The sequence below is a fragment of the Miniopterus schreibersii genome, assembly GCF_964146895.1.
Source record: "Miniopterus schreibersii genome assembly, chromosome: 17".
Taxonomy (NCBI): domain Eukaryota; kingdom Metazoa; phylum Chordata; class Mammalia; order Chiroptera; family Miniopteridae; genus Miniopterus; species Miniopterus schreibersii.
The window spans coordinates 772,517-1,002,984 of record NC_138117.1 but is presented as its reverse complement, the minus strand read 5'-3'; the positions used below and the strand labels follow the sequence as shown (position 1 = coordinate 1,002,984).

The window sequence follows — 230,468 nt, the reverse complement described above, 5'->3', positions numbered from 1 at the left end:
AAGTGGACTTGGATGGTGTTAGGTTGTTCCATCCATAACCTTTTAAAATACACATGCCCCGGAAGCTCAGGGCCTGGCTGATGGTGGGAATGGTCAGGAGCCAAGCACAGCATCTGGGAGGGAGGCCAGCCGCCCCGCTCAGTGTCCCCAGGGCAGGCCTGCGGCCCTGACGCCCTGCCTCGGTTTACGGCTCCCAGGATGGGAATTTGATAATGCGGCAATGGGGGGGGGGGGGGGGCAGAGGAAGGGAGGGAGAGAGGGAGGGAGGGAGAGAGGGAGGGAGAGAGGAGAGCAGAAAGTGGGGCTGCAGTCGGGAGGCGCCGAAGGAGATGGGCGTGAGTGGGCAGCAAATTCAATGCAAGAATATTTTGTTCCTTGCCAGAGAGAAGCAGAAAGTATTTCTTTGGGTAATAACGAACTTTGTTTTATTGATGAATCTATGGGTGTGTGGGCTGTAACCAGGGTAACCGAGTGGGCAGTCTGGCAAGTTCCTGGTGAGAGACGGAGAAAGGATTCATCTGCGCTGATCCGCCCCCCAAATCCCGGAGCACCGGCGCTGGGAGGGGGCTCACCTTCGGGTCGGGGCGGGGCTGCGGGCGGCTGAAGAATCTGGCCTTCGTTTCATCCTTGGGAAAGGGAAAGAGGAAGACAGGAAAGAGAAGAAACGTGAGCCATGAAGTGGGGCCTGCTGGGGCAGAGCCCGAGTCTGCTTCTAGACACACACGCACAACTGCATCCTAAGAACGGGTGTGTGGCGGCCAGATTGCTCGAGACGGTGGGTCTTCAGCCCTTTGTCACCCCAGCCAGAGCTCAAGCAGGGGGCCCAGCATCTCCGGGGTCCTACCGGGCACCTCAGCACCCAAATCGAGGGTTGATAGGTACATAAAAGAAAAGTCTGTCTACTCAATGGGCCCAGTAAAGAATGATCTCTGACTGAGACAAATCAGGAGCTAATTATGCTGGATTCGCACAGGCCGGCCGCCTGCTGACCGAGCTGGGAGACCCTGAACGAAATGGCGTGGCCTGCGGAGGTGGGGTTTCTGCGAAAAGAACCGAGGCCCAGTGGGGCTAACATGCTCCTACACTTTCACTGATCGACGCGCACGGCTGGTGCTTCAGCGGGACGGTCACGTCCGGCACCCCCCTGGCCAGTTTTCTGGGGGACCTTGACCCATGCGTGTCTATGAACCACCCCCCATTTCCATTCACTTTAACTCTGTCCTGAGTTCAAGCTTTAAAGTTAGGACTTTAGCCCGGCCGGGCGTGGCTCAGCGGTTGAGCGTCGACCTGGGATCCAGGCGATCGGGTTCGATTCCCGGTCGGGGCACATGCCCGGGTTGCGGGCTCGATCAATGACTCTCTCATCATTGATGTTTCTATCTCTCTATCCCCCTCTCCTTTCCTCTCTCTGAAAGCAATAAAGCTATAAAATAAATAAATAAAAATTAAAAAAAAAAAATTAAAGTTAGGACTTTAACATGACAGGGGCTCTTCCAATTATCTCCTGAAGGTTAACCTGGTTAATGCTAATAACGGCAGATATTTGGAAAGTAGATAAAATTTCAGCCCAGCTCCCACCCCGTCGCCGTAAAAACAGAGGCCAGATTTTTAACATCTTGCTGGGATTTCAGGCCAAGCCGCTGAGAAGCGGACCGCACGCGCCTGGCATTGCCACAGCCCCTTCCTGGCTCTACGCACTCATTTCCCTACAAGCCACTTAACTAATTCGGGTGCCCTTTGTTATTCCACAGTCTCACGTGACACCTAATCCTTAAAAGCGTTCGCTACAGATATTTCTGCCTTGTCTATTCCTTGGCCATTAACGTTGTTAAGGTGACGGGAACTTTGTGATTTGCACGGAGTTAAATTACGAGTATTTTTCCTTACGGCATTTGCATTTCGAATCATGATTGGAAGACGTTGCCCACTCCAGATTTATAAACCTATCCCCTCGCGTTTTCTCCGAATTCTCTGACAGTTTTAAAGTTTGTTTTACTCTCTAGTCCACCTGGAGTTCACTTTTGTGTATATTGTCACTGTAAGTGATCAGATTTGAGAGGCCTCTTTGGCTCCAGTGTTTGTTCTAATTTTGTTGTTTCTCCCCGGAAACGTGCAACCGTCCTAACATCTGGATGTCTGTCCTTCTGAAGCTCCTGGGGTTAGACAGAAGCAGCCCCCGCGTCAGGTCCCATTACTCACCCACCCCCGCCCCCCATCGGTCCCTCAACCCTCCGCACACTCCACTCCCTCCGCCCACGTCTGCTCCCCAAAGATAACGCCTGCCCTTCGTCCACTGTCCTGAGCTGGCTGACTTTTTGTGCTTTTGGGGTTCGAGTGACAGTCACTGAGAGCCAGCCCCTCTCCCGGCACATGGAGGTGGAGGCGCGCGGAGGAAGCGGCCTGCAGGTGACTCCTGGTTTCGAAGTCTCGGCTGTGTTTGATGAGCTGGAATCCACTTGAAGACATTGCACCAGATCAGCCCGATCCAGCTGGTCGAGGGCAGGGAGCGCCGGCCCTCGCGTCGCTGACAGTAACGGAAGGGCAGCCTTTATCTGAGCGACGGTGACCGAGCAGACTGCTCCCGGCCTGCCCACCAGACTGCAACGGGGGACAGGGCTGAACAAACAGTGTCTGTGCCCACAGAGCGGGGGTTCAGATAGGACAGGAGGAAGGAATTACTGCTGTTGACATTCTCACTTTCTTTTTTTTTTTGAGGAAATATCCGGCCATATTGGCTTCAGGAAAAAAGATCCCACAGACCATCTGTGTGAAGAGCTGTGTGAATGCAGACTCTCTGTGGACTTCCACATGCCCACGGTCACAGTGAACACAGGCTCTCCGTGGACTTCCACGTGCCCACGGTCACAGTGAACACAGGCTCTCCGTGGACTTCCACGTGGCCACGGTCACAGTGAACGCAGACTCTCTGTGGACTTCCACAAGGCCACGGTCATAGGCAGGGCCCCTGGGAAATCCCCAGCTTTTGTGTTTACTGGGCAGTGGGGGAAGCTGGGATGTGTTCTGCTAGTTGCATGTATGGCCCTTTATTTAAGTTAAAGGTATTGGGGTGACCCTGGTTACTAGGATCATACAGGTTTTGGGTGGGCAATTCTATGACACATGGTCCTTTTTGATATCTGCTTATCCCCCTGGGGTTATTCCCTGCAGGGGCTCCAGGACCCTGGAGACCCTCACCCACCTCGAGGCAGTGTTTCAGCCCAAGGCGTGTACCCCACAACCAAGGACCAACTTATCTCCCTCACAGGGGGGTGTCTTTTCTTTGGTCCTGCCACAATATCTTTCTAGAGACACAACACAGGGGAACTAAAAGTTCAAGCAGAATGAGAGAAGGAAAGGCAACTCTTCTTACATATTTTTGCACCCACTTGAGATATTTTCCTTCATTTGACAAAAAGGGGGGGAGGCAGAGAGAGATGGAGAGAGAGGGACGGGGGGGAGGGAGGGAGATGGAGCTAAGATGCCCCAGGTGCAGATCCTGTCCCCAGAAGCGGGCGTGGCCCCACCAGGCCACAGCATCCTGGGGGTGGGGGGGCTGGACAGTGTCTCCTTTCTTTGGAAACAACTGACAGCTTCTATTAAATCACTGTGCTCACGTTCGCTCATCTCGCCAGCTGCACAGCAGCTCTCAGGGTAATCTTCAAGGTCATGGAAAATGTCCTGTGGGCTGCTGTCTCCTCTCTCACAACAGAAAGGGGGGCGGTATCGGGACATCTGGCATCTGTGCCTGTGGGACACGGGGCCTGGCACTCGGGGCTCTGATCCTTCCGTCTCCGCCTTTGCCGTGTTTGTCACGTCCTGGGTTTTACTTTCCGTTTTGAATTCCTGAGTTTGTGAAGACCATGTTGCAGCCCCCTAACACTCTAGGAACCCAGAGCCTGGAGGGGAGGCAGACAGGCAAATCCACAGTTTTAATGCAACAAGAAATTCGATTTAATGAAGATACGTGTGGGCGGGGGCAGGAGCAAAGGAAAGGAGCCAAGTCTGCTTGGGAATCGGGCAAAGATTCGTAGGAGAGAAACACACCGGATGCGAGCTAGAGAAGCGATAAGAGAAGCGAGAGGCTGAGGGGCCGGGGGTCGGTCTGGGCGGGTGGAGAGTTAGGGATGAGGGGCACACAGGCAGGTGTGGACGGAGCACCAGGCAGGACAGGGACGTGGCCGAGGGATCGGAGGGGGAGGGCGTCCACCACGGGAAGGCCTTGCGTCCCATGAAAGAGTTTATGTGTTTATCCCAGGGGACGTGGGGAAGCAGCGGTATTTGGAGCAAGAAAAGGAAAGAAGCAGCTGTTTATCAGAGCTACTGACGGCATCAGGATGAGGGACGAGAGGCCAGGGAGGGAGCAGGGGCCGGGCCCGGAAGTGGGCCGTCGAGGTCACAGGCAGGAGAGGACGCTGGGAGCCCAACAGGTGCCTTTCGCTCTGTCTGACCAGACGGTCGATACGAAACAGTGAACAGAGAAAAGCTGGATCCGAGGCGCCCCTGTGACAGATGCTGAGTCAGGACCTGCTGTTGGGCAGGTGACGGGGAAGCTGCCAGGGAGAGAGGAGAGGGACACGTGGTCCTGTCCCAGGAAAGCTCCAGGTCTGGCGAGTGGGACCGGTCAGGGCAGCGCTATGGGCACACGAGGGGACAGGCATGAGTGTCTCTGGGGACAGACGTGCCAGAGCAGGTCGGTGACAGAGGATTTACCTCCTCTGCTTATTACAAACACGAACGTCAGGAGCGCTAGCAGGTTTCCGGATGCCTCCTACATACCAGCCTCTGAACATACGCTTTATGTTCCCCGCCTCCAAAAAGGCAAGATGCTAAATACTACTTTTTTGAAAAACTTGAGCCAATTAAATTGTCTCTTTTCTCTCCAAAGATCGGAATGACCTCAATTCTATTCTAACCAATGGGGAGCTGAGCACACTCCCTGCTGTCTGACCGGGCGACCGAGCTCCTGCAGTTCCCCCTGCCCCTCGGCGATAGTTATCCACAACACACAATTACCTTAATGAAAATAAAAGGCCTTAAAGATAACCTCTTCAAAGGCACACCTTTGGACCGCTAATGGCAGCACCTAATTTAGGTCGCCCCATTAATAATGGATTTAGCTCTTACTTAACAAGATTTTAAGGAAACATTAACAGATGGCCAATCACGTCCTATGTCTGTGCTCTAGTTAACAGCCCAGCTGATTATTAACTGCCCCTTAGCGGTTCAATGTGGGACAGAGCCCGAGGTCACCTGAGTGGCAGGTTCAGTGGAGGGACCCGATGTGCCTGGAGCTCCGGGTCCTGGGTCCTTATAGAGGCCTGGCCCGGACCCAACACCGGACAGCTCTCCCAAGGACACAGCCTGGCCTCCGTGTGTCCTTGCATTGTGTGCTGCGTGGCCTTGGGGAAGGCACCTGCCAATGGGGGGGGTGGACGTTTGAGTGGAGGGAAATCCGCTAAAGGGCATTCAGATGATCTCAAGTTACCTCTGAGGCCCGCAGAGGACAGATGTCTGCGCCGGCACCCCTAATCACTCAAAGGTGTTCTGGCCCTGGCCGGTGTGGCTCAGTGGTTGAGAGTCAACCCATGAACCAGGAGGTCGAGGTTCGATTCCTGGTCAGGGCACATGCCCGGGTTGTGGGCTCCATCCCCAGTCGGGGGCGTGCAGGAGGAGGCCAATCAATGACTCTCATCATTGATGTTTCTCTCTCTCCCTCTCTCCCTTCCTCTTCCTGAAACCAATAAAAACATATTTAAAAAATATATTTGTTGCTCAGATGGTTGGGGCCATTCAGACCTTTGGAGGGAACCGGTAACTTGGCCATTTTTATTAAACACTGATCGAGGAAAATGCGGTAAAAATAACTATTTGCAGATTTCGGCCGGTCCCAGAAAACTCCTGTTCCAATTGCAGGAAGCAGGTGCTGGGTTTGCTGGGGTTTGTCCCTCGATGTCTCCTCCCGGGGGCCGCCCCTGGCTGCAGTCGTGGGCGCCCAGTTTTGAGAGAGCAAAGCCGCGACCCCTCGGCTCTTGCTCAGGTCTCCTTGAACCTGGGTTAAGGGGCTGTTAATGCTCCTTCCGAAAGGAAGCAGGAGGGGCTGGAGGCCCAGGTCCCACGGTTAGGCCACCGCGCAGGGTGCGGCCACCTCCCGGGCCCCCAAACCCCAGGCTGGTCTCTGCGGAGTTTGCTTTCCTTGGGTTTTGGGGCCAGTTCCCCTGGAGGGGCTTTGGGCCGTTCGCATGACCCATGCGCCATCTAGTGGTGACCGGTGGGAAAGTCCCCCCAGAAGAGCAAACCGGGGGGTTCTTCCTGGGAGGACGGCCCCGCGCAGCGCCTCGCCTTTGGAGTTACGCTGAATTAGAGACCCCGCTTCTCATAAAATTGGCATGATCTCTGATCACCTGGGAGCCGAGCCCGTCGGGGGATTATCTCCGGCCAGGGCAGGGGGTGTTTCTGGACGGCAGAGGTTGACATTCGTTGCAGACGATTCCCGTTGCGCCAGGCCTGCTGTGGTCCCTCATTCACACCCATCCAGGCAAGAGTCTCGGGGGCAAATGCTCCAACTATGAGGTCAGGCTCTCTGGGCTCAGATTTCTGGCTCTGCCCTCTAGCACCCGAATGACCTCTGGAAAAACTGCCTAAACTCTCGGGCCTTCTGTAAACCCTTCCTGTGCAGAAGGCGGACTGAGAAAACACACGCCGAGCCCTTGCACACGTGCCCGAGGCAGGGGCACTGACTCAACAATGTAGGTATTGTTAACGATTGTGAAACGTCGGCAAAATGGGCCACGCTTTCCCGTCCACCCGGTTCTTCAATCAGCCGCAGAACAGCGAAAGCTTTTCCGCCAACACCACGGTCCTGTCACTGGCGTTGGCTGGCTGCTCCCAGAAGAGACGGAATTTACAGACTCCTGTGGGAACTTCAGAGGCCCGGCCCACCCAGTAACCCCACACCGGTGCGTCCTTCAGACAGTGGAAGGGGGGGTGTTGGCAAACGGAACTTCTGTCTTGATGGAGAGGGGCCCGAAATGCACTCACCCATCAGTCTGCGGATTATGTACCTATCTCTCTGCTTTCTGCTGGTGGTTCTTGAACCGTCCGCTGCTCATTCCTGCAGCGTGACATTGCAATACGTCCTAGTTTAGTTTTCCTGGTTGCATGGGAGGTCGAGAGGAGGAGCTGTCCATCGCTGCGGAAGGCGCTGCGCGTTGGACCAGCGCTGAGCTCAAGTGCAGGCACCAGGCACACTTGGGAATGAGACGTCGGGTTGACGGGTTTTGATCGACGGAGTATAGAGGAGCTGGATGCAGGTTCTGCTTAGAGAACCGAGGCCCAGGGCAGGTGTCCCAGGGACGGCAGGTGCCCCGGGGGAAGGTGCCCAGGCGCTGACGGGGCAGGATGCGAGCACCAGCTGCTGGGACGTGAAACACCAGGACGCCCTCTGCTCACTTTGCTTTCTGAGCGTTAAAACCTGGTCTAACCCGTTCAAACATTCACTGAACAGGCCAAGTGCATGTGTCGGGGACCCGTCGGGATTCAGGGACTCAAGTGGACGGATGCCAGCTCCCAAGAAGCTTCCTTCCCGGGGGAGGGCCAGATGAAACGATGTACAGCCTACAAACCACAACAAACGACTGTGTCGCATCTACGGGGCAGCTTTGAGTTGAGGGGTCAGGAACTAACTCTCACTGAGAAATTCAAACATAACCTAAGATCTGAGGAGAGGAGCCGGTCACATAAACATCAGCCACACAAACATCCTTCCAGCCAAAGAAACAGCCGGCGAGGAAAACGGGCTGAGCCGGGTGTGCCCGGGGGACGGCCCCGCCCGGAGGAAAGGCCTCCACTTCCCTTGGGTTCCCAGCCCGAGCGCCCCAAGATCGGGGGTGGCAGCCGGCAGTCTCGGACAACTCGGGTCATTTCCTGCCCTGTTTTGAAAATGCCGCTAAAGAGAGTACCAGCGGGTCCTTTCTCAAGATGGCGCGATTCCCAGAAAAACAACCCGGCAAAATTTTCTTTAACCAACCGTCGGGGGTTTATTAACTTTCCCGTCTGCGTTAGACACCCACAGGCATAGCGCCGTCCTCACAGCACCCCTAGGACAGGGAAAGACGTTCATCTCCAGGTTACAGGCGAGTAATCGAGGGCACACAGCTCTCCCGGGGCGGAGCTGAGACTCGAACTCAGGTTTCCCCGGGGCCTCTTTGAAGGAGAGACAGAGGAGCTGGGGGCCAGGGCGACCTACTGAGAAACAAGCCCCCACCTCTGGGGTCCATGCAGGTGACTAAGGAATGAATGGGGGTCTCTGGCTATGCACATGTGACCAGTACACGCATGCACACGCATGCACACGCACGCACGGGCGCACACATTGAAAACTCCAGCTGCGACACCCTCCTTCTCTCTGATGGCTGATGCTCCCCGAAGCCGACGAGCCCTGGGATTACCACTTGGAAAATACTTGCTCTGTCTAGAAACCTGGGGACTCGGAAGTTTTAAAACAACGTGAGAAGAAAAAGCCTTTAGGATGCGCAACACGGGCAAACACATTCGAACTGATATATGTGCACGTAGAATATATATTTCTATGTCCTTAGGCAGATGTCAAATATTGAATCAAGGGACAGCAGTTTTATTAAACAGGAACAGGGTGGGTAGAAGCTCTTGCAAAATAACAAAAATGTTATGGCAAAAAGAAAAAATTCAGAAAAGGCCTTAAAAGTTAAGTATCTAGTCACGGCAGCTCCCACGGGAAGAAGGAAGGAAGTGAGATGACGCCGGAAGAGGCGGGAACCAAGGACATTACACAAAAGTAAAGGACTTGGAACCGAGGCTGAGAAGTCCAGTGAGGACCCGGAGTTTCCAGAGAGGACACGAAGGTCGTCCGCGGAGGACCAGGCAGAAGATCAGCCTTCTGCCCCGAGGGGACGCCAGGGACTTGGGGGAAAAGGGAGAGTCATCGAATCTCGTGAAGGGGACTTTCGGCCGCGCGTCCCAGACCCAGCCAAGCGGCCGACCAGAGAAAGGGCAGAGTCAGTACCTTTCTAGGCGTCCAAGGTGTTTCGCCAGGAATGGGAGCCGCCAGGTCTGCGGTTTTCCTGGGAGTCTCTGGAGGATGTTTGCCACCGAAACGAGGGGCAAAGCAAAGCGAGAGGAAGGCCTGGGACCCAGGAGGAGACTTAGAGAAGTCAAAACGCCAGCGCCCGGCCTCCGGGCGGCCGGCAGAGCCGCAGGTCCAGACGGGGGGAGAGGGACTGAGGAGTGTCCAGGAGAGAACAAGCAGCCGCAGAGGCAGGCGACAGGCATTTGTGAGGAAAAGTCCACGGAGGAAACTTAAGAAGAACAAATATATACAGCAAGGTGCACAGGAAACTAACCAAATAAAAAACACAATAGTTAGCTCGGGGGGAGTCAGAACGTTGCCTGAAAATAGAAATGTAATCCCAGCGAGTCACGGGAAGCATTTTCCACCAGCACGAAAATGCCATCAGGGGAAATGGATCTGACCGAGTGAGTGTTCCAGCCGCTAATGGACAGCGAGTGGCGCCGGAGACCACAGCCCCTTCTCTGCGAAAGGACGTCGGCAGAGACGCTCGGCCTCCAGGGGCTGTGCTCCAGTGACGGGCGGAGGGTCCTGGGGATGGGCTGCTTCAGGTCTGGAGCGAGGGGTGCACCCCACAAGCCGGGGGCGCCTCGCGGTGCCTGAGGCTGCGGAGCGGCTGCCCGGGGCTCACCCCGGCGTTCCCGCCGCCTCTGTTTGTAGGGAGATGAAATCTTTCGTTACAGAAAAGTAAAGCCCTGGCCAGGGTGGCTCAGTTGGTTGGGTGTCATCTGGGCACCAAAAGGTCACCAAACCTGGTCAGGGCACATGCTCCGGGTTTGGGCTCAGTCCCCGGTAGGGAAGGTGCGGGAGGCAGCCGATCCATGTTTCTTTCTCACATCGACGTTTCTCTCTCTCCCTCTCCTTTTCTCTCTAAAATCAATTTTTGAAAATTAAAAAAAATAATAATTAAGAAAATAAATAAATAAGTGAAAAACGGGTTGGGGAGTATAACGGGGGAAGTACAGGGAGGTTTTCCGGGAAGAGAACTTCAGCACCGTTGGACCTTTTCATGTCCAGAAGGTAAACGTGGGCGATGGGGGACTTGCTAGGTGGTAACTGAAGAGCAGACTCAGCAAAGCTGGGCAGATGAGTGAGCTCCTCCGGGACTCAGATTTCCCAACAACACACACACATGCACACGCACGTACACGCGAACGCACACATGGACTCATACATGGGCATATGCACAACACGCACACACACACACGTGCACGGCCTGTAGCCACACTGAATTATGTGCAGCTCCTCAGAGAGGCACGGCTGTTGCATAGTTACACGTCCGGCCCCCACGCACCTTGGTCCAGCCAGACACTCAGTAGGTCCGCAGTAAACCCCTGTCTTTAGAGCTGCAGGGAAATCCACCCTGGAACTACTGTGGCTGCCCATCGGCTGTTCCGTGCGCCGCCTGTCAGCTCCGCTGCACGAGTTCCCAGCCCGGGAAGGTCAATCGTGTCCGAGAAGTTATTAGAGCGAAAGGCTCCGCCCGGGGAGGCCTGGGGGAGACGCAGCGGCCAGGCTGTTAACACAGTTCACTCTCCCCTGCTTCTGATGGATTTAATTTTTACAGTGGAAAGGAGAGATGAGGCAAGTCCTAAAGCCTGAAACAGGCCAAACTAAGACATAAATGATCGGGAGAAGAAAAGCACGTATTATGTCATTATTAAGTTACTGTTATATTATTATGACGTTACATTATGTTATGTTATGTTGTTATGTTATGTTATGTTACTATGTTGCTCTAAGACCCTTCAGAGCAGGAACTGTATCTTATGTATCTTATTTATCTTCATATCCGGGGATGATACTGAAAATATTTAACAAACAGTGCGGGCGATGCCAACCGCACACTCCCCATGTGGAAATACTGCCCCTGCGGGTCCCTAGTACCCGGCATGAACAGAGGGATGAGCAAGTACAGAAACCCCTCCCAGGCGGCCCTGCCATCACTACCATCTCCTTCGGACTCAGTGGCCTTGCACACGGCGGGGGGGGGGGGGGGGGGGCTGCGGGTACCACGGAGCCACGTGACCCAGAGCTTGGAACTGTTAGCAATGGGCTCAGCCAGCCCGGGGCTCTGGGACAGTCACCACAGCCTTGAGAATTATTGAGACTATCACGTCAGTAACACGGACAAAGCAGGTCCAAGCTAAATGGGCTTCCACCCCCCATCAGGTCTGATCTACCCCTGCACCCCCTCCCCCCCGCAGCAAAAACGCCCGACAGCCACCTGCCCCTGAAACCCAGCGACTGCCTGTCGCCCCTTTCCGGGGCCCGTCACACCCTGGCCAGGCCCCTCCTCCGGGCAGAGCTCATTTCTTGATATTTGTTCCCAGGAAAAGTCGTCTTTCTTGAGTTAATGGGAAAGAAAGGTCACGCGTCAGTAGGTTGTGGGGGGAGTAAAACACAACATTAATATTTCAAGATATGATCTTCCTGCGTGTATTTAAATTATTTATATGTACTTGAGGTCCCTTAATATTAACGGATTCAGAGACATTTTTAAGTGAAACTTAGTAAAATATTTCCGTGTCTCAGCTAACAGCGCAGCCGTAGGGTTTACTCATCGAGGTACGGTTCCCACCCCAGAGAGCCACTCAGCTGTGGTTAAACCGAAAGACTGCTTGGCAGCCTTTTAGACAAAAAACTGAAATTTAAAAAAAAAAAAATCAATGTCGTCATTATCCAAAACCATTTACCAAGTAAATGTATTACTGTGCTATTCTGAGCAACCGCTGACCTCCGTGGGGCCCCGAGGATGCTTTAATACTGTCCATTTCCAACAAAGCAGACGGCTGGGCCCAGAGCACGAGAGCTGTTCTGTGGGAAAAAAAAAAAAAAAAAAATCCCGATGTTCAAGAAAAACCAGGAGGCTTTTAACCAAGCTGGTTTCAAGGTTTTCAGGAGGCAGTGCAGCCCCTGGGGCCCTGCCTGGTGGAGGGTCCGGTCCACACTGGATCCCACACGTCACAGACGCCACGGTGACAAAGGCCCGCAGGTCCCGGACCCATCCCGAAGCCGCATCGGTGACCGGCTTCACCTACAAATGAGCCCTCGCAGCACATCTGAAAGTTTCAGAGACTCTCTCGTCCACCCAGGGCTGTGCCCAGGACCAGCTCAGGCAGAGGGGACAGGACACCGTCCCCTTCCCAGACCCGCTGCCCTCGTTTCCGAAGGAGCCTCCGCTCCAGCCCCGTTCCATTCGAGGCCCTTCGCGTCCACGGGGTGCACCTGGGCTGCTCGATCTCCCAAGGCCGACAGGGGGGTCAGAGTCCAGGAGTCACGGCCCGTCCTACTCTCCCAGATACACATTTAGTGCGTTTTTATTGATGTCAGAGGGAGGAAGGGAGAGGGAGAGAGAGAGAAACATCCGTGATGAGGGTCACTGACCGGCTGCCTCCAGCACACCCTCTGCTGGGGATCGAGCCACAGCCCCGGCCTGGGCCCCGACCGGGAATCGAACCTCGATCTCCTGGACCCCAGGTCGATGCTCAACCCCTGAGCCTCGCCGGCCGGGCTCTCGCATATGTTTTTATAAAACAAATCAATGCCACTAACAACGTTACTGCCCCTGGCAGCTGCGAGATCTTGAATTCATTCCTTCCTCTGTTAAAGAGCACGGAGGTCCCCTGGAGACTTTGGAAATACCAGCAAAAAAATAAACAAATAGTATGTGAATGATTAAATTTAGAGGACGTTCTGGAAAAGGCAAACCGGTAGAGACAAGAAACAGAGCAGCCGTCCAGCGGGGTCGGCGGGGGTGGGGTGGGGTGGCTATAACTGCAGCAGGAGGGAATGTGGGGGGGATGCGGCTGTTCTGAGTCTTGGTTGGGGTGGTAGTCACAGGACTCGGCATTTGTCGAAAGTCATAGAACCGCACCCCCCAAAAACTGAAGTCTTCTATGCAAACTTAAAAAGAAAGCGCACGGAGTCCTGCTAGGCGGGTGTCTGAAGGAGAGGCGTCTGGAAAAAATAGTTGAAATCACAGGGCTTCAGCTCCCATTTGTCTCTGGGGGAATCATTTGCGTCTGTTATTAAAATAATTCTTTATTTTCTTCGTACAGGTGAGTGCTGTGGACATCGCGGCACGTGTAGGAAACAGCAAAGCGGGTGCCGGGCAGCCGGTCCAGCGCCGGCAGGCACCTCGCCCTGACCTCTAACCTCCCCGGCCTTCCCCGCCGGTCCCTCCCGGGCCCTCCTCCGCTACCAAGCTTTCTCCTAGAAGGATCTACGTATTTCTTTTCCGTCATGAAACACTTGGAGTTGAGAACAAAGCCCTGCGCCCGCCGTCCGAGGAGGGAAATCATCGTGTGCGCACAGACTGTTTACCGATGGGAGTCGTGGTGTTTGTCGCGGCCCCGCCTGCGTCTCGAGGAGCCCGGCCGCCCGCCGCTCGTGAGCCGGGAGCAAAGGCCGTCCCTTGGGTGGAAACTGCGAGCTCGGGAGTTAATTAGCTCCTCTCTGCGGCTCTGTGGACAGCGCTGTGTTCCTCCCTCTTCCTCGGGTCCATCTGGGCGTCTTCCATCCCCCAAACCCCAAGCAACGGGACCGCGGACCCCTTCCCTGCGGCGCCGTGTGCGTCCATCACGAGGAACGGAGTATTCCAGAACATGTCTGTAAAAATCTCTCTAACAGAAGCAACAGTACCTTTTTCCCCCAATAAAGGAAGCTCCCAGTTGGTATGTGGAGACAACTCACGTTACTAAGATCAGTTTGGGCCGGTAGCTCTCGCCCAGGGGAAAGGAGCACAGGCTAGTTTTAAACTAGATATTCCTACGGGAATATCCCTTACGGTCCTTCTGCTTCGTCCACAGAGAAGAAACACTCAGAGGTGCCCCCCAACCGTTTCTCCTCCTGGCCTGGTCTTGTCCCCTCCTGGGGCCCGTTTTAGAAATAATTCCAGGGTGAGATTTATCGGGGTGGAAATATGTTCCCTTGCGCCCTCCCCCTGGGAGCCACTGAGGCTCTGTGAGAACAGAGACCTGGTCCCACGTTCAAAGAGAAAGCAGTTTGGCCGGGAAACAGTAGGTGGGTTTGGGTTTCGGTTCATAACGGCAGAAACTTTTTGAAAGTGACTGAAGCACCACAAAAGACCCGAGAGACTGGCGAGTTCTTGGAGTCCGTGTCCTTTCCCGGCTCCGGGGCTGCGTCACTGCAGCCTTGGCTACGAGGGAGCCACCGGCTGGGGACCCAGGAGGGAGCAGGGACGTCCCAGCGCCGGAGACGCCCTGCGCCTGCTACAAACTCAGGCTGGCAGGGAGTCCCTCGGGGCGAACGGTTCCATGTCTGTCCATCCACCTCGGCTGCAGGTTGTCTGAAAAAGCACCGACGTGTGAAAACAAACCTCCCACAATGATTTCCGCAGGTCAGGAGATGCTTAATGGAGCTACACGGCTCCTCGGCATCTCAGTGAGGTTCTGGGCTGAGACTAGATTCGCCGGCTGGGAAAGAATGTCGTCCCAACTGATTTCCTACCATGGTAATAAAAAAAAAATATTTGAACGTGTGTTTACATCATTAAATAGAAATATATGTAGTAATGACACAGAAACCGGAAAACAGGCACGATTCCCTACTGTTTCCAAGTTTCTTTTATTGGTCTTGCGCTAGATTTTGTTCATATTTGTGGGTTTCTCGGATTTGAAATTCAAAGTCAATTACATCATCTCCTATTCTGAAGTAAATAGTAATAATCTTTCCAGGAATATTATTAAAAGAATCCCGGATGGGTACAGACAGGTCCTGGAATCTCTGCCATCAAGATAGAAAATTTTAAAAAAGTAAAAAATGGGAAATATTTGGAGGGGAGGAAACGTTGTGAAGCTATGAACTTTTAAACTACATGTGAACTGAAAAGGAGACCATTTCTCCAAGTTGGAAATGAACTGAATACTTATATGAGAGTGTGACGTGTGCATTTCGTAACGTTTTAAAAAATAATTGATGGTATCAATCAGAATTTCCCAAATAATGTTGCAAAGGGCACCACGTCTTCAGGCTGTTACAGGATGAACTGCCCAGGCCGAGGGAGCCGCTGTCCAGCCAGCTGCGTGGAAAATGCCGTTTGGAGGTTAAGCAAAGGGCTTCTCAGGGCCTTCACTGCGCCAACCCGTGGGTGCTCCAGGCTGGGACCCACCGTCTGCTGCGTTTCTCAAACCTCTTTGCTCACAGGGCTTTCCACTCCCGACCCCATTTCACAGAACATCTCGGGACGTGACAAGTCTGTGAATAAATACGGTAAATGAACCCAGCTGGTGAAACAACAGGTGAAACGATTTAAGTAATTAGCTGTTTGGGAGGCAGGGAAGAAGGGCTTGCTTGAGTTTGCGACGAGAGCAGTGCCGTCTGGGGTCCGGGGACAGCAGGGCTCCTGACGTCTAAAAAGGTCTCTTAGCCTGAGCACCTGGAAGCCACGTTTAAACTCCGCTGGGCGCTTCCCACGGGAAAGGTGCGCAGGTGAGGGAGGCGGCCGGCCACGCTCGCTGCGGTGCTGCGGCGACCTCTGGTGGCCGGGAATCAAAGTGGCCCTTTGAAAAATTCACGCTGACACCACCAGGGCGAGCATTTTGGAGCTTAAATAACCTCTTGCAGGGTTCACCCCAACTGCGACGAGTGCTCCCTCTCCGGGCGGGTATTAGAGGAACTCCCAGCTCAGGTATGTCTGCGATGGTTGGATTTTTGCAAAAAGTATGCGTTGCTCTGGCGAGCAGGAAAGGAAACAATAAAGACAAGAAAATATAACACAGAGAGGAAAGGACCCATCTTGCTCAGGCAATTATGCATTTCTCTGCAATTCAGAATATGAAATTTGGATGCAAGTACTCGTTAATGACCTTACGCTTTTGAAAGGAGCAGTCACTCCAGGATTTTGAACTTTTTTCCTTTGCTTTATAGGGATACCCATGTAGATCTTGTGTCTAAACATTAAGAGCAACCCTTGGCTCTTTCCTAATGGGATTAAAAACACTAGCTATTCGAGCAGGTTCTGTTACTAGAAATGAAAGAGGGTCCCCAAAGAACAAGGGGACACGCACTGTACCAGGCCCAGGTTCAATTAATACCACATTAAAACAAAATACCCTTTTGTTAAAGTACAAAATGTGAACCATTAGGGCAAACAGCGCGTTGCCAGTCACTGTCGGCTCAGAGGTCACAGCCAGCACCTGAAATACTCAGTCTTCTCTTCGGGAAGAAACTATTGAGACATCCTTAAAACGCTGAATTCTCCCAAATCAACAAGGTGCAAAGAGCCCCTGGCCGGTGTGGCTCAGGGGTTGAGCGTCCGTGATCCAGGAGGTCAGGTTTGGATTCCTGGTCAGGGCACAGGCCTGGGTTTTGTGCTCCATCCCCAGGAGGGGGGTGCAGGAGGCAGCCCATCAGTGTTTCTCTCTCATTGCTGTTTCTCTCTCTCCCTCTCCCTTTCTCTCTCCCTAAAAATCAATAAAAACATATATTTTTAAAGTGTTAAAATTTAAAACAAAAAATGCTGGATTAGTTTCTCAGGCTTCTTCAATTGATGTATTTACATAACTTGATTTTTTTTAAGGCCCTTTCTTTCTTCACATTAATAGTCCTGAAGACTGTTGAGGACAAATGTAGTTTACATTTGAAAGCTCAGCAGGGGGGAGGAATGTTTACAAAACATTCGGGTGTTTCTCCTGCACGATAGCAGAGCCGGCAGAGCCGGACTGACCGCCCACCCGCCCCTCCCCCCGTGGTGGTGGCTTCTTGGGCTGGTGGGTCATCCAGGTCATTCATTGTTGCCGTCAACACCGCTGAGCCTCTGTGGTCAAAGCCACTGAACTGGAGGGAACTAGTCACCAAACCCTGACTGTCAGCTGACAGGCAGCCTCCTGGTGACTCCTGAGCCGGCTGAGCTTTTCCAGGCCAGTGCAAGGCTCCCAGGGCTCCCAGGACACCGCGGTCCCGGCCCGGCCGCCCTCACCTGTCCCCATGCTGGAGAGTGCGGAGCTGAGCTTCAATGTGGACCACGGCTACCTGGAGGGCCTGGTGCGGGGGTGCAAGGCCGGCCTCCTGACCCAGCAGGACTACCTCAACCTGGTCCAGTGCGAGACCCTGGAGGGTAAGCTGACCTCGCAGGCCGAGGGCTGGATGGGAAGTGATGCCCCCTCCCCCGGGATGCAGGCTGAGGACCCGGTCCCAGGGCCTGAGCACCCAGAGCAGGTTCTTATTCCAGGGCTGGGGACTCAGGGGTCCATGAACTTGGATCAGAAAACAGTAACATCTCTGTGTTCAGGATTCTCTAAGGGAAATTTGCATTTCCTCTCATTGTGAAGGTAGGTACTTTGTCACCAATAGAAAGTCAGTATTTTCAGATCCTGATACAGTTCTGGTAGGTGCTTTGCAATATCATGTTTGTTTTCACTATTTAAAAATCATGGTAGAAACTCTACTCCTGATATTTAATGTCAATAAAGGAGCACAGTGTCATACATTTTAAAATATCTTGATAACTATAGGGTGTCCCCCCAAAATGTATACACGCTTTGAATAATTATAAAGGCAGTGTTTATTAAAATACATTTCAATTTCAAAATTGAGTTATCAGCTGTTAAAGTGTGTATACATTTTTGGGGGGACACCCTGCATGTATTGTAATATATTTGGTTTCCTTTGAAACCCTATCTATTCTCTTTCTGCATATTTATAAATAGTATTTGGAGAAAGAAGCCACCAAATTGCCCAGGGATCTATGGTCAACAACAACAAAAAAATTTGCTAAAAACCTCAGTCCAGAGAATTTTATTTCCTCCCCACTTTCCCAGCATCTATTGACAGGAGAGTTTATTTGAGGTTTGTCTTTAACTGAAGCTTTAAAAACATCCACCGAGGGCCTGGGGTGAGGCCAGGCCCTGACCGTGACCTCTGCCAGGTGTAGGTAGGTGACCTGGGGCTCCAGGCTGAGCCCCGAGCTCTCACCTGTAAAATGTGATGGTCACACGTGCTTTGTCCAGTTGCTTGGAGAAATAAATGAGGTTATACGTGGAGGATGTTGTCAGAACTGGGAAACACTCTGCAAACGGGGACCCCCAGGCATGTCGGTGTGGATCAGGAAACTGTGGGTTATAACGTCTGCTGAGGAAATCAGCCCAAATGCAAAAGGGCTTCATGTCCTTGATCGGCTGCCTCCTGCACGCCCCTTGCTGGGGATCGAGCCAAAACCCGGGCATGCGCCCTGACCAGGAATCGAACCCTGATCTCCAGGTTCATGGGTCGACATTCAACCACTGAGCCATGCTGGCCAGGCCTCCAGTCTTTAAAAGAAAGCTGTCCTGATATCGGCATATTGTTTTAGAGCCACTTGCAAGGACCACGTCAGTTTTCAGGTGGATTCGGAAGAGAGAAAACAAAGATTGTCAGACAAGCTTTGCAAAGCCCTGGTCCTCACGTGTGAGCGGACCGTGCGCCTGTGGTCATAAGGCTCATCTGTTCCCTCCCCTCGGAGGCCGTGAGCTGAGCCGTCCCGGGGACCCTCTGACTCAGCCCCTCGGGGGGCCCGAGAGGGAAGCTGGACTCCTGCCTGTGTCCACAGAGAACCGTTTAACTTCTTCACGAGGGACTTGAACCAGAATAATAGCGGTGAAGGGGCACAAAGTGTTGTGTCAAAGACGGAGCACGGCTCTGCTGGTGCTAAGACGCTACTTCTCCCAGCCCCACCCGGGGCCCCGGGTCTCTGCTGTCTCCCCAGCGTCGCCTTTTCCGGGCCAGAGCCCTGGACTCGCCGTCTGAGGCCTTTCAGAGCCGCCGCCCCCACGACTAAGACCCTCGTGAGGTTCCTCCTGCCTTTTCAGGGCCACGCTGCTGTTTTCATCAAACTTTTTAAATTACAAATTAGACTTGTAAATATTCTTTCGTCTTCCTTGACGTTTCTCTCCCCCCCACTCCCTGAAACAAGACCAGAGCTCCAGGATTTAGCAATAACAGCCTTTTCAGAATAATCGGTGGGCGGGCCTGGCTCTCCGGTGTGGTGAGAGGACTGGGGGACCGGCCTTTATTCACCGTGTTCAGAGGAGCAGGTTTTATCTCACGAACAATGACGCCCCCTGAAGGGACGCGACTTTCCTTCCTTTCCAACTGTGCCTGCCCGTGGGAGGTAAAATTCAACAGCTCTGGTAAAAACTTTCTAGCTTCAGCCAAGGACATGTAGTTGAAAAAAGGTACGGTCCCCGCCCCAGGGGAGCTCTGCTGGTCAGAGCGTCTTCCCACTGCGCCAAGGTTGTGGGTTCGATCCCCAGTCAAGGCACATGCAAGAATCAGCCGGTGACGCGTGAGTGGGTGGAGCAACAGATCTCACTCTCTCCCCGCCCCTTCCTCCCTCTCTAAAATCAGTAATTTTTATTTTTTTAAAAAGGTACAGTCCCTGCCCTAAAAGGGCTTGCAGGCTAGAGAAGAAAGCTAACACCCCCAGGTGCCGTCCCCCGGGCCTACGCCCAGCTTCCAGGAAGACGGGGGGATTCTGAGGATGTTTTGTAAACTGTGAATGTAAGGATTTCGGGGAACGCCGAGGACCCCTGAGCTTCAGTGGATCTACAAGAGTTAGTTCCCCCCTCTCCCTGCTGGACTCCCGCATTCCTGAAATAATTCTTCCTGTTTCACGGTTAGGGTTCCAGGTGTTTGGGGTGTGACCCCAAATCCTGGAGGACAGCAGGTTGGGAGACGCCGGCGAGATGGGGGTGGGGGGGGTGAGCTGGGGAGACATTCAGGGCTCACAGGAAAGGTAATGAATTACTGATAGGGAAAAGTGAAGGATGTGGGTGGGGCGGGAGCCGGTTTGGCTGCCGGACTAGAATCCCTGCAGATAAGGCTGGAATTTAGGCTGGAAGGACCTTGAAGGTCCGAGCTCGGGGCTTCGGGAAACTGAATGAGAAGAGAGGCGGGTCTGGTCCTCAGCAGACTCCTGCTAGGAAACCTGACGGTTATTCTCTGGGCCTCCACTTCTCCGTCTATGAAATGGGGTCACTGTTAAGAGACGATTCCATGAAAACTGACCCGTCTGTGGAGTGGGTGGGGAGGCGGCCGCAGCCGGGGGTGCGAGGGGTGGGACTCGGGGGCCCTCGCGGGAAATGCGGGTGATGTGGGAGCTGAAGGACCAGGGAGGACGAGGGTCCGTCTCCGTGAGGAGGCGGCGACGGAGCAAACCCGGGGAGGAAGTCGGTGTTACAGACGTCCCCACGCTTATCAAAATCGGAGAAATGATGAGGCCTGATGGTCAATTCCAATGTGCTGGTTGAAAAAAATCCTGGTTTAGAGCCAAGGCCTCAGGGCTTAGCCAAGGGGATGGAGTTACTTTGGGGGGCAGACGGGTCAAAGTGAGAAGAAAAGGGAATGAGTCTCACGGTGGCATCCACCTCTCGCGTGATCCCCATGCAGCCGAAGCGCGGGGTCTGTACCCGTGTGGGGGAACCGCACGGGGGAGGCGGGGCCTGCCCACCGAGGTCCCATCCTGTCCGGTCTCACTAGTGACGGGGTGATTCCCCGGCCCCAGGACCTGAGCCTGCGGGAGACACACTTTCCACTGTGACCCTGTGAGCACCGCTGCACACGCGTGTGGACACCCCCCGGCACACACCTGTGCACGCACCTGCACACACGTGCACACTCTGTGCTAGGCTCTGATATCTGCGATAAGAGCCTAACCGAGGCCTTTCCTCTAGTGCCTTTGGGGACCTAATGATCCGACTTAGTGGGTAGGGACCCCACAGTTTGGAAAACATTTCACGCTCTCACTGGAATAAAAAGGGAAACCCCACCCCTGGCGGCACAGCCCCGCGGGGAGAAAAAGGAGCAGTTTCCCAAGCGCTCTGGGGGGCAGCTGGTCGTTTCTAGGGACTGGGGAGGTTCTGTGCAATCACCCACGTTAACCGGCAAGGGCTTTCCGCCGCGGCAGGTAGGAGGCCTGTTCCTCCCAAACTGGCTGGGCCTCAGGGCCCGATCCGTCACCCGCCTGCTTAGACGAGCGCTTGGGGAAACACTGGCCCCGTTTTGAAAGCGGTGGCTCTACCTTTAGGCATCGCTGTTGTCACCGGCGGGCCGCCGTGGTCCGGGAGCAAGCATTTTGGATCCTAATATGTTCTTAGGATCCGAACGCAAGTGTCCCCGGGTCGTTTGGTGCCGGACAGAAGGTCTCTTCCATCGGGTCTGCCCGCCCGCCCGCCGAGTACAAGGTTCCTGCGGGGTCCAAGCCCCAGGAGACATTTAATTTCAGGATCTCCCTGGCAGCTGAGAGGTTTGGAAGATGTTTTGCTTAAAAGAAACATATGTCTAAATACCATGGTTTCGAAAGAAATGCCATTTGTGTCCCTTCTGTTGGCAAATAGTCCTCAGCACTGAGAACGCAAACTGTCGAATGATATGAAAATCTGAAATAAAAGACAAGCGAGATACGGCAAAAAAAATAAAAAATAAAATTCTGGTTTTTTTTTTTTTGGGTAATTGAAAATGTGTATTGTGCCAGAATATCCGTATCGATATTGAATTGTTTATTGCTTTAGAGAAACACACTCACCCAAATCACACACGGAACTTAGGTTAAGGTCTACGAAGGTCACGACAGGGAAACGCGCGTTTACCGCAGAGTCCGCGTGAATTCAGTGGCTGCCGGAGAGGCCGTTGGTGTGCGCTCCCGTCTAACTGCTGTGGGGTCCTGCTCGGTTTCAGACCTGAAGGTTCACCTGCAGACCACGGATTACGGCAACTTCCTGGCCAATGAAACGAGCCCCCTCACCGTTTCCAAAATTGACACCGAAATGAGGAAGAAGCTGTGCGGGGAGTTCGAGTATTTCCGGAACCATTCCCTGGAGCCGCTGAGCACGTTCCTCACCTACATGACGTGAGTGGGGCAGGTGCGGGGGGCCCGGGCTGGGTCCCGGGTTAAGACCCTCTCTGGTTGGCGTGTCTGAATTCAGGCCTCGCACCCTGAACACCTGAGACAACGGAATTTGCTTCTTTAGCAGCCCGATTGCGAGGTGGCGGCGGCCTCGGGATGAGCAGCGTTTTCCGTTTTCATCCCGTGGAGCGGACGGGGGAAGGGTCTGGGCGCTGGGACGGAGGGCGGATGCCGCGGGGCCTTCGCAGCCCTTGTCGGGTGGGGCTGACACGTCCCGAGATGCTCTTTGGGCCCCGTCGGCCTTTCCTGGCCCCCCTGGGGCGGGGTAAGGAGCCCCCGGCCCGGTCACTTGGCGCGTCCCGTGTGTACCCTTCTGTCGCCGGCGGCTGCGGCTTTTCGGTGTCAGGACCCTTCATTCTAAAAAAGGCTGAGCCTGCGCTCAGCAGTAATCGGCACCACCATCGATCCAGTTATTACATTATTACACCTACTGCTGGAAACTGTAGCTGAGCCAAGTCATGAACCTGCGCTGTAGATACAATGTACAAAGTTAGGGAGCCGGGTTCACAAGGGCATAAAACGGAAATATTCCTCGATGCCACCAGCCCCCGCTTCCCCGCTCAGCTTCTCTCCCAGCAGTAACCGCGGCTCACTTTCTTATGCACTTTTCCAGAAAAATAGTTACGTTTGTGTATTTACGTCGATCCACGCTCACCCCGCCCGTCGCATTTTAGATGTTTACGAACGAAGTCGAACACCTCCTGCTCTTTCCCCTCTTGATATTTCTTTTTTTTTTTTTACTATATCTTTATTGATTTCAGAGAGAGCAGGAGAGGGATAGAGACAGAAACATCAATGATGAGAGTCATTGATCGAGCCCACAACCGGGCATGTGCCCTGACCGGGAATCGAACCCTGATCGCCTGGATCCTAGGTCGACGCTCAACCGCTGAGCCACGCCCGGCCGGGCACCATGATTTATTTAGGACCCCCCCCCCCCGCCTGCCTCGGTGGTGTCTCTTCTCTGCTGTTCCATTTACAGGTTCCTCGTACGCGGATGGGGTTTTTCCCGCCAGAGCTTCTCCAGGACGGATTCCCAGAGGGAAACTGCTTTGTCGGCAGACACGGGATTTTAGATTTTGATAGATATGAGCGGATGCCCCCCCACACTTGTTTCTCTCCTGTCCGCTCAGCTGTTTTTCCTTCCCTTGCCGTAAGAAACACAATTTTCTAAAACCTGTCCCGTCCGGTGTCTTGCGTAAGACCAGTGAGGTCTGCCCCCCACTGTTCTCGACGGGGCGCAGAGCCGCTGACGGTACACATGCCGCGTGTTCAAAGTAGAATGAACCGCCCTGGGTCTGAGTTTCTCAACCTCTTGAGCCCACCGTCCATCCATCCTGATGAAGGGGACACTTGACACCCGCACCCCCACCCACCCCCCGCGACAGTTGCCCAAGGGGGCGTCCCCTCGGGGTGTTAATTAGTTATCACAACCCTGGGTGCGCCTTTTCCAACTCCGGCTCCCCCAGGAGTCGGGTACTTAGCACCCACACCTCTCAAAGCCCAGACTCGCCTCCCTCCCCGAGGGAAGGAAGCACCTGGGCCCAGAGGCAGTTTCGCCCGTGGGTGGGCCCCGCTCAGGTGCAGCTGTTTTCCTGACGGCCGAGCCTCCCCGCTCCAGGTGCAGCTACATGATCGACAACGTGATCCTGCTGATGAACGGGGCCCTGCAGAAGAAGTCGGTGGGGGACATCCTGGGCAAGTGCCACCCACTGGGCCGCTTCACGGAGATGGAGGCCGTCAACATCGCCGAGACGCCCTCCGACCTCTTCCAGGCCGTCCTGGTGGAGACGCCCTTAGGTAGCGCGGTCGTGATTCCGCACCTGCCCGTGTGTCTCACTGTCCTTAGGAAAGTCCGTCCCAGTCGCAGTTGTCCCGTGAACACGGCTGGAAGTGGAGGGACTCGAAGGGGACGGCCCGGCCCCTCCGTTCCCAGAGCAGGGCCTGAGCGCACACGTCCCAGGCTGTGGGGACTGAGCGAGGGTGTGTCCGTGTGCGCCGTGGGGCGCAGGGTAAACGCTAAATAATCCGCCGCTGCGGTGCGGTCCTCACCCTCAGGTTGCAGGGGCCTGTGGACCGAAACCCCGGCGTCCCCGCGGGCGAGCGCCTCCTGGGCGGGGGGCTCAGGGCACACTTGCCACGGTTCATAACCAAGCTCTCGGTGGTCTCATCCTGTGTGATGACTTCCGTCCTCAGCTCCCTTCTTCCAAGACTGCATGTCTGAGAACACGCTGGACGAACTGAATATTGAAATTCTGCGCAACAAGCTGTACAAGGTAACGTTTCTCTTTACTGCGCCCTGGGTCCCAATTGAGTTCTCTGTTAGGAGCGACTGCCTGTTGCTGGCCCCTGCAGCTGGGACGCGAGGCGTATTTGGGGTTTACCTGCGTCTCGGCTTCCCCGGCCTGAGGGTGGCTGAGAGGGGGTGACACCCAGTTCTCCTCTGTACCCCCAGCTCTTTGCCTGGAATGTAAAAGCTGCTGATGGGCGGGTTTGGAAACAGCCGCATTTACAGGGAGCCTCCTGTTAGCGTCCCTCTCTGTCCTCTGTCCTGTTAGTGTCCCCGAGTGCCACAGTTCATCTGTCCACACAACTTTAACTTACCGACCGTGGACAACACGCCAAGATGACCAGCCGGGCACACGATGTCCCAGGTGCCACTTGGCACAATCTGAGTGACTGACCGGTGTGGCCCCCGCCCCAGTACCCCTGTGTAACGGGCGCTGAGTGAACCCTGTCCTTTCACTCCGATGGCCACAGCGCCCGCGGACACGCTCACAGGGCAGCCGAATGAGCGCAGGCCGCCAGCCGCCTATACGTGCCACGCTGAGACGCGGGGCCTGCGGAAAGCACTGCACCTGCATCGTGGGCAATTGTCCGTTATAAAGAGGCTTATGGGCTTACGGGAGGGACCCCTGCATACAGCTAACGGAAAGCACTGCTTAAACAGTTTATAGGCTGTAACTCACTTTATCCAGCAAAACCGTGTGGGCTCCATTCCTGGATCAGACAAGGAGGCCGGGAGGGGAGGTCACGTGGCCGGAGTCGGTTCACTAGTAACAACGGGGGGACTCGGCAGGTGCCTCCCGCTGTGCCCGCCATCTCAGAGCCACCCGAGTGTGGCTCCTAAGGGAGGAGATGTCGGCACAGGACCATCGAGAGTGTCTGCGGAGCTCGCAGAAGCGTTTGGCACTGTCGTTAGAGTCGCCAGAACTGACCGTGTGAGATCATCCACGATCCACGCAGAAAAGTGGCTGCAAGTAATTATGAGGTGTGATCAGCACAATTCGGCTCTTTCACGGGGTTGTTTTTTTCAGACCGCGACATGCTTGAATAGGACGATTTCTCCCAAATTTATCATGAAATATCTCCCGATGGGAGAAGCAGCATCTCTTCCGTTAAAGTGTTTACTAAGCCATGAAAAGCTGGTCTAGAAAAGTTCACGAGGAGCACACAGTCGTCTCACTGTTTTGTGACCTCTCTTTTTTCAGTCCTACCTGGAGGCCTTCTATAAATTCTGTAAGGACCACGGTGACGTCACGGCAGAAATCATGTGTCCCATCCTCCAGGTAAGAAGAGTCCTTGACGATGTCAGGCCAGATAACGGGCTTCCGCACGTCTCATTGATATCATCTGGCTGACGGTGCTTTATCTTAGTCACTCCTTTATCTAAAATAAAATAAGCGATATATTTTGTTATATGCATGTCCTTTGATGTCCTCAGTTAAGAAAAGTGGTATTTTCTGGCCCTGGCCGGGTGGCTCCGTTGGTTGGAGTGTCGTCCTGTGCGGCCTGTTTACAGTCCCAATTCCAGTTCTCACCAAGAGCACAGACGCAGACACTCAAAGCCCCCAGGCTAGAGGGAGGCAGAGATTCCAGGGCGTCAGGGGTCAAAGGAAACCATACCAGTCAGGGAGGAAATAGGAGGGCTTTTTAGGAAAAAGGTGTTTTTTGATGGGACCCTCAAAAGCGGGTAGGATTTCAACAAGCTGAGTGACAGAACAGTCACATGCGCTGTAGGCCACGGAAAGCCCTGTTCTCAAGGCGAGAACACAGAGCGTGGACCGTGCGCGGTCAGGGTCCTCTCCTCTTGGCACAGCCTGTGAAGCCCGTCACGCTCTGCGCCCGCCCCTGGGTCCCTCCGGCGTCTCCCCCGCTTCCCCAGCTCGCAGCTGCGACCCTGTCTTGCCGGCCTGTGCGGCAAAATCCCACCGTCTGCCCAGGAGGCGGCGCCCCGCCGAGCTCTGGAACAATCAGCCGCACTGTTTCCCCCGCCCTGGTTTTTATTCCAAGGTCTCCTTTGCCAAGTCGCCCTCCTGCCCATTTTCTCTTTACCCTGCAAGGTCTAAAGTTACCGACGGGACTGGTTCTATTCAGGGGCCGGAGGCAGCTGCCTTTGGTTCCAAACACGCCGGCCCTGCCTCTGGCTGGCCCGTGATTTCCAGGAGCTTGCCCGGGGGGATCAGGAGAGACCCGCTCGCTGGCCAGAGGAAACACCTGTCCTCACGGAAGGGCGCCAGTAAAACCTGCGGCAAGTCCGGATTTGTCATCGGTTGGTGGACAGGAAGCTGGCCCAGGGGTCTCTGAAGTGGGAGGATCCCAGGCTGTTAGGTTGGATTCAGTAACCGCTTAGGACCTTCTGAAGGCACTGGACCTTCAGAAATGAACAGTGAATGAGAGAGACATAGTCGGGCAGAGATCTCAGAGGGCAGGGGGAGGGAAATCCCCGAGGGCACCACGGGGACCAGCCGGCCAGGTCGGGGCTGAGGTGGATGGTCAGAGTCAGAACCACGAGACAGAAGCAACTCGGAGACCAAAGGACAGACGGAAACTTCAGGAAGGACCGAGTGGGCGGGTGACCTGGGGAGGCCCGACGTGGGCTGTCTGCTCAGGCGTTTGCTCAGCGCAGAGAAGGGGCCATCAGCTTATGCGACGCACCTGGAGCGTCACGTGGCCACGTCCCGTCGCCTTTCGAACAAGGAAACTGAGACCCGAGAGCGAGACAACGGGCCCTGAGCCACATAATTCTTAGCTACGGGTTAGATTTATTGATAACTAACTAGAACTTAAAAAATATCACCACCAAAACCAAGGGAGTCTGGGTGGGCGCAGCAGGAATTTTCCTTGTGTGTAAAATTGTCCCGACACCGACGATCAGAGGAGGGTATGAATGGGTATGGTGAGCCCTTTCTCACCCCAACACCCCGCCAGGCATGTTGCTCGGTCCCTGAGTGGACCCGGGAGAGCAGGGATTACTCCCGTTTCTGTGGACCAGGCCTTGGGGACTAGTGGCCTGTGTGACAGACACACGAGTGAGTAACTGAGCACCTGGGAACGAGTGGTTAGTGGGCTTTCAAGAGCCTCAGGCCGTTTCCACGCAGTGAGATCCTCTCCTGGCTTCTCCGTCACCAGAAGAGGCTCGGGGAACGCTCGTGGCCACGTCTGTATTACAATGAGACGTAGATCCAAGAGTTTGAAAGCAAATCGCTTAGAAAGGCATCGTCTTTTTTTTATGTTTTTGTTCATTTTTTGAGAGAGAGAGGAAGGGAGAGGGAGAGAGAAGCATCCCTGATCGGCTGCCTCCTGCACGGCCCCGACTGGGATGGAGCCCACAACCTGGGCTTGTGCCCTGACCGGGAATCTAACCGGTGACCTCGGTTCATGGGATGACACTCAACCACTGAGCCACACCAGCCGGGCAAAAAGTGACTGTCTCTTTAGGGCCGTGTTTATAACCTGGAGCAGATGCTTAGACTCTCACTGGTTGCATCTCTTGCGAATTCAGTTCGAGGCCGACAGGCGTGCTTTCATCATCACTCTCAACTCCTTCGGCACCGAACTGAGCAAAGAGGACCGCGAGGCCCTCTACCCGACCTGCGGCCAGCTCCACCCGGAGGGGCTACGCCTGCTGGCCCAGGCGGAAGACTTCGAGCAGATGAAGAGGGTGGCCGACCACTATGGGGTACGTGACCCCAGATTCACACACGCCCCTGAGCCCATGGCGTGGGCCCCAGAAGTCACACCCCACGGCGACACCCCTTATCCCCAGCAGTCCCGCTGGGATGTCTGTCTGGACGTCCTGCCGAGCAGGTGCTGTCGGAGTCTCTGAGGAGCGTCCTGGGGGCACAGCTCTTGCCGGGCTTGATAAAGCTGATTCCCCGACAGACGGGTTCCTGGTCAGAGTAGGTGAAACAGCCCCACCGGCTGTCCTTTGAATCACCCAGTGGGTGCTGGGGTGAGGTGCCCAGTGTCTACCTGAAACACCAGGAAGGACGTGGGTCCACTGGCCTGTGTGCCTGGGGCCCTGGCCGGAAACTCGGGTGGAGAGAGGCCCCAGCCGGCAGCTCCGGGCCCAGGTTACTGGCCTCCTCCCACCCTCTCCCCTCCTCCTCACGCAGACCCGGCAGGTAACTTTCCTGAGCGGGCAGGACCCTCCTCTCTGTCCCTGTGGATTGATTCCTGAGGCCCCTGGGAAAGACCTAAGTCAGGAAACTGTGCCCAGACCCTCGTAACATCTCCTTTCCCTGCGGGAGGCTCTGGATGTAACGTCCGTCCCAGCGTGAGCGGCCCCCAGGGCCCACCTCCCCCTCCCTGGAAGCTCCGCGTGGGTTTTATCAGTTGTCCTGTCTCGGAGCCGGTGAGCCCAGGCCATGGAGCGTTCCCTGTGCCCCCAACACGTGGCTCATGCGCCCTGAGACCGGGGTGTGGAAACGAGCTCACACGGGGTGGGGGGGTGCGTCTGCCCACGTGGGGGGCTATGCGATGGGCTACCGTCCACCCACACACATCGTTGGGAAATCTGGTGTTTCCTCAGGAGGCCCGAGGTTTACAGGAACGTCCTTCTGGGGACAGGTGTTTAAAATAGATGCAGCTCCTGTGTAGCTAGGAAAATACCATCACATCCATTTATAAGAAAAGAGAATTTGTTAAGAAATCGTCTCTGCTCTTTCATCAGGCATACAAGCCCCTGTTCGAGGCCGTGGGTGACGGGAGCGCCGGGAAGTCGCTGGAGGACGCGTTTTACGAGCACGAGGTAGGACACAGATGCGCCGTTCGCTCACATGGGCTCCTCACGCCGGGTTTTAAGCATCTCCTCTTGCCGGGAGACCCGGGGGCTGAGCATTCCCCACCACTCACCAGGGTCTGTCGTAAAAAGTGGTGGAAACCACTCAAGGGTCCTCGTGGTCAGGAGTGTTCCAGTCCCGCTCCCTGCCCCTCGGGCGCCAGGAGGCTGCTGGGGAGCCGGGTGGTCAGGAGCGAGCGTCTGCTCCTGGCCGCGGCCTCCGCGCCCTGGCCCCCGCGCCAAGGTTTTCAGAGCTGCGGGAGGGACGCGGAACCTCTCCTTCCGTCAGAGCAGAATACAGCATCGTTCCCTTTCAGACTCTGCCCCAGTTTAAAATTACTTTTTTGAAAATTTCACTTATCTCCCTCGACAGAAAAACACACAAACAATTGAACTGTAAGTCGGGTTGCTGCTGAACATCCTAGAAACGCTCATCGAAGCTGAGTCTAAATGCCAGGGGCCTGGGACGCTGCCCCAGAGGGAGTTAGGCAGCCTACAAACCTTTTGAAATATTTAAAAGCTGTGGCCAAGAAAAATGCTTTCCCTAAATGAGACAAGCCCTCGAGCTAGAAGCCAAATAAATAGGACTCCAGAGTTACCCCCCCCCCCACACACACACCAAGGTCCTAGGAGCCTGTGCTCACAGTGCTGCTAAGGTCTGGGGATTGCCTTATGGTCCCTACACGCTTACTTTTTATTTTTTAAATATGTTTTTACTGATTTTAGAGAGAGAGGAAGGGAGACTGAGATAGAAACATCAATGATGAGAGTCATTGATCGGCTGCCTCCTGCACGCCCCCTGCCGGGGATCGAGCCCGAAACCCGGGCCTGTGCCCTGACCAGGAATCGAACCTTTGACCTCTTGGTTCATGGGTCGATGCTCATCCACTGAGCCACGCCGGCCCGGCCACACTTGCTCTTTAAATTACGCTGTCTGTCTGCGTGTATCTGCTCAGGCCCCAGCCCGCCTGGAGCTTGTCGCTTGTGGGCAGTCAGTGTGCTCCGGGTGAGCTGATGGTCACACTGCCCCCGGCTCAGGTGAAGATGAACGTGCTGGCGTTCTCCAGGCAGTTCCACTGCGGCGTGTTCTACGCCTACACGAAGCTGAGGGAGCAGGAGATGAGGAACATCGTGTGGATCGCGGAGTGCATCTCGCAGAGACACCGCACCAAGATCAACAGCTACATCCCGATCCTGTAGCCCGGGGCCCGTGGGGCGGGGGGTCGCGAGTGGGAAGAGGAAGCTACTGAGCGGAGTAAGAGGAGCTGCGTCAGGTTATCTGGGCCGCACGGGAGGAAGCCGCCCGGCCCGAGAGGATCGCAGGCCCCTCTGCAAGCCCAGTAACCAACCTGAGACGCAGCTCGAATTTTCCCCTCTGGGGCCTTAAATCCTGTTTCCACGTTTATGTCCCGCTCTTTCCTGGGCCTCAGGCATTCATCTTAGTGAACCCTTGGTACTTGCCCTGCTCTTTGTTTTGTTCTGTTAAAAATCGAGTCTAATAAAAGTGTTTTACCCCTGCTCTTCGCGGTTCAACACGGGCCCAAATTCTGTGTCTGCTTTACTTTTGTTTTTAATACTCACCCAAGGGTATGTTTTTCATTGATTCGGGAGAGAGAGAAACATCGATGTGAGAGGGAAACAGCGATCGGCTGCCTCCTGTATGCACCCCGACCGGGGATCGGACCTGCAACCTGGGTATGTGTGCTGACCGGGAATCGAACCCACAGCCCTTCGGTGCACGGGAGGGTGCTCTAACCACTGAGCAACACCAGCCAGGGCCTGTTTTACTGTTTAACTGTCCATTCCCTCCGCCGGTCCACAGAAGCCCCGAGCTGTGTGTCAGGGCCCACACGGGCCACGCGTGATGGGAAAGGCTGTCTCCTTTCCAATACGCGGCGGTCTGGGAGGCTCGGGAGCGCCGCCCAGCTTCGAATCATTGCCTGGGCGCAGGTGGCGTTATATTTGTTATTTAGGCTACGACTCGGAACTTCCGAGGCTTTCTCTAAACAGAAGGCCCAGCTCTTCTTACGGGTCCTTCACGCTTTGCCTCAGCTCCTCGCAGAGGCCCCAGCCCCTTACGGGGGCGCCTTGTCCTGGTCGCTCAGAGCCCCCTGCGCTTCACCCCGTAATTCTGACCACAGTTTGTAACCGTAAGTGTGCGTGTTTGCTTGGTACTGTTGGTTTTCCCCACCCAGCTAAGCTCGCTCTCTGTGAGGGAACAAGATGTATTGTTCTGACCACTGCTGTCCACTCAGCTTGGCACGGAGCCTGGCTCCCAGCGGCATTTAATAGGTCTGCCCAGTGAACAAGGGAGCAGATCCTCCGCCTGGCGGGTTCTGGGGCTCAAAGGTAGAGCTGCTAAGAGGAACAGGCGTGTTATAAAATGCACGAGTGTCTTTGCGCAAAAAAACTGTTCCCACCGGACAACTCCCACAGGAACCGGTCAGTAGCAGACACGCTACTGGAAGCTGATGGCTCAACTGATGATTCTTTCTTTCCAGGTTTCACCCACTGCAGTTAATAATTGGTCAAAGTGTGTATACATTTAGTGCACAGTGTATCCTTGCGGAGTTAAGTTTCTAGTTGCCTTTCTAGGAATACTCCTGTTAGAAAGTATCTTTCAGAGCTATGGGTGCATGGAACAGAGTAACAGGTCTCGGGGGGGGGGGGGCTGGACGAGATAAACGGAAGGACCTGTACACGCACCACCCACGGACACCGGCAAGCGTGTGGGGACGGCCTGGGTCGGGGCAGGGGGTGGGTGGAGGGGGTCAAAAAGGGAGAAAGTGGGAGACGCCTGTAACCCTGTCAACAATAAAATAAAGTAAAAAAAAGGTGTGTTTTTTTTTTAAAAAAAGTACCTTTCATTATCGTTTCAGAATAGAAAAAGGCACAAAAATAGACAAAAATAACAAAAACACAGCCCTGCCTCGGAGCGAAGCTGAACGAGCCCACGTGCCCGTCTCTGGGAAGATGCAGCCACGTCCACGTTTGGTGCCTTTCCGGCTGCTTTCTCTGTGATTCTTTTGCCCCCTTCCCTCACTGCGGGGGTAACAGAAGGAATTTCCATGTTATTCTTATGAAAAGTTTTCCCAGCTTTCTTCTATGGAGTCTGATGTGTTGCTCACCCACCGGGAGCAATAAAAGTAAACCTTCCTAGGCTGGGACGCGGCCGTGAAAGAGTAAAGCGGGCCCGCGTCAGTGCGGGATTCAGAGCGCCCTTGGGCTCGAAGCTTGATTTCCTATTTCCCCAGAGCTGAGGTGGTTCTCAGTCACCGAGACCTTCGATAGCATTAGCTTTCTGGGCGACAGGAGGTCCCGGAGCGGAGTCAGCCCACTGCGAGGTCCCCCAAGTCCGTTTGAAATGATGCCTGTGACGCTCCTTAAGGCCCCTGGGAGGCGGAGAAGCCAGTGACGAGCTGCAGGAGCAGAGCAAGCATCCAGCGCCCCCGAGGACACCGGGCAGGGGGTCTCGCTCCGTTCTGCCAGCTCCCGGCTGGCATTCAGCCCCGCTGGGGGCACCTTCCCCTCTGCCGCGTCTGGATAAGTGTCACTCTTCGGGTTTCCTGACATATAAGGCAATGTTCACCAAAAGGCCACAGCTCCTAAGCTCTCGTCTTCAGGTGGGAGGGGCTCATTAGTCAGGAGCGCTGCTCGCTGGGGCTGCCATGGAAACGGCCGATGCTACGGCGTGGACCCTGCCAATTTAACGGCATCCGGCGAAAGCAGACCTCATCTCTAGACACGATTGAAGCCCAAATCCTTTACTAGCTGCACGTGGCATTTTAAACTCCAAGTGAAAAGCCTTTTTCTTGAAGGGGAAAGTAGTATGTTCTTTTTATGAAAAATGTGAAAATAGGGCACTTAAAAAAACTGACTTAAACCGTGTTGCTATGGTTTGTAGAAGAGATGACTGTGCATCTGTCTAGCACTGTTCCTGCTAAATCTAATGTCCTCAGGGCTATACAGTCTGTCCTCGCAGAGTTGATGAGCCAGTCACAGGACGGAGACCCTGCCAGCGGGTGTGCAAACCTCCTGCCCTTTCCCACGTGGAGCTTTGGTTAAGACGCTTATTTTCAGTAGGAGGAAACCGGCTCCAGCTAAGCCGAATGCCACAGCAGAGTGTGTCTCGAAAATTCAAAGGGAGGGCAGGGAGCCAAGCGGTGAAGAAGACAGGAATCCGGGCAGGTCCGGGAGCCGCGGGCTGGTGGCGCTCATGACCCTGCTCTGGGACACTCAGGGCAGCTGACTCAGCCGGAACCTCCCCTGTCTGCACATCACGTCTTCCTGCATTTTCAGCGCCTGCCCCTGACGCGCAGCCAAGGACAGGGGTGGAGAGGGACAGGGAGGGTGGTCCGGCCGGGGCCACGTGGAGAGTCAAGAACACAATAAACTGATGAACAGAACAGACCCAGAGACACAGAGGCTTGGACCAGACTGAGGGATCTCGGAGGGAAGGGGGTAGAGACTAACCTAAGAACTTATATGCGTAACCCACGGACACAGACAATAGTGTGGGGAAGGCCTGGGGCGGGGGCAGGGCAGGGGGAGGGGCCCGTGGGGGAGAAAGGGGGGCATTTGTAATACTTTCAACAATAAAGATAAATTTTAAAAAAAAGAGAGAGGAATCCGTATGTCGAGACTTGCAGGCCACATAACAGGGGAGAGAGCCCACCCCACAGAAAGCGCACCTTCAGCGCCTACGCTCCCTCCCGAGGGTGGGCGGAGGAGACGCCTGGCCCACTCAGGGCCGTGAGTAGCTCGGTGCTGCTGGATTTTGTCATCGGAAGAAACCGATGAACATGAGTCTGGAGAGGGGCTGGTTCCTGGAGTTTCGATTGTGCAACGTGAAGGTGGCTGGAGTGGACCCTTCAGTCGGGACGGGGTTCTGATCTGGGGAAGTGACATGACCGAGGTTGGCTTCAGAAAAACCACTTTGGCAGCCAGGGGAGGAGGTGGGTGGGAGGAGAGCAGCTCTGAGGCGGCTGAGAAAGTCCCCGCCCGCTGGGTGCCTGTCCTTTACCATCAGAAACTCTTTCACACGCTCTTGTTATAAAAATAACAGGACGGTCTGACCGCCCGAGGTTGAACGCCGACTTCCTCAGTTCATAGTTGTCTACTCTAGAGCGGCATCTAAAAGGCATCTAAATATGCCTGACCGGGCAGCTCGTTGGTTAGAGCGTCCTCCCGCTACGCCACGGTTGTGGGTTCCACCCCCGGTCAGGTCAGGGCACATACAAGAACCAACCAGTGCCCGGCCGGCGTGGCTCAGTGGTTGAGCGTCAACCCATGAACCAGGAGGTCACGGTTCGATTCCCGGTCAGGGCGCAGGCCCGGGTTGCGGGCTCGATCCCCAGTGGGGGGTGGGCAGGAGGCAGCCGATCAGTGACTCTCTCTCCTTCCTCTCTCTCTCTCTCTCTCCCTGAAATCAATAAAAACATATTTTAAAAAATATATTTTTAAAAAACCAAACACATCATGGAGCCCTGAGCTCTTTCTGTTTGGTGGTGATCTCTGCAGAACTCGCCTTTTAAAAAAAATCCCGAAACAAGCATGGGCTTCGAGTCCGGGCATGACGTCAGGCGCTGGGTGAGCCAGAAGGTTTCTCGGCGAGACACACAGTGCGTGCTGCCTGTGAGCAGAAGAAAATGACGCCATCTCTCGCTTTTCCGTAGGGATTTCTTTGTAAAACGCACACTGCTGGGGTAAGACCAGGGCCCACGCCGATGGAGTTCGGGCTGGAGCTCTGCGTGGAGCCCGAACCGGCCCAGCGATTCCGCGGGGGGAGAACTCCCGGGGCCGCGGCCGCCCGAGGAACACCTTGTTCTGTGGGGACGCTGCTGGCGGGTCCCGTTTGTTTAATGAGCTCTGTCTGTGGCACGACGCTCAGTGCATTACAGGAATGGAAACTGGACGGGGCCTCGCCCGTGTGATGCTCAAACAGGCTGAGGGACAGTCTGTGCTTAACGCAGCTCCGGGAGATTTCCCCCAGGGGGCGCCAGGGTAATTCCCAGGATGTAACTGACCTGTCGTCCGTAGTCAGGGTGACCCGTTGTCCCGTGGGGGACAATTCAGATTTTCCTCCCACTGCACTGTCCTCGGTTCTCCAGGGGAACTATGGCTCTTAAATCCCTCATAGAATTTAAATGTCATGTCACCACCTCTGACAACTTAGCGTCGCCCGTAGTCACCAGAAACTACTGACACTCACTCGGTTATTGATCCACTTAATAAGAGTGGGTTCCACGCCTGCGCTCGCTTGTTTCCCAGATGATCCGCAAGCTCTGTGGATCTATTTTCGGCACAGGACCAGGATCCCGCAGTGAGGCGTCCCTGGCAGTGAGGCTGGCACCCGGACAAGCCGGGCAGGACTCCTCCACCCTCCAGACAGAGAGATCTGCTAACGGTGCCAGGCTCTCAAACCCCACTGGCCCATTTAATCACAAGCTACATAAAAGAGTAACCTCCTCTCTGGCTTTCTTTCCTCAATGCCTCACTTTTTAACTCCCTGCAGACCGACCTGCCTCTGGCGCTCCAAGTTCACAGGGACCTGGGACTCAGGGCGGTGGCCTCTGACCGGCGTTTCCCTGCGTGAATTACACCCTCGTGTTGGGACACGGACCTCACTCCTCCCCACGCCCGTTCTAACATGTATGGTTGCTTCCCTAACCCGAAGGAACGTAAGACTGATTCTCAAGTGTCTCGACTTTGGAGATGGCTGTGGACTTGCTCTCACTTTCCCTGCCCCCTCGCCCTCCCATTTTTTATTATCAAACTTTTTTTTTTTTTTTAAATATATCTTTATTGATTTCAGAGAGAGGAAGGGAGAGGGAGAGAGAGAGATAGAAACATCAATGATGAGAGAGTCATTGATCGAGCCCGCAACCTGGGCATGTGCCCTGACCGGGAATCGAACCCCAATCGCCTGGATCCTAGGTTGACGCTCAACCGCTGAGCCACACCCGGCCCGGCTATCATCAAACTTTCAAGGAAAAAAGTATTTGCCTCTCACCCAGCTCCTGGAACCAATGAACAAGGCGAGGGAGTGGAAGTCCTGTCCCTTAACCACTCATTGTCCTGGTGGCCTGGGTCACAGGCAGAAAGACTGGACAGAGGACAGGAGAGGCCTGACCCCAGGGACGCAGGGAGGGAGGGTCCTGAGCATCTGAGCAAGGCCGGGCTCTGACACCTGATGACTTCACAACGCAAAGCTTTGCTCTGAGGATCTCCATGGCCTCATGAGCTTGGCGCACACCCCAGCCCGGAACTAAATTATTCCCAAACTATCCTCTATGGGTAAATAAAAATATTCATAGTTTTGCTTCGGTTGTGCGTCAATGGGCTATTTTCTGGCTGACCGCATCCAAGAAAATCCACCGATAATACTGCATAGATCTCAGGAAACATGACCAGGTCCACATTTCCCAAGGAAGCCACGGCCCCCTCCTGTCCCCGGCAGCAAGGGCCTGGGAGCCGGGGGTGACCAGAAAGCTGGCCTGAAGCTAGAAACAACGCAAAATAAGCCAGACACGGGAAGACAAGAATTGCACAATCCCTCTCATACGAGGCATCTCAAATAGTCAGACTCACAACATCAAAGAGTAAATGGTGGTCACCAGCAGCTGGGAGGGAGGGGAACCTGGGAAGTCAGTGACCAACAGTCTTCAAGCCTCATCTAAGCAACACGCATCAGCCCCAAGGATGGGCTGTGCAACCGGGGCCTGTCGTCGACCACACCGCACGCTGAACATTTGCTAAGACAACAGATCTCACGTTTACTGTTCTTATCACAATAAAACATCTTAAAAGACAGTGAAATATAATTTAACTCATTAAAAAAAAACCAGAAACCAAGTCAACACGGGGTGGAGTTAGCCAACATTTTCCCCCCCAATCAACCGCGCACTTACCTGTCTGCCATCAGGAGGCCCAGGGAGGGAGGCCTGTGCCCTGGACCTCACAGCAGGTGCGTAAGGCGAGAGGAAGAGCCATGGCCCCCGGATGGGAGGGATGAATGACATTTCCCAAATTCCCCAGTTGGAAAGGACCATAAGAAAGACCGTTGTGTCAGATTTCGGGAGCGGAAACGACGCAAGACTTGTTTTAATAGTTCACTCGGACAGGGAGCCCCCCGACCTTGACCAAGCCTCAGTCAAGGTCCCGTGAGCCCTCTTCCCCGCTCGGCCCTGTCCTTGGCCTGCTCAGCTCAGGTTTGGCCGGAACGCCCGCACCCTCGACGTCTAACCGAGTCCCTCCGGGTGATTTCCCACCCGCCGAGCCCCTCGTTCCTGCCTCCGGCTGTAAACCCCCAACTGTCTCTGCTGTGTTTGGAGTCGGGCTCAGTTCTAGGCTGAATTCTCTCTCCCGTTCTGCGTGTGGCTCAAATAAAATACGTCTCGCCATTTTCACAAGGGTTTTACACAGTTTTTCCTTCACAACACATGTCGTCTTACCTGGTTGCTGTGACGGTCACCCGGCTGCCCACTTACCTCACGGCCTGAGCCTGCCCCTGGGCCGTCCGCACCCAGTTCCTCCTTCCGCTGCCCCGGCTTCGGGGCCAGGTGTGTGGTCGGCTCCCTGACGAGGGCCCAGCTCCTACAAGACATCCGCAGCCTCAGGTTAGCAGCCCCGCGACCGACAGGGTTTCAGCTCATCCCTGGGGGCTCCACCTCCGGCCCCTGGGCTCCGGCTGGTCCTTGTTCTCAGCACTTTGACACCCAAACTGAGTCGCCTGAACTCTGTCTTCCCAGCATCAGGCTTGGGAACAGCAACCTAAACAGACACGTAACCAGCTCCCACAACCGCATGAGGCCAAGTCTCTAAAACAAACACGGCCCCTAAAATGTAAAAATCCAACCCAGGAAAAGGGATAGCAAGAACACGGCGGGGGCGGGGGCATCCTGGATACAATTAAATTTCAAGCCCGGCCGGCGCGGCTCGGCGGTGGAGCGTTGACCTAGGATCCAGGAGGTCGCGGTTCGATTCCCGGTCAGGGCCCAGGCCCGGGTTTCAGGCTCGATCCCCAGCAGGGGGCGTGCGGGAGGCAGCCGATCAGTGACTCTCATCACTGATGTTTCTCTATCTCTCCCTCCTCCTTCCTCTCTCTGAAATCAATAAAGATATATTTTTAAAAAATTTTTTTCAAAGTCAAGTTACTGAAAAGTGACTGAACTTATTTTTACTTAGAAATGACTAGACAGCGTTTTTGGCCTTGGGCAAAATAACCTCTAGACAAAAAAAAAATCAAAGCGAATTACACAGAAAATAACCACGTGGGCATTTGAGGAGCTTCTGAAACAAGAGCTCTGCCCTCCCCTGAGGGTCTCAAACTTGAACTCTGGGGGGTGAGGCAGGAGCGCTGGCCTGCAGTCTGCCCGGGGACCGGGGATCGGGCTGGCAGTCACTGTGAATGCATCGGGTACAGCACCACCCTCGGTGCCCGCTGCCCGGGGCTAGTTCGAGAAGACCCAGGAACTCACCGCTTACTGACTTTAATAATTTACAGACTGGGAACAAAGGTTCACTTCTCCAAACAACAGTTTTAAAGTTAGAGATCTTTGGACAAGCTTCCCCCCCTGAACTTTGGATTCTGGTTGAACAGATTTTCACACTGGTACGGGCTGAGAAAGCTTGTTTCGATCCATTATTTTAAACTTTCTAGAACTGAATAAAACCTGGAAAGTATTTGTTTTGTTTCCCTCAGTTACATGCTAAGGGGCCCTTCTCGTACAAGAAATGGTGGAGGTTGGCGCTCAGTATATTTCCCTCAACTTTAAGCATTTTTTTCTGACCCCGTTCGGTTTTAAGCATTTATAGCATATGTACCAAATTATGTTATCTACTCCGGTCTCATTTCTCAGACACTGATGGCTTTATATGATTTAGCTCGTAGGGGTGACACTAAAATACACGGTAGTTTTAGCCCTGGCCAGAGTGGCTCAGTGGTTAGAGCGTCGGCCCGTGGACTGAAGGGTCTCGGGTTCGGTCTCCGGTCAAGGGCACGTACCTCGGTTGCAGGCTCGATCCCCACCGAGTGCGGGAGGCAAACCAGTCCATGTGTCTCTCTCACACTGATGTTTCTCTCTCTCTCCCCCACCCTACCCCCTTCCCTTCCACTCTCTCTAAAAAAAAAATACACAGTTATACATGTGAGTGGGAAAATATTGGTAACTAATCAAATGTAACGATCATTTGCGAGCTCATACTTTGGCCTGGATCAAACATCCACAGCTGTAACATCTCAGCATGTGCTTCAGCCAAGGAGTGTGTTTGCACCAGAGAAAAAAAACGGAGAAAATTATTTAAAACTGAAGATCTGAAAGCTTTTCCGTTACTGGTTTGGGCGCGTAACACATACTGATGAGACCCCCATGGAACGCGTAAGGAAAAGACGCCTGCCACGGAGGTGCGTAAATACCAAGAAAAACATCTTATTACTTATGGAAGACTTGTCACGTCACACTGATGACAGAGCCAAAGTGAGAGAGGAAACAGAGAGAAGACAGACGGACAAAGGGAAGAGCCGGGGGCAGGGAGACGGGAAGAGAGGAAAGAGGCTCCGAGTCACCCCGGCTGTCGATTAAACTGAACGATCCGATTCAGTTCTCCCAGGGAGAGGTTTTTACACTGACTTACAAGACTGCTTTGAGGGAAACGGCCGATTTATAAAGACCGCGGCTTGCACAGCAGCACGCTGGCCGGTGCGACTGAGGTGGGACTTAAAATTAGACTGATGGAGAGGAAGACGGTCGACAGGGGGAAACGGCAAACCAGCAAATGCACTTTTCCATTTTGAAATTGGCCTTGAAATGAACTTTTTCCCTGCACTGAAAACCGGGAACATGTCCAGTTTGCCTTCAGGATCACGAGTTCCCTGCGTCTCTGGCACAAAGACAGTGGGTGCAGCCTTATTTCACTCTGTCAGGATCACATGCAGATCAAGTTATAGGAACTCCCAGTGGCTTTTGAAAATAGGGTCATCTTTTTTTCTTGAGCCAGAGGGAGACGGAGGTGGCCCTCAGGGCAGCGGCTTCCCTTAGGCAGGTGCCTAATGGTCACAAGACGGCTGCCAGAGCTCAGGCAGGGCACCAGCATCCTGGGCTCGAGGACGGTGCCGCTTCCCATGTGTCTTTTACCAGAAAACTCATGGAGATGCTCCAGCCAGAGGGGCAGAAGAACTGGTGGGTCAGCCAACCTTTTTTTTTTTTTCTTTAACTCTCACCTGAGGATATTTTTTCTGTTGCTTTTCAGAGAGAGTTGAAGGAAGAGAAATAGAGAGAGAAACATTGATGTGAGAGAGACACATCCATGGGTTGCCTCCCGCACTTGCCCTGACCCGGGCCGGGGATCAAACCTGCAACCAAGGTACGTGCCCTTGGCTGGAATCGAACCCAAGACCCTTCAGTCCGCAGGCCGATGTTCTAACCACTGAGCAAAACCGGCCAGGGCACCAACCTGTTTTTAATTCTTTGCCCTAAGATCCTTCTTATGAAATAAATCAAGGTCAAGGGTTCTGTAACCAGCCCTGGCTGGGTGGCTGAGTGTTATCTGTGCACCGAAAGGGCGCTGGTTCGATGCCCGGTCAGGGCCCAGGCCCGGGGTGCAGGCCCCTAGATCCCCAGCAGGAGGCGAGCAGGGGGCAGCCGATCGATGACTCTCATCATTGATGTTTCTCTCTCTCTCCCTCCCCCTCCCTCTCTCTGAAATCAATAAAGATATATTTTTTAAAATAATAAAAATAAAAATAAAGTAGCAGAAAAATCGTAGTGCAAACTTCAGAGAAATATCTATTTATTTTATAAATAAGGAGAATAAAATGCTGACATTCTTTGGGAAAAAATCTTGACTTACAATCGTGAATCAGCAGCTACACAGTGTTAAACTGCAACAGACTCCCCTAGAAAATGAAACCGAGTCCTTTGGGGATGGACAACGGCATTAGGGGGTCAGGACCCATGATTTACACGAATAGAATAAGTTCTACCGGGTGGGAACTTAGAAATCCCTTCACGGAAAAACACACACCGAAACGTTTCTGTTTTCTGGACCAAAGCAGCAGGTTTTTTAAGTGGAAAACGGTGCCAAGCTGTGGCTGCCTAAGCACCTCGCGTGTTTGCCGTCTAGATGGGTTTAGTGTATCTTCCATGGTTTCACAGCATTTCCGAGGAGCCGCCCAGTCTCCTGCTTCCCGCTGGCTTCACCCGAGGTGTTGGTCAGACTGCCCTCGGGGGAGGCTCATAAGGCAGGTTCGGGAATGTTGGAACCTACCCTCCAGGCCTCCCAAGAGGAAGCAGCAAAGCCACCAGTAAGTTATTAGACAAGTCAGGTAAAACAGGTTGATCGGCGTATCAGGGCCTCTCAGGTTGTCCCCGGAGGGCTCCTCTCTGTGGCTGCCTCTGGCTGAACGTTGGGATGGAGGCAGGACCCGGCCACCCAGGCCCGGGCTCCGTATGTTACAGGCGTTTGGTAGGAAGATGATTCCACGAGTTCAAGGAGACCCTGGGCCTCACCGGGCTGTGTGCCGGCACCATGGTTGGGGTGCGTTAGATGTATAATCACAGTTCATATTTGAACGAGGCCATGGGTTTGCTCTGCCTCGGGAGACAGGCGAAGAAGAGCAGCTTCCACGGCTCAGGGTCAGTGCCAGGGAAGGTCAGACACACAAACACGGAAACTATTTTTGATAACTTGGACCTGGAAAGACCAGCTTAGCTCCCTGCGAGCTATTTAAAACCTGCTCTAAATTCTGCGGCAGCACCAGATCTTCCGATTACATGTTTACAAGGCAGCCCTGAGGGACCCACGTGCTCTCAGCTCCACAGCCTGGACACCTGATGCTAGTCACCTTCAAAGTGTAGGCCAGACGCCAACGGAGCAATCCCCATAAATATCTGTGCACCGAGGTGACTGCAATTCGCCCCATGAGCTGTTGTCACCGCCTGCAACAGAAACTGTGACTCAATGGTCACAATTTTGTGTAAAGGACTAGCATGCTCGCCCAGCCAGTGTGGCTCAGCGGTTAAGCATCGACCTATGATCTGGGAGATCGAGGTTCGATTCCCAGTCAGGGCACAGGCCCGGGAGTGTGCAGGAGGCAGCCGATCCATGACTCTCATCACTGATGTTTCTATCTCTCCCTCTCCCTCTCCCTTCCTCTCTGAAATTAATGAAAACACATGTTTTTTTAAAAAAAAGACTAGCATGCTCTACTTGTAAATCAACATCACACAGAACGCGACAGCTGATGTGGCCTCCAGAGCAATGAAGGGGAGTCTGATACCTCGCGCTAGAGATGACAATCCTGCTCCATGATCACCCGCAGGTACCATTTAAACAGCTGCCAGGCATTGTGAATGTCAAGCGGTAAGGCTGAGTCTGCAAAACTGGGGGTCATAGCAACAAACCTTCAACCACAAGAATCAGAGTTTGCTGTATAATTACGGTATTTGAGCAGGAAGTGGATATGTCTTATTTTGAACTGGATACACACACAATAATGTTATTTCTCAAAGGCATTTGAGAATATTTTCTAAACGCATGCAGGGAAAAACAGAGATAAATACCCCACTATGTCAGCCTGCCCCCAGGAATAAAGTTCTAGGGGAAATATGTTGACTGGGTCAATGGCATGACGCTTATCTTTAAGGTATTAAACACCAGGCTGCATTTACCACTCTTTGCCTATTTTCTAACTGTCCAATTGTTCCATGAGCTGCCCCGGGGGGGAGGGGGGGACTATCTTCCATTCATTTTTATAGTGCGGAGCACAGTCTGGAGACCAAAGTTGGTGGCCGATGCATAAATGAGCCATTAGGTTAGAGTCTGACAGAACCTGGTTTTACGAAGACACCCACGTGGTCTCCATCCAGGTGTCCTTTCCTGCAGCCCAGGACACCCACAGAGCCCCGGGCAGGAGCTCTGAGAGCAGAGCCAGAAAGCCAAGGTGGGCGTCTTAGGCCCACGACTTGTTAGCTGTAAGACCCTGGCCCTTCGCTCACCTTCTCTCAGCCTCAGTTTCTTTATCTGCAAAACACAGAAACTAAAAGTGTCCAACATTCTGCTGATGTGAGGATTAGACATGCTGGTTCGTGTTAAATTCTGAGCGACAAGCCTCATATTTGGTAACTGCTTCATCCAAGTTAGCTGCCATCATCATCATCATCATCATCATATTAGGTGCCGGACACAGCGTATAATACTTGCAGGGGTGGGGGACATCTGGCCCTGCCAAGGTAACCGCAGGTGGAACTTGAAATTCAATAAACCTAGGAGCTTTTTCCATAGCTAATTTTTTTCATTATATTTTTATTGATTTCAGAGAGAGGAAGGGAGAGGGAGAGAGAGAGAGAAACATCCATGATGAGAGTCATTGATCGGCTGCCTCCCGCACGCCCCCGACTGGGGACCGAGCCTGCAATCTGGGCCTGTGCCCCGACCAGGAATCAAACCAAGATCTCCTGGATCCTAGGTCGATGCTCAACCGCTGAGCCACGCCGGCCAGGTCATAGCTAATTTTTAAGTTGATAATTTTGTATGGCCCACGAACGATGTTATAAATATCCAAATGGCCCTTGGCAGAAAAAAGGTTCCCCACCCCTGGTGAGAGCCCCATTTCCTAAACAGTTTCTTTAGGTCGAGAACCTTTTGCCCGTAACTCTCCACACTAGGAACACTGCTGCCCACTCACTCTTTCTGTTCAAGGCCCTCCCTGACCTTCGAGGGACTGAGGACCAAGTCGTCTTTCAGGCCCAAATGAGAGGGTGAGATGGGAACTGTAAGGGGGTGGCATTTGAGGGCAGGAGTCCTCGAGCACCAAGGAGCAAGGAGCGCACTCGACGTGCGGTGTGACTAAGGAGTGCCGGGTGCTGATGCGCCAGCGGGCGGGCAGGGGACTTGTGTGAGCCGGGGGCCAGCTGCAGAACGGCCCTTAGGAGCACTCGGCCAGGAGGCAGGGCCCCGGGGGCTGTCTGCGCTGCATGGTGCTCACCAAACCCATCCAGTGTCCTCCTGAGCACGTATTTTCTCTGCGCCCCCCCACCCCGGGGCCAGGGCATTGAGTTTCTGCCAATGGATTGTGAGCAAAACTACACATGCCACCTCCAGACCCTGATGAGCTCCTCCCTTTCCTCTCCCCTTTCCATCAGGACCAGAAGCCACAGGCCAAGGAGGACAGGCCTGCAAGAGGAAAGGAATCTGGTCCCCGAATGACTAGGGGCCCTCCCCCCGGACACCCTCACTGGCCGGGACATACGTGAATCGGAATAAACTTGCACCGTGAAAACCTGCAGGGTTTGAGAACTGCCTGTCACAGCAGACCGCTTGCCCTGACAGACACCCCGGCAGGAACGCCGAGAGGACCTCAGGCAGGAGGGCAGGGCCTAGGGGCTGCTGCAAACGCCGGACAGCGCGTCCTCGGGGGATCCCCTCCGCCTGTCCTGCTCTGTGCTACCGAGAACGTCTGTAAGTTGCATCACAGAAAAGAGAGGCAACTCCTCGTAGGCACCGTGGGAAGAGAATCGAGAATTAAACACATCAGAGCAAAGATAAACCCAAACAAGCGTGAGGGGAGACGGGATCGGGGGACGACCCGCTATGTTAATAAAACAAGCGCTCACACGAGATGAGAAAACCAGCAGAGGAAAGAAGCAGAGGGGAGAGGCAGAGGGACAGGAAAGGCAAGGTCAGAAAAGAATAAATCCTGTAGGCATCAGGCAGAAAAGACCCCCAGAAAGGGAAAGATAAAATTGAGGGACAGCAGGATCCGAGCCAAAACCTAGTGAGAAATAGATGATTTCTAACAACACAGAGGCCGAGGAGACTGCAGTCGACCAAGGAGTCAGAACATCAGATAGGCCTTCAAAAGAATGACCTTGGGCCTTTTCCATCTTGTCTTTTATTATAGCTTCGGACAAGTGTATTTTTAATTGTTCAACATAGTTTATTGTAGCAAAATTGGAAAGAAAGCTGAATATCCCACAAACTCAAATACTGAATTAGATATTGCACAGGCGAACGTAAGGTAAGGACAGATAGTATTACTATATAGTAAAGAAAGTAGTTTCGAAAATATTTAAAATAAGAGAAAAAATTAAAATAATTTTTTTAAACTTTGTAATAAATGGGACATACTATATGCCCCAGGGTTAATTTTATATATATCTATAAATATAACTAAAAACAGAATTATTAGAAGGAAAAGTATTTATATGTTTATAAGTTAATTCTATATATTTTCCTGGGTACTATGATTAGGAGAATTTTATTTTTTTTTATTTTGGATGTAATTACCAATATTGGTGCCATAAAGGTAATAAAATTCCATTATCCTCTGTCCTTGGACCTATGGGACCACAGAACAATGCTTTTTACGGATCTCAATCCAAACTGCCATCAAAATGATCCTTGGACAGGGAACATTCCATTTCAAGCTAAAAATGCCACTCGGGTCGCAGTGAACACTGGCATTTTCCCCACCGCGGCTTTGGGTCAGATTCCTTCCTACTGAAATGGCAGCGGAGGGGGGAAGCCGGGGGTAGAGCTCACCCCACCCACCGAGCAGCAGGACAGGGACGCTGGCTCTGCCTGCAGCCAGGGAGATGCACTGTTATTACCAAGGTCTCCTCATTCCGCTCTCCCTCAAATTACCATCGCCCAGGCCTCTCTTCCATCACGAAGGCCACAAAAATAACTCCCTCTCCCCACCATGTCATCCACGCAACGTGGCTTCCTTCTCAGACATCACCAGTAATCCCGAAACAGCCCACACGTGTCTTCCTCCCACGTGGACCTCTGTAATTCTCGTGGCATGTGCCTCACCGGCCAACCCTCCCTCTGGGGAACCGGACTGGTTCTCTCTAAACGTGACCTTCTGGCCCAGCTGGTGTGGCTCAGTGGTTGGGCACCATCCCCAGGCACCAAGAGGTCGTTGGTTCGATTCCCGGTCAGGGCACATGCCCAGGTTTAGGGCTCCATCCCCAGTAGGGGGCGCGCAGGAAGCAGCTGATGGATGTTTCTCTCTCACATCGATGTTTCTCTCTCTCCCTCTCCCTTCCCCTTTCTCTAAAATCAATAAAAACTTGTATTTTTTAAAAGTGGACAGCCTGGCCCAGCCGGGCGTGGCTCAGGGGTTCAGCATCGATCGACCTAGGATCCAGGAGATCGGGGTTCGATTCCCGGTGAGGGCACACGCCCGGGCTGTGGGCTGCAGCCGATCAATGAGTCTCTCATCATTGATGTTTCTCTCTCTCTCTCTCCCTCTCCCTCCCTCTCTGAAATCAATAAAGACGTATTGTACATAAATACATAAATAAAGTGGACAGCCTGGGCAGTCTCCGCCGTCGAATGTGTTCTGGAGCTTGTTGACGAGAGCTCAGTCCAGGAGACGAATCCCCGTCTGGTGCAGAGACAGATGGTGCCGGAAAAAAACCCAAAAACCCATATACATGGGAGACAGCCACATCGAACCACACAATGCACCAAGCAAAAGGGAGACTGAAAGTTGGACAGAAGAATGAAAGAAGGAAGGAAGGAAGGAAACGGCGGAGGGGGGAGCGGGCGGGCGGGCAGGGCAAGCGGGCAGCTACACCACGGCTCTGTTTCATGTGCTAACAGCAGCCCGTGGAGCCCTTCCAGGGTGGAAGTGTTTGCGAGGCTGATAACAATGTTTTGCAGAAAACGACCAATGTGTTAAAAAAAAAAAAAAAAAAAAATACCAGTGCTGTGAACCTGTGCCGAGCAGCAGGTGCAGCCCGGTCTGCGTTTCGCAGTGGCCTCGATGCGGCCGCGGGGAGCCGGGAGCGCGAAGGGAGAGGCGGGCGGGGTCTTCAGTGCCGTGGCCTCGGCACAGCTGTACTTCTCAGACCAGAGAGAGGCTTTTCCCCTCGACCGCCGCTGTCGGCGGTGCCTGCCTGCCCAGCATTTCCCGAGCTGTTACCATCGGCTTTTCATTCTCTTTTCTTTTTCTTTGGTTAATCTTCACCTGAGGATGTTTTTTCCATAGAGTTTTAGAGAGAGAGGAAGGAGGGAGGGAGGGAGGGAGGGAGGGAGGGAGGGAGGGAGGGAGGGAGGGAGGGAGAGACATCGATGTGAGAGAGACACATCAATCGGCTGTCTCCCCGACGTGTCCCAACCGGGGCCGGGGATCAAACCTGCAACCCAGGTACGTGCCCTTGGCCGGAAATTGAACTCATAACCCTTCGGTGCCTGCGCACTCTAACCACTGGGCACACCGACCAGGGCTATTTTCCAACTATGTCTGAGACCAGATTTTCTTCCCATACTGCACCCGAAAGAGCATTCTGCCAAAGACCCAACGCAGACGTGCGTGTGAGAATTCGTCTGTCTACCATCAGGCCCGACGTTAAAGGTATTTGCAACAAGGCCTCTGTACTCCTTGGACTGTTTTTTTGTTTTTGAAAAATATGCTTTTCATAACAGTATGCCATCTACGTGAACGTATGATGAATGTGTCACTGGTATTCTAAAATAAATTAGCAGAGGAATGTTTTTACATGCCTCACTTTTAGCACGTACTAGGGAAGGGTAAACGGACATGACCCACATTAACGAGAGCTCTCGGGCGCCCTCGATAACCATGAAGAGTGTGAAGAGTTCTTGAGACCTGGAGCTTGAGAGCCAGGGGTGTAGAGGGGAGCAATCAGGGCCCTACCTTCCCACGAACAAGCCAACTCAAACAACCTGGACCAGAGGATCAGAGACCCCGAAAACAAGTGGGCTGCACCCCGTGGGGTCCCCAGCATCCTGACCAGACAGGTCCTGCATGAGCCCACTGTGGTGTGTCCGAGCTCCTCCGGTCTCACCCGGTCTCCAGCCCAGGCCTTAGAATAACGTCCCACACCTTCCCAACAGGCTGGCTTTGCTACGTCCGCTGGGCCAGAAAGTAGCCAGGCCACGCTAACAGGTACAGTGCCCTACACACGCCTTTGCTGGTCTGAGCCTGGAACCTTTGTCCGAAAGTTCCTGCCTGTGGGGCCAGCATGTGCAACACCAGGCCATCCCCCCAACAAATGAGGACTTCACATGGAAATGGCAACCCCAGTTCTGCTCCCCCTGGGCTGTCCTGAACCAGTCCCGAGCAGTAAGCTCCCGGGACGCCACCCGTTTTTGATTACATGTTGACAAACCAGCCATTGAAGAGCTGCCCATTCTCTACCCCAGAGTCTGGGTGTCTGTTACATCTTATCTGCTAAGTGGGGTACACACGTCAGTGCGAAAATGTACACAACAAATATGGGCCTTGCTGGAAATGTCATTAGCCCCATTTTGGAAAGTACAGCAATTAAATCCCTTCCCTTAGGCCCTCGAGGGGATACACGCTTTAAATCCCTGGCTCTAAACCTCACATCACTCAGCGTCGCACGGCTCCCATGAGCGCCCAGCATCTGTACACAGGACAACGGAGGCTGCAGGCTCATCGAACACATTTTCTATCAGGTCTTATTTTAAAACACAATACATAATTCGTGTCCCAAACATATTTTACTTTCCTCCAAGACAGATTTTCTATTTCTCCTTTCTGACGTCATTATCTAATTTCTTTTTAACTTTTCTGGAAGAATATGCCCCCTGGGAGTCCTTATTTACTATCTTTGTAATAATCAGGCTCTAGCTTGTATAAAAGATTTATGAAATCCAGGGACCAATGGGCGATCTGAGTCAAAACAATATCTGGAGTCAGAAAAGATACAGTTCTGCACACTACCTCCTTTCTCGGACGGCATTTATTCTTGGGCAAGACAGGGTTAGAAAGTACAGAGAGTGAAGAAAATTGACCAGGTTGATAAATCAGTCAAAACCAGGCATTTTTCAGAGAAACTGGCACTAATTAACCTAGAGAAATGTGGGCTAAGGGGAGGTCAACGGTGGCCTCCAAGTGTTTAAATGACGGGGTTATCAGACCTCACCAATGTATGACCAGTTTGTGAAAGCTACAGGCTTTCACAATTTCCTGAAGGCAGAGAGTTCCCCGTCACTGGGGCATACAAGCCAGACGCGGTACAGACATGTGAGCATCCTCCCAATTCTACAGCTCTTCTTGTTTGCTGTTTAAATAGCTTCCACGTCTGGATCAGAAGCTGAGGCTGAGTTAATGGGAGTTAAGTATGAGACCTACACCATACAAAATAATTTGGGGCTTCAAGTTAATGATCCATAAGGGTAAAATAGCCCTAAGTATGTACCTTATTTATGATGCATAAAAACATAAACAGGCTTTCCTCTGTCTGGTGTTTAGAAATACCAGGAAATGTACACAGAACAAAATTGAGGAAGTTTCAGACGGTGTTTTGAGAAATTTAAAAAGCCAACAGAGCAAACGAAGTTCTCTTAACTTGAAACTGGGGCCCAAAACAGGTTTCAGGAAAGAGGAGATTTTATTTTCATTAACTCTGGTTGAGTGCAGTATGGGTTTAAAAGAGAAAGGACGGGCCAGTGGGAGGTGCAGGGGATAACTTACCAGGGTAGAAAAGGGAGGGTCTCCACCGTAAAGAAAAGCAGCCTCTGCTGGGGGCACGGAGCTCATGGGGTCAGCTGGCGGACCAGCCCCGCTAACCTATAAACTCTGTGCAGTTTTGTCCTGGCTGCTGCGGCTCAGTGGTTAGAGCGTCAGCCTGAGCACCGAGGGTCTCAGGTTCGATTCCCGGTCAAGGGCAGGTACCTGGGTTGCAGATCTGATCCCCGGCCCCGGTCAGGGCTTGTGCAGGAGGCAACCAGTTGGTGTCTCTCTCACATCCATGTTTCTCTCTCTCTCTCTCTCTCTCGCTCTCTGCCCCCCCCTTCCATTATCTCTAAAAATCAATGGAAAAAATATCCTTGTGTGAGGATTAACAACAACAAAAAAATTCTGTGCCGTTTTTAAAATGTGCCCGTTACCTCCCATATGCTGGACGCTGTATATCTAGACACTATAAGCAGATAAATGATCTCACTCTTTAAAAAACAAAAAAGGTGCATTACTAGTTTCACACCGATGGTTTTACCAAGGTTTATCTTTACTCGGAATTTGAAGAATCTATTTCTAGACCCTTCAGAGAAGGACATGTACAAAGGTAATTCTAAATATTCAGTGATTATTTCAAACTGCATGGAACCAAATTTAAAGCACATTCAAGTTCATTCTAATGAAAGTTCCCCTGGAGAGGAAGCAGAAAAGCATATATTAAAACGTATCTGTGGAGGCTTGATCGTTGGGATCAAAGTTGAGCAGAAGATGAGGTCTTCCTGGCCAGTAGAATAAAAACATTTTTGAAAAGTGCTATCCAGAAATATTCAGCTATGTTTATGTATCTTTCCTATAGAAATATAGGAAACAACAGACGACTTAATGGGGAGGGGAAATGAGCTAATATTAAATTGGTAGCTAAGACTGATTTTCAGAGACACTATGGGTTATTTTTTAAAGATATTGGTCTAAAAATTAACATTTAACTAGGTAGATTAAGCAGTGTGCCTCTGGGATCGGTGGCGGTAGCTAAGCATTCTGCTGACCACACTGTGGAGTGAACTGTTGACAGGGTTTCCCCGGCAGCCCACACGAGCATCGGTGTGTGTCATCCGATGGGCCTCGGGACCAGAACACGCCAATGAAGAAACGTACAAGTGAGGGTTTCCAGCCTATTGTCAGTCACCCAAAAAACAGAGAGAACTTGAAAACTTGGTCAAACTAATTCTCCTTAAAGCCAGGAGATGCATAAATTTCCACTATTCTGCTCTCCTTTGATTTAGCACTTTGGAGAACCCGGCACTAAACTGGGCGGCTTGGAAAAAAACAAAGTCGGCAGACACTTCTGCCGTATAATTTGAGAGAAGCCAGCCCTTGCCTCTACCCCAGATATCTTCGCAGCTGGTCTCGGCGTCTGCACCCCATAATTAGATGTGCATTTTTTTTTTTGTTCTGGGTCTTGAAGGGCTTTTGTGCTTGGTTGTCTTATGCGACTGAAAATATTCCTGGGAACAGTAAATCTATCAATTAACACGTTAGAGAGAATTAGTTACTAAATAAGGGCGTGAGAGAGCTGAAGCCATAATGAGGAAAAGCACTGAGCAGGTACACCTGAGACGGCGCCCAAACCCTCCCCGGTTGCCTTCGCCAGCGTCTGCACGTAACACCGTTAGTGACAATAAATAGCGCAGATGGGATATGTCCTCCGCGGCAGGGTGCCAACGGGCAAAAGGCTCTCAGCCGGTCCTAAGCCTTCCTTCATTTCTCTAGAACTGAACACAAAGTAGTTCACGAGTACCTATGTCCACTAACTGAGATAAGATATAAATTCACCCAAAGTGCCATCAGGCACTTTAAAAGAAGTAAATCCGGAATTTAATCTCAGTTGGCGCAAACTTTCAACCTCCCCACCTTGATCTCACATTTTCCCCAGGCGAGGGGAGGGTTGTGGGGGGTTGTGGGGGTGAAATAAGGATGGGCCCAACCCAAGACCTGCCCCCGCTGCTCAAGCACGGCTTCTCCAGCCCCGCCTTCAGGCACTCGGGCCATTGACTCTATTAGAGACGCTAACTTTCCATTTGGAAACTTAAAGATAAGCAGCATCTTTCATTCTAGGCCGAACCCTTGAGCTCCACATTGATTCTGAGGGTGGGAGCCCAGGGCAGGTCCTGAAATCCCAGGAGACAATGTGTCTGTGACACCACACAGGGACTCCTCCCCCGCACACGCGTTATCTCCCGTAACCTGCCCCAGGCCAAAAAGCTGGGGAGTAAAAAGTCTGGGGTGTCCCCGGGAGGACCGACTGGGCAGCCTCAGCGCTCACTTCCCATGGTCACTGTCACCCCGAGGAGCAACAAAACCCACACCCACTATCAACTCCTTTCTTATTTCATTAAGTTCCATAGTTGGTTAAGTGCAGAGATCTAGGACATAAAAAGCTAAGAAGAGAGGGGGAGGAAAGAAACCTCTGCCAGGTGTTCGCAAGAGACTCTAGGTAGATGGTAAAAGGGGGAACCGTGAGCTCCTGTCAAGGCTGGGCGCACCTCAACGCCTGTATCCATCTGGGGGGAGGATTCTACAGGGGTCTCTCAAATTTCCTCACTTGTGAGCAGAGCCGTTGACGTCCTGCACTGATCTTCAAGACTGTTTGGACAGCTCTGGCTGGTTTGGCTCAGTGGCTGGAGTGTCGGCCTTGGAAGGGTCCCAGGTTCGATGTGGGTCCGATTCCCGCCAAGGGCATGTGCCTCTGTTGCAGTCTCGATCCCTCGCCCTGGTCGGGGCACCTGTGGGAGGCAACCAATCTATGTGTCTCTCTCACATCGATGTTTCTCTCCTGTTTCTCCCTGTCCCTTCCACTCTCTCTGAAAAGCAATGGAAAAAATACCCTCGGCTGAGTGAGGGTTAGTAAAAATAAAATAAAAATGTTTGTGTAGCAAACAGCTTTAGAAGATAGAGACAGTGCCTCTCTCTACAAGAAAAGGCAGGTTTGTTTACTGTCAAATACAATAAACATGACGACTTCTCCAGGGCAAACTTGTGGAATTCTGCTCGCAGTGCGTTAAGAAAGACTCCGGTGTCCTGAGCTTGAGGTTCCCAGCAGAGACACAAATTCATGGCCTGTGTGGCCTTTACCTGGGCCACCCCACTCCCTCTGTGACTTTGGGAACGAGGGAAGTAGACACACACAAGAAGCCTGCGCTGCTTTTTGTGCTGTAATAAAATCATTTGTCTCTGACCTGGGAGACTCGTGTCTCCTGCTGGCATCCTTGAAACTGGCAGGCTAACTCGTGAGCTTGCTAGCGGGGTAAACATCTCAGTCCCTTCGCAGTTCCTGACCCCGTGAAGTCCTGGTCTCGCCTTACTGGAGCACTTACTATAATGCTGTTCTGTTTGGGCTCATTAAGATCTACCACGGGTTGTAAATTGCTTGAGAATCGTGTATCAGGCAGCTTAGGCTAAGCTGTCTGATTGTTAAAGTCAAATACCAGTGACTCTGAACACTGGAGTACTGGTAAATTTTTAACAGAAAGCTCTCCGGAAACAAAAGCCCTGATTTGTAGAATCTGGCAATTTCCATAGTCAACACTCCCACCTTGGCCATTTTCAAGCTACGAAGGCGGCATCACCTCATGCAGAACTGGGGGAGGAGCGCAGTCATTTCCCACCAGCCACCGCTCATTTCTGGCAAGCGGCACATGCTCTTTGCAGTTCAGTGTTTTCTCTGTACCAGGCCACCTTCATTCCAGGATACAGGCTCAAGAGCTGCCCTTGTCTGGGGCAGGTCAAGGGGAAAGACTAAGAGTGGACTCAGAGGATGACTCTTCATGGTTCTGCTCAGAATTGACGTAAGTCCCTGCTGCTTACATTTTAGTGAAATCTCTGTCCCACTGCATTTAGTTAACAACCTCTCTTTCACACGCAAAGACTATCGTGTGCCTACCTCCGAGAGCACAAACGCTGTTGCACAAACGGTGCTTTTCATCCGCTTTTCCCCCTGGGCTCTGAACCACGTCTTGAAATAAGGAACACAAGAAAGGCCCTAACAGGGATGCGCTCGGTTCGGTTCCGAACTTGCTGTGTTTCAGATGCCCGCGGGGTATTTGAGGAAAGATGTCAAAAAGGAACTGGGGTGCACACATCTGGAGGCTCGAGGGGAAACATGGAGAAATGAATCACGGTTGGCGTAAGTGGCTGAGGTCACCTAGGGGAGAGCATGCAGGTAGCTAAGAGGTTACGGTTCCAGACTGGATTGTAGGGAATTCTAGCATTTAGAGATAAGACAGAAAAAAGACCCAGCGAAGGTCACAGTGCACTCACACAACCTACGATGTCACTAGCAGCATCAGAACCTCCGGGATCTCCCTTGTGACCATTACAACCTATGGGACCTCCGCTGTCCACGCGGGTCCGGCCTCGACTGAGACGTTGCTGTGTGACGCGGGACTGTATTAGCATCCTGCTGGGAACAGCGGAGTAGACAAAAAGAAACTGAAAGCCTGAAGGAGAGGGCGGGCCCAAGGGCAAAGCCCTCGCGTAGGAGAGGACGTGTGAGACACGGGTGGTCTTTGGCAGGAGAGAGACGTTTCCCCATCGCAGCCACCAGAGGAAAGAACAAAATGCAAAAGGGGCTGAGAACTCGTAGAGCAGAGATGAGGGTGGGGCACTGTGGTGCCCTCCGTTTTCTCGGGAAGTGTGGGCTCGACGTCCCGTTTTTAAGCCAAGGCTAATCTGGAAGGGTGGCAATGGCGGTTACCACGTGAAACCAACGCGTCAGGAAAGGGCTTCCAGGAGGGAGGGAATTAAAGTTTTAAAGGGCTTATAGGGGGGAAAAGAAAATACAGCCCTGAGGATCATCGACACTACTCGTGGGCCCTGGGAAGGGAGGGGGGCTCGATCATCAAGGAGATGGAAAGGAGGAAATAGTAAGTAACCTGAAGACGACCAAGACAGGATGGCGTCACAGAACCCAAGCCTGCAGACGGCAGAGGGCACCTTTGTCCCTGCTGGACAGCAGCTCCGGAGGCTCCCTGTTGGCTCCAGGCCCACCTCCGCTCCAAGAGGTTCTTTATGACCCAGAGGCAGACCTGGTGCCCGGTGGCTCCAAGCTGCTCTGAAATTAGAGACCCTTTCAGCCGATGCTCCTGGACTAAAATAACCGCTGGGGCCACACGTGCCCTGGTTTGCCGCCTGCTTAGTTGCTGACTGCCTAACGTTCCATTCAACCTTGAGCCTCGCTCACCTCCCTCCTCGACTGTCCTACCTGGACTATGCCACTGGCTTCTGCAACGAGGCAAGCTTGCCCGGTCCCCTCTCGCCTGCCTCTGTCTAGTTGTGACGAGGCTGCCACATGCTACTAACACACCCCCATAGTGACGATGTCCTGGCAGAACCTGGTCTTTGCTCTCTCTGTACCAGGGCACATGCCTGTTCTTACAAATGCTCCGGCTACTGTACTGACCAGAATAGTTTGCCAACTGAGATTAAAATGTTCTGCTCTGAACTCTTGGTGGATCCTGAATTAGAAATCTAAACTCCCAGCCTGCTGGGAGAGGAGCTGCCAGAGAGATGCTCTGTCCATCGGGACCCAGACTGCCACCTGTTTAACAGGTACACCTGCGGGCGCCAGAACTCGGACTAGGGGACAGAAGAGCTGACCTGGTGAGCAGGAGTGGTTACTGAGCTGGAACCTCAGCCTGAGCCAGTGGAGGCCCTTGTGAAAGAACCTGGCCCCGTGAAGAATGGGATGGAGAGGTGCGGAGGAGAGGGATGCAGCTGCCCGGGAAGAAGCAAGGACATGTCGAGTGTCTGCAGATGTGGTCAGCGTTTCTTTTCTTTCTTTTTTTTAAAAAAGTCCATCTTTATTGACTTCAGAGAGAGGGAGAGAGAGAAACATCAATGATGAGAGTCACTGATCGGCTGCCTCCTGCACGCCCCCTACTGAGGATCGAGCCCACAACCTGGGCACGTGCCCTGACCGGGAGTCGATCCGCAATCTCCTGGATCCTAGGTCAATACTCAAACGCTGGCCGGACTGTAGCCAGCGTATCTGAGGCTGGTTAGTGCTGTCTGCTGCTGGATTCTCTGAGATTCCCCTGTCGCCATCAAATACACCCCCATTACACCTGGTCTCCCAGGAAAGTCCTAGGCTCCACAGGCAAGTGACTGTGGGGCAAGAAGTTATACAGCTACTTTGGGGTGCCTCAGACTCCGATGGAGAGACCAGACCCCTGGCCTATTACGTCTCGGGCAGGTGACCCCATGCTGCCTGCACTTCTCCCACCTGAGCCCACAGGTGGGCCTCGCAGACGGCTGACACTCTGGGTGCTGGGGGATAGAGCCCCTCTCTGCCAACCAGCAGGTCTGGGGTTCACATATCTCATTCTGGGCCCTTTACCACCCAGGGTTCAGAGCATCTTAACCTCAGATTCTCGGAAAGGGAACCCATCGGCCCAGCTGGGCTCTGGGTTCTTCTCTCTGGGCCGTCTCTTCAGTGAGCGGTGGTGAGTCCCTAGGGTTGAGGACCTTCTACAGACACAGCAGCCATGGCTGTGGTCAGGGGAGAGATTCCTTAGGTGGAGCACAGCGTGAGGGTGGTGATAACTGCCGCCCCGTCCAGGAAACCGGCCAGGGCTGCCGTTAAGAACTTCTCTCTCTTCCCTGGGTCACTTCTGGGTCTTTGCCTCGCTGTGTTTCCAGGTTGCAAACTCCAAGACCCTGGAATAAATCTCTATCATTTATTTCTAGCAAAGCCTCTGGATTCTTCTCGCATTTGGTTTGACAACTTGGGCACAGTGAAGATGGACAATCACATCCCCTCGTGGAGCGCTATGGGAACTTATTATTTGATGATAGCAACAGAACGCCACTAACTTATTATGTGCGGCGTAAGTCTAAGTATTTCACTTGCAGCAACGCATTCACTTTTTACGACCGCATCATATGGTAGCATTCTACTCATTTTCTGGGCAAGGCACAGCCGGGTTAAGGAATTTGTCCAAATCTCACAGCTCGTAGGAGGCAGCAGGGTTGACTAACCCAGTGGTCACAGCAGGCACAGTGCCTGGGGCTCATCCTACTTCTGTACGTTATGTGCTGTCGTCTCCGGCTCCCGGCGACCCTACGAAGGAGGGGTGTTCACAGTGTCCTGTCCTCAACGGCCCTGCTCAGCTCCTAGAGACTCCCGCTAGGGCTTCTCCCAAGGAGTCACCCCGGCTCCTAGTTGGTCTTCCCCTTTCCCTGCTGCCTTCTACTTTTGCCCAGCACTGTTGTCTTTCCCAGAGAACCTCGTCTCCTCATTAGGTGCCCAAAGCAGGACAGCTTCAGCGTTGTGTTTTTCCTCCAGTGACGTTTCAGGCTTGATGGACCCTGGGGCCCGCCTGTTCATCTTCCCGGGTCCAGGGCATCCACGGCGCGCTCCAACTCCACACGAAAATGAGCCCATTTCCCCCTTTCAGCCTCCTTCACTGCCCAACTTCCACCCCCACGCTCAGTAACCGGGAAGACGAGGGCGAGGATGGCCTTAGCTTGGTCTCCAGTGACGTCTGTGCTCTTGGTGACCTTCCCTAAGTCTTCCATCGCTGCCCTTCCCGGTCTCAGCCTTCTGGTGATTTCTCGCCCGCTGTCTCCGTTTGAAGTGATGACTAAGCCAAGGTCAGCAAATTTAAGTTTTACTGTCTTCACTGTTTATGTGAAAGCTGTGTACTCTGCAGTCACGGTTTTTGTTGTGTCCTCGATGTTCCAGTGCAGCTCTGCTTTGCCAATTCCTTCTTTCATGTCCAACAGAGGTTGTTTCAAATAACTGCTACCGTATGTTGAGGGCCCCATAAAAATTTTATTTTTATATGAGAAGGAGAACAAGTGAATGGCTAGGCTGAAGAAGACATTTTAATGTATAATACCAATTATGTTTATCTTTATCTCAATGCAGTTATAATTTTCAAGGTTATTTTATGGAGGAAGCTTGCCAATAAAACTGCTCATACCTTTGATTACTTTTTAAGGAATTAAACTATGACAGTGAGAACATATACAATGGTTCATGAAAAGATGTTTATTTGTAACAGTGTTCTTTTGAAACAGAAAGAAATAGGTAACAGTAAAAGGCTGGTTCAATTTTGGTTGTCAACTTGGGGGCCTCGGTGAGTGCTAGGAGCTTCTGAACGGAGCTGGATAGAAGGGGAAACTGAGGACTCGGGGGAGCTGAGCGCGAGGGTGAGCAGGGCCGGGGCCTCTGTGGCAGGAGGCCCGTGCGCCTCCGGGAGACGGGCCGCAGACCTCGCTGGGCACGTGCCTTTGCTGTCCGGAGGGCACGCTCTTGAACTTACTTTTAAAGAGACTGGACAGGTGCGGAGAAGGCGAGGGAGACGCCAGAGGAAACCACTTGGAAAGCGGGGATCCGTGCGCACCGCGGGGCTCTGAGCATCTTCCTAACGCGGCGACCGGACACGCGCGCGCAGAGGCCTGAAACCACGGTAACCTCCGCCCTGAAGCTCCGAGGGCCAGCGGCGGGTTTTCAGCAGCGCAGGGGCGTGTCTGTCCGGGTGCCTGCTTTGGAACCACTGCGCGGACACGGCGCGAGGCCCGGGGGTGTCCGAGGGCGCCCCGCGGGGGAGGGACGGCGGGTCCGCTCGACCGGAGGTGCGTCAGGAGCCCGCGGACGCCGGGCCGCCGCTCCGGGTCCAGGGTTCCTTCCCGAGCGGAGTCACGACGACGGGAGCGAGACTAGAAAGCGGTTTTCCAGGCAGGGAAACGGAGGCACGGCGCAGCCAGTCGGAAAGGCGTGCCAAGGACAGGCTGCGGGCGGGGCGCACAGCGAGGTCGGTCGCCGGGGAGGAGCGGCACCGGCTCGGGACAGCAGCAGCCAGGCAGCTCCGCGGGTGCGGGTAACCTGCGGGGCGGGGCAGCTACGGCGGAGACCCGCGCGCAGGCCCCCGCCAGGTCTCGCAAGCGGAAGAGCGGGCTGCGGGCCTCGAGGACTCCGCGCGCGGAACCGGGGTCAAACCCACAGCCAGCGCGCAGCCCCGCACCCAGCCTGCGCGGGCCCGCGGACCTCACGCCTGTACAGCGGCTCCTGGTACCAGAGTCCCGTCCAATCGGAGCTGCACAGCTACATCCTCACTGGCATCCTTACCAACCAATCAGAGCGCCCCACAGCGACCAATCAGAACACACGAGCCTGACCAATCAGAAGAGTGCTCTTTGGACCAATCAAACTGTCCAGATTTGGATTCCTCATTTGCATGGAAATGGACCAATCAGGGACAGGGCAGGGACTCCCTCTATATAAGGGGGGGGGGGGCGCCGCCTTGGCTGGAGGAATAAACTTTGGTTTCCTCTGCAGGTCGCGTCTCCCGCGCTGGCGAAGCGTTTACCTGGCGGACGTCTCCTGGCCGCGCAGCCCAGGTTGGGGCCTCCCGACGGCACTGGCTGGGTGGCGGCGACCTTTTGTTGACAAGCCGGCTGGTGAGTCAGGTGGTCTCCACGGGCGTGGCTTGCGAGCGGCCTGTCTCCTGGAACGAGGAGCCCCCAGCGCCCGTTTGGCACCCGGGGCTCCGGGCCCTGCCCCCGGCCTGGCCCCGGGCTCCCTCGGGGCTGCCTCGTGCTGGGGCGGGCGCGGGGCCGGCCCTCCGCGGGGCTCGGCGCCCGGCCCGCTCGGCGTTTGCTCAGAGCCCACCTACCTCCGCGTGGAGCGCCCCGGGAGCGCCGAGCGCGGGGCCCGCTGCGGGCGACGCCCCGTCCCGTCCAGTCCCGCCCCGGCCGGAACGTCGCGTCAGCCGCGCGCTCCTCCAGCTCTCCAGCCTCTCCCAGTCCCCGCCCCTCCGCGCCTCGGGCCCCGCCCACCGCGCCGGGCCCCGCCCCCCCGCCCCATTGGCTGGCCGTCCCCGTCCCCCCGGCGCCCCGAAGACCCGGAGGAGCGGGTCCCGGCGGCTGCGGCGGCGCCTGCTGCGCATGCGCGGGGCGCGGGCCCGGCCGGCTCGGCGGGGCGGGGCTCCGGGGCGGAGGTGCGGCCGGCGGGGCGGGGGAGGGGCCGGCGGCGGCGCTTCCGAGCGGCTGCGGGCGGCCTGGTGCGGGACCGCGCCTGCGGCGAGATGGCGGCGCTGGACGCCGAGGGCTGAGCGCCGCCGCGGACGCGCGAGGCCGGAGCCGGTGAGGGCGGCGGGCGGGACCCCGAGGCGCGCGCCCGGCCGGGGGACCTCTGCGGGCGGGGGCGCGGGGCCGCGGGGGCCCTGCCCAGGCCGAGCGGGTGTCCCGGTGACTCCGCCGCGCGCCGCCGGCGGCTAACCTTGTCCCCGGCGCGGGGCGCACTTCCCGCCCGCGCCCCCGCAGCGCCCCCGGGCCCGGGCGCCGCCGGTGCCACCGGCCCCACCGACTCGGCGCCCGGCGCACCCCACCCCGTCCCGGTGACCCGCCGGCTCCCGGTGACCTTGCAGTTTTCGCGGCCCCTCGTCCCCGACTCGGACCTTGTCCTGCCGTCTGTCCTTTCCGTCCGAGTCGTTAGTCTTGGGGTCGGGCCGTCGCTCTGCGCCGCGGAGGGTCCGCTGTGCCCGGTGCCCGGGCGCGTGTGCCCCGAGGCAGGGAGCGGACCTGCCTTCGCCCGGGACGGCCGCGCGGACGGCGAGTGGCCGACACCCCTGCCCTCCGGGCTTGACCGGCGCCCGCTTCCTGCCGGATAAGTTCTGCGTCTCCCCGGCGCCCGCGCGGCGATCGGAGTTCGTGCTTCCCCGCTGCCGGCGGCGGTGCGGGAGGGAAGGCCCGCAGCGCTCCCCTCGGGTCCCACCGGAGCCACGCGAGCAGGTGGTGTGGGCGCACGGCGGGAACCCCTGCCTGTCGCCCCGGGCCCAAGGGAAAGGCGCTCTGTTGCGGGTGTGACCTGCTTTTAGCCATAAAGTAGTAAATTGTCTATCGCTGGAAAGGATCGCGTTTCATAAATAGTTAATTGTTTTTCAAATTCAAAACTCTGTCCAAGTGCCGGGAGCCGCTGGGCTGAGCAGTGTGAGTACGGTCTGGTCCGTTCAGGCGGAGCTCGCTGACGTTTTCAGACTTCTTCCTGGGCTTGGAAAGCAGAAGGCAAGGGCTCTGTTTGGAAGCCTGGTGTGACAGAGGGTGTCACAGGTCAAGTCTCTACCTTCGAAGAGCATCATCTTTGCCGTTCACCCCCCCCCCCCCAAGTCTGAAATTTCTTTTACTGCTTTGCACAGTTATTGAGCACCTGCTGCACGACTGTGTGGGGTGTTTGGGTAAAGGGTGGTGACCGTGCGTCCCTTCACGGCCAGGTAGGTGGGTAGGACTGTACACATGTGCGTCATCTGTCCTTTAACGGACAGTTCGGGGACCTGCAGACTTCGCGTTCTCAGGGGGTAGAGCTCACATCTCATTCGGGAGTCCGGAGTTTCCTGGCTTCTGGAATCTTTGTTTTGAGGATGGCTGAGAATCTTGTGAGGCTGGGAAAGGTCATCCAAGCGGAGAGAGGGGCCAGGGAGCACAGAGTTGGTACTTTTGGGAAGACGCAAGTGAATATTTGGGTGGAACATCAAGTATTTGTACCAGTAGCAAGTGTGATAAAGCTAGAAGTAGAAACGGACCAGTTTGTGATTGTTTATAGCACAGGCTAATGTCATGGGATTTGGTAGACGGAGAGGATTTATAGCCAACTTTGAGTTGGGAATGGAGCGATTGGAATAGTGTGGATTGAAGTAGGCAGAACTGGGAGGCAGAGCCCTCATGATTGCTGTGGCCATACTAGTGAGGAGCTGAGCTGTGGCCTTAATTATAGGAAAGGAAAGGAGGAAGTAGATTAGACAGAACTGATGTTAGAGAAAATGAAGAGAGTGAAAATGTCTGAGGTTCCAACTCAGGTTATTGGAAGAATGGTACCGTTTAGAGCACATCCATGGAAGCTTTATCTTGGGCATGTGGGTTACTTTGCAGCAGAAGTTCTTAGTCTTTGGGGGATTTGTAATCTTTGGTGAAATACAGAAGCCTGGCCTGGAAAATTTCTACATGCACCTCTGTGTTCTGGTTATAATTTGAGAGAGTCCATGGGCCACCTGAAGCTCATCCATGGGCCCAGTGGGTGGGCCTGGAAGCCGCTCTCAGAACTGCTGATAGCTTTAAACAATAGAGCCTTCACATCCTTTCCGTTATTGCTAAGACCCCCCCTGGAGACAGGCTGTGTACACAACTAGGGATCCTTGTGTTGTGGTTTGATTAACGTGTGTTATTTGCTGCTATATTACAGAACAAACTAGCCCAAGAGATTAAATGTTTGTCCTAAGTATACCAGTTAGCAGGAGGGTAAGATGGAATCAGGAGTTGCTTTCTTTCTCGGATGAACATATTTGCAACTGATTTGCCATCATTGGGTGTAGTTACTGCGTCCGAGTGACCTCATCAGTGAGGACTAGATGGTCCTGGAGGTTCTTTCCAGTTAACAATTTGTGGCTCTTGGCTCTTAGGTGTTCACCGGACTCTGTGTGGACCTCCTTGTTTCCCTGTGCCGCAGCGCTCGTGAGGCTGGGGGATGAATTGGATGTATGGCGAGCAGGTATCAGGCCAGTCATTTCCTTATTTCCTTTGTGTCTCAGTCTGGATTTGGGGGTGAAGGGTGAGGAGGGTGGTAAGTGAAATGAGAAACTTTAAGAACTTTTATTTTCTCTATTCAGGTTTGTCCTACATAACTCTTGTCCTCCATTCAGGAAGCCTTTTCCAAGTAAAGATGGAAGCTTTACAGAATAAGTGAAGTGCTGGGACCTAGTGCGTTTTTCTCATGGGATTAAGTCCCTAACTCTCCCTAGGATGGCAACAGCATAATCTGACTTTTCTGCTGCGTTAGGATTATATTCCGGGTGGGGAACCAGAGAAAGCTAGTATTTCACATCTTTTATAGCTCTAGAAACTTTGATTCCATAATTGTTAGAAAGACTGGGGTCTTTTTCACTCTTTCTATAAAATTATGTAATTATAACAAGCAGTGGAAAAAACAGTAAATTGGTGCTGATAGTGGTGTGTATTCTGAAGGAACTGGTCACTGAAACTTAAAGGGGGCGGACGTCTGCCAAGCACCACGCAGATGATTTCCTGCTGCACTGGCATCAGTAAGAGTATGATGTTAGGACATCATTTTACACTTTTTCATGACTTGGGATGTACATACCCTATCGTTTGGTTCTCATGATCGCTGAGCAGTAGGAGTGCCAGGAAATAGTCATTGCTTTTCAGACGACGACACTAAGGCTCAATTAAGTCACAAAGATTAAATGTCCACAGTGTTGGCTAGTGAGTGGCTAAAACAGAACTGGAGCCGTAGCCCGTGTTTCTGTTCCTGGTCAGTGTTCTTTCCCCACGACGCTTGGTGCAGATGTGGCAGGGCTGTGGGTGAGGGTCTGAAGTTACCTGTGTGGAACCTGCTACGCTTTCCTACTGGGTAGGTCTGGGCCTGTCTCCTCTGTGGTACAATGGTGATCTCACTGCCCTGGCTTTTGGTAGATAAATTTGAAATTCATAAGAATTTATCACAAAATGGTATCTTCCTGTCAAGGTACAAGCAAAAGTTGATTTCTCTGGAAAAATATACTGTATTGGTGAAATGTAGGAATTAGTTTCCTTTTCAAAACTTGTGGATATTAATTCAGTTTCTTTTACAGGTGAGGTTTGTTCTTTTATAGAAGCCTGAAAATTTGTATTTTTGGGGCAAACCCAGATCTGATTTCCAAAAGTCTATATCATGATATTTCATGATTTTTACCATTACATAAAAAGTTTAATCATTAAAAAAAAAAAAGAAAGATTGGCCATTAAAATCTGTTAGTGTATGTAAAACCCTGTGTCAGGTAGTTCCTGATTTGTAAGGAAGACTAGCATTTGTTTCCTCACTCCTGAAACCTCTTGCTGGTTCCCACTGCAGGAGCACCCACTGCAGGTCGGACACTGCGAGGTGCTATGGTGACACCCAGAAAGCCTGGCCTCCTGGGACTCAGGTTTAGTAGGGTCACTGTCCAGAAGGGCACAGACTTGGTCTTCTGGGATTGGGTGACTGTTTGGGATTGTAGTGACAGGCACAGCTTGGAGATACGGGGGGTTTGGTTCCAGGCACCGCAGTGAAGCGAGTCGACGTCTTTTGCTGGCGGAGGGTCTGTCCTCAGTCTGTGAGCACCTGTGGAGCACAGTGAGGGAGGCTGCTGTAAACTCTCCTTTTCTCTGGCTCTCGGGCAGATTATGCAGAAACGGAACCAGGGGAGCGTTCTGTCGGGTACCTGCTGCTGGGTGACAGGCAGCCCTAAGAATAAGGGACTGAAGACGAGCTTTCCCCCCTTTTCCTGCTCAAGGCTTTGCTTTCCCAGGTTGCCCAGCTGGGCTCGTTCCAGCTGTTGTGCCCGTTTTGCTGGTGGTCACTCTAGTGGCCACATTCAGCTGGCAGCTCACTGGGTGCTGGTCTCTCTGTCTCTCCCTCTTTCTTTCTCTTCCTCTGCGTCTTATATCATATAGTCTTTTTTTAAAAAACATTTTTTTATTGATTTTTAGAGAGGAAGGGAGAGGGGGAGAGAGAGAAACATCAGTGTGAGAGTGAAACACCCATCAGCTGCTGCCTGCATGCCCCTCAGCAGGGATCGAGCCCCATGTGCCCTGACTGGGAACAAACCAACAGCCTTTGGCACCCAGGACGATGCCGAACCAGCTGACCCACCTGGCCAGGGCGTGTACCATGTAGTCTTGTCTCAGGGCCCCTTGCTCTCCTGGTGGCCTTTCCAGGAGGATTGCTGGCCTCACGTGGTTGCTAAGGGCTCACGAGAGTGCAAACGCAGAAGCAGCCGGCTCCTTAACCACAGGCTTTGAACCAGCACGGCGTCCTTTCTGCCACATTCTGTTGGTTACAGCACGTCACAGGCCAGCCCAGCTTCAGGGGAACAGGACCAGACAGGAGCGCGCATCCCAGGACTGCACCTGGCAGCTGCGTTACGTGTATTACATAACGGGGCTCCTGTGAAACTGGGGAGCTGAGGCCTGAGCTGCCTAGTACTTCTAGTGCTTTGAGTCTGGGCCTCCTTAGGGAACCCAGGGAATGAGGTGATGCTCATCCCATCCAGGAACAGGCACGTTTCTAGACTGCAGCTGGGTCTCCTCCCTTCCTCTCCATCCCCACTATCACTTTATTTTAGTCTCAGTGGCAGCTTTTTGGGTTTTTTGGGTCAGGTTTTCTTTTTTCTTTTTTAAATTTTTTAAATTTTAATTTTTTAAAAATATATCTTTATTGATTTCAGAGAGAGAGCAGGAGAGGGAGAGAGAGACAGAAACATCAATGATGAGAGAGTCATTGATCAAGCCCGCAACCCGGGCATGTGCCCTGACCGGGAATCGAACCCCGGTTGCCTGGATCCCAGGTGGATGCTCAACCGCTGAGCCACGCCGGGCCGGGCCAGGTCAGGTTTTCTGAGTAATGTTACGGCTACGGGCATGAAGGAAGCGAGTGTCTTGTTACATTGTAGCTCCTGAGTGGACCAGCGAATCCACGTATCTCATGTAAAGAACGTAGGTGCAGCCTGGAGCCCCTTTGAAGCACGTCATGTCCTCAGCGGTGGGCTCCTGCGTCCTCTCGCGGGCCTGTACGTTCTGAACCGGGCACACTTGGCTGCTGTGGGAGGAGTTTGCTGCCTGGCTGTGCTGAGAAACACAACCCTGTAAATAGGAAGGGTTGGGCGCCGAGAGGGGCAGATAGGGTTACGGGACGGTGTTTCTGGAGGCTCCCCTCCCTGCTTTAAGTTACTCGAGTAGTTTAAAAACGTCCAGCACTGACAGTCGTAGGTGTGATGGCCTTTCACTCACTAGGGAAACAGGCTTTTCTGATAGATGTTTGGTGCACCCATGATTACGATTAAACAGGCTGAGTCCTGACGCGAGGATGGGTGCCCTGGCCTTGGAGCCACCCCCACAGGCCAAGACATCCTGCCCTTTGTGTTTGGTTAGTGTGGGAGGGAGGGGTAGTTCAGTGAACTTACTCTGTGCAAATCAGGACATACTTTACCTTAAAAGTAAATAAACTATGGCCTCTCCTCCTACAGTGGGAGGGTCAGAGGCAGACTGCTGTGGGGTCAGAGTGGTAGCTGGAAGTCGGGTGGGCCTGATGTCTGTCAGCACTTCCTCCTAGTGACGCTGCCTCTGGGTCTTCTGTAAAATGCAAAGAACAGGTTTCTTGCTGGGCTTTTGTAAGATTAATTGAAATAAGGTCTGTAAAGCAGAAAGCATGGTCTCTGGGACGTAAGCAGCCCATAGACCATTTTTATTGCTCATAATTCCGTATTATAAATAAGGCAAAAATTTAAGTCCACTTTTTGGGGAGCCGCTCATTTCTCAAGGACAGCCATTTGGCATGAGCAGCGCTGCATCTTAAACCTCACCTCTTGACTTAAAAAGTAAGTTGCCTGAGTGACTTAGAAAGACCCTGCGTGGCAGAGCCGAGGTTGGCTGTGCAGTCTGGGAAGAGGCAGTGTGTACACCGTCGTCACAGTCCTTTGGGTGTTTAGCATGGGGGCTGTAGGGCACCCGCGAGGTCTGCAGTGCGGTCCTTGGCAGTGGGCTCAAGAATCTCACATTTAACAAATACCTCAGGTACTCGTTTGTCTGAGAAATGCTGGTAGAAACTGAGTCTTTAATTTGGGGTTCTGGTGCTCCCCAGGACCACTTTCTAAGCCACAGCCTGTGAAGCACACGTTAAGATAAACTTAAAAAGGATATTCTGAGTGAGGGGTGTCTAGTGTAGAGTGGAGTCCTCAGGGTGGAGGGAGGCAAGGCGCCGCGATGGGTCTGCTGTGGGGAAACTCCATTGCTTCCTGGGGCCCTCAGCGTGGGAAGAATCACGAGAAACGGTTTAAATTGTAAATCAGCTAATGAACAAACCCCAAAACGTGAAGCTATTTTCTCTAAGTCTTGCTTAGACAGTGGCGGTGGCAGTCTGTGTGTGTCACTTAAACCCTCTTAAGTCCCGTGACACAGCTGTCATTGCAACAGCAGATCTTCCAACCGGGGCTGTTACGGGAAAAACTGAACCTGTGTTTGTTTATATCAGCCGTGTTTTTATCGTGTTAGTACATTTTGTGGTAAAAAAAACAAACCAAAAAACATGCCAACCCCCTGATTCTGTCTGCATTTGAGTGGAAAGGATTAGTTGGCATTTGTTTGAGGAGCCTATTGTTTTGTGTTTTCACTGACTTCATGGCCAGTAGTTTGGGGACAAAAACTATGAACTTGTCGCTCTGTTCTGTGAGCGGTAAAACGTGGCGTCGGTGTTTAGATGTGAGTGCCCAGGACGGAAAGCGTACGTTGTGCTCAGGAATTTCGTTTTCCTAGGGTACAAGTTTTGGTAATTACAACTTTTTAAAAACTTTCTTTGTGATTAATTTGCCTTTAAAGTGTTGCCTATCGAAAGAGCTTAGGTTTCACGTCATCCCTGCACTGAAAGGTCGCCGGTTCCGTCCCCCGTCAGGGCACATGCCTAGGTGCCCGTTTAATCCCCAGTCAGGGTGTGTGGGGGAGGCAACTGATCGATGTTTCTCTCTCTCCCCCTCGTGCTTCTCAAAAAAAATCAATAGAAACGTACTAAAAAAATGAAAGAAGTGAGTCTGGGTGGGAGTGGGTCCTGGGTCTCTGGAAGCTCTCCCCCCATCTCACCCAGTCCTCTCTCTCGGACTAGGAACTGGCACTTCGGAAGTGAAGAGTTAGCAGGTCTCCGTGGCTGCTTAAACGCTGACAAATTATAATCCTTAATGTATTTGAAACAGGAGGAAGTGTTCTGGGGCGAACGTCACGCTAGCCTTGTGACCAGGGCAGTGCAGGGACAGCGAGCTCCCTCCCAGGCCTGGCGTCCCTGTGTGGGGGTCCCCCTCTCAGCCTCAGCCCGGGCTCTTGGTGACTGCTGTCTGTCCGTCCTGAGCGGCAGCGTGTATGTACCAGGTGCCTGAAGAATCCAAAACAATAAATATTCTGGATTCGAGGGGGGAGAAGTTTGGTAAGCAAGTATTATCTTATTAAAATGCCACACTTTGAAACAACCAACCAATTGCTTATGGAAATTTTGAGTAATTTTGGAATATGGGGTTGTAGTAATTATGTGAACTGTGATGTTTGCAAAGTAAAGATGTTGTGTTGCCCCAGATGTTTTTCCAGAGCATGGGACTGATTTCTTAAATGGTCCCCACAGCTACCTGCTCCTCCCGATTAATGTGCCCACACTTCTGCACACACTCTTTTTTAAGATTACATGCTCTTTCTCAGCATGAAGAAAAAGCGTTTCTGATGCCCCACAGAATCACCCTGCTGAGAATCTAAGTGAAAAGGAAGGGAACAGTAGCATCTGACTGACGTGGCAGACGCCCAGCCTGAGGCTCACCGAGCTCAGCGCTTCTCGTTTTAGGCTCTTTTTGCAGAGCAGACTTGGTGGAGAGAGTGTTGGCTCTGAGCCGAGGATTCTGGGTTCAGAACCCTGACTCACTAATTTTGTGGTCCTGGCGCTTTTGGTTCCCAAAACCGAGTTTTACCCCTCCGTCAGTAGGAACGTAAAGACCGTGGAGGGGACTGGTGGCACTGAAGACAGCGTTTGTGAGCCAGTGGACTAACACTGGGAGCCCAGTAGTGGTCGCTGTTGCTCTTACTGTTTTTGGAGGCAGAGCCCTGACTCCGATCCCAGTTGGGACTGGCTGTGTTTCTGCGTCACCTGGACACCCCGTGAGTGCGGGTGGGCTCAGGCAGGAGCCCTCTGTTGTCCGTTCTGCAGGGAGTATTTACACAGCCCTCCTGCCTGTTAGCCTCAGTTGGTTATGTACGTTGGGAACCTAGGTTTTAAGGTGCGCAGTGTTACTGGGAACTTCATTTCTGGCTACATGCAGCACGGGTGTGGGAAACCTGTCTGCCGATTGTGACACAGGCCTGGCGAAAACTGCCAGGTGCAGCAGTATCTGCTGGGGAAGTTTTGGTATTTACCGTTGTAAACATAATGTTGCGTATTATGAGAAATTGAGGAAATTACAGCAAATGAGAAAGAAATGACCTGACTCTGACTGCTGACTCTCCTTTGTGGATGTGAATAAACTTCAGTGTCCTTTTGAAGCAAATAGGAGTCATATCCCTAAGTTAACAATAATTACGAATAATAAAGGTGTTCAGTGTAACAAGTAAAAATATATTTCATTTTTTTGTTATGACCTGAGGAGGAAGGGATGGAGCAGGGAGTAAAGGAAAGATCAGTCTGATAAAAGACAGAAACAGTGCCAAGTCCTGTGTTTTGTTTTGTTTCTAGGGACCATAACTGTTTAGCTTTAAAATTAGAGTAGTTGCCGCTAAATTTAATGAAAGTATTTTCCTCCTCACTAAAGTTTCCTAGTAAAGTACAAAAACATTTTTGACCCTTATTTTCAATAAAGGAGAACTGTTTTGTTTTTTTAGAGAGCTGGTACAACGTACTTAATTAGATTTTTTTAGAGATGTGTTGTTTTGAGCCGCGTCGCCATCTTGTGGCCGTCTGGAATATTGTTGCCAAAGCTGTGTTTTACAGCTGTGAGCACACATTGCTCTGATGTCCACCAAGGGATCAGTCAAGTTTGTGATGGGCAGCTCTTACTGTAAGTGGAAGGTAGGAAGTAGAAAATAAAATTAATTGTACACTAGGATTGCAACTTGGTAAGAAAAAATGTGTATTGGAGAAAAATCATGGCATAAAGTGAAAACAGTTGTGGGTTAGGTTGTGTGGTTATAGATGGTTGCGGCCATTTCATGTTTTGCTGAAACATGCAGTGGCTTTAGATAAGTGACTCTAAGATGGAAAGTGTCATGTGTCTGTGCTCCAACCCTCTTAAGAGGTTACCCAGGCCAGAGGGCTCAGATGCTCTTCTCCTGCCAGTTCTTGGGCTGCTTTTGTCTAGCTCAGTGTTTCCTAAGCTGGTGGCTCTTAGGGAGTATTTTCTGTATCAGTTTCTGTACTTTTCTCTCATTTTGATGACAGTTTTAAACAAAAAAAGTCAACCTGAGAAGTATATGGTGGTTCATTTCACAAACCACCTGGAACAGAATGAGGCTCTCTGGTGTATGCCTGCTGTTGCTGAGACCTGGTTGGCACCAGGGGCCCTTCTTTTGCAGACCTGAAGAGATGCTCTTGGGCACCAGGCTGCGAGGGAGGCATGTGGGGCAGTGGTGAGATTTGTCCCTCCCTTTCGGAATTGACAGTACCCAGTAAGGAAAATAAAGCTATTTTGATGAACACAAAAGTTGGAAATCGGGGATTCTGGGTAAAAACAGGTGTAATTTATTTACTATGTGCTAGGCACCATGCCAAGTGCTTTTCCTCAGTGTCAGGAGCATCTTTGGAATTGTGCTCTGATGTTGCAGGAGAGATGCGCATCCACACGCACGAGTATTTGCAGCAGCCCTCAAGCCTGTCTGTGAACAACAGGCTTCCTTGACCTGCACAAGCTATTTGCCTGGGATGTGACCCAGTAGCTCTCTGTATTAGCTCACCGGCATTTACAATGTTTCTGTGGGAAAATTTGTGCTGTGTTCTAAGCAGCTATTGCTCCTCCAGACTTTTAGAAAATTCTAGTTGATGTACAACTTGGGGATTAGTATGTGACTTCTAAATTATTTTGAATAATTAGGGCTAGAGAATGTCCCAAGTTTTTAATGAGCTTTTCTCTTGTTTATATACCTTTGGCCGTTTGAGTATTTAATAAGTCAAATGAGCATTTTTGGTAACATTTACCTTTTGCTTTTTTTACTGCACGTTTTTATTGAGCATTTATTTGGGGTTGTAGATATGAAATCATGTTGGTTAGGTGGACGTGGACTTGGAGCTCGGAATCAGCAGGGCAGAGATGGGAGAGGGTATAAGTGGTTTATGTCCCCAATTTCCTTTATAATATTTCAGTTTTATTAAAGTTTTAGTTCTAGGCTATATGCGTACATTTTTTAAAAACCACCCTAATTTCACAGGATTGTTTTATTAATTGTGAATCTTCATTTAACACGTATTTATTGAGTAAAGACTGAGAATTGGGCTAGGGGCTGGAATTATAAAGATGACTCCTTCACCCAAAGGTGGATTCAGCGGGCACCAGAGCCCGGACAAAGCACATTCTGCTTCCTGGCTTCAGCCCCTGCACAGCAGCTCCTCTGCTCTAGTCACAGCTGTCCCTCACAGCCAGTCAGCCTGAGGGTCAGTCCCTTTCATTGAGGTGCCAACAGTAATCAAGGCTCAGCTACAACAGGAGGGCACACAACCCACACAAGGGACACACCTGGAGCACTGTTCAGGTGACCAGCGAGACTGTCCCATTGGGCCCCAGGACACCTAATGCATAAGGGCCACTCTGCCAAGACTGGGGGACGTAGCAGATCCTCGTAATACATAGAAACAAACACCCAAAATGAGGCAACACACATTCCAAGTGAAAGAACAAACAAAATTCTGAAAAAAGAACTGATCAAGGTGGAGACGAGCAACCTACAGATGCAGAATTCAGAACACCGGTCATAAGGATGCTCAGTGAGAACCTCAACAAAGAGATGGGAAGCCTCCAAGTAGAAAAAACATGCAACGGGACCAGTCAGAAATGAAGACAATAATTACCAAAACGAAGACTGTGTTAGATGAAGCCGAGGGTCATATCAGCAATTTGGAAGACGAGGCAGCAGAAAGCACGCAGTCAAAGCAGCAGGAGGAGACTAATCCAATGCCTCTGGGGCAGCAGGCAGGGCACCAGCACTCGCATCATGAGGGCACCGGGAGGAGGGGAGAGGGCAAGGGATCAAGGACCTAGAGGAAGAAGTAATGACCGAAAACGTCCCTAAAAGGGAATGAAATAGACATACAAGTCCAGAAGCAGAGTCCCAAACAGATGAACCTAAAGCCCACATCAAAATGTAATTAAAATGGCAAAGGTTAAAGACAATCTTAAAAACAAGAGAAAAGCAGTTAGTGACCTACAGGGCATCTCCCATAGACTGTCAGCCGATGTCTCCACAGAAACTTCTCAGGCCAGAAGAGAGTGTCAGGACCTATTCAAAGTGATGAAAAGTAAGGGCCTGCAACCAAGACGACTCCACCCAGCAAGGCTGCGTTTAGAATCGAAGGGGAGAGACAAGGAGAGGAGAGATGCTAGGAGGGAGAGGCCTGTGGAGACAGGCTGGGCACCGAGAGGGATGCTAACGCGTGGCGTTAACCTTGGAAAGGACTGCACTTCTCCCGGCTCCCTGGGACTCCCGTGGGACTTTGCAACTGAAGTGCCGTGCAGACAGTGGTGGTGTTGCCAGTAGGAGCTGCCAGGACCAAGGAGAGCTGGAGGGACTGAGGGTCTGGAGTTAGGTGGACAGAGTGCAGTAGTGAGGTGGCTGTCGGGTGACTGTGAGGAAAGGAGGGTCCTAAGTCCAGGGTGGTGCGCCTGTGATAGTGGGGTGGGCAGGGGCGTGGAGCCTCGCATGGGGTGATGGTGTGGGCTAGGGAAGAACGGTAGGTCCAAGTGTTATCAGGAAGCTAATCAGGGAGCCGGACCGACTTGCGGACCTTAGGAGCCCACAGTGGTGGTTATTGAGCGTTTGGTGAAAGTAAGAGATGCCGAGGGCTGGTGGGAAAGGCGTCCTGCTTCCTTTGCCTTCTCCCCACCTGCCGTCCATTGTGACGTCCAGGCCTCGTGATGAGCAGTCCCCCAAAAATGGAGTTTCTCCCTTCTGAATATTTAGGTCATGAGAAATGTAAAATCCAACAGACTTATGCTTTATTATAACAGAATTCCACTGGAAAAATCTCTGAGATACATGCCAAAAGCTATCTGCACAATTAGAGCCATTCCACTGTGTTATAAGGTTACCAAATACCCACCCTGGTGTGCCCAGCACGGCGAGGTTTCCCAGGGAGCAGGGCCCAAACCTTTGTGGTCTGGGTGAGTCAGGATGCACTGTCCCGCTTTGTAAAGTCATTGACATGACCCACAGTCTTTTTGCATGTCCTGTGTGTAGAAGTGACACTCCTGTGCTGTTCAAATTAAGTTTACGTTGTGAAATACATACTGTCTGCTTTCAGTTGGCAGAGTCTTGGGTGTTCTAGGGCAGGGGGCCTACGCGGCTCTCTCTCTCTGCCGCGTTCATTGAGTTTTAATTTGTGCTGTTGATGCAGTAGCTTTGCCTAAATGCGGGCCCTAACCTTCCAGGTTACCTTTCCTTAGGCTAAGCTTCCCCAGCACCTGACACATGCTGTCCTGTCTTGTCCCCGAGAAGTTTCCTGTGGATTCACCTTGCCTTCTGGACTCAGCCTGAAGCTGGGGCTCTCTCCTCCAGTATGTTTGTGTTCCTGCCAAATCCCCTTTACAGACAGATGTGTGACCGTATTTGTCTGGCTTCTCCAGGGCTGGGTTATCACTTCCCATGGGTGCCCGCATGTGCTGCCTTGTGTTCAGCTGTCACACTGAAAGCTCTTCATTTGTTTGCAGGTTCATCTCCGTACTAGACTATGAGCCCCTTGAAAGGAGGAGCCGTGTCCTACTCATCTCTAGGTCCCCAGCATCCCATGCGGTTCCTGCTGCACAGTGAGTGACTGACAGCTCTTTCTAAACTAGGACCATGTTTGCCAGTGACTTTATACGTACCGATGACTGATGGCACCTGTGTAGGCCTGGTAGTAATGTCGTCTTAAAAAATAGGACTGTGGACTTGCACTGCTCCTGAGGCTCGGTGTCCTCACGGTGAGATGGAGAAGCCTCAGATCAGAGGGCAACTGTGACAGCACCTGTGTTTGAAGGGCCACACCCTTCCTGTCCTGAATGAGGTGTGGAACTGTTTGTGGAAACCGACCATTTTAGTTGCTGTGTCTCCCTTTCGAGGAAGACAGTGCCATTTTGAAACCCTGTCGTATTTCGCAGTTTAAAATGGCAGCTCCTGGTCACCAGAGGTGTGCACTCCCGAGGGGGCACCTGGGTGACAGTGAGGGAGAAGCGGCCTGCGGTGGAACCAGGGGCGGGCAGTGGGGGAGCAGTATTCACCTCTTTGGCTCTATGTTAATTAAATCAGTTTCTCAAATAGCAGCTGTTTCTCTTGTCTCTTTACACACACAAGCACACAGATGCAAAGCACGTGCAATTATGAATGAGTGAAGGGAGTATAATGATTTTAGGGCACTGGCTCCCTGAATTTGGAGAGGGCTGTGAATGGACCATAGAAAAGACTACAAATGGAAAACCAAGGTGGGCGTTAACACTCATCGGCGTTCCTCAGCCTCGCCCAGAATGTTCCCCTTTATCTTCAGCAGGTTCACAGTAGGTAGAAATTTAGTCTTAAAATATTTGTCATGCAGAAGAAAGACAAAGTGGCTCCGCTTTGTATATTATTTTAAAAGTAAAAATTGGTGTGGAGAAGTGAAGCAGAACTTGAAAAAAAATAGCATAAAAAGAAGCATGCAAGGTTTACTGGGAACATGACAATTGATGCAGCGATTAGACCTGAACAAGACCCTGTGCTTGAAAATTACAGTGAAGGGCATTGCTGGGGCAGCTAGTGAAATGGAATATATATGAGGTGATAGTAATGAACTAAATTCCTGAATTGCATCATTATGCTCTCAGTGCTTAGGATAGTATTTTTTTTCCTTGGGCAATGGCGCACTAAGTCTTAAAGGGTATGGGGAAACCACTGAGGTGGTTCAGGTAGTACATACACGTGTAAATATTAGAATATGTCGTAAACAGATAAGTGAGCATGTGACCCTGGGTTCTCTGCTCACGGTGCTCGGACATGGTGCATTTGCCATGCTTGTCTGCAGTGCTCACAGTGCCGAGTTTCAGTTCCAAGTGGTGGACAGCTGACTGTCTTAGCATGTGATGGGCTGACAAGACTGTACCAGGGGTGGTTTCTTAATGGACTTCCCTAGTTTTAATCATATTGAAAATTATAATCTCTTGTTTAACACATGAATACATTGAATTTTTTACAGGTTTAAGCTGAATTTTGGGACATGGCCACTGCTTCACCAAGGGCTGATACTAGTAATAACCACAGTGGAAGGTTACAGTTACAGGTAACTGGTAAGTCACTTTCATAATAATGTAAACTAGTTCCAGATGAAACTTTCTTTTAATCGGAATTTAGCAGATTTACTCCATAAGTATCTTTTTTTTTAGATTCATACTATAGTGTATTTGTTGCAGCAGGCCTCCATGGTAGACACCCTCTGAAGGTATTTTATTTGTTCATTAAGTATTTATAGAACCTTTGCTGGGTGTGGAGAATTGTCCTCTTTGGTGGGGGAATTTGGGTTCTGGAATTAGCATCATCTAGTTGGTCCTCACATGATTATTAGGATGGAGAAGGAAGCCGAAGGCCTTGTTTCACTCATTTAGCTGTCCATTCCGTCACTGGGCAAAGTGCTTGTTAAGTGGAGTTACATGTATGAAGACACATCATGATCAAAATGGCAAAGGTGAAAGACAAAAAATCTTAAAGGCAGCAAGAGAAAAACAGTTGGTTACTTAACAAAGGAGCCTCCATACGACTGTCAGCTGATTTCTCAGCAGAAACCTTGGAGGACAGAAGGGAGTGAGCCCGGCCGGGCGTGGCTCAGCGGTTGAGCGTCGACCTGGGATCCAGGCGATCGGGGTTCGATTCCCGGTCAGGGCACATGCCCGGGAATTGTGGGCTCGATCAATGACTCTCTCATCATTGATGTTTCTATCTCTCTCTCTCCCCCTCTCCTTTCCTCTCTCTGAAATCAATAAAAAGATATATTTAAAAAAAAAAAAAAAAGGGGAGTGGCAAGAAATATTCAAAGTGATGAAAAACAAGAACCTACAACCAAGATTGCTCTACCCAGCAAAGCTATCATTTAGAATTGAAGGTCAGATAAAGAGCTGCTCAGATAAGAAAAAGCTAAAGGAGTTCATCACCCCCAGACCAGCACTACAGGAAATGTTGAAGGGTCTTCTTTAAGAAGAAAAAAGGTAAAAAATACGAATAATAAAATGGCAATAGCTACGCACCTATCAACAATTGCTTTAAATGTAAAAAGATTGAATGCTCCAGTCAAAAGACGTAACTGGCTGAGTGGGTAAGAAAATAAGACCCTTCTATATGCTGCCTACAAGACATTCAGATCCAGACACACACAGACAAAGTAAAGAGATGGAAAAAGACATTTCATGAAAATGGAACAAAGAAAAAGCTGGGGTAGCAATACTTATATCAGACAAAATAGACTTTAAAACAAAGGCTATAACGAGATGAAGGATCCAGCAATCCCACTTCTAGGTGCTGATCTGGAGAAACCCAAAACACAATTCAGAAAGACCTCTGCACCCCTGTGCTCACTGCATTATTTACAGTAGCCAAGATATGGAAGCAACTTAAGTGCCCATCAGTAGGTAAGTGGATAAAGAGGAGGTGCTACATGTATGCAATGGAACCTGGCTCAGCCATAGAAAGGAATGAAACCTTGCCGTCTGCAATAGCATGGATGGGCCTGGAGGGCACTGTGCTGAGTGAAATAAGACAGAGGAAGACAAAATCCATGTGATTTCACTTACGCATGGAATCTAAAGAACAAAGTAAATGAACAAACAAAACAAATTCAGATACGGGGACTATACTGATGGTTGCCACAGGGAGGCACCTTGAGGGCTGGGTGAAAAAGGAAGAAGGGACTACGATGTGCAAATTGCCAGCTATAGAAAGAGTCATGGGGATGTAAAATAATACTGTAGTAACTGTGTGGTGTCAGGTGGGTACTAGACTTACCAGGTGATCACTTTGTAAGTTTCTTAAATGTGTAATCGCTGTGTTGTACACCTGAAACTAATATATGTCAGATGTAATTGAAAATAAATTATTTTTTGTAGTAACAAGTATGTTACTGCAGTTGATCCTGAGCAATGTGAGGGTTAGGAGAGCCAGCCTTCTGAGTAGTTGGAAATCCAGGTATAACTTTTTTTTTTTTTTTCCACAGAGAGGGGAGGGAGGGAGGCACAGATTTTTTGTTGCACTTATGCATTCATTGGTTGATTCTTACATGTGCCTGGATAGGGGATCGAACCTGCAACCTTGGTGTATCAGGTTGATGATCTGTGTTTAACTTTTGACTCCCTTAAAACTTAACTACTAATAGCTGACTGTAGACCAGAAGCTTCCTGATAATAGCAACACATATTTTGTGTTATTTGTATTACATACTATTTTCTTACAGTAAAGTCAGCTAGAGAAAAGAATTAAAATTCTAAGGGAGAGAGATACATTTACAACACTGAGAAAGCTGTGTGTAAGTGAACGTCACGGTTTACTTAAACCTGTGTTCAAGGGTCACTGTAGTTGCTTAGGGCTGGCGGGGGGGAATTGGGAGGTATTGGAAGGAAGGGAGAGGGTGTGTGCTTAATGGAATGGGGTGTTTTTTTGGGAGTGGTGACTATTTTTAAAAATTAATTGCACAACCACCATTGAATTACATAGTTGCAATGAGTGACCTGTATGGTGTGTGAATTATATTTCAATAGTACTATTAAAATTCCCATGGTTCTAAGGTATTGTCATATTCTTGTTGTGTTTTTTTCATTCTCAATGGAAAGAGCTTGAGTTGCACAAGCAGCGCTCTTTATTTTTATGGACTTATTAGCATAAGTTCTGCTTTCTGGCCACACACATTTACTAGTGATTGTCATGTTTCTGTTAGTTTCTGGTGCCAAACTAAAGAGGAAAAAGAACTGGTTTGGAACAGCAATATACACAGAAGTAGTTGTAGACGGAGAAATTAAGAAAACAGCGAAATCCAACAGTTCTTCTAACCCCAAGTGGGACGAGCAGCTGACTGTGTAAGTACCACCTAGAATGGGTGCAAAGTGTTCAGGGGGATGTGTGCTTGGAGTTTTTTAAGTTGTCATTTTGTAGGAAAACTTATAGTAATAGCTGCTGTATGAACAGGCAAAATTAGAAGTGAAAAGATTGCGGGTTAACTTCCTTTCCTCACAGAAGAGGCCTAATAATCTTTGCTCTTGCTTTATAAAGGAAAGTATTTCTATGTAGCCATGTTTCTCTTTGACTCACAAAAATAAAGAGGGCAGAAAATTAGTTATTCTTAATTTTGGCATTTCTGAAAGACAGTGTTATAAATTTGTGTATTATAGCCAATGCCATCGGTTGTCTCAAATGTTTAGAAATCGTCGTGAAGCCTCAGACTCTCGACGTACTGAGTGTTTGGTTCAATAAGTACAGAAATTCTTACCTAGCTATGAGGTCCTGGTGTACTTGAAAGTAGTACTGTTTCTAATTCAAGTCTTTGACTGTTTTCTGCAATGTTTCCTCACCTAAACTGAACCACAACTTTAAAGTGACTGAGGTGAATGGCATATGAGGCTGGCACTGGGTAACGCGTGTCCTGTGCTTCGCCCTTCCCTGCAGAAGTGTGACCGCGCAGAGCATGCTGGAGTTCCGGGTGTGGAGCCACCACACGCTGAGAGCAGATGCCCTGCTGGGAAGGGCGGCCGTGGACCTGAAGCAGGCTCTGTCAACACACAACAGAAAGTGTACGTTTCGCTCTAGCCTCTGCTGCCGTAGGAGCCTAAAGAAGACTGGTTTGTGTATCTGAGGGAAGGTCAGCCACTGCCTGTGAGTGCGGCATCCAAACAGACTCTGGTTCCCTCTGTGAAACTGGGGAGGGTCAGGGAGTGCGGAGGAAGTGGCTCCTCCTCAGCTCCGTGGACAGCACGTCTTCATAGTTACTGTCATTGCTTACCAGGCCTTGTCCTGCCGGAGACTGAGGCTGCCCCTGACTGAGGGACAGGGTCTCTGCTCTGTTGGAGGCTGCGGAATAGTTGAGGGCCTGGACCTGCCTCCCCCAGGTCTGGTGGTCAGTCCTGGGAAGAAATGATGAGAGTGAAGGGCTGAGCCCAGGCCAGGCGGTCAGGGTGCATCTTCTTCCCCTGGGGCAGCAGAGTACCTTCCCCTGTAGCCAGGGGCGGGGTTAGTCTCCCTTCATGGGTAGTTCGATTTCTAAAACATTCTTATATGTGGCAGAAGCTTTTAAATTAGGATTTTTTTTCCAGTGGAGAGAGTGAAAGAACATTTGAAACTCTCCCTGGAGAGCAAGAGCGGCGTGGTGCAGACGGGAGAGCTGACGGTGGTGCTGGACGGGTTGGCAATTGAGCCAGATAATCCGAGGAGCTGCAGCCCACCCCCAGCCAGTAAGCTTACTGTGTGTGTGCAAAATTTAGGAAAAACATCAGCAGGAAGTGTATAAAAACCTAGTTTCTTTCTCTTGTTCAGTAGAAATTCAGCAAAATGGTGATGCCTTACACGGACATGGAGAGCCTTCCACCAGGACAGCAGCCAGGTAGAATGCCCTGTGTCAGTGTCTGCGCCAAAGTAGCATGATGTCCCCCCACGTGACATTTTCATTGTAATGTTAGCATTTGCCATAGAATTTAAACCAGGTCATTTGATTGAATTCCTGAGAAAGTAGTTTGGGGGAAAAAAAAAAAGCTTATGTCTCTGCTGAGACATAATATACCTCCCATAGTATCCCCCTTTTCAGGGGGACCCTTCGGAGATGTCCAGTGTGATCACAGCTGGGTGTCCTTCTTGCCACCTGACTTCATTACCTGGTCACTCTCACCACGAAACTCTGTCCCCCCCCCAGCCCTAGCACCACTGCTCTGCCTCCCATCCCAGGAGGCTCTCCTGATGGGGATGTTTTATATCATTGTAACTGCACAGTACGTGACCTTAGCCTGGCTCTCACTGAGATGGGGCTCGCACATTTCGTTGTCTGTCCTGCTTCATTCCTTCTGCAAGTGGGCTTTTACGTCTCCATGTAGGTGTAGTTATCAGTAAACAGGTGGATCATGAGGGGAAATGGGGGTCGTCTTGCTATAGGAATTGAAGCTCCCTGTAGATCCCTGGACTGTAAGGTCTTTCCTCAGGAACTGTCCTGATTTCAAAATGCACTTGCATTACGTTGATGACAACGAAAGAGGCATTCTGTTTGAAATAATTTAAGTTGGAACAAAAGCTCATCAGAGATGGCAAGAGCTGTGAGGTCACTAACACAGGACAAGGTCACAGGATGGAAGGGAGCCTGTTTTAAAGAGAGAGGTCCGGAAGTCATCTCCAAGGAAGTGCCATTCGAGCTAAAACTGAAACACTGACACGAGGTCTGTGGGAAGCTCAGCAGGCAGAGGAGATGGCAGTGCTGGGCCCCACGCTCGTTTCCGGTTCATTTATGCTCCACAGTTCTTCCCACTCCAGAATATAACAGTTCCCTGTTTGGTAACCTTGTAGCAGTTACTACTTTACTGCCTACGTACTGTAATTTGTGATAGCATTCGAAGACTTCAGCATGCTTTTTATGTTTAGTAAAGTTGATACAGTGTATCTGCTGTGAGGCGGTGCCGATTGGCGGGACAGACGTGGCGAGGGGCTGGTTCTGAAAAGTTGTCTGTTGGTTTTGGTGAGAAATCTGGGTCTCGTTCCAGGTACAGTGGCTGTTAAGCAGGGGAGGGACAGGATCTGATACTTATATTTAAAAAGAAAACCAAACTGAGGCTGTTCTGTGGAGAGCAGATGGAGTGGCCTGTGTGTTTGGAGGCGCTCTCTCTCTCCGGGTCATTCTCACAGTGTCACCCAGCACTCTGTCCACTGATGGTGGTTTAAAGTGCCTGCTTTTGTGGTTGCAGTTTCTTTTTATTTGCAGTTTCCGTTTATTTGTAGTTTCTGTTTATTTGCCGTCTTCAAATACTGATTATAAACTATTATTATTAAGCACTAAAATTGTGAGTACGTGATTAGAAAAAGTTCATAATTCTAGAGGTTAGTTATAACAGTTTAGAGTTAACATTTGAAGACCTTTCCAGTGTTCAATACAAGTACAATAGTTTGAAATTGATGTTTATGTTTCACAAGCACTTTGAAGATACTTCCAGAGCATTGAAAATAAAGATTAATATTCTTAGACTTAAATATTTAAAATGTACAATTTGAACATTATTTTGAGGGGCTGAATTCATTTTGATTTAGTATAGTTGTATTTCTCAGTATAGATTTATCTGCTGTGTATGTGTTCATTCCTCTCTCTATATCTGTCCTTGAGTTTGAATGTTAGGATCTCGGTCACTGTTTCATATGAACGTTCTGATGGGAAGTTGTTGGCTTGTGCCAAGCTCACTGAAGTCAGCATCTGTCTTACAGGCTGGCTGCTGAAGGCCTGGGTGGAGTAGATAACCACGTTCCCGCCCATACTGCGGCGCAAAACTGCTGTTCGCGCGTAGTGAACGGAGACAGTGCGCCTCCGTCTCCGTCTCAGGGTGAGGCCAGACCTCGAAACACACCGGCTCCCAAACCACGCACCCTGGAGCCCAGCGGCGACACAGGTAAGCCTGGCTGCTCTGACAGGGTGGGAGGCTCAGGACATTGGATCTGCACCAGCATTCTTATCACTGTTACGTTTCTTAACCCTCAGCTCTACGGCAGGAATTTAAAAGCTACAGTGCCTGAATTTTCTTAAAATTAGGGAAATATGCCAAAAATACATTAGTTTAGAGATCATAACACATTTACTAAGCAGGAACTATACGATAGCTAGGTTTTTAAGCTTTATGCCCCCCAAAATACTATTTAATTCACAGGGACTACATTTCTAGAAGAACCTAAGTGAATTCATGGATTTGTCAGATATGAATGGCTCCTGTATCCTGTCTTGTAGTATACAAATATTTATTTCTTGACATGTCACTCAGTAGGAAATACACTATGAGCTGGCCTAGCTCAGAGAGTTTTATTTTTCCAAGAGGATTCTCTGTTACAGAAGGAAGATTTTTCTGATCCTGTTTTTCAGTGGAATCAACTGTAAATTTCACTAGTTATTTTTTGTTTGATCTTTGTATAGTACTTCTTCCAGATAAATCTCTTGAAACTGGAACGTTTTAGGACTTGCTTAGATGACCCTCATGTGCTGGGCTAGAGTCCTGTCTCTTGGTTCCAGAGCCTGTGTTCTTGCCTCTGTTTTCTGTCCATGGCAAAGTATTCAAAAGTGGAAGCATCTAGAGAAGCAGCTCAGTGATTAAACGGAAAAGATGCGTTTGCAGATAAGAGTTTACATTTATACTCAAGGTTCGGGGTGTTTGCCATGTGTTATTCTGAAAGTTCTTGCAAACATGGGAACTGATAAGAATTTTTTAAAAATTTAATTGGCTTATTAATGCATCCCCATTAAAAAAATTTATGAATTTGCCCTGGCTGGGGGCTCAGTCGGTTGGAGCATCATCGCATCCACCAGATGTTTGCAGGTTTGACCCCTGGTCGGGGTGAGAATTGAGAGGCAAATGACCAGTGTTTCTCTCTCTCCCCTTCTCCTTTCCTGTTTCTCTAAAATCAATAAAAACACCCTCGGGTGAGGATTTAAAATACATATATGAATGAATGAACTTAAAGATCCTAAATACCAGAATAGGTAGAGCTTTTTAGTCATTAATTTAAGGAGGATGGAAAATGAAGAAAAAAAACATATAACCAGGGTAAAGGTAGTGAGCAAATGCATTTATTTTTCTGATTCTGGCCAACTAGAAAGAATATTTGTCTCAGATTTCTGTTAGCAAAGGAGGAAAGGAAACATCATCTTAGATTATCCAGACTTGTCTCTAAATTAAGAACAGATCAGTTAAAGCAGCTGCTGCTCCTGAGATTCCAGCTGTGGATCTGAATGAAGAGATACCCAGTGGGAGCAGCATCCTCGGTAAACACAGCAGTGAGTGTCCTAGACTCCACCCTGTGTAATCCACCTTAAGTCACATATTACAGGGAGGTTTTGTTTGTTTTTTGTTTTTGCTAATCCTCACTCAAGGATATTTTTTCCATTGATTTTTAGAGAGAGTGGAAGGGAGGGAGGGCCCGAGGGGGGGAGAGAGAGAAAGAGAAACATCAATGTGAGAGACACATTGATTGGTTGCCTCCCGCACTCGCCCTGACTGGGGCCAGGGATGGAACCTGCAACCGAGGTGCAGGCCGTTGACTGGGAATCAAACCCTTGACCCTTTGGTGCGCAGGCTGATGCTCTAACCACTGAGCAACACAAAGAAAAATGGTTTTTCTTGAGTACCAGAATCCTTCACAGTAAAGCATGAATCCAGTGCTTTTTGGCAAGAGGGGTTTTTGAGTTAGGTGTCCATACCCAAACCACAATGAAAAAAACGGCTTATCCACCATTAAAAAAATTATGTTTAAAACAATGTAACTCTCTTGCAAGCTCTCCAAAGAGGTTGTAAAAAATTAAAATAATACCTTATGTGACCAAATGAATGGGTGACTTGTTCTGTGGGCTTATTGCTGGATTGAGAACCCCAGATCCACTTCCGTTCTTCCTGGAAGTCATTAGATGGCAGGGCCAGTAATTAACTAAATCGTCTTCTGCTTCGTGAAACGTGGTGGAGTGCCGAGTGCTCACTGGAAAGGCTATGCCGACACCATTGTTCCTGTCCCAAAGGGGGTTAAGTTGGAGGCTGCACTGTTCTTGCTGAAGTACTTGGCTGTTTGAGTCAGTCGCTGCAAGGACCCCCTGACCACCGGTCAATGGAATGTTTTACGTTTGGGTTGATGCAAAAGGGAGACTCTTTCTTACACCCCACAGTGTGTCAGGTACTTTAGAGGTTTTTGCCATTGGGCATAAAGTCCCTTTATTGTCCTTGCCTAAAATCCCAGGGAGGAAATAAAACACGTGAGGAACTGGAAACAAAGACTCTAGCTTTACAGTAAATCACTCCTGCGATGTTCACAGTAACTAATGGAGACCCAAGGCCAACAGAATGTCCCTGTTTTGGGTGCTGTGCCTCCATTTCCCAATTGAACCGGACAGTAGGATATAGTACTGGAGGAGCTGAGGCTGGAGCACACCGCTGGGGGGGGGGGAGTACATGGTTGCCACCCAGCTCTGCCTTTGGTCCGCCCTCCGCTGTCCCCACACCGCTGTGTGTGGGTTTTCGGTGTCAGAGTTGTGGGGTTTGTCTTTTATGCTGCTATAGCCTTAAATAACTTCCCCCCAACCAGCATAGTGGTTGTTTTCACCTCCTGATTACTGTTGGTGACATCTGATGAAACAATCGCCTGCTGTCCTTCCATTGGCCGGTCCGCACGGCTTCCGGAACCTGTGTGCTGGTAGCAGCCACTGGCCAGTGACTTGCATAGTGTCTGTCACCCTGTAGTGGAAGGATGGATGCAGGTATAGTTTCAGGGAATGGGCCTCTCGCGGTGTTGGTGTAAAGATGGTGTTGTTCTTTTGAATTAAGGACTTTAAAATCTATTTCTTTGTTGGGGTGGGAGTGGGAACGTGCATGCTGTGTCTGACACGTGACAGGTTTTTAGTCCCTTACCCCCAACAACCACAATCCTAAAATCATTAAAGCTGAAAGGTGTTCTTTTGTAAACTCATTTGCTGGCAGAATGAGTAGAACTGATTGGAGGTGTTTTGAGTTCACCGTGCTTAGGACGAGCACCTACCTTTGCTGCAGGAACATCACTGTGTTTAGTGACTGGGCCCCAGACCTGCTCGGGGTTAGTGTGGTGCATGTGTGTGTGTCCTGTCACCGTCCTGAGTCCACAGAGTCGTGAGGTGTGGATGCCAAGGGACTGGGCCTGAGCTAAATGAGGACCTTGAGACAAGGATTTCTACGTAGACGAAAGGGACCTGACGGCTCCCCCAGTCTTCCGAGTCTTGCTTAGGGGATCGCTTCATGAGCTCAGTTGCTGTGAATATTGGTCTTGTTTTAAGCTGAGTAGTAGGAGTCATGATGCAGAGAAGGATGAGACCTGGCTTCTCAGAGGACGCAGTTCAAATCCCAGCTCTGCTGCTTAACACAGTAACCAGTATGTGACCTTGGACAAGTTAACTCCTCAAACCCAGCGACTCCTTTTATGAAAGAGGGTGGTACTCAGGTAACTACTTCCCAGGACTGTCTCAGGCACCGTCCACACTCAGTAGTCTAACATGACATCGTCCTTAGACGGGTAAGAATGTAAGAGAAATATTTTTTTCTTTCCCATTTCCCTCTCTCACCTGTAGTGTAAAATGACACTTTCTAATATATAATATTTTATTAATAAAATAGACCGTAGTTGAATAGTTCACAAGTTTATTGGACTTTTGTTTTTAGTGTTTTGTTTTGAAATAACTATAGAGTCACAGGAAGTTGCAGAATGCATGGGAAGGTCTCACACTCCCTCCGCCTCCCCCATGTAGTCGTCTTGCACGACTAGCGCAGGGTCAGGGAGCTGGACACACAGGCCACCTGAGGGTGAGACGAGAGGTCCTGACCCCAGACCTCCCACACTTGGTGCAGGACCACTGGGTCCACCTTGCTGTGCAGTTTTGTCTGACCCCTGCTGTCCCTCCCTCAGTCTGTGCAGACCTGCCTGGCAACCCCAGCGCTCTTGTTGATGGCTCTTCCTGTTTCATTCAGAGCTGTGCTGTGTAACCTTCTCGTTGGTTTTGTTCAGTTGTCGTCTTGTTCTAGTTTTTATTACACCCACTCTTACAGTGACTGTAGGTGAAGTGGATCCATCACATTTACAACAGACGCAGTGCTGGGCTGTTTCTCCAGAACGTGTAGGGCGGGGTCCTGGAGTGCTTTGCGCCCTGCACTGCTGGCTCAGTCAGTGCCACAGTGTCCCCACTGCTGCATGTCCAGCTCCTGTCTGCATGCAGAAAAGCGCCGTTTTAAAGTTTTTATAACCCATGCAGACTTTCAGAATTGATAATTTGGAGAAAAAACATTTGTTATCCTAATGTTGGTTTTGCTTTCCTTAAGGTTCTTTGTATATAAATGTTTCTTTTTTTAGTTTTTTTTCCACACGTTCATCTCTAAAATGTGAGCAACAATGTGTTCATCAGTACCTGAGGTGTCATTGCACGTGCGCCGGGCTCTGCTGAGTGCAAGTGTGTGGGTGGGTGTGAGTGTGGGTGCAACTGTGCAGGGACTGGCTGCTGTGTCGACCGGGATAGCCTGTTCATTTGTCCTCTGCAGTTAATGGAGACTCATCCTCACCTACACCGGCTGACAGTGCTCCCTCTGGGGGGGTCCCTGAGGACAGTGCCCCGTCGTCAGCTTGCACTGGAACTTCTGGAGAGGAGGCCCTGGGTCCAGAAGCGCCAGCGGCCTTGGAGCACAGCGACATCCTCTCTGACAGCACTGCACTTGGGGCCGGGGCCGGCGGGGACCTCGACCCTGTGGCCTCCACCTCTGGAAGCAGTCCTGCCTTCGAAGCTGCCAAGTCCCGGCAGCCAGGCGGGAGTATGGAGCCTGGGAGGAACACCAGCACGGAGAGCCTGCCCTCGGGGTATGTTCCCTTTCAGTGTGTGGTGGTGATTGATGTTGACTGAGTGTCAGACTCTCCAGGGACTGGGCTTGGAGTCTGACTCATGCTTTGCTGCAGAGCCAGTGCCCATGGAGCTGAGAGTACTCCCTTCCTCTCCCCGAAGAGCCTGGGGTCCAAGGGAGAGGGAACTGCTGTTACCTTGCAGGGCCCTTCATTCTGCTCTTCCTTTTGCTGAGATTGTCCAGTCAGGGCTCTACCCAGCATAGCCTCAGCTCTGGCGTCCTCTGAGCTCTGCTCCCCACACCGTAGCATGAGAACAAACTGCCTTTTCCTCTGAATCCTGAGTGGGGGGCCACCCAGCCCTGACCATGGACTGTTCTAGACTTGCGGTTTCGTGTCCGCTCAGTGATTCTCAGTCCCTCTGCATTTCCCCTGGTCATGAAGCATATTCTGTGTGCCTTTCACCTGGTCGTTTCTCCTGTGGTCACTCACAGGCTGTTTACAGGGTGCTTGGCTCTAAGATACTAACATTAATGAATCTTCTCTGCTTTTGCGGAAATGTTAGTACATTGGGGCTGAAGAAAAAACCTTAAGCATTTCCAGAGGTTATTCAAAAGGAACAGGCGGGCTCATTCTGCTCAGACTTGCATCAGACTTCTCAGCATCCACTCAAGAAGCTGAGAGACAGTGGCCAGTGCCTCTCCCACTGAGGGGTGTGGTCTGGGACATTATGGTCTGTGTCAGCAAGTGCGGAGTGTGAGCACAGACGCCTGGGCTCATCCGAGTTTCCTGCCGGGTGTCCTTCCTCGGCAGCTACCAGGACCCTGTTCTCTAAAACCAGGCAGAGAAAGGGAAAGGCACAGATGGGGAGGTGGGTCTGATGTGTGGAAGGGGGTCTGGAGTCTGCCCATAGCGGCAGACAAGTCCCTGCAGTTAGTGATGATGGCGACTGACTGGATGGAGCAGGGAGGAGGCAGAGGGTGGGGTGGGGCAGCACTCCTGCCTGGTCCTGGCTCAGCTGTCAGGAGCGTCTCCTTAGTCATGTAAGGAAGGCCCGGAGCGTGTGTTTGGGACAGTTGGGAAGAGGGTGAGTGTTAGAGTGTGTGCATATACATGTGTGTCTGTGCCTGCGGGAGAGACTGGCAGCTTCCTCTGTGCACTGGTTCACGGAGCAGCTGTACCTATGGGGTCACCGCAGAGGGAAAACCACCACAGGCCTTGCTACTCAGAAAGAAATCAAATTCAGTTGATCCCTGTGTTTAGGAGGAAAATATTTTCTATTTATTCTACTTTCAAATTGAAACAAGAATGTTAAACTTGAGAAGACCAGGTGTTTGTTTTGTGTGTTTAAGACGTTTGTCTGTGTCATCACGGGAAGAATGGAGGGAAGACACAGGGTCACACAGGAAAGCGTGAGGGGGGAGTAAAGGAGTCTTGGAGTGGAACCGAGAAGATACAGTGGTGGGTGTCTGCGGATTTGCAGGCTCCCCTAAACCAGAGAGGACAGTCCTGTGCAGAGAGGCAACCCCGGTTGCACACCGGGGGGGGGGGGGGGCTGGCTGGCTGTCAGGGCACAGGAGCACCCACTCCAAAGGGCCTGTGGTTTTGAAACTGCAGGCAGTCAGGTGTTACTGCTGTACTGACTACTCCTTGGGCTTGATGTTGGACAGGAAGCTCCTCGGCCCAGGTTACATTTCTCTTTCTTGTGATTGGAACTCTGTCAGTTAGTATCCTTTAAGAACTTTACGTATCATTCTGTCTTCCTCTGCTAACTGTACTTACTGAGTTTCCAACAGTGTTACTGAGAAGGGAAATACTTAAGAACTTAAAAAGCGCTGATAACTGAGAGAAGAAACAATGTTACAACATATATGTAGGCTTTAAAGTGAAACTTATCTGTGCTTTTCCTGGGGATGAGGAGTCATGTTTCAGGTTGTTTTATTTGTTGTCTTTATTTATGTATTTGCCTTCTTTTAAAGGTGGGAGCAGAGGAAAGACCCTCACGGGAGAACCTATTATGTGGATCATAACACTCGAACGACCACGTGGGAGAGGCCACAGCCCTTACCCCCGGGGTAAGGCAGCAGCTTTACTGTCCTTGGTGGTTTCATCAGACACGTGACACAGACGTGACTTTTTCACTCTGCTTATTATTTCCTTACATTGCCTCTAAGGGCTTCCTAAGAGATGGTCAACCCTGGCATGAGTTCCTGGAGGTTGTGTAGAATTTTGTTCCAGTGTCAGTCCCTTTACATTTTTAAGGAATGGTTCTCATAGATAGTGATCTGAACCCCGTTGCTCTGTGGGGTTTACTGGCAGGTAGAGGAGTAGCTCACAGTGACAGCCCACAGAGATCCTCCCAGTGAACTGCATCCTGTGTGGCTGACGTCATAGACATCACCCCGTCCCTGAAGGCCATTCACACAGATGGCCCTTGTCCTCGGTGTCCTGTCTTCACCGTGTGAGCACATAGCCTGATGGCCAGCTCAGTCACTGCTCACAGGCGCGCCCCCCCCCCCCCGCACCTGGCACTTTCCAGGCATCTTTGCCACTTGGGAGCTCTGTCCACCAGCACAGAACACATTCCATGTCCCAAAAATCCAAGGCAAGAGTTGCTATTTGTGTGAGATTGGTTGCTGAGAGGATTCCGAGGTCGTCCTATAAATTAATGATGACAGAAGTTTTGAGGTGACTGTCCCCTGGTGGATGAGTGTGCAGAGACAGGGAAGGGCATTCTGGGCTGAGCGACTAGGAGGGCGTGCGTGTGGCTCCAAGTGGGTCCCTGGAAGGAGCGTTGGGGTGTCTGGCACTGAGGCTGGGACTGGGACAGGTGCTTTCTGAGCTGCAGCTGAGAGCTGTGGCAGGCGGGACAGCGGGACTGACTGCAGCTCAGATCACCGCAGGACGCCGGGCAGAGTCCACCTCCTGCTGTGCGTGGCTGGGGCAGGATGCAGGAGCGCAGTCAGCACGTCCCCCGAGAGGGCCTGTTTTGATTGTCACTGTCCTGAGGCAGCTGGGAGAGGAGAGTGGACGACCGTGGCCGGGTGTACTACGTGGACCACAACACCCGGACGACCACGTGGCAGCGGCCAACGCTGGAGTCCGTGCGGGACTTCGAGCAGTGGCAGTCGCAGCGCAGCCAGCTCCAGGGCGCCCTGCAGCAGTTCAACCAGCGCTACCTCTACCCGGTGAGCCCGCCGCCCGCCGCCCGCCCGCGCCCCGGGGCACTTGGGGCTTGACCTTTGACAAGCAGCACTGTTGCTGCTACACTAAGCACTTTGTGCTGTTTAGAAAAATTCTGGTTTACTAACGTAACTCGTCAGTGTTTGTCCTTATTAACGGTAGCATCATATTTGCAATTTTTTTCTAAAATACGATGTCTTTATGAACTTCCAGTCTGCTGCCTTTAATTACAGTCACTTTGCTGGCTTTGCATAAAAGCAGTTGGCTCTGACGTACCCCAGGCCAGCCTTGCCGCACGAGCCCCTCCCGCCCCCCGGCTTCCGAAGCAGCGTTTTGCTCTCCTTGGGCTGCCGGAGCGATTCCTAGGATCGGGGACACTGTTGTCCAGAAACTCTTGTGTCCCTGAAAGTCCGCCAGTCGACAGCTGACTATCTCTTATCAGTGCTCCTGTGCTGAGAGCCTGTTGTCTTCTCTCCCTCAGGCCTCAGTGTTAGCTGCAGAAAGTGACCCGTATGGGCCTCTGCCACCAGGCTGGGGTAAGCTCGCGTGTGGTCGGTAAAAACATCCGGATGGTGTCTCTAGAAATGGCTATTAAAAGCTGTATTCACTCTGCTTTTTAGAAAAAAGAGTAGATTCGACAGACAGAGTTTACTTCGTGAACCATAACACAAAAACCACCCAGTGGGAAGATCCAAGAACTCAGGGGTACGTATGTGCCAGTCAGGCCTTCCCTACACCATCCTGCACGCCTGCAGCTAGGATCGGTGAGCCTGGCCCAGGCGGCCTCTGTCTGGGCAGAGGTCCCCTCTGACCGTTCCTGTGCCCTCAGCTTACAGAACGAGGAGCCGCTGCCCGAGGGCTGGGAGATCAGGTACACACGGGAGGGTGTGCGGTACTTCGTCGACCACAACACCAGGACGACCACTTTCAGAGACCCGCGCAACGGGAGGTCATCCGTGTGAGTGCCAGCCGGGGGGTCATGCTGGGTCCTCAGGACGTAAGTTAGCCACTGACTCGGCCTCCGGTTTTACCTTTGGGTCAAGGAAACCTCCTGAGTAGTGCCCCACTGGGTACACTTGTCTTTGCTGTTCCTGTCACAGAAGGGCTTCCGTCTCCTCAGTCCCAGCATCGGGGACTCTTGCACGGGGGTTACCACCTGCAGGGAGGTGCTGTGTCCCCCTTCCAGGTGCAGCAGCGGAGGCTGAGGGAGCCTCACTGGCCTGTGCAGTCACGCAGGTCCTGGGGCTGTTTGCAGACCCAGGCACCTGCCTGCCGTCTGCCCTGGCCGCACATCACAGTGCTGCAGCCTCGGGCCAGGACTGGGCTCTGCAGGCGAAGGCATCTCCTCTGTCCTCAGTCCTGGGGCAAGGTCTCTGCTTCACCGAGAGCAGAAGCGTCAGGAAAGGCCTTTGCAAATTCCTGCCATCAGGTCTGCGCACCTGCCAGCATCTGTCTTCCCTCCCTATCCTGCAGGTGACCTGTCCTTGCTACTGTCAGAGGCCTGGCTCTCTGCTGGTGCCGGGGTCTTGTCCCTCCTTCCCACTCAGTTGCCTCCATGTTCCTCCGTCCAGATCCTGTCCCTCAGGTGCAGGGTTACCAGAGGTTTTCTTTGGAACCGTCTGCAGTGGACGTTCATGTTACATCACTCAGCCCGTGCAGAGCCCCGCCCACAGAGCAGCCCCGCCTGTGTGTGGTGTCACGGGTCCTGGTGGCTCGAGCCCCTTCTGGCCCAGCAACACACCCTCACTTCTCCCAGCTGGGGACCATCCTGTGGTCACTGTGGCCTCTGGAAGCTCCAGTGTCAGGCTGAGTGTTAAAGGTCCGACTTGGCCACGTGCTAATTCTGCCTGTTGTTTTCTCTTCAGAGCTAAAGGTGGGCCACAGATCGCTTACGAACGCAGCTTCAGGTGGAAGCTTGCTCACTTCCGTTACCTGTGCCAGGTACTCTGCGCTCAGTGAGTCTTGTGCCACAGCATTTAGTCACGTCTGCACAGTGTGCCTGCTGAGCTTACATGACACTACAATGTTATATTTTTTAGTCGAACGCACTACCCAGTCATGTCAAGATCAACGTGTCCAGGCAGACACTGTTCGAGGACTCCTTCCAGCAGGTGAGGAGGTTTGTTAGAGCCACCTGCACGGCGTGTCGTGAGAGGCAGGAGGGCTTTGCGCACTGGGACCCTCGGAATGCAGCCCGAGCAGGGACGACCTGCCGAGGGCCCACGTGGTCGGCATTGTAACAAACTTGGGCCATTGCCATGAGCTGGGCACTGGTCCTTAACTGCTCCCCACACTTCCCTGCACCTCAAGGTGAGCCCAGGGCTAAGTCACCACCACATTGGGGTTGCTAAGCAAAGCCCACACAGCTTCTGGGACAAGTGACGCATTTTGGCATTTACTCTGCTAAGACTTTACTGACTCAAAGTCTTAGTAACACCACCAAATTGAAATTGAGTAGACGTGGAACCCTCCGCGGTTCCTGGGTGTGACCCAAGAGACCCGTGACCTCGCTGCTGATGCCGGTTGTCCTGCTCGCTTCCCGCCAGGCCCTTTCCAGCCTTGACGGTGCTGGGTTCTTTCTGCTGACTCGGCGTCACCGGGAGGGTGGGACTGTCACTTGCCAGAGCATAGGCTGTTTGCCAACCATGGTTGTGCAGAACCTGGAACAGCCTGCACACAGCAGTTGCTCAGCAAACACATGGTGAACTTACGGATAAGTGAGTGTAAGGTGTCTACTTGCCTGAGTCCTCCACAGAACATTTAAAGATAAAAGTCAACATCTTGACAGCTCCTTTTCTGCAGTGAGGTGGACTCTTCATCCAAGTCTTCCATCCCTACAAGCACTTCTGTGAGGACCCCAAGGCCTGTGCGTGCAGACACACGGGGCTCACGGGGCTCACAGAGCAGTCTGCAGTCAAGGCACCTCGTCACTCGCTCTGACCAGCTGCTGCTTGGGGCAGGAACTCGCAGCTCTGCCCAGGCTTGGCTTTGGTTGGAGTTAGTAGCTCGAGCCGAGTGTCAGAAGGGTCCCCTGCTCCAGGCTCTGTCTGACTTAGGTTCAGTGAGTGTCTCAGGGATGAGCCTCCACATTCAGGGGCTTGGTTTGCTCTGTGCTCCGCCTGGGACAGTCGGGGTCTGTGTGATATGCAAGAGGAGCCCATGCTCGCCTGTGCCGGGGCCAGACCACGCGTGCCAGCCTGGGCTCAGGTTCCAACACGTGGGGAAGGCATTTGTTGCTTTCCAAAAGTGACGCCTAGTCACTGGTAATCTCAGTTAGCCATTAAGAGAATGAAGCTGGTTACACTTTCTTACGTGTGACGCACCGTCTCTCAGCTCGTTCTTGGCTTCAGCCAAGCTCCTTTCCCACTGAGAAGTGGTGTGAGCAGGACCCAGAGCAGGGCTCTGCTTCCCACTGAGGCACCTTTCACAGGGTTGTGGTAAAATCTGGGCAGCGCCGGGGAGGGACTGTTTGCCAGCCTTAACGCTCTTGGGGTACTGTCCCCTCTGGCCCCTGGCCCACAGCAGAGGCTCCTCAGTGTGAGGGGCTGACGTGAGAGGAGGAAAGCCGAGGCTCACTGTGGGGCCTGATGTTTGGGGTTCAGGCATTGCTGCTGACCTTAGGAACGTGTGATTTGAAAATACAGATGAAATTTACGTTGAATTGTTTTTGGAAGAAACTTGTGCTATTTGTGTTTTTAAATGTCCCTCTTTTTGTTTTTAACTAGATCATGGCATTGAAACCCTATGACCTGAGGCGGCGACTCTATGTGATCTTCCGAGGGGAAGAAGGACTGGACTATGGTGGCCTGGCCAGGTGAGCCCGACCCCCTGCCTCAGCGCGTCTCCACCGCGCAGGGGCATGTTTGTGAAAGGTGTATTTTTAATAGCAATCAGGATTTATTTTTTTAAAAAATTAAAAATACACAATTCTAGAGGTAACCACTCTTACTACTCTGGTGACCCTCTGTGTCCTCTGCACGTATGTAGGTTTGTGTCTACGTGAGTGTGCTGTGTACACGTCTGCTGGTTTTTTTGAACAGACTTGGTGCAGTGCCCTCAGTGTATGTACTGTGGACGTCCCTCCACGTCACCGTAGAGCCCATGCTGTCTTCATTAGTGGCCGCGTGACATTCCCTCCTATCAAGAGAATTTGTGGCCAGCATGCAAGCTCGTTCATAGTTTTCGCTGTTGTGACAGTGTGCGCTGGTGCTGTTCGTGTTAATTCCATCTGAGTCCTACTGCAAATAAAGTTTTCCACGTTCTCTCAGTGTCCTGCTAACACTCAGGAAACAGTGATTGGGAAATTCTGTTAATGTTTTTCCCCTCAATTGTTTCCCCACGCCTAATTTGACAATAATTTGTTTTTTAGCAAAAACACTTTCATTAAATTTTTCCAAAGAATTAACAGAGTCATAGAATCCCAGAAACACAGAGCCACAGAGACACAGAATGAGATGTGGGACTGGGTGCCCGCGGCTTCGGGGCTTGGATGTGGGGTATCAGCGTGGGCTGTGTTGGCATATTTTCTCATTAAGGAGGTTTTTCAGAAAAGAAACACCACCCGTCCCAATAAATGTCTGTATTACGCCTGTTGTGCTGTATCTCACTGTCGGGAACGCTCAGATGTTAGAAAGGCAGGTACGTCTTAGATGAAACACTGCCTTGTTTGTAGCGTCTGACTGGTGACATCCACATCCTTGTCTGAACCCCTATTTGCCTCAGCCACTTGGGTTTAGTTTTACAGTTCGGCGGCTTTCTACACGTGCCGGTCCCTCTGCACCACACTCTTCTCGTCCAGGTTCCTTGTTCTGAGTCGCGTGTTGGTTTTCGCTCATTCAGGGGTTCAGACCTCACAAGGGTGATCTGTTCCTGCAGTTTCCAGGATGTGTGTTCTGTTGCTTTTGTATACAGATGGCAGCCCAGCCAGACACAGGCTTCCTGCGAGGGCTCTGGGCACTGCTCCTGTCCCCTGGCGTGAGCATGAGCGCGACCAGTGGGGGCCCCGCCCCGCAGGGGACGGCTCAGTCCTTGTGGTTGAAGTTTAGCGACTTTGTTGTTGTTGGTTTTATGTCGTTTTTAGGAACATACTAAGTTCTTATTTTCTTCTATTACGTCCTCGAGCACTTTTTCTGTTCCGTGTTCCCTTTCCTTCAGGAACGTCAGTCATGGGTATGTGGAGTCTCCTGTCGGCCGAACGTGTCTGTCCTCTTGCCCCTGGTGTTTCTCTTTGTGCTTTTTCCGCTCGTCCTGGTTTTCTCACACCTGCCCAGGGCCCTGTTCAGTGCTGCCTGCCCTCTGCTGCTTCTGCTGCGAGACGTCCATTTCCTCTGGGCCCTGCTCGCTCACCTGCTGTCTCGTGGTTTCCAGCCTCTGTGTCCTTAGTCGCTGGGCGTGTGCAGAGCGCTGTGCAGCCTGCGACCCTCCTCTCACGAGTTAGGCCCCTCCTCCTGCTGTCTGGGCAGGTGCCACGTGACAGCCCTCTCCTGGGTGGGTTCGGTTTTCTGGCTGCTTTGCTGCCGGTCCCTGCAGCAGCAGGAAACCTGTTCCTAGTCTCTGGGTCTGGGCTCCTCCTCAGCAGCTCGTTCAGTCTTCCCGGCGGCCTCACTTCACTGTCTTAGCAGGGAGTCGACTGCTCAGCTCCTGTGTTGGGACTGGATTTAGTTCCAGGAATTGGTTTCTGTCATTTCCCAGTTGATTTGGTTTGGGGACCCCCTTCTCTTCCCTTCAGGCATTTCCAAGACTGTATTTTAAAATCTTTGGAAAAACATTTGTAGACAGGCTTCCAGGCCAGGTCTAGCCTGCATAGGGGTGGCCCCCATTTTTATTTTAAATTTTAAAAAATTACTTGACAATATTACTATATTATGCTTAAGAAGCAAGATTTCTGGCTCTTTAAAAATACTAGACCCGCGTTCCCACCTTCTCATATGGCGTCACTTGGCTGAATCAGAGGCACTGTCCCGAGGGGTGGTAGACACACTATCTCCTGTGCCCGCACTGCCCGTCGGAGGACAGATTATGCCCAGAAATCATTGCCCTTTAACCTGATGTGACTTTGATCAGGGACCGGGAAGGAGTGAGGATTGTGGGTAAGGGGCGAATGGAGGCCCCTTGTCCCCCCAGTCACTGCGGGTGTCCTGCTGCTTCAGGAGACATCAGCGCATTCTGTCGTATAAATCTCATCGAGTTGTGTTCCACGTGTTAGACGTCTATAAATGAGGTAGAATAGGTGGTAGTAAGTTAGGGAATGCTTGTCAAATTTAACGATTAAAAAATTTTTTAGTATGTTTTATTGATTTTTAGAGAGGAAGGGAGAGGGAGAGAAATACTGATGAGAAACATCCACGGGCTGCCTCCTGCACGCCCCCTACTGGGGATCGCGCCTGGAACCCAGGCCTGTGCCGACCGGGAATCAAACTGTGAGCACCTGGATCCTAGGTCGATGCTCAGCTACTGAGCCACACCAGCTGGGCTAAAGATTTAGCCTTTTTCGTTTTCGTCCTATCTCTACCACCGGCAGTGACAGTAGCCGTGTCCACGCAGCCCTGCTTGTGTCTCGGCATCACCAGCAGTGACTGGCCTGCTGTGCACTGTCCCACACGGAGAGCCTAGGTCCCAGGAGCTGTATGACCACGTGGCGTTTCTGTGGAGGCGCTTACAGTGGTAGGTGGGCAGGTCACCTGCAGGAAGGTGACCACCACTGTGAGCTTGTCCCCAGTTACCAATACAGGCCGCACGTGGACGCTGACTTCACAAGCTGCTGAGGTGTGTGGTCTAAGCAGGACTTGGAGGGAAGCTGGTCCGTGCAGGGCGAGCCGGTCCTGCCGCTCCCTCCACCCCCCGTGAATGTGACGGGACACAGCTCGCGGTCTGCAGGGGCTGGAGCAGGCAGGCGGGGCCACGCTGGCTCTGTGCGGGGGGGGGGGGGGGGGGGGGGGGGCCAGCACCGCACCCGATGCGTCTTCAGGGCCACGTGCCAGCAGTGACCTAGCCTCGTTTTCTCTAGAGAATGGTTTTTCTTGCTCTCGCACGAAGTCCTGAACCCCATGTACTGCCTGTTCGAGTACGCGGGCAAGAGCAACTACTGCCTGCAGATCAACCCGGCCTCCACCATCAACCCCGACCACCTCTCCTACTTCTGCTTCATCGGCCGCTTCATCGCCATGGTGAGCCCGGCGCCCGGTCCGCCCTCGCTGGGGCCTGGCTTCATTCAAGAGCAAAAGGACCTGCGCAGTCCTTGGTTGTATCTGTTCGTGGCCACACGAGTGTCTCGTAGGAGAACATTCCGGGGGGAGGGGCAGCAGGACCAGGCTCCTGGGTGCGGCAGGGACGGGCAGGGCTGCCTGTGCCGCTGCTGCCAGAGCAGTGAGGGTGGGGCGGTGGGAGCCCTGACCACCCAGCGCGGTGGGGACAGCCGGGAGGCCGGCGCCCAGGTCCTTTGGGCTTCTGCACCCAGTTAGGTGACCTTGCTGTGGAAAGCGCACTGGGGTGGGGGCAGGGAGGCTGCTGTCACCCGGCCCCTGACTCTCGCAGGACGTGATGGAGCCGAGTGGCCCCAGTGAAACAGGTCAGGCCTCGTGACTTCTGTTACCACTGTGCGCTCAGTAGGCAAGTTATTTTGTAAGTTTTTAAGTAAATGTTTTGCTTTTCTTGGCAGGCTCTTTTCCACGGAAAGTTTATTGATACTGGTTTCTCTCTACCGTTCTACAAGCGCATGCTGAGTAAAAAACTGACGATTAAGGATTTGGAGTCCATCGATACGGAGTTTTACAACTCCCTCATCTGGATAAGGTTTGAGGATTTATCTTCCATAATTAAGGCATTTCCTGAAACCAGATGAGTCTTGTTAGTGTGTCTGTTTTATCCCCCAGGGACAACAACATTGAGGAATGTGGCCTAGAAATGTACTTTTCTGTGGACATGGAGATATTGGGGAAAGTGACCTCTCACGACCTGAAGCTGGGTGGGGCCAACATCCTGGTGACCGAGGACAACAAGGACGAATACATCGGGTGAGGGGTTGGCACCCAGCTCCCCCGCTGCTGCCCAGGGCGGGTCCAGTCATCCCCACCCACCTTTTCATCACTCTCCCTGCTCCACCCGCACGTGTGCTCTGTGCACGCAGGGCCCCAGCACTGGGGAAGCTCCCATGTCGCCTGGGTCCCAGTCAGAGCCGGGCCCCAGCCCCACCTGCCGGTCACAGGGCGAGGCCCAGGTGCTGAGCCCGCAGCCGCCTCCCTCTTTCCCCACAGGACAGGGAGGCGCTCTGTGGGCATGTGACGTGGACCCCGGCCCCGACTGACCAGCAGGGCTCCTCTCCTGCCCTCCCACTGCCTGTTAGCAGGTGCCCCACACCATTTTCAAACTGTCCTCAAATCCAGGACCCCACAGCCCACCACGGCTTCACTTTCTCAGTGGTGCCGCCCCACCCGCCCCACCCCGCCTGTGGCCGTCCGTCCCGGCCCTCACTCCTCCCTGCGTGGTCCCTGACGGCCCCGTGGAGGGCCGGGTCAGGAGGAAGCGGAGCGGTTCGGGGCGGCTGCTCCCTTCCTCTCACGCCGGGTGCCGCCCGACAGGAACCCCGTCTGTTTGACGGGAAAGCCCCTTCTCGGCTGCATGCGCCGGAGCAGATGCGCGCGCGAGGAGCGGAGGCGGGGGTGGGAAACGGCTCTGGAAGCACGTGGGTGTCTGAGCCGCCCCACGCCAGCGGCCGTCTGAAACCCGCCTCGTTTCAGCCTGATGACGGAGTGGCGCTTCTCGCGCGGCGTGCAGGAGCAGACCAAGGCCTTCCTGGACGGCTTCAACGAGGTGGTGCCCCTGCAGTGGCTTCAGTACTTCGACGAAAAGGAGCTGGAGGTGAGGCCGTGGCCTCGGAGGTGGAGGGTCTGCTGGTGCTCACGGGAAAAGGTCCACGCAGGTCTCAACCCTGTGGCCTGCCCTGGGCACAGTCGGCAGCCAGGTCCCCTCCCGGGTCCTCGACGGGGCGAGCCTCTGACTGGCCGGGGACCTTTCTGAAGCCCGGGGTTGGCAGTGAGTTGCCTCTAAGCTCAGATTCTAAAGTCTCGCCTGGGTCCCAGGTCGACGCTCAGCCGCTGAGCCACGCTGGCCGGGCAAAGTCCTGAGTTCCTAGTGGTTTCAACTGTTAGACTTGTTGGAAGCCTATCACAGCTTTCTTTCTTTTGGTGGTAAAATGCACATGCCGTGTAATTTGCCACGTTAACCATTAGTGGGTGTCGGGTGAGTAATGGTAAATGTCACCGCATTACTGTGCAGCCCATCTCCAGAACTTTTCCGTCGTGAGAAACAAACTGCCCTTTAAACAATAAGTCCCCCAGCCCCTGGCACCTCTGTTCTACTTTGTCTCTGACGACTCTTGCCTGGATCAGTGAATAACAGTATGTTTCTAAGTAGATAAGATTTAGCATAAACTTTAAAAAGGAAGAAGTATGATTGAAACTCATCAATAATCTGGGCCCCTAACTGAGGGTGTATTTTAGTGAAGGTGACGTCCCTGCTGGCACACCTGAGGTTTCTCTTGAAGCTACTCTGGTCGCTGCCTTCAGTAAGCACCGCTAAGGAAGTTCAGGTTCCTGCAGGATAAACTGCCACTGGCGCTGGGGTTTGTCACTGTGGCCTCGTTTGTCGTGGACGTGGGTCCTGTGGTTCCCGAGCCCTGGTGTGACCACGGCTGTGCCCCGCCCCCAGGTGATGCTGTGCGGCATGCAGGAGGTGGACCTGGCCGACTGGCAGAGAAACACCGTGTACAGACACTACACCAGGAACAGCAAGCAGATCATCTGGTTTTGGCAGGTACTTGCTTTTATTTTTTTGAAACAGAGTCCTCAGGATGTTTTCTAGTGAGACAGTGGTTTAAACTACAGCTCATTTGGGCTGCGTTTGGTCATGGTTTTGGCCTTTGAATTCTCAGTCAGAAGTGAGTAATGTGAATAGGTTGCTTCTGCTGACGGAAGTGAGAGTTTGATGGGGGTAAGTCACAGGTACAGCGGCGGCTTCTAGCAACAGCCGAGGGTGCTACAGGTTCTACAAGTGCTAGCGGTGGAGGAGGTGTTTCCATGAGAGAGGGTGACCCGGGGCTGGGGACTTGGACACCACAGGGCAGCAGCCCCTCCCCCTTCTCTGTCCTCTGTTTTGGCTGAAGCTGCATCGGGTGGTCTCTGGGCATCTACGTGCTGCCTACTAATCTTGATGATGGACTTTCTGTTTTGTGTTTGTTTGAAAATGTAAAATGTCTGGGCTGAGGACTGACGTCACAGGAGCCCTGTGACGAGGCTCACCTTAGGGACTGGGCTGGTTTCCTGCTGTCTCAGGTGGAGTCAGTCTGGTGTTTATATTGCTAGAGGACTGTCCAGAAGTCGTGTCCTTTCCTAAGGAGAGTTGTGTGTTTATTGCTTCATACTTTGCAGACACGGACGCTTCTAGAAATTTACCTTAGAGATGCAGTTTCACATGCAAACCCACCCATCCTCGAGCATTGATTGCCACGTTATTGGTGCACCAACAGGTGACACACCTGATGTGTCTGGAGGGGCTGAGTAAACTAACACTTCCATTCTGCACACACTGCCCTGGAGCCGCTCTTACTACAAATTAACAGACACTGGGGAGTAGGGTGGTCAGAGGTTTGGGGAAGGAAGGTGTTTCTGTGACCGCCATCTGGTTCAAAGGGTGATCTGGGTAGAGGAGCCTCTGAGGGGTGGGAGCCAAGCCACTGGAGGCAGAGGGGTCAGTCACCCTCCCTTTATGCCAGGGGTGGGGAACTTTTTTCTGCTGAGGGCCATTTGGATATAACATCATTCGAGGGCCACACAAAATTATCAACTTAAAAATTAGCTATGAAAAAGGCTCCTAGATTTATTGAATTTTGAGTCCTGCTTGTGGCTGCCTTGGCAGAGCCGGGCCAAATGATCTCAGCCCACGGGCCGGGCGTTCCCCACCCGCTTTCGCTCATTCCCAGCCACTCGTGTGGACGTGTCTAAATCTGAGGAGCTGAGCTTAGGCCACGTGAGTCCTCACGACCAGCTGTCTGCAGGATGGGGCTGATTCAGGGACAGTGGTGAGGTTTACGCCAGACCCACTCGCAGCTGTGCACTGGCGGTGCCGTCCGGTCCTTCCCTATGCTCAGCCTCACCTCTAAGACATGTCTGCGCTCTGCCTCCGACAAGACCGGCTCTGTGGTGTTTCTGCAGGTCTCCCGCTGTGTCCTTCCCTCTGTGAAGTCAGGGAACGAAGTCACTTGGGGAGGGACCACGCTGGGAGGCCGTGTGGAGTGGGAGGAAGTGGACTTGTGCTCCAGGTCCCTCAGAGGAAAAGGGCAGGTGCTCAGGTCAGGACAGCGGTTCCAAGGTTACCCTGCCCCCTACCAGCCGCGTGGGGCAGACACGTTACTGTGCCTTTGGGCCGCGTCTCCTCACGTGTGCAGCGGGGATGCTAATGGCGGGTCCTGCCTCGCAGACTGTGAGGGCTGCTCCCCGGGCAGCACGTGGCCCTTGCAGGCTGGACCCTCAGAGGCGACAGCTGTGACGCCTGTCCTGGCTCCGTCAGTGCGATGGCCTTGGACATGTGACATTTCTGAGCTGCTGCCCCCTTCTCCGTAGGGTTCTGGGCACAGCACCAGCCTGGTAAGTGGTTGATGCTGCAGCCACATTGTCACTTGTCTTTTGAACCAGTTTCAGTGTTAAATTCAAGTTCACTCTTAATCTCCTGGAATTTAGTAATTCAAGTGTCTGTTCCCATTACCGGAGATGCTACTTTACATTGTTGCCCTTGTTAGTTCGTGAAGGAGACAGACAATGAGGTGAGGATGCGTCTGCTCCAGTTCGTCACGGGGACCTGCCGCCTGCCCCTGGGAGGCTTCGCCGAGCTCATGGGTGAGTGGTGAGTGCCACCCCTGCGGGTCACTGTGGCCTCAGGCCTGAGGCTCACTCCTAGTGTCCACTTAGGATGAGACGGGGGAAAGCCACCTGGGTGCCTGCTGCTCTGCTCCTCGGGGTGGGGGGCAGGCTTCTGCAGGAACTGGTCCCTGCCGGTCCACTGCAGTTCATGCCGTCACCCGCGGAACATGTGACATGTTGTTATACAACTAGTCAGGACCCAAAAGTTTGAAGGACCAGATAAACTTTGTCTATTTCCCTGCTTTAGGAAGTAACGGGCCTCAGAAATTTTGCGTTGAAAAAGTTGGGAAAGACACCTGGTTACCAAGAAGCCACACGTGGTAAGTTGAATCCTAAATGGAAGGTGAAAGCTGGTGTTTGGTTTTAATGAGACGCCCTGACCTCTTCATGAAGAGCAGCCAGACTTGTTTTGAGAACAGGACGACTAAGGCCGGTCCTACAGCTGAGCCCCAGCTCGTCCCTAGTTGGGCCTCCTGGGCACCTGAGCCGGTGCTTAGTCACCACTGTTAACGAGACGGACGGGAGTGCTCCTGCCTCCCCGAGTTCGCACTCCTTGGGGAAGGGCACGCAGGGGACGGCCAGCAAGCAGTGCTGGGGAGCCCTGAAGGAAAGGGAGCTGGGCTGGTAGAGGCGCCAGTGGGGGGAAGGGCTGGGTCGGAGTTTGACGGACAGCAGGCTGCGGAGCTGGGGGAAGCACAGTTTCTACAGAGCTGTTTGCAAAGACTCTAAAGCAATTGCAGAAACAGGTGACAGGTGTGGCTGGAACGGAGGGGAGGGGAGGTGGGCTGTGGGCGCGCAGGCAGCTGTCGGGCTTGCGCGGGCTGCTCGGAGGAGTCCGTGCCGATGCCGAAGTGGTCGTGTAGCAACACTGCCTGTCCGCGTAGTTCTTCAGACGTGCTTTACACACACTGTCCCAGAAACCTTTTGGGTTCACTTGGTTGAAGACACATCTGATTCTGTCTGTCCAGCTTTAATCGCTTGGATCTTCCGCCGTACAAGAGCTACGAGCAGCTGAAGGAGAAGCTCCTGTTTGCGATAGAAGAGACAGAGGGGTTTGGACAGGAGTGAAGGCCGCCCTTGTCAGAGCAGCCCTGGCGCCTGCCCTGCAGCCGTGAAGTTGCGCCGACGGGTGTAGTGAGCGGCGGCTCCTGACCAGGAACTTCCCGAGCGTCTCAAATATAAATGGTTTCCGTTCTTACTCAGAATATGCAAGAGAACTGCTCCTTTCTACTTTATTTATTGTTCCCTCGAACGGACCGGGAAAAAGATCTCCCTAAACTCTGAAGCGACAGACTTAGGAATGAGCATCTACGTTGGAGAGCCCACAGCTCTAGTTTTATAGAGCTGCTCAGCCGTCACCAGGACAGCGCCCCTGCTCCTGCGAGGGTCTGGACGCTTCTCTGCCCCCACATGGGGTTTTCAGGACGGTAATGGGGGCCTGGGCCAAACCCAACTGAGGTGGTTACTAATGCTGCTGGCTCTTCCTGAAGACAGGCAGGTGGACCTGTCCCTCTGCTCTAAATAAACACAATAGTTGAAATGTCCTCTGTGCTACCACTATGGTAATGCAAAGTGATGGGTGAAACCACTTAGCTGGAGTCCCGTCCCAACCAGACCCGCACTGCCTAGTCCAGGATGGGAGCGCAGGTGTGTGTACACGCGCCTCCAGGTGCTGGGGGTCTGTGGGGTTCGAGAGTCAGGCACATCTGCTTCTAAAAATGAGGTGGTCTTTACATTTAATTCATAATAAATGGATGCAATTTGATAGGGACACACGAAAGGTGGTGAGAACTTTTCCACTTTTGCTGGTGTTCAGTTTGGTGGGATGAAGAGTTCATAGCATTTGAACTCGAAGTAATGAGTCTAATGATTTTCTATTAGTTTTAATTTCATGAAAATTCTGGGTATCTGAATAAGCATATAAAAAAATCTGTCATTCCCCTTCTATACAGGTTATTTTTGTCCTAAGTGACACTTTTTAATTGTTTCTCATTATCGAGGGCATTTGCTGGACTACAAACACGTATAACAAACTCTGACATGAATGACTGATGCTACTTTAGCGAACGGGCTTCCTTATTAATACAGAACTTTAAATTTGTATCACTTCAGGATGCACTGTAAACTCCATTAACTTAAAACTTTTTATAACCACGGAAGTGGCACCTTAGAATGTTAATGTTTCACTGCTGAGCACACATGAAAAATTAGTGTAAACTTTAAATTCCCTAAAGTTTGTTTTGCCAAAATTTTATTTTTCTATATATTAGATTATGTTCTGCATTTTTTTCAAAACTCACAGTGAAGATGCAATAAAGGCAGCGATCCACTCGGCTGAGTGACTCCTTCCCAAACCCTAAGCAGTGACACACTGGTTCTTATTCACGTCTTAAGAATTAAAAAATAAAAAATCTAATGTGTATGACAGAGGGTGATGCCCAGTCCTCAAAAGTGCTGCTTTAGGGGCCCCACCCAGAGCTCAGTGACACCCAGGGGCCCCAGGAGCTTCCAAGGGCTGTCCCCTCCCCACTGCAGGTAAGAAACCACCATGACCAGCTTTCTGGATCCTTGTCAGTCGCCCCCCCCCCCATCTGACAACAGAAATGCAGACCTGCAGGCAGGGCCCCTTGTCCTGACCTGTCCCGGCGGAGCACCAGCATGGGCCGGGCCCCAGGCACAGTGCACCTCCTCCACCAGGTCCCTGCTGGCCGGCCCTGGACAGAAGCTCTGTTCTCAGTCCGTCCTTGGTTAGAGCCGAGAGGGCTGAGGAAATGGCTCCCCCATAGCCGGGGTTCACCCAGCTCTCATCCTCAAAGCAGATAGGGTGCCAGGTGTCAGCCACAATGATGTCATGACTCCTACTTTTTTAATCTTCACTCAAGAATACTTTCTCCATTGGTTTTTGGAGAGACAGAAACACGAGACATCAACTGGTTGCCGCCTGCAACCCAGGTATGTGCCCTTGACCAAAATCGAACCCGAGACCCTCAGTCCTTGGGCTGATGCTCTAACCACGGAGCCAGACTGGCCGGGCTCCCTCCACTACTCTTCATCCATCCAACTCAGTCCCCTGGAGGTGTCTGTACACGGACCCATCAGGCCTCCCTCCGCCTCCATGAGGCTCCTGTGTAGGAACTGCACCCTCAGTCACAGTTCCCAGCCTGAGTGCAGGGCATCTGTCACATGACCCCATGGCCCTCACCAAAGTCATCACAGTGACGCCCAGGCACACAGGCCAACGCAGGACCCAGAGTGAGCACCGCAGGAAAGCAAAAAATGCCACCAAACTGATGTTCCAACAACAAAGACAAGCCCCCAAGGGGTGTCTCCTGCATCCTAGCTCAGCACAGGGGAGCACAACCAGGTGACAATGGCAGTTAAGTGCTTGCTGATGCTCGGTGACTCCTCCATCCAGCTCCATGAGCTGGGTGTTTCTGGGTTTCCCGTTGTCATGACACTTGCTTTAGAGAAGAGAGTCTGGAAAGAGCCTTTCTTACAAAGTCCACAGATCAAAACTCTGCCAACAAGAAGCTGACTCTTCTGGGTTCTTACAGGTCAGCAGCCCCTCTGGAAGGCCCTCTTGTCACAGCCTCAGAAGGGAGCATGTCCACAGGGGGGTCAGTGTGACCACCCGGCCGTCCACCATTTCCCAGACAGAACACATTTCTGAGCACGCACGAGAAGGGGCCTGGAGGTGGGCCGGGCAGGAAGGACAGTCAGGGTTAGGGAGCAGGTGCAGGTCTAAGCCAAGGGAAGACCTGGGGCATCAGGCTCCTAGGAGTCAGAAGAAACGACATGCACAGGACCGAGCCCCGTACGGGAGAGGACGGAGCTGACCAGCCCCACAGGTCCAGCAAAAGCACGACTGGGTGCCCAAAAGGCAGGAGATAGCCCTAAGGTCACAGCACCAAAGATCCCCACAGCCCACCTACCTCTCCTGGGTCAGGTCAGACGAGCGGGAATCCACTCAATGAAATACAGTGAAACGATCTCTGAGGTCACTCACTGTCCAATTCCATGTACAGAACTACTCAGTGACAAAGCTAGAAAACGGTCCGGACGGGGGTGGGGGTGACTCGGACAACCAAGGGGGCTCTGTGATGCTGAGGCCACGGCAGGCAGTCTCCACGTGAGACAGAACCACACACCACACATGAGCACTCGAGGCTGACGTGACAGGGTCTGGCTGCTGTGGTTACAGCCACTGACTCGTCAGTGCAACTTCTGAATCTGCATTTCAAAGTGAAAAAGCACTTGGAAGCTCTGAAGCAGCAGCAGACGGCCTCTCAAAAAGCTTTTCACCGAGGCACCTCCACAAAGGCCTGCAGAGAGAATTCTACCCACACCCCTCACCTCCCTGCTTACCTGCCAGTCCTGCTGCTTAGCTCACAGTTCTCATCTCCACAGAACCCCCTCAGGGTCACTCTACATGAAAGCAGAGAAGGCCCAGCACACACACAACCAACGGGGGCCTTGAGAGGAGGGGGACCAGTGGTTTTCAAGTGGGTTCTGTAAGGCCGCCAATGAGAGCAATCGAAGACCACTGGGCTGGCCAGTTCAGTCACTTTTGAGGAAAAAGATGGGGAGTGTTTCAGATCACAAAACAAAGGCAGATCAAATGCAACGTGTGATGTCTGCACCCTGGTTTTAATCAGCGTAAGGTGTTACGGGTCACTGGAGGAATTGAAAGGCCTGCGTATCAAACCACGAGAAGTCAGGTGAGTTCTCCAGTTGTGATGATGGACTGTAAGGGGTCTGTGCACCCAGACGACGAGGGGTCAGGACTTGACTATGTCGTCTGTAGTTAACATCAAGGTTCAGGAATACGTGACCACACACACACAGGCAGAATCTACGTGTGACCAAACACGCAGGCGCACACGTGTGGAGAGCAGCAGAGAAACAGTACGTGCCCCAGGGTCACGGGGACACCACACCTCCCTAACCTGGGGAGTCTGCCACCTGGACACTCACAGTCAGGATGCTCCTTTTCGCAAAGGTCAGACTTTGTAGGAGGCACTGTCTGTCTATTTAAACACCTTTCATCCCACTTCTCCCTCCAGTTCTGGGTTCCTGTTCCCCCATCAGGGAACAGAACCTGGGCTCTGTCCAATCACAGACCCCCAACTTGTGAGACCACTTGTTTCCCATCCTCCTGACGGGCTCCCCCCAGGCAGCCTGGCTCCCAGATGCATCATTTAACTGCTTTACACCCAGAACCCCAACTCCCACCCTCCTGACTCCCACTGGCCCCTCTCTGCAAGGTCTCAACTGGAAACCAGTCCAGCTTGAAAGTGCACCCCACATGCCCTCCACCCCACGTGACCGGCCCTCAATGCCAGACGGCCTGGGACTGCTGGTGTTCCAAGCCACGCGGCACCTCCACCACCTCACGGCATTATTTCTGTTGTTTGTGGAGAATCCTATGTATTGTTACATGGTCGCAGCATCAGGGGCACTGAGAGACCAGCGAGAGCAGTCACGGTCACACACGTATAATTGACAAAGGGCAGGTTTCCCAGCTCGCCCGCTTCTCGGAACCAGCCTCAGTTCTTGCCAAGACCTGTGAGCAACTGAGCGGCTTCTGTCTGTATCTAAAACAGAAACACACACAGCACAGCAGAGGTCAGCTTGTGAAAGGTAAGGTCCTAGGTGGACTGCAGCTCCCAAGTTTCCAAAACCCAGGGAAACACATCATAGGAGCAGAATTTCCCAGCAGTGCCTTGGGGGGCTCTGAGAGACTCCACCCCAGGACCACTGCCGTCCCTGGCGTTTTCGAAGCCTCAGGCGATCAGCTGCATGTCACAGGACTGAGGTGGTGCTGCAGCAGGGGCTCCGCAACACCCGTAATTCATGCCTGGGCCGCGCTGCTGTTTTCAACCGCGCACTCGGACACCTCACGTTTCTACGGAAGGCTCTTCGCCGAGCGGAGCCCCACGGGAACCCCTCCCTCCATCGCTGCGGACGGTACCTGCTTGTCCTCCTCGGTGCGGGCTGGGTAGTCCTTGGCCTTCAGCAGCCAGAAGGCAGCGAGCTTTCTGTTGTGTAGCTTCAGGTACGTCTTTCCTAACAGAAGCAAGTTTTTGCTGTAGAAGTTTGGATCCACTGTTCATAAGAAAGAAAAATTTATCTCAGATGAAACAGCACTGCTCTTATTTTTAAAAGCTTCATTTTTTTCTGGTCTAAATCCCCATGATTCTTGTGGTAACTGACCAGCTAACGGGGACACTCTTGTTCAGCTGTTCCTCTCTCCAGGATGTGTAGCAGTCAAGGTCACGGAGCACCTACAGGGCGCGAGGCTCTGCTGCCTCTCATCTGTGGCAGGTGGGGTGCGAGGGGACTGCCCCTCACCACCTGTGCCCCGGCTGCACCCTACGGGCTGAGAACAGCACATGCCCTCAACACACCTCCTGAGTGAGAGAAATCGAGACACCACACGCTACACGCTGGACCTGCGTGCGCTGAGTGGGGCTGCCTGCAGGCACATATCAAACAAAATCTCTGCTCTCTTGGAATTTATACTGAAAAGGAGAGAGAAACATGAGCACAGTGAAATGTGATGTGGAAAAGAGTTGACAGGTGTCCAAGTTCTAAAGTGTGATGAGAAACCAGAGCAGCAGCCAACTCCAGGGGGTTACACCTGGGCTGCGCGGAGGGGAGCAGGTGGAGAGCACGGCTGGCCGAGGGCACCGCCAGCGCCAAGTCTACGGAGGAAAGTGCGGCTGCTCTCACACCCTCGTTTACTCTTACAGACTCCGCCTATCTCCCTGCAAATCCTACTTGTCTGGGTAGTTCGCCTCCACTGCTCCCTAACCCAAACCTGCTCTACTTCCTTCCTGGGACCGTATCTGCAAGACGTCGCGTGATGCTCAGGTTTCCTCGAGGGAAGTGTGTTCATCCACTCATCCCAGTCAGCAAGTCTGCCCAGGACCAGGCGAAACAGTCCCACCTCCCCTGCGTTTAGCCTCAGACACGTGGACACGCGTTCCCACGGTGGTGAGAGCGCCCCGAGGAGGAAGTTGCAGGTGCTAAGGGCAGAGGCGGGACCCCTAAACCAGACGAGGGCCATAGGAGGGCTGCCTTACACATGACCTTCAAGGTAACCCCCAGAGAAGGGTCAGTGACTGAGGATTACTTTAGCTCCAGGAGAGCAAGACCACGTTTAAGGAAATCAATAAAATATATTAAAAAGATAAAGTCACTATTTAAAAAAGGAAAAAATATGTCTGCAATTTTTGTCCAGTGCGACTATCCAGAGTGGCGGCCCGGCCCGGCCTGGCCCAGCCCAGCCCAGCGGGCCTACTTCTTACTCAAGTGATCGTTACTGAACAAAACCTTAAAGACTGTTTCATGGTGCCTAGTGCAAAGCTGTGTTGGAATAAAGTATCTTTGTTTTAAAATTCCTATTACATATAAAGCGTTCACACAATTTTAGCCGTATTAGTATCTGAAATAAAAATATTTTACCTTGTTCTGCCCTTTGAAAGTAGCCTAAGGCCTGTAAAACAGAGAACCCAAACATCATGAAAATGGTTAAAACACTCAATATTACAGAACGTTTTCTCAGAAACTATTCCTACGTTACATACAAGCCAAGAAGTCAAGGAAACCCCTTGACATTATGGTCCACCCATAGCACCAGCTAACAGGCCACGCAGGGCCCTTCCAGCCGTAACTCCCAGCACAGCCTTGCGGCTGGGGCAGGGGCGGAGCGTCATGTGCAGCTCGGCTGCTCTGATCTCTTTCAAGTCCCAACAGCAACCACCCGAGAAAACTAGACAGAGCCAAAGCTGCACCTCCTCAGTGACGCATGGTCGCACCCGGGAGTTAAAATCCTTCATCACTGAAATTCCTACATTAACGTGACTGAGTCAGAAGGGGCTGATTCTCTCTGACTCAAACTGTTTGTAACACACTGACTGACTCTGATTTCTTAAAAACACACCTCATTTGTTACAGTGGAGCTACCTTTTCTCTTAGCATGCACTCTTTCCAGTAGCGATAAGAATCCCCAGCTGCGTGCGGCCACCACCTCTCAATAGGAGCCACGTGAGACTCCTCCCCAAGCTCTCCAGGGAGCAGCGGCTCCTCATGAACGAGGACTGGGAAAGCCACTTCCATTGCCCATTTCCTCACTCTCAACATTTTCTGATGAGTAAACCCAAAACGTTTGCCCAGGAATCCCTCTCAAAGTCCCTTCAATAGCACCTAAAAAAGTTACTGACTCAAAGTCGTGGTCTCTCTGGCAGGTAAAGGACGAGCTATGCAGAATGTGCCCCTGGAGCACACTGAGCATCAGGGGCTGTACTTCCTGTCCTGTTGTGACTTTCATGTGGCCCAAGTTTCAAGTGGAAAATGCAGGCAGCTGTTCGCTGTGGGCATCAGAGCCTCCACAGAGAGATGGACCCTGAGTCACGGACACAGTGAAGATTGGGCAGCCACACTGACCAGTCCCCACAGAGCCCTGCAAGTGCCCACATCACACACCTCCTCGTAGGTGGAGCTGGGAGGGGCTGCAAACAGCACATTGGCAATTCTTCTCTGATACCATGGCATCTCGGCAAACGTGTAACACCTGGAATAAAGGAAGGCCACATGTCCAACTACACTTTCTCGCTCAGAGAATCAGCCACCCTAACAGATATACAGGGAGTCCTCTGTTGTCTGTTTAAACAATGTGTTCTGGACACAATATTTAGGGGTTAACACTCATACCGAATTACACAAAGACTGACTACACTGCTCTATCCACCAGGTCGGCCTTGTGATCAACGTGAACAGGCAGGACAGCAGTGGTAACAGCAGTGCCATCACTGGCCCTGATGCCCACGCTGTCCCAGGTGCTGAGCTCCCCGAGTCCCTCTCCTCTTCTCTCCTCTTTGTCTCCTCTCCTCACAACAACCCAAGTTTCTACAACAGAAAAACTCAGAGAAGTTAAAAAAAGATTAAGAAAAAAGACAAAACTGAACATGAGATGCATAAAAAACGACAACCAACAGCGTTAAGGGCGTATGTTTAAAAGCGCGAGGCAAACAGCTGCCACCTGAGGACCCTGACCCCTCTCTGGAGCAGGAAAAGTGCAAGACCTTCGGTGAGGTGAGCCCACCTTTGTTCACTGGCCTCTGACTCAGTGACCGCAGGTGTCTGGTTAGTTTATGTCCTTTGTCCTGCAGAAGACCCCTGAGAACAGTTTGACACAGGCCTGCTTAACTGTGACCTCTTAGGAGACAGTATTTAGCTCAACAGAGGTGAGCCTGTGTCCAGAAAGCCTCTTAACCCAGCAGGTCACCACAGAGCACACTGGACAGGCTATAGGAAACCAGGCGACACCGAGAGCCAGGTGACTCACTCTCAGATTGTCAGATACACCTGAATGTGGGAAGCAGAGGCCGAGGCTCCCTGAGCTCCCCCCATTTCACTTCTCCTGGTACAGAACAGTCATTCCCAACAGAGAGAATGGAGTCTGCCATGAAGTTCTAATGCCTGTTTAGTCTCAGCACTAAACAGTCATCCTCCTGTATCCATGGGTTCACTTGCCACAGCTTCAGTTACCATGGTCCACCTCGGACCAAAACTACGAAATGGAAAATTCTAGAGATAATTCATGATTTTAAACTGCACACCCTTCCAATCAGCGTGATGAGACCAAAGGTGACTGGCAGAGTCCCACTCTAGACGTGAACCGTCCTGTGTCCAGTGTTCCCACACTGCCGACGATCCACTATGAGTCACTCAGCAGCCGTCTCAGTGCTCACACTGACCGTGGAGGAATCGCAGGGTTGTGCTCAGGCCCCCAATTTTACTTCTAACAGCCCCAAAGCACGAGAGTGGCAATGCTGGCCAGCCAGACCCACCTCAGAGAAGCCATGGAGCTTCCTCAGGTGAGAAGGTGTCTCCCGGAGAGAACAGTCAGGGCTGGGTACCCCCTGCGGTTTCAGGCAGCCACCGGGGTTGTGGACATATGCCCCGTGGATAAGGGGGGGTGACTGTACTCGTTTCTAAATGGATTCAGTAACAATGTCTAACATGATCACAATCAAATTTAGTATTTTCTAACAACACATGCACAGCTGCTGGTTAATTTAATGGATTAAGCACTCCCGATTGCCAAGAGATATTTTAAAACAGCTTACATGTTTTTTTAAACACTACAAAATAAGATCATACTAAGTACCACTGAAATAGTTATTCAAAGAAGTTTTCTTACCAAATACCCATTAGGTGAATCGAGGTAGCATCTTTAGGGTTCAATTCAATTGCTTTCTAAGAAAAAATGAGAAAGTCAAATCATGTTTTCTAAACAGCAGTGAGAACTGTTTACTGAGGAAGCAGGATGTGAACATTTTTTGCGTCTTCCCTGATAACCACACCAGTTTCTCCCTGATCCTGTAACTGGTCAGATTTGCTTTGGTGCACAACTCATTCTGAGGCTACTATTTCACAGGGTTAAGAAACTGATAACAGAGATTCTCAAGATGACAAAAACATAAAATTTTAAGTGAAACTAATTTAAAAACAGTAAGAATCTATAGGTCTCACTGCTTCTTCTAAATTAAAAAAAAAAAAAAAAAAAAGGACCACACCTCCTTCTATAGACCCCGTCCAGTCCCCTCCCACAGACTCAGCTTTGGCCATATGACCTGTGTGACAAGTGTGAGGCAGGTTTGCACACAGACTTTCCCCCGGACGCTTACTCTTGGAGGCCAGCGACCATGTAGTAAAGGGACAGAAGCCACTGGAGACCAGGGGCTGTCCATGCACCTGCCCTGAGGGGCGGGAGAGTGCAGCCCCAGGGAGCTCCGCCGCACCATGCAGAGCAGGAGCATGGGTGCTGTCAACCACGGACCGAGAGAGAACCCGCCACTGCTGAGCCCGCAAGTCTGAGGGGTCTGCTAAACTGCAAGGGGTGAGTGAAACAAACCTACGAGAAAGCCACACTTGCTCAGCTCACCAGTACCTCAAAGTGCTCCTTGATGACATAGGCATTTGCGATTTTAGCCTTGATGCCTTCGTAATCCCCGACATCACTAATACAGATGGCAAACCACTGAAAACAGAAGAAAAAGGCACAAGGATAACAATGTCCGTTCAATACAAGGTAATACTAAGTAACTAAACACTGTATCAAATGCACTGGAGCAGAGAGGAGAGGAGAGGACTCGAGGAAATCACACGTCACACACAAGAGGACACGCAGGGAGCAACAAATCTCTAAGAAAGTCGTCAACACTATGCGGAGTGATTCATGTCGAGGGTCTGGTTATAAATTTAGAAAAACCCACGACTCCCTACCTACCATTTTATTTCCTGTCCTTTCTAGGACCCGCCTCCTCCCACATCTGCATTGTTATAGTAACAGCAGCCACACCTGCTGACGGTGACCTTGTCCCCACAGCCAGATGGGACGACAGACCCACACCTGAGCTGCTTCCCTAGGAAGGATCCACAACACCCCCGATCCACACCCCAGCTGCTGCAGGGAGCCTGGGGCTCAGGGTGAGAGAGTTCACAGTGAATGAGGTAGACGGGGGGACAGCAGGGGAGCTGGCAGCCTTGCAGCCATGAGCTAGTGCTTCCTGGAGCCTAAACGCCCCCTACCCGAGTCCTCAGGTTCTGTGAACTACAACAGTTTCCCACAATAAACATCCCTCTTTCCTATTAGAGCTTATTTCTCTGTGATTTTAATAACTTTAATCAGAAAAATTTTAACTCAAACTTCTGTTTAAATCTATTCTCCACCAAAATATTTTGTTACCTTTCAATGTTTATTAAAAATAAGAAAAACTATTTAAAACACACACACACCCCTCTATAGACTATAGACAGACCCTAATCCAGGTGACTGGAAGGGTCGCACAGGGTCTCACACCTGATGCTCTGAGCTGCTCCCTCATCTCAGGACTGGATCAAGCCACCTTCTCTCACGTACCTGTCACCTACGTGCAGAGCAAGCACTCTCCTGATGAGGCTGCATTTCGTGACTTACAGAAAATTATGGACCAGCCAGAGCTGATGGCAGGAGCAGTGACCATGGGTGGTTTTATTTCCATATTTGTGCTCTTCCTTCAATTTCTACAATGTCTACGTCTATACTGAGTTCACATCACTTTTAAAGGAAACTTTTAAGCAGATGTTCCAGCCAGGAAGGGGCTACAGACACTACACTCACCTTCCTGCCTGAAACACTAAAAACAGACAAAACATGAGAAATAAAGACTCTCAAGATACCACACAGCAGGCGAGAGATTCCTAAGACGGGGTGAGTCCACCAGCTTCCCCTACAGCGGGAGCCAGAGGAGAATCCCACTCCAACCCCGTGCCGGGAGCTCCAGCCAGTGAAACCCAGCAAAAGAAAGGAAGGAAAGAACAAAACTAACTCTCTATAGATGACATGGTCTTATACAGAAAACCCTAAGCAATCCACAATTCATACGTTTTGCAAAGCTACAGGACATGAAGTCAATATGCAAAAGTCAGCTGCATCCCTATACACGAGCAACCAACAGCCTGAAAACAAAATTCAGAAAACAATTCCAATGACAATAGCACCAAAAGATACAAAAGGAACCTATGTCTGTCAACAGAGAAAAATGGGTGCAGGAGAGGTGGTGTGCACGTAAGGTGGGTACAGGAGAGGTGGAACACAAGTACAACGGAAGGCGACTCAGCCACAGGAAGAATGAAACCATATCAGTAACAACATGAATGGACCGTACTCTGGGCCACAAAAGAAGTCTCAACACATTTAAATGATTTGTACCTGTTTTATCCTTAATATACACCAGTGTGCATGGGGGAGCAGTGGGGGGGCAGCCCCTAAAGGGCGCTCTCGGAAATGTATCTCAATGGCCAGCGGCTCTACCGAGGACCGTCCAACATGGTCAAGTGATGTCCTCACCCAGTGCCAATAAGGCCCTGCGCTCTCCCCAGTGTCCACTGGGAACCACAGCACTAAACCAGTCAGGAAATCCAGGAACCAGGGAGTCCCAGGTGGAAAGCGACATGTGGTCTCAGACCAGAAACGGAAGGCGAGGAAAATGAGAAGGCACCTGTCGAGCGCTTGTACCCTGGGGTCAAGGGACAGGATTCCCGAGCCAGTAACACACCTGTGTCGAGGTGGGCACTCATGGGAGGAACTTATCAGACACACAAACGAAGGTCAAGTGTTCAAGACGCAAAGGAAAAAAGTTCCTAAAATGCCTCTTCCCTACTTGAAAGTAGAGAATGTTCCTTCGTATGTCGATCAGGGACAACAGACGAGCGAAGACAGTGCACCCTCAGGATGTGGTCCCCGTTGTTACTTCAGGCACCTCACCTTGTGAGCCGCAAAGCTGGCTGCGTTTTCCTCTAGCGCCCTCTCTGCGTACTTCAGGGCCTCGTACACCAGGGCCTTTTTCTTCTCTGCTGAGGTTCCGCTAAGCTGAGCAACATCCCGCGATGCCCGAGCCAGACGCCACAGCAGCTCTGCATCTTCACTAATTTGAGGTAAATATAAAAGCACCATTTTATTGATTTTGCAGAGGAAGGGAGAGAGAGGAGAGAGAAAAACATCCACAGGTTGCCTCCCATATGCGCCCCAACCTGGGACTGAACACGCAACCTACATGCCCTGACCAGGAATCAAACGGCAACCTTTTGGTGTACAGGACGATGCTCATCCAACTGAGCCACCGGGCCTGGGCTAAAACCACCACTGAAGCTTGCAGTTTAAACACTGTAAAAGGTCACATCACTAAGGAATACACTGGTCTTTCAGGCCAGCAAGGGCACAGCCAGAAACACGGTACCAAACGCCGTTGTTCACAGAAGTTTATTCTTCTCACACGACTTTATTTGCTAAAATTTCCTACAAAACACCCAGTATTACCCATAAATATTAACCTGCCTGAAATATCTAAAATACCACCTTCCTTAAATCTCTGTGTTTGAATTCTCTGAACACCAGCCCTCTGGAATGTGGCATATAACACGAGACTGCACGCACGGACCTCAGACAGAGCAGCAGAAACGGTGGCCTGGCAGACAGCGTCTGATCTAAAGCACAAACTGCTGTGCCTCAGTCCCCCCCTCAACACTGTCCCTGCACACACAGGCATGCGATACACTCGTCTCAGTCAGTGACTGAGCACAGTGCCACTCCAAACAAACCCCTGCCTGAATGAGCCATCCACGTCACTTAAACAGAATTATATAAAATAAGCAAGGGTTAATAAGTAAAATAGTAACCGCAATTAAAAGGCAGAAATAGTTTTAAAATTAACCTTAAATTCCTCTTTATTAAATGTCTGCCTTTAAGCCTACTAAGCTATATACAGGAAGGAGCAAGAGTAGCTTTACAGTTGTTTGTATGGAAAAAGAATACAAGAATAAACTCTGCCACCTGTATGAACAACTGTAAACCTACATTTGGTCCACCAGTGTTCCTTCTCCTTCTTAAAATATTTTTATTGATTTTTAGAGAGGAAGGGAGAGAGAAACATGCCTCCCATATGCGCCCTGACTAGGAATGGAACCTGAAACTTGGGTATGTGCCCTGACCAGGAATCAAACTGGTGACCTTTTGGTGCAGGGACAATGCTCAACCAACTGACCCACACTGGCCAGGACATGTCCTCGTATTTTTTGAAAAGGAGGTATTTGTAGTTTCTCTAAAAAACTGCTTCCAAAGCAACACACAGGCTCTCCAGGGAAGGTACACAACTATCCCAGAGCATTTAAACCTTACATCATTAAAATACTTATTTAAAGGAGAGAGATACAATATAAATGACATAAACAGGTACTCAGAGACTTACCTTGTATGGTCCAAAACATAGTAACAAAATGAACAAAGTATTTCAACATTCCAACAGAGTAAGTAGAACAACCTTCTAAATAAACTATGTAGCATTTCTGAGTAACATAAGAAATAGCTATAACCAAAACCTTAAGAAATATTACTTTGGAGTAAAAAACCTTTAAAGAACTATGAAAACGTCCAGCACCAAGACCCATGTTAAGTGTTGAATTTAACACAAGACTATTCAGGAGACCACAGGCCCAGGCCCACTGCATGCTGCTTACCTTTCCTTGTACTGGGCCAGCAACTGATAGAGTTTCTCCGTCTCTCCACTCTCATAGAGGTAATCTGCCTGTTGGAGGATTTCTTCAACTCTAAAGGCTATAAGAGAAAAAAACACAGTAAGGTCTACCCAAGCCAGGTGGCAACAGTTCTAAGAAACACTTTCATAGATGAGCAAAGGTAATCAGATTCAAAACTTGCTAAGTAGCAGCCATTGTGGAAAGCGATAACAGAACACCCACAGTGCTGAAAATTATGAACTTGCATGGACTGCGCCACACTGTCTACTAGATTCTCTTCATGACCCCACTTATACAGACACTTTACGGAAAAGAGGCAAATCTATCATCAGAACTTAGATAAAATTAACGACAGAGAATGTGAAACATACGTCACTGAAGCTGCTTCAACCAACCCATCAACTGGTTTAGACATTACCCTGCACACCTAACCCTACCCACAGTGGAATGCTCTGAGCTGGCTGGGTACTGAGCTTCAGATATTCCTGTTACTACTAAGGGGCAGACACTGAATTCTGTCCTATGTAAGGGTGCTCACCACGCAGCCCTGATGACTCCTAGAACCCATTACAGAATTCTGACCTATGAACTGGAAGATAATACATCTGTGTTGTTTTAAGTCACTAAGTTTGTGAAAACGTGTTAGAGGTGAGAGAAACCTATACAATATTAAATACACTGATCTGTGCATTTAAATACATCTGTGTGCGCATGTGGCATGTGTGAGCAGCAGAGTGACATTTAAGTCTACTCACGGATTGCTCTCCCATTCCCCGAGGAGCCTGACAGAGATCCCTGTCCCTAATATGACCCAGGAACTCCACAGTCACCACCTAGGTAATTAAAAAAAACATGTTTCCCGGCCACCGTGGCTCAGCAGTTGAGCATTAACCTAGGATCCAGGAGATACAGGTTCGATTCCTGGTCAGGGCACATGCCCGGGTTTCGGGCTCGATCCCCATTGATCGGGCAGCCGATCAATGACTCTCTCTCATCACTGATGTTTCTATCCCTCTCTCCCTCTCCCTTCCTCTCTCTGAAATCAACAGATATATTTTTAAAAAATGATAAAAGTTCAACTTTTTGCTAGCATTATTTTTCTATAGCTTCTAAACCACTTATCTCCAACTTCTTTGATACAGTTCTGTGTGGTTTACAAGGAAAGAGGCACTTACTCTGATACTACAGACCCACACAGCACTGGGGTGGAGCGTGCAGACCACGCTCATCTCTGCCAACCAGCTGTGTGTTTACTGGTTTAATGCTCTGCACTTCTCCTGAAAATAGTTAAAAATAAGCTATGTTACTGACATAAGAGACCATTGTCTATCACTCAAGCATTTCATAAGGTGCTGAAGGCACAGCCAGGCCACACGACCCAGCTGCCATGATGGAGCTCTCACTGCGATGAATGGTCTCCTGGCTGAAAGTAATCTGGGCTTTGCTTCCAAGTGCTATTTGCTGCTCAGGAGCACCTACGCTTTGCACTCATTTCTGCCATGAGGTGGCGCTAATGCACACCACTCAGGGTGAGATGCAGAAAGAGATGAAAGTTCTAATCTCTGCTCTCACACTGACATTGAAAATATTTAACTTGGTGAGTCTTTTGTAAAATTAGTCTTCTAATGGCACACTGGCACGCGCGCGTGCGTACACACCCCCCCCCTTAAAAGTACACCCACTGAGCACAACTCTCAAGGATACCTTTTTTAACACCTAATACTCTAGTGAGATAATACGCTCTCCCTAACAGCTCCACAAGCTGCTGTGAATACTGAAAGCTGTGGTGAAAAGTTCAGGAGCTTTAAGCCCAGTGGTTCTATTGCCGAAATGTCAGGAGCCAGTGACAATACCAAGTCCTTCTATTTTGTCCTTCGTGAAAATGGCACTTACAAGAAAGGTAAAAAACAGAGTTCTCATTACCTGTTTTTTTAAAGAACAGTCACAGATAAATACAATCAGGAACTAGTCATTTTTAGCTAATATTCTGAAATTCATCTACCAGAACTTTAAATAAAATCTCTGCTTCTTTCCCCACCTCCTTCATGATTACAAAGTGGGGCTGGGAAAGGGCCTAACCTGGCAATTAAGAGACTTTTTCTAATACGCTGAAATTTTGGCTCTGGCTACATATGCAATTTGTTTAAATTTAATTTTTAAAATATGGCAGCTCTTAATATATGTTTATCTGTAGTATGCCAAATAACAAATGTAATGTAATTTTTCCACTTTTCAACCAGTTGATATTTAGTACCAAACCGCATTGTTTATAAGTATTTCTATCTCACAGTAACTGGCATTTCTTAACTGTATCAAGAGTGTAACATGTTAGCAATAAGGAAACCAATCATATCGTTACGTAGCAGGGATTGGCAAAGTTTTTCTATACAGACCCAGACAGTAAGTACTGTATGTGGGTCAGATGTGGCCTCTGTGGGATATTCTTGTTTCCCTCCACAACCCCTCAATCCTTTAAAAATGTATCAAACACTCTTAGCCCAAGGGTCCTATAAAATTATAACATATTAATAGAGTATTTCTCACTGAAGGAGATGTAGTTATTAGAAGAATATATGTCAGACTGATGTGTAGAGGAAAGAAGAAAATACTCTAGCCTATAATAATGTCAGTTTTAGTATCTATTAAAAAATAAGTAAGTTACTAACCCAAACACGACACACACAAACCACCTCAGTGCTCCAACGGGCAGCTGACTCACCTTTGGCTGCAGCATGAACCACAGCAGCTGGAGAAAGGAGCTGGTAAGTTTCAAATCCCAAGTAGGACAAGGCTGAGAACATAAGGCTCCTTTTGAAAGCTCCTGGGTTTCCCATCACCTGTAGAAACAATATGGCCAGAGGTCATCAAACAGAAAATGTGAAGCAACTGCTACGGCAAGCAAGAATTACCTCACTTTCCTCCCACCCCCAAAGCAGTCAATCTTAAGCATACTGGAAGCTTAAAATTTGCCTCATCAAATTCCTCAGTAAAACTATTTCACGTTATTATTTTATAGGGAGTGCATATTCTTTTAAGATTCATAACCAAGGCCAAGGGTAGTAGCTTATCACCCTTAATCATGCCGGTAAGTGCTGACTGAAGAGGCATGGATATGCTAAATTGTATAAAATAAAAACCAAAACACCAACATATAATAATATCAGTCCTTTTTTTAAAACTAATTTTTTTAACTGACTGATTTTAGAGAGAGGTCTGTTTCTTACATTTCCTATATCCTCGGCTCAGAACGGACCCATGCTCAGAGTCAACACTCAGCACAAATTTGTCGAAAATTAAACATTCTGAGATGGGTGTTTTGTACAATAGATGACAAATAGAAAAGACAAGTGAAATGTCTTCTCCGCCCCTCAGAAGTAGCCTCCACTCTCTGCAAGCTCCTGGGAATAAATACCTCCAACTCAATGTATTGGCATCACGCTTAGAGAAAAACTTGTTAAAAGAAAAACGGAAACGATCAAGGCCTGAAACACACAAATAACTGGAAGAATGGTCATTGTTACAAAGTCCCAACTCCCTGAAAATCCAACACACCTGGAAGGAAGAGGGAACTTTTGTTACTGCCTGTGGCTTAGAGCAGAGGAGTTTTACTACATCGGATCCTGGAATAACATCCTCTCATTAGGAGGCTGATGAGATGCAACAGGGACTTAGCTCTCGTTTCTGTGGATGCGCCTGGGGAAGCAGGTATCTGACACAGGTGGACCTCAGGCCATCCCGCTTCACAGGTGTTTTGATTTCAACAAACTGAAGGCGAGACCCTGCACCAGTGAAAAGACCAGGCCTCGACTGACGGCGGTGACCTGGAGCCCAGCGCGTGATGTCTGGGGCTCTGCAGGACCCAGCACGTTCTGCTCTGTGCTTTCAGAGCCTGACCCTCGCTCTGCTGCTTCTCCAGCGTCCAGGGTTTCAGGGCACTGGCGGCTACACGGGCTCCGGAGACGGTCTACCTGCCACCAAACCAACATCTTTCCTGCTGAGACAGGGGCACCCTATTCACCGCACCTCAGCTTCCTCTTTTAAAAAGTGGTTAATATGAGTTCTCACCCGAAGGGTGGGAATGAAGATTAAAAAAGCGACGCCAAACACAAGGCAAACCCTCAATAGACGTCAGGTTCCACGAAGAGGCTTTAACTTCAGTGCTCCGGGGACACCTGCGGCTGGGCCGGTCCACGCTCAGCACAGCTCCTCCCTCCCCCCTCTGCGCAGGTGGCCGCGCACCGGCCCCCCTGGGCACCTGCCCACCGCTCACCTGCCCCCTGGGCACCTGCCCCCCTGAGCACCGGCCCACCGCTCACCTGCCCCCTGGGCACCTGCCCACCGCTCACCTGCCGCCTGGGCACCTGCCCACCGTTCACCTGCCTCCCTGGGCACCGGCCCACCGCTCACCTGCCCCCTGGGCACCTGCCCACCGCTCACCTGCCCCCTGGGCACCTGCCCACCGCTCACCGGCCCCCTGGGCACCGGCCCACGGCTCACCTGCCCCCTGGGCACCTGCCCACCGCTCACCTGCCGCCTGGGCACCTGCCCACCGTTCACCTGCCTCCCTGGGCACCTGCCCACCGCTCACCTGCCCCCTGGGCACCTGCCCACCGCTCACCGGCCCCCTGGGCACCGGCCCACGGCTCACCTGCCCCCTGGGAACCTGCCGACCGCTCACCTGCCCCCTGGGCACCGGGCCCTGCCCGCGAGCTCGCGGAGGGAGGGCCGAGCCCTTTCCCCCTGGGGCGCCCCGCTGAGCGCCGCGCAGACCGCGGCCCGGAGCCGCCTCCAGGGAAGCGCGAGTCCCGACGCCGCGTCGCGAGCACCAGGCCCCCGTCCTCCAGGCACCAGCCGGCCCGGACCCCGCCCCCGCCCCCCGCGACGCGGGTGAACCGGCCGCCGGAGTCGCCGCAAACCCCGGCGCCGCTTTCCCGGGGGCGGAGTCCGCGCGGGGAGGGGGACGCGCGGGACGGGGGGCCCGCGCCCAGGCGCTACCTGGGAGCCGTGGAGCCGCCGGGGCCCGCACGCGCCGCGCCCGTTGGCTGCGCCCGTCGGAAGCCGCGGTCCCGGGGCCGCGCCGCGCCTCGCGGGGAAACCGCGCAGGAGCCGCGCAGCGAGCGCCATGACCTCCTGAGGGCCGACGCCCGGCGGGACGGAAGCGCGTCCTCCCTTCTTGCCCGCGTGTCTTCCGGCGCAGTTTCTGCGCGCAACTTCCGGTGCAAGGGTCCGGCTCACACACGGCTTCCGGTGGGCGGGGCTGCCCGAGCGGGCGGGGCTTAGCGGGCCTCCCGCGCCTGCGCCGAGGGCCCTGGGCGTGAACCCCCGGGGCCAGCCCCCGCCCCGCCCCCACAGCAGGCCCCGCCCCGCCCATCAGCCAGGCCCCGCCCCGCCCGTTAGCCAGGCCCCGCCCCGCCCGGCCCCACCTGCCTGGTTCCGGTGACGCCGCGGCCGCCGACTGCGGACCCGCCGCCCCGCGCGGACGCCGAGACCAGGTGAGCGCGGCCTGCGCGCCGCGGCGGCCCCGGGGCGGGGGGCGGGGGGCGGGCGCCCGGCGCTGGGAGGGCCCGGGCCGCGCGGCTGGGGGCGCCGGGGGACGCGGGCGGTGCGGGGCCTGCGCGCTGGGCGGGGAGGAAGCGCGGCCCCCCCGGCCCCGGGCCCGCACCGCTCCCTCCCGCGCGCCCTCGATCCGCGGCCGGGCCGTCTCCCGCGCGGCCGCCCCGGTGCCCCCCGAGGGGCGCGATGCCGTCGCCGACGTGGGGGGAGGCGGCCTGCGGGACGGCGGGCGCCGGAGAACCGCTCCCCGGACGGGACGGGACGGGACGGGACGGGACGGGCGGCGAGGCCTCGGCCTGTGCCGGGCGCGCTGGCTGCGCCCTTGGAGGGCCGGTCGCCTCTGCGGGCCGCTCCCGCCGGTAACGGGGCCCGAGCGCTCGTGGGCCGCGGGGTGGCCGGGAAGACCCGGGGCGCGACGGCAGCCCGCGGGCACGGAGAGGAAGGGCGGTCACCGCCCCCGCACCAGCCGTCGGTGGTGCCCAGGGCCGCGATTTTGCCTTTTGGAGAATTTTTTAAGACAGTTGCTTCTGGCTGGTGAATTGGAAACATTTCACTCGGGCCTGAAACAGTCCAGGGGCCGGTCTCCGGGGCTGGACACGCCGAGGCGCCCGGCGGGCGGGCGCGGGGCCTGCTGTTCCGGGGTTTCCCAGATCCACCCCCAAGGCGGGGACGGGGACGGGGACCGGGACGGGAGGCACCAGGGCGCGGACACGTGGGGCCTTCGCCTTTCCACGGCTGCTTCATGACTGGACGCGCCTCCTGATTTCACCCGTGACTGACCACTGCAGACAGTGCCCCTCAGCCCCTAACGTCCAGCCGGGAAGCCCGAGGGTCCCGCCCCTCCCTCCCTCCGAGCCGGCGGCGGGTCGGAGCCCGGGAGCCCAGCTCCCCCGCGCGGCGCCCACCGGCCCGGTCCCGCAGCTTCAGACCCGCTGTGCGCTCTGCTGCAGCGAAGAGTTTTCTGTTGCAAAACTCCCTTCAGTCTAGATTTCTGATGCTAGAAAGTCAGCAAAACGAAGAAAGTGAACGTTGGATGTAAAATACAACCAACCAGCCTTCTGACCTTCAAGGGCTGGCAGTGAGCCACCCGCGCTCGTGGAGGCAGGAACTTTCAGGCGGATCTTTGGAGCCGCCCCCAAGCGTGGGGTTCGGTCAGCGCGCCCGCTGTGGCCTCCCTGCAGCCAGCTTCCTGCCACCTGTCTTCCCTTCTCCTCCTTACCTGTCTGGGAAGGACTGCTAATCGGGTCGAAGTCCAAACCAGCCCCAAAGACACGTGCTGACAGGTTTGTTGAGAGACTGGCTGAGGCGATTCAAATTGGCCCCTAAAAGGAAAGCACCGCAGAGTCCATTTCACTGCAGTGTCTGTTCCTGGCATGATCACCAAAAGCAGACATCACGTACACATTTCGATAATTTTTTTTTTTAATCTATATTGATTTCAGAGAGAAGAAAGGAGAGGGGGAGAGAGAGAGAGACAGAAACACCAATGATGAGAGAATCATTGGAGATCGGGCCCCAACCCGGGCATGTGCCCTGACCGGGAATTGAACCTCCATCTTCTGGGTCCTAGGTTGACACTCAGCCGCTGAGCCACGGCCGGCCGGGCCATTTTGATAACGTTCTGATAATGATTATCCTGTTTAAATGTATCTAAAGAAGCTGGCAGGCGTGGAGGGTGGTGTTGGGATTCTCCTGGAGGGGCTGAGAGTCTGTTCATTCTTTTAACACACACAGCTTACCAGTATGCAGTCATAATTTGAAAAAAGACATTAAACTTAGCCAGCGTAATGGTCAAAGTTACCAATATAATTTAGCTGGACAGCATGTGAATGCAGTTTCCCCATGAAAAATAGAAGGAAACACTGCATGTTCACTTTCGCAAATCATTTTGAAATGTCCGCTTACCAAGCGGATATACTGTGTCTGGTTCCTGTGACAATTACTGAAGCAACAGGGTGGCTGTAAGATGCACTGTCATCGGCCCCTGCTGTTTTCTGAGGTTAGCTGACCAGGCCTCTGGACTCAGGTGATTGATAGCACATGTTCAAATAGATCCTTGCCACCCTAGAGAGGAACTTGTCCACGCACATTTTCATCTCTTTAGGGGTCAGGAAGCGAAAATCAAAACAAGTCCTGTACTTCCTGATGCTATTGTCAAAATAAGTTGATAAATGTTTAAAATTGCCCACGAGCCTTCAGGATGTCATGCTCCCCTCCCGGCTGTGTTTTCCTCTTTAGCATGTCCTGCCACCTGCATACACGCTACTTTTACTGACTGTCTCCCTGCAGTGTGGCCACATGAGGGCAGGGATGTCTGTCTGGTTGGTTCCCTGCCCCCAGAACCTCAGCAGATTGCCTGGCACAGCAGGCCGTCTGTGGGTACATGTAGAACGCCGGGTGGATGAATAGTCCTAGCCAGCTGCTCTTGACCAGGAAGCACCCAGGGGTTAGCCAGATGTCACAGACAGCTGAGATGGAGGGCCACACACCCAAACAAGGAATATTCCTGAAATCGGGAAACGTATAAACATCTCGGGCAACGCAGACACCTCTGAGCCTTGAGAGCAAAGTTGTCATAGCTGCCGCAGCTTTGAGGTGAGAGAATTTTCAATTCGTTGCTCATCAGGACTAGAGAGAGGCAGGTAGTGACAAATGGGAAATGCTGTCTTGCCCAGTTAAATACATGGGCTGCCAAGAAGAGGAAGGAGCCAGGCGTTCAAGTTGGGCAAAGCCCGGTAACAGGCGGGTGAGAAAATCTGATTTCTGGTCCAATCTCTGGGAGATTCTAGAAGGAGAGAAATCCTTCCAGTGCTGGGGACAGGAATGATGAGCCCAAGGGGCTCGTGTCCCAGGCAGACGGGCCTTCCTGTGACCCACGTCCAGCCTGCCTGAGGGACAGCTGGCCGCAGCTCTACCGAGCCCTTGTCATTTTAACATTTTTCAGCCGAACAGCCAGAATTTTCTTCTGGAGGATGCAGCTCTGATTTTTATCAAGGCAGGTTCTGGTAAAAGGTGACTCACTGGGCAGGTGGGTCCCTGGTAGCTGACTTTGCCAGAAGCGTGGCAATAAGGGGAGGCAGTCCCGAGATGCTGTCGCGGCACCTGACCCTGCTACAGCGCCCGCGGTGCCCCCGGTGAACTCATTCGACAGGCTGGGAAACAGCTGGGAGGCTCCTGCCGTGCACACGGTCGCTGGGGACTGGAAAGGCAGAGCCACCTGAAGCGCCTGTGAAGTGAACTCAGTGGCCTGCTGTGAGTCAGAGCAGATCTATGTATTTAGGGTTTTTCTGGAGAAACCAAGGAAGGGCCTTGGTTCATGGCTCACTTTGTGGCGATAAGGACGGGTGGAGCCGGACACACTGCTCAGTGTTAAAATCAGGAGCAGTCGGGCACCAGCACTTCTGCAGCGACTCCTGCGGCCCCTGTTCTGGGTTGTAGTTTAACGTGTTTTGTCTCGTAGTCAGTGCTACTTGGACTTTTCCTGAGTGGTAGCAGTTAGTGACATGAAAGACGGTCAGTGCGTCTCAGTTGCCGCCTTAGACACCACCACCCGGTGAGTGAGCTCCGTCCTCACACGAGTGACAACTGAAGACTCGGTGGCAGCACCGCCGCCTGCCGGAGGGCCAGTCCTGCTCCACGAGGTCCTCATGGTCGCTCGCGGCTCTGTTCCGACGGCTGTCCTGTGAGCTCCGCGCCCTCGTTGGGGGCCATGGGCCTCTCAAGGCCCCGTCTCGGTGGCCCCGCTCTCACCTCCCTGGTTTCCTCGCAGCTGGAGAGATGGCCGCCCAGTGCGTGACCAAGGTGGAGCTGAACGTTTCCTGCGCCAACCTCCTGGACAAGGACATCGGGTCCAAGTCGGACCCTCTGTGCGTGCTGTTTCTGAGCACGAGCGGCCAGCAGTGGTACGAGGTAATGTTGACACTAGATCAAAAGCAGGCTGGATTGTTCTTTGAGGACCTGAAGAGTTTTAAAATGTCACAAATAGTAAAACCCTCGCCTCAGCACAGTTTGGGGCAGGCTTGCCCTTGGCTGGAGGTTTTCACACACGGGGACCTTCCTTAGCGGCCGGGCCCAGGTGGAGTGCGCTGCAGCACACAGGTGAGGCAGGGCAGGCCCGCCCTTGACCTGAAGAAGCCTTTGTTTTGGGGGTGGGTGCAGGTGGAGCGCACCGAGAGGATTAAGAACTGCCTGAGTCCGTCCTTCTCAAAGACCTTTATTATCGATTACTACTTCGAAGTGGTTCAGAAACTGAGATTTGGGGTTTATGACATCGACAACAAAACCATCGAGCTGAGTGACGACGACTTCCTGGGGGAGTGCGAGTGCACCCTCGGACAGGTGAGTGGGCGCGGCTGGCTGGGCTGGGTCTGAACTGACACCCAAGGATTGGGCCTTTAAGTTGTTTTGTTTTTTTAAATTTAGTCTGTGGGGCCCCTCCTGTGCCCCCTGGGTGCTCTCCTGCGGCTCCCTGGGCCTTCACCTCTTTATCATCGCTGCCTAGTTACGTCTGTCTTTCCGGTGCAGGGCAGGTCTGGTCAGGGTAGGGGTGTGTCCGTGGGCTCAGTCTGACTGCTCAGGAGAGGTCACGACCGTGTGTGCGGAATGGGCAGCTCTTGGGAGGAGCCGTTTTCTCGGTGGGTGACGCAATTGCTCAGGTCTGTCCTTTCAGTTCATTTCTCGGCGCTGAAATATTTGGAGATCACGGTGCTTCTGTGTCTCAGTGGCAATGTGGAACTGGTCAGTTTTCTGAAACTTCGATAAATAGTATGAAAGGGAACTTAAAGTATTTATTTTTGGGGAAAAAGCCAATATAGCTAACATTAAGATGGATTTGAGAGACTACAGCCGATGGAGAGAGTGCCAGGGCCCACGGTATGACTTAGCCGAAGTGGTATCTTGTGAGGGCCGAGCGTTAACGTAAGGCGTCAGCGGACACCGGATCCGTCCGCGGCGAGTCCCGGGGCCCGGCCCGCGATTGGGCGGCGAGTCCCGGGGCCCGGCCCGCGATTGGGCGGCGAGTCCCGGGGCCCGGCCCGCGATTGGGCGGCGAGTCCCGGGGCCCGGCCCGCGATTGGGCGGCGAGTCCCGGGGCCCGGCCCGCGATTGGGCGGCGAGTCCCGGGGCCCGGCCCCCCTCCGCCGCCGGAAGCTGGGTTGGAAGCAGCCGCAGGGCCGAGGGCTGGGGAGGCCGCGGCTGGCAGGGCCGGCTCCTTGGGGGTGGTTTCCAGGCGGCTGCGGACCTGCCCACGCTTCAGAGCCACCGCGTCCGCGCGGAATGGGCGCTTCCGTTTCTGATGACGTTTCGAGCGGGCTTCATCCTCAGCCTTTTTTTCCAAAACCGTTTGGCGTAAAGCCCACAAGGCAAGGGGAAAAGCTCCTTGCCTCCCTCTCTGCTTTCCACAGGTCGTCTCCAGCAAGAAGCTGACCCGGCCGCTGGCGCTGAGGGACGGCAGGCCCGCGGGCGAGGGCAGCATCACGGTCAGGAGGCCTGTCCCGCCCCGGGGCGCGCGGCCGCCCAGCACCCACCCCGCGGGGCGGCGGCCGCGGGCTCGTGTGCGCTGTGCATGCCAACACGGAGCGAGCCCCCAGACCCCCTGCGTTTGAGCCGTCCGCGGGGTCAGGCGCCCCGACACCCCTGCCCGGGAGCATCCGTCCCCCAGAGGGAAGCGGCCTCACCCCAGTGGGTCCGCCGGGCTCTCTGCAAAGCAGAGTTGCGCCCACAGCACGACAGACACTTTCCAGGACGGTCTTCCCCAGTGGGTCTCACGCTGACAGGGCCGGGACCTCATCCCTTGCGCCTGTGCTCCCAGCAGGACGGCGGCGAACATGCCGCACCCTGCAGGAGACAGCCCGCCTTGTGCAGGGCCACGCTCGCTCGGTCTCACCCCCGGGGCTGTGTCAGGCCGTCTCTCCCGAGCCACGGCTCCTGACCTTAGCTGCCGATGGAAGGAGGGCCCCGGGGAGCCCCCTTTCAGGGCTGTTGCTGCCGTGAAACTCTCTTCCCAAGCAGCTGTTTCTCTCCAGTTTAGACTTCCTAAAGCTCGAGCATGTTCTGTATGTCGGGGGGTTGACTTTCATGGCCCAGAGAACACCGCCCCTGGTCACATTTACTGTTCCTGGGGCCCTGACATCCTGGGGTTTGTTTGTGAGCAGAATAACTCAGTGAAATTGGGGGAGAACCAGTGATTTCAGTTCATAGTGTTCTCTAGGTGTGACTTACATGTCTCGGGGTTCTGGGAGCTTCAGCCAACGTGACACTCTCCAGGGCTTTGGCTTTTCTCTGGAATCGGGAGGGTCCAGTTGGGGCAACAGCATCTGTAAAGGAAGGTGCATGACACAGGTTCAGCAGGTTTGGGGAAATGTCTGTTGCAGGCGGTGAAGCTATGATGACAAATCCCCCAGCTGTACCGTGTGGTTATCAAGCACATTAGGGTTTGTGTGTATGAACATGGAACGTAGGCACTACGGGCGCCTCCCAAGCAAATCGGGATCCCTGACACGCTTCTCTCTGCTCGTAGATCTCCGCGGAAGAAATTAAGGACAACCGAGTAGTCCTGTTCGAAATGGAAGCAAGAAAGCTGGATAACAAGGTGTGGGGAGCGGATTCGATGGACACCTGGTTGGCCTCCCCACCCCCGTTTCTCTCTGAGAAAAAAACACAGTTCATGTGGGCCCCTCATCCAACCCAGCAGTGCAGGGATGGTGCCTCCCAGACCCTGCTTTCCTATGTGTGTGCGTCTGTTTATGAGTGTCTGTGTATGAGTGTGTGTGTGCGTCTGTGTGTATGTGTGTGTGTGTGTGTGTGCGCGCGCGCGTCTGTGTGTGCGCGCGTCTGTGTGGGTGCATCTGTGTGTGCGCGCGCCTGTGTGTGCGCGCATCTGTGTGCGCGTGTGTGTGCGCGCGTCTGTGTGTGCGCGTCTGTGTGTGCGCGTGTCTGTGTGTGCGCGCGTCTGTGTGGGTGCGCGTCTGTGTGGGTGCATCTGTGTGTGCGCGCGTCTGTGTGGGTGCGCGTCTGTGTGTGCGCGCATCTGTGTGCGCGTGTGTGTGCGCGCGTCTGTGTGTGCGCGTCTGTGTGTGCGCGCGTCTGTGTGTGCGCGCGTCTGGGTGTGTGTGCATCTGTGTGTGCGCGTGTCTGTGTGCGCACGTCTGTGTGTGCGCGTCTGTGTGCGCGCGCGTCTGTGTGGGTGCATCTGTGTGTGCGCGCGTCTGTGTGGGTGCATCTGTGTGTGCGCGCGTCTGTGTGTGCGCGCGTCTGTGTGCGCGCGCGTCTGTGTGAGTGCGCGTCTGTGTGCGCGCGTCTGTGCGCGCGCGCGTCTGTGTGAGTGCGCGTCTGTGTGTGCGCGCGTCTGTGTGAGTGCGCGTCTGTGTGTGTGCGTCTGTGTGTGCGCGCGTCTGTGTGGGTGCGTCTGTGTGTGTGCGCGTCTGTGTGCGCGCGCGTCTGTGTGAGTGCGCGTCTGTGTGTGCGCGCGTCTGTGTGGGTGCGCGTCTGTGTGTGTGTGTGTCTGTGTGTGCGCGCGTCTGTGTGTGCGCGCGTCTGTGTGAGTGCGCGTCTGTGTGTGCGCGTCTGTGTGTGCGCGTGTCTGTGTGTTCGCGTCGGTGTGGGTGCGCGTCTGTGTGGGTGCATCTGTGTGTGCGCGCGTCTGTGTGGGTGCGCGTCTGTGTGTGCGCGCATCTGTGTGCGCGTGTGTGTGCGCGCGTCTGTGTGCGCGCGTCTGTGTGTGCGCGCGTCTGTGTGTGCGCGCGTCTGTGTGGGTGCGCGTCTGGGTGTGTGTGCATCTGTGTGTGCGCGTGTCTGTGTGCGCGCGTCTGTGTGTGCGCGTCTGTGTGCGCGCGCGTCTGTGTGGGTGCGCGTCTGTGTGTGCGCGCGTCTGTGTGGGCGCATCTGTGTGTGCGCGCGTCTGTGCGCGCGCGTCTGTGTGAGTGCGCGTCTGTGTGCGCGCGTCTGTGTGCGCGCGCGTCTGTGTGAGTGCGCGTCTGTGTGTGCGCGCGTCTGTGTGAGTGCGCGTCTGTGTGTGTGCGTCTGTGTGTGCGCGCGTCTGTGGGTGCATCTGTGTGTGTGCGTGTCTGTGTGCGCGCGCGTCTGTGTGAGTGCGCGTCTGTGTGCGCGCGCGTCTGTGTGAGTGCGCGTCTGTGTGTGCGCGCGTCTGTGTGAGTGCGCGTCTGTGTGTGTGCGTCTGTGTGTGCGCGCGTCTGTGTGCGCGCGCGCCTGTGTGCGCGCGCGTCTGTGTGGGTGCATCTGTGTGTGCGCGCGTCTGTGTGGGTGCGCGTCTGGGTGTGCGTCTGTGGGTGCGCGTCTGTGTGTGTGTGCATCTGTGTGGGTGTGTGTGTGCGTCTGTGTGTGTGTGTGTGCGTCTGTGTGGGTGCGCGTCTGTGTGTGTGTGTCTGCGTGTGTGTGCGTCTGTGTGGGTGCGCGTCTGTGTGTGTGTCTGTGTGCGCGCGCATGCACTGAGTTGCTGAGTTGAGGGTGGCGGGAAGGGCGGTTCTGAGCATGCGGTGTGCTGAGCACCATGTAGAGTGCTGTGGGGAATCCCAGAGGAAAAGATGGACTTTTCACTCATGAGGTAATTCATACTCACCTCTGCTCCCTCGCGTGTGAGATTGGACTCAGAAGGATAGGTATGGAGTTAAGACTCAGCTCCGTCGACAGTTAGACGTGCCATCTTAGCAAACCTTTCACCCCTCTGAGTCCATCCCATCGCTGCTCCCTCGAGAGCTGGCACGGCGGGTGCTGGCATGTTGCTTCCATGAAACTGCCCAGCGCTGTGGGAATGAGCAGGGTCAGTAATGAGCACAGCCCAGGATGTGTTTGTTGGTTACTGTCGCATTGATCACTGTTTTAAAGCCATTTGCTTTCTGAGCAGCGAGGGTGTGATCCACAGAGCATTTTCAGGATTGTCGGCACAGCTCTCCTGGGCGGTGTCGGCAAGTTCGGGTGTTGCCAGCACACACTAGGCAGGGAACGAACGGTTTCAAGAACAGTTGCTTCTCCTCTGATGTAGGATCTGTTTGGAAAGTCGGATCCTTACCTGGAATTCCACAAGCAGACGTCCGACGGAAACTGGCTCATGGTCCATCGGACAGAGGTGAGCATCTCAACTTGGAAAGCAGGGTAGGGGTTTCCTTTGGGATTGTAGTGATCTGTTTTAAAAAATCATGTTTCTATAAAAATATCAATCTGAGTTCAGACATACGTAGCCAGAGGCAACCTGCTGATTTTTGCTTATAATGAGGAGGTGCAGCCCTGCTTGATTGTCAGTGAAGTTTGTATTTTGAAGAATTTAAAACCCTGTAAAGAACACTGAGATGTATGCCCTGCACGCTATACATCTGGTCTGAGCCCGTGTCCTCTCTCACACACGCGGACTTGCACACCTGTCCCCAGGTGCTTCTCAGGCTCCCTTATTCCATATTTGAGACCTCTGTGCCCCACACTGGAAATTCGTTTCCAACACAGTCAACAGTCTAGTTTCTGAGGGTGCCTTGAGTGGGTGGGTGACTTCCCAGGTAGTTGTCCCTTTCCTCGGCGTGTGTCACAGCTGACAGTCTGTCACATTCATGTAGCAGTTGTATGTACTGAACCAGCTGGTTTTCAGTGGGAAAGCTGACCAGCTGGACCGGTGGAGGACAGTCGGTCAGAGCACAACGAGAACCTGGGAAAGGCAAGAGCAGAGTGCGAATGAACCCAGTGATTTCCTAACTCCTCTCTGCATCTCCGTTTTTACAGGTTATTAAAAACAACCTGAATCCTGTTTGGAGGCCCTTTAAAATCTCCCTTAACTCCCTGTGCTACGGAGATATGGATAAGACTATTAAGGTAAGTGAAATTATACAGACAGACAGACGCGCCTCTTTTATAAGATCGATTGATTAGATGGTACGTAAGGAGAGTGGAATGACAGGGACCCACAGGATCCCACTCTATTCCCATCTGGGGAGATGACTGGCATGGAGGTGTCCCTGGTGGGTAAAGAGTGTGAAGATTCCATGGTTGACCGATGGTTCACCTAATGCTGAATCATACATTGGGATTTTTATTTTACTCTTTATTTTTAAAAATAAACTGTCCAATTTAAATTTTTCTTCCTTTAAAAAGATTCTTTTGCTCTACAAATAGGAACCTTTAACTCCCCTTTGTCTGTGGTGTGTCCCTGGCAGAAAAAGGCAGATGTTGCTTTAACTGAGAGCCCAGTGCTTCCTCCTGCCACAGCACCGCACAGAGTGAAGGGCGATGGCGTGTCCGCCACCTGTTTCCACAGCAGAGCGTGGTCACTGAGGACCTGTGGGCAACCTGAGTTGCAGAGGGTCAGAGAGCAGAGTGGCACCAGGGAGCCACAGCAGATGTCTAAGAACTTTTAAAAATGTCCTTATTTATAGCAACTTATCAAAAATATATATTATTATACAGATATTTTTACACTAGACGTAAGAGTCCAGGTAGAAGCCTTTTCTTATATCCCGACATCAGCAAACAGATGGGTCCTTGTCTTGTTTTTTGTAAGGAATGTGGGGAACACAGGGAGGTCGATGGCCTGGGACAAGAGTGGGAATTAGAGCCAGACCACAGTCCGGGCTTGACTCTGCCCTTTAAGCAGCTAAGGGACCCTGGGCACGTCATCTGTCACCTTCACTATATAACAGAGAAAATAATGTTTATACTGCAAAAAAAAGTGAGGATTAAATTAGTGAAAATGGAAAGTCTTATAAAGGTTAGACACAGTAAAGTTGCTATTATTGAAAAGCGCTTCATTTCTTAGATCCATCGATTTGTCCTTAGTTTGTGGAGAACTTTAAAGTTAATATCACTATGAGTGTGTGATATTCCACAGCAGTGAAAACACAGGTTCTGGGCACCGGGGGGACAAGCTTTCCTCTCCCCTCAAGGTTCCTTGGGCTTGTCTAACATTCACATAGACACAAGAAAACTTAACAAGAGAAACTGGCCAAATTTAATTACATACCTATGTAGGGAACCCCTACTACACGACCTAGTTAGAGACACAAAGGGAAACTGAGGTCTAGAAGACCTTCTGAGCAGGGACAGCGTGAGACCCGTGGGGGCTTCAGAAGGTGCTTGCAGGGAGAGCAGGTGTCGAGTGACCATTGGTCTGCCCTGCCCTAGAGACAGGTAACCTCATTTGTGGTGATAACGCTTACCGTGCGTGAGGCTCCTCATTTAAACTCTTCTAGGTAGTTAAGGGGAAGCGTAAGTTTTTCTTGAGGCCACAGGTCTCAGTTGGCTTTAATGCAAAATAATCCACATACCATTGAGGCACATACTATACAAAATAAATCGTAGAAAAGTAGCTTTAAAAATGACTTTGGAGAGCATTTAAGATCTTGTTCCTTGGCATATGTCGTCAGTTTGGCTCAAATAGACTCATAAAAATTCAAAAAATGTTTACTTTTTATTGTTATACTAAATCTAGAGCTTTTGCTTTTCACATTGAAAGTAGTAAGTTGAAGCTTCATTAGACCTGAGAGCAAAAGAGGCTGAGAAAAACATGCCTAAATCAAAATTGCTCGATTGTAATAATGTTAACAATGCAACCGTGTTTTAAACTTTTCCTGCACAGTGGCTTGTGCACAGGGCTGTTTGATTGCTTGTAATAATGTTAACAATGAAACAATGTTTTTAAACTTTTCCTGCACAGTGGCTTGTGCACAGGGCTGTTTGATTGCTTGTAATAATGTTAACAATGAAACAATGTTTTTAAACTTTTCCTGCACACAGTGGCCTGCACACAGGGCTATTTTACTATAGTAAGTAAACTGATTTCCTGAGCTACTCTGATGAATGCCTTCCATCTTTAAAAGTTTCTCATTTTGTTTTAATGACACACGACTTGCTTTGCCACATCGTCACTGTATTTCTCAGCAGTATCAGAACATCATACATCTGTGATTCTCTTGGTGTTTGGAAATTGCTTAGAGGGGTTTTGAGAGTTAGAGAGCAGGGGATGGAGTTGGTCCTCGGCAGTTTCTCTGCCATGTGAACGTGTGAACGTGCAGTGTGACCTCTCCGGCATGGACTATTATTTTCATAACATCAGTGAAAGAAATGATCGTGCATGCTGCCCCTGCCTCAAATGGGAATGCCTAGTGGGTGTGCTGTGGTGTGGTGTGGTGTGGTGTGTGCATTCTCACATGTATACGTGTGCATGTGTGTGTGGTGTGTGCATTCTCACATACATACATACATGTGCACAGGTGCATATGTGCATGTGACACTGTGGGTACTGTTGTTCAAAGCAGACCATAGTCCTAGTTTTTGAGCTCTTGAAAAGAGACACAGTCTTTACATCATCTTCTCCAAACTATCTGAGGACATTCCAGCCTTATCACTGCCATGTTAGCACCACCCATGGGTGGCGTGGGTCGGAGGGGTCCGCCTCACTCCTCCAGGAAGCAGCTCCTGCCTCCAGGGAGGACTGCACACTAAACATTTCACCTACTCAGATGGAAAGGTGCTTCCTGCTAAGTCCCACTGGTTTCAGCCAGTCCTGTTTTAACACAGTTGTGCTGACTCTTGTGTTTCTGTCATACTTGGTTCTAGGTAGAGTGCTACGACTACGATAGCGACGGGTCACATGACCTCATTGGGACGTTTCAGACCACCATGGCGAAGCTGAGCGAGGCCTCCCGGACCTCACCTGTGAGTCGCAGCTCTACTCTTTGAAAACTCTACAAAGTTTGGCCACACAGCGATTTCCCATTTCCTCCCTTTACCACGGTTTCACTCTGTACAACACAACACTCAGAAACCTGAGGACAGTATTTGTTTAGTAACCAGATGATCCAGAACTCATCTTGGGGAGTGAATTTACACGAACACTCAGAGGTTTGGGTTTCTTGGCTACAGACAACATTCATGGTTTGACGGAAAACCCTTTGTTTTTAAGCATATGGCATGTCGTTGGTCATAGTAATTAACGTCCAAAGCACTGGACAGACACCGAGGCTTGGACTGTGTGGCTTGATTCCAGGAGAACAGTCATCTGTTTAAATTCCCACTGGCATTTCTAGTGTCACTAGCGAGGACGGACATTATCTCCTCCCACAGGTGGATCTGAGCGCGCAGTGAGGGGCTGTCCCTCCCACAGGTGGATCTGAGCGCGCAGTGAGGGGCTGTCCCTCCCACAGGTGGATCTGAGCGCGCAGTGAGGGGCTGTCTCTCCCACAGGTGGAATTCGAGTGCATCAACGAGAAGAAGAGGCAGCGGAAGAAGAGCTACAAGAACTCGGGTGTCGTCAGCGTGAAGCAGTGTGAGGTCAGCTGGCCCTGGCGGCCTTTCGGGCAACGTGGTCAGATCCCAGTTCCCTGTCCTGCGGAGACGTCGCACACGCCTGCGTCGGGGCAGCTGGAACCACAGGCCCCTTAGGGAAGCACAGAGTAGGAAATGGCAGAGTCTTTCGAGCAGCACGGCCTCCAGGCTTGACGGCGGTTCCTACGGTTAACCTCCCGTTACCGCGCCAGGCGGGGGCCCTGAGGCATCGCCCACTGCGCTGGTGGAGTGATGTCACAAGGGGAGGGAAATGCAAGGGATTCCTACAACAAACAAGTGGGTTTTAAAAATCTCGATTATGATGCTTAGTAAGGCTCTCGGCATGTTAGGGTCCGTATTAGTTTCTTAAGACGTGAAGCGAGGGCGTTTCAGCTTGGTCATCATTACTCTAACCTGAACGTCGCTGTAATTACTTCAGGGTAGAACCTTCCAGACGCGGGGCATGTGGGCAGGTGCAGGGCGGCTCCGCATGTTCAACTCATGTTCTGCTCGGTCATGAAGTGTGGGCGTGTTTTCAGGGGGCCCTGTCTGCTGAGCAGCGGGAGAGCCTGTGCTTCAACCGCCGCCCTTTGCTTTCAGATCACGGTGGAGTGCACCTTCCTCGACTACGTGATGGGCGGATGTCAGCTGAACTTCACCGTGAGTGACGCTGAGCTTTCATGTCATGGGCAGCTGCCCTTCTCTCCCTGCAACGCTGACGTGGGGGTGAAGTTTACACCGTGTGTGGTCTCCTTAGACAGGTGCTGGTGTGCAGCCTGAGGCTGTCCTGGGTCAGTAAGGTCTGTTCCTTCTGCAGAAAGCAGATGAGTACAAAGCAGCGATTGCCCTGTAGTAATTTCAGTAATAAAAGCATCCACCAGACACACAGAGAGAAGCGAGCCCTGGCCTGAAGTCATGGTGCAGCGATGCATAATTTAGGCGTGTGTCTAGTAGATGGGACGCAGGCCAGCTCCTGCTGAGGCTCAGATGATTTGACTGGAAACACTTGAGGTCTAGGGCATTTGCGGGGACACAGAGCGAGCTAGGGCAGGCTGCAGGATGAAGGCTCATGTCCCTTCTCCTGCCGCTGTCCTGGGCAACAGTGTAGCGTCCTCCTGCTCCTGGGGTAAGGGCTGCGATTGTCGCCTGCAGGTGGGCGTGGACTTCACTGGCTCCAACGGGGACCCGCGGTCCCCCGACTCCCTTCATTACATCAGCCCCAATGGCGTGAACGAGTACTTGACTGCCATCTGGTCCGTGGGGCTGGTCGTTCAGGACTACGATGCGTGCGTATCACGTTTTCCTCACTCCTCGGGGGACGGGTTCTGTCTCCTGTGTGTTCTCTGGTCAAGCTGCTGAAATGTCTTGTCTGACCCGTCTTTCTCCTTGGGGCAGTCTTAGTGTTTACCTTTGGCCCGGCCCCAGCCTGTGGGCACCGACGCCGTGCTCTGTGCTCCGCGCTCTGTACCGCGAGCTCTGTGTGGCCGGCAGCTCTTGTTCTTGGGCCTGGTTTCCATGGGGTCTGCTCACGGGGAGAAGTTACCTGGAGTACCTGTGGCTGAGTCCAGAGGACACCTTGTGTACACACCTGGACACTGTTTCTAATACACCTGTTTCCTAGGCAGTCATTGTAAAATCATCTTATGGTGACTGTGACAAGTGTTCAAGGATAACGTGACCCAATTGCTATAATGTATTTTGAATGGATTCTCAGTGGGTAGATTTAAAATAGATTTAAATAAGTCCTTTTGGAGGTTTGCTAAACAATAGGGAAAAAAGTGAGTTTGCAATATTTTGTTTGGATCTGTTAGGGCCCAGCATAAAATTCCACTTCCTTTTACCTGTTACTGGATGATAAAAGCCCTCACTTACTGATACAGCTTTTCATTAACCTGTCACAGCATTTAAAGAGTTGACTTTTCCGGTCAAATGCAAACAAACCCGAAGCAAAGGTGGCAGCCTCAGGACCAGCCTCGAGTTTAAGGCAGAACCTATAAAAACAGTAAAAGGTTACTTATAGGACACTTTGTTACATAATCCTGAGTGAAAATATACCCACAGGCATGTTTAATAACAAAGCGTCTAAGTGTTTCCATTGAAAACAGCTAGAAGTAAATTGAAAATTTCAGTCACACAGTCCTAATGGGGCCTGTGCGCAGGGTAAGAGCTCGCAGGGTGGTGCTCAGTCCCCGGGAGTGGCTGACAAAGGAGGAGATGGAGGAGCTCACCAGGTGGAAGCCAAACAAGTCACAGCAATTCTCGGATCGAGCACATAAAATATTTAGAAGGAGAACTGCCATATAGTGACATATTTTTCCTCTGGTTATTATGGGTAATCTTTTATCTTTATATTTTCTTAAGATTTAAAATTTTAAAAAAAAGCTCATACTGGTCCTATTATGAGTAAAGGTAAAGCTCCATTTTGAAAGAAATGACCTTTTACTCTTTGAAATTTTCTCTGTAGTGATAAGATGTTCCCAGCGTTTGGGTTTGGAGCACAGATCCCTCCTCAGTGGCAGGTAAGAGGGGCCTGTCTTAAAGATCCACCTCCTGGGGACGCAAACCAGCCTCACCTGCCCCGTTTCCTCTCTTCAGGTCTCGCATGAGTTTCCCATGAACTTCAACCCATCCAACCCCCACTGCAATGGTGAGTGACACATGGGCATCGCCAGCTCACAGCCTGCATCCCTCTCTGGTTCCCTGTGACATACTTACCCTCCGTCTCAGAGAGTGGGAGAGGCTCCCAGCGGGTGGGGAGTGTGGTGCCATCACCCCTGTGGTAGGGAAGATCTGGGCTTCTATCTTCCGCCTTAAAGGGTTTTTAACAGGACAAAGGAATTCTCTGCCTTGAGACTCAGTTGATGAGAAGGTCCGTATCCCTTTCATGTACAAGTTGATTTTAGAGTGAACTCTCAGCGAAATGAGTAGTCAGGCCGTGGTCTCCCAAAGTCCCCCTCGGAGGAGTGGGCACTCCACACGGCATGTGTCCAGTGTCAACGCACGTGGACGCAGTCTCCCTCGGGTGGGGGCGGCTCCAGGCGCAGCTTCCCTCTGGCGGGAAGGCAGGGCCAACGTTGAGGTTCACACTTCCCCAACACGTCACGTACCCAGGTGCCTCTTCCTCCACCCCACTGAGCCTTCACCTGAAGTGTCAAGTCCGGGGGGGAGGGGCCAGAGGCATCAGACTGTAGACCACAGGCTGAGTTTCTGTGGTGGGGCCTCCTGACTGGGAACGTGTGGGTTTTAACAGCAGAGCCCATCTCACCTCGTCCACACGGTAGAAGCAGGTGGACATGGTGCTAGGAGAGTCTCTCGGGGTTTCCTCCTTTTTCTGGGACATGCTTCCCACTGAGTGGGGCTCCTGTACTACACATCAGCGGCTGGGGCGACCTTTCCATCCCCGGCCACTGGACATGGGTATCGTTTCATGCTTACTGGAAAAGGGGAGCAGTTTTGGAATCTGTGCTTGGTTTTCACGGGTTGCCAGTGAATGTGGATGATTGAAGAGGCAATTCGTCCCGAAGTGCACCTCCTCTGAGCAAGAGGCTCCTCTGGCTGCCATCGGGGCAAGTTTCCTAGGTCTAGCCACAGACTGGAAAAGAGCCCGTCGGTCTCAGACAAAGAAGACACTGTGCAGGAGAAAGACAGCCTTATTTTAAGGCAGGGAAGTCAAATCCCTCTTCCTAATTAATCACCGAATTTATTTGCCCAGAAATACCACATCTCACTCGTTCCCTTGACACAAAGGACTGGGCGTGACTCAGTTCCAATGCAGGGACTGACGGCTTTGACATTTGTGAAGAATTTAATTAGTAGTTTGTACACTGACCTGGAGAGTGAGCTGAGATGGTAGAAATGGAGGAGCTCCTAACACCGACCTCTGACGGTTTAAGGCACTGACCCCTGATGTGTGTAATTGTACCAGCCAGGTGGTGGGTAATGAACCAGCCTGTGCACCTGAGGATTTTCAATGCTGCTCTTTCTGTCCAGGGATCCAGGGCATTGTGGAGGCATATCGGGCCTGCCTGCCTCAGATAAAACTCTATGGGCCCACGAATTTCTCCCCCATCATCAACCACGTGGCCAGGTTTGCTGCCGCAGCCACACAGCAGCAGACAGCTTCTGTAAGTGCTTGGTCGCTGGGCGGGGAGGTGCGGGCTGTCCTGCCCCTGGGCTGCCATCTGTCTGTGACATGACTGTGTCCTGTCCCTGTGCCTGCTGGGAGCTTGATCTTTGCATTTCCACGTCTCACTCCCGTGGGTTTGTGCTCCCCTATTTTGTGGTCTGTTGCACTTTTAATGAACCGGCAGCGTTTCCGTCAGCAAATTCCCTTGTCATCAGAGATCCCAGACCCTGAGTAGGGGGTGTCCTGGGTGGGGACTGGCGAGGAAATTGCACGAGAGGCAGGCTAGCAACTCATCAAGCTGCCAGTGTTGTCGGGGCTCCAGCTGCTCACGGGACCTGCTCTCTCTTTGGCAGCAATACTTCGTGCTCCTGATCATCACGGACGGCGTGATCACAGACCTGGACGAGACCCGGCAGGCCATCGTCAGTGCCGCCAAGCTGCCCATGTCCATTATCATCGTCGGGGTGGGCGGTGCCGACTTCAGCGCCATGGAGTTCCTGGACGGTGACGGTGGGGCCCTGCGCTCCCCGGCAGGCGAGGCGGCGGTCAGAGACATCGTGCAGTTCGTGCCTTTCAGACAGTTCCAGAACGTGAGTACTGGGCACCCTCCCCGTCCAGCAGAAGGCTGAGCAGGTGCCCACAGATGCGGGAACCTTCCCTGTGAAGAGCCCTGGTGGGTGGGTGGGCTCACTGCAGGTTGTGCGCCAGTGACCTGGGAAGGTGGGAGAAGAAGTGGCCACATGAGGATCTTTGTGGTGATGAGACAGGTGTGTGTCCTGGTTGTGGTGGTGGTTACACAGGTCTGCCCACGACAGTCACTGTGTGTGCTCACAGACACACCCCCGCACACACACATGCACGCACACAGATACACAGGCACACATGCATATAAACACAGGAACACATACACACAGTCACACACATAAACCCAGGCACACATACACGCGCGCACACACACAGGAGCACAGGTGATGCTAGTGACTCAGTAAGGGCTGTGCACTGGACAGTGTCACTGTCCTCGTTGGACATGGTCCTGTTGTGACAGGAGCTGTCACCTCTGAGGGAACTGAAGGGTACACAGGGCCCCCCTCTCCCCCTCTCTCCCCCCCGTCTCTCTCTCTCCCTCTCCTTCTCTCTCTCCCCCTCTCTCTCTCTCTGTTATTTTTGCAACTTCCTGGGAATCTATAATTATTTCAAAATAAAAGGCTTAAAGGATTGATACCTAGTGAATGAAGCACCTGTGTTTAAAGTTAAAGAACAGCAAGAAGTCATCGCTCACCACAACACTGGCACCAGAAAGAGCCTGGATATGGTCGTGGGCGGTCAAGACTCCCTCAGCTCTCGGGCTGGTCCTGAGACAATGCGCAGGCCCAGGGGTGGGGCCCTGTCCTCATGTGAGACGTGGTCACCAATGAAGCCATTAATTGTCTTCTCCAGGCTCCCAAGGAGGCGCTGGCACAGTGTGTCCTGGCTGAGATCCCCCAGCAGGTGGTCGGCTACTTCAACACCTACAAGCTCCTTCCCCCCAAGAACCGCGAGGCCACCAAGTGAGGTCCTGCCCCTGCCCCGGACCCGTCACCTCACGGACTTGCCCCGGCCTTCACCGTGTAACCCAGTTCTCTGCGATTCTCTACTTGATGCCTCTTTTATTCTTCCTGGAGGGAAAGTGCTAAGTGAGTCTTTGCCAATCAGCCCAGCGGTGACCCCTGATTTCTGGTGATGGCAGTACGGCCGCCTGGAGTGGACACTCAGGCGAGGAAGGCCGGCTTTGTTGTGGTCTTTTCCTTCCATGGAATGGAAACGCAGTTTTGAACATTTCTCAGTGGAAAGAACGGGACCTGCTGGGATGGTGCCATTTCTGGCGCTGTGCTGTGTGTAACAAGCCCAGGTGCATCTCGGTGGCAAGCCCTGAGTCACTGACATGGGATCTTCTTGGGGTCAATCGTCCCAGGCTTCCTGGCAGCGTAGACACAGCACAGTTCACGGCCGGGCCTCCTGCAGAGCGCTGAGCAGCCAGGCGCACCCTGGCCTCACGATACAGTCAGTGACCAAAGCCTCGTGCCAGTGGGTGTGCGCGTTTGCGCCCCGACTTCGCTGTGCCTGTGGGACGCTGTCCCTGAGCCTGGGGTCTGCGTGTGCCAGCAGGAGCAGGTCCTGGAATCCCCGTGACTAGAGCGTCGTCACTGGCACTCGTGAGTGGCTCAGGCTGCTCTCTGCTGGAGCCGCGGGACCAGGCCGGGCGCCACGGCCTCAGCAGCAGCTGCACTCGTTGAGGACAGTTCCTCACTTTGCTTCAAGGCCCCAAACACTCATCTGACACTTTCATTTAGACATTTTCTCCTTTTTTTTAAGTAGCATTTTCAGTCTGATTTTTAAACTCATGACAATCAAACTCATTTTCCATTTCAATAATGTGCTATGTCCTAACCCAGAATGTATTGTATAAGCATAAAATTTGTTGTAACTTTTAAAAAATCCAGCTTCTGTCTTAAGATACAGTGGACGCGACATGCTTTCTTTGTGAGAACTCCCGATACTCACCCGTTAGCACAGGTGACTCAGCAACATTGTACCATCGGCGCAGCTCCGCGGTGCCCTGCCAAGGACCTGTGTGCCAAGTCCCGCGTGTCACACAGTGGCCAGTCACCTGTAAGAATTCAGTGCTGAGCCTGTGTGCTGGTCACATTCCTCAGGGGTGCCTGGGGCCTGCCGACGGCGCTCAGTCCTGGAACCGCCCTTGGCTCCTGTCCCGTTCTCTGATGTGTTGGGGGGACCCATCCGTCCAGCAGTTTGGAGCCCTGTCTCCTGTGTTCTGACTCAGCTCTGTGCTTGGAAGCAGCACACGGATGTTGCTGGTTTTCAGTTTTCTTTTAAATGCACTCCCGGCTCCTCCTTGCTCCTTAAGTCCAGCCAGCTCCTGCAGCACTGGTGTCGCCTACGGGGGGCGCTGGGGAGCCCCGGCCTGAGCTCATCAGCTTCATTGCCCCTTCCCAGCCCTGATCCCACTGTCCAGCTGACTAGATCCTCACAGTTCATATTCTGGTTTTAACCAGAAATGTTTCCTGTTTAAAATTATTTTATTCCTTCTTGACCAGGTTCATCAGTAGCTGCTGTTTCTCATAAGAACTGTGATCCCAGCACATTAGGGTGGTGGATATCGTTTTTCAGTTTGAATAAAAGCAGTTAAAGTTTCTAAATTACTTCATAAAGTCCTTACAGTTCCTACATGTCACCTCATCGCATGTGACTTCATATTGTTTTATATTAAATGGCCCCTTTGCCCATTGTGCCACCCTCCGAGTGCCCCTAGTTCTCAGAGTGCATTGAAAGACAAAGTAAGCCATGGACGGCCACACCCCTTCATCCACATGTCTCCCAAGAGCTGTCTTCAGTCCGTCTCTCCCACCTGCGGCTGATGGTCTCAGACGAACAGAACGTGTAGCGAGAGGTCAGAGTGACTGCAAGAGCTGTTTTGTGCTGTTTGGGAGCCATCCCTGACAACAGTGTGTAAGTCAGGAATAAATGAGCTGACTTGAGCACACCTTCCAGGTGAAGTCCCTCTGGAGCAAGCGATTTCTTGATGTGCTACAGCAGTGCCTTGTTTCATTCGATCTATTCTTCCCTGAATGTTGTCAAAACCAGTGGAAAAGTTGGAAATAAAGCGAATGTAGTATATTAGATGGCCTGTTATGTATTTTTTAAAGAGTTTGGGAGGGGTGTTGTTATTTTTCCATGGGGTGTGCCTGGCGCACTTGCAGCCCCTCCTGTGGATCTCAGGTTCCTCGGCAGCCTGACCCCACCCTCCTGCCCCCCTATGTAAAGCTGTTCCTCCTCCCCCAGCACCTTCTGCCCTGATTCCCTGTATACCGGTCACTTACGTGGCCTCTTGTCCCCTTGGTACACTCACGTGTAAGTGCCCAGAAACCAGAGGTTCTGTTTATTTTGTTCACGGCTGTGTCCCCAGAGCCTAGAAGAGAACACAGTGTTTAGTTGGCTCCCCTAGAAATGTGTCGTGTTGCTTAACGGTGCACATTTACTGGACCTTTGCACCATCACTTCTAGTCACAAAGTTGTAGCAGGAAAAATGCAGCCAGTCATAAAGCTCATAGAGGAAAACATCACATTTTACTATGGTGTATGGGGAAGGCACTTAAAAGATGAATGTCAAGTACCTTTGGTCTGACTCAATATATGTTTTACCATGTCTCCCCTCCCGCCCCTTACTTCCCATCTTTAAGCAAAGCTGGAATTAGTATTAAGAGTGGGCTCTGGGCCTGGGCCTATTAGGAGTGAGGAGAGGATGGGACCTGGGGATGGATTTATTAAGATGTGCTGAGTGTGATCAGTGTCTATGGAGGTCACAAATCTGATTTCAGCTACTGATGTTCCCCCCGGGGACGCATGGGGCCTCCCTGTTAGTGGCACACCTGGTGAATGCGCTGAGAACAGTTAAGGGACTCAGAATGTCTCTCACAGTTGCTCCTGGGACTGTCTTACCCCTGCCTCTTGAATCCCCAGCATGTCCCCTCTTCCCGTTGTTGGTCCCTCTATCCAGTTTCTCCAACCAGCAGCGGTTCCCACCATTGATATTCATGAAGCTGAGCACCTTCACCTGCTGGGGCTGCTTCCGTAACAGAGCCCAGCACCACGTGAACAGCAGGGATCTATTTCCTCACTGGATTTTCCCAAGGCAAAGGGTGGAGACAGCAGACCCCTGATTAGCACAGACTGTAGGTGAAAACCAAATGTATATTTGAACAGAAAATATGTAGTGAGGTGTCAGTACTGGAACCAAAAAAGGAGGATAATTAGGAAGCTCTAAGAAAGAAAACGGACTTGGGGACACTGTACGAAGGAAGAGGCGTGATTACTCCTAGTCTGAGTCTGAGAGACTGGAGATGGGGTCACGGTATCTGAAACAGGAGGGCTGGGAGGAGAAATAATGACAGGGAGAGCACACAATCGCAACTCTTTTAATTTCTTTACAGGGTGCAAGGGGGCAGCATAGATTCACAAGCTCAGGGTTTTTTCCTGTTTTTTCCTCTGGCTTTTCTAACCACTCTTTCTACACAAAACTCCCTGTATCAGGTAAGTATTATTAACAATTTCTCTGCATTCCCTTAACCCCTGAAAACACCAACCTACCTTTTGTAAAACTTACCAGGTTTTTAGGATACTCTAACACTGGATTAAAAATCAGGGCCTCTACCAAATGCTACATTGTATCACAGCAACTGATTATCCCCAGTTGGCCAGGTGCATCGGTGCGGTGGGAGTTCTGGCTGATACAGTTTTTCAAAGCTCTCTAGGCAAAGAGCTGCGGCAATAACCAGAGTCTTCTGGGACCTGGAAGTAGGCTTATTACACAGAACTCAATCACAGTCCCCTACAAACAGGAGGCCATATGCACGTACACGGAGCTTGTAACAGAGACGAGCAGCGCCAGGCAGACTTCAAAACATGCTGTTAAGAGAAAAGGCTGGTGAGTCAGAGCCAAGGCCCAGCCAACCAAGTGAAGGGGAAAAACATCATCAAGAAAAGGGGGGGGAGGGAGAGCTGCCACATACAATCAGGAGAAACACCAGCTGCACGCAGCCCTGACAGCAGAGAACAGGGACGGCTTCTCCTTCATCTTGTTACCACCAGGTAAGAGCACAGGCTCCAGAGTCCTAGAAACAAAGCTGGGGTTGGCCTGTGGCCTCCCAGGGTCCCAGGAAGGTCTTCCCCCTAGTGAATGGAGGCCAGCATCTGGGGGATGACGTCTTTGGGGACCAGCTAGGTGACTCTAAGGTGCTCAGACGTTTACTGCGGAGCCTGTTCCCTGACTTCAACCATCAGCACCTCGTCCCCTGCCTTAGCCTCGGCCTCGGTCTTGGCAGGAGCCACGCTGATGAGGAGCGAGTGGTGGGCAGCTCCTCTGGGCAACGCTGCCCTTCTGACCCATGGGGGCCATTCCTTGGCAAGGACAGAGCCTGCTGCGCATCCGGATCTGTCTCGTGGTCCCTCTACCAGCCATCCTCCTGCATCTCCACATCCCGGTCCTCTGTCCCCTCCTCCGGAGTGCTCACAGTTTTCCTGGGAAGTGGAGAACTGGTATTGAAATCATAACAACACACCATGCAGTCGTGACGGACGATATGAAGGCTAAGATCGCCATCAGGCAGAGGGGGTCTGAACCCAGTTAATGAGGTGTTAGATCCATCCGCCCTGCATGCGAGGTCCTTTGGCTGAGCTGGGGATGCGCCTGCGAGCAGGGCTCAGCTCCATATCTGCCTCGCACTTTGAGGCCTGGGCTGCGTTTCTGTCCCCTCTTAGGATTCTCTTCCTGATGGTCCAAACTCTCCCTGAATCAGGTGCTCAGGACTCTTTGCTTCACTTTTAAAATATTTACTTACTTATTTTAAGAAGATAACATTTTAAATATTTTTTTAATAAAATGTATTAGCCAAATACCATAAAAATGCTATAGGAAATGTGGTTTTCCCTTGCGTGAGCTCATGGGAGAGCCTTGGGGAGAAACTCACTTCTCTTCCTCTACAACCCTCCGAAGCACCCCAGGTCTGAATGGAGTAAGTGGGAGCCAGTCCGGTGTACCTGGCCCAGCGCCTCCCATCACTGCCCATGCCCTCCCTGCTCACCTGCGCCATCTGCTCTCTCCTCAGTCTGCGCAGTCGAGCAAGGCCGGCTCTGCCTGTGCCTCCTAGGAGCGCCCTGTACAGTTTGGGTGTCTGTGGTCCTGGTGGGAATGGGAAGGCGCGTCCTTCCACTGGCGAGGTAGCCCTTGTGGCTGGAGTCTTCCTCTTGAGAAGCACTCTGTGGGCAGAGAGAGGCCGTGTGAGCTCAGGGGGTTGTGGGCACACCTCCCAGACACACCGGCATCACTCCTGCTCTGGGTTTCCACCCACGGCTGCGCACCACGTGTCGTTCCATGTGGATCACGGACGAGACCAATCACCACCCTCACCCTACAGTCTTCCTCTTAGATGTTACGGATTAAAAGTGACTCCTTTCTATGGGGCTCTGGAGGTTGTACCTGGCTTTCTTCCTGAGGAGCTTCTCTGAATCTGGGTGATGCACCAGGATTTCTCGGAGGGCCTTCTTGTCCAGAGTGAGAAGGTTGGCAAAGCCGTGGGCCACCACACTGGCCGTCCGGCGGTTACCCCCAGTCGCTGCCAGGAGACTGTGGGAGAGAGGAGGGCTTGTTGCCAGTCTCCCTCCCCCCACCAGAACCTTTTAAACATAAATATCAAACGGTACCCTTCCCTCTGCTGCAGAGGTCGCTCCCTGCTGGTGACTGTGCAGAGTCATGGACGCGGCAGCCACAGTCTCCCACACGGTTCGCCCTGACTCCCCTCCCATTAAGGACGTGGAGTCTCAGTTCCCAGGAACTGTTCTGCCTTCACCTCGTTTTTTAAGGAAGCAAAATAAACTTTTATCTGTCTGTCTGTCTGTCTACCTATCTATGTAGGTATCTATCAATCAGTCTCTCTCTCTAGTACCTACCTATCATCATCTATCACCACAATCATCTCTTCAGTCATGTATCTACCCAACTTCCTATGAATCTTCCGACCCATTTCTCTAGATTGGATGTTAATATTTGAAGACTTGATGGTTGGATGAGCCTACTTCATTCGCATTTTGGTGCTATGGATGGGGGTAGTCTAGTGGCTGGGCAAAGCTAGGTGGCCGTGGGAGCTTAATTTGGGCCTGAGAGTGTCCCTGTGCTGTCAGACTGAGAGAGCAGAACAGAAACAACATATTTAAATGCCAGGCTATTTTGAGATTTCTCAAGCTTTAATTAAACTTGCCTACAGGTTTCACATTTGGATGCTTGATGAGTGTTTGAACAGAAGAAAGTGCCTGCCAGATGGATTTTGCCCAGACTCTCTTAGCAAAGTTTAAAATAGCACATTTTCCCTCCCCCATCCACAAAACCCTTCTCTGGCATTCCATGAACGGAAAGCCTCACTCATAAAGTAGCTTAGCAAGGAGATCCCTAAATATTCACACCCCAGATAGAGATTCCCAAAGGGCATGTGCTGGGGGCAAGCAGGTGGGGCTGGCGGTCAGCATCCAGGAAACACGGGACCTGCTCCAAGTCTACTTCCTCCTGTCTGCCGGCACCTCAGACACAAACTCAAGGACCTTTTCAATTTCACTCCAATCGTGTATCACTAGGCGCCTGCCACGTGTCCAGCACAATGAAGTGAGGTTGGGCAGAAGGAGAATTATTGGTGTGGTGTGGTTTTCTGAAAAGATCACAGGCTTCAGGAAAAAAGAGGTTTAAAATTATTTTTCAAAATATTTGGCCTTCTCACAATGACGCAAAGTAAATATAAAAAGTCCACGGAATGGGTGATTTGACCAACAGAAGTAGTGAAAAGCCAGAACTTAAATACTTTAAATGAAAACCAGACCATCTAAAACCACACAAGGACACACCAGAGCCTAAATTCTACTCAACAACTGGCTCTGTGTGATGAGACAGGAGGCCGGCCACGGGAGAAATGCAGGCGGTAAGTGATCACGTTTAGGAAAAGAAACAGGCCCACAGGAAATGAATTCATTTAGCAAATATTTTTTGAGGGCCTATTATTTCCTGGGCACTATTTAGAGACATGAAAATGAAAACAACCTATTAAAATGCAAGCCAATGGGGGTAATGAAGTCACGTCGGGGGCGACAGGGAAAACCAGCTCTGCACGGCAGGCCGAACTGTGAATCGGTTCCATTTCTCTGGACAATAATCTGCCTGTAGATCACAAGAGTTACTGAAATGTTTCTACCTTTTGACCTAGTTATTTCACTTTGGGGAATAAACCTCAGAGAAATAAAAAAGAAAAGCAAAGTAATTTTACAGAGATAAACTCGCCATGCTGTTCTCGAGAGGTAATGAAAACTGGCAAAGGGCACCAGGCCACGTGCGCAGATTCCAGACAAAGGGAGCATGCTCAGTACGTCTGCAGAAGCGGGACGATCCCCGCGTTCACTTACTTATTCAATAACCATTCATCAGGCATTAAGCGGGTCGGGCACTGTCCCCAGGGCTGGGACTCTCATGCCCAACACACTGAATGTGGGTGCCAGGGCCCCTGGGAGCCGTGTCTGTGCAGAACAGAAAGCACAGCCTCTCTGGGCCCAGGCAGCCCTGTGGGTACAAAGCTGGCAAGAAAAATGCCCTCTCTGAAAAGCTAAGGGCAGATACCTGATTTCCCCGAACACGGTCCCGGCTTTCAGAGTGACCAGAACTTGAGCACCATCGGCGCCTCCAAGGACCTGGACCTCCCCCTGCTTCACGATGTACATTTCCTTGCCAATTTCTCCCTGTGTGACAAACACAAACAGGAACTTCATTCTTGACAGTTATACCCAAATGAAGGAACAGAAACTCTTCTAGGGGAATAAATATAGATGAGGGAGGAAGGACCATCAATGGAAAAGCAACCATCTCGAGACCTGAGGTGGGTACAGACACTGGGCGGGGATGAGAGCTGATGCTCTGCGGTGGCTGAGACGACGTCTGCCGTGTCCCAGAGCCGAGTCAGGGCTTGTCACACAGCCACTCACTCACGAGCGAGGGAGATAGCATTTAACAATCCCTGGGAAGTCCTGAAGTCTTGTGACCCCAGGGTTATTGTCCTGAACATGAATTACTGCTGGATTGTAACTGTTGGCTGAATTTAAAGTCTCACACTCTACCTCTCTGGAGCCTCTGTAAAGCTGGGATTCTCATTTCTTCCCCCGTTACCTTCCTGAGGAGGCAGAGTGAGCACCGCTGTTTCCATGTCACAGAGAGGACACTGCAGGCACAGGTTGGCCCAGCTGCGGGCCAAAGCCCCAGGAGAGTTGGCAGCAGCAGAAAAGGCCCAGGGCTCATCCCTTGGCCAAGCAGGCAGGCGGCAGGCCTGGTGTGTCCCTGTGCAGGATGTTCGGCGTGTGTTCATTCTCAGGTCAACGCGAAACTTCCAGCGCGGAGGCACCTCGTCAGGGCTGTTCCCATGGCCTCCTGCCGACAGCACCTGGCGTTCGCTCAGCACTTTAGAAATCCCAGCAACGCCTGGCGGTTACCCTGCCTTGTCCTAATTCCTGCATCTGTTCTCTCAGAACATCCCCCTTCACTTATTTTTTTAAACAAAGACCTTCTTTTACATTTTATTTTATTATTTTTTAATCCTCACTCAAGGATGTGTTTTCACTGATTCCAGAGAGCGGATGGGGGAGGGAGCGAGGAACACTGGCCGGGGCCCCACACGCGCCCCAACCAGGACTCGACCCTGAGACCCTTAGGTGCACAGACGACGCCCCAGCCACTGAGCCACACCAGCCAGGGCAGGACCCTCGACTTTATAATTACAAAGCACTTTCATAGATACTAACTCATTTCTTTCTTTCCCCCCTTTATTGAATTTATCGGAGTGACGCTGGTTAACAAAACCATACAGGTTTCAGGTGCACGATTCCACAACACATCACCTGTGCGCCATGCTGGGCGTTCACCACCCCAAGTCAAGCCTCTTTCCACCACCACTCATCCCCCCTGTACCCTCTGCTACTCATCTAATTCTTGCAGGAATCCCCGAGAGGCCACGTAGGCGAGAGCTCGTTATTGTTATTTAAAAACTGGTGGTAGAGGCCGGGACAGGTGTGTGTTGAGTGAACTCACAAGGCTGGCAGACGCTGGCTTCAGCAGTAGCAGCCCCATGTCACCTGACTCTGTAACAGGTACGGACAGACCACATCTAACAATGACTCCGACACCAAGGCCATCTCTCAGAAGCCAACACAGTAGCTAAGGGTTGTTTTTAGAAGTATCGGAAAATTAGTTTTCCAGGAGACGCTCCAGGAGGTAGTGATGGGAGCAGGGTCACATTCTGTATTCTGCATGACGTGATGCTTCAGAACCTGGGACGATTTCTCAGAGGCAGACATTACAACCGACTGGAGGTGGACATGCATAATGGGCGCTTAAATATAGTCCCGCATTTTAATTATTTCTTAATGATCATTTCAGTAATTTTTCGAGGAGATCTGCCACAATCAATGAACGCAAACTTCTACTGTTTCTTGCATATTTTGAGGCTAATTTAAGCCTTTCCTGCAAGTTTAATTAGCATTCGAATGAAGGAGACGATCCTCAGAGCACAAGGTCTGACAGCGTGAACAAAATGAGATCAGACCCAGCTCCAGAGGTTGGCTGTGTACTAATTAGGGGGACGTGTGGAAAAGCGAGAGCTCGGTGTAGAGGGTGGCAGCCCTCAGAGAGCAAGTGAGCGGTTCACACGTTCAGGGGTCCTGGGTGGAAGCTGTCTCCAGGGCTGGGGGGCGGGCACCACAACACTCAAGATTGCAGCTTGTTTCTGGGAAAAGCTCCCCAGTCCTCTCATCTTCTCCTCCGTCTGGGAGGCCTGTGTCCTCCTGGCTTGCACCAGTTCCTCCTTCGAGACATAGCTTGAGCACCATGCTCTCCAGGAAATCCTGCTGGTGCCCAGTGGGACCAGTGTCCTCCGTCTGGGTCCCACAGCACTTGTGCCTCCTCCCACCACAGCTCTCCCCCGTGACTCAGTAACGAGGCAGGTGCTCCTCACCTGGCTCACAGGTGAACTCCGCAGGGCCTGGGGTCGGCTCTCATTTCTCTGAACTGCTCACCTTGCTCTATTTTCATTTTGATTATTGACTTATTGATTTAGTCTCTCAAGACATAAAACCCAACGTCATCATTCCTCTCTCCCCCTCACTCTAGTCATCAGAGAGGCGGGAAATGTTCACCTTAGAGTGATCCTGGCGAACACTTGGAAACTGATTATGATGGTCATAGACTGAAACATGATGCAGCTTTAACGATGAGGCCACGGGAGATTACTCGACAATATGTAAAAGGTTCATGACAGAGCACGTTTCAGACGTAAGTGCAAAATGATGCCAATTGTACAAAACTCTCCATTAAGCAGCATAAAAAGGTCAACACTTACGAATAGCGGTTGTGATAGGGGCACTTATAAAGTCCATAGATTTAGCACCTGAATTAATCTGAAATATAATCATATTACTTATAAGCCGTAGAACACATGTGAGCAGGGGTTTAAGTTTCTTTTTCCTTAAGTTTCTTTCTCCTAGGCCTTTGCGCCCGTACACTCCCCTTGACCCAGGACGAAGCAATTAAGGAGGTGGCGCAGCTGTGGACCATGTGTCCCTGAACAGACATGGTCAGGCCGGCCCAACCAGGAACCAAGATATCATTTTATCGAGACATCGCCAGAAGACCAAGAACAACAGCTGACACCTGTGGACCTCTGGGGCTGCACAATAGCTGCATTCTGTTCCCAGCCTCAGTTTACCCCATTTCCCTATATAGCCCTATCCCCCAGGCCATTCCTTAAAGCAGGTTTTGGATGCTCATATGCTCCCTGTCTTCTTGATTGGCTGCTCATCTCAATAAATGCCTTATATGATTCAACCCTGCCTCTTCTGAATTGGACACAGGCAGCCCGAACCCCACTGGGGTTTCCCTGTAACAGTTGTTTCTGCGTGGTGGGATTTTTGTCTTTGTGCTTTTTTAATGTTTTCCTTCTTAAAAATAATGAACACAGATTCCTTTTGTAATCGTAGAAGCGCAGTGAAATCTTAAAAATGTGGCATCAATTATCCCCTAACTGGGAGAGCTAACTGGAGGTAACTGATCACTGTGGAAGGCAAAGGGCAGACCCACCTTCAATTTCTGTAACCTTTCCTCGACTTTAAGAACCTAGGATTCATGGAGTGTGATGCTCGAGGATTTGCATTTGTAAAAAGCAGCTTTTCAGACCAACCCTTTGTAACCCGTAAGTAATGAAATCCATACCATCTCGTTCATTCCACGTTGAGCTCTGAGAGCACACTGCTGTTTTCACAGACTTGTCTGCCATAATCATTGCTTGTGCTCTGGAATCCGCCCTTGACAAGTTTTGTTTAAACGATGCTCCTGACTTAGGTCTGAACTCCTCACATGTACCTATTCACCTGTCCTGCATTTGAGAAGTGGTGCACTCACCTTTCTGCAGATGAAGTCACCAGGTAAATAGATGGTGGATTTCAACCTGAGCAACAGGTCGCAGAGCATCTGTGTGTCACAGCCCTGAAGGGAAAAGCAAGGGAGAGATATAGTTCTTGTACACATGGCTAAAGGCCAATATTCCAAACGCTGTTCAAATGCAACAGAAATACAGAGCAACAGGTGACACTATTGCTCTGTGTCATCTAAATGTGTAAACACTAAAATATTAGCTGCCAGTGGATATATACTTGTCTTGAGCCACAATTTAGGGGGGAAAAACCCAAACCTACAGTATAGCAAGAGTTGGGATCCTGGTCAGATAGATTTGGGTTTCAATCCTGTCTTCAGGGTCTATTATTATGTAACCTCTCGTTTCCTAATCTATTAAATGAGGGTAAAAACAATACTTATCTCATAAAGGTAAAACTTTACTCCTGCAAAACTTGATGATAGCTATTAATGATTGTGATAACATAACAATAATTATTAGTATATTAAAGACTCACATATGTCAAAATCTTGGCTGAATATTTTTTTCTTATAATGTCTTCCGTACTGTTATTAAACACAATTGTTTAACTTTGCAAGCTTGACGTCTTTGTTCCCTAACTCGCTAGGCCAACCAAGGATGTCGTCTTATCTATTCAGTCCTCCCGGCACTGGGGGGCGCTGCAGAGCGGGGACTACGGGTGAACAACCAGGCGCCCCTCTAGGGCTCTAGACAGAGCACCCGCTCAGGATGTGCAGGTAGATGGAGGGCACCTGGGCTGTAGCACATTGTTCGAAATACTTTAAAAAGTCTGGCAACAGTACTTATTACTGAGAGCATCGTGTAAAAGTAAAGTTGGTAAGAATTAAACGCGGAAAGTCCCCCGGACGCTCTGGTTTCGGGCCTCTGGCTATGGGACGTGTCACTGCCGGTGACGTGCCGGTAGAGGTCGCTCCTCTGCCACACGTGGTCTTTCCTGGCCCTGGGCCACTAAACAGTCACAGATCCCCGTGGTGTCCTGTTCCGGGTGGGCTCTGCATTTTCACCCGGGCATCGGGCAGCGAGACGCTGCGCCCGTGGACACACCGCTGGCGCCCACGTCCCACGCGCACCTCGGGCTCCGTCCCCGTTAGGAGCGGCCCTGCTTCAGGGCGAGGGTGCGGTTTCAATTCCGGCCACGCGGTGGCGCAACAAACCTTCCTCACATTCCCTCCCACTTGTGGTATCTCTGGTGGAGGCAGAGTGATTTCCCTAGCGCTGCATTTCATGAAACATATTTAAAAATCAAAATTAAAATAATAACCCACCAGAGGGGGGAACAGCCCAGCCTCCCAGAACCGAACTGCACTTGGGCCCTGGCTGGAACTACATGGAACCTGCAAGGCCAGGAACGACTTTCACGAAAGGCAGGGAGCTCAGGACCCGACCCCCGGCTCCCAGCCTTGGGACCGCTGACCGCGCCCCGCAGGAGCAGCAAGGCCGACTCACTGGCCACAACTGATTCCAAGCAAAATTTTAGTAAAAAAAATCTCTCTAATTCTACCTACACTGATTAAGAGGGAAACCCCCACGTGAGCTCCAGGGTCTTTCCTGAGTGGGAAAGGCGAGAAGTGTGTGTGAGCTGAGCGTCTGGGCGTGAAATTAGCTGACAGGCCGAGTCTGAGCCCCTGAGAACCGCCGAGGACCCGCTGCCCGGAGCCTCTGCCGCTCACCGCAGACACCCAGCACCCTTCCTGTCACCCTTCCCGCACACGCTTGGCGTGGCCCCCTCAGTGCACCCGCCGGAGCTCGGGGGTCCTGGGGAACGTGTGACTCACTCAGGAACACCAGGGTCAGCAGGTATAATTTATGAGATAAGGGTGTAGGATCACTACTCAGCCTATTTCCTCCTGAAGAAAACAGCAAATCTGTATAAACTGCCAAGATCGTCTGTACAGAAATAGAATGATGCCGAACCTGCGTACTTTCTACCTCGCTTGGCTCTAAAACACAGTTTTTCCATTTAACAGAAATATAAATGGAAATGGTTCTTTCTGGGAGAAGCTGTGTCTTTAACGGAAATGTCAGGAAAGAACGGATTTAACTTCATGTACAGCGTTCGCAAGATGTGAAGATTTAACCTTTCCTCTCAGTCAGATGTTGCTGACTTTATGGAGTTCCAAAAATATACGTAAAAACAAAGGAAAAAACTCTGAGGCTGAAAGTTGATAACTTCCCAAATCAGAGATAATCCTGTAAAAGCTGTTGGTATAAAATTTAAAGTTTTTTTCTTTCTTTAAAAAAGCGCCATTTGTAGTCACATATTCTCAGTTAAGCTAGTCATTAGGGTACGAGTTGTTTCATAACACTTAAAAATACTGTTAACGTAGGATGATTACTAGAGGGGATGGGGTGGGAGGTAGGAGCAGGTAAGGGGGGCTCTCCTTTGGAATTTAAGCTCCATGTGAGCCTGCATCTGCTTTAAAATTTTCTATCCTCAGTGGCTGAAACAGTGCCTAAGACAAAGTAGGAACTTAATAAATATCTGTGAGTGGATGAATTAAACAGACGGATCCCACACAGAGTCAATGGCCAGGCGAGGAAAACTGACATCCAGTGTACATTTAAGAAGAGGGCGATAAACTTAAAAACATCCACAAAGTTAAAACTTCCTGGTTGTGCTCTTTTTCTTTTTTAAAGCCTCTAAATTAGAATTGGGCCACCTAAAAAGTTTAGCTCCAGGGCATTTGTAACAGGAGACAGTCTCTGGATTCTCTGATGTCAGGCCATCCGGAGGTAACCTGGGGTGGGGTCTGCTTGTCAGGGTGGCCGGGAGCAGCAGAGATAGACGGCAGAGTCTGAGGATATTTACATTAATCAGGAAAAACTCGCTCTTTGACCCATCAGGAGAGAGGCTTCTAAAGAGTAAGTCATCTGCTGAAGGGAGACCCACAGTCTATTTACTCTAGTTCCACATAAATACTCCAGATCAGTTTCATTTTGGTAAACGTAAGGGAATACCTATCGTAAACGCCGTGCACAACCAGAGGCAGACTTTACAGAGAAACGGCCACGAGTCCCTCTCCTGGTCTTGGAGACTTGCCTTGAACAGGTCCACCTTGCTGAGAATGCTGAAGTTCACGTCCAGGGCGAGCGCTGACTGCATCGCGGCCGGCAGAGCCTCCAGCAGGGCCGACTCGTCTTTGTGGAGGCGAACGCATCCCCCCACGGGGCAGCAAGATTAACGAGAAACATCGCCAGAGTGTGAGGAAAAACAAAAAATGAACGAAATGCCAACTCTTGATAAGTAAACAGCTGCGTCAAACTCCACGCTCGTGACTCCTGCTGGCCCCATGTACCTGTCCCAGCTGCCTACGGCTTGAGCTACTGATGGCAGCACAGTCAGCGGGTGTCCACTGACACTCTGGGTACAGTCTAGTGGCCACGGGACAGAGGCCAGTGGGCAGATGGGGCTGGGATAGTCTAGCTCCTGCCATCTGCCCTGTGGGTTCCAGCCCTGACGGCCCAGGGACGGGCGGGTGATGGCCACAACCACCGGGCATCTGGAAGCTCAGGGCGCTGTCACTGTCTCGTGTGACCCTGTGGCAACCCTGAGGGTAAGTGTCTCATCCCTGCTTTGCAGAAAGAAGAAAAAAAAAGAAACACAAAAGAACGGTGCTCAGAGACCTGCTCCTCACGCATCACTGGTGGGCGGCTCAGCTGGGAGTGGGATCCAAGGAAATGTGCTGAGTTCAAACTACTGTTACTTCCTTGCCCGTCGGCTGGATGAGGGCTGTGCCTATGTGGGCGGTTTTCTACCTGTGGATGAAATGATGGGCCTCTGGGCGGGAAAACTGCTCCGTAAACGAAGCTGCCGTTCTTAGTGTCCGGTAGGCCACCAGTTTCTGATAGCTGATCATTTTGGGGGTTTTCTTATATCCATTTAGAACGGAAGAATGGCTATACTGTACCCTTATTTTGATTCCAATATTGGTTCTAAGTATGAAGATCCTTTCTACAGACACACAGCTCCTTGCTCTGGAGGGTGGTTTGTGTCTTGGTCCCCCTACGTGGGGTGAGCAGTGCCTCTGGGAAGAGAGGGAAGCCGCCCAGAAACCTGTGCTCCTCGCTCAGCTCGAGAGAGGCCTGTGGTCCTGGTCTTTAGGTTCAGGAAGAGGCTCTACCAGCGGCCGAGTCTCTCAGGAGGGCAGAAAGGTGGAGAGAGGTTCTGCTCTGACACCAGCGGCTCCTACCTGCTCTCCAGAACCTCTGATTTTAGAACCACGGTGTGACGTAATTCGTACTCTTGGCTTCTCTGTGGCACCAAGTCCCGTTTTACACGGGAAGGAACAAACTAAGAGTTGAGTCTGGTTATGGCCAACGATCACCATTCTCTTTTGCTTTATATCGTTTAATAGAAGTTACTTTAACTGCAGCTTTATGGCACCAAGAGTCGCTGCGGTGAACTGGTGGGGGTCCCTTGGAGGAGCCGGCGCCCTGCAGCACCTGGCCTGGAGCCGCTATTCTGGGTGCTACACTCGGCGTAAGACATGAGGTCACAGGAAGAACTGGGTTCTCAGAGAGCAGGCAGGGGTCTGAGACCAGTTAGGAACCTGCCAGCTCTGAGCCCTCGGCCGAAGCTTTCAGTTTGGGGCCTCCGTCCCCTCTCCTAACGGGTTGAAGACACTTGACCTCCCAATTCTATGAGGCAGTGTGAGTAACACCTGCCCCACAGGCGCTGAATAAACTCAGTGTTTGCTCTCCCAGGACTGTGTAATCTGTAGGTATAGCTGGATAGTTAAGAAAAATAAAAACCCACAGTGTATAATTAATGCCTTTGAGATTATTTAGTTGTGTTTCAACCTCCTGCTCAAACCCAGGGGTCTGGCTCCTGCCTCCTGAGCACCCACCACCTGACGCATTGGGGATGTGGGAGTCTGCCTTGCTTACCCAGCATCCTTTGAGAGTCCCACGTGTACTGGTACCAGGTCCGGACCCGGGTCTGCACACCCTCGGGAATGGAGTAGGTGCTCATGTAGGCGAGGGTGTGGTCCAGGTGCATCCGGAAGTCGCTCTGCGCAGCCCGCGCGGCCCCGATGACCTCGCGCATCTGGAACGGGAATGCGGTTGGTCTGCACCCTGCATCCTAACTCCCTGACAGCTGGGTTTTAACTCTGATACTGGGTCTGATTTCTACCACTGACGTAAGGTCCTGGGCAGGTTCGGACCCAACACGACCAACAGCGAGACCTGTCTTCTCTACCACACAGGGATTTTGCCAGGATCCAGTCTCATGTGACCTCTGAAGTGGATTTCAGCCCGGGATTCTAGGATGATACTCGAAGTTTAAGTCAATACGAGAGCTTTGGAAGGTTTTCAGGAAGCTCCAGGAGGGAAGTTATTTTAGCAAGCGCCTCTCTCTGCGAGTCTGACCCGGCGCTCACCGCGCACAGGTCTCCCACGGACGCGACCTTTGGAAACGGAAAGGCGTGTGGGCCCATCACCTCCTCCCCCAATTCACGAACTCAGCTGAAGGCTAGTCTGAGAAGAGCCCCTCACAGATTTTGACCTTCCCCTGCAAAGTTGACAGAGACTCGCCAGCTTTTCGAAGGGGACAGCCTCCTGGACCCAGTGTTCACATCTCAATTTACCTGGCCAATCAGACTGGAGAACACAAAGACCCCCAAGAAAAAGTTCAGCAGTTGAAACAGAATTTCGAATAAAGTCTGTGGTTCTGGGAGGCCCCCGATGGTAATCAGACTTCGAACGGCCCAGTAATAACACCTCAGGTACCTGGGAAAGAGGAGACGTACATTTTGCTCTGACTCTGACATTAAAATATCCCTATGTCTGGAGCATAGGTTACCACATGACAACACACGTCCTGCTGACCGAGATTTCCTTCCACAGGCAGCATCGGGAAGCACGTGTTCCAATGTCAGCCTTTTAAAAATCCTCACCCGAGGGTATTTTTTCATTGCTCTTCAGAGAAGGGGGAGGGGAGGGAGGGAGGGAGAGAAACATCGATGAGAGAGAGACATCGATCGGTTGCCTCCCACACGCTGGGGACTGAGCCCGCAACTGAGGTACGTGCCCTTGGCTGGAACTGAACCCAGAACCCCTCAGTCCTAGGGCTGACGCTCTACCCACTGAGCAAACCGGCCAGGGCTAACGTCAGCTTCTTGATCAACTCTGTGAAATGACTCAGCAAACTGGAGGGGGTGCCCACTAGCTGTGCCACTTCTCTCTTGCTGCAAAACAGACCACTGTAAGATGTAATGCTATAAACCAACAGCTATGTCATTGGGCTCCTAATTCTGTGGCTCGGGACCCTGTGCCAGGCCCAGCAGAGAAGGGACCTCTGTGCCGGTGAACTTGACGTCCGAGAGAACCACCCTGAACAAGGTGGAATACATTCTATGGATCGCATTTTAACTTTCACGTTTCACTTTCAAACGCACAGTTTCCCATTACCTGTCTATTCTGGTCACAGGTTCTGGACCTGTGGGTCTTTCTAAACTCAGGAACATTACTGAAGCCACCACCACCCAGCAGCGGGAGAGGACTGGCTCCTCTCCCTGTGCCACCTCCTCCGTCCAACACAAATGTCGGGATCCTGTGCCCTCCTGGGGCAGTGTGGGGTCAACAGGAACAGGCCCATGAGTTACTCTCTCAGGTTCTTACTTATATGGGTGTTAAGTGACAATCACAAGTGGAACGTGGGTGTTGGTTTTCCAGATCTGGAGGGTGAGGCCCACACTATTACTTTTGTGTGAAATAGTTGGCCGTGTCGATCGGAAGTTTTCTGCCCTGATGCTTTGAGGTTTACTTTGGGCTTCTTTTCTCAGCCGTGTCTTATCCCCAGACATGCACAACCAAAGGTAAGATGTGTAATTTAATTAGATGGTATCTTACGGATTTTCTAGGATTAGCTTAATTACCCAGCCACCTTCCGTCTCCCTCTGCTCCACTAAACTCTTTGCTGTCTGGTGATTTTATTACATCTGAAGAGAGTCTCACATGTGGTGTAAGGATTGGTCTGTTTTTTTGGCCAGTGTCTGAAGTATCTAGGCGACCCTGAGTAGATACCTTCATGTACAAGGGCCTCATCATCTTCCTGAGTGAAATGAAGGGGTGAGTCACCCCAGGTAGAGCAATCCTGACTCTGTCCTCGCCTGTCCACAGCCTCGGTTCCCGACAGCCTTGCTCACTCCCCCTTCCTTAGAGGATCTGTGTTTGGGATCAGGGCCCAGGATTCCCTGTGAGGTCTGGGCACACTGGGAAATTTACATCAGAAAATAAGTGTATTTGGGTGTGCCCCCAAAATGTATACACACACTTTGAATAATTATAAAGGCAGTGTTTATTAAAAAAATTTCATTTTCAAAATTGAGCTATCAGCTGTTAAAGTGTATACAGTTTTGGGGGAAACCCTGTATCTGGACAAAGATAGATGGGAGTATTTCTGGGAACCAAATAACCTTCCTACTTAAGTTTTCCTTTTGAGCTAAGCCCTTTCCTCACTCATCATATTTCTAATGAAGGCGGCCGTCCACTCAGTACCACGAAAGTGACCCCTTGTTTTGTATGGAAACGCATGGACAGTGTTATTCTGGTCAGGACTCGAGGGGCAGCAATAAACCTGACTTCTACTTCGAATGTCCACAATGCCCCACTCAGGTCACACAGTTTGCTGCCTGGTTCTCACAGGGCAAAGTCAACAAGTCTAGTGGCCTCAGAGGCACCTTCCACTTATAGGTCATAGAAACCATCACAGGCTGACAAGGTCAACGTGTAAACTTGAAGCAACAGAGGGGCAGGTGGTGTTAACATCTGCCCTGTGCAAACGGTCCTAAAATATGCAAAAAGCTGCTGATAAAGGCGTTTTCTTTGCACAGACAGCCACCTATGTCCCTGGCTGGTGAGCGGATCCTGAAGCTCTGGTTCTGCGTGAATCCTAAGTGGGCAGCCTCAGAGCCCACAAGTGATGCTCGTCTTCCCAGCCAGAGAAGGAGGCGGCAGGAAACCAGGGCTGGGAAATACCGAAACCTGCTTTCTGGCCTAGGAAACGATCACTCTCTGTATTTATTCTGTGAGGGACTAAGAAGAACAGGTGGTTTCTAATTCTTCCAGTCAAGGTCCTACTTATAGCCATTAAGTCCAACTTGTCGACAGGGTTCTCAAGTCTTCTCCATCTTTACTGTTTTGGTTACTAGGTCAATCCGTAGTCAGGTGTCGCCATCCCACACTCTGACCCCCCCACGCACACACGCGCCACACACCTGCACCCGCCCGCACACAAGCACATACCACACACACCACACACGTGCACACATGCCACACACACAGACACGCACGCACACGCACCCCCACTGGCTATGACAGACTCTGACATTTCCTGCCCTGCCCTGCCCTGCCCTCCTCTACTCGACCCCCTTTCTCTGAAAACATCCTACTCAAGGTCTTCACCGCCCACTGACATGAAACGGAAAGTTAACAAGACTCAATGCAAGTTTCCGGAAGTGAAAACTCACTGGTTTCCTTCCCCGCTGTACACCCACTTGGTGGTTCCAATTCCTTCGTGGTGGGAAGCCCAGTAGTAGAGGCAGGCATTCAGGTGCAGAGCAAACAGCAGGTAGCCCGTCGTGCGGACGACTCTGTGGGGAGAGAATGCGAAGCGAGGACCCGTGCAGCTCCTGAAGGTGGCCCAGTGAACATGTCCTTCCCCCGACTGTCTCCAATGAAACTCCGTGCTCCACATCTGCGGGCTGTTAACTCCCACGAGGACACGGAGACAGGACAGAGCCAGGGCACGTGTTCTGACTTTGGTGTCTCGACTGGGACCAACAGTGAAAAATCCTTCCCCTCTTCTCACAGATACTATGAGTCAGCTCCCTGGGGGATGAGCGAGCCCCCAGGTCACCTGTCCACCTCAAGCCCCAGGACATACACCATGCCGATTTAACGGGACATCTCGGGAAAGCTCGAGGGGCTTCTTGCTACAATTAGGTGTAACCGAGGTCTCCGTGCAAGGGAGGATCGGGACAGCAAGACAATGAACTGTCATGAGAGAGACGGAGGGCCAACCGGTGACAGAGCACATGTATTTACACCTGTCTGATGGAAACAGGTAATTTGGCCTGTTTTTCAGTCCTGCATTCTTCCAAAATCTAGTATGATTTCCATACTTTCATCTCACTTCAAAATATATTCAGTTTTAGAACATAACCGTACACTTTTTACAGCCAGAAATCAGAGATGACCCCTTCTCTCTGAGGGCGGTTACACTCTTCCACCTGAAAGGAGCCCCTGCCTGCCCTCCCAGCCCGATGCACACCGAGCCCCGCCTCACCTGTAGACACAGGCCCTGTCCATGATCGACTCCAGGTGGTGGTTGAACTCAAAGAATGACCTGTACTGTGAGGAAACAAGCAGGAGAAATCCCAAAGCATGTCGGTCTTACAGACACCTATTTAAATAAAGCTCCACAACATAGATTTTATTGGTCATTCAAAATAATTCCATTCACACGTCTTTAAAAAACGAGGGGCTGTTCAGTGGTGTTTCCTCTTGGCGGCACTTAGAGTGGCGCCAGTGACAGGGCTCCCCGCTTCAGTTCCTCCCTCTCGTTGGTCTCATTCCTGATGCTCAATGAAAACCAGGCTTAAAAGCATCGTTTCCTTCTTTTTAAAGCGTGGACCGGAACTCTGTTTTACAGTAAAATCACACTCCCCCAAAACCAAGTGAGAGAGGAAAAGTGTGACACACCAAAGTCGTAACCAGTGCTGAGTCCTGAGGCTCAGAACCGGCATTGCTTCCGAGCAAGTTGCATTAAACATGTTTCATTTCAATGAAATTTAAACTCCAGTGAACATTAGCTTTGGTCAGCAATCCAGGACACTGTTCAGACACTGAGCTTAGACACGTGGACTCCAAACCGAGTGCCGTTTCCTTCCAGGCCCTCTCCTGCCCGTGTCAACGCCTGTCTCCACTCACACTCCCTACACAAGCCATCTCCCTCATCAGCTGAGGCGGAGAACGCAGGAGGGAGACCTCGCCCCTGCCCTTTGCTAACCGTGTGACCTAGGAAAAGTCACTTAACATTTCTGTGCCTTGGATTCCTCGACCGTAAAATGGGGACAATGGAAGACCATGCCTCTTGAAGGGGTTGCAAGCATCCCCAAGTTAACACATTTAATTATTCATGGTACTGAGAACCACAGGACCCTCCAGCTGGGGCGGACTGGGAAGGACTGGGAGGGACTGGGAGGGGTTCTTTAGGTCAAAAATCGTTTAGTTCAGGATTTCATCCAATGTATATATGACTGTAGCACAACATTTGGAATTAAAAAACAACATAAAAAGTAATGACTCTTTAACTAAAAAATGTACAGATGGCTTGTTTTCCCAGAATTGCTGAGTAGGACAAATCCCTCAGACATTCAGATTAAGATAATTCCAATTGGTGGTAACTTGTTTTTGGTGCTCATAGTAGACATTTACACAAAGGGATGGTTTAAACTTTAGCTTCAGTGGTCACTGAAAACATGTTCTTAGTGTTTTCTCAACTGGAGACAGGTTAACGATATTTTTCCTAGAGAATGTTCATCAAAACGACCCACGTATCTGTGAAATGACTGGACGGCGGGGCTATGGAAAAAAGACCAAGGTTGACTTGCAGAATGTCCTATATTTAAAACAACTTCTGGACATGGATGGATTTTGGACCTAGCAATTTATCTTCCCATACCAGTCCACAGAAAACGCCCTTTATGTATTTTTTTGCATTAGAAAGTGTATTCTATTGTGTAGGTGTACAATAATTTGTTTAACTAGTTCCCTGTTAATGGACATTTGAATTGTATCCATGTATGTAAATATTTTTGTTATGCAGAGCTCTATTTGCATTTTTTCTAGGATTATAGGATTTCAGGTGAGTAAGATAACCTAGAGGTTGTCTAATCAAACTGTCTCCTTTCACAGCCAGTAAATGCCTTTTCCAGGCATTCAGTGACTGTCTAATAAAAAAGGGCAAATGGAAAATAATACAATTATAAGACTCATTTGTAACTATAGCTGTATCTAGAAGCGCCAACACGTTCCTGTCTCAGGTTATAAAAGCACCTGCTCTGAGAGACAGAATAAAAACAGCCAAGAGCAACTTGCAGTAGAAGCAACGACGTTTCTCCTTCATTGAAGTTTTAACATTCGTAGCACTGACGAGGGTGGGAAATCGAAGGGCAGTTTGGGAAAATGAAGAACATTATATACACTTAGGATATGTGAAATCACTTCAAGATTCCCGTTATTACAATAAGACAATTACAAGTAAGAATAACAATGTAGCTGTCTTACCTTCAATATCCTGTTTGTCCTAAATATTGGATTAAACCCGAAGAAGAGGCAGAAAACATCAAGTGGCATTACTGATGCGACATCCAACTGCTGGGAGAACACATGTGGTTATGCCGTGTTCACGTGCTACTTGGACGTGGACTGATTTACACCAACATAGGTAAGAGCTGACCAGGCACCCCCAGGAATTCTGTTCCTTAACACAAACTGCCTGCCCTGAAACATGAGTTAATTTCCCCTCATCAAACTCAAGACCGTGCGGAAGCGTTTGGAGCAAGTTGGGCACTTAGAAAGGATATTGCCCTCGGAGGAGGCCATCAGAGCAGCAGACGTTTTACCAGCACGTCTGAGCACATACACAATGTTTACAAAGACAATTAGCTGGAGATAAAAACAAACCCAAGGGTATTTTAATCACTGCAGATTGCCAATTGGGACAATGTGACACCTAAACCCAGGTTTGTTTTTTTTTAAGAAAATGTGAGGCCACTAAAGTGTTGTCCTTGAGATGGGAGATTGGAGTTCCCACCTACATACTGGGGGACCTCGGGTAACCCCCAAAGCTCTGCGGATTTTTTAAAGTCAGGAGGAACAAATAAAAGTTAACAGGTACTTGGTTGTAAATAACTGGAGGTGGAAAGCATCAGGTTATGCGGCTATTTGAGGAGAGGAAGATGCCATACCTGCCACTTGAATAATTGTTTCCCTTCTATTTTTTACTTTTCACATACAAACAAAAAAGAAGCAGGAGTAGCAATGATTTTATAGGCTTTTACATCATCATGGTGCGTGAGCTGCCGGCTACATTCTGTATGGACAGGACCAAGTACAGCCCACACTCCTTCCCTGTCTTTCGGCTGGAATTTCAGTGTGGGCACCGACGTTTCATTCTGCCTGACAGGCCCGTATGCTGAGCTCATTGAGTAAGTACTGAGAAGCCAACCTCAGGCTGGCCTCGGTCTCATAAAACTTCACCTGTGCAAACTTGTTACAAAGGCTATCATTCAGGCAGGTTTTCGGGTAGAAATTTATAGCTGGGACTTGAAATTAAAATGGCAGTGGGCTGCTTGAACGACTTTAAGTCACCCACCTTAAATTTCACAGAACTCCTGTAGTGCCTTGCGAGCTCACCGGAATCCACCTGAAACGTATTAATATTTTATATTAATTTTACCCAATTTCATCACTTATTTTCTCACTTTAAAGCCGACGATAGCTTTCCCCTCCACTGGTTCCTTCCAGCTTCTGCCTGTAAACAGGCTCTATCCTCTCAGATAGTAAAACAAGAATAACGTGCCCTCAGCATTGTGGTTGCTGCCATTGTCACTCTCGCTCTTTGTAACTGAGTTGCCATCACTGCTTTGCCCCAGGTCCTTCGCTTATGTCTGACTCTCACCCATGGCGACGTGGTGCAGCAGGACCACGCACTTCCATTGGGACTGGCGCAGGAAACCCCAGGGAGCGCCCAGTGATCGCGCCAGGGGCCTTTCAGATGCTTAGCATTCCTGTAGGGCTCCCACCGTGTTTTAAAACCACATATGTATCTCTTAGTCCATCTATTTAAAACCAGTTATTCCCTCCATGGTGATCTATCTCAAACAGTGTTGACTTTGTTAAGCAACTATATATAATTAGTTGCTAGAATATACGAGGAGCCAAATAAGTATCTGCTGAGTGGGTGACTAGATAAAGGAATGAAGAGATGAATGAAACTTTTTGCAGTGTTTGATATTTTGAGGGGACAATGACTGTCCTTGAAACGCTTCTTTCTGAGGAGCCTGCAATGCAGTTCTTGGCTGACGGAGCTTCTTCAGTTCCAGTGTTTGGTGTCCTTACGTTCCTTGGGCGAGCGGTTTAAGTCACTACTCCCTAGGATTCAGCTTTCATCCACCCTCACAGTTTCAGAGATCCACCTTCTGGAGCTGTCGACTTGTACAAGCAACTGCCTCTTGCCTGCACCAAACCCCGAAGCACTGTCAACTCCAGCCTAAGCGAGCTCTCCTCCCCCTCCCCCTATCGGGTACCTGTGAGCATCCTGTCCACACCGTCGGTGATCCTAGCCCACGCCCGCTCTCCTTCTGGCCCTGGTCTCCTTGCCTTTCTTTAGTCTTGCTCCCCTCGATCCATTCTACAGTGGCAGCCAGATAATCTCTCTAGCTCACATCATTTAACAGTCCTCACTGAGGTATGTCAAACCCTATGACTCCACACGACTGTAAGAAATCCAGCTCCTTTTCCTAGTATACAGGCCCTACTCCCTGTCTCGCGCCTGCTGCAGCATCTCGCACCCGCTCTGTCAGCAGCCCCCCAGTACAGAGTTTCTCACCTTGATGCCTCTGCCCAAGCTGTGCCCAGAGCTTGGAACACATTTCCCCCCTTTTTTGGGTGGGGTGGGGGGTGAAGGTGTGTAGATAACTGAAATTCATCGAGATCTGGCCCAGGTGTCCTTTCCTTCATGATTATGCTGGTCCCTCCTTAGTCTCCTGCTCTCTATTTGTGCACCACATTTTAAAAAAACTTTTTTTTTTTTTACTGATTTTTAGAGAGAGAGGAAGGGAGAGGGAGAGAGAGAAGCATTGATGTGAGAGCAGAACATTGATCAGCTGCCTCCTGCACGCCCCCTACTGGGAATCGAGCCTGCAACCTGGGCATGTGCCCTGACTGGGAGTCAAACCAGCAACCTTTGGGTGCACCGGACAACGCCCAACCAACTGAGCCACACCGGCCAGGCCATGTGCACCACCCTTTAGAAGACACTCCACATACATGGAAAACTGTAAACCCTCCCAGCCCCCTCGAGTGGGGGCATCAGCATCTCAGTCTGTTGTCTGTTACTTTTCTGTTCCCCTCTGGGTCTTGGGGAATTAATATTTCCATGATCCAGCCCTGGAATGCCCAGCAACTGGGTGTTTAATAAATGTTTGCTGCAGGAAGGAAGGAAGGAAGGAAGGGATGAGTGAGTGGATGAGTGTGTGGCCCTGTCCGCCAAGGGCAGCACAGACGGCACCAGGTCGGGGCCTCAGGCGGGGCCCTGGACTGCAGAGACTTCTTCCCAAGGTGTAATCATGTCTCCAAGGCTGCCGCGACCTACTCCAAGCTAAAGAGACCATTACACTTCTTTCTAACAGACAAAGCAATTTGTCCCTGTTCTGTATTTGTAGTTGGTGATAATGCATTTTAAACAGAGCTCATTGAGTGTGTTTTCACTGGTTATTTTTCTTGGTTTTAACACTCCATTGTGTGCAAAGGCCTCGTAGAAAATTGAAAATAAAAATCTCCCCTTACCGATTCTGTCATTTTCCATTTGTCAAACATTGATTTTCTCCCCCTTGTGCACCTAATGGAGGTTGAAATTAGCTCTTTCTTGTGTGCTGTTTACTTATTTGCCCACCATCATCACTGTTCATCACGCTGCCGCTGAGCTCTGGGGCCGCGCTGGTGAGTTAGCTAGGGCCCTGACGTCTGCACGAGGAAAGCTGGGAATGGATTTCTGCTGCAGCGCCAGCTCTGGCCTTTAAAATTCCTTTCTAGGAAAGATTTCAAATATAAGAGGCATTCCACAGGAAGGAACATTTTAAAAAATCACCAAAACTAGTCCTCCCAGCTTTTTGACACTTTGAGGCCAACTGGAGACTCAGAAGAGAATGTGGAGGAGATTAAGGAACCTACCTCTCTTCTCCCCAAAATACAGACAAACTCAAGGTGCCGCTCCCTGGTCATTGCTCTCCCTACTGTGATGCTGGGGTCTGCTCTGGCCGCAACACCTTCCTGAGAGGGCAGTGAGTGAAAGGCTGCAGGGTCCTGGCGCATAAATTAACGGGAACGGTAAGGAGACTCACATCTCACATGCACCCACTCAGCCACTCATCCCGGGCAGGTCACACGCACGATACTGCTACTCTCATTTCTAAGTCACGCAAACTGAGGCACAGAGCTGCTCAGTGGCTGTTTTGCTCCTGTGGTTACTGTTACTATCGTCACTATTATACAGGGGTTTCCAGTGGTTACAGATCCAGAGTCAGCTTCAAATGAAACAATGTTGTGAATTCACTTTTTACGGTCAGATCTGATCCTCAAGCCCAGTGTCTGCCTCTCCCAGGCCACTTACTATGAGGTCTCCTCCTCTTAGGAACTGGATCCTGGGCTGGACGAACAGCACGTCGCCCAGGTAGATGGTGTCACACACAATGTCCACCGCCAGCCAGCAGTACGCGTTGTCTGGAGTCTGATAGGGGAAGGCCAGGCGCACGGGGATCAGCCAGCAGTTCCAGGCGTAGGCGGAGGTGAGGAGCAGGAGCCACAGGAGGTAGCAAGGATCTGGAGGAGGAGCAGAGGGGGTGACTGTAGGGCTTGTGACAGCATCACATTGTCCTCGCTCAGTCCTCTCTGTCTGTAGAGCTGGGGTGGGGTCCTCGGAGGTAGCTGGGGGATGTGAGAGGCCCTGTTAACAGTAGAACAATGCCCCTCGGGAGTGGTGTTCAGAGATCTCAACTCTTCCAACGTCGGAGCCAGAGCATGTTCTCTGTCTCCTGGAGAAGTGGCCCCTGAGTTGTGCCCACAGGTGGGGTGCTCTAAGAATCAGGAAAGGGGTGTCCCCCCGGGCAGGTGCCCACTGGCCACCTCTCACCTCGAGGGCAGGCTGGCGTGGGGAGGGTGGAGTCAGCCCAGAAGGCTGTTCACGTCAGAGTGCCTTCACACATCGCTTTCCTCTGCCCACAGGTGCTGCAGAGGGACTGGTTGCATGACCATAACTAACCATGTGCAGCCGTGGAAGCAGAAGGACATTTCAGAATGATCTGGGGGGCGGGGTGTCAGTGCACATGCTGCTGAGAGCTCTGGGCTTTCTTTTCAAAGGTCATAGGGCAGGACAGAGCCTGCACTGCCTTTTAAAGACGGGCAAGGACAGGTGGGCAGGGAAACAGAGCATCTGTGCCTGGGTTTCCAGGTCTCTGGTCACAGCCAGCCGTCCTGCTGGGATGGTCCACCTGGGATGTACAGTACCTGTGTATGAGTCGATGCTTCTTGGGAGTCTGATTCGCTTCACCTGCTCCATCAGAGGCACTGTCTGGAGTTCACAACAGGCCGCGCCGCAGTGCTCCTCTCTGAGCTGAGCGGTGCTCTCCTGGGCTGACGACATGGCTGTGGGCTTGGCTTCGTAGGGAAAAAAGATGTTTTTAAGAGGTTACGTCCACTTAGTGAGCCAAAAGCTTGGGTTTCTTGAAGTTGGAACATTCCAGAATCTTCCCCCCTCTCAATCCAGGTAGAGGAGCTAAGATGAAAAGGTGCAATAAGGTGAGTTCATGGAGGGTTACTCTGGGTCACCAGGCCGGGCCCTCTGAAAACCTGTGGTTCACTCAGGAGACTGACCCTGAGCAGGACGGAGCTGGGGTCTCAGCCCAGACTCCTCTCCTGCACTGATTGAGGGTTGCTGCAGGCATGCGTCTCCTGCCTGCTCTCGCCTCCCTGGACCACCCTGGATATCAACTGTTTCAATCTAAATCACTGTCTTGGCATCTGCTTTTGGAGGGACCCAGACTAAGACATTTGCAAAATGCACGTCCCTCGTGATCTCCTCCCGTCGCCCTGAGGAGCAGTGCTCACCAGCCTGGGGGCTGCACTCGGGGGAGGACAGGTCTCCCTCTGCCAGCCGCGTCCGGTACAGGGCTGTCCGGTGCCGCAGCCTCCTCGCCGCGTCACGCAGCCGGGCGTCGGCCCACGCGCTTGTCACCGGGGCTCCGGGCAGTTTGCTTTTCGGAAAGAACGTCAACAGAGATGAGTTCATGAGGACATATGCACAGGGACGGGTGACGTCTTTTCTCCTTCCTGTGTCCTGCTGTTTCTGTCTTGTTGAACGACAGACAGGAGTCAGGCAGAGGATATTAGAGTCCACTCGGAATTTCCGGGGGAAGAGAGGAGCAGGTCTTTTTTCTTTCATTGTTTTTTCATAATAATTAATGATAAACTCGGACAGTTGTCCTCAAAAGTCACATTTGAAGAAAAGCCTGCTTTGAACAAGTAAACGGTTTTTACAGGAGCACATTTCTGACTGAAATACTTGAAATGACTACAAAATCTGACTCTCACCGACGCATGTGCTGGTCCACCATACAAGCTACGAATCTGAAGCCAACTCAGGTCCGGCAGATAGGACCGGGCCAGCCCTCACGTCACGCCCTGCCCACGCTCACCTCAAACACCGAGCGTCTGGGTGGTCTGTCACATTTCCCTGTGCACATGGCACTGCTTGTACGCAGTGGTGTGTACATATGGTCACGTACATACGGGCAATCTCCCGACCTCGATCACCCCGGGTCTGTCCAGAGCACACTGCAGCACGTTCATGGCTCTCCCCCTTCTCCCCCCCCCGCCCCCCCGCCCCCCCCCCCCCCCCCCCGCACAGGAGAAAGGCCAGGAGGAGTCACAGCAAGCAGCCGCCACCTGAGAGCCAGGGAGAGAGGTCTTAGGTCTGGACTTCCAGCCTCCAGAACTGTGAGAAGTAAATTTCTGTTGTTTAGCCCCCATCTGCAGTATGTTTCGGCCGCCCGAGCGGACTATTAGGAAGGCCTGGTGCCTAGAAAAACCAGGTGGGCCTGGTTGAAGCAGCAGATGAGAAACTGGATAAAGATAATAAGCTGACGCCATAAATCTCTCGAAATGACAGAGAGAAGATTTAAAAAACGGACAGTGCCGGAAAACAGGAAATTGCTGTCTGGAAAACAGGAAATTTGAGAAGTTTCTTGAAGATAGAAGGTGCATGATTCATGCGCACTCATTTCAGTCTCAGAGCCGCGATGTGCTTAAGCACAGTGCTGCCCTCGCTGTCAGTGAGGAAAACCTCGGCCTGGAGCCCTCACGGGAGGTCTGCTGCTGGGGGAGCCGGTCCCGCGAGTGTTCTGCCCTCGGACAGCCTGGGTTCAAGGCCAGCAGAGGCGCTGTCGGTCATTAGGGCGAGGACCCATGTGGGGGGGCTTTGCGCAGATAGACTACTGCCTGGGAGATAACCCCTGAAGAAGGAGCAGGCGTGTGGATGAGAGATAAACGAGTCTTTACCTCTGAGCCACTAAAGGAAAAATGAAGTGCCTGTCAGAGCAGATTATTAAAGAGGAAGATTGAATTCGAGCAGCTGCTGACAAATCCTGGGAGCCAGAGGGAGAGCCGTGCGGGTCGTCTGGCTCTGCGGTGAAACGCTCCCTGGTGCGCGAGGGACCCTTCTCTGTGCGTGGTCACATCCTCAGGAAGAATCTGACCTGACGGGGTTGCCGCCAGGTCTCCACTATGGTCAGTCACCTGCCACTGGGGACAGACCTTCGGGACCTTCATGCCTCTAAAAAGACACCAACCGGAGTTTGACAAAAGGCGCAAAAGCCATTGAAGTGGGGGGGGGGGGGGAGACGAGCTATGGTGACAAGCGGTGCTGGGGCAACAGGACATCAAGGCAAAGAAGTGAACTCTGGCCCAAACCGCACACGATCCAAAGACTAATTCAATATGGATCACAAACTTAAGTGTGAAAAGTAAAACTGTAAGGCTTTTAGAAAAAAAGAAAACGAAAAAGCTTCTGGATCTGGGGCTGGGAGAAGCGTTCCTACATCTGACACCAAGAGCCCCGGCCATAAGAGGAAAAACTGTAAATCGCACCTAATCTATACTAGAACCTTCCCTGTGAGAGATCCTGTGGGGATGAAAAGACGAAAGAAAAGCGTGTGAGAGCTGTGTACCCACGAAGGCCTAGGAAACAGCAAGGAATCTTGAAGCTACAGTAAAACATGGCAACAACCGATCACGAAGTGAACCAAAGCCGGGATCCCATGTTTCGTGGGAGAGGGTGCAGAGGCCGGAGAGGAGCCCCTGCAAGGCGGCGGGGCTGTCGGACGGAAGAGCACGTGTGGAAAACAGGCCATAGAAGGCAGACAGAGCTGCTGGAGGGTGCACATCATTAGAGCACGACACCGCCGGTCTTTGAAAGGGGCGTTTTGGTTTTAAGAGGCCACCCTTAGGTGGTCTTAGGGTGAACTACTTCTCTTACCTAACGGGGAGCACCTGGTCCATGAAGCAGGGCTGAGGGAGCATCCAGCCTCTGGGCTCCTATTTTAGCAACAGGTGCTGGGAGGCGGATCTGCTGAAACTGAGCGACAGTCACTTAAACTTAGTTTCTTCTGCGAGGTGAGCTGAGACTCCTCAGAGGAGGGTAACACGAAGAACGATGGGGGAAGACGTGGGAGGCCGAGCGCACCACACGGAGCGAGAGCGAACATTTCCGAGGCTTTGCAGAGGGGCAGGCCGCTCTCCCGATAAACAGTCATCATATTTTATGGTAAAAATGGGCAAATAATGGGTGTCGTCTGGCACAGGCTGCAAGACACTGACTGTTCAGTCCAATGACCCAGTTTCCGAAGTGCACACAGCACCCGTGGGCGCGACCGAGGGCCCCACCCGGTCTGTCCGCAGTCAGCCCGGGCCCTGCATGTGCATCACAGGCTCTTGCGGGATCGGGGCTCAGACATACGGACTCGCACATGCAGCAGCTTCGTTCCTCTCAGTGGGTGTGACAGAACCATCCTAGTGGCCCCATGCAGACTATAAAGCCACGTAGAAGAGATCACAGCTTTAAAACACCACGGACGCCCGCCGACGGCTCTGTTCTTTCTAATTTCCTGTTTGAGAAGGGGGAACTGCCAGCAGAATTATGTTTGCGGCCTTTCGGGAACAGAAATTTATGTTTAGCCATAGCTCAGGGTCGCAGTGGGGCAGCAGCCTGGGATCAGCATGGCTCCTGCCAGTCACATGGAGCACTAAGTCCCCAAACTTCCTCTGGGGATGGGGTATTTGTCATAAAGGCTTGAAGTGTAAGTTTGGTGACATTGCAAGCGAAAGAGCCACCACCGTCGCTGGAGACAAGTGTGTTGTGCTCAGGATCCGCAGGTATTCTCATGTGCTTGGGTGCAGGGAAATCCCAAGTTCTGTGCTGCCATATACACACAATTTATAGGCCGATTTTATTTTTATTTATTTATTTATTTTAATCCGCACCCGAGGATACTTTTTCCATTGCTTTTCAGAGAGAGTGGAAGGGAGAGAGAGAGAGAAAAACATGGATATGAGAGAGACACATTGATTGGTTGCCTCCCGCATATGCCCCAGCAAGGGCTGGGGATCGAGCCTGCAACCCAGGTACCTGCCCTTGGCCGGAATCGAACCCGGGACCCTTCAGTCTACGGGCTGATGCTCTAGCCACTGAGCAAACCGTCCAGGGCCTTTTTATCTTTTTGTATGAGCTTTTCATATATTATATAAGCACAAACATTTTCTTTGTTTATTGTGTCCCTGCCTATGTTGTTTTTAACACAGAGAAATTTTTATTTTGATTTAGTCGAATTACCCACGTCCTGTCTTCCAGCTTAGAAAGTCCTCCACATATTTGATAAAGATTCACTTCAGTCTTCTCATAATTGTTGAAAGCTGATTTTGTTTTAAATTTCATTCATCTGATATCTGTTTGGCTCCTTGGTCTGCAGCGAGGATCTAAATACACGTCCTTGCACAGCGGAAGCGTGCTGGGCCCATAAATACACGTCCTTTCCCCCAGCAGCTCAGCACCTAACACAATTCTTTGAACCATCTTTGATATTGTGATTTTTGATGTCACATTTCCCTTTCCTGTATTATTTTTCGTCTATCAATCAAATTCCTATTTCAAACAAGGCTAATTAATCTGCCGCATGCATCCAAGTCCAAGTGCGCACAACAGCACATACTTCTTCATTCACAGATTTACTCCAGGGCTCCCCCCTCCTTTCAGGCCCGGTCAGGATGGGAAAGCATGGGGTGGGGTGTCGGTAAAGACGGGTGGGGTGGGGAGGAGAGAAGAAAATGAGGCTTTGGTAATTTATTTTCCATAACAGGAATCCACTGAGTGCACACAACTCAATTTATTTTCTAATCGTTTCCTTCCACCCCTTAGTTACTCTTTTCCTTTGATCTCCTCTCAGCTTTGCGATTATTCCAGTCACGTTGGCGGCCGCGTTACTTCGAGGGGCAGGCACCAGGGGGCAGTGTAGGCACGTTTGTGGTGCAAACGCCATGCTGCTCAGAGGCTCCAGCTTTGCCGGGAGAGAGGCAGCTGCTCCGGTTAACGACCTGAACCCAGCTGGGTTCAGCTGCCACCGCAGGGAGCCAGTGCTGGGCGGGCCGTGTATGGGGTCAGGGAGACCGTACAACCAAGGACAGCCTTGTTTCCGCTTCACACCATGAACCTGTCCACCCATGCATTTATTCATTCGTACTTTTCAACAGAGTAGCGATGGTGCTATAGCTGAGTGTTGGGATTATGAGTGGTTTCTACTTTTGTTCTGTGCAATTTTTCAAATTTCCCACAGTGGACATATGCAAAATATGTAATGAGAGGGAATAAATGCTTTAGGATGAACATTTCTTATTATTTCTCATGGTCAGAATTTACTGCAAATCATTAATGGAACTGAGCTTACCACAGGGACAGACGGGGGGTGGGGTGGGGAGGGAAAATCCATGAGGCTGCGTTTTCCTATGTTACTACCTGGGATGCTGAACATTCAGCTGTCCATTGATGGAACCAGGGAGAGGCAGAGAGAAATGTCAGTCCCGGAAACCAGGCCTTTGAGGCTGCCTGGGTGGGGAGTTCTGCCCCATGGAGCTCCTCTCCTTGAGAGCCTGCAGCGTGCCCCCGCCCGCCGGAGGGCACTGGGAACCACAGCAGGGCCCTGGTGGCTCCTCTCCAGCAATGGCCCCACAGGCCAGCTTGTTTTCAGCTGCTAATGGGGCTGCTTCCCTCAATTTGTCTGTACAGCCTTTGTGCTGCTTCTTGAAAATCCACGGGCTGCCAACCACATGCCACACCTCCCGTGGCAGAGACCGTCCCTCTAGGAGGAAGTCTGCTGTTGACACACATGTGGACTCATGAATGCAGAGAGAGACTGGCCGCAAAAACATGCGGTTAACATGGAAGACGCTTATTAAACAACATGAGACAAAAGATACCTAAAATACAATATCTAAAAATATACTACACTATAAATCCAGATACTAAAAATAACAAAAATTACACTTAAAGGAAACAGAACAGAGTTATTACTTGAAGTGCACAGACTGTTCTCATACCGACTCTGTCCTCCGGACAAGCCGACACTGGGAAGGCGTCCACGAAGGCTTTCCTTGTGGACCAACCGGGTCTCTACCTTTGTAACTGTGACCTCGGCAGACGGTAAACTGGTGATTGACAGCTGTTCTGTTTGGCCTGTAGTTTAAAAGAATTTTAATGTATCCAGGGGTACTCAAAATATGGACTTCCAGATTTCGGGGTTTTCTTGAAAAATCAAATGATATTGGTGTCACTAGGGACCCAAATTCCACAGGGCAGCTCTGAGACAGACTGGCTCTCTGTGGCAGGAGGCTCTGGGTGCACCCACGCTGACCCTGGCCCGCCTCTGCTCCTGCTTGCTCGTCCTCAGTGTGCTTCACCCATGGGTGTCACCTGCCTGCCTCAGAAACCCTGTCAATCATCCATCAGTCAGCCCGTGCTTCCACTGCTTTGCTAGGGACACGAGAAGACCCAGGTCTGAACGTCACCATTTAGGTGCTGCAGAACAATACGAAAGTTGTCCGATTTCCTTGCTTCTGTGCCAGGGGAGAGGCGGCAGACACAAGCTGCCTGCCCTGTTTTCTATGGCAACAGGCAACGGATCTGTCATCTCTCCTGATAAATAGCGAAGCGATTACAAGGGGACCACAAACTGAGCCTGTGGGCTGGTTCCTCCCTCAGGGCCATGGGCTCGCTCATCTGCTGACTCATGTCTCACCGCCCACCGGGAGCATTCCCACGGCGCTCACCCCACCCGGTTCGCCCTGGCGCCTGCATCTGACTTCTGGCGATTAGGAAGAGGAGACACAGGGGGAGGCTCTAGCAGGAAGTTTACCACCAAAGACACACACAGATGAATAATCTATACATAATACATGACTATTATGCTGCATATAACATAACTATACACAGGGTGGACAAGAGTAGGTTACAGTGTAATACAAATAAATAAAACAGGAATCAATACGTAATAACACAAGGATGAACTGTTTCATGTACTTATAACTGTAAACCTACTTTTGCCCATCCCTGTATATATAGATATATATAAATATTTATATCTATATATATCTATATATACATACTACTACTTTTTTTTTAATCCTGCATTTTACTGTGAACTCGCTGGCTCACGTCAAAGCTGCCGTCTCTTGTGATAGTCCCAGTGGTTTGGTGGGAAGTACTTATGAGGCTGTACTCCTTCAGTGGCACCGAGGTCGTCCATTTCCATAATTATACTTGGTTATTGGGCCACACTGGTCTTGGCAGATGAAAGGAAATAACAGTCAATCTTCTGGGAAAATGAAATGCTTACAGAACTGGAGCAGCCACTTTGTGAACGTGGAGGATAGCCATACGTCCCCTCAATCCCTCTTCTGAATCCGTGCCCAGGGAGCACATGGGCAGCTCCCCCAGGACCTAACGACTCAGACACAGGGCGGCCACCCTTCTGTGGGTGAGACCTGCCCACAGTCAGCTGCTGCCTACATCCTGATCAGAGGCCTCAAGGGGCTGGTCATCGACAACGAGCGGGACAGAAGCCGCCTTCGGTCCCGGCCAGTCCCTTGTGTTCATGGCCCCATCATTCTGCTCTCTGCTCCCCTCCGTGGGGGTTATGGGGATTTTCCAGGGCAGGCTGAGCAGCACAGCTGGCATGTGTTACATGTTTCACTGAGTTCTCACCTGACCAGGCCTTTGTCCTCGGTCCCAGCCTTCTCCTGCTCACCCATCGTTCCCGTCAACTCTGGTGCATTTTGAGAGTGAGGGTTTGTGGTCGGATCTCTGAGCACGTGTGCCTCTGAGATTTTACCTGTGGAAAGGAAATGACACAGACACAGAATATAGGCCTCTCCCGACACAGCTGCTCCACGGTGTGAGCTCCAGCGACCAGCTCCTTTTCCCAGAAGAGGCTTTGCAGTGACCAAGGCTCCCCTCAGGATTCCCGCTGAACCAAGTGGGAGGAGCTAACCTGCAGACAGACGCCTTGGGGCAGATGACAAATATCCCTAAAGTTGCTGTGTTTGTAATAAGTTCACAATGTATATTCTTTTTGAAACTAGTAAAGCTGAGGAGTCATCATACAAAAGCCATTCTGGGCTCTGCTAAACTATTCGTAACTTAGGGCTGAAATTGATATGTCAGAAAATTCAGAAAAATAAGATAGGCAGAAACGATGTCATTATTGCTTTAGAATTTTGGGTTACTTTTAATGCCACCAAATCCTTGCTTTTGCTTTGATCTTTAGCTACGACATCTTTTCTGAGGAAGCAACAACACACACTAATGTGCTTTGGCTTCAATTTCAGTCCAAAAAATTAAATTTTCCCTTCAAGTCTCCAAATATAACTCCCAATTAATATCGTTCAAATTGCATTTCACCCAGAGCATAATCAACTCACTGGTAAATATTCAGATTGTAGAGAAAATTTTAATGAAAGTAAATTACTAAGACAAAAGGAAACTACAGAAGCAGGAAAGAAACGCAATGAACACAACATAACGGCTCTGCATCCCCCACAAACAAGCTCCTCGCTTCCTCTAACCGGATGACCATGCTTAGAAAGTGGAGCTCGAGGCCCAAATTGTAACTCTTATTTATGGTAATACATTATAACTTTGAAAAGTTAAGCCAATCCAGTCCACACGTTTTCACCATACAAGTCCTGTAATATGAAAATTTCTAGGATCCACTAAAATCTGGAACCACAGTGCTCTGCCTGTGGTGGACAGTGACATCGGGGACCACAGTGCTCTGAGTTTGCCTCCACACACCTGGCTGATGCTGTCCTGGGCCTGGCAGCATTTCACTCTGGCCTCTGGGATCCACTTCCATCCTGGGGGGGGGGGTGGAGACTCATGCAGGTGTGAAACACCTGCCCCCCTCCTCATGCGAGGAAGGAAGGGAGTGGAAGCCTATGCCCCCCACATCCTATCAGTGGCACTAAGTAACTGCTGGAAAGGGAGGGAGTCAGAGAAGGAACCTACTTTGGGGACAAGGTTGAGAATTAGACAGACATGGAGTCACCTGGCTTTTTTGGGGGGGATGCATTTAAAAAGAGAAAAGGCTGAAAGGCTTCAATGGTTGGAATATTTGGTGTGGGCAATGCTATCACCTGTTGACTTTCTAATTCTTAAAACACCAAATGCACTGTGGGCTTTGTGTCAAACAGGAATCTTGTATCAGACACCAGCAATACCCGAGTAAACAGATATTAGATGAATTAGTAGAGACTGAGTCTGAGGACTTCGCTTAGGTGCATACATGATACACTCTTTTCCTCTTAGTGAATGAACATTTGGAGTTAAAGCAGTGAATAACACCCTTTTTAGAAGTGTATGATTAATGACTATTTTCTGGCACCCAAGGTTGTATTTCTGACTCAGCTTGTGGTTAATTCTGTAGTTGCCAGAATGTTCTTAGAATGATGTTAATTATAACACTTTGATCACACTTGAAATTTTATTATATCTTGGTAGACTGTCAAATGGCACAGAGGAAGTTGACAAACATTATAGCAACGCACATAAAATGTAACTCAGGCAGGGCGCCCCGAGACGTCATGGGACAGGAAGTGAATTCTTAGAGTTAGGAAATGCCTGCGGAGATGGAATAAGAGCAGGTGAGGGCTCGAGGGTCACCCACGGGAGGGGGGTTGAGGAGCTTAGGTTCACAAGCGGACATGCTGAAGACATATTAGTGAGCTACAGTTATTGCCAATTCTTCGAAGGGCTGGTACTCAGAAAAGGAGATTTATCTCACAGGTTCCAGAAGGCAGCAGAAGGATCCATCCATGGGATTCAAAGAACAAACAAACAAACAAAACCCCAAATATTCTAACAAAACTGGTCTAACAGCAAGACGCATGGCTTTGGGGGGCACTGACAACCGTTGCTCGGGGGACACAGGCAGGAGCTGTGCCTGCGCTCAGGTAGGGAGGCACAGAGGTTAAAGGTCCTCTAGTCAGCCTTAACCTGCTAAAATGTCCTGGAGGGATTTAAAAAAACACACACCCAAGATACAGCAAAGAAATGAACAAATCCACAAACAGGAACGCAGATCCCTCTAAGCGAGCTTTGGTTTGCGTGAGGATCAAAAACCCTGTCCTCTCTCAGTGTCACGCTTGGTTTCAGGGGCGCTTTTATTGGGGTTAATTCCTCTAGAAAACACATTTTATGCACAGGTATTAAGGAGCGCGGAGAGTTACTGGGTGCTGGGTACCAAACAGAGAGCGCGCATCCCGACATCACTAATTCCCAGGGCGTCTGGATAAGTCACTTTCTATAACAACTTCCTCATCCATAAAATGAGAAACGCTTTTGTCAGGGGGATTTCTGTGAGGATTAGATAAAGGCTTCACTCAAGAAAAGTGCACTGTAAACACGAGATGCTCCGCCAGCAGACGGGTAAATCATCTCAGTACAGGAAGGCTCGGGTCTGCAGGGCGCTGACCCTGGGGTCACACGGAGCCTGTGTTCCTGCGGAGGGTCTCAGGGGTCAGGAGGCAGAAAGCGGTTTCCCACAAATCAGCCTTGTTGCTCAGCAGGAAGGAGCCTAATAGCACAGGTTTGATCGAATTATGTAAATATATTTGAATTATGCAGACTACAAAAAATATGGCATCGTATCCAAAAAAAAGAGAAAGGAAACAAAAAACCCCACCCACTTCATCCACATTAGTTAGATTCTCTTAAGTTTTAAAAACAAGTGGAAACTGAGGCATTTTCTCAGTCAGAGCCTGGTGTTGTATTTGTTATTGGAAACAGTGAGCCCTGCCAGTGCTGCTGAGTGTCGTCCTGTGCACAAAAAGGTGGCCGGTTTGATTCCGGGTCAGGGCACATGGTTGTGGGCTTGATCCCCAGTAGGGGGCGTGCAGGAGGCAGTCGATCAATGTTTTGCTCACATCAATGCTTCTCTCTCCCTCTCCCTTCCGCTCTCACTAAAAATCAATAAAAAATCTAAAAAAGAAAGAAAGAGAAACCACAGTGAGTTCTGGGCCTACTTCTCCGACCGGCTGACGTAGCTTCCCGCCTCTCTGTCTACGTGCAGCTGGCCGGTGACCCGCATGGTGCTGTGAAGGACCCTGCCCAGTGGAACGACAGCCACTGTCTAAGTCAGCAGGCTGCTCTCTGGAGTTTGGGCCAGGAAATGGGAAGACGGGAGTGAGAGCTAGTCCAGAGTGGGGGTGCAGAGAACACCGCAGTCCTGAGATGCGAAGCCGTGTGGATGGTGAGTGGGGGGCAGAGAGAATACCAGTGGCCTTGGGCTGCCTCTGTCCCCCAATACTTTCCAGCTCAGTTACCCACAGGTTTCCTTACCATGAGCCCTTGCCACTGGTGATGCCCTGAGGTCTTTGTCCCTTGCCAAACCAGCATGGTGACAAATTTTCGTCATTACATCCAACTATAAAGTACAGCATATTTATCCTTAACATCATCAGCAGTGTCCTCCCATGTAACACGCCCTTAGGTTTGGGGGATTAGGATGGAGATGTCTTTGAGGGGCCATTGTTCAACCTGCCACACCCACCAGCTACGGGTACCTTATACCATCCTCAACAGCTAGGGAGGTCAGGCACACACCTTCTGCTACCAGACATTGTTTAGAGAAGCATTTAGAGATTAACTAAAACCCACGAACACAGACAACAGTGTGGTGAAGGCCTGGGAGAGGATATGGGTGTGGGGTGGAGGGAATCAATGGGGGGGAAAAAGAGAACATCTGTAATACTTTCAACAATAAAGATACATTAAAAAAATAAAGTAACATAAGTGACATGGAAGCCTAAAGAGGACTTAAGAAAGTTATCTTTACTCGATTCCAGAATGGACCGCACCCTTCATATCCATGGAAATATAAACCAAACCATGTTCTGCAGAAGATACGAGTCCCATGATCAGAAATCACACCCGCAGATGCTGTGACATGCACCCGGCCACCCTGAAATGAAATCTTACAACCACCAGGCCCATACAAGAGGCTATGTTTAAATACAAACACTTCCGCTTTTTCAAAACAAAGTATCTTAAGTGTAACTGTTATTCCTGCTACAGCCCTTGAGGATGCGCTTAATCTGCAGATCTAAGGGAACGATTGTCCTCCCTGCCACTCAAGTAGCTCCCCTGTTAGATGAAACCCCCACAGAGGAGTCTTCTCTGCCAGTGATGGAGAACCAGGCAACAAACAGACTGAAACGAGCATAACAAGGAGAGGGATGAATGCATCAAACCAAAGATGTGATCCCGGGTTCACACCATCAGCTCGTATTTTACAGAGTAACTCATCGTAAAGCAGAACTGTAGCCTGACTTATCTGGACGACTCAGGGTTTCTGTGCAGGGCTTGCTGTGTGCCTCCCTTGCCTGCGCAGGCGTGACTTGTCCTGCAGGGTCCTCCTCTCCGCCTCAGTGCCTCCCTTTGTCACCCATGTTCCAATGAACACAATGGTCCTTAGAGGGTCCACAGGAGGACCTTCCTCTCCTTCCGAAAAAGTTTGAAGATTAAAAATGCTTTTTAATTGTTGATGAAAATGTCAGGACCACATTTTTTATTAGATCCTCTCGGTGCATGGATCTCACTATTTGGGAAGTTCACACCAATGCACTTCCGTCAGGAACCAGCCTTATGATATTAGATGTTTCCTCTTTCAATGACAAATCACACAGAACATTCGGAACCTGATAATCCAGCAGCTGAGCAGCCAGGCTTTGCTCGCCATTAGGACATAATATTAAACTGCTTTCATGAGACAAACTCATTGCAGAATATTTACTATTTTCTCCCTCTCCTCAGATAGGTGAAGGCTATTTGGGAGACACTGTTGCCACCTGGGCTGAGATGAAAGCGTGTAAGAAAGACAGCGGTGAAAACAGCTATCTGTACAGAAACAGGCAAGTCTTCCATACATTCTAATCCAAATGAAAACCTAGAGATCTTCAAAATAAGCAAAGAAAATCCATACACTGGAATGACTGGTGGTTACCAGAGGGGAGGGTGAATTGGGGAACAGGGGTCACATGTGTGTTGACATTAGGAAGCTAGACTTTGGGTGCTGAGCATGCAATGGAACGTACAGACATAGACTTACAATGCTGCACACCTGAAAATAATGTTATTAACCAATGTTACCGTGATACATTTAATTTAAAAAGCATCTACTGAATCAGTGACTGAATGAAGAAATAATGTTTTCGTGAATATTCAGGTCTCAGACAGCCTCAAGCATGACTCTGTAATTTACCCGGCCGAGGACAGGTGCTGCATCAGACAATGCAGTTCAGAGAAATGTGCGTCTGTCCCTTTTCAGTTTTCCCTACAGACCTGGGCTCTGACCTGGTATCCTGGCGAGCACCTCTTCAGACAGGACGGGAGTCACCGTGGTTCTGAGAGACGTCCTTCTACTGTGGTCTTCTCCCTTCAAGAAGAAAAACAGAGACTCTATGTGATTAAGTCACAAAGACATGAAGTTGAAGGTAAAATAGAATGTGTTTTTCATTCCATCATCGAGCCAATCCCTAGACTCGATCCCTTGTCTGTGCAATACTGAGGGTAATCATCTGGCACGTTAATGAATGAGAGGCCTGGCTCCCCCAGCGGCTGCTCACAGGCTCCCCTGTCTTCTCAGGTGGCTGCTGCCTCTCCCAGGAACACCTTCCTCCCAACTCGGGTCCTCGTGTCTCACAACCCCGAGTGCCAGTCCTGGACTGAGGCTTTATGGCAAAAACATAAAATGACGGAGAGAAGAGAGCAGGTTAGAGTCTCTACTCAGAGCTCTGCTATCTCTTCCCTGCGTGATTTCACAAGCCCCTCTCTCATCGTTTGTCTAACCATCTAAGCTGCCCCTTGATGTCAGTACGTTTCCCAGTGTATGCCTGGGAGTGTTCCTGTGCGGAGAAGAGCAGATACAGTACATAAAACAAGGGGACTGAGTCCCAAAGACAGACAGTACGTGACCCAGATGGCGGTGAGTACAGTGTGGGGCAGTCCCACGTGTCACGGTGTCTGTCAGATCCATCAGCAGATGGGAGATGCTGGAGTAAAGCTCGCCTGGGAACGTGAAGAGCCTACCTGCCACCTGGGCCACGGAGACTGGCTGCAGGGACCAGGGCCCCCTTCACTCTCACCGTCCCCTCCTCCCGGCTGCACCTTGTTGAATCTCATCAGCGACTTGAGCATCTTCCCAGACGTGGTTCTGGAAACTTCTATGTTTCCGACTCTGTGTCTTATGGTAGAGAAACGTCCTCTGTTTTTCTTTTCATTAGTCGACAAGCCAATTAGTGGTTTAATCGGGATTTTGTTCTGGGTAATTCCTGGAGGCAGCTCTCTAGCTCTCAGGCTCTGGCTTCAGAGCAGCAGGTCACTTCCAGTCAGGAACCTGAAGCGTGTTCCTGAACACGAGAGAGTCAAGCTGCCCTGAGAATACTTTTAAGTAGAGGAGTAAACAAAACTCTATCGTTGATCTGATTAAATATGATCAAACTGCCCAATGGTTTATTTTTTCTTTCTAATTACCCACCTCTACCTCATTTTAATCAAAGTAACACAGGCAAACGATTAAAAAATAAAACGTGCACAAAGTCCTATACTATAAAGTAACAAGCCACTCACTCCCTGAAGGCCCTGTCCACAGTCCAACACTATGAAGTAACTATCGTCTCCTTTTTCTGGTCTGGCTGCTCGTGGCTTCTCTTTTACACCAGGTGTCAGCATTTTATTGTTTGATTAGATTGATGGACTTCTCTGAAAATATAATGAAAAGTGAGACCTATTGCTTCCCACTCCTAGAAGCCTAAGTGCCCACCACAGATAGATGACGACATCAGAATTAAGCCAAGGGCGTGCTGAACAAGTACCAGGGACCAGGGGCTCAAACAACAGATATTTACTTTTTCACAGCTCTGGAGGCTGGATGTCTGAGATCAAGGTGTCAGCGGGGCTGGTTTCTCCTGAGGCCGTGAGGGAAGGGACTGTCCCAGGTCTGTCTCTTCAGCTTGGAGATGTTGTCTTCTCCCTGTGTCCTCCCTGTCTCCACTCTGGTCACGTACGCATCCAAATCCCTCTCCTGATAAGGACAGTTACACTGGATCAGGGCCCACCTCCATGAGCACATTTTAACTTATAATTCCATTGGATTATTAATTTCATAAATTGTAAAAATACATATGTATTCTTACCCCAGCATGGATTTTCCCCCTCTGATTCACAATCTAAATATAAGGCAAAACTCCTTAGAGGAGGACCCTGAACTCCACGTCTTTCGTCCCCACGGTGCCTTTACATAGACCAGAAACTCAAGCTTCCACCTTCACTGAATAGAATTTGATTGAAAGCCCTTTATAAGATCTGACAACTCCAGTGTTTATACGTCTACTTTAATTCAGACTGAACTGATTACATACATTTTAAATGTATGCATTTCTTCAATACTTGGCACCACAACATGCCGCTTCGTTCATTAACATTTTCCTGCCTCCGTGTCCTCTCCCCGAACAGCTGAGAAGGTCTTTAGCATCAGAGCCCTGTGCTGGACCCCTTCTCCTGGCGGAGCTGCCATCTCACCAGCTGCCTCTCCCGTCATCTATACTGTTTTAACCAGATATAGAGAATATTCTAATATTTCTTTCACAATTCAACTATCAATCAATTACTTTCTGAGAAACCCAAAACCTTGTAAAAGGACCAAGTCGCCAAAGTGTACATGGCCTATGAGTTCCAGGGAAGAGTCATCTTTCCCTTCAGGGCAGGAGGAGTGGAGGAAGGTGGATCACAGCCCCGAGCAGCGCCAGGGACTGACGTGTCTACCAGATGCAGAGACTCCAATGTGAGACCTTTGTGGTCCGTATCATTCCCAAAAGGAACCAAAGACACTGATTTAATGTTCTTTTCATTTTTATGGGGGTAGCAAAAACACTAAATTCCAAAAATAAATATCCAAAGAAAACTTCCAAATACATTTATTTTTCTTGAGTTGATGACATTGAATATTTAACGATCTTACAAAGTCGATTTATAGCAACTTATATTTAGATGACATTTCCATCATAAACTATGTACCACACACTATTTAGAATTATTTGCCAGCATGATTTTATGTGATGACAAATTTAGAGTATTTAGACTTTTTTTTCAGTCACCTGCAGGTGTAATGCGATTAGATGTAATGCAACTCAGCTGACGTGAAGGGTTTCTGAAACTAAAGTGACTTTAAATATAGCATTTCAGCAGGTAGAAATGCTCTCTGTCTCTGATCACAATGTTCGCACCACTTTCAACTTATAATTAAAATGTATGAGCAGAGAACGTAACAGATATTAAGGGTAAAACTGCTGTCAGGAGGCTGTTAATAACTAGTGGCAGCTGTGACTAATGAATGCTATATTGGCTTAGACTGTGACTAATAGAATAAATGTTTTGAAAAAGTCCTTATGTTAGAATTTCATAAACAGTAATCCAGTCGTGATGGGTCTGCTGCGTGGAGATGGGTGGTAGCTATGGCCGTGTCTTCATTCACTCACATTTCTTTACTGAGTGGATGGGCCTGCATCATCAGTGAGCGAACTGAAAGCACTCCGGTTAACTGAGCATCTTGATCTATTGTTAGGTAAGGAGATTACAAGTGCATCTCTCAGAGGAGATTATCTAAACACAATTAGCTCCCAGCTAAGCTGCTTTTCCCTGGATTTCCCCCCATATTCTAAATTTATCAGTGATCTGAGCGATACCAGGATGTTCTTAGACCTGGTTAAAAACTGCTAATGAAAGGGGTTGTAGGTTTACGACAATGGCTGTTGGTTATCTCAATAAAAAAGTGGATGCATATGAAGCAAACATATCAACCCTGACCCAATGTGAGGACGTTCCTACTTTTCAACACTCACACTGACCAATGGTGCAAACGTTATTGGCCTTTAGGTCTGAGGGAGGCAAGTGAAACAGAGCAGCCTGAGACTCTTCTGAGGATGGTATCAGCTCTTTAATTAGGAGCAGAATCCACTGCGCCTGTGGGGTTGAGCCTCATGGTTCCTACAGTCCACTGGGTGCTGAACTGGGGAGGTTTTATAACCACTTTTCCATCAATCTGCATAAAAACAAATGTATCTTCTTTATCACCCACCAATCCAGAGGCTCCTTCATGCTTCCCGGCTCACTAGGGCACTTCCACTGCTTTAACCTGCCCCTGGGGCTCAGCACTCAAAGTCGTACTGTGTCTTTGGTTCTTCCTGCCCCATCTCTGCTCCCCCTCCCCTCTCACCCACACACCTGAGCCCCTGGCGCAGGCTTCACTGGGGTAGCAAGTCTGGGGTTGGCCGGAGGAGCTGTGAGCTGCATCCGGAGCCCAAGTGGCTAGTTCAAGTGTGTGTGGGGCCCATGAGGCAGTGAGGAGCACAGCAGAGCGCTCGTGTCCATGTTCTTCTGTAATATCAAAGAAGTCACTGGGTTCATTGAGCATAAGTTCTGAATTGATTTATAAATCTCTCTCATGTTGAATCTCCCTATGCACTTGTTAGAAATTAAAAAAAAAACTTATTTTGAAGTAATTTAAAACTTATAGAAGTCACAAGAACGCTACAGAGAAATCAGTGTCTGCGTCATTAAGGTCCCCCAGTTGGATCACAGTTTGCATTTTGCTACACTGGTTCCCTCTCTGTCTCACTGTCTCTCTGTGTATAGATATCATTAGTCTCTTCCCGAACCACCTGAGAGCAGGCTGTGCACATGCTGTCCCATCGTTCCACCTTTTCCAAACAAGGACACTCTCCTACACGACCGCCGATCAATCTTCCAGGTCAGGGACTCAACCCTGATATAACACTGCACCCAATCCACAGACTCTGCTGAATTCCCCCCCCCCTTTTTTTTTTAATTTCAGGACACGGATTTGTCATAACTCTTCAGTCTCTTCTGAAGTAAGTCCCGTCTCCCAAAACCTTGGCAATTTTAAAAAGTCCCAGCCTTACTCTGGCTAGTTTGGCTCAGTGGTTAGAGTGTTGGCCCTCAGACCGAAGGGTCACGGGTTTGGTTCCTGGTCAAAGGCACGTACCTGGGTTGCAGGTCCTCCCTGCCCCGGTCGGGGCCTGTGCGGGAGGCAACCAATCGAGCTGTGGTCTCTCTCCCATCAGTGAGTGTTCCTCTCCCTCGCTCCCTCTCTCTCCCCCTCTCTCCCTCCTTCCCTTCTCTCCCTGAAAAGCAATGGCAAAAAAATATCCTCAGGTAAGGATTAACAAAAAACCCAAAACACAAAAGTACCAGCCTGTCTGTCTACAGGATCACAGCATCTATTTTATACATCTTTGTCAAATTAATATTTCTGAAACGTTTAATCAAACCTCTCAGACGGTTCAAGTCCAAATCCTACACTGGCTTGCTCTGCTCACAGTAAAAGTCGAAGTCTTTCGTGACTCCTAGGTCAGGCATAGTTACTGCCACAGATACGCTGTGTTTGTCCATTTATTGATTCATGGGCTCATTTATTCAGTTATTAAATGATCCGATAAACATAACGCTCAGAGACACTGAGGGTCAGTCACATTACGTCTGTTACTTCACTTAATGCTCATTATACCTTATCAGGGGTTTAACTGTTGCCCCAATATTCAGATTAAAAAGTTGAAATTTAAAGGAGTCAAGTAATTTTCCCAAAGTTACATAGTTAATAAACAGCAAAGCTGGGACTGTGACCCCAAAGCTACACTGATTTGAGGACCGGTCCCCTGTGCACTGGAGACGTAGAAGTGGAGACACCGTGTTCCGAGGACTGGAAGCTGCGTGGGGGACACAGGTCTGCAGGGGAACAGCGGCCCCACTCTGAGCCCCGCGTGCCTACAGCACGCAGGCATCCAATGTGTCCTATCAAATAAATAATGCATTAATGGGAGGGAGTTAAAAACACCCTTGTTAGTTAATTATACCTAAGATTTGCAAATGTATTACCCTGAAGTATATTTTGATTAGAATATTCAGTGAAAATAGCCTACATTTAAAACTATATGTGATTTTACAACAATTGACACTGTTACGAGCGGTTGCAAACTGTCTCTACACGGCTAGACCAATATAGCGGATTTCAACCATTATTAGTAAATCTAATAAATTCTGAAGTGAATTTTCCTGTGGGGTTCTACAGTACCTGTGTTAAATTATTGCATTTATTTCATAACATACTTCCTAAATTGTCCATCTCACTGTTTCTGTGGAGAACTCCCAGCTATGTAATTCCTGTTGCGTAACGTTACGTAAAGCTTCTGTTATGCCCATTTCTGATCTCATAGAATAACTGTAACTAGAGGGTTTATGAATGTCAACTAGTCTATTCCTTTGTCCCCAGGCAGCGTCCCAGAAAAAAAGTTGCTTGTATCATTTATGGAAATTTGTAGTAATGAGCTTTCTTAACATTTTGGTGTTTAATGCATTTATTATTTGAACAAAGTTGAAACATCCTCACGAGTCGCTAGAAAGAGGCAACTTGACCCAGCAGAGAAAACAATCTTTGAAACTAGAGGATGGGGACTGAAGAGCCAGCCCAGCACTTACTGTGTGGATTCCAATAACTCACAACTTACAGGAACCACAGCTTTCTCCTCAAAGGAGATAAGCAGTCTCCTTTATCGTATCCCCTCCATAATTAAATGCTTTGATTTTTAATTAAATGCTATGTTTGTCATAGTGATCTACGGCTTTGAAAATGTTTGACAACAGAACTTTCCATTATAGTTATAAACACCAGGTTAAAAATAAAAATTAGCGCATACTGAGCACCTTGTAGCAGGAATGCTAAAGATGGTTATTCTGGTTCATTAGTACATACAGCGAGCTAACCGGTTAACTGATAACAGTGTTAACCCTTGTTGATGTAACACATCAGTATACTTATTTAAACTTCATTCTCATCAAGATTTGCTTAGTATCCACTGCAGAGGACCAGTAGTTTTTCTACAAACACATGGAGACCACGGTGAGATATCACCACCTGCTCGTCAGAATTGCTACGGAGCAGTGGACACCCCTATACTACTGATGGGCTGTAAATGTTACGACCGCTTTAGAAAGCTTGGGTCAGTTTGTAACGTAGTTAAACACATATCTACTCTATGGATCAGGAGGGAAGTGTGTGCTTATGTCCACGTAAAGGCTTGTAATGTTGAGCAGCTTTATTCATAATTAGCTCCAAACTGTAAATAACCCAAATGTCCATTATTAAGAAAATAGTTAAAACTGTGGCCTATTCGTACAAAGGAATACCTGAGGCAGTCAAAAGGAACAGACAACTGATAGATGCATGACACTGGAGTGTTTTCTTTTTAAAAATATATCTTTATTGATTTCAGAGAGAGGAAAGGAGAGGGAGAGAGAGAGAGAGAAACATCAATGATGAGAGAGTCATTGATCGGCTGCCTCCTGCACGCCCCCAACTGGGGATCGAGCCTGCAACCTGGGCACGTGCCCTGACCGGAAATCGAACCCCGATCGCCTGGATCCTAGGTTGACGCTCAACCGCTGAGCCACGCCTGGCCGGGCTAAAGTGTTTTTTTGAGGATTATTATTTAGCATTGTATCTGCAGGTTATTATTTAGCACTGTAAATTTTAATCTGCCTTTTAATCACCTAAAGGCGATGCACCTGTCTTGTTACTTATAAGAGGCTGACTACTCTCATCACTCCCCCCTCCTAGGTCACCGTATACCTCTTATCTTCTTTAGTTCTGACTTTTAAAATTACTTCCTCTTTTATTTTTCCACTAATGGTTCGGATGATATCCACTCTGTTTCCATCATTTTGTGGTTACCCTACAAATTCCTGTATTTATTTCCAGTCTATCAAACTTAGGTACCCAATACCTTCACTCTTCTCCAGACAATACCAGGACCTTCGACCATTTAACTCCAATGACTCTCTTCATGACACGTGATGTTGTTTCATCTCTCATGCTCTTGTTTAAGGCCGATGAAGTAGCATTTACATTGTTATTTTATATAGTCAAAGTTCTTTTTGACTTAATTTCTTACTGCATCTTACACCTTCCATCTGACATACTTTTCTGTTTGCCTGAAGTGTATTCATTCAAGTTTCTTTTGCGAAAGTTTGCTGGAAGCAAATTCTCGCTTTTTTGTGTATGTTTGAAAATGTTTTCATTTCTCCTTGATTCCTGGGAAATGTTTTTTTCCCTAGGTATCATCTTTCACCAGATTGACAGGTTGTCTCTGGTTTCCAATGCTGAGAAGTCAGCTACTCACTCTAACACTCTCTCTTTGGAAGATAATCTTTTTTCTCTGCTTTGAAGATCTATCTCCTACTGGTATTCTGCAGCTTCATCATGAGGTGCCTGCATGTACACTTTATCTTTAAGAGGTTTGCTGGGCATCTTGAATATGGTTTCGTGCCTGTGACAGACTCCCTTCCAGATGGCTCCTGGGGGCCCCGCCCCACCTACCAGGGTTGGTTTGTGCAGCCAACAGAACCCACAGGAGTAACACTAGGCCATGAGACTGGGTGCTGGCTCCTCTCCACATGCCCTTGCTCTCTCTCAGGTCATTTCCTCTGGGGAGGCCCGTGATGAGGAACTGAAGCCTCCTGCCCACAGACATGTGGGTGACTTTGGCAATGTGTCCTGCGGCCCAGTCAAGCTCTCCCTGAGCTCCCATCTCACGAGAGAGAAAACTAGAGACTGCATACAAAGCTCCATGGTGCACTTTCCCTCGATAAAACTCACGGAAATTATGAATAATTTATCATCTACCAATAGCCCGACAGTGTTTTGGTTAATAAACCTCAGATATAGGAAAACAGAGTAGCTTTTGATTAGAAAATACCTGGAGGGAGTAAGTGAGGCGCTAAAACGTGGTGTATCAAGTCTAGCCTCCTGTTGCTGTTCTGACGTTTTTTGCTATTGTGTGAGTTGTGGTAATTGCTGCAGTTAGGAAAGTAAACACCTGGGAAGCCAGCTGGAGGCACAGACAGGGCTGCATCGTTATTTGATAAGGTCATCGTGTCACTGGGTCTGGTCCTCAGCTCTGCAGGCCCGGAAATTAATTTTTCAAGCTTGCCCCTGGGTGATATCCTCTGGGCTTTCTCACCAAATCAGACTCCTAAGAGACTGGTGTGTTGCCCACAGTTCTTACATATTAGCTCATCATTTCAAATATCTAGCTTTCAGGTAAAGCAGAATGTTTGTACTGGTATGAGGAAATTCTATTTCCTCTCAGTAAAACCACAAGAAAATATAATTCATGAGGTGAGCCTGCGGAGCCAGGCTAGTGGGAGTGAACTGGAAGATTAGTTACATCTAATCTGTTACATCCGTGTTGGGGGGGGTTGTTTGCAAGAGGTGCAGGATGGTTCTTTCTAAAATCGGTGTATGTATGTATGAGTATATGTATGTATGAGTATGTGTATATATATAAAATGCTTTCTCTTTAGAGACGCCTCCTGTCCTTCCTCCTGACCCTTCTCTTTTTGTTACTGTGTCTTCTTCATAATGAAGACAAAGCAAGTGACTGAGTTGGGGGGAGCCCGGGGCAGGAAGTAGGAACCGGTGCTGCCTCCACATTACCTGCGTCCAGGTGTAAAGCACTGCCCGCCCCAGAGACCAGTTACAACAGTTGTTTAGAACTAACTGTTCCACACACTGATAAAAAGCTTCACTAACTCATCTGTCCAACTTCCTTTTAAGGTAAAGATAAACCAGTGTCAATCTTTCTGTCCCTCCTGATTCGGGCCAGATGGACACATATAAAAAGTGTGTCTGTTCCTGTGAATTTCTAATTTGCAGGTGCAGTACCTAAGAACGGGCACTGAGTGAGTGGAAATTGTCGTTCAAGTGGAGGTGCACTTGGACTCAAGAATGGGGTTCCTTCATGAATGCAGTGGAATTTCACATTTGTTTTGCACTGAATTGAATTCATATAGGTGTGCATGCTAATATTACATCGTTTGGCTTGCAAAGCCATAGAAAGGAAGTTTAAAAAAATTATACATCTCAATTATTCCAGTAAAACATTTTGCTTGATTTAATCCACTATTTTTCCCCAAAGCAGAGTACTTATTTTGGTTTCTCACCCAATAAAGCACACGTTCATCAGGAATTGTGATTGCCTAGTAGAGAGGAAAACACCCACCCTAAATTAAAAATGAGACCCGTTTACTTTATAAAATGAGAATGATTACTACTTACTGATTACTTAAATATTCATGAGAAAAGTCTCCAAATTTAGATGGCTGAGTGTTTGAAGATAAGGTGTGCTTCTATTTCTCATGAGGGATACGGTTAGTCCTGGCCTCGTGGTGGAGCTCTGGGAAAGCTGGGGAGGCCTCTTGCCTTCAGTGAGCAGCAGTGAGGCGTTTTCCTCCTGAGTGAAATGGAGTGGATCAGGTTGATGTTGCCTCCAATGCACAAAAATAATTTTTTAATTCCTCTTGACTGGGCACGATTCCTCAAGTATTATCTCAATTCTGAAAATTTGCCTGTGTATTAAAAACATGCACACGGAGACGAATGGAACTGTGCTGGTGCCTGGGGAGTTATGGAACCTTCTGGGGAGCCCCGGAAGGAGGGCGGGAAGACCTCACCCCCGATGGGCTGCTTTCTGATGCCCCGTTGTTGGAGCTAAGATGGACTCCATGCAACTCAGGTCCCAGTGATCATTGTTCTGACAGCGAGGTGAAGGCTCAGAGGTGGAGTGATTAAAAAGTCAGATTTAGCAGCAGAAATGAGATCAAAATCCAGGCTTCCCGAGTCCCAGACTAATGCCACAGCTGATCCTGTGCCATCTCTGGACTCCTGTGGACTTCAGGGTAAGAGTCAAGCCCCACATCTGGCTTTTCATACAAGCAAGATGAGCAATGAGATGTTACTCTGCCCAGCACCCCTTCCTTCGAACTTCCCTTGACCTTCCCTATCCCTCACTCCTCCTGCTGTGGCTGGTCCCTCTTTGCCTTTAGAGGACCTGCCACCCTCCCCATGCTCCCCTTAGAGATGGCCACCTAGATGTTTTCCTAGCGGACGCATGGGATGAGAGGACAGACAGTGAAGGGGCAGGTGAGGCTCCATCTGGTCTGGATCAGGCTGTTTATGTAAATGACGACTTGCAGGGTGTCTGGAGGGCGAGGGCCAAGCCATTTTCTCCCTTCTTTGCTTATTTGGCAGGAAAACGAGAGCTGGACAAACACGGGGTCCGTACGAGTACATCGGAGTAAGCGTCTGGGACTCAGCAGCACCCAGGGCAGCCGCGCAGCTCAGTGGGGCTCCACCACCTCGCCGGGCTGTAAGGCTGAGGACATGTTTCCACCAGTTTTTCTTCAAGTCTGCTAACAAGCCATACACTGCCTCAGAAAGTTATAGCATATACTGTCCAAAGTTTGGTAGGGAAAACCAAAACCAGTCAGGGTATCTCAGGCAGAAAAGAATTAGATAAATTAGATACATGAAGTTCGATGATAAAGGTCACTAGGGTCTTAGAAACACTGGCAGGCAGGGCCGGAAGGATGAAAGTTGGAGCAGTGCCCTTTACTCTCTGCTGCCGCAGTCTTCAGAAAGTCCCTGGAGCCATAAGGAGCTACTGGTGCTGTTCCCAGCTGCCTGCAGAACCCAGCAGGGTGACTCCCAAGAAAATGCCCAGAGGCAGAGAAGAGAACCCCTCCGCTGAGGCCCATCAACCCCTAGCTCTGTCCGCCTCCAGCGAGAAACAACCCTATGCTGTTTGTCTTCAGCCTCCCGGATCTCATGCAAGTGCTTCTGGCTGGCACATTCTCACCTGAGCCTGCTGACAGGTTCTGAGGGATGTAGCCTCCAGGCTCCAGCTCCTGCAACACCCCAGGGCCCGGGACAGGTGGGAGAAATGGTGCCGGGATCCTAAAGAAGATCCAGCATGCAACAATTTCCATAGCTTTTAATTCTGCTGCATCACCAATTACTTTAGGTTGCGTTAATTAAAAAATAGTCTCCTGGGTGTCATAATTTATTCACCTGGTGATTTGAGCATGTAATTCATACATGCATCCCAGAGTTCTGACTTTGCCAGAAAGCATAGTTCGAGAAATTATCCTTCAGACTATCCTGTAGGGGAGAACACGGTATTGGGGCCATTGAAATAAATTTTCAAATAAAGAAATGGTGTGGCTGCACTCTGACAACGACCCACCTGAGGCTCGGAAGTGTTTTATGTTTGAAAGGAAAGTATGGTGAGTGAAGATCATTTTTTAAACCCCTCTGCTGGCTTTTGGGAGTGACGGTAACTTTGGGACTGGAAGTTTGAAACAACCAACAGAAGTATGATTTTCCTCTGCTTGTACCAATGCTAGTTCCTGAATAGGACACATACCGTGAAACCTTTAAGGAGACAAGGAGCTGCCAATACTGGAGGGAAAATAAAAGTTCCTTTTACAGAAATAATACTATTTAACAACTTACAAATTTCAAAGCTACCAACACCTAGAAGTTAAACATTTTATTTCCCAGAGAAGATGTCACTTCCTAATGGATTTAGGGAGAGTCATGCGTGCGCGCACACGATGACAGACTGCCCGTGTGGAAAATAGCCACCTATAAACAGGGAGAGACATAGCACAGTATCTTTCCACTGTTGCTCATAGAGGGGAAACTGCACTTTTGCAGGTGTGATAGGATGAAGTGTGTTGACTTACCCGTGCTGACCCTATAACTGTCAGTAACAGGGTAGGGAGAAGATATTCTTGAACGTTACAGAGGTGGTTTAGGTAGAGACAGAGCAGGACGTACTTGGGAGGGAGAGGGGCTGACAGACAGCAGTCTCTGTGGGAGAGTGAAAAAAGGGAACACAAAGGATTGGTGGGGTTATGATTTGCATTTCTTTAGTGACTTTGGGAGATGCTAGTAAACCCTGAAATTCTGCTTTATTAATTGTTAATAATACTATTAGACCGATTGGACTGTCCTTCTTTATAACTGCTCCTGAACGGTCCCACGTGAGTGACGGTTCAGATGGGGAGACCAGCTTCTGGTACGAGTGCACCAAGGGGAGGGGCATGGACTGCATTTTGGGAAGGACGTCCTTATGCAGCGAGCACGCTTCCTTGTGGCACTTCAGGCCTGCTCACGCCATGTTTACATGGTCAGAGAGTCCCACAGAGACACAGCCTCCCATAAATAATGAGCTAGTGGGTCAGGTGGCTTTGGAGACACCAGCTTCTATGCAGCCCTCTCTCTGCTTTGCGTGTCTGATCTTGTGTGTGAGTCACCCGTGGGCAGGGACTGTCACTGACCAGCAAAGAGCACCTTCAAATAAAAGAGAGTTCGACCCCTTCATGAGGGCAAAGACACTCCATGACTGAAGAGTTGTCAGTGAAAATGAAAGTGATCTCTCTTTGTTTAACTTTTAGACACAGCAGGAAAAACCTGGATTTAACTCTTCAGCCCGAAGTTGACTCTCCTTGTTCTAGAAATATAGGGTGTCCCCCAAAAATGTATACATACTTAATATCCGACAGCTCAATTGATGTTTCTTTCTTTTCAGATTTAACCCATTGGAAGTAATAATTATTCAAAGTGTGTACACACTTTTTGGGACACCCTGTGTACTAGCTTGGATAACTGAGCTTGGATTAACAGCAGCCGCTCCATCTGTTAAGACTATTACATGGAAGCAGAAATTACCTATAACACATTGACGACACCCTGCTGCCAGAGGCTGATTTGGAAAACCTAAATTAAAATGTAAATACAAGTGAGAAAGTAAGTATTACATTGCTTTGCCTACCTATCTCACATTCGATGAGGGGAAACTGTATGCTCTATACAGGGATACCCTTCTTGGAGGAACAGACTCTAAGAGAATTTGTGTAGAGAGAATCCAATTTCCCTTTTAACACAATAAAAGAGGAGGTAGATTTACATAAAAATATTCTTAGCCCAAGATAAAAGATATTTTCGCATACAGATTTGGAATAATTTAAAATATATAAATGCTGTGCAGAAAATAAGGCAAGTCTAGCTGTTTTAGAAGGGAAATGAAACTGGGTCTGTAAGATCTTTTATAATCAAACTTCAGCTCTTTCTCTGTGCCAAGTAAATGATCCCCACTAGCCTTTACATATTTCTGTTTGAGTCGTTTATTTTTAGGGATATTTTCTAAATCAAGAACCTCACTTAATATTCCTCAGTAAGGCTATTCAGTGACTAATGATGTATTTTTATTTCACCTTTGACAGAGGGGGACTTAGAGGAGAAAAGATATATTTTTGTGTTTTTTTTGAAACTTACAATATGGTTTCGATTTGTCCTGTTTTCCTCTTTTGTGTAATTTATACTTTATTTGTAATAATTGTGATTTTTTTCCCCTAATGATTATATTTCTAACTTTAAGTTTATACAATGTACTCCATTATTTCTTAATAGAGGGTCCATTGATTGGTTACTGTCATTAATAAAATGACTGTATTTTCTAGGTTCCCCCTCAGCCCTTTCCTTCCCATACCTGGTTTTCATTAATAGCAGAGATTCCCTTAGTTCTTAAGTTAATTTTTTTATTGTTGACACTACTGCAGATGTCCCCCACTTCCCCCCGAAATCTTCCCACCTCCACCCAGCCGTGCCCCTTCCCTAGACCTTATATTTACCCCTCCATTACTTTCAGGCTTCAGCTGCTAGCACTGAGCTGTGAGTAACCCTGCTTCCCCACCCCCAGCTTAACTAAAAGCAATGCTCCTGTGGGGCACACTGTATGTGCATTTTTTACCTGAGATATCCAGTGTCCCGTGAACCCACAGATTTAAGTATTGCTTAATTTCTGGGTCATTTTCTTAAACCGTCTCTCCTCCTACCACCATGCTGAGTTTCTTTTTATCAGCATCTATTTCGCACACGTTGCAGTCCTATTCTCCTCCGTACGTGAGTCTCTCCAGGCACTTGCTCATGTCCACCTCATTTTGCTTCCTCTGTCTCCCACCTTTTCCACCAAGCCTGCCACTGTGTGCGCCCCGCAGTCTGCTCCCCAAGGCCTTGTTCCTGTGACGGCCTTGTCTGCCCCCGACTTCTTTCCCAAGTTCAGCCGGCTTCACCTTATCCCGTTTTCCTACCATTTCTCTCCAGAGCGCATGTTTCTCTGTTTTGAGTTTTTATTTTTTGGAACAATTTATTCATTACATTAAAAAAATTTGTGGCAACACTGACGGCCTCAACTTGCATTTGCTCCCGATCAGTACTTCTCGCGAGCCGCTCGTGCCTCTCCTGCCTGCTTTCCTCGGGGAAGTCAGGAGGTCTCCACAAAGTCCCTGCACCTCATTACTTTGTTTGAAGAGGTGGGTTCCACCTGGACATTTTTTCTAGTTCAGAGGAGAGCTGGGCCAACCAGGGCCGTCAGTCTTCTCGCGGGCAGCGGATCTTGTAACGTGAGCAGGTGTGAGAGGTCTTACAGTCTTCTCTTCCTCCCAGTCGTCCGAGATCAGAAGCTCCAGGTGGTTCACGGTGCTGCCCATTTCTTTCAGGCTGTCTCCCCAGCACACTGCTCCCTGGCAGCACAGTCACCCCGAGACTCCTCATCCCCCTGCCTCCAGCATGCCCCCTACTGCGGACTGAACCTGCAACCTGGGCCTGTCACTGACTGGGAATGGAACTGTGACTGCCTGACCCATGGGTCGGTGCTCAACCACTAAGCAACACTGGCTGGCGCAATGTTGTATTTTAAAGCAATCAGTCCACTTCTTCAAAGAGGGCAAAGTGGTGTGAGAAAGCCCTCTGCTTATTTCTAGGACAGAGGCAGAAATTAATGATATCACTAATAACACAGTGGCTTAACACGTAAGTTTTGGGACCCCACTACAAGGATTAGAATCTGGGTCCTGTTTCTCACTTGCCATGAAATCTGTGTGCCTCAGTTTCCTCGTCTATAAAATTGGGGGGGGGGGTGGAATCTTTCTCAAAGACTGGCTGTGGGACTAAATTAACTGATACATATAAAGTGCCTGTAACTGTAGCTCGAACACAGCAGGTATTTGACCCATGTAGCTGTATCACCACCATTACCACCTTCACTACCGTTTACGTGTATCTGCTCCATTAGGAACGGTTTAAACACTAATGGGAGCCTTGCTCACTGGAACAACTTCTGAAGCCAGTTAACGGGGGATCAAATGATAAATCCACAGCATTCTAAGCTGTTAACACTTATGAATCTTTTTCAAACTATTCCAAGGTCTTCACAACTAAACCCTTGGAACCAATAATGCAGAGAATCCTTGTGCTCTGGATGTTGTCTAGTTCCATGTGGGGCCTCCTTGATGTTGTCTACCTATTGTTTTGGAAAAGGTATAGATACAGGTGGAAATCTGAGGTGACAAGTGAGAGGGATGTAATGAAAAAAAGAAAAATTTTATGAAGGTGCCTTGTTTTGAAGAACCACTTCTTACCTGCCACAGAAGTTGAGTCTAAAGCTGTCGTACATACTGCATTTTAAAACCTAATTCTTCCCGGCAGCTCCACTTCCTTCAAAATATCTAACTCACAGGAGTGGTGGCAAGATGTAATTGAGAAGTAATTAAAATCAAGCCTTAATTTAAGGTTTTAGAGAAATGATGTTGAATACTAATTTGATATAGACCGTGGAGCATCTAAACGATGCTTAAGAAAGCCAAATGTTTCAAACTTTCCCTTGACTTGATAAGGGTGAAGGGGTCACTAAACAACGGAGCGCTCAGGTGAGAGCTGGTAGGGAGATTTTAGAAACAACACAGTCCATGGAAAGACCAAGGATGTGAGATGGACATCCAATCATTTTAGAGCAGAGGTCACATTATTCTCTTTCTGAAACTTTATTGCACAACTCTTTGTAGCAGGATCGTCAATGCTTGTTAGTTCAGGAATTACATTACGAACAGATGAAAAGCATGATGTGACTGGCTCTTCAAGTTGGAGGGGACTTCAGTATGAGTCTTCGATTAAATTTCTATCGAAACGCAGGCCAATCTAAGTTTGTGACATTTGTAATGGTTACAGAAACCTAATGGAATAAACTCTGTGTCCCTATTACTTAAACCCTTGGGACCAATGTTTTCCTGCTGTCACATTTAACACAAGCACTTTTCAAAACACTGCCACGGGAGACCTTCCTGTGCTGTGTCGTGAACATGAGCTTTGAGTCACCCAGTCCTGAATTAATAGGCTGTCTGTTCCGTTCACAAGTGCTGTGACAGGTTATTAATTTTTCTCAGTCTCACATGAATCTGTGGGTATCTGAATAAAGACTGTAGCCTTCATTATACCAGGGGTGGACACTTGGCCACTTTTTCTCACAGTTATATCCAGTACTTGGCAAAATGTAATGGGGTTTATGATGTCTGCACCAGTAGGTGATCAATCACAACTCATTAGTTCATCAGACTCACCTGAAGTCATCTGATGTACACCTGACAGCTCAAAATCTCCATTTAGGAAAATTTTCTGGGGTATGCAATCCAGATTCATGGTGAGGCCACTTTATTCTTGCCCTTCCCTTCTACCTTCTCAGAATCCATCTGTTCTCCAAGGCCCAGTTCACACTTCACCACTAACTCAAGCCTGTTCTGAATGCTCTAAAGCCACAGAACTTCCCAAACTTCAATAGCACTTTGGTGGTGGTGGTGGTGGTCAAACAACACTAACCCTAACTTGGTGTTTTGACTTTTTGATGGTGTTCTGCTCAAGGTATTGATGCCTTGTGCCACGTGTACTTAAGTAAGGGAGCTCATTTCCTACCTGACAACAGGTAACAGTGAAGCTTCACATTTTAGGAAACTGAAAAACAGGCTCTCCATGGTCAGACGAGCTTTCAAACTTTTTTTGATCTCAACTAAAGTGGACATGGAGAAAAACACAATTTTTTTTTTTTTTCCTTTCCACTCTGATTGACACTCACTGTTGGTTAAAACCTGCCATTTATTTGGGATTTAGGTTTTATCATTTATTTTGATTTTTAATTTTTCCTGAGCCTTTCATCAGCGAATTTCAAAAAATTTAGTTTGCATTCAAGTTTAATTATGATATGTCTTGGAGTAAGTTTAAACAAATTCCTGCTATGTAGTTTTTTAAAAAAGTTCTAAATACCATATTTAAATGATCCAGTCTAATATTTATTTTTTTGAAGAGTTTATATAAGAACATACAACACAAAATAACTGAAAAAGCAGGTAATATCTTCTCTGAGCTCAAAGACTGTGTTCCCATTGCTTTTTATAAATGAGTTTTATTATACAAGTTGGGTGGGTTTGGGGGCACTGAACTGAAATGTGGGTTTTTTAGGGTAAAGATGAAAAGGCAGTGTTATTTCTGAAAACGGCAGAACTCTAGGAGAGGATTTATGATTCATTACCAGAAAGCTTTTCTCCTGGAACGTCTGCTTACATGCCTTGTTGTGCAGCAAATCTGAGTGTGTCTTTCAAAGCTCATGGACGTGCTAGGTCTCAACCACACAGGAAGATCCTTCGTGTTTCCTGAATAAAACTGTGCTTCTATAATGAACCTAAAACCGTATACATGTCCTTGTTACAGCTGGCAGTGGCTTATGTGTAATGATTGTAATTTTTCTTGTAAAATATATTCTTTTGAATATCTAATATTTATGTTACATGCTAGCTCTTATTCTTGTAGTATAATGCACGTGCGGGAAAGTAGACTTTAAAATATCCCTAAAATGAAGAGTAAACACGTTCCCCAAATGCATATTTTCAAGGCCCAATGTCATACTCTTTAAAGTTTTGTATTAAAGGAAATGTGAGAATAAAAATATATTTTAATATTTTAAATAAAACCTTTGATCTTTAAAAATAATTATTGAATAAGCCTAGGTATAGAAATAAATGAAAAGTTTTGCTGGTTTAGAGCAATCAATGAACAATTGTGCAAGCTAAAACAGGCAGGTACACTTGACAAATTAAGTCACCATGGAAAGACGCCTACATGTTTAATTTTCCCGATCCCTTGTCGCCTCCCTCTAACTCGAATGCTCAGGTTCCTTGGTTCCTTCGTCACTGATCTGTTTACTGCCTTCATAGTTTTGCCTTTTCCAGAATGTGGTATCGCTGGAATCATACAGTATGTAGCCTTTTCTGATGGACTTCCTTTGCTTAGTAGTTAGCTTTTAGGTTTCCTCCATGTGCTTTCATGGCCTCATAGTTCATTTCCCATTGTTGCTGAGCAATATTCCGCTGTCTGGCTGTACCACAGTCTATTCATCCATCACCTACCCAAGAGCACCATGGTTGCTTCCCAGTTTTGGCAGTTATGAATAAAGCTGCTGTAAACATCCATGTGCAGGGGTTTTTGCGTGAACATCAGTTTTCAGCTCAGCTCCTTTGAATAAACACCAAGGAATGTGACTGCTGGATCATACGGTAAGAGTATGTTTAGTTAAATAAGAAACTGCAGTTTTTTGTTTATCTGTTTTGCTTCCCTCATATATTGTAGCACCTTGAGGACAGAGACTGTGCTAATTTTTCTCAATACCTGTCCTGAAGTCATCTAGCTCAGTCCTACCCTGAACACCCCTAGCATACTGTCTCAACAAGTACTTACATTATGTGTATTTAATGAAGTGTCCTTTTGCTAAAAGCAAAACATTCTGACCTTTGAATGGTTTTATAATAGGCCACTTTTAACCCAATTTTACATAATGACCCTAAAGATTCATGTCAATCCATTTCACTTCCCCCATAATAATTTTTAAAAAGTTCTTTAAAATGAGGGCACTGAACTAAACAATTTTTAAGATGTCTTCCAATTTAATATTTTAGGATGCTAGTTACTATGTTTATTTTGTCAAATTTAAGTTAGGGCTTAAAAATACAACATGTGGAAATAACATACAGATCTGTCTTCTCTAATGTTTACAGGAGACCAGTGTGGTGGCTTCACGTTATATATCTATAGAGTGTCCCCTATAGATACACACATTTTGAATAACAGTAAAGGCAGTGTTTATTAAAATGCATTTCATTTTCAAAATTGGGCTATCAGCTGTTGAACTGTGTATAAATTTTTGGGGGGCCACCCTGTATATAGCACTTTACATGTTACTAGAGACTAGGGAAGTGAGACTTGGAACATGAAGTAACTTGCCCCAGCTCCCCCTGGAAAAAGCAGCAGAGCCACCGAACCCTCTGATTCTGGGGATGGCTCTTTCCACCAAACCAATGCTGGTACTTTGGGAAACTGAACTCCAAGGATGCTCTAAGTCTGCCTGCCCATGACAGAGCTGTTTCCCCTCTGACTTCCTTCCCTCTTGTGCAACGTGAACATTCTGTTGGGGAGAACCTCCAGCTCCTGTGATTTCTAAATGCAGTACCTGCTGCACTGACGTGGATGGATGCACACAGAATAGAGGTTGTTATCAAGAGCTGATACAACCCTTTCTAGGAACAGAGGAAGTATTTACAAGCTTCTGGGGATATCACCAAGAAATTCTACCAGAGCAGGAAATTAGGTCACTGGGGAAGAATATGTATTTTTTCCAAGACACAGTTTATTCAGGAGAGGTACTGATAACAACATCCTAAAAGATGATAAACTCTTTTCTCTACAAAGAACTGTAGGTTTTAGCAGATTGCTGGAGCAGATGGAGAAATGACATTCACTACCACAATTTACATTAACACGCTACACGACAGATTTGCCTTGATTAAGAAAAAAAGCCCAAACCACTCCAAAGACTCAGAAACAGCTTCTCATCAGTTCATTTCATCTCGCTTCGACTTGACTTTACTTAGTCTATTTTGAAAAGACACATTATAAATTTATACCAAGTACAATGACAGACTGTACTAAAATCCTTTAAAATGTTCCATCTTCAAAAAATTTAATTCATAAAAATGATGATCTCTTGCTGCCAAATGTGTTTATTTCATTATAATGTTTCCTGCTTCCTGAAATAGAATAGTGGATGCATCTGCTCAAGGAAGCAGAGTAACATTTAAACATCTGTCCAGTGTTAGTACACGTTTATACCTGCACCAAAAATTCCTCTTTCCTTAGTCTTGTTGCCTCACTTTCATGGAATTAGAATTCTTTGTTTTAGATTTTTCTTAATCAATTCAATACTAGAATTTTCTACACGTGACACTGATAATGTACTCCTCACCGTGAAAGATTCGATTTAATTCAAGCTATTCTGTTACTGAAAGTATTTTGGATATTGAGAGGACTGTGGGAATAGAAACATGACAGGGTCAAACAGATGGGATCTACTCATAACCAAAGCATGAAATAATGGCTATTCATGTGAGAAAAATTACCTGGCCAGTCTTAACGGTCTGGTTGGACCATAATTAGATGTTCTGTACGGGTCTTTCTTGTAGCACATGCTCAATATATATCAGGTGATTTTGATTTTCTTGTTATTGATTGGGCTTATTTCCTAAAGCTCAGCTAAGTGCAATTTTTCTGGGCTTCAAGGTTAAAGATGGACAAATACTACTGGGTTAAAACTTAACACATACAATGTTCTGGGTCTCAAATGTAGGGGGCGCTATTTCACAGCATAGTTCCAATAGCTATTTCACAGCGGCCTTGTCTTACTTTACACAGCAATGAGCTACTAGAATTTATTAAGTTGAAACATGAAAATCCATTTGTAGTAATTTATTACCATTGAAAAATATGTACAGCAAAACCCCACACACTGTTGTTTTCTACTGTACTGTACACAAGCTCAGTTCTTACTCAATCAGCTGAGACTCAAAAATGAATCATCTTTTTCAAAACAAGGCAAGACTGATGGACTCTGACGCAAACAATGACATGTGGTGAGTCGGAATTAGGCCAGTAAATCAGTCAGTATATTAAAGTCAGTTTCGCATGTGGTTGGGCTTTATGGAGCTGTGCCGGACTCCCGGGTACTGTGCAAACCACCCACAGTGCTTATGTGAGGGAGCAATTAATTATCACCAACTATAGGAAGATGTTTTTATGAAACAAAGTATTAATACTTAATAAGATAACAAAGCCCTTGCCTCTTTCAAGGACTTGGGTGGGAATTAGGGTACACTCTGGATGCTCCTTCAGAAGAGAAAGAACACAGTTTTTCTGCCTAGAGTCACAGGAAGACTATCTCTGTTTAAGAAGTCGTATTTTAAATGAATGGAAAAGAAAAATCCCTGCAGTATCAATTAGAGCAGGAACACTACTGTGTATGGCACATGCTAATAAACTACTTTAAGTGCATTTTTTCAGTATAATCAAGACATCAGAGAGTGGAGTAGAATAATAATCTTTTTTAGGGAGGGGAGCCTAGAATATGATCGAGGGAAATTGTTTAGGGAAACATGGACTTGCCCTGTGACAGGAGGACAGCCTGAGAGAAGGCATTATGGATACTGTTTGTCCTGTGACCCCATCCCATAGACAGGGAATCACGGAGGGCTGGAGACAAAGAAACCAGGAACATATAATAGGGAAAGGGCTGTCTCTTCAACAAATGGCGCTGGGGAAACTGGAGAGCCATATGCCAAAGGATGAAACTGACCACTATTTTACTCCATACACAAAAATTCACTCAAAATGGATTAAAGGCCTGAATTTAAGGCCTGAAAGCATAAAAGTCCTAGAAGAAAGCACAGGCGGTGAGCTCCCTGGCATATACATTGGCAGTGAGTTTTTGGATCTGACATCGAAAGCAAAAATCAACAAACGGGACTACATCAAATTAAAAAGCCTCTGCACAGCAAACAAAACCTTCAACAAAATGAAAAGGCAACCTACAGAATGGAGGAATATATTTGCAAATCATGTATCTGAAAAGTGATTAATATCTAAAATATATGGAAAACATACAACTCAAGAGCAAAAAAACCCCCAAAATCTGATTAAAAAATGGGCACAGGATCTGAATAGATATTTTTCCAAAGAAGACATACACATGGACAGCAGGTGCATGAAAAGATGCTCAACATCATTAATCAGGGTACAGGTGTGACCTGGGGGAAGCAGGTGTGGCCTGGGAGGCAGGTGTGGCCTGGGGGAAGCAGGTGTGACCCGGGCACGGTGCTCAAGTAAAAACCCTTTCTTAAATTTACAAGGTTCAGGTCTCTTTCGCGTTGACATGGGAGAGTGGGTCTTGAAAGTTCTCATCACAAGAAGGAAAAAGTTGTAACTGTCTGGTGACAGATGTTAACTGGGCTGCTGTGATGAGCCCGCAATATGTACAAATAGCGATCAGTATGCTGTGCACCTGAAACTCATGTAATGTCCTATGTCAGTTATACCTCAATAAAAAAATAAAGGCGCTGGGAATGGGAAAAAAAGAATGAACAGAAAGGTCGCGATTTGGAAGAGGGAAAAAAGTAACCTAATGTTTACAAACACAGGTAACTGAAGTTTTCCAAGGCTTTGGACATGCTCTGAAAGCCCAGTGAGGCACAGTTCCTGAGGGGAGGGTGGGGTGGAGCAGGTGTGACCCGGGGGGACGGGTGTGACCTGGGGGATAGGTGTGACTAGGGAGGGCTGTACAGGTGTGACCTGGGGACAGGTGTGACTAGGGAGGGCTGTACAGGTGTGACCTGGGGACAAGTATGACTAGGGAGGGCTGTACAGGTGCGACCTGGGGACAGGTGTGACTAGGGAGGACTGTACAGGTGCAACCTGGGGGACAGGTGTGACTAGGGAGGGCTGTACAGGTGCGACCTGGGGACAGGTGTGACTAGGGAGGGCTGTACAGGTGTGACCCGGGGACAGGTGTGACTAGGGAGGGCTGTACAGGTGTGACCTGGGGGACAGGTGTGACTAGGGAGGGCTGTACAGGTGTGACCTGGGGACAGGTGTGACTAGGGAGGGCTGTACAGGTGTGACCTGGGGGACAGGTGTGACTAGGGAGGGCTGTACAGGTGTGACCTGGGGACAGGTGTGACTAGGGAGGGCTGTACAGGTGTGACCTGGGGACAGGTGTGACTAGGGAGGGCTGTACAGGTGTGACCTGGGGACAGGTGTGACTAGGGAGGGCTGTACAGGTGTGACCTGGGGGACAGGTGTGACTAGGGAGGGCTGTACAGGTGTGACCTGGGGACAGGTGTGACTAGGGAGGGCTGGACAGGTGTGACCTGGGGGACAGGTGTGACTAGGGAGGACTGTACAGGTGCGACCTGGGGACAGGTGTGACTAGGGAGGGCTGTACAGGTGCGACCCGGGGACAGGTGTGACTAGGGAGGGCTGGACAGGTGCGACCCAGGGAATAGGTGTGGGTGGGGGCACAAGTGTGTGATCTGGGGGTGGTGGCAGGTGTTCCCCGGGCAACAGGTATGACCAGGGGACAGGTACCTTGGGGGGCAGGGGCTGTCCCCTGACCGCCTGAGGTGCTCTAGGAGGAGGCCAGCCCCCCGCAGGCGCCCGCGGTGGAGCGCCTCGGTCACAAACGACACGAATTCAACGTCCCTCATGAAAACACCCAGGAAAGCGCCCTCGCCCGGATTTAGCAGAGAAAGAAGAAGAGAAAGAACCTTTTGGAAGTGGACGTGGCGTCTCCTCAAGGCCTCACACCTGCTCTTCGGCGTGGCGTCACATGCTGGTCCCCAGGGCAGCGGCCAGGTCTCACCTGCTCCCCGGGGCAGGGGCCAGGTCTCACCTGCTCCCCGGGGCAGGGGCCAGGTCCCAGCCGGGCGGGGACCCCGAGCAGGAGCCGAGGGGACAGCCGCCTGCTCTCCCGCTCCTCAGGCCGCGGGGTGCGTGAGGCCCTCGACGTCCTGTCGCGAGAACCCGTCCTGTCGCGAGAGCCCGTCCTGTCGCGAGAGCTCGTCCTGTCGCGAGAGCCGCCGGGCTCGCGATAACTGACCTGTCTCGCGGGAGGGACTGTCCTTCGGACCGCTTTCGCTCAGGGTGGGCCTCAGGGCATCGCGGGTGAGTCCCGGGCGTGGGACCGCCACGCGGGTGGGGGACCCGCGCCCCGTGCGCAGGGTGCCGGGAGGGTGCGGGCATCCAAGGCCCGGGCCGGGACCGCCGGGGCGCAGGGCGTGGGGCCCGCCGGGCCTGCTGGCTCTCCCCGGGCGCCCAGGCTGCCCGGAGCCTTCCGCCTAGTCCAGCGGCGGCCTCGGAGCAGAACAGGCCCCACGCCTGCCGCTCGTGCCGGGGCTGGGGTCCTGCGCGTCCGCGGGCCCCACGCAGGTGTCTTAGGAGTCACCCTCAGGCTCCGGCTGGGGTCTGAGCCGCTCGCTTTCTCCCTGCGGCGCACCCGGAGCAGACGGTCCTGCCTGGAGACAGACAGAGCGACAGATAACAGGTAAGCAGGACGGAGACAGACAGAGGCAGAGGGAGACCGGTGGTGCAGAGATAAACATAGAGGCAGGTGACAATAGAGAGAGGACAGAAAACAGGTCAGCACGACAGAGACTGGGACAGAGGAGGCAGAGGGAGACCGACGGTGCAGACAGAGATAAACATAGAGGCAGGTGACAGGCATAGATACAAAGAAAGAGACAGAGAGGAAACATCACGGGAAGGATCGCAGTAGAGCAGGGACGCCCAGGGCGCAGGTGACAGCGTCCTGATCTTCCCCAGCGGCCTCAGAAGGCACAGTGGGCTCGGCTGCATGCTGTGGATCACCAGCAAGTCGCTACGGGGCCCACGTGTCAGAATAAGAATTGGGGTGCAAGGTATTGCTGAAAACTTTAAATACAATCCGCCACCAGGGGCAACCAGCGTTCCAGCCACCTACCCTCTCATCAGCTTCCCGAAGGGACAGCTCCGTGCCTTATGCTTCTTTCCTTCAATGTTTGACCTTGGAGCTCTCTGGCATGTTAACCCTTTGGCCCATACACACGCCTTCTAGCGACCTCAGGGCACGCCATTGTGTGGATCGACCATTACTGCTAAAATTACTGTCATACTCATGGAATCATAGGTCATTCCAATTTATTTGCTGCTAGAAAACCATGTTGTGATGAGTGTCCTTTTAGGTGTGTTCCTGGGCTTTTGCAAGATTGTCCTTGGAGTAAATTCTTTGAAATGGAATCGGTGAGCCCAAGCACGTGCGCTTTTAAGCTGGCCTAGATGGAGCCAAATTTCCTCTCCAAGGCCCTGCTGATTTACACCCTCACCAATAGTGAGTGAAAGTGCCTTGTGCCCACATCCTGGTCTGTACTTGGTATCATACATCCTTAACACTTTTGCCAACCTGATAGGTGAAAAATAGTATCGGGTTATTTTTATTTCAATTTCTTTATATGTGAGTGAGGCTGAGCATTTTCCCCTGAGCTTATTGGCCTTTTAAACTTTGTGTTTGAGGGTGGGAGGAGGTGATTACCTGTTCTTATTAATATGAGTCTTTTGAATACTGAAAATTAGCTTTTTGTCATAAAAATTACATACTTGGGTCAATTTTGTCATTTGCTTAAGGTATTTATTGGCCATACATTTAAAAAAAAATTCCATAATTGAACAGATTAATCTTATATGTTTTAGTACTTGGGTTTTGTCTTACCCTTATCTTCTCATCAAAGTTGCAAATACATATGCTTACATTTTTTCTTGAACTCCAGTGACTTCATTTTTTTATGTTTGAGCCTTTGAAACATCTAGAATTTATTTGCTTCCTACTACTAATTCATTGATGAGGTGAGGCGAGGAACACTCCCAGTGGAGACTTTTCAAGCTGAAAAACGATTCTAAAGTTGTGGTTTTAGAATATGGCACAGATAGAGTTAATTCATATGTGATTTAGTTATTTTCACTCAAGCCATGGATCCAGTTTAATGCACTGTTTTTAAACTCCTGCTCTGAACTAGGATGTGTGCTGCTCTCTGCATCACTGAAGTTGGGAGAAGGCTTTTACATCCCATAAGGACATGTTCAACCTGTACAGTTTAGAATTCAGGAAGAGGGTGGGAAAATATAATTGTTCATATTAAAACCATCTAATTTTGGCAACCTTTTGATGGTTTTTTTGAACTGAGGTATATTTACTTGCTGCCATGAAATAATTGAACACAGTCATAAAGAAAAAAATTACATAAATAAAATTAAATAGGAACGATTAATCTCTTGGAACACCCCACTGTATATTGAATTATGGAGTGAAAAGTATTGGCAGATGCTTGTCAGCTTTAAACTGTACTTTTCTTTATAGAGGTGCTAAACATGGAGTAGTCTTGAGAATGTTGAGCCTCACTAAGTCATAACTTAGACATTCAATTGGCACACATGAGGTTCCTACCCTTATAGTTATTACTTTGACTACTTCCATTTATTACTTTGACTGCTTCCCCACAAACGGGAACAGTTCTTAAAGAGCATCACGTCCAGGTAGGTGAAGCCAGAGTCTGTGATAGAAATGCAACAAGAAACTCTAACCAGGCTTTGGCTTTCCTTAATTTTCGTAGAAAAAATCTATTTAGAAATTGAATATCTTTTGATTAGAAAATAATTATAATCAACTCATATAATCAGCTCTGATAGAGGGCTATTTCGAAGTGGGTAAAAGCAAACAAAAAGTAAATCGCGTTTCTCCTTCTGCCCAGGGATGTATATTTTTGTTTGGGGGAATATTTGCCGTGGGTCCGCTGTGGTCAGCTGTACAGCTGGACTGCAGAGTCCATGCAGGGGAAAGAAGGAGAGGAAACAGACAAACATGACTCATGAGGGTGACGTCCCATTTTTAACACAGAAACGTTATTTTCATAAAGATTCTAAAGGCGTTCGTAACGCAGCTACCACGTTGCAGTCGCTTCTCCTTTGTCCCAGAGCAGTGCCCTGGGATACCCTCTAGCCCCCGCCAGCGGGAGACCGAGGTCCAGGGTTCCCAGTGCCTTGAGCAAGATCGCCGGGACGGTTCGGGGCCCTGTCCGTGGCGCGGTGGCTGTGCGGGGTGTGCCGCGCTCACTGGTCTCGGGTGGACGCCGCCTGGACGCTGAGCGCCCGCCTGACGGTGCCCCGGGCTGCAGGACAGGGAGGAGCCTGCGTGCTCGCGATCCGCGTCAACCAGAAGCGCACTTGATGGGGCGCATGCGGCCGCCGTGCAAGCCAGCGCCCCGGGCCCGTGTTACCGACTCTCCACCAAACGCCGGGCGTCGGGGGCCAGGAGAGCGTCTCCGTGGGCGGCACGTGGCGCTGTCACGCATGGTTGCTGGGAGAGTTAAATTCCTCCGTGAAACTCCGCGGAGAGAAGACGCGGAGACTCGTGTCTGGTTCCTCCTGGGGTCGGCCCCATGAGTCTTTGCCCTTTGCTATTTCAGTCGGTATTTTTTCCCTGCGATAAACCAGAAATGCGAGTTTAAGGGTTTTTCTGAGCGTGGTGATCTCTCTAGTGAATTATTGAGCCTTGGAGACTCCTGACACAGACCCAAATGCCATCCTTAAGATATTGAAGAAATTTAGTACCGTACAGTACTCACGACAAATGCGTAAATAAAGTGTTCTGAAAGGGGGCCTTCCTCCCCCGTTAAAGTTTCTGAGAATAAACTGGGTACGCGAGAAGCCGCGTGGACTCTTCCGAGCCACGGGCACCCTGTAGCTGAGCCACTCGCACCGAGTGGCGTCCGAGTTGCGCAGCGTCAGGCAAACGCCCCCCGCATCCGAGCCCGTCGGAGGGGGGCGCTGTGGGGGCGCTGGGCTGAGGCTCGCTGGGAGGAGGGCGCTGGAGAAGTGACACCCTTTCCCGCTCCCGGGGTTGGCAGAAACCTTGCTGCAGCGCGTTGGCCTGGCAACCGCCTTCTCGGCCTTCAAGAGCTGGGAGGCAGGGCTGGCGGTTTGGGCGGCGCTTTTCTGATTCGGGCTCGCCTTTTCCCTCCTGCTTGCAGTCCTGTACTTTCATTGAAAGGAGCGCCCCCGCCACTGTTCTGGAAGTGGCACCTTACCTGGAGCGCCGGGCACAGCCCTCGTGTGACAGCGGCCTGGGAAGCCGGTCCCCGCACCTGTGCAGCAGCCCTAGAGGAATTTTCTCTTGGGCGACTTCCCATTGGCCACACGGTCTACTTTCTAGTCTCCTTTTATTTTCACCCACTAGCATGTACTCATTTTAAAAACCTCAGGTATAAAACACGCCGCAAAGTTGTTTTGCTTGGGGAGCCTGCAGTTGCCCCCGAAACCCCTGAATGCCTGGCCGGATGGAGGGCCGTGTGACGCCCTCGGTGCGCCCGCGCTCATGGGAGCTGTTACAGACCTGGGGAGAACGGTTAGGAAGCCAAACATAAACGGCTCATCCACGCCCAGAATTTGATAATTGAACGGGTCATTACCCGTTTAGCCTAAATTTTAGGTTGAACTGTATGAAATTGCCATTTTCATGAGTTTAAAAAAGATGGAATATTAGCAATTCCATATGGTTCAACCTAATATACTGTCCTCGTTTTTTCTGGGTGTTGTGACACAGTGTGATTCCAAAGGAACTAGTTCCTCTGAGACTGTTTCTTAACCGATAGGATTCACCTCTGTGCACCTCTGACGCCCCTACAGTTTTTGAGGATAGCTTTGTATATAAATCAATACAAACTTACGGGGGAGTATCTGATTTTCCTGGCTGGTGAGCATCGTGCTGTGGAATTGCCTCCCTTCCATTGTGTGCAGCCTTGGTGGGAGGCAGTGCTGGTGACAGCCTCCCCTGTCAGCGCAGAAGTACTGGGCCCCCCTCCCCGTGAGGTAGAGCCCCCTGAACCTAAGCTGGGTCAGGTGAGCGATGGACAGGCTTACACAGGGAGTAGTGCCGGGGGGCGGGGAGAAGCAGCAAAGGGGCCATCACCCGAATGCGTGTGCTCAGGTGCTGCTTCGGTCCCTGCTGGCTGCTTCTCTGTTGCACCTGGGCTCCTGCCCACCTCCCCAGTGAGCCCCAGCCCTCCTGTGGGCCTCCTCCTGATACACTTCCCATCAACCTCTTTGTTTTAAATTAGAATTTATTTCTATTGCTTATAACCAGGAGCCCCACTGCTAGGAAAATTTTTGTTTTACTCAATGACTAATATTCATGAGTCATCAATAACTAAATAAGTAAACCAGATTCTATGAAAGTGAAGGAAATACTGATTATCTAATAAGCCTCCCGAAATACCTAATTTACCTGTACATCAATCCTGATAGCATGATTTTAGAGGAACAGTCTATTACTCAGATAGGTTGAAGAATGATTTTTTTTCCTGCTTATTTCAGTCAGCTGGGAATGGACAAGGGAAGGATTAGATGTGAGTCAGAACAGACGAATGACTAACGCTGTTCCTGAGTCCTAACATTCAGTCTATCCGTCAGTCAGTCACCAGGTCCTTCAGTGGGCTGTTACTGGGTATTTAATGTGCCATGGGCATTGCTCTTTGCCTTGCAGACACAAGGGTAAGTCAGTAACACGTGATGGGGACACGGCTCCTGTCCTCGGGAGGGCGCAGGCTGGTAGTGAGGGAAGAGTAGTGAGCTGTTTATTTTGCTGTTGGGGTTTTGAACACCTGTGTCTGGGAAGGACACTTCTGCTCAATATTGAAAGAGGGGAGAGGTTTCTACAGGTGGAAGGACAAGGGGTCAGGGGATAAAGCTGACTAGTCCTAAGGGGTGCATCACCTACAATGGGCACATCATTGATACAAACGCGTGAGTGTGTTAACACGAGTATTGCTCATCAGGTGAGTGTATCGATGAATTAGTGTGCAGGTTATCCTGACATTTTGAATAAACTATGGTTTTAAGGATTCTTACACTCCTTTTCCTTAGTCCACGTAGCTGAATTATGAATTTAAACTGAGGAATTTCCCTGGCCATGCTATATGAGAGCTATGCAAACAAATCACAAATCCTGATATTTCTGCAGATTTTCAGCAGAAACTCAAAATTTTACTTAATCTGAAAATGGAATTGCCTGCTATGAACAAAACTGAATTTAAACCCTAACTATATTACACTCTTTCTTTTCTTTTTTAAATCGGGAAAGGCACACGCCCCATACCTCCAGGTATTAGGTGAGCTAAATTATCAGTTTTACATGCTTTCCGTATTTGTGCCCAGCATAGTTGAACCATAGAGGTGACGTTTAAAATGAAGTGTGGTTGGAATATGTGGACTCAGCCCTGAGTGTATGGCACTTTGGAGTGTGGGCGGGGGACTGGGAAGGACTGGCTAACTTGCTGCTGCTGGTGGTCCCGTCCAGTGCGGTCGCAGTGTCTCTCTCCTCTTACTCAGTCTGGGTCAGACAAGGACTCTGGTGACACCCTTTGTAAGTACGCAGCCGTACACCTGCTATCTATGTTCCTTTCTGTGTTGTATCTATGATGGGGTAGTTTTTGTTTTGCCAAAATCACTTACTACTTTAAGTTTTCAAAAAATTTTTATCCTTGCCTGAGGACATTTTTTCCATTGTTTTTCAGAGAGTGGAAGGGAGGGAGAGAGAGAGAAGAACATTGATGAGTGAGAGATGCATGGATTGGAGACACATCGATTGGTTGCCTCCCGCACGTGAATTTCTCAGCCATGCCCCATCCCAGCGAGTCCAAGGACCTAGCCTTGTTCCCAATTTTATAGTAATGAGAGGATTGTAGATTCCCTGTCACCTCTTCCCTGGGGGCATTTCTTTCAGCAGCTCAACTTTTGACCTAAAGCATCAGATCACCTAGGGAACAACTGTACCTGTGGGCTGGCGCACACTGTATTCAGGAGGAGGTGTTGAGTACCCATGAGTACTCCATCACAATCTGATCTTCCCCCTCTGGCTGTACAGAAGTTGCATAGTTAAGATTTTAAAAGGCGCCCATATTAATAGGAAGCAGGATTATTGATGGAAAAGAGTGATGTTATTTCTTTTTTATTCAGTTATCGTTCTGAAAACTCTGGTGATTATTAGCTTACTCATGTCTCCCTAGTTTGTATTTGCCTTTGGAGAAAAATCATGCAGTATTTGGCCAAGAAACACTTCCCTTATGAGATTCTCTGGGGCTGTACCTAGCCATCAGTGAGCAATAATAGCTTCTTCATCTTAACTTTATTCCTGACCTTTACCCCTACGTGAAGGTCGTGTGGCATTGGGGGAGGCCACTCCGTCTCCGAAGATCAGAACTGCATGAAGCAAACACTGTCAGAGACACAAAAGGAGAAAGAGGCACCTTGTCAGAGGGACCATAGCTCGTACTCGGAGGCAATTAAGACTATCAGCCTCTCGGATCTTTTCATTTATTCCGACAGTAGCCACAGATGGTGTCATAAGATCAAATGCTTTCCAGTCTTGCATTTACAAGATCAGCAGTCACGCCAGGTCTGGGTCAGTCCCTGTTCGGCTGGAACATGGGCACCCAGAGACCACACAGACTTGGGGGCAGTCAGTTCCTGCAGGAGTCCTGAGTTCCTTGCTTGCGGTTGGTGCCTTGTCGTGGTTAATAATGCTCTTTGCCTTGCTCGAGTCCTTGTTGCACCCTCTTGTCTGGGCCTCCATTCCTCTGGTGCGTCACTGGGTTCCTCTACCTCACCCAATGGGTAGGAATTTGAATGACTACTCTGCTCCTCTCTCTGGGACTCTCATGCTGTAATGCTCCCTAAACTGAACTGAGGGAAAGAAAATGACTGACCAGGGTTAGTAATCTTTCCCCCCTCAGTTTCCACCCTCAGTTAGGTCCATCTTAGATCCATCTTTATTGTCGTGATATTTTAGTGCTGAAGTGCATCGAAATACCTCTTAAATCAGTTGGTCCATTAGTAGTAATTCTAAAACTGTAATTCGTAGGAAATGATCTCTTTTAACTTAAAATTGCATATTGGTTGAATTTTTTGTCGTTTTAGATCTCTGTTATAACGTTTTCAACTCATCCTGAAATTTTCTTTTTTTGTAGAGAGTATAATTCAGGCAATTCACTAAAAGGGTACATGCTCTTAGGAAAGAAAAAATATGTGACTTCTCTTTGCTGAGAACTCAAATGCAAAGGCCAAAGTTTATTGGTAGTTTGTTGTTTTTTTTTAACTTTCTGTGAACAGAAAGATATGACAGGAATCCAACAGCAATTCCAGACGGATTTGACAACTTACCAGGAGACTGCGGGATGACTTTGATGCCTCTGAAAGTGTCGCTAAGAACAGACATCTCAACCAGGGTCACCGTCAGTCAGCTGTTCCTCTTGACAGTCTTTTTCAACGTTCAGCCAAGAATCTTTATGCTGTTTTCCCTAGAGCACCTGCTTTTAAGACTTAAAAATAGATCTGGCATTCTAAGTTGGATCCTCAAAACATGTCTTAGACTTGATTTCAGTTCAATACGTATAATTTGACATGAAATAGTATAACATCGAGGATCTTTTTGCACCTTTTAAATGATTCACATGCTGCTGATGCATCCTTAGCAACGACGGATGGGAACGTGGCCCCACGCATTTTTCTCCTTGCCGTGTTGCTCTCTCAGAATACTTATGACCATCATTAGCATCACCCTCATGCTCAAGAAACTTTAAGACCTAATTACATTTAGTTATATGTAGAACTTTTAAAAGCATGTGATGTCTTTTATTTTGAGCAGTTGACAATCTAAGGAAGATATTATGGTGCAGGTTATTTCAAAACATGGACAGTAGTGGTGGAGCCAGGTCTCTCCCTCCATCCCCTTGTGAAGCCTTGTACTGGCTAATAATTCTCTGTGACTTGCTCGAATCCTCACTGCACCCTCTTGTCTGGACCTCCATTCTTCTGTGGCCCACCTCTCTCACCAGTTACAGGGTTCTTCTACCTCGCCCAGTGGGTAGGAATTCGACTAAGAAAAAGGAGAGTAAGAATCCTTAAAAGCACAGTTTATTCAAAATGTCAGGATAACCTGCACACTAATTCACGATACACTCACCTGATGAGCAATACTCGTGTTAACACACTCATGCATTTGTATCAATGACGTGCCCATTGTCGGTGATGCACCCCTTAGGACTAGTCAGCTTTATCCCCTGACCCCTTGTCCTTCCACCTGTAGAAACCTCTCCCCTCTTTCAATATTGAGCAGAAGTGCTCAAAACCCCAACAGCAAAATAAACAGCTCACTACTCTTCCCTCACTACCAGCCTGCGCCCTCCCCAGGACAAGAGCTGTGTCCCCATCACGTGTTACTGACTTACCCTTGTGTCTGCAAGGCAAAGCGCAATGCCCATGGCACATTAAATACCCAGTGACATCCCACTGAAGGACCCGGTGACTGACTGACTGGCTGTTAGGAAGTAGGAACAGTTAGTCATTCAGCTTTCTGAATCTTTCAGTAAGCATCCCTTTACAGGTAAAGTAGGTATTTTTGGAGGCTTATTACATTCATCACTCTTAATTTCCGCAGTTATACCCTTTGTGTTTGATGGCATTTTTATGACTATTTGACAGCTTGGAAGAATGACCCTGGAGTCGGTACTCAGACCCATTCTGAGCCACCTTGCTGCCCCGTTCTCTCGAACAGGTCTTGCGTGGCGACTCAGTAGTTTCTCTGAATATTTTTAGGAGACTGTTTAGAGGAAAAATGGAAATGAGGTTGGTTAAAAGATGAGCGATGAGTGGATGAGGTGGATTTGCCTCGTGTCGCCGTGTGAGCTCCAGGCCCTGTCATCAATCCTGTAATCCGTGCGTCACCCAGTGGCTCTGTTTCTCTGATCTGACCCTGGCTGGCGCGGTTGATGGAAGGAGCAGCAGTTCCAGCTCTGAAAAACAGCTGGGATAATTTTTATTTTTAGATCCAACCCATCAAAAAAGTGAGTGATGCACCATTTTGAAGGACAATTTGATGCATCACAGAAAATAGAGAAAGCGTCAGGATGGATGGCTCCAAGGCTGTGCTTCAGCCGGCCATGGCTGGGTGGTTGTTCTGTCTTGTACTTGACCTCATAAAGCTCGGGTTTTGTTTCCACTGAGCCATGTCAGTGCCTATAAATCTGTCCCATGTTTGCTGCAAATACCGTGCAACCAAATAACGTTTAATGAAAATATTCAAATGGACATCAGCTCTCTTGTACTCGACCTACCATTTTCTAATGTATGGACATGTGTGTGTTTTGTTCAAAGACATGCTAGCTTGCAAGCACTAAAGTGCAGTTTTAAACAACAGCAGCCACCCAGCAATGAATAGCCTGGGAAAATATGGCTGAACGGGCTTTCATTCTGTACAATAAAATGTGACTGATAGTTCTCCAGAGAAGAAAGTGTACAACCAAGGGTATTTCCCTAAGTCATATTATAGGCCAGCATAGCACATTGATTTATAACATTACAGGCCATTTCGGAAGTTGCTACAGGACACCTCGTGCCAATCGTGTGCTGCGCAGGTGCAGATTACGGTGATTTGTGGAAGCGCATTGTGGAAGACAGAGCCATGGAGAAGGGAGAGTGCTGTTGCTCCTGGAATACCGGGGAAACACACAGCTCAGCACGTGTCCCCGGGCAGCTTGGAACAGGGCACTGCCTTCAAGTTCAAGTCTCTGAAATGTCAAACCTAAATGACCACCAGGTTACATTAGGAAAGACACACGAGAGGATGAGGAGCTCATGAGATGTGGTGAATGGCACCTCCATGAGCGTTGCTTACGGTGACATAGTGAACTGGGGAGCCGTGCAAGTTATCAGGTAAAGAGGGAAATGACAGTCACTCCCTCAACATGTGAGGGAAGGGACTCCGACCAGGAGGCAGAATTTGGCCAGGCAAAGAGTTTGCCCTCTAGGCTTCAGTGGCGACTCTGTTCCCTATGGATTATATGACCTTCAGAAAGGTGAGCCTGGACTGGGTGTGGTTTAAGCCCAGTTCTGTCTGCTGCACATGTGGAAAGGAGACTCCCATGTTTAGGAAACAGAAGGAGCATAGTAGGTCCAGCCCAAGGAGGAGGAAATGCCTCATGCTGTTCAGACTCTGAGACTGCTGCCCTGTCTGTCTTTACTTCTCCGACCACGTGATCCCACCAGCTAGGAAGTCACGATGTGCCCAGGACTGGACTGGACCAAGACCCATGTCCATGCACACATGCGTGGCCCCTCTAGTGGCTTCTCTAGGTATTTGTGAATGCAGCCAGGCGAACCTTTGAGAATATCTAAGTCATGAAAGAAAATGCCAGAGAGGGAGAAAGAGAAAGGGATATTATTATTTTTCCCTTTTAGGTCAGGGAGACATGGTTCATGCCCTCCTGGGTTTAAAGTGGATATTGCACTTTTAAATTTAAATGAATTTTGAGCATCTGCAGAGTGAAATGTGGTGAATTCAAAGAAACATCTGGAGAAAAGTCAAGAAAGAGTATAGATTGTGTATCTGAAAAACACATGCCGGCCAGTATCCACAGCAAGCAAGAGCAGTGGGGTAGTGCATGTCTGTGTTAAGATCACTCACTTGCTTAAATTTAGAGGGACTCCCTTCTCACAGACGTATTTACATTTTTAAAAGTCTGGGGAAATGGCTGTTGAGTATATTTTCCTTCGCTTGGATGGATGCGGAACCGACAGGCTGAAGAGTCAGCCAGAATTTGAATCCTGGAGGTGCATTTCAATGGCTGGGAGACCTGGGAAATTATTGACCATCACCAAGACTTTATTTCTAAATCAGTCAAATGGGAACATGCTAGTTTCTGCCCTATAAACCTTTACAAAGATCAAAATAAACAAGAGTAATGCACGAACTCCACTCAGCTTGGCAACTGGAATGCAGTCCACAGGCACGGGGTCACTCAGTCGTTACTCCTCTGAGAACAGGAGTGTTGCAGGTGAGTCACCTGCCCTCCCCACGGTAATGAGGGAGACCTTGGTCAGGTACGCAGAGAGCTTGGGCACGGATGGGTTTGCGATTCTCAGAGTCGACTGCACAGAGCTTACACACGTCGTAATCTGATAAAACGAAGGCTCAGCACGCCTCCCTGGTTGCAGTTCTCAGTCATGCAAACATTTTGTTCTTTCTCTGTTTTATTTAGGAAAAATCCATCCTCCGTAGGAGACCCCATCTGCCTGTGACGGCCTGTGACGGAGAAGAATGCTGAAGTCAGCGAGAGGACGCATTTTTACGTTCTGTGCTGGGCTAGGCTTTGAATATTCCATCTGAGCTGCCCTGGGCATGGCTAATGCCATCCCCTCTGACAAGGGTTCTGACCTCAGTGGCTCTCCTGACTGCGTAGCTGTTACAGCATTGAATTATTTCCTTGAACAGTTGATTCCACCGAAGATGTGTTTCGTTTACAATCACCAACAGTTGATGACATCGTGCTCATTTTGAACAGTCATCCTGCTGAATATTTATATTCGTTATAAAAAGGGCTGGATAAAGTCTTACTTTGATTTGTTGATTAAGACTATAATGGGTTATTTAAGAAAAATAGGTTATGTGTATGTTCTTTAAAAATGTTTTTATTGATTTTTAGAGAGAGAGGAAGGGAGAGGGAGAGAGGGAAAGAAACATTGATGTTAAAGAGAGACATCGATCGGCTGCCTCCTGCACGCCCCTTACTGGGGTAAAGCTGGCAACCCGGGCATGTGCCCTGACCGGAAATCGAACCAGTGACCGCTAGGTGCATGGGATGATGCCCAACCAACTGACCCACACCAGCCAGGGCTTATTTGTATGTTTTTAAGATGGCATTTGTCTGGTATTATTATATCTTTTGAGAACTAGTCTCAATTTTTAAAAATCAAATTGCTTCTGGGCTTGTCTGTCTTCATAGTAATTTATTTCTGTTTAAAATGACATCCTTGCCCAGCCGGGCATGGCTCAGCGGTTGAGCGTCCACTTAGGATCCAGGCGATCGGGGTTCGATTCCCGGTCGGGGCACATGCCTGGGTTGTGGGCTTGATCAATGACTCTCTCATCATTGATGTTTCTCTCTCTCTCCCTCTCCTTTCCTTTCTCTGAAATCAATAAAGATATTTTAAAAATAAAATAAAATAAAATGACATCTTATTTATACATTAGATCCCCAAATTTTATAGGTATTTCCTGAAGGATATTGACAGAGAAGACAGTTGTTGGGACTCATGGTTACGTAGTTCCATCATTGTGAGGGAGGAGAGGGGCAGGTACCCCATGTTTCATCTTTTCCTAAACCCGCTTGTTCTTTCAAGAACTCCGAAAATTCCCTTGAGAGGTCCATCCTCTCTGGTACTTTTGCTCAGGGTTAAAAGAAAGAGCTGCCCTGCCCTTTATGATCTTGTGTGCTGCTGATTCTCTTCTGTGTGCCCTGTGGGCTATGACATCCTTCATTCCTACCACTCCCTGTGGCTCCCAGAGCCCCCTTCACGCAGTCCCTGGACCTGGCCTCCTTCGTGGAAACCGCACTCACTTGAGAACCCTGAGGGAAGGTTCTGAAGTGCCCAGCCTATCGGGGGCACCCTCAGGGTTCTGCTCTGTGAGGCCACAAGGAGAGGGCACCCCGTGCCCCTCAGGGAGCCTCTGCTCTGCTGCCTCTGAGCTGCCAAGATGCCTGTGTCTTCTCTCTCTTCGGCCATCCTGTCCCACATGATAGCCATCAAGAACGTGTCTGTTCCCCTGCCCCGCAGTGTGCCAGGTGAGCGGGTCCGCTCAGGCCTACCAGTGTCTCTAGCGGTACCTGCCCCAGATATGAGAAATGGGGCGTCTCAGGTCTCGGGTGGTTGGTAGGGACATTGGGAATCTTATTGACAGTTTCTTAGTGGAGTGGAAAAAACATCGATGTGTGAATTCTGCTCTCTCCTCCAGAGGCCCCAAGTCTCCTACTTTGTAAAATGAGGCTCTGTGGAAACTCCCAGGGCTTCCAATAACAAATACTTTTAAAGAGGGTAGGACACAAGGGCTTAGGTCACACGCGTCCCCTTGTTATTGGCAGGTCTTCTAGGGACTACCCGGACTCAGTCTTACTGTTCTCTGGAGCTAATTAACACTTAATTTCACTGGGAGAATTCTCATTTAAAATTTTCAAGGGAAAAGAAAAGACAATTCCCGTTATTCTTGCTCTGAAATGTATTCCCATTTCATTTTATTTTGTACTCGTTGATCAACAACATCATAGGAGTTATAAATCTAAAGTTAACTATCTTGAAGTTTATACAATTGACAGTACTTTCTTGTTTTCTAGTCAGTTCAAACCCAGACCATTTTTCTCAAGTCTTCCTGCAGAGCCCTCAGATTCACTGACCTGTTACTCGGTTACCAAGAGACTAGATTAATTATATGTAACAGTACTAGTGACAGTGGAGATTTAAAAACATTTTTTAGGCAACAAAGCTAACAATTGTGACCCCAATAAAAAAAAGCATTTATTTTATTGAATATGAAATACATGAATAAGTGAATTCATGTCGAATGAGATAAAGCATTTACTTTGTTGAGTATTATTCTACGGAGCGTGTCTACTACTGTAATAGTGGGGTGAGTCTATAGTGTTGATTGAAGAAGGTAACCCATCGGTTCTTTTATCTTCCTGTGAGAGTTCACTCCACTAAATATATATATATTTATTGATTGATTGATTTCAGAGAGGGGAAGGGAGAGGGAGAGAGGGATAGAAACATCAATGATGAGAATCATTGATCGGCTGCCTCCTGCACGTGCCCTACTGGGGATGTAGCCTGAAACCCAGGCTTGTACCCTGACCGGGAATCGAACCGGGACCTCCTGGGTCCTAGGTTGATGCTCAACCACTGAGCCACACCGGCTGGCTACATATATTTTTACATTAATGGTCATAGTCTCCAGGTAAAAAGGTGTCATGGGCAGCATTTGAGAACCCGAAGAGGTGTACTTATGTTTTGAACAGTGTTAGACAAAGTTCTTATGTTAAAGGAAATTAATTTCTACCTATGTTACTTATTTTATGTTTTTATTATTGTGAAAATTTTTTTGCACAGTCAATGTTTTATATTTCAATGTGAGTTGAAGTAAGTATTACATGTAATTTTGCCCAAAACCACAGCTCCTAGTATACAGGTTTTATTTGTGAAAAAGAAAAAGTCACCCTCAGGCTTTTTTTATTTTATTTTTTTTTTAGCACAGGAAGTGCAGTAGCTGGGAGTTAAAAGATCAAATTAATTTAGAATCCCTGGGATGAGATACGAGCTACCCTCTGTAGTGCCTCCCAAGGACACTCAACGTGTGTGAAGTGATTAAAAGATGAAAAATCAGGGCCAATTTAGATCTCAGAGCTGAACAGAGCGTAATGGAAGCAGCGAGCCCCCGGCGGCCCCTGGAGCAGCTCCTCCTTGATGTTCTGTCTGTGGCTTCTCTTTGGAGACGTGTCCTGCTTGCTTAGTAACTGTGTCTTTGTGCTCGTTCCAGCAAGTCGGCCGTTTCCCTCAGCAAACCCCGATGGTCCCTGCTGAGACAAGTCCAGGACAGCATAGTGAGGATGCTTTCGATCTGGAATATGACTGGACCAGCATTATAAAGGAGGGATCGATAAAAAAAAAAAGGAGGGATCAGTCTGGGTGATTCATATGCACTGCGTGTAAATCGGCAGGTGCAGCTAAGGATCTTAAAAACATCCAGCCATTGGTCACATCCCGTTTACTTGGGATGAGGTTACCTAGGTTACGTTTAGGGTGCCAGGCCTACCTTGTCCATACATTTACCAGTGAGGGATGTTCATCCAGGACCTTCCGCAGGTGCTGTGTAAGCATTTGGCTCCCTGTGGTAGTTTCACCTGTTACTCATGAGGACATTGGAGGTCTGTGGTAGGAGAATATGGCCCCCAGTGACCTCCCTGTCCTGGTCCCCAAACCTGTGGATACACTGTGTTGCATGGCTGGAGGTGTAGACTGCCAATCACATGAACCTGGAGAGAGGGTCCCCCATTCCAGCGGACTCACAGGTCCTTCCTTCTCTGTGGAAGTGGAGGCGTGCGAGTCAGAGTGGCGCGGGTGACACAGGTCCACTGGCTGCTTCTGGCTTTGAAGGTGGAAGGGGGATCACAAGCCAAAGAATTGGGGCGCCCCTAGAGGCTGGAAAAGGCACAGATGTGAATTGTCCCCCAGAGCCTTCCAGAGGGAATTAGCCCTGCTGACAACTCCATTCTAGCCCAGTGAGACCCGGTTCGGTTTGGATTTCTGACTCCGGGACTGTAAGACGATGCATCTGTGTTGATTTAAGCCGGGAGGCTTGTGGTCATTTGCCACCACAGCTGCAGGAAACTAATACAACACTGTCCAGTTTACAGCTAAGGATAGTGAGGCTGAGGTTTCCTCCTGAGGTTCACACAGCCGTCCAGGGGTGGAGACTCTTCATGGAACTTCCACGTCATGAATCCCCTCTTTTCATAACAACAACAGTCAGCGGCACCTGTCTCCTCCTTCCCCAGCACCCAGAGGTGCCCGCACATGCCACCGGTTGCATCCACCACGTCTCTGCATGGCTTGCATTTTGCACGTCGGCTACTCCGGCACTCTTGGTTTGGGCCAGAGAACAGGTTTCTCATCTGCCAGCTTCCTTTCAGCCCTGTCTCCTTGCTCTGAACCTCAGGCTCTCAGACACACCAAGCAGTTGAGCTTTTTGAGTCACTTACATAGTTTTTCCCTGGAAACTTGCAAGTCTTCTTCTGTCATCTCTGACTTGTGTCTCAGGATTCTGCACATCTCTACCTGGTGCAATCAGTCCAGTTCTTCAAAATTCTGCCCAGGGGCTGTCACCTCCACAAAGACTCTCCTGGCCTTTCTCCCTTGTCTCTCAACATCCTCAGCACCTTTTCTCCACCCATCCTGTTACTCATGTCACCTGAAACCTCACAGTGGATACCTTATACACAGGTGGGTTACAATCCTTATCACATGAATGCCTGGCGATAAGAAGGGAGCCCTCTCGTGTCTCTGCATGTCCAACACCTAGCATGCAGGTGATTAGTAAACAGGAACCTGCGGGAAGAAATGATCAGCCTCAAAAGCAAAAACAGACACGGCCTTCTTTATTCTGGGTAAGAACTGTTGTGAAAACCGTATGGTTCGCAAAGCCCACGGTAGTGTTGACCACCTGCAAGAAACATCTGGTCCGAGTACACATAGGACCTGCTGTTATTAGACATTGATTTCCTGAAGAGACTAACGGAAGAGAAATGTCATCTTATTATCACTGTTTTAATGGAAGGCACCAAGCTGTCCCTCAGCACTTGGCTGGACAGACCCCTAAGAGTCTGGTCCGGCCGGCTCCCTCTGTTCAGGTTCCTGGGCTGTGCCCGTTTGCTTCATGCCAATTAGGCTCATCTTTCTGAGCAAGGACAGGTACAAAAACGCGCGTTCCGTTCCGACTGCTGGTTTACCTGGGAGAGGGGGTTTCCGTGCTGCTGTTTCAGTAACAGCGAGGGCTTCATCCTCAGGAGGTTCCGACGTACAAGGACGTGGAGGGGACAGCCAGTCCGCGAGAGCCTGGCGTCAAGGAGCTTAGAAACAGGGCGCGCTCCTCGGGGCGCGTTTTCCGTGGCGCCTCGAGTTTCGAGGTGCGCGTCTGCGGAGGAGCTGAGGAAACAGCCACTGCTCCTAACACTTCAGGGGCATTTCCTGTAATTCGAGCATCTTTCAGTTCCCGAGGAGCCAAAGATGAAAGGAGTTTCAAGGTAGAGGAGCACCTGGAAAAGTGAGTACTGCTCCAGCTGCAAGTTTTAAACCGTTAAACCCTAGGAGTCACCAAAGGCAAGGGGGGCTTGTCCGTGAGCAGAAGGACAGAAGCGGATGATTTAAAAAGGAGTCTGATTGCGTTAACTCTCCACTCAAAAGTTGCCTCCTCTCCTCCCAAACTTAGATCGCGATCTGTTTTCCTCAGCCTGACATTGAAACTTTGGCTCTAATCCGTCTCACGTCCCAGACGTCACCCCCCGTTGGTAGGAGTCTCCACTACAGCGGAAATGATGGACGTTCTTTAAACCCGTCTGCCACGCTGCCTGGGGGACAAGAGGACTTCCCAGGTTCAATGAAACATTCAGGCGGCCACATTTCACGCGTGTGCTCGGATACGGGGGAGAAGGGCGGCTGGAAGGGCTTCCCCTGCCCCGGAGCAGTTCCCGCGGCTGCCTGGGCGGCCCACAGCTCTCCATGGCCCCCAGGTGGCAGTGCAGGTTCACGGTCAGGAGCGTCACCGGCCTGCAAGCCTCAGCGCCCACAGGAGCCAGCACGTCTTACAGAGGGTCCCCAGGCACTGTCTCCACGCGTTCTGGACTGGACCTCTCAGTCACGAGCGTCACCCTACCAGGGGAGCCTATGGTCACACGGGTCACGGTGCCCGGGGAGCCCGTAGCAGCGTCTCTCCATCGGGTGTCTGTGGATGGTCCGCGGCCCCTCCCAGTCCAGAGGCAACTCGCCAGCCAGCAGTCTACTGCCCACCTTCCCTGGGCCCTGGGAACAGCTGCAGGCTCCCTGCTGAAGGGACAGTGGCTCCTGTACACAGCTGTGTAAAATGCCCTTGATTTTCTTTATAACGAGGTTTACAGGTATTTCCCAATTTTATTTCTGACATCGGGCACTTAGGACATTGTCCCGTTGAGATGAGCCAGTCATTTAGTTTCCCCTTTGCAGAACCACGTTCTGAATTTGTTGACTTTTCTACCGTCCTTCCTGTTTCATCAATTCATTAATTTCTGCTTTCCTACTTTCTTCTTACCATTTCCTTTATTTAGAATATTTTTTTCTAAATTCTTGTCAATTGCTTAGTTCTTTTGATTTCATTTTCCCCCTTTTCTTGTACTATATGGTCGGCCTTATTTTAATAACGGTAACTGGTGCTTTAATTGTCCCGTGGATTTCTAGTTTAGGGTTCACTTTGTCTCCACCCTTTTATATCAGCGTCTGACCCTCTTTCAGATTTACTCTGGTCAAAATCCTTGATTTTACTCCCATTACAAGGTTAAGCCCTGTACATATCCATCAAAACTTGGCTAAGACGTCGTCAGGAAGCGAGAACAAGACGGGAGAACGAACGTAAGCCTCGTACTCCTGGAAACCCTTTCAGCGTTATCCTTGCGTTACGTGTGCTCACAGCCCAACTCCTGGACTCTACAAACTCGCAACTTCATGTTGAAATCTTTTGCCTTTTTAACGAAACTGCTTCAAAGACAGGCTCCATTCTATTGCGCAACACCCTTTATGTAAAGACCCTTGCGGCAGATTCTGCCTCTTGGAAATGAGGGTCAGTGAAGAGGAAACACTCAGTGAGTCAAGTGTCCTTCCAGGCGGGAGAACTGTGCCCTCTTCGGGCTTCGAACTTCCTTGGCTCTTCCCCCCTGAGCAGGGCCTCGCCCTCCCTCGCTGTTCTCGGGCAAGGCGAGTTTTCAGTGGTTCTGTTCTTCATTAGCAAGACTTTCAAGATCCATCCTGCGATTTTTTTATTTTTGTAAGCTGCTTTAGCTGAAGGATGAATATATCTACTTTTTTAAAGTTCCCTTTGTTTATTTTTTTAACTCTCACCCGAGAATATGTTTTCATTGATTTTTTAGAGAGAGGAAGGGGGGACAGACACACAGACATTGATGTGAGAGAGAAGCAGAGATCGGTTGCCTCCCATCCACGCCCAGGCTGGGGATTGAACCTGCAGCCTTTTGGTGCATGAGAGGATGCTCCAGCCAACTGAGCCACCTGGCCAGGGCTAAACTCCCTTTTTCAGTCAGAAATTCTAAACCTTTTGCCAAATCTCCATGGCACCCTCCTCCTGTCCTGTCCACACCATCCCGGGGCTATTCTGACTCTGTGCTAAACTGGATCGGAAAGTGGACTCAACCAGTAGTTGGTAGAAGTTTCTTCTTAATCCGTGTATCTAAAAATCTGCTATCATTAAGATTTTATATGATATGTTATATCAGAATCATTAGTATAATGAAAGTGTTTTTTATATAATCCAGCTATAACTTGGCTCATTTAAAATAATTATTCCATATGATACTAAAATGCAATTAGGTAATTTTTTTGTTTGCTTCTTAAGGCTTAACTGAGTAATGTAGGTAAGAAAATGCCAAAATCCTGTAATTAGTACTTTCAGATGTATTAAATGTTATGATTTGTGTAGGTAGCAATCAGTTTCCTGTTTCAATTCCCCTTATTTCAACTTCATATTTGGGAAGATGGTATCTGTTATTGAGAATTGATCTTTAGATCACCAAAGGCTTAAACAAAAAGTCAGATTTCGTGATTCGGTCACCAGAAATGAAAACGGATGCATGCGGACAAGTCAAACACCAGTTCTTCATAGCTGGGTGTGGTCAGGGAATACGTTTTTAATAGTTTTAGAAGTACATTAGGCTGCTGATTTCTCTCAGTACCTGACCACTAAGGGAGGAGTACTGTGCGTGCCAGTGTCTGTTACTGTTTTCCGTTTTACGGCATTTCCTATGAGCGCTCTCCGGGAGTCGGGAGGTTCTGTGACCGTCGTGAGGATGCTGATGGTCCTCGGCACTCTGCCTTCCCTCCATCTCCTCCCAAGGATGTCCGTTCTCTCCGGCACTGAAGGACAGTCACAGTTAGTTTGCTTCTTGGCTATGCTTACTGTCTTTCTGCTCTTAGGGGATCTTGTGAGGTTTGCTTACCCTTGAACTTCAGAAGGAATTGCAAACTGAATCCAGACACTGCAGGTGCTCTGGAGAGGGTCCAGCCAAGCATGGGGCCTGCAAAGGATTGAATCAAAATGATCCGAATTCCAGAGAAGCGGAGAGAAACAGAGACCTTAGGAAAATTCTGTTCTGGATTGTCCTGTCTGGAGGTCTGGAACCAGTTCACGTCCCACAGGTGTCAGGCGGGGACTCTGAGAGGCTTACTTCCAGACGAGTGACATTATATGACACATGTACACTCCAGCACTTACTGGAATCAAATGAACAAACAATGCCAGACAAACAGGACATCAATGAAAACCATTAAATTCGTTCCCCATTTTAATCATGCTGTTCGATTCTGCTTGTACGTCAAACACAGACTGTTAATACCTTACTTTTATAGTCACGGAATTCTTCTACTGTAATGAATGTCTGCAATTAAACTCTATTTACACACTTGGTTAATAAGATTACTGAAAATTACTTGCATTTTTAATTGATTTTTTTTTTTTTGCAGGCTTGAAAATGCCTAAGCACATTGATTATGATCAGTTGAATGCGTTATGCCTCCTCAGTGGGCAACAGGGCAGGTAAGAGAGTCATTGTGTTTTGTCATTCAAATGAATATTAACATATTTGTTCCATGAATAAAATATAATATTAGACCAGTGTTGCTCATAGATGCCTGACTGACCACACAGATGAAAGTATGTGAAACCCTGGAGGTCCTGTCTCCAGGTTAGAGGCGCAAAACGTAGATATCATATTTTAGGGAAACAATTTCATGGGACATCAACATGACTCATTTCTAGTTCTTACAAAGCAGTCCTGGGGCAAAAAGCTTTAAATGTGCCTGGCCGGTGTTGCTCAGTGGTTGAGCATTGACCTGGGATCTAGGAGATTGTGGTTTGAGTCCCAGTCGGGGCACATGCCCAGGTTGTGGGCTCCATCCCCAGTTGGGGGCATGCAGGAGGCAGCCGATCAATGACTCTCTCATTGATGTTTCTATCTCTGTCTTTCGCTCTCACTTCTTCTCTTTGAAAATCAATAAAAACATTTTTTTAAAAAAAGCTTTAAATGTATATCTGTTTGATACGATTTCAAATCCACCTGTTTATGACTTAGGGGAAGTTGTTTTAATCTACTTGTTTATGACAAAGACCTAAAAAGGTTGTTTTTGGAAGTGAAGTGGTGTCAGGATGTCATTACCTCCTCTGTTGCTGTGGGGAAGCCCCAGCAGCTCAGGTGTTGAGGGCCTGCTGGGGCTCATCCGCACGACCAGGTAGAGAAGTAACTATGGCAAGGGGACCTTTAGACTAAATACTGAGGGTTTGTGAAGACTATTGGAGAGCTTTGGTCTGGGCACTTTGCTGACCTAAACAGTTCTCAGAACATCCAGAGACATTTGCTCCTGCCGGGGCCAAGGTGACCCTTTAGTGGGCAGCGGCTCTTCACCATGCATCAGTCCTGGAGTGATAACCCCAGAGCAGCCTTGGTTCCCTAGTGACATGAGCTAGCAACAAAGGACTTGGATTTTGGTGCTGGCAGCTGGAGGTCAGGTGAAGTGGCTCCCCAGCCCCTATAAGACGGCCCACTTTTGTGAAATCTGGATTTTACCCCTTTGGTCTCCTCTTGCCTAGAACAATAGTGTGACTGACCTGTCACTTGTTTGGACTATGCTATTTCTGTGCTGGCTTATTAGAAGACAGTGTCTTGTATACTGCTGGCTTGTGAATTTTCTTCTAATTCCTACAGTAAACCTGTGATACGTCAATTGCTGGCAAAGACCGAATCAGTCCCTGAGCACAATCTGCCGCCCAGGATAGCTGAAATCACGAATCCTGAGCACACGGGTGACGAGCAGATGAAATACAATGAGGCAGAAGAGCTGGGAAATACCACGGTTCAGAGCTCAGGATTTCTAAAATATGTTCTATTTGGAAATAGAATTTTAAAAATCTATTTTTTTTTGCCAACTCCTTAGCCCAAGTTGGACTTTTGAAATTATGGAACTAGCTAGTTTCTTCTATACCCATCCATGTCTATCCGCCCTCCACCTTCCTTCTGGGCGGGAGGAGGACCTTGCCCCGTCTTCTGTGGGCTGCTGAGAAGACGCCCAGGGTGTACAGGCTTTCTCCACTTACCACGTTTCTATCCCCCATCCTCTTAGCCACTGTCAGGAATTTCTGTGTTTCCGTCCACCTCTCCATTGCTTCTTTCTCAGAGACAGTGAGGAGGGCCTGCTTCTTTGACACTCTGTGGATTTCTCCCCAGAGCTATTTTTTTCTCTCACACTCCTCCTTCCTTCCGGTGCCTCTTCCTTGCTCTCTGCAGTCAGGCTGCCCGGTCTGAATCCCAGCACCGCCGTTTCCCAGCCATGTCACCTTGGACCACACTTTTGCTCTTGTTTGGGCCTCAGTTTATTTGTCTACAGAATGGGAAGATAGTATCTGCTCATATCGTTGTGTAAGGAGGGACACACGTAGAAGGCCTACCACAGTGCGTGTGCCACATGTGCCACATGGTGAGAACTGACACGTTTATTGTGTGGGAGGGGGGGCACATACAGCCAAAAGGGTAAGAGAATGGGCTTTGAAATCAGTTTAGTTTTTATTTATACGCTGCATCCTCCGGTTTCCAGTTACATGAACTAGGCAGATTACTGAGTTTTCAGTTTCTGTATGGGCCGCATGGGCAGGGAAGTGTACCAGCCCTCTCCGGTTAAATAAATTACAGTGAGACAGTGACAGTGTAAAGACCTTAGCACAGTGTCTGGCAATAACAAGTACCTGGTATATAACCGGTAAATGTGTAAAATGCATGGCTGTAGAACCTCAGTTCCAAGTGGAAAAAAAATAAGATCTTGGAAAAGCTTCCAGGGATATCAGTGGTTGGATTTAAAAGGAGTCTGTTCTTGGTCAGCGTATCTCTGTAATGTGAGTGTAGAAGTACAGGCCCTGGTTGGTGCAGCTCAGGAGTCTGAGTGTCCCCCCGGTGCACCCAAGGGTCCCCAGTTTGATTCCTGGTCAGGGCACGTGCCCAGGCTGCAGATTCAGTCCCCAGTCGGGCACGTATGGGAGGCAAACCAATCGATGTTTCCCTCTCACATCACTGTTTCTCCCTCTCTCCCTCCCTCCCTCCCTCTCTCAAATCAACAAAAACATTAAAAAAAAAAAAAAAGGGAACGAAAATGTCTGTCAAATTAAATTACATTTACACTGCATTATCTGAATCAATTAAGTCAAATTTAGTTAGACAGTATTCTTAAAATATATACTGTTTGCAGCCTGCGACCTCCTGGTTCATGGGTCAACCACCGAGCCACACCAGCCGGCGTCTGCTATGTTTGACGCAAGACTTTAATCAATGATAGAAATTAAAGTTTAAGAAGGTTCGGCTTAGGATAAGGAATGTCACATGGTCTGCCTGCACTCGGCCTCCTTGAACCGGTTCTCGCTGAGCACTGGAGACCACACCCACAGCGGGCGTTTCTGAAGCACAGTGTCGCCTCAGCTCCCTGCTGCCCAGGCCGGAGAGGCTGAGGCGCAGGCCCGACGCCCCCTGACCGCTTCCCCCCCCCCCCACTCAGCCCGAGCTCCGTCAGCGTCCTGTCGGCGCACGACGACTTCATGAAGCTGTACCCCGAAGTGTTCCTGCCGCGCCGGCCCCGGCTGCCCAGGCGGCCCCCGCAGGACACGGCCAGGTAGGGGGCCCTCGGCAGGGCTCG

At 50.4% G+C, this 230,468-nt stretch overlaps 5 protein-coding genes and 1 long non-coding RNA gene across 29 annotated transcripts; 3 read left to right on the top strand and 3 right to left on the bottom strand.

The window, feature by feature from the left end:
- Positions 1-405: 405 nt before the first annotated feature.
- Positions 406-59,355, bottom strand: LOC308547145. 2 transcript variants are annotated; one of them, XR_013997457.1, is made up of 4 exons: positions 59,206-59,355; positions 58,900-59,037; positions 37,560-37,665; positions 406-626 (listed from the first exon to the last, which is right to left on the bottom strand). It is a non-coding gene; the product is annotated as an uncharacterized lncRNA (long non-coding RNA). The 2 variants fall into 2 exon arrangements; XR_013997458.1 differs by lacking the exons at positions 406-626; positions 37,560-37,665 and adding an exon at positions 57,557-58,415 and having other exon boundaries at positions 59,206-59,338.
- On the top strand, positions 16,780-30,613 carry ATP6V0D2 (ATPase H+ transporting V0 subunit d2). 4 transcript variants are annotated; one of them, XM_081116943.1, is made up of 8 exons: positions 16,780-17,183; positions 21,779-21,950; positions 23,629-23,807; positions 24,204-24,283; positions 25,499-25,576; positions 27,793-27,969; positions 28,963-29,040; positions 30,109-30,613. In XM_081116943.1, the coding sequence occupies exons 1-8, from the start codon at positions 17,054-17,056 to the stop codon at positions 30,268-30,270; spliced, it is 1,056 nt and encodes a 351-aa protein (XP_080973069.1). In that variant the 5' UTR covers positions 16,780-17,053; the 3' UTR covers positions 30,271-30,613. The 4 variants fall into 4 exon arrangements, with proteins under 4 accessions (XP_080973069.1, XP_080973068.1, XP_080973070.1 ...); XM_081116942.1 differs by having other exon boundaries at positions 30,138-30,612; XM_081116944.1 differs by having other exon boundaries at positions 27,729-27,969; positions 30,109-30,612.
- On the top strand, positions 58,815-103,284 carry WWP1 (WW domain containing E3 ubiquitin protein ligase 1). Of its 19 annotated transcripts, none has more exons than XM_081116933.1 (27): positions 58,839-58,990; positions 61,984-62,072; positions 72,727-72,837; positions 72,991-73,086; positions 74,487-74,577; positions 77,208-77,346; positions 77,933-78,057; positions 78,577-78,714; positions 78,797-78,863; positions 80,717-80,898; positions 85,540-85,852; positions 87,811-87,906; positions 88,845-89,019; positions 89,496-89,550; positions 89,635-89,719; positions 89,844-89,972; positions 90,880-90,955; positions 91,054-91,125; positions 92,740-92,828; positions 96,021-96,180; positions 96,672-96,805; positions 96,886-97,026; positions 97,750-97,870; positions 98,720-98,824; positions 100,806-100,902; positions 101,174-101,246; positions 101,895-103,284. In XM_081116933.1, exons 5-27 carry the CDS (start codon positions 74,508-74,510, stop codon positions 101,992-101,994), a joined length of 2,742 nt encoding a protein of 913 aa, XP_080973059.1. In that variant the 5' UTR covers positions 58,839-58,990; positions 61,984-62,072; positions 72,727-72,837; positions 72,991-73,086; positions 74,487-74,507; the 3' UTR covers positions 101,995-103,284. The 19 variants fall into 19 exon arrangements, 14 of the variants coding, with proteins under 14 accessions (XP_080973062.1, XP_080973059.1, XP_080973060.1 ...); XM_081116931.1 differs by lacking the exon at positions 58,839-58,990 and adding an exon at positions 59,546-59,674; XR_013997455.1 differs by lacking the exon at positions 58,839-58,990 and adding an exon at positions 59,547-59,674 and having other exon boundaries at positions 100,806-100,909; positions 101,895-102,704.
- Positions 103,285-105,554: 2,270 nt separating this feature from the next.
- Positions 105,555-121,226, bottom strand: RMDN1 (regulator of microtubule dynamics 1). Of its 2 annotated transcripts, none has more exons than XM_081116946.1 (10): positions 121,003-121,226; positions 118,727-118,844; positions 115,990-116,086; positions 114,242-114,401; positions 111,884-111,973; positions 111,134-111,189; positions 109,414-109,501; positions 108,394-108,424; positions 106,898-107,031; positions 105,555-106,520 (listed from the first exon to the last, which is right to left on the bottom strand). In XM_081116946.1, exons 1-10 carry the CDS (start codon positions 121,129-121,131, stop codon positions 106,473-106,475), a joined length of 951 nt encoding a protein of 316 aa, XP_080973072.1. In that variant the 5' UTR covers positions 121,132-121,226; the 3' UTR covers positions 105,555-106,472. The 2 variants fall into 2 exon arrangements, with proteins under 2 accessions (XP_080973072.1, XP_080973073.1); XM_081116947.1 differs by lacking the exon at positions 121,003-121,226 and adding an exon at positions 119,560-119,615.
- A 189-nt stretch (positions 121,227-121,415) lies between these two features.
- CPNE3 (copine 3) lies at positions 121,416-142,624 on the top strand. The gene is made up of 16 exons (XM_081116923.1): positions 121,416-121,499; positions 125,330-125,469; positions 125,719-125,898; positions 126,963-127,037; positions 128,078-128,149; positions 130,559-130,642; positions 131,284-131,373; positions 134,113-134,211; positions 134,740-134,826; positions 135,421-135,480; positions 135,973-136,106; positions 137,285-137,339; positions 137,416-137,467; positions 138,811-138,944; positions 139,300-139,536; positions 140,384-142,624. The coding sequence occupies exons 2-16, from the start codon at positions 125,338-125,340 to the stop codon at positions 140,495-140,497; spliced, it is 1,605 nt and encodes a 534-aa protein (XP_080973049.1). The 5' UTR covers positions 121,416-121,499; positions 125,330-125,337; the 3' UTR covers positions 140,498-142,624.
- Positions 142,625-143,902: 1,278 nt separating this feature from the next.
- CNGB3 (cyclic nucleotide gated channel subunit beta 3) lies at positions 143,903-176,148 on the bottom strand (the record flags this gene model as incomplete). Its single annotated transcript, XM_081116492.1, has 16 exons — positions 143,903-145,021; positions 145,585-145,759; positions 145,980-146,126; positions 148,155-148,273; positions 151,977-152,060; positions 155,051-155,148; positions 156,898-157,057; positions 157,599-157,740; positions 160,482-160,604; positions 161,300-161,364; positions 163,303-163,389; positions 164,393-164,443; positions 167,411-167,619; positions 168,304-168,453; positions 168,904-169,049; positions 176,102-176,148. 16 exons carry the CDS (start codon positions 176,146-176,148, stop codon positions 144,749-144,751), a joined length of 2,076 nt encoding a protein of 691 aa, XP_080972618.1. The 3' UTR covers positions 143,903-144,748.
- Positions 176,149-230,468: the final 54,320 nt, after the last annotated feature.

What these genes read in the sequence shown, in the direction of transcription:
- ATP6V0D2 (XM_081116942.1), top strand. Translation starts at nt 17,054, where the DNA reads ATGCTGGAGAGTGCGGAGCTGAGCTTCAATGTGGACCACGGCTACCTG. An exon ending in ACGTTCCTCACCTACATGAC is followed by an intron (nt 21,951 to 23,628) that starts GTGAGTGGGGCA and finishes TCCCCGCTCCAG; the next exon opens with GTGCAGCTACATGATCGACA. An exon ending in GGGTGGCCGACCACTATGGG is followed by an intron (nt 27,970 to 28,962) that starts GTACGTGACCCC and finishes CTCTTTCATCAG; the next exon opens with GCATACAAGCCCCTGTTCGA.
- WWP1 (XM_081116929.1), top strand. Translation starts at nt 73,011, where the DNA reads ATGAGCCCCTTGAAAGGAGGAGCCGTGTCCTACTCATCTCTAGGTCCC. An exon ending in CTGCAGCCCACCCCCAGCCA is followed by an intron (nt 78,715 to 78,796) that starts GTAAGCTTACTG and finishes TCTCTTGTTCAG; the next exon opens with TAGAAATTCAGCAAAATGGT. An exon ending in CCACAGCCCTTACCCCCGGG is followed by an intron (nt 87,907 to 88,844) that starts GTAAGGCAGCAG and finishes GTCCTGAGGCAG; the next exon opens with CTGGGAGAGGAGAGTGGACG.
- RMDN1 (XM_081116946.1), bottom strand. Translation starts at nt 121,131, where the DNA reads ATGGCGCTCGCTGCGCGGCTCCTGCGCGGTTTCCCCGCGAGGCGCGGC. An exon ending in GGTTCATGCTGCAGCCAAAG is followed by an intron (nt 116,087 to 118,726) that starts GTGAGTCAGCTG and finishes TTTCTCTTATAG; the next exon opens with CCTTTAGAGTTGAAGAAATC. An exon ending in CTGGCCCAGTACAAGGAAAG is followed by an intron (nt 114,402 to 115,989) that starts GTAAGCAGCATG and finishes ACCTCAAATTAG; the next exon opens with TGAAGATGCAGAGCTGCTGT.
- CPNE3 (XM_081116923.1), top strand. Translation starts at nt 125,338, where the DNA reads ATGGCCGCCCAGTGCGTGACCAAGGTGGAGCTGAACGTTTCCTGCGCC. An exon ending in GCGGCCAGCAGTGGTACGAG is followed by an intron (nt 125,470 to 125,718) that starts GTAATGTTGACA and finishes GGGTGGGTGCAG; the next exon opens with GTGGAGCGCACCGAGAGGAT. An exon ending in GTCGTTCAGGACTACGATGC is followed by an intron (nt 136,107 to 137,284) that starts GTGCGTATCACG and finishes TTTTCTCTGTAG; the next exon opens with TGATAAGATGTTCCCAGCGT.